This window comes from Dichotomopilus funicola (genome assembly GCF_033296635.1).
Source record: "Dichotomopilus funicola strain CBS 141.50 unplaced genomic scaffold C8A04scaffold_57, whole genome shotgun sequence".
NCBI classification, from domain to species: domain Eukaryota; kingdom Fungi; phylum Ascomycota; class Sordariomycetes; order Sordariales; family Chaetomiaceae; genus Dichotomopilus; species Dichotomopilus funicola.
In genome coordinates, this window is record NW_026944078.1 from 1 (window position 1) to 205810 (window position 205810).

Below are 205810 nucleotides of genomic sequence, written 5' to 3' on the forward strand. Positions count from 1 at the left end.
TACATAATCGTTGTGCTTACGTAACTGCCACGGACCCGTGGATCTAGTGGGCGCCACCCGTAACTACGTCATAACCGGTGACATAATCTTTACAACGTAATATCGTAGAAAAAAACAGATTCAGGCCGGTGAAGCACGGTCGGGCCAGGGCGCCCAGAATTCACAAAAAGGACCCAAGTACAGTGGAGACCGAAATCAGTGTCCGAAATTTTGATGTCGAAACAATCTTAGCACGGACCATTTTTCGATGAGTGGGGGCTTGCACACTGTGCTCGCCCATTGGCAACGTACTCGTACCAGCCTAAAAACAAAGAAAAAAAAGGCTGAACTAAGTTCATAACGCTAAGCCTAAACCGGGTCTGCCTTTCTCGGCGCTTACCTATATGAGGGACAGTGCCACTCGCGGCCCGTCAAATGAAGCCCCGAGGAAGAAGTTTCTAATACATATAACCGGCCAGTTTCACGAGATGGAAGGGCTCCCAAGCTGACCTCGGCAGTGACAGAAGCGAGTCAAGCGCTGATTAATATAAAGGTCCACTAAAAAGGTACGAGAACCTTCCCCCGGGCGCAGCACCCAGTATACCTTGAACGTGGCCCCTAAGACCCCGAGAAGGTGCAAAGATAAAAAGAAAAAGAAACTCAAAGTACCGTACGTTGCAGATCAAGTATAGCAGAGATATATAATTGAAAAGCTAAAAGACGAAGCTCATATCCTGCTACCGTCAAGTTAACCAACGCCCGAGAAGATACTTGCCTATACACGCTAGTTATAGCATGTCGCTCCCTCTTGATAAGTCCAACTGCAGGGTATGGAAAACTCGGCCCATAAAAATGACAACGCTGCCTGAAACAAACATAAATGAGCTCTGATAGTCTGGGTGGAGGTAGAGTAGCTCTTTGCCATTGTTAGTGATCCAAGACCTTGTGGCGGAAATGTGATGCGAACACCGGCAGTCGGAGTCAGGCAACTGTAAAATTCCCGAATCGGTAATAAGATGTTTACCACAAGAGGAAAAGGACAAAAACCGTAGAGTGGGTTTTTGGCCTTGCAACACATGCCGCTCGGCCCCTGTAGCCGCATCCCATACGCGGACCGTCTGGTCGTCAGAGCCCGATACGATGAGCCGGCCGTCCGGCGAGAAGGCGACGGCGTAGACCGACTTCGAATGGCCCCGGAGCACACGCCGCTCGGCCCCTGTAGCCGCATCCCATACGCGGACCGTTTTATCGCGAGAGCCCGACACGATAAGCCGGCCGTCCGGCGAGAAGGCGACGGCGCAGACCGAGTTCGAATGGCCCCGGAGCACACGCCGCTCAGCCCCTGTAGCCGCATCCCATACGCAGACCGTCTGGTCGTAAGAGCCCGACACGATAAGCCGGCCGTCCGGCGAGAAGGCAACGGCGCAGACCAAGTTCGAATGGCCCCGGAGCACACGCCGCTCGGTCCCTGTAGCCGCATCCCATACGCGGACCGTCTCGTCGTTAGAGCCCGATACGATGAGCCGGCCGTCCGGCGAGAAGGCGACGGCGTGGACCGACTTCGAATGGCCCCGGAGCACACGCCGCTCGGTCCCTGTAGCCGCATCCCATACGCGGACCGTCTGATCGTAAGAGCCCGACACGATGAGCCGGCCGTCCGGCGAGAAGGCGACAGCAGAGACTGGACTCGGATGGCTTAGCATCTGCAAATGCGCACTCCAGTCTTCTGAGAGTGCCGGTGCATGTACGATCCACTTAGGGAGATGCCGCATGTAAAGCCGCCGAATAATACTCGCTTCGGGACTAAACACAAGAGCGGAGCAGTATAACTGAAGCGGAGCCTCCTCGATAATTGAGCTGTGGCTTCGTAGGAACCGCTTTGCATCGTAAACCACTGCTCCTAGAGTCGGAGGATTTTGTGCACGTTTAGGCAGGAGCTTGGTGTTCAAGTTGCTAATGAGGCCTCGGAATCTGGTCGTGGTGCTCCTCTTCCTCCTGTTAGCTGCGGGACAGAGTAATAGTTGGGCATACCTACAGGTAATCTCATTTCTAGAAGCTGGAGCATAGCAATCCCATCAGCCAGCCGACCAATTAAGGCGAGTGTCTCCAGCCAGAAGAGGAAGCGAGCCTCGAAAAATTCCGCGATACCACGGTGCTCTTGAAGGTCGACATCGCTCCGCTCGAGATGATAGACCCAGTACCGACAGGCGTACTGGACACTGAATGGAATATTCTTATTCACCTCTGACCTGAGAACGTCGCCAACTCGGATTCCTGGCCATCTAAGGCCGCTCATATCTCGGTGGAGACAACTGGACATAACCCTCAGACAGCATTCGAACAGGTGTCGGTGTGCCTCCGTAGCGTCGATGCAAAACGTCGTGTTGGGACATCTCTGTGAATCCAGCAAAAATTCGCGGAAGGAGGGGTGAAGAAGCCGGATCAGCCTGCCCTCTTCTTCCGGGACATCAAGGAGTGAGTGAAGGCTGTCCAGCGGCCATACAATCGTTTCCTTAGACTGGTTGAGTAGTATAGCAAGGCTCGCAGGCGAAAGAGCGTCGAAGAGCACGGCAATGGTGCCCATGACACGTTGGAAGAGTTCTCGCATCCTAGCCATCTCCTCAGGTTCAAGATCGGCGGTTAGAGAGTACTCCAGCACCATCGTATACATCTGGTCCAGCTCCGTCCCCGCTCCGGCCGGCAACCGCTCGGCGGAAACCAGACGAGCAAGCCGATTGCCGGCAAGAGGCCCTCCCGCGCGGACAAAGCGACATACTGTCGCAGCATAGATGAACAACCCACAGGACTTCTGGACCAGCGTCTGGATCGCGTCGTTAGAGAGAGACGCCGCGTTAAGATAGTAGGTCCGCGCTATTTGACGGAGTTGGTACTTGTAATAGATAGCTAGGTCCTGATCGATAATTGACTGTTCGATATTGTGGAGGATGAAGTCTTGATGCGTATCTGTAGAGATATCGCCAAAGCCGATGTTGATCGGCTGGTCCGGCCTGCTAGTGACGAATATTCTTAGGTCGACGTGCTCGACGGCCCCCGCGGCTGCAAGGCATCGAATCAAGAGCGAGACATCGTCGTTGTTATCACACTCGTCCAGGGCATCTATGACGATGGCCAGCGGGTGAGGGAACGCCTCCTTGCTCAGCTGCGCCAGCGGCTGCAGGATAAGCCTCTCCCACTGGTCGTACAAGCCGAGCCCGTGGATGCGGTGAGTAGCAGCCGCAGCATTAGCAATGTGCCTACGCAGTTGCGGCGACGCCTCCGCAAGCTGGACGGCGATCGTCGCGGCGAACCTGCGTGTAGACGCAAGATCGCCCCCGCCCCTCGAGAAGAAGAAGCTCGCGCCGAGCCGCTTCTTATTGTTATATTCGCGGGCCACCGTCAGCGCGATCGTCGACTTGCCGGTGCCTGCCCAGCCCTTGAGCCAGTATATGTGTTTGTTGCCGCCGCCGTCAGCCCAGCTCCTGATCTGTGTGAGGACGTCGCGGCGCGTGTTGGGGAGACAGGTCGCCACATGTTGCTTGTTCGCCGCGTCGAAGGATGCTTCGGGGAGGCTGTCGAGGCGTTCGAGCGATCGTTCTGAGGACGTGTCGGTGGAATCGTCTGGAGAGAGTCAATTGTTGTTCTATCTACTGTCGGCGTGCAACTAGACGTTGGCTCACGGTTGATGGTAACGGGCCCGTTGACGTAACCCTGGAACAGCAAGCCGCCATGGGAAGCTTCCGTGTTGCCGAAGTGCTGCTCCACATGTGGCCCCGCCTGTGCCATTGCGCTTGTTCAATGCGAACACCAGCAGATGCAATACTGAGAAGAATAATCTTTGCCGCCAAGACCAACGGGCCACCGGACGAAAAGGGACCAAGATGATGGCTATCGGCACGAATCTCCCGTCGCACAAGCCGCTGAAGAGAACACGTGTGCGGGGTAGGTGATACTGTGCCGTCCGCTCCAGCTGAGCAGCCATAAAACAACTCATTACAACTTGCCAACTTGCCAAATGCGAACCAAAGCCAGTCCGACGTCCTGTTCCGTAGGCCATGGATCCTCTTAGTGTCACTGCTAGTGTTATAGCCGTTGCGACTGCCACGTTACAGAGCGCCAAGGCGGTCTACGACATTGTCGATGGACTTATGGATGCGCCACATTCCGTTTCGCAAAGCAAGAGCCTTCTCTCCCAAATCCAGACAACCTTAGGCACTCTGACACGAACACTCGAAACCAACTCAGCATCCGGTGCGGTTGATCCTGTTCTCAAGGAGATAGGGCTCAACAAGACGCTGGAGTCGACACAGTCCCTTTGCCAAGAATTCGCGATTACCTTGACAAGATTTACCAGCCATTCAACGGATTTGCGTTTCAGCACGCGCGACAGATTCATTGTGCAGTTTAACGAGTCGAAGATAAAGAGACTGAATAGGGACTTAGCCGACTGTCAGAGGACAATAACGATGGTTTTCTCCTCGATTACGCTGTACGGTCTCCCACCGCTGAAACTAACGAGTTCTACTGACACTGGAACAGTATCATTTCCTACCTCGCATCCGGGAATATCGATCAGCTTCGGACTCAATTCGACACACAGGAGCGGGCTCTGGCCGACCTAGGCGCACAATTATCCACGAGAGAAGCAGAATCACAAGCCAATGACGACAGCACAGCCGCTGATGAAGATTCGAGCGCACAGTTGACGGCTAGCCTTCGAGATGTCTGCCAAAAGACTCTGTCGGCAACCCGCGTACGGCGAACCGGGCAGAAGTTTAGTGATATGAAGACAGACGACCACTCGGTCGCTATGCAAGGGATAGTTGGTGTGGCACAGCCAGATGTGGACCAGTCGTTCGGCAGCCTGACGACAACCACGAGCAGCCGCGCATTTCAAGGTCAAATGGATTCAAGCTCTTTTGGCAAGCTCTTCAGCAAATGATGAGATTTTTGCCTCTATAACGACAATTTGCTATTAGCCGCGGTTTTGGAACTTGCTTATCTTGACTGTAATGTCGTTGATATTTAAGTGGCTAATACTCAACTGAGCAGTCGTTTCCTATAACAGCTGAGGCAAGTTATCTGTAAAATATAGGTTGTATTTCATCAACAAAAATAACAACGTCTGTGCTGATGAGAAATATAAAGGAATGCTGTGCGGAACCAGTCTAATTAACGCACTCTAGCTTATTATCTAATCCTTTGAGTCTGTTTATGCGGCTGGATAGCATAGAGCTGTATGGTTGGCGTGACTAACGGATGGCGCTTAGCTGCACTCGACCTGTGTAATTCCGCCTATGTGAACTCTTCATCCTGCTTATACGGTAGGAGATTCGTCCTCGTTATCTTCGTCCGACGGCCGGCATATCCCAGTTGCAAATCACTCGTATCCGCTGGTACTGCGTCAACCCTTGCAAATAGCGCAGGCGCGACAATATGGAGCAGCACTTCGGTGATTGTCACGGCGAGGCGCTGCCGAAGAGGGATGGAGCCGCAAGCAGCTATCTCAATTGACTAAAGACAACAAGTACGAGGAAGGAAAGGAGAAAGGGCTAAGGTATGTGCCGTCACAGTATACGGAAGCTTGCGATGGCGGCTTGCTCCTCCAGAGTCATGTAAGCGTTGAAAACGGCTGATAGCTCATACGAATGAGGCTTAGCGTTATTAGTTTAGTTCCGTCCTCTTCTTTTATCTTATATTTTTTTTTGGCCGCCCCGGTACATAACGAATTGGGGAAGCACAGTGTGAAATTTCCCCACTCGCGAAGGTGATCCGTGCTAAGATTATTTCGACATTAAAATTTTGGACACTGATTTCGGTCTTCACTGTACCTAGATTCATGTACACGTTTGCCATCAGCGCCTACATTGTCGGCCCGCCGATGCGGCCAATATAGAGATGGGCCGTTCGGATCGTCGTAATACATCCGCCGATTCCGACCAGTGTCACCACTCGAGGTCCACTCATCATCATACACCAGCCAAAACCCCCCCTCAGGTCCCGGTACACCAGCCGGCATGGTAAACGGATACCACACGTAAAACCCCCCCGCTTGCTTCCCTTCAAACTCCTGTCCGCCTTCCGGTCGACAACCGTCGATGGCTTCGAACAACTCCCGGCTGTACCACCTTTGCGTATTGGGCATGGGCACGACAAACTGCTCTAGCTTCGGCATCTGCGACCCCATGCGCATCAGGCCCCGAAACAGAAACCCCTCCATCTCCTCGCGCTGATTGGGCTGCAACCCGGGGTGGCGACTCAGTCCGATTCTGCTGGACGGCCGCCATTCCAACCGGCGTACGTTGGGGAACGCTTTGGGGATGAACTCCACCATGGTTGTGAACGCGTCGACGGCGGTGTTGTTACGCGAGGCCGGCGTGTAGGGTGAGGCTGGCGTGTACGGCGAGGGGGGCGTGTGCGACAGAAAGTTCTTTACGGACCAGATGACGAGGGAGGAACTGATGTAGAGAGAGGTGATGAGTTGGAAGCTGGCGTCGATCAATCGGTTGGTGGTGGGTTCGAGCACCTGCTGTTTGATGAGATACAGGTAGTCATCTTCGTTGTCGAAGACGAGCCCGTTGGTGGCGAACAGGACTTGGACCACCTCGGGGTAGCTGCACAACGTTGATTAGTCCCTAGTTCCTACATAACATGGCATATACCATGGATAAGTTAAAAACAAGGTAATTAACACCTACGCTCGCTTGCAGCAGAGAAACACCCCCATGACACCCAGCCGCGCATCCTCCGGTATCACGCTACCGTGCGGACCGACCCCTCCTTTACCATCATACATATCCCCCTTGCAACACCCATCCGCAAAGTGCCTCTCACGCCAAACTGCCGAAAGAGAGCCCAGAGCCGGGTTGGTCAGCGCAAACGGCGGTTTGGTCACGTCCTGGTGACAGAAACAGATATGCCAGGACGGCCGCTTCAGGGAATATGGCCCACGCCAAGTCCCAGCCAGACCGAATTTTCGGTCGAGTTTCATGCCTGGCATGGTGCGTCCTGTGCGGCGGCGCGAGGGGAGTTCAAAGAGGGCTAGGCGCAGGTATTCACGGCGTGATAGCCACTTGCGGTTGAGGCCGACACTCATGTGGATGGCGCGGTCGCCGAAGGCTTCGCGCCAGATCTGGTTGCGGAGTTCAGAGGGGAGTTGGAAGAGGGGGGATTGGGATTGCGGGTGGGGTGGTTTTGGTTTGGCTTTGCGGGATAATTTGAGGGGTGACATGGTGATTTGGTGTTGCGATGGTGTGGAAGATTGGGTTGTTTGTTGTTGATGTTGTGTGTTGTTGATGTTGTGTGTTGTTGATGTTGTGTGTTGTTGAAGCTGTCAAGGTGGGAACGAATGATGAGTTAAAGAGGAGGTTGAGAAAGCAGCCAAAATAGGTATAATTATCGGCGGGGTTGTGCATATTAAAGTCAGCCTCACACAACATGCGATTCATGGATATGCACATGACCACAAACACGAGTATCAACATCGCAAACCAACTTAACCAAGAACCAACTCGAAAAGAAAGATTCCAGCACGAGTTCCTTGGGCCGGGATGAATGACGCCCCCTTTCACTCACGTCAAAGGCACCAACATTTAACCTCGGTTTATTCAGAAATCATCGATAAATTATTTAGTCTAAGCTAGCGCTTTGGTGCTGAATTCCTCCGTCCTGACCCTACTCACCACCCAAATCCCATGTCCCGAAAGTAAAAGCGAAAAGTCTACGCTGTGGAAAAAAGTGCAATGCCAATGCCGATGCAAATGCAAATGCAAGGAGTGATCCCAACCATCAGATCAACCCAAATACCCCCGCCGTCCGATGCTTTCGCCCGATCTCCGGATGGTTTATAAGCCATCAAATCGCCTACTCCCGGTTGTCCTCTTTCTGTGAGTTCTCAGCCTCACCGTCCTTGGCTTCACCACCATTGTCGTCTTGTTCCTTCCCCCCCGCGGCGGTGGCCGTTTCGATCACCATTCCATCACTCTCCAATTCATCACGGCCACTCTCATCAACCACCATCCCATCAACCTGCACCCCATCGACCTCCATGTCATCACCATCTCCTCGATCCTCCCCATGCTCATCCCCCCCCTCACGACCCTCCCCATCACCTCGGTCCCCCCCCTCGGGAGTATCCTCCCTCACCTCCTTAACCCCCCTCCACCCCCTAACAACGGCCTTCATCCTCGCAAGCGCGACATACTGCCCCGCCAACTGCCTATCCAACCTCTCCATCTGCTTCTCAATCTCATCCCTTTCCTTCCGTGCCCTCTTCAACTCACACGTCATACGCTCTTGGTCCGCGGCGTGTTGGGCAGATTTGCTGGCTAGGGCTGTGTTGAGGGCTTCGAGGGTTGTGTTGGCTGCTTCGAGGTTTAGGGCGCGGGTCTTTGAGAGGGTGGGGGAGGGTTGGGCTTGGGGGTTGGGGGTGTTGAAGGGGGCGTTGGGGGTTGGTTGGGAGTTGACGGGTTGAGTGCATTGGATAGGCGTGATCGGCACTGGGGCCGAGGCAAGTGCTGGAGTAGGTTGCTTAGACTGGGCCTTGAGAAAGTCCAGTTCGGCGGTATAGGCGTTGAGATTCTGGTTCATCATACCAATGGTAGTCTCATGCGTTTCGTTTGTGCGCTGGAGCTGCTTGTTCACAGCCGTGAGCTCCGTCAGTTGCTGGTGCAACTCCTGCAGTTCCTCCTCGCGTGCCGTGAGACCTTCCTTATAATGTGACATTTCGGCGTTCAGCGAGGCGATGGTGCTCTGTAGTTGCTCGATCTGGGCCTGTTTAGTGGCCGTCTCTTTCTTCTTCTCCTCCTCCAGCACGACCCGCAGTTTCTCAATCTCGGCAAGATGTGCGTTGGCATCAAACTGGAATTTGGCTGCCGCGCTCCGGACAGCTTCCAGGTCTTCTCTCATGTCGTCGGCTTCCTGCTGTTGCGTGATGATTAGGCTGTCTTTGTGTCTCACATCGTCTTCACGCTGCGCCAGTTTGGCTTTGAGTTGCTCCATGACCTCGTCATCTTTGACAACGAGCTCAACCTTCTGGTCGACCCTGGGAGAACCCTGGGAAGCATTCGCCGAGATTGTCCCTGGGTCCTGGCCGAGTCTAGCAAGCTGCTGACGCATCTCAGATTCCCGTGCCTTGGCCTTTCTAACAACGTTGGTGTACTCGGCGCGGAGAGCGTCGTTCTCGCGCTGCAGGCGGGAAACGGCCTCGCGGTAGTGGTCGGTGTCGCGCTGGAGGTTGATCAGCTTATGGTCTGCGGCGCGAGAAATGGCCGTCCAGCGGTGCTGGTCCATATGTAAGGACGATGCGATTCTCTTTTGTTCTTCGAGGAGGGTTCTCACATTCTGAAGCTCGTTCTGGAGCTGCGAAACTGTGGTTTCGGACTGTTGTTTCTCGTGCTGGAGGGTTGAGATCATGCTGTGGTAGGCAGCCAGCTTTTGTTGGTTGAGTCCTTCCTGGTCGGCCGCGTGGACGCCTAACTGCTGGTTCTGCCGCTCATAAGCAACAAGCGTTTCCTGCAACTCCTCCAGCTTCTTCTGCAAGCCCTGGACCTCGGCTAAACGGCCCTGGGACTCCTGCAGAAGGGTGTTCCGCTCAGTATGGAGATTATTAATGATCTCGCGGGTTTCAGCAGCGGCATTGCCCTGCTCAGCGGCGGCCAGCTGATCTTGCACCAGGGCCAAATCCCGGTTGACCTTCTCCAAGATCTCCTCAGAGCGCGCCAGCTGCTCCTCCTTCATCCGCAGGATGTCGGCGGTGTCCTTGCGCTTTGCTGCCATCGCGACTAGACCCTGTCGGACTTTCTCCTCCGCGTCTTTGCACCGGTTCTCGAGCTCAGCCAGCTGCTCGTCCCGGACACTCAGGGTGTTCTTGGTCTCAATCCAACGGGCCTGCATGGCTTGTAACTCCTCTTCAGCTTGGGTACGTGAGATGATGGCGGCGTCGAGTTGGGTCTGGGGATCAGCCACAGTGTGGTGGGTGTTGGTGTTATCCGGGGCTGCGGTGCGGGCTATGGTGAGTTCGTCAGACAAGAGTTGGATGCGGGTCTCGTGCTGCCGGATAGTCTCCGTGGTCTTATTGTGCTGTGCAGTGAGATCCTCCAGCTCCTTGGTGAGGGAAGCGACCTTACTATAGGCTTCAGCGAGGTCCTTTGCCTGCGAAGTGGCCACGTCACGCAGTCGACCGATCTCATCGGTCCCACCCTCGGTGATGGTTCCGTGATCAACCATCTCAACATGTCCGCTTTGTTCCTGATCACGGGCCGGGTTTGAAGCCTCGTGTCCTGAAGCCACGTCATTCCCCAGTTTGTTAGAAAGAGCCGTGTTCAGACGCGTCTTCAAGTCCTTGCAACTGGCCTCGAGGTCCTTCTTCTCAGTGGTCAACCTCTCCATCTCGAGCTGCAGTGGCATAGACTGCGCTGCGAGACTGGCTGCCCATGACGCGTCCTGGTCGTCCATGATTGTTTGAAGCTCCCGGGCGCGCGTCTCTGACTCATATCGGAGGCGCCGCTCCGATGCCAGTTGCTGCTGTAGAGTCTCAACATCCGCGGGCATCGCGGACGGCGTCACGGTAGAACGCGTGGGTGATTGATTGACATTGCGCGCCGGTGTCGGCGACGACTTCGCTGTTGTTTTCTCGACCTTTTTCTTCTCCTTTTGCCGGCGTGCCTCTTCGTGATCCGAGCCAGTATCAGACAGCACAATGGCCGTCTCGGCGGTATTGCTTTTCACCTTCCTGGGGCGGCCACGCGGTCTCTTGGCCGGTGGTCCGGCGGGTTTCGCGTTTGCCGATTGCTTCGCTGGGTTAGCACTGGGAGACAAAGGAAGGAGCGGGAACAAAGCGATCACTGATTCGGGGCTGTCTGATTCACGCACCTTCTCTACCTTGGGTTCCCGGGAACGGGCACGCTTGCTGCCTGCAACCACAATGCAGGACTCGTCGTGGTCAGAGTCGCCATCGAGGACTATTGTTGCCATTTTGCCTCGGATACCTTTGGCACCGGATGGTTGTAAAAAGGTAGGGTTGGGTTGAAGATTGCTGGTGGTGAAATCCCTTGAGCAGGGAAGAAAAGAAGGAAAACGGTTGCTGGATGTAAGGATCGATTGTGGGTGAAAAAATCGCGGGGTTCTTTGGTTGTGGGAGATAAAATAAGGCAACTGTGCCAAACTGGCAACAATGATGGTAAAACCAGAGAGTTGCTCCAAGTGCAGGTGCCTGTAGCGAAAGGGAACTTGGGAAGGTTGTGCACAAGGCTTTGATGAGAATGATGAATTTGGTCTTTGGTTTAAATGTGTTCCATGTGGATATATCCCCACGACTGAACAAGTAACCTGATCGAGTGTGTTGTGGAAATGGTATGAGAGGTGGGAATTGGGTGCAACTTAAAACCCTTCTCCTCCAACGGTTGACCTGCGTAGGCGGAACTTGTGAGAAAAACGCAGTCGGCTGTGGAAGTGGTTGTCGGTGAGAGCCTTTCGGAACATGACTGGGAGGAGATCTAGCGGGTGATGGAAGGGCGCTATTGCCAGAAACTCTTCCCGGGAATCGAAATAGCGATGCTGGTCACAGTGGAAAACTTTGAGGAACGTAGATCATTCTTAAGCACGTCCCAGGGGAGGATGGTGACTGAGAGAATTGCGCTGGCCAACCAAGATGTTCAGGTGTGGTTCATCATGTGCGGGGCAAGAACTGCCAAAACCCAATCTCGTGGTGTTCTCTGATTTGATTGTCTAAGCTAGGTGTGGTGAACCGCCAGTGGAAGGTAAAATCCAAAGGAGTTGAGTAAATAGGTCTGACGAAAAAGAGGCAGAAATATCTTGCATTGAGGTCTGAAAGCTTGAGATTGGGTAACGGATGCCGGTGGAGATCAAGAATAAACCGGCGAGAAGGAAGAACATAGCTGTCAGCAGGTTGGGTACAGTAACAAAGAGAGCCTCGGTTCTGCCAACTTTTGTCTCGAGACCGCATGGAATCCGCCATTTATTTCCCATAGGGCTTGGACAAAGCCACCCATAGGTAGTGGGACAGGATGTTTTCCTTCACGAATTATTAAAGAGGGTTTGTATCTACTACGAACGAATCTCAGGATCACATCTGCTGTAATTTCTCATACATTCACATTTTAACCATGAAATTATGGTTCGCCGCTCAACATTAGCATACCATTATCCAACATCGGGGACTCAGGTTTGGTGGTCCTTCATGAGAGGGATCAATCATTTATGATTTATCTGGTGTGCCAACAAGAGCAAACATATTACATGGCTTTTCGAAGTCGCAAGCCTTAACTTTCAGTCTCACGCGAATCTTATTATTTCCGTTCTTATCTCTGGTTTTGTATAAACGCAGACTTATGCTGGTGTGCACACCTGAGAGAATGGGCCGTGGTTAAATTGTATGAAGTGGACTTCACGACCGCGAAGATTAGGTGTTGTTTCACAAAAACTCAGAGTATCACGGTGATTCCTCAAGCCTTCCCCTTGAGCCAGCTAGGAAGTATCAATCGCTCACAATATTCACCAGCCAGTCGCTAAGCATTTCTATCCTCTAGTATAATTACAATTTGCAACGACGTACTCTCAGGCAACCGTCAGGGGTGTAAATGGCAGGTGGTCAATGATGCAGAGAAATGGTGACGTCAAGCCACCATAAATCAACGCATCACGACTCCTTACACTCAACCTGGCCGGCAGGCCAACTAGTAACTGGGTTTTGAAACTGGTGACGCCGAGGAAAACAGCGATTTATAACCCGGCGCTTCCCCGAAATCTTTGTGTTGCGACCCTTCCCCAAAACTTCATCCTCTTCACCCGATCCCACAACCACCAAGCAAACCAACATCAGACAAACTCACACACCATCAACATCCCAACACCCACCATGACAAACCCATCCCCCTCCCAATACCTCCACACCTCAGGCGCCACCAACCCCGTCTGGACCCTCCACCAACCCTACACCTCCCACCCGCGCTTCCCCCAACTCACCACCTCCGTCACCACCCCCTCCCACTCCCCCACCATCGTCATAATCGGCGCCGGCATCGCAGGCATCCAAACCGCCTACGAACTCATCCTTCGCAACCACAACAACTACCGAATCGTCCTCCTCGAAGCGCGGGACGTCCTCTCCGGTGAATCAGGCCGCACCTCCGGCCACCTAACCAACGACCTAGACGACGGGTATGTACAAATCGCCAAGAAGCATGGTGAGAAGGGAGCGAAGCTGGCAGCGGAGAGTCATGCGTGGGCGAGGGATAGAGTGGAAGAAGTGGTGAGGGAGTTGGGGATTGAATGTGAGTTTCGGAGGGTGAGGGCTTATGATGTGAGTCAGTATTGTAGGGGGGAGGAGGGATATGAGGGGGAGATGGGGGAGTTGAGGGGGGAGGCGGAGATGCAGAGGGGGTTGGGGTTGGAGACGAGGTTTGAGGTGAGTCCATTACCTACCTACTTATTATTAAGAGAGAGATAGGACGAACTAACACAAACAGGAAAACCTGACCGTCCGCGGATGGAACGGCAAACCAGACCAACGCGGCGGAATGATCTCCGAAAACCAAGCAACCTTCCACCCAACCCGATACCTCGCCGGCGTGCTGGCCTGGCTCAAGACCCAGCCCAACTTCAGCTGCTACACCCGCACGCGCGTGACCAACATCCAAGAACAAGGCATCGAGGTTCTGGGCCTGGGCCACAAATCCGTCGTGGTCACCACCGAAGCGGGCCACACCATCCACGCCGACTACGCCATCGAAGCGACCTGCATCCCCTTACAAAAGCTCTCGGTGGTGGCCGAGCTGGAGTTCTTTCGCTCGTACTGCATCGCCGTGCGTGTGCCGCGGGGTAGTGTTGAGGATTGTCTGTTGTATGACAACGCGGAGGCGTACAAGTATGTGCGGTTGACGGCGTGTGATGAGAAGGATGACTATCTCGTCGTAGGTGGGTGTGACCATAAGGTTGGGCAGGCCGAGACGCTGCCGCGTTTCGAGGAACTGGAGAAGTGGACGAGAGAACGGTTCCCGCAAGCGGGGAAGACGGATTACAAATGGAGTGGACAGATTTTCGAGCCGGTAGATTACATGGCGTTTATTGGTAAGAATCAGGGGAATGACAAGATCTTTATTGTGACGGGGGATTCTGGCGATGGATTGACGCATGGAGTGTTGGCTGGACGGTTGATCGCCGACGAGATCGAGGGGAAGCCGAACGAGTGGGCGTCGCTGTACAATCCTAAACGACTCGGGAGTATCGCCAAGTCTCTACCGACGATGATCCAGCATGATGTGCAGATTAACATGCAGTACAAGAGGTTCCTGCAGTCGGATATATCCGATATTGAGGACCTAGCCCCAGGTTGTGGCGGTGTGTTGAACACGGTATGTTCCCCCTTCGACAATTTCCCCGGTTTTATTTACTTACATCACGGGGACTCCAGGGAACCAGCAAGCCCTTGGCTGTGTACAAAGACGATAGGGGTGAAGTAACCACGTACAGCGCGCTGTGTCCACATATGAAGGGTGTGGTGTGTTGGAACCACGCCGAGAAGAGTTTTGACTGCCCGGTTCACGGCAGCCGGTTCTCTGCCAACGGGATCTGTCTCAGCGGCCCTGCTAAAATGAACCTTTCCCCGGCCGACAAGAAAGCCGCTGCAGACCAGGAGTATGACTCGGGGAAGGAGGTCTGAACAAGGATCAAACGTGACGGTTCCATTCCACCAATATCCATGTATTCTATTCATCGTTTACGAGGAGTTGCATATGCCAAGATTTACACAACGTTGTTTTCCTCCTTTCCTATCCGGCGTAAAGAACATCCGTGCCTTTTAGTACGAGGATCGCATGACAGCCGACCGGCCGCCATCAGGCATGATGACGGCCCCGCTGGTGTACGATCCAGCCCGTGAAGCGAGATACAGCACTGTGCCTGCCATCTCTTCGTCGCCCCCAAATCTTCGGGACGGCATAAACCCCGGATGATCATATGGCTCCTTGCTCGGGTCTCGGTCACCGATCATCCCTGCAGCCAACTCGGATGGGAACACTGTCAACAAGTCAGCATCGCCACTCTTGACTTCGGGTTCAGTTGCTAAAAGGACAAGCAAAAAGGAGAACTTACATCCCGGGGCTAGAGCATTCGCCCGAATCCCATACACGGCCAAATTCGAACTCACTTGCTTCGTCAACTGCAAAATCGCTGCCTTGCTCCCCAGATACGCCGGCGACGAGATATGCATCCGACTAAACGCCGCAACACTGCTCGTGACAATCACCTGGCTCTGCACACTCGGCACATCACTCCCCTCCACTAACGGCTTCCCAAACCCTTCACCCTTCACCGCGCGTTTGTTCCCTTCATCCAACAACTCCAAGAACGCCAAAATCGTGAAATACGCCCCCGTCACATTCACATGGAGCGTGTTCGTTGTCTCGGCCATCGCCTCGGCGGTGAACGTCTTTGCGCGGACTTCTGCGAGCGGCACATCTGGGTGGCCGGTGAATCCTGAAGGTGGGCCGCCGACACCGCTGTTAGCGACGAGCAGGTTGATGTAACCGGCGTCGGCGGTGACTTTGTCGACTGCGGCCTGGAGTGAGGCATGGTCCGTGACATCGGATTGGATGGGGACAAAGATGTCCGGGAATTCGGCCGCGGCGGTCTTTAGGACGTCGAGACGGCGACCGAGAATGTAGACGCGCTTGGCGCCATTGGTGGCGAGGGCACGAGCGATGGTGAGGCCGATTCCTATGGGGATTAGAAGGGTGGACGATGGTTGAGCGGACTAGGGGTTGGGGGGTTACCTGTGCCACCACCGGTGATGGCCGCGACGATGCCATCGACACGGAAGAGGGAAGCTGCACTGATGTTGGATGTCATAGTGGGCAGATGCTTGTTGACGAGCGGGGCAAGATATGGAATCTCGTGATGATTGACCGGAGTGGACGTGAGTTCTTTCTTTGAAGGCTACTTCTCTTTATCTTTCGGCCGGAAGAATTGGGGGAGATATGTAAAGATGCAAAAGTACCTAAAGACTCGAATCGTATTACTGAGCAAGCTGATAAATCCGGCCGCACCTGCAGTGTGAGTTCTCAACCTTACAATTGGGGAAGCGGCGACCGATTCTTAACGCCGGAAACCCCGGCTCCCTCGGGAAACACCTTCTCTGGCAAAGTTGGGGGACGCATATTTGTAGCCCGATACTGGATAGCTGCTGCCCAACCAAATTGACCCGACGCGGTGATACCATTTTCGTGCGGAGAGTATTGTCGTATCGGAACCTTTCGGGTTTCAGAACCTGCATTCCGCTTTCGGCTGCAACAATCGCTGCAGTCTGAAGTCTGTGTACTTGCAGGCCGGGAAGTTGTGGGGAGTTCCGCAACTCCGAGTGATCTGGATAGAGCCGACGCGATGAAAGCGAAAAACTCGTGTATTGTGAAAAAACCAAACCAAAGTTTCCTGCTTTCCTTGTCTCTAATCCCGATAAATGTCGAGTAAATAATACCTGAATCAAGCCACCCCTGCCCTCCGAACACGCCCCCCCATCTGATACCCATTCGACTCCCAAAACTTCTTCTGGTGCCCATCCGTCGTCCGCAACGTCGCAAACGGATTAAAAATCGTCTCCGTCTTCGACCGCGAATCCTTCCACCCGGGCCCCTTAATCACCGTCCTCCCGTCCTGCGCCAAATACAACCTCGAATCCCCAGGCAAGTGCCCAGCCGGATGACTCAAATTCCACACCACCACCCCAACCAACATCAGCGCCGCATCAAACACCAAAAAATACCACTCAAACCGCACCACCGGATCCAAACTCATCGGATCCACCCCCTTCCGCGACGCCGGCACCCCAAAGTGCTCCGCCATCCGGTATATCGTCCGCCCAAACACCATCAACATACTCGCATACGCCGTCATCAACGGCCGGGCGACCCTTTTGTTCCGCATGATCCTCCCGCGGTGGCACGCCGCGTGGTAGGTGCCGGCGAGCAGGAAAAACACGACCGTCACCAGCAGCTGCAGGACTAGGGAGGCTTTCGTGAGCGTGTCGCCGACGCTGATCGATTTATCGGGTGCCCCGCGGTCGGTTAGGTAGGCGATTCCCGCGATTGTGAGCAGCTCGGTCACGGCGGTCAGGGCGGAGAAGATGACGACCATGCGGGAGGGGTGCAGCGGCGCGTGGTAGGGGACGAAGTAGAAGAGGCGGGTTAGGGTGAGGTGGTTGGCTAGGGCGAGGATGGGGCTGCAGCAGTGTTAGCCTGCTTGTACGAAGGTAGTTTCCGACTGATCATGGGTAGATCGTGGCTAAGAACAGAGGGCGCATACGGAGAGGCATAGATTAGCAGCAGACTGGCCGTGTAAATCTGCGGGTCATCGTAGTGGAATGCGCCATAGCTGCGCGTGGCGTATCCCGCTGTGAGGAGGGCACAGAAGAAGGGGAGGAGGCTGCTGATGCTCCAGGAGCGGTAGTAACTGGACATGTGTGTCGCTCTGTTAGAGATCTGGGTCGTTGAAGCGTTGTGAAGGGCGCCTCAATTGTGACCGGGGTCAATCGTAATGAGGTAGGTCAATCACTCACAAACACTGGCCGATATGAGCCAGCCCCGAGACGGCAAAAGCCGCGGCAAAAAAAATGGAAGCGCCTTGGTTAGGCGCGTAAAAGTAGACGCTATTCGCGACTGTGTTCGCTCATGGTGGTTAGTAATGTTCGATCGGTCGTAGTGTTTCGGAGCGGGGGCGCGCGTAATTACCGGGACGACCGTCCGACATGATTTCGTGCGCCGACCGTGTCGACGGCGAGTAAAGCCTGAAACTCAATTGTCGACCAAAGAAAACACAACCATGGCGTCCGCGACGCTCAAGTTCGACGCATCAAAACGTCGAGATGTTGAGAAAAAAGTATCGTCCTATTCCCGACACAGCCGAAAGTTCCGGAACACGGAAGTTGGGGGTCGCGTGCAGGGGTTGCAAGCGGAAGAGGCTGTGTTTGGTGTTTGGGCCAACCAGAACACCAGAAATTGAGGACTTGGCAGCGAAGGAGCCTTTTGTCGTTCGTCCTTTCCACGTTCGGGTAAAACGTGGCAGGTTGAGACCCAGAAAGTCTGGTCGCGATCCGTTCATCTCGGGACCAGTTCTCGGGAAGATTTAAAAGTCCGCGATGGCCGAAACTTTATTGCTCTACTAGAATTTTGGCGGTGAAGACATGCTCCGTCTACTATAGTACGCGATATTGTTGTTGTTGGCAGTATTACACCTGTATTACCGTGTAATCATCTCGCCCAATAAATGTCATGATTCCCCCAACACCAATTTTTATTTCCAAAATTACCTCCAGCCGTTCGATCAATGTTCACAAAAACTAAAGGTTTGCTGTGCAACTCGTTAGCATCAACTCGTGTTTACCTCCCGAGGCTCCGGAACTCACCCGATGCATGTAATTCTCCACGCGCTCATTCAGCATCCCTCGTTCCTCCATCAATTTCTCCCTCGTCTCTACTGCCTGCTCCCATGACAGCGGGAAATCCACCCTCTTCATCGTCATATCAATCAGCTCATTCGGCAAGTTCGACAACGCCCCGCTTCTCCGCACCTCCGCTTCCCACCAGTCTCTCCTCTGCGGGGGGACGTGTGCACTCGACAAGACCGGCCGGTGCGGATGCACCAGAAACATAGCCAGGATCTTTCGGTGTCCCGCGCGGGTCTTGTCCTGGAGCTCGAACGGCTGGACCTGATGCTGCAGGCAGTTGGGGAACACCAACAGACGCCCTTCACGCGTGAGAACCTGACCGAGAGTTTGCGTGCAGGGCCCGTGTTGTTCCACGCCGAAGAACGTTTCTAATGAAGTGTACTCGTTCTGTGCAGGCATCATGATGAGCTCATCCTGGTCGATGGCCTGCCGGAAGGCAAGGTGGCTGTCTGTGATGTTGTCTTGGTCGAAGTAATAGATCGCCGACGCGCAGATTGTCTCGTTTTGGGTTCCTTCGACATGCCAGGCACCGCCAGGGTACCGGGGCTGCTCTGGGGTCAGGTGGATATTGGCGAGCTTGAAGATGACTTGCAGGCCGTCGGGGAAATCCTTTTGGAGGTCGATGGGGGGGTATTTCTGGAGATCGATCTGGGGATAGTCTTGGATCAAAGAACGGACGCCAGAGGGTTGGTTTTTGCCCTCGGTTTGCTCCTTGGCTCGTAGAGCCTCGGCTTCGGCTCGCTTCGCGGCAATTTCGGCTTCTGAGATGTATCGCCTTGGTTCGGGGTATACGAGAGTGCGGTGTTCATCTTGCCAATCCGTCCAGGCATTGTCATTCTGCCAGTCATAATCGTCGTCGTCGTCCTCTTCCTGGTCACTTTCTTCGCCCCACGCACCATTATCCGCCATATCGTCAACAACCTCTTGGTTGCCGTCCTGGCCGGCCCCCGTGACTTCCTCGTCATCCGACACCTCTGAATTGCCGTGTTTGTCGCAGTACTCGTCTACTGTCGGGTCCCACCACGCCCGAGGACCGCGCCGACCGGGGACTCGGTAATATAGCCCTGGCGGGTACGAGTAATCGTCGTCACCAGTGTTCCGAATCTTGAACCGGAGGCGGTTGGCAAAGCCATTGAGCGCATCCTGCCAGAGCGGGACGGTAGCCGCAACGATGCGCTCCAGTGTACCGTACAACGCCTTGTGGTGCACCGGGTGCAAGTTGTTGATGTAACTCGTAATTTTGGCACTCCCGTCGGTGGCGAGCTCGACCTGTGCCGGCAGCCACTGGAAGGATCCCCAGGTTTGCAGTGAGGAGGAATTCGACATCGACTCGAAGGACCCGACCAAGTCCCCTTTGCCGGTGTAGTCGATGCAGCCATCTAGCGGCACGGTGCCCTCCTTGAGTGCACGTGTTACCCCCCAGATGACGGGGAACAGAGATGGATGGACAAGATCGAGAACAAGATTGTCAGACTTAGGGTGCCAATCTTTCTCATTCTCGGGGACGTCCTCTAGGGGTCGAACCTTGTCCCGGAGTTCATTCCGGAGCTGCTCCGAGATAGCGCTGTCTGACTTGATCACAGTCAACTCCGAGTCAAGCACGTTGACGCAGCCTGTTTCCTTGTATCTGGTGGCCTTGTCTCGGAGTTCAGCGATGCACTAATTAAGATCAGGTCAGCCTCAACCACAACATCAACACTGTACGCTGCGAGGCCACTACCCACATGATCAAACATCTCTTGCGACAGATACACATCCCCATCCAGTTCATCTGGTCTAACATCCGACTCGGTGCGCCATCGGGCTACGATGGTTTCATCAAACACCTTGGTGTCCCAATCCGGTTTGTCGCTGATGCTGCTTATGAACTCAAGCATCCGCTTCTCGCGGACAGTGACCCCTTTGCTCTCCCATGGCATAGCGCCAATGGCGAGGGGCAACCGCAAAATCGACCGGCGTTGGTCATCACCAACGATTGGGAGGCCGAAGCCCGGGAATTGTTTTGTGGTGGGGCCGGTCATGATTCGTCGAGATTCAGGATCGATGGTGTGAGCACTTCGGAGAGAGGAGGAACATGAGGTTTTCCTGTCTTTTGTATTGTCTCGGCGCATTAAGCTTGTGGATATGGACCTTGCATGCTGCCTACCGCCGGCCTGGAAGCTTTCTGATGCCAAGAAACCCCGCCTCCAGCCGCAACGATCGCCGATTTCCAGGGGTTGGTTCCACAGAGTTGATCCGAATCGGGAAGCTTTCCACATTTGGAGAGAAACGCATCTGAGCTTGACAGCCGGCTTACTGGAGAAAGAAGACCTGTTCATTTTGGGGCCGCTCAATAATAATGCGGTGTGGAGGAGCGGTGTGGTCGCTAGTCAAGGTTGGTGTTTCAAGCTGAGTGAAAGGGAACGTCGGTGCAGTCGTCAGTCAGGAACAACAACCTGACATTACCTCAGGTAATTTTCCCGGTTCAGAGATGTAATACATAACGCCCCCAATACCCTAATAGTGAATCACTACCAAACAGTTTCCATTGTTTTAAACCACCATGGTGACTTGAAACAAAAGCTTGAATGGAATATTCCCCCACCCATATCACAACATCGCGATACTCTCGTACAAGACAACCCAGTCAGGATGTCATTGTAGGTAGTGATGTCAACTTACGAACATCTCCCGGTAACGAAACTACCTGGGTAATGAATCAATAAGGACCCAACAGACGGTTCCCGAGAGTCCCTCTCTATAGCCTTTTCACTGCTTCAGGCAGGCGGGTCATTTTCCCATGTAATTGGAGGGAATCGCGATTTGTGCTAGAGTGTTACAAAAATAGTGACGGCGAGGCTGGAGCGGGGTGGCTCCAACATGGATGATTTTTTTTAGCTGCCCTGGTGTTTGAGCGTTCACTCTCCTCTTCCCCAACAAACCTGTAAACCCCTGTTTCCAAGGGCTGTTCTGTGCCTAAGTTCTGAAAGACAAACATTGGATATTGTCCAAGTCTGCTTCAAACAATTAGGTAGTGGTCCCTACTCAATCACGCAACGGATAGCATGCGCACCTTACATCCCAAACTTCTCCTTCAAAAACTCCCGCACTTGCGGATTTCCACCCGTCGCCGCTTTTAACCGCTTTGCTCCACCAATAACTTTCAACCCGTTCAGCGTCCTCACCCTCGAGAGCGCGACGTACGCCTGCCCGTCCTCCCAGATGCGGGATAAATTCACGACGGCAGAGTCCAGCGTCATGCCCTGTGATTTGTGAACGCTCATCGCCCAGGCGGCTGCAAGGGGAATTTGGGTGCGGCTTAGAAGCGAGTGTGGCTCGGGATTCTCGTAGTCTCGCAGCTCTTGCTCTTCCGTATAGTCATCGCTCATCTCTTCCCCTTCGAACCCGCTCTGCGTCAGCCCACCTACTTCCGTTTCATCCCCTCCGTCGACTGAGTTGAGCATCTGATACTGCGTTTTGTGACTGTTGTATCGCCGCTTGCGTGGTCGGTCGCCGAGCGCGTGGACGATGCACTCAGGGTAGATGACGCGTACCCGACCGTTAAGAAAACGCACGATAGGCCAACTGAGGTTGGGAACTCTTTTCTTATGCTTTCCCGCAAATAACCGTACATAATGTTGCTTGATGAAACCGTACCCCCTAGGGGGGTAATTGGGCAGGGCTTCCTTATCATACCGTTGAAAGCCGATGATTGTGCCCTGACTGCCATTGTATAGCTGTTGCTTTAGGTCTAGGTTGATGAGCAGAATGACGGGCATGCCAACCTTGAGTTGGACCTCACGCGCAAAATGATGGTCGTCGAGGCCGCGAAGAGACCCGTCTTTGTTTCTAATACCTTTAGACTCAAGGTGTGGATCCATCTTCTCATTCCAGTCGAACTCATCGAGGCAGGTATAGGAATATGGCGGGCTGTTAAGCCGCACGAACTCTTCGTTATTGATTCGATTGACTTCATTGCGGGTTGGGAGGAGTTTGATGGCACTGTCGGGGACATCTCTGTCTTCAATGAGAATTTCGATTTCGTCTTTGGAAAGGGGGGTGCTAAGGCGGCACTTCTGGAGTAATGCGATGAAATCCGCGTCATGTTGCCGGTGGATGGAATCTAGGTGAACATGTACAAACATGCACGCAGCCCAGGCTTTGCTGCGAAATGCCCATTTGTCGCTGTCGTTGTATTTTTTATTACAGTGTACGCACGTGTATTCCTCTTTGGCTGGCACTAGATCGCTCCCACAATCGATGCAGTGTTGAAAAGGTTTGACAGGGGGCAGTTGGCAGAAGTCTCCGGTGACGATGACTTGAACCCCGCCGAAGGGCAAAGGGTTGGAACGACCGCTTTTCATGACTTCGTTGAGCCTTTGGAAATGCCAGTTCTCGACCATGCTAATTTCGTCGATGATGATGGTGTCAGTTTGCTTAAAACGCTTGACTGCGAGGGGGTCAAGCCCTTTTCCCCTCAAAAATCGGATGCCGTTCTTGAAGTCGTTCGGGTTCCATCCAGCGTAAGTCCAGGTCGTAGTCCCGTTGATAGCCAGCGCGGCTTTGCCTGTTGGGGCCATAACGTGCACATTCTTGCCCATTTCCCGCAATCGATGCGTGATAGCATGCAAAACCGTAGATTTGCCACAGCCTGCAGAACCGGTATAGAAGATATTCTTCCCGTCCACCGCGAGTTGTACTACCCTTTTTTGCTCGGGACAGAGTTCAGGCGCGGCGCGGTGCTCTACCTCCAACTCCTGCGAGGGTGACAGATCTATCTGCACGTCTGGAAACGTTGTTGCTGCGGCATCGGCTGCCGGTGCCAGTTGGTCTTCTTCGCCAATGTACGGAGGTTCACGCGTGCGATCGCCGACCCCAAGCTTAGAAACCCCTAGAACGTGGCATGTGTATTCATTCCTCTTGCGAGACAACTCGCGCATAAGAGCAAATTGTTGTGCTTCATCTTCTGCATCGCTTCCATTGCAACCTTGAGCGTCGATCCTCCGTTGGCAGTCCCAGTACGCGCGAGCCGAGGCAAGCGCAGCATCGGACAGTGGATTCCCTTGGTGGTCCTTCAGAGACTTTGACCGGGGAGCTTTGCGAGCGCGGCTGGCTGCTCGCTGTTGCAGTCGGCCAGGAGGCCACGGAGGTGTCAAGATCGAAACTCCTTGCCGTCCGAGTCGGATACTGATTTTATGGAAGGGTCCCATCCCGGCGGCCTTAACTTTCAGGGGACGGCGCTTTTGAATGCCCAAAACGGCAGGGCAGACTGTTGCGTGGCGTTCTTGGACTGTTGTACTGTTGTACAGTACACTATGCCTTGGTCCTATTGTAAAAGGAGTGAGTCGAGCCCCGCTAATCTTTAATTGTAAGAACGTACATGGATCCGTGGGAAGTTCGCGGCCCTTTGGTATGCGCAGTGCCGCGCAATTCAAGACCATATGTTGGGGCCAAATGTTGGGCAGCGAGAATGTATTACCGACGGAGTTGTTTTCGTTGTAACGTTAGTCATGTATACGCGTACTTACGCGTACTTGCGTGTTTTTACGCGACAGGGGGCATAATTTCCCCACATTTTGAGCAAGAGAGATGCGTTTCGATACCAGATTCTTACTAGCAGCTTTACGTCCAAAACAACAGTTCCCGAAGTTAGTAGACGAATATCACTTAAAGGCAGGTGACATTATTTACACCTCCATCAAGTTGGCTTCTATTCTCTGCATTTAAACTACGGAAGTGAACGGAAATCCGAGATTTCTCAAAGCTTCTAATCATGCAAGATTAAGACGTCGTCCGAAACTTAGGACATTACCAAAAACGAAACCAACAGTAACAAATTCGGGACGTCCGATGCAATGCGCATCGTCCACCATCAATTCTACCGCAGCAAATACGCATTACCTTCAAACGGCGCCAACCTTCCAACCTCAGTTTTGCCCTTGTGCGTCGACATGATAGGGATTAACTCCGGCTCCCTCTCCAAACCGAGCTCCTTCGCATTAGGCGCCGACCAAGTCTTCTCACCCTCGGTGAAATTCAGGACCACAAGCACCCTATCCCCACCCCCCCCGTGGTCCGGCACCTTGACAAAGACAAACAGATCCCCATCGTCCGGCCGCAAGTCCACAAAATCCCCATACACCAACAAATCCGCATGCTCCCGGCGGAACTTCAACATCTTGCGCCAATACGCCAACACACTCTCCTCGTCTCCCAGCTGCGAGGCGACATTGATCTCCCCCGCCAGCGGATGCGGCTTCATCCACGGCTCTTTCACCTCCTTGCCCGCTTCCTCCGCCGCAAGCGAAAACCCGCCGTACTTGCCCTTCCCATCCCATGGGATCGGCACACGCGCGTGGTCACGCGCAAGGTACTGGATCGCAGCAAACGCCTTATCCAGCTCGGCCTGGTTGTCCTTGCCGTACCGCTCCTGCACCATGCGGTAGAAGAGGCTGCTGTCGATGTCGAGGTAGTTCTCGATCGGGTAGCTGCCGTCGGCGGGCAGGTTGACCATGCCGATTTCCTGGCCCTGGTAGACGTATTGGGTTCCGCTGAGGCACGCTTGCATGAGGGCCAGCAGGCGGGCGCTGGCTACGCGGTGCTGGGGTACGTCGGAGGCGAACCGGCTGACAGAACGGGCTTGGTCGTGGTTCTCGAGGAACACGGTCGACCAGCCGTCTGTGCCGCGGATCAGGGCCTGAGTGAGGTCAACGGCGGCTTTGAAGTCGGGCAGTCGGAAGTTGCGCGGCGGGGTGGCGAACTTGTGCGTTGCGCCCATGCCAACGTCGACGATGTCGAACTGGAAAACCATGTTCAGCTGCTTGGCCTTGGCGCTGACGTACTGCAGGACGCGGGCCGTATCGGGGGTGCACGGTAGTTCGCCGACGGTAATGGCCCCGTATTTTTCGAGCACCGCGTTCATCTCGGCGAGGAACTCGTGCATCCGCGGACCGTTGCAGTAGATCATTCCGGCCGGCTGGTAGGGCGTGCTGGGGTCGACAACCGGGGCGTTGGGAAGGGTCGGCGGCTTGCTGTACATGTTGACAGTGTCAACGCGGAAACCATCCGCGCCCCGCTCGAGCCAGAACTCCATGGACGAAGCGTAGATGGCCTTGCGGGTCTCGGGGTTCTCCCAGTTGACGTCGGGCTGCTCAACGGCGAAAAGGTGGAGGTAATACTCCTGTGTGGCTTCATCCCATTCCCATGCGCTGCCACCCCCAAAGTTGCATCGCCAGTTGTTGGGTGGAAGGCGTTCACCCGAGGCCGAGTATTTGGCCGGTCTCCAGATGTACCAGTCTCGCTTCGGGCTGTCCTTGCTGGCCCGTGAGTCCTTGAACCACGCGTGCTGGTCTGAGGTGTGGTTGATGACTAGGTCCAGCATGATCTTCATGCCGCGTGCATGCGTCTCCTTGATGAGTCGCTCCATATCCTGCACGGTACCGTACGGCCTGTAGACGTCCTCATAGTTGCTGATGTCGTAGCCCATGTCGACTTGCGGGCTGTCGTACATCGGGCAAATCCAGATGACGTCCACGCCGAGGTCGGCGATGTAGTCCAGCTTGGATGTGATGCCATTGAGGTCGCCCACTCCATCACCGTCGGAGTCGCAAAACGAGGCTGGGTAGATCTGGTAGATTACTGCCTGTTTCCACCATTGTTTCTCGCGGGGTGTAAGAACAGTCATGTTGGTAGTTACACTGGAGACAAGGTATTTAGGTTCGGCTTCGACGTTTGAAATGAGCAGGTCAGTCCGTCAGAATGTAACAGGCTTAGAGGCGAAAACTGCTATGATTCAACTTCGACTTCTACTCAACTTAAACTATCGTTGGCCTCCGCTCGTAGAGCAAAAAAGCCGAACAAGAGAGCCGGTTGTGTTTCGCAACTCCTCACGGTGGAGTGCCGTGATCCCGGCGTCTCGGAGCAGACCATGGAAGTTGCCCGTCACAAGGTTCCATATTCCCCGCGTCGGCGCTGATCGCCCACGGCGGTCAGCCAAGTGGTGCCAAACACTGCCGAGCCCGGACGGTTGCGATTGCTGGGCGGCGGATGCAGAACCAGAAAACCTGCATGGAGAAGACAAAAGGCCCAATAACGCCGCGAGGTGGTGCAGGTGTTTCGCCGCACGATTTGCGTTTGCATGAGATGGGGGTGATTTGGGGAAGTCGCGGCAGCGGATGGCGCGGTTCTGCTTAGTTGCTCTGCTCACTCCCTAAAACGGAAGTTGAACCTTCCCATGTGGTTGGCCAAATATCGGACCGACAGCAGAGTGTGACATGATTGGCCATATGTCGGGCCGAGGACGGATCCCTGCGCTCAGGCCCCACAGCTTTCTTTGCGCGCACATTTGCCCTTCCGAGCCTTCCACGTGCCTTCCTAAAATCGTTCTCGAACGGTTTTCCGCGAGCGCCGCGATGCAGGCGCGATGGCTGTTTCAGTCTTTTTCCGAAAACGAAGGTCCTACACTACCGAGCCGTTCGCTTCCCTCCCACATTCCGATACCTAACAAGGATCCAACGAACGAAGATGGCGACGACCACCATAACGACCGCGCTGCCGTGCCGCCAGGTTCCGACACGTCAGGGTTTGCGCTGCATCCTGCTGCAGTGCGGGCGGTAGCTCCAGCACCTGCGTGAGCCGTGAAGATATAAGTACTCGTGCCACCCAAACTTGTCCTCTTGAATCACCACGTCCGGTTACCTCACGCCAGCGTTTGAAGCCGCAATTAGGCGTTCTCTCCCTCCAAGCTCAGCGAGCGGCTCCTTGCCATGACGTCCCTTCAGTCATTCGCCCAACCAGCGAGAAGCATCGGCCCGAATAATGCCACACCCACTAGTGCCAACGTTCGGGTAGCTGAAAATATTTCGCCGTGTGTTTCCCCTGATCGGCCACACCATCACGAACCCCGCGGGGATGGAAATCCGGGGTTCAGGGAAGTCGGAGTCCAGACCCTGTTTCCCCAGGCGCGGGAAGTGCCGGTTCACACGAACCCGACAGGCACATGCAAACTATCATCTCCCAGCATGCATCTACCGAAAGGGGCCCGCCCGCACGTCCGCGACTGCGCCTCGTGAATTGAGAACCTTGAGGATGGTTTGTTTTGTGGCGGAATCCTCTCTATACTAGCTCGTTCGCGTTTCGGTCCGAACAAGTCCCTTTCGCTTGGAGAGGACCATACAGAGCCCATACCTCTAACGGAAACCTGAACACGGCGATTTGCCTCCGTGATGGGAATGCGTCCATGTCATCGCGTTCACCGGCCGTTGGGATGTTCGTCGGGGTTGGTTCCGTTTTCTCCAACCTTGCCCGCTAGTAAGTGCCCCTATCCTGGTTGTCTAGACCCGGTCCTTGTCAGAACGGCAGAACTTCGTCGCGTGGCATGGGCATGGGTAAGCGAGACTCCCGCGTTGACTATCATGGTCGAACTCGGCGAGCGGTATAAATTGGATTGGCTGCCCGGGGTAGGTTGGAGTTGCATCCAGGCACAGGGGTCATACACTTCAAAGAAAACATCCTGTTGCATGAGATTACCTACGAATTGACAGACGTATCGAACGTCAACACGATCACAATGCTTTCACAACCCACCAGCAATGCGCCCGAGGGTAGCACCGCAACCACCACCGACACAACCACTAGCCCCGCTACAATGGGTCCCACAACCGGCCCTTCTACTACCGTCCATGAAGCCGCAGCAGCCACTCGCGCGGAACATACCCTAGGCCTGCGCGCCTCCTTCCGCTTGTACCGCCCGGCGTGCCTGTGGTCCATCTTCTTGTCCACCTGCATCGTCATGGAAGGGTTCGACAATGCCTTCCTCGCCAGCCTGTTCGCATATCCGCCCTTCCAGGAACACTTTGGCGTGCGCCAGCCCGACGGGTCGTACCAGCTCACAGCCGCGTGGCAGACCGGTCTCACGAACGGCGTGTTGGCAGGCCAAGTCTTGGGCTTGTTTGCGAACGGCATTGTGGCGGATCGGTTCGGGTACCGCAAGACGCTGATCGGTGCGCTGGCTGCGTGTGTGGCGTTCATCTTTATACTGTTCTTTGCGGACACATTGGAGCAGTTGTTGGTCGGCCAGGTGTTGATCGGGATTCCGTGGGGCGTGTTCCAGACGCTGACAACGACATATGCGGCGGAGGTGTGTCCGACGCATTTGCGGGCGCATCTAACGACGTACGTCAACTTGTGCTGGGTCATGGGCCAGTTCATTGCGTCCGGCGTGCTGCGCGCGATGTTGAGTCGCAATGACGTGTGGGGGTACAAGATCCCGTTTGCGCTGCAGTGGATGTGGCCTGTGCCGTTGATGGTGGGTATTTGGCTTGCGCCGGAGAGCCCGTGGTGGTTGGTGAAGAAAGGCAGACTAGAGGAAGCAAAGCGATCGCTGTCGAGGTTGACCAGCCGGAACACCACGCAGGAGAAAGACGGCGCTGCCTTCAAGCTGGACGAGACGATCTCCATGATGGTGCACACCAACGAGATGGAAAAGGAGCTCCTCGCGGGCACCTCGTACGCAGACCTCTTCCGCGGTGTCAACCTCCGCCGCACCGAAATCGTCTGCACCACTTGGATGATCCAAACCCTCTGCGGCTCCAACTTCATGGGCTACTCAACCTACTTCTATCAACAAGCCGGCCTGGCCGTGGAGAACTCCTTCAGCATGTCCCTCGGCCAGTACGCCCTCGGCGCCATCGGCACGGTCGCATCCTGGTTCCTCATGAACTGGTTCGGCCGTCGCACGCTCTACCTCAGCGGACAGGTCATCATGTTCGCCCTGCTCCTCGCCATAGGCTGCGCCTCGCTCGCCGGGCGCTCCAACGTAGCAGCCCAATGGGCCATCGGATCCCTCCTGCTGATTTACACCTTCACCTATGATGCCACCGTCGGCCCCGTCTGCTACTCCCTTGTCGCGGAACTCACTTCCACGCGATTGCGCACCAAATCGGTGGTGCTCGCGAGGAATACGTACAACATCATGGGCATCGTGACAAATATCATCACGCCGCGCATGCTGAACCCGACGGGCTGGGACTGGGGCGCCAAGTCTGGTTTTTTCTGGGCGGGAACATGTGCGCTGTGCGCGGTGTGGACGTATTTCCGCTTACCGGAGCCCAAGGGGAGGACGTATGGTGAGTTGGATGTGCTGTTTGAGCAGGGGGTGAGTGCGCGGAAGTTTAGCTCGACTGTGGTGGATGTGACCGGGACGTCGGGGCATTTTGTTGCGGAGAAGGTGAGGACGTCGGAGGATGAGGTTGTGGAGCATCATGTTGAGGGTCGTAATTGAATGAATGTGATTGAGTGTTTGGGTTAAGGCGTTGGATGGGAATTTGTCGGTGTTTTTGTATTTATCATTGTAGGGGCGAGTAAATACGACTCTTTCTGGAACGGAGTTCATTTCATGATCAATATGACTTTTAAGACTGTGCTTGTAAATAACATGATGAACTAAGTATGCCAATTAATTACTCATCATACTGATTTATAACATACACCTCTTACTACTCTTCAATGGTTTCCTGCGAGTGTTTCAAAATTTGCAGTAAAAGGGAATTATTGCAATTAACAAACGCCAAGCTAACCAAAACGCCTGGGACCTAATTAAGTAAACATCAATTACACAAACCACCCAAACTCCCACTGCCCTCACCTCCCCGGACTCCCTGCGACCCCCTCAAAATCCACAACCGTATACATCCCCCGTAACACCTGCAATTTCTCCAACAAATACTCCCGATGATGTTTCTGCGCCCTCTCAAACCCAAACAAAAACCTCACCACAAACAAAAAATCCTCCACCCTCGCCCTCCCTTCCTCTTCCCTCGTCTGCCCTGGCCCCAACGGCAGCGCCAGCACATCGGCCACCGTACTCGTAATCTCAAACAACTTCTGCAGAATCCCGCTGCCGTGGGTGATGATACTCGCCGTGTCGCGTAACCGGCTAACGAGCTGTCGTAGTTGGGAAGAGAGACGGGCTGCGGGGAAGTGGAGAGAAAACCCCTCGTGGGCGTCACGCGGTGGGGCGGAACGGAGGAGGCCGTGGGAGAGGGCCAGTTGCCAGACTAAGGTGCGCAGCCAGAGGCGGGTGACGAAGAGGTCGGCGTGTTGTTCTTCTGTGAGGGGGGTGATGTCTGGTTCGTTGACGCTGCGGGCGAGGAGGTCCTGAGTGGCTTCGGCGGTTTCGGCTTCGTCGGCGTCGAGTTGGGCTTGTTTTGTTTCGATCCATTCGGCGGTTATGGTGGGTGCCGAGGGGAGGGATTGGGTGGTCCAGTGGGCTAGGAGGGTGGTGTCCATGAGTTGGAAGAGGCGGATGAGGCGGTTGAAACCGACGGTTACGTAGGGGGGCACGGTTGGGTCGGTGAGTGGGAGGGGGGATGGTAGTGGGGCTAGGGCGGTTGGGAGGCCGGACATGATGCACACGAAGCGTTCGTGGATGTAGGCTTCCCAGTACAGGCGCTGCAGGCGGGAGATTTCGGTGATGGTTAGGCCGTGTGGGGTTTCTTCGGAGTACTGGTGGATGTTGAGCATTTGGAGCATGCAGATGGATTCGCGGAGGCTGGCGAAGCTGCGGTCGAAGCGCTTGAAGGCCATGAGCGAGCACTCGTTCCAGATGCCGGCCATCACGCGCTTGACGGTCAAGGGCATCTCGTGTTGAAGGTAGGAGCCGTTTGTGTGCCCGGATATGTCGGCCGTGCTGCGGGCGATCATGCTGAGCTGGAGGAGGGAGCTCATTTGCGAGGCGACGTCGCCGTGTCGGCCGTGGATGTCCCACGAGGTGTTTGTCAGGTTGATGGTGACGGCTCCGAAGGCGTGGACCAGCGCGGCATCTTCGTAGTCGTTGTGCATGTTGGCGATGGCGGCACGCATCTCGTCCGGCGTCAGCACTGGGTTGACGGGGTAGACGTGCCGCTCGAAGTCGGGCATCAAGAGCATGAAGAAATCCTGCGTGTAGCCATGGCCGCCAATGCCCGCTGTTGGCACGGGAAGGGCCGGGACACATTGGAGATCGACGTGTCCGGAGTGGTAGGTCAGGGCTGTTGAAACGGAGGCGTTATCTGAATCATGTCTTTCAGACCCCGATGTTGATGATGTTGGAGACTGCCCCGGAGGGCTCGCACAGCCGGGGCTTGAGCGTGTGTTTGGTGCCAAGTTGGCGTTTCCGCTGCCGGCTCCAGAGACGCCTCGCTTGCGCAGCTGCGCGACGAGCCGTCCCCTTTCACCGGGCTTCCGCTTCGCGGGAGCCGGTGCAAAGGTGCAGGCGAGGTTGAGGTGGGCGCATTGGGCGCATGGCTGTGTGTTTGTGCAGCGCACTTTGCGGATCCGGCAGGGATCGCAGGCGCGGGTGACTTTCAAGCTCATAATTAACGTTAATCGGGAAGAGGCTGGATAACTCGTGGACGAGTGCCGAGCCGTCTGATCATGTTGAATATGGTGGAGGCGGGGCGTCTTGAGGAGCAGGCCGCGACTCGCGTCCCATCTCTGAAGGTTTTCTATTTTTTTCTCTTCGCCTTGCGGCTGATGATGTTGAAGGGCGTTTTGGGCAGTTGAAAAGCCAAGGAACGCGCGAAGGGCGAACCGTAGGGATTTGTGCACTAATGCCGGCCCCTCACGTGGCTGCCGACTTGGCGCGGAGAAGGGCCGGATAGCCCCACCTCCGCATAAAAAACGGCCGAGAAAAGGGCGGCTAGGGAAAGTTCGGCAAGGACCTGCAGGTCTGACGGAATGGGCAAGCGCGATGGATTCATGGTCAGGGGAAAGCGTCACAGCGGTATGGAGTTTGACAAGGAAAATAGAGCTAATGCACCAAAATTAGTCGTAACTGCCGGAGTTCGGGGCTTTACGGAGCATTCCCGATTGAAGGTGGCAATGCCGCGCGTAGCCCTGTTTTGACCCCGAAATCGGGTGTCCGACTCAACTGACTTACAAATACGCGGAACTGATGCACATAAGCCCTACCGGTTTTTAGTTCGCGATGGCTTCCATGGCTTCAGCCCGCCCGGGCTTAAGTAACCGATTTGGCAAGCGTCCGAAGCCATGCCAGGTCGCGCTCCAACACGAATTCATTGCCCGAAACGGTTGCATAAGGAAGGGTGAAGCGCAAAAATGCTAACATCGTATTCGGGTGCATTGCCGAAGATGACCCAAACCCAGGGTTGAGATCTCTGGTCTCACAACACCGCAACTAATTTTATTTTGCGTAGTTAGCAAGCTTGGATTCCTAATTAGCCCAAGTTACACAGCTTTGTTACGGCAAGTATGCACAACACAAACAATACACCCGTGACGGTCGCATTAGGGCTTCCGTGGAAGAACAACATAGACACTTAAGAAACCAATAACCTTCAATACACAAAGTTGGTATCATCACACAGCAAAACCTGCACTAACGAAATTCCTGTCACTCTTGCCCACACAAATCATATCACCCAGTCCCTAAAAGCTAATCCAAAACCGCCCATAGTAATCATCCCACTCTTCAAGGGCTTGTATGACTGACCGTAACCTCGGGCATCTTCTTCAGCATCATCGATTCGCGCTCGGCCTCCATCGGGCTGCGGTAGGAACCGGTATACTCGACGGCTGTCTCGAACTTGGGAAGTTTGGCGTACGTCCGGCGCCTGATCCAGTGGCTGTTACATTACATTAGCACAAACCCCCGTAAAGAACGAAAAAAAAGAAAAGAAAATGGAGGGGCACGAGAGTAAAAAAAACTCACATCAACGAAGCAATCACCGCACAAAGCAGCGGCACCCCCAACCCCACACTCAACCCAATAATCAACTTATTCGATACCCCACCCGTCTCCCCTTTCCACACATCCCCTACCCCATCCAACACCCCATTCCCATCCCCATCATGTTTCGCCGTGCCCGTGCTCTTCGGCTTCGGCGGCGGCGGCGGGACGTAACTCTTGGGCGTGCCCGTCGTCGCGGCGACTTTGTTGATGTTCTTCCCAAAGGGTATCGTGCTGGCGACGGTGAGGGCGGTCGATTCGGGGAAGGTGGCGGTCGCGCCCGGGGGGATAGCGGTGACGTGGGTTTTGACGGTGGTGGTGAGGGTGGTGGCTTGGAGGGATTGGGGGCAGCCGCCCTGGGGTCTGGGCTCGGCGCAGCCGATGTTGGTGTAGATGACTGTTTTGGTAAGGGTTGTGGTTTCGAGTTCTTTGCCGTCTTGGCGTGCGGCCAGGCGGTTGGTAGGGGATGGGGTAGGTGGTGTGGTGATGGCGTCGGCTGTGATGGCGCAGACGTTCGCCATGGTGGTGTAGTAGATCGGGATGCTGGTGTTGGGTTGGGGTCCCCAGGTGTGGCTGCCGATGGCAAGAGTGGCGCCGGCTGAAGCCCCGACGGCGAGCGTGTACTCTTGGACGACCTGTAGAGCGCAGTTTTCTTCCTCTTCGAGTTCGGCTCCGAAGGTTATGTTGGTGAGAAATTCGGCGACACTGGAGTGGTCAGTTGGAATCACCAAGTCCTCTTTTTAGGTGAGGAAAAAATCCGGAATTTGGGGCACTTACGTTCCAAAAACGCCCACGCTCATCCCGTACGACACCCTCACCTTGTCGAGGAATTCCTGGGGTGCGTCGTCCCCAATGCCGAAAAGGTCTGCCCCTTTTGCAAGGAACTCGCCCACTTTGTCCACAACGGCTTCATTGCCGCGCTCGAATCCCGCGTACAAGCCGACTCTAAGAATGGCTTTTAGAGTTACATGACCACTGACGATGGTAACCGGCAAGAACTCGAACTGGCCGCCGTTGCTAGTAAGATGGGTCAAGTTAACAAATGTCTATGATGTGAGTTTGACTGGATCAACTTACAAGATGATGCTTGACACGTTTTGCCCAAACAAGGCAATGTTAAATCCCACCGGTTCTTCAATAAGTAAATGAAATCCTGAGCGGATTACGAGCTCGCCCTCTACACCGAGGATCAAATCCATGGTGGCAAAAAGTCCAGCCTCGAGGCCTGGGGCAATGGATATCCCAACGACCGTCTGCGACTTGTACAACGGGATGGTCAGCGTAGCGCCCGCGGCGATCGTAGTGTCCATCTCCATGTATAAATCCATGTTGTCGATCTGGAACAACAGCTGGACTTCGGGAAGTGGAGGTAACTCGATATCGAAATCCGTGTCGATGTGGAAGTTGTCAAAGTTGACAAATTCGTCGAGCTCGAAATCCTCGGGTGTCCACAGTGCCTGGAATTCGTCCCAGTCAAAGACCTCCTTGAAGCTGTCCCTGGCTGACTGGCTCATGTTGTGGAACTCTTCTCCCAACTGATCCGTGAGATTGCCGAGTGTATTGCCCAAGTCGAAGTCGCCGTTGATGGTCAGGGTGGCTGTCGCGCCAGCTTTGAAGTAACAGGTCACACATTTCACTTCGATGCTCAGACTGGCCTCGACGTTGTCAAGCTTCGTGCCGGTGGTGTTGGCTTCATATGTGCTGCCGCCACAGTCAGCTCAAGCACTATGGGGGCCCAAAGACACAAACATCAATCACACTCACTAGCTGAAGAGTGTGGCATCCACCCAGCTCTTGTCCATACTCATGCTGTTGGAGAAGGTATTCTCTCGCCGGTAGTTCGCCGCGGCCACAATGTCGCGCCAGATGAGATTTCGGGTGTCTTCGTCCGATTTTCCCGGCATGTTCCGCGTCCGAACGTCCAGCACCGGGACGATATCAGCGGGGGAGGCCACGACGAGGCCAGCCGCCCAGCCGAGTGCCGCAACAATCCCGAACTTGACCATGGTGGGCTGCAAATATTTGGATGTGTTTGGATTACGGTAGACACCCGGTGGACAGTCAACCCTTCTCCCACGGCAGCTCATGTTTTCTATATTGTTTTCAGGGACACTTTCCCCTCCTTCATCCGCAGTCCGCTCCCCCATGCACATGCCATGCGCCAGGGGGGCAACAGCTCCCAGCCCGGCCCAGTCGAGCCCAACCCAACCCTTCGGTTATAAGCCACCCCCAGCCTTCCTAGAACAAAAGCCATTTTCCCGACCGAGAGCAGGGGGGTCAACTTCGGCCCAAGGCCCGATAGCCCATACCGGGCTCAGGGAGCCCGCCAGTTTGAACTCATTCCCCCATGTTTCTATGGGCTTTCAGTGTTCAAAATGTCGGAATACATGGGGGCCATCGAGAATTTGTTTGTGTGGGGCGTATGCAAGCATGAAGACGCCGCATGGCCGCAGGTCTGTTGGTCGGCATTGCGCCAACGAAAGGTTGTATTTTCCATGTGTAAGTGAACGCGCCCCAACCGCCATCTTTCGGGACCCTGAACCCAAGGGATCATGCGCTGCACGTTGAATGTTTGAGGTTCTTGGCATGTCGTCGTGGCATTCTACCTTTTCTGTATCTGATTTTGCTCGGAGCTTGCGGGTGAAAAACGGCGTCGCTAACTACCACATGGTAATTAATAATTAGGCGCAATGTAGTTGGGAGTTCGCAGTTCAGAGGCCGGTCTTGGTTTGTTGGCCCTAGCTGCCCAGCTGAAGAAATTTGCTTTGAAGGGTTGCCATCTCCTCTCAAGTGCAGGAACCAGAGCCCCGTCAGTCCACAAATGAATGCCTGCCTAGCTGCGGGATGCCACCAACGCGCCGAAGCGGCCTAGTCAAACGGCCTGGTACCCCGCACAATTTGTTATCTCTGCCATTTTCACGAGAATTAACGGCAGTGAAGAAAAAATCATGATAAAAATGTGTGGGCAGCCGCCCGCGCCGCAAGGGTGCATTGCACAGCAGCAGAATCAGGACAGGCCCCAATGTGGTTGAAACGGATGCTTGCATATGATGAGTGGTGTTTGTTGTCGGATGGGATTTGAAATTCCGGCAACCATTATGATAGGTTCCCAGACATGCATGCTCCCCACCTGGGAGCAAGCCACCAGCTTCCAATAATAGACCCCTAACATCTCGGCACGCGAGGCTGGGCTTGGGCAGGATGCACCATGTGAGTTATCACCAACTGCATGGGACGGGTGGGCCGGAGAGTCCAGCAGAACAAAGCTGGCGGATGGTGCACACCATTATCAGAACTTTAACCTTGGTCTTGGACAGATTTTGAAACGCGTTCCTGGGGGTTATGGAGAGGATGGGCACGAACCGGGACAAGATCAACGCCGCATGTTTGCAGCGGTATCAGGAAAAAGATGTGATGACAGGGGCCGCAAGGCTCTCTCCCCCATCGTGGCGCTTTGGGAGACGACATGGCGGATGCTTGGCCCCCAAAACGCGGAAATAGAGGAAAGTGTGGAAAAGGTGTGGCGGCGAATTGAGAACGGTCGCCAAAAATGAAGCGAACCATTCTGTTTTCGGTTGGCCCCAAGTGGCGTGGTTCCTATAATTATCGAAATCGTGTCCTGTTAGCATTTTTGTTTAAATAGGATGAAAATGTCATCGTTCACCTCTCACAGCTTCCCTTTCGCTTGGAGCTGGAGGAAAGGCAGTGGGGCGGTGGGTCGTTACGGAAACCTGACGGGCGGACTTTCCTCAAGTAATTAAAGTCGCCTGTGTAAGTTGCCGGTAACTCTTGGCCCCTCGAAAATGAGAAATCGATCGTGGTCGGTTTCTGGGAGGTTCATTTCGGGCGAATTGTAAAATGTCACTACTGCCGTTAAGAACACTATTTATCAAGAGCCGGTTATCGGTCTGTTCGTCCGGCAAGAGCTGCAATTTACTTTCACCGTTCCGGCTCCACTGGTTGCCCAACCACCATGCGTGTTTGACATTGAGATCGTGGAACCTCACGGTATCAAGGAAGTTGATCAGAATTGAAGCAACTGAATACAGTGAGCGACATCGGTTTAGGGAATTTTGCCGGCATTAATTAGAGACGGCGATGGCTGTAACTAGTTAATGTTCATGGTGCCCGGCGGACTTCGAGGAAATAATTAAACCCTGGACATAGTGCAAATAACAAACTCAAAACTTTTCGCTCTCGGGATCAGCCGGAAGTTCCGGAACAATCACAGGATGAATCCATGGTCACCTCTTGGACAGCTCGCCCTGCCCTACACCCTGAGAACACAGGCATCGTTCATTCGCGCGAGATGTCGTCTCGAAATAGACCATCAGCCCCCATCCAGCGGCAGACGGAAACAACTCCACCACTGCTAAACGCCCCCATCACCTCAACCACTTCACACGTTGCAGAGCGACTCTTTACTAGCAAGGAAGTGCCACCATGGTACAGCGAACCTTTTATCTACACGGGGTATCGCCCCATCAATTATTCGGTTGATTTCTGCCTACGAAGTCTCGCGTACCTGCACAATGAAACCGTCAATATCTTCTCTCATCTCATCCCGGGTTTCATAGCCCTCATCCTTATCAGCATCATCCCACGGTATTTCGATGAACATTTCCCCGACGCCAGTTGGAAAGATATTGTGGTTGTTCAGATATACTTAGCCACCTCAGCTATCTGTTTCACTATCTCTGCCCTATATCACACCCTCCTCTGCCACTCGGAGTGGTATCATGGCCTCTGGGTGCGATTTGACTACACCGCAATCCTCTTCCAGATGTTGGGTTCGTTCGTCTCCGGAATTTACATTGGCTTCTACTGCGAGCCCAACTTGCAGAAACTGTACTGGTCGATGGTAGGTTTCGCTCTCTTGAGTCTAATCCTAACTCCGCTAACACACATGCCTAGATCGGTGGCTTGTCATTGCTCTCGGCAGTCATTGTGCTCAACCCGAAATATCAGAGCCGAAAATGGCGGCCTCTGAGAGTTTCGAGTTTCGTCGCGACTGGCTTCTCCGCCTTTGCCCCCATCATCCATGCAGCTCTCATTTTTCCATATCATCAGCTTGATCAGCAGGCGGGACTGCGGTATTACTACGTCGAGGGTGCTTTGGTCCTGATTGGGACTGTCCACTATATGGTGAGTACAAAACACTCGTGATCATATTCACTCGCCAGTCGCTGATAGTGCCTGAGTCACACTTTCCCGAATCGTGGAAGCCTGGGAAATTTGATATCTGGGGGGCTTCACACCAAATTTTTCACATTTTCGTGGTGCTCTCCGCTGTTGTTCACTTCTACGGAATTTTGTCTGCATTCAGATGGAACTATGAGAATCCCAGGTGTCCGGTGGGTAGTCAGGGTGTCAGTTTTGGATAAGGCGGACTAGGCAATGGGAGTCATGGGGGTTGTTCTAATTTCTGGGAGAGCGCATCCCGGATATGAAGCTCTGGATATCCTCTAGAATATGCACATGCCCACTCAGCTGGCTGTTTCGCGTCTATGGATGCGCTCGTGGGTTTCATTGCAAACGTGTCGGCAAATCCAACTCCCTAAACCTCGTCTGATCGGCGAGGTTGTTGCCGATACCACTGACGGCCAAGTTTATCTTCAGGATTTGGCCCGACAGACACTCCGGTCTCGGAGGGCCGGTCACTTCTGCACTTGAATCATGCCTCTTAGTGTACGTCAGATCCTGGCTCCCGCTCTGGAAAAGCAGCAAGACGTTGGACAACGTAGAAAACTATTTTTATACTTATCGTATCTTAGGCCTTTGTCACTAATAGCCTGAATCGTATCCCGCTCATTGTCGAGGACATACCCATCATCACCGTGCACGCGGACATGGGTCCGTCAGCGTATGCCTACTTAAATACGAGCTGGTGAGCTCCGCAATGCGGCCCGGGGAAACTATGCTAGACCCGAAGAAATCAGATGGGAGCGAGACGGCACAGACCTTCCTATGGTGGTTCAAATTCGGCCTATTCATAAAACCCGAATGAAGGCCAAATGCCTTGGCCGAGGACGAGGTGCAGAGCTTTTGGAAGGAGACGATTCCAGTTGTTGAGAGTATTTTGACCCAGTAAATCATCCCTAGGTAGCTAGGTATTTGTCTGCAGGGCACATGTTCACACCTGAGCGATGAACTTGTGCCCAAGCCAAGGCCGATGGCGCCCATCCACCTTCCGGTCTGGCTCAACGCAGTCATCCAGAAGTGGGCTAGAACGTTGTCAGCTGCAACCACAATTAGCCAATCTCACGATGTTGTGGCCGAAGGATGACCCACATGCGCAGACGGAATAGGAAAGCGAACGGGCCGCAGCAACAAGTCAGAGAAGGGTGGCGTGGGGCTGAACTCGTGTTGACGAGAATATTGAATGACTTGTTGTGCAGGATCGAATGGTATCAATTGTATAAAGATGGGTTGGTTGAAGGCGGGACAATGACTTGGTTAATGTTGTTGCGCTAGTTATCTTACTTGTGCTGAGCTTGCAACGACAGAATGAGGTTACAGTCAGGTTCATTCATCCTGTACCAGGCGTTCGGCGCTCTGGCGTTATGGGCCACCGTCAACGGCCAGGGCGTTGAACCTCGTATCGCACTGAAGTTGACGGATGCAGCGCACGCCAAACAACAAGATGACCCCAACTTCATCACATCGCTTGTCCAGCGGACGCAGCCTCAATCACTGCGCCCGTCCAACCCCAAGGTTGATGTGGACAAGATCCTCAAATCCCAGCGCTTCGAAGACCTCGAATCCCGAGTCCCACCCTCAAATAGGCTAGCGAAACCGGCCTTGCCAAACTTTGATGCGTGGTACAATATCCGCGTCGAGCTTCACCCAGGGGCTTCCAGCAGACGGGCGACTGATAACGGCGCCCCGGCCAATCACACTGGCGTTGACAACCCAACGGTAGCTCTTCCTGCAGACACCCTTGATCTCATCCATCGACTTCACAAGCTGGCCGAGGTGGAAAGCGTGCATGCGCTGTACCCCGGACCACCGCCCAGCGTTAACCCATCGGATGATCCCCGGAGCGTTAATCAGGGGTACTTAAATGCGGCCCCTGAAGGCATCAACGCGCGGTATGCGTGGGGTGTTACTGGCGGAGACGGGACGGGCGTCAACATCATTGATGTAGAGCAGGGGTGGAATTTTAACCATGAAGATTTAGTGAGTTCGCTTTCCCTATGGGCCGCTCAATGTTGTACACGAACTGACAAATTGGCTTCCAGGTCGCGGCTGGCGTGACCTTGATCTCGGGCCGCAACGAAGCCTACTTTTCTCACGGTACCTCTGTGCTCGGGGAGATGGTGATGGTCGACAACACCATTGGCGGGATCGGGATTATCCCCAACGCCAAAGTCCGTGCCGTCTCCCAGCACCGTGAAGATTTCACCTACAACACCGCCGACGCGATTCTTGATGCAGCCGCCCACCTCACCTTCGGCGACATCATCCTCATTGAAGCACAAGAGTTTGACCCCGTCAGCGGCGTCTACTACTGGCCAGTCGAGATTGCCGACGCAAACTTCGACGCCATCCAAGTCGCCACCGCCTTGGGCATCACCGTAGTCCAGGCAGGCTGCAACGGCGCCTACGATCTCGACGCGTACGTGAACCTCGACGGAAAACACATATTTGACCGGTCCAGCCCAGATTTCCGAGACTCCGGGGCCATCATGGTCGGTGGATCGACCTTTACTGTCCCCCACTCGCGGTGGTACAGCTCCAACTATGGTTCCCGCATCGATGTCTACGCCTGGGCTGAAAGCATCGACACCAGCGACAGTGATGACGATGTCGGTTCGGCGAGTTACTACACCAGTTGGTTTGGCGGTACCTCGGGGGCATCTCCCATTATTGTTAGTGCATCCGCCATTATCCAGGGCCTCTCCCTAGCCCAAAACAACGTCAAGCTGGCTCCCGCCGCGCTCCGCGAGATTCTCAGCAACCCGGCTAATAACGGCACGGCCACTGCCAACCCCTCCGTCGACCGCATCGGTGTCATGCCGAATCTTCAAACCATCATCGACACCCACTTCAACGGCACGAACCCCGGATCTGGGTGTAACAAAAAACGTGTGAAACGTGTGAAACGTGTGTGAGATGATTGCGCTGCATCTCGTTGATTATAATTTGGAACAGTGGACGTCGTTTGGGTTCCTTGGAGCATTTTCGGTTTATTATCTTCTCATATATGATGGATCTAGTCTCGAACATGATTAATGAAAGACTTTAGCGTGTTCTTCATGACGGAACCAAGGTCGAAAACATGCTGAATGTGTACCACGAAACAAGTAGGAGTTACCATGCCCTTGGCTACTCCGTGCAAACCTTGTAGCTTGAGATAGTTGTTTTATAGCCGGCCGTATTAAACTACGCAAGAACATCTTGAAATAATAGTTTGGCGTTCAAGCAATCCCTCCTTACTTCCAAATACGCCTCCATCAGCACGCCGGTATGGTAGCCCATCTGTTTGCTAAGGAAGCCATTGAACCAAAACGTGAGTCAGACCAAACACAGAATCTTAATTCCGTCGAGAAATTTAAGGGCAGGGGAATAGTAGAGTGAGCAAGTAACGCGGTACGTTACGATCGCTGGGTTTAATTACGAAGACATGAGCTATGATTTAACATGCTCCTTGAAATTTCGCGGTCTTTACAACCTCGCGAATCTCCGGGCTTCATTGCAAGGCACGTGCATAAGTAGGTACATATGTTGTTTGGACAACTACCCAGGTACATAACGTACAGTGGGCTATGGCACCGCCTTGGAAACTACGAGGGGTGGTATGTGTCCGAGCGCTGGGGGTAGATCGGATTTAACCATCTTTGCAAGCAGCAGGCGCAACCAATTTGGCCACAAGCACATGTAGGAAGAATCAGACGATGGAAAACGCCAGGTCTAAAAGCAGTGGGTTCCATCGCCATGTCGGTGCTTAACCGTCAACTTCGCAGAACGAAATCGAGCGTTCCCTCGCCCCCGATGATACGATCAGCTGCCTGGCTCCCAGCACTCATGTTGGGCCTTTGCAAAGCCCAACCGCATTATCCCTTAGATTCCGTTGACATACTTGCAATTGATAGCCTCCCGTACCTCAGAGCGTGGCTAGAGAAAAATCCACAAGCTGGCTGCACACTCGAGAAAGCTGTCAAGCGGAAGGAATGGTAGGCTTGGATCGAATACGTCATATGCGATGCGGGTGGCGAGGGTTAACAACAACACAGGAGTGACTTGAGCATTGACCAGCGGAATGAGTATATCGATGCTGTTGTGTGCCTCCAGGGTCAGCCTGCTTTGATGAGCAGCCAGGCCCCTGGGGCAAAGAGCCGTTACGATGACTATGGTTAGTGTTGCCTTGTCTTGGGCCACCCTCTCAACAATTGTTAACCTTGAGTCCACCTAGTCGCGGTCCACATCCAACAAACTCCGAGGAACCACATGTCGGTAAGAACCCCTTTGAGCCCTACCGTAACACACAATTGTAACATTCAGCAGACGTTCTTCCTCCCGTGGCACCGATATTTTGTTTGGCACTACGAGCATGCGTTGAGGACGGAGTGCAACTACACTGGATATCAACCTGTAGGTGTCGGATAATCACAATCATGCATCACCAAATGTCTCATCCAGCTAACAGGGGCGCCTCGTTTAGTATTGGAACTGGGACCGTTATGCAAAAGACCCGGTCAACTCCCCGCTCTTCGACGGCAGCGAAGGTAGTATGGGTAGTAATGGCGTCTTCGAACCACATGATGGCGTCCAGATCCCAGGTTATCCCATGCCTCCAGGCGACGGTGGCGGCTGCGTCACTAACGGGCCGTTCAAAGAGTAAATACAGTTTTCAATGCCGTTCGCCGTACTTTTTCATTACGTATTGTCCTACTGACACCACACAGTATGGTCGTCAACCTCGGCCCGGTCGCACCCAGTCTCAAGGTCCAACCTAACCCGCAATCCGATGGACTCGGCTACAACCCACGCTGCTTGCGCCGCGACATCAACAAATACGCCGCTGCCGTGACCACAGCCAATTACACCTATGATCTGATCACAAACAACCATCAGATCTACTGGTTCCAAACCGTCATGGAAGGTCAACCCCAGCTAAAGAAATGGGGCGTGCACACCGGCGGCCATTATACGGTCTCTGGCGATCCGGCCGGAGATTTTTACGTCAGTCCAGGAGACCCCATGTTTTGGCTACATCACGCCATGATTGATCGTGTGTGGTGGATCTGGCAGATGCAAGACTTGGAAACGCGGCTGGCGCAGGTGAGCATGACGAAAACAATGATGAACATTCCGCCGAGTGAGAATGGGACGCTGGATGACTTGAGTGGGTTGGGGTTGTTGGCGGAGGATGTGAAGGTCAGGGAGTTAATGAGTACAATGGGGGGTTTAGGAGGGAAGTTTTGTTATTTGTACGAGTAGGGGTGTCTGCCGAGTTCTAGGACGCTTTTCGGTAATTTATTATTCTCTTGTGTTAAGTGACCAACAGGGTTAGGGTCAGATTGCTGTTCTCACGGCCATGGAATGGTAATAATTTACGTTCCAACCTAATACCTACCATCGCTCCCATGATAATTTACGCATTAGAACTGATTAGTGGAGAAACTAAACCTTGATCGTGCGTTGTGGGCTGACAATGCTATGTCGCTTTCAGTCGATGCGGCCCGATGGTGAGAATGAGGGAGGGGCTGGGGGGTGGTGTTTTCGGCTTTTGCCAGTCCAGTTTTGTGGGTTCCCCAACGTACCACGGGAATAGGACGCAGCAGAACCTTGGTATGCCAACGCCTCATTCGTGATTTGGCGCCAAATGTCCATCCATCCGTTCATCCATCGTTCCATGAGGCAGTCTACCCTGTCCGGCCGGGCCCTCGGCAAATCCCGCTGCTATGTCGCCGACCCAAGTCTTCCCAAGGTGACAACTGCATGGTAAACTGAGGTGGACTTCACAATAATGTGAGTTGGTGAGTGCCAGTGGATACCGTCCTGTGTGTAAGCCCCAAGCGCTATACGGTGGTGGAATAGTGATGTTTGTCCCGTAATATCCCTGACAATCCGCAAACCGGCCGAACCACCCCTAGACAAGGATCATTTGGGATAAGGGCAGATATCCGATTTCGGTTATGACCCTCGGCTTCTTCCCTGTGACAGAATCGGCCTGCCCAATCGAAGAAGCAGTAAACCCGCGCTGCTGAGTTCCTTGAACGCCCCAGAAGGACATTTAATCGGCATGTTCTTGACGATTCTCGGCCGTCACTGACCTGGCGTGAGGGCATGCTTTTGAGAGTCAAGGGGAAGAACGGAATGCCCTGAGGAACGAAGTCCGGAAAGGTTGACACAGTGTTCGATGGACCCGCCAACTGTGCAGCAAGCAGCCTTCTTTCTACCCATGCGCTAATTCCAGCGCTGCAGCTTGAGAGGTCCTTCGTACCATGTTTGAACCTCCCCAGCAACGCTCGATACGTCGCCCTTATCCCTGACCTCAACGACACGACCACCCCACTTGGCCACCCACAAGAACGCTCCTCCTCCTCCTGCAGCCACTGCTCGACTCGGATAGCCACCTCGCGCTGCCGCTCTCGAACGTGTGACTTCCCAACCACCCACTTAGAGGGCTCAACAGGGAAGCTCACCAAACTCCCCTAGGCGAATACGGTATGGCATCATCACCGCAGATATTACCTCAGATTCTGTCTGAGATATCGTCTGCTCAAAACTCGACATTCAAGGTGACAGCTGGACCTTTCAAGGGTGGATCCAACATTGTCTACGTGGTTCAATCCGACCGCGGGGAACATTTGTGTCTCCGCATACCACTAGACGCTGACGCTGCCTGGCCTGCTGCCAGGGGCGCAATTCTTTTAAACGTATGAAACAGCAACAGCCAGCACTTCAAGTTCCAACCATTATCTATACGTCTGAGCGTTATACGATACTGGAATACCTGGTAGGGGCTTCTTTGGGGCCTTGGAACACAGAGGTTTTGACAAAAGAGCGCCTTCGGGTACTTCTCGATCACCTAGCGTCGTTCTTGTTTTCCCTGTGGACGACAGATATGTCAACTATCGACGCTCTAAGTCAGTTTATTTTGTCCAACTTACGAAATGACATTGATACTAACTCTCCGCAGCACCCAGAATAACCTACCGGGAATGGCTCAAAAAGGAGGTTGACCGAGGACTTCGCCGCACACTGCAAGGGAGCTCGTCTTGGGGCAACCCGCTGCACTATCTCTATCGCCGATCCAAGATTGAGGAACTTACGCCTGATCCTGACCATGGGCGTCCTATGATTGAGCACGGAGACTTGAATGCGTGGAATGTTATTGTATGTGATAGAGGACTGTCCGGGTTAGTTTCCTCCCCCCTCCCCGTTACATCTAGCATTTCTAATTCGAGTAATTAAGTGTCATCGATTGGGATACGGCCAAGCTAACTCCCGCTCCTTCTGCCCACAAACACCACTCTTTCTTGCAGACATTCCTGGGTGGCGAAATGATAATGTTCCCGAGGGTATGACGTTCGAAGAAGATCGAGCGTACCTGGAATGTGCGATCGGCAGGTTAGAGGCACGTCTTGGGGGCCCGCGGCGAATTCAAGAACTCCTTTGCACCTCGTTCGAGCGTCAATTCCTAGAGTTATCTCTTCATAACAAGCAGATTAACGAGGAGTATATCAAACGGAGGTTTAATCCGAGAGGGTGGAGTGGGAAGTCAGGACTTGCTCAGTTAGATGATTTTCTTTCGGCTCATGAGCCGATGCAGACTCTCCCTGCTGTCCTAGAGCTCCGAAAGAGCTTAAACCAGGACACTGAAGTGTAAATTGTAATACACAGGTTAAGTCCAACTTTTGTGCTCGCTCGCATGCCTGCGCCTCTTCATTCGCCACGGCGACGGCTGACATCCATTGATGTTATAGTTCAGCTATAAAGGATGGTCAAGGCCAGCAGTAACTCAGCTGTAGGCGACCCAACATCTGCCATCCCGTCGGGCAACGGGAACGGCCGAAGCGTTTGCTTGAACTCAATGATCGTGTGATTGGGCTCTAATTACCTCAATGTGACGATGCACATGCGTGTAAAACACCAGCTGAAAGCTGCCTAGATGTAGGACATGAGCGACAGGAATATGATCCTGTTTGGCAAGGTCAGCTGCAAAACGGCCGCCTATATCACACAGAACTGCGTGATCCGTTCGAGCTCTGGGCGTGATGTCTCACAGTGGCGGCTGTGCCGGCCCGATGCGGCCCGGCAAGCTCTATAACAGGTCAAGTGCCTGAGAAAATACCGTGGTGTACATACCAGACCAGAAAGGGTGTCTGAGACACGTCTACCTAGCTATCCCGTCAAGTCTAATGGGGTTTTGTCCGAACACTGAAGAGAGGGAGAGTGCGGAATAACCAAGTCCGAGGTTAATTACAAGAAAAAAGGCACATAAAGTTAGCTATCTTCCGTCCCCCCTCAGACTTAAATAACACTACCTTACGCTAATGCTCATGTAACACCTTCCAAGTTCTTAGTTTTTTGATCATGAAGTTCTTCGTCCCGTTCCTATTCGCGGGGGTGGCGCTTGCCTCGCGATACACACTCTCGGTGGACCTGATCGAGGCTATGTCCCCCGGGGAAGGTACTGCAAAGATGCTTCCGCGAGACAATGGGGTGCCGTCGGTTGGCTTCACAACTTGTGATTTGGATCTTGCAGTCATCAGCCTCGATGAGCACGGCTTCTTCAATAACGGCTTCGTTATACGGTTGCTTGAGCGAGATAGATGGGCCTTAATCAGAGATCCTGTAAGTGATGGTACAGCTTTGCTGCACGCCGGCAAATACCCGGCTTGGGACCGACTGTTGAAATAAAATTGACAATATAATTGGTAATAATTAGGCCTACGCTGGTGACATTACCGGTCCCTTTACTGTCGATGACATAACCGGCGACTTCATTTATCTTGATGACGCCAAGGGACACCCAGGGGGGCGGTTTTGTGATCCTGCGGAACGGGATCATGGAGCAGATGAGGAACTCGACATCTATCTGTATCACCAGGAGACGCTTGTACATTACTGCCTCGGTCCCGGTTACAAGCTGACCGCCAAGCCTTACACCGGGGCCGACCCATAACGAGTAGATACGTGCTCAATACATGATTATTGCGCCTCGTACATGTGCCCGTTTACGTGCCACGAATCATTAATTTCCCACCCCCTATTAAGAGATGTTGCGACGTTCCCCAGAAGGGAAGAGTTGTCTGAGCCCGCATCAAATATAAGGCTCTCCGTCTAGCCCAACACTGCCGCACACTTCCATTGACACAATCTGCTTTTCACGGACGGTCTACTCCCAACCCGCGTCGTTCAATCATAAAGTTTCTCGCCCCGTTTTCTTCCGCGTCTTGTCTCCTACCGCGCTTGGCTCCGTTCATACTGAACCCAAATCCCACTGACGATTAACTCTAATTGACCGGCGGTAGCGAAGTTGTTCTGGTGAATTGGGTGGCCGATCCGAGGCCCAGAACGAGAACGGCGTGGGCAGACAACGACGGCACAGTCAAGATTGAGAGAACTACTCAAGTTACGGCTTCTGTCATAATTTATTTCATTAATTACCTACTTTCCGAGTGCCAACTGATGCCGCCTTCGCAAATGAAAACGTCTCCTAACATGAAACACCACCCCCAACGCCACCACCAGCGCCCCAACCCCAACAAGCACAGCCTTGACAGGATGATCCGCCACAAGATTAAGAAACACCCCGTCCGGCCCATGCCACGACCTCCCCGTGGCATGTCCCAGCACCCTCCTCCGGTACTTCTCCTCATCCAGTACCCCAACATCCAACCTGGTCCCGGCATCATTCACCCACACATACTGCCTCGCCGCGCCCGTAACCATCAACGGCCCCGACGTCCACAGCACGCGCAAATACGGCAGCAGCACCCGCATCGATGGGGATACCGCGCGACGTTTGGCCTCTTGCAGCGCCCACAGCAGAAAAGGTGACCCCTGCACGGCCATGAAGAAGTGGTTGCTCAGTCCGATGTGGGCTGTCTGAGTCGGGGCGAAAACGGCCTGCAGGCCGAGGCGCTGGACACATTCGGTGTCGGTGACGTTGCGCGGGTAGACGTCGAGATCGGCATAGATGCCGCCCTCGGCGTGGATGATGGCTAGCCGGGCGAGGTCGGCGCGCTGGATGTCGTAGGAGTAGGCGAGGTAGGTGGATAGTAGCCAGGGGTAGGTGGTGGTGATGAGTTGGAGAACGTCGTCATCGGTCCAGAGCTTGACGGTGTACCCGAACGGTTCGAACATGCCCTTCCAGGACTCGTGGGAGGGTCCGAATTCGGTTACGTATGTCTCGACGTTTTTGGTTTTCCAGACTTGGTGGATTGTGTTTGGGATGTTATTGTTACTGCCATGTTGTGATGCTAATTGCGTGGAGTTGATGTTGCCGTTGTTTGTTGGGCAATCGTCGATGACCTGCAGCGACTCAAATAGGTCCCCTTGAAAAAGAAATTCTTGCGATGCATGGCGTTGGCGAATTAACAAGACAACGAGGAGTGAGAGCGAGAAGATGGTGAGAATAAGCTTTTTGCCCCCACCTCGCCGAGGGAAATCCATCACGCGAGGGGACACCATGTTGGGTAATTGTAAGACGATCGGGAAAATAGGGCCAAAAAAGGAAAATAACAATAAAAATAAAAACACCAGCCTCGAGGGTATTACCAAGTGCCTATCAAAACGTGCTAGAATGAAACAAAACAATAATGCTCAACGCCGTGAATCTGTCGACGAACCCCTTGCGGGTGAGAATGGCGGCGACAAATCCGACACTGACATTTGAGCCTTGCATCAGTGACCCCAGACAAACGTGTTCAACCTGTCGTCCGCTTGGCGGGCGAGTAGCGTTCGCCTATGCCCATTTAGTACTGCTCAAGCGACCTCGATTCCTGAGGATGACCCGTGCCGGCCAAGCCCGGGGAATAGACTAAACGGTGGGCCAACAGCGTTGTCAGCAACCAACAGGGCCATCGTCAGACAAACCCGGCCCGTCTGGCACACCTGGGTTGCGGCACCGAAACGACGCGTCACGCTGTTGACCCGCAGCGCCTCTCAAAAGGGCGCATGAGCAGCGAGTGTGCAATGGGACAAAAGTCCCCCACAGTGGTGGCTCAGCCACACCCAATACGAACCTGACCGCATTCGAGGGAAGGTGTTTGAGGCCCGATGCAACGACCGGCATTTGATAGGAGGAAGGAAAAATTCACTCCTGCGCGGAGGCACTTGATGATGAAGCGGAATTGACGGCCAATACGTCCGCGAGGGTATCTGCTCGTTCCCCTCGGGTTGAGTCTTGGCGGGGCGGCTTAATTAATTATTGCTCCTTCGAGGACCGCCTTGCGCAGAGTTGGGCTAAGTGTGCCGAGCTGGGCGATTGGATGGAGAGTCGAAAACGACGACAAACACAAAGAATTGGCTGTAACGGAGAGAAGACGGTGAAGTGGCGCCACCTGTTAAGCCCCGGGGCAGATGTCCCCCAAGGCATGGCGCGTGGCTGGGGAGTTCGCCCCTACTTATTCACTCACTTTGTGGACCTGGAACAGGTAAATTTCTCGCTTGGTTGATGACCTCAATCATCTCAGTGTCAGGGTGTCTTGTTGTCCACGAGATGCCGTCCTTCATGAAGAAAATACCGAGGGCAAGGTGACGTTATGGGTTGAGGTACTGAACTGGGCGCCGAGTGAGTGTGAGCCGGTCCATGGTCTGAAAAGCATCAACCGTGAGCCCTTTCCAGGAAGGTTCTTCTTCAATTGCGTGTCCTGAAAGAACTTGCAAAGGACCGGTACAACGCGCTGAACTGCTCAAGCAAGGCACACCTTCACGGCCGGGCGTCGGCCTCTTGTGCGACATCCTAAGAAGGAATGTCAGTGGACGTTCTCTGTAGTTGGGCTGGGGACGTTCCGGTATCGGTTGAAATCCCGATGATACGCTGCACGACGTAAGCGTCATCCTAAGGTGAGAAAGTCTTCCTAGCTGGGAATCTGAGATAGCTGATGATCATCCGTGGGGAATGGTACGTTGGGGTATGCCCGCACAACTCCGACTGGTCGCCCTCCAAGTGGCTGATGGGCCGCGAGTATGATGCCAGGCTGAGCCAACAATGGAGGCGTCTGTGACATTGACACTGATAACCTCGGTTTGGAATGTCCCCAGGCTGAATGCCGGATAGCCGATGGCGTTGCTGGGCGCGAAATATGCTGGAATTGCCATCGTGATTGGCCTTATGCTACATGGAGTCCTGCTCCGCGGGTGGAGCTTCATCACACCCATGAAACCATCAGAAGGTTCCTTTGGTCGATCGGAAAAGAAATTAATGCGCCGCCGAACAATCCTAGAACTCGCGCAGGTGGCATGGCCCTTTACAATTCGCAAGGCGAGTAGCAAAAAGGAAGTAACAGCCAACGATGGAACAAATCCCAAAAAGATCACCAGCCGACCCTGTCCACCGGCTGAAGAGGGGTGCTTGGCTACGAAAACCCCCGGTGGGTTTTTCTCCGGATTGAACCGGCAGCCTCTCGATCGGTTGTCGAGGGGTGAGGCCGCCGCATAGCCGGCCCCCAGCCAACTACGCCACTTGGCAACTTGGTTTGTATTCTGGAGGCTCGGTGGCAGAAGGGACGTGGAACTTCTACATATACTGTCTGAGTTTGTGGTGGTGAGGAGAGAAGGAGCCTGAGTCTGGTGGGATGGCTTGAACCCATGTCACCTGACGAGAGGTTCTGGTCCCGCTTTACAACCTCCCATGGCTCTTTGCTCAGCAGCTCAAAACTACCGAACGCATGGTCTCGAGACTCAGACTAGTTATCTGCTCGCGAGGAACACCGCGACCGAAAGCCCCAACAGATGTTCCGCTTAGCTAAGACCCAGGCATGGATATCTCTGGTACGTTAATCCGCTCGCCGGCAACCTGATATGCCTTCTAGTCTAGTGGTTTAGATATTATCAACAGGCCAACGAGCCCATATGCTACTTCTGATGATATGAACTGACAATGGATAACACGAGTTTAGACCATTTAATGTCCATCGATCCCGTCATTCCGTTTCCGCGACACCGCTAACAGTTCAAACAATTACAAGGACCGATGCCTCTCATTCGATAACTACGACATCCTCCACTCGCCCCCCCTCCCCGATAACCTATTCGCGCTTCACACATTTCCAACACTTTGCGTCCGCGGGGTCTCTGCAGCCCTTGCGAAGCTTCGCAACCTTGGGATACGGGCAGAGAATACGTTGGTGGGTGCTCCCATCCGACACAGTGACATTCACAGGCGACTCTTCCGGCGCAACACCCTTCTCGACCCACGTCCGCAATTGCTCAAACAAGCCGGTCGGCTGTCCACTGGCATGGCCCGCGCAGTGGCTGAGACCGGGAACTTCATAATGCCGGAAGAAGTCGTGCGTGCCGGGCATCACGGAGGAGACCTCGTTATAGTACTGCCGCGTTGCAGCAGCCGGGATGAGGCTGTCCCACTGTTGTCGTTGTTAGCGGCAAGTCCACCGAGCCCCTTACACCCTGGGAGGGACGATAGAGAAAGGAAAACTCACAAGACCATGGAATGACACAATCTTCCCGCCAGCCTTCTGGAATTTCGACAAGTCCGGGTCATCCGTATCCAATGCCGAGCGGTACACCTGCCGACCATACTTGACGATATCATAAAACTCCTCATACCCAACCTTGTTCAGATCAAACTTCGGATCACCCTTGGCAACAAACATATCGATCCAGCTGACCGTCAAATCAGATGGTACGCCCACACACGTTCCCGAGCTGCAGTTCGTCGCCGCGGTACCCGTGAGCGTGAGCATCCCATCCCCTTCCGCACTGATCCAGGTACCCGGGGACAAGCCGTACCAGAACGGCTTCCCATCCGGCGTGACCATCCCTTGCCAGGTCGCGTTGACCACCACAGCCGCCGCCAACCCAATCTCCACGGTCTTATTGCCCGCCTGCGCACAGTTCTTCACCTTCTTCCCTACCATGCTGAACGGATCGAACGCACACCCATCGATATCCGCCACAATGCCATCCTCCACACCATCAAGCTTATCGCACTTTTTCGTCGCGGCTGCCGTGATGGCGTCCATCTCGCAGTTGTACGGGTACCGGTCCAGGACTTTCATGACTTCCTGCGGCCAGTACAGGCTCGTACCGGTGAGGGTGGAGTACAGGATGGGTGCGCCGACTGAAATGCCATCGTAGGCCTCGGGATAGCGTTGCGCGAGCATGAGGCCTTGCCGGCCGCCTTGGGAACAGCCATTCCAGTAGGAGTACGCCGGGGGCTTGCGGTAGAAGGAGGCGGTTAGGGACTTGCTGAGGGTAGCCTATGGTTGATCGAGGACGAGGTGTCAATCTCATGATCAAAGTCCCGTTGACAATAGTTACTAGGAAAATGGCACTGACCTGATCACCCAACGACACCGACGCAAAATTGTTGAAATTATACCAATTCACATTCCCCGCGCTGTTCAACGCCCACTTCCTGGGATCTTGTGCACTCCCCAACCCAGCATCCGTCGTCGTCGTCACATACCCATCCCCCAGCGCGCCCTTCATCGTCTCATACGAGGTCGCAAACCGGCCCGCAATCCAGCTTCCGCCGCCGACAGCCTGCAGCCGTTCATTCCAGCTCGGATTCTCGACTGGCAGCCATGTCTCCACTATAATATTATCGTTTTGGCCCGGGTGGGTGTAGGACACAGTGACGTTACAGAAAGTGGCGTTCTCGTAGTAGATGGTGGGCGCCGTCCAGCGGGGGATGTCGAGGACGTAGGCGCTGAAGTTGGTGACGAGGCGGGTATCGATCGAGAGGATTTCCGTGCCGAAGGCGGCGAGCCCGGCAAACGTGGACGGCGCACAGGCCGTGGAGAGGGATGCTGCGTCCATGGTGAAGACGGGGATCAATATTAAGAACTATTAATCACCCTTCACGATGAGGAAAGGAAGCATCAAGACGCGATGGTTTGAGCAGCCATGGTCGCGATATAAAAGTACTTCTCGCACTTCTCGCACTTCTCGGCAGCAGCGCGTTCTCAACAATCTCGGCCCGACCCATCAACGTATCTTTCGGCCGCCAGTCTAAGCCCGGCGCGGTGTCCTATCGTATTAACCGTATTCACGCGCATCACCATCCCATTGGCTTCCCGAACCCCGGTGCCAACACTGCGCCGCTGCGCCCCAAAATACGCAATTTCCGGCCTTTGAACTCTGGGCATTGGGGGCGGATTCGGACAGACCTGTGCTCCGTTCTAGGATTACCTAGCGAATAAAGAAGCCGAAATAATGGACAATTGTGCACGACCTCCAAGCGCGTTGCCCCTGTGACGGGTTGTCAGCCCAACACGTGGTGATGAATGGCAGAGTGCTGATTAAGATCAACGGGCCGTATCGGGCTGGCAGTCAAATCGTCCAGTCCGTCATGTCAACCCGCCAAAGCACACCGCAACCCCTAACCAAACATAACTATCGAGAAGCAGTCAAACGAGTGAGTGTATTGAACATATAATTAAAACGCTGCCCTATCCGGGATACAACCGCGACTGTCCAACCATTCCATCATAACACAAAAACACTCTTACCGCTCACACAAGATGCGAAAGCGACACCCCAGGGGTGCTGAGTATCTCCAACGCCTTTTCTTGGCGCATCTGCCTGAGGGACATTGGATTGATAACTTCCACCGGCAGCCGCAACTTATGCAATGCATCCCCAAGGCCGTAAATACGGCTTCCATTAATCTTCTCCACGCTCACACTCAAAAAGTACCCAGGCCACATCTGTGCACCCAACGTTGCCCAGTGCGTCACGAGTTTGCCAAACCATTGGGGCGGGCGTCCTGTCCCGCGCCATGTCAAGGTTCCCATGTTGCGACTCTTGCGTTCATAGATGAGGGCGCACGCATCTCTCCCATCGCCCGTCGACCACCACAGTGCCAGCGTCTCCAGCACCGGCATTCGTGTGAAAACTATCGATGGTAAGCTCGTGAGGTTCCAACCCGAGCATGGGGCAGCGCCATTTGAGGTGAGGGAGCAGGACCGAAGAGCCAACGATCGGAGAAACCACCAAGCATAGTTAACAGGGCCCACAGTGAAAAAGTCCTCGGCTGTGACTGAGAACGAGACGGAGAGATGGCGCAGAGAAAGGCTCGTCATAAACAAGCCGCGGACCGGGGAATGGTTCAGTCCGTACACGCCCATGGAGATAATCGGCTGCAATCCAGGGTGTTCCGCAACGGCGGCCATAAGGGCGTCGTTGGGGTCTTCAAACAGAGTCAAGGACTCGAGCTGGTTTAGAATCCCCTGTTGAACCAACATATACGTCTCTGCTGTTTGTATTGTTTAGCATGGAACTGGTCGAAGCAAGCCACCGTAAATCGGCTATGTAATTGATTACCCAATGGCCCACTTACTCGAACCGGTGTCACAGTCCCCTTCTAGTTGATTCCGCCACATTTCGTAAGTCAACCTTGTCAGCCGTGGGAGCGAAGCAAATATGCCCTGCCAAACCGACGCGTTGATGCGGCGCCGGAGCGGTCTGCGTATGATGAGCTCGGTGACCGCAAGAACTGCAGGTAAATGTTGGATCGGGGTCCCACAGGCCGGCCGAAAGAGCCGCATGAAAGCCATCAACGGAGGGGGACGTCGAGCCCGCTTGCCATACTGCTAGCCATGGCCTGGGTCGTGCCATGTCGGGGTGACCCACGGGTGTTGCCGGCCACCACCGGCTTCACCGTTGTCATAACCAAACTGAAAATGCTTGAACCAGTGCTCTGTGTCGCTTGAGGAGGAAGCGGCGATCTCAAGGGTCAATTGGCCTTTCGCCGGCCAATCCGCCAGGGCAGAAAGCAATTGGACGATCGCCCCGGCCACCATGCAACTCGTCTGCCGGATCAATTCCAATGTGTCTAGTGCACAACAAGACAAACAGCTGTAACGCGGGAGGTCGATGTGGAAATAAATGTACTGGACGTAAGACCGGTGGCGGCTGGTCATTTCGTTCAGGCGGTCAACGTCGTCCTGCTTGAGATTCAGCCGGCGGAAATTCGCTCTTGCGATGACGGCCTGCCAGTCTCGATTGACGGCCGCGCAAGATGCCCAACCGCGGTGTTTCTGGCGGACCACCTCGTCCATGATAAGCCTCATTATGTCATAGGGAACCATCTTCCCCTCTCACGCCCTGGGGGCGTTGCGTTCGAACCTCTTTGGGGGGGCGAGGGTGTGGTTGGGATCGCGAAAGATTGGTGCCTAGGGTTCTGCTCGGTCGGGATGGGTCGCTGTGTCCGTGCTAGACTCTTGTAACGATGTTACTGAACAAATAAGGTAAAGATGAAACTTAGGGTCGACGTGAGTTGTAAGCTATGGTGCCGCGGCAATGAGCGTAAGAGGGTGAGTTGGGGGATAAACATGTTCAAAGTGCGCTCGCGGAGTCTGAGCCATGAAAGCCAAGTCGCGGGCCAAAAACTTGAGGAAATTGCCAAAGTTTGTGCCTTCCTGTCTTGGAGCACCTCTGGGCCGTAGCCTTGGACATCTCGGCGCCTACCACATGTGGGTGGCTCTTACTCCAATTATGGGAAACTGCAACGGGCGGGTACAACCTAATACCCAATCTCGCTGTGGCCAAAATGTTGGCAGACCAAGTCCTTAGATGCCCAATTTTTCTTTTCCACAAAGGTGAAAACAGACAGAAAATAGTGAGTAAAAAAAGTGAAAGGGGGCCGGAAAGAGTAAACTAAGCCATCGGTAGTGTAATAAATGAAGATTGCAAACAACAATACTATAACTATACGGATATTAGGCTTTTACTTGGTGGGCAGCTATTCCAGCTGGAATCGTCGAAATATCTCAAGATTTAATCGAATGCTAACCGATCGGCCTTAGGCCATCTGTTTTGGACTGCCCCTTTTTGGCCACAGCGAACCAGTGAACCACGAATAGATTCCCGGTGTCAGTCCATATCAACTAAGGTACTTTCCAGGTTCCTGGGTCATTACTCTGGGCTACAAATATTTGGCGTGGCCCATAATAACCCCCATGCTATACGTTAGTTCTCAACCTTCGGCTAAGGTAATTAATCACCTAGGTACGAACACGTTTGTGACTATCCTTGTGTATTATCCCGGGAATGTCATTAACAGTAGGCTTGACCCGAAAATAAACAGCAAGGAATTCCCCTATGTTGCTATTTTCAGCGCCGTGTTTTCCAGAGTCGTAATTCTCCGATCACTTCATTCGGTTCTCGCCACGGATTCACGGGTTCTCGCTGGGCATTCCCGCCCAGCTCGTCGAAATAAAAAACGCACGAATAACCAGCGGAATCACACTTTTCGCCATTCTCGGCGCCACCTCTCTTCCCCTGATCGTCAACCTCACCCGCACACGCCAGTGACAACACGGTGTTAAGAACCCTTTGCCCCACCATCCAGGAACCACCAACGCCGTTGGAGGTGTGCCTCGAGATTGCAACTTCATTACCCGTCGGTACTCTCGGAGGAAGTCTTGGCGTGCGTTTAATTTGATCCCGCATTCCATGACTTGTTCGATGAGTGGCCCAGCGTCACATTCCGAGACCCCAAGATACCGATGGGGCAAGAGTTCCATTGTTGTGTAACACACAGGGACAGGAACGTGCTCAGAGGGTATTTTGGCTATTTCGAGGACACCCATCTTGAGGATGTGAGGCAGAAGTTAATTCAGGGCGCTCGCAGGTGCGTTGGAGATGGTGACAATGTTAAATCGGGGTCGACCCCAATTGAAGTTTGGGTAATTCTGTGTTTGGAAGTATCGAGAATCTGAAGGCCAATTGAGCCGTAGCAAGATTTATTTCGAGACTTGACTTAGCATTGGACCTGGCATTCATCAATTGCCATGAAGCTCTTCCAAGCAGCCCTAACAGGGGCATTGTTGGCATCACCAGCCTTCGCTCACCGTACGTCCCACTACCCTTCCTCTCATCTCCAAAGCTAACACTCCCCAGAAATAGCAGGCATCCTCCTCGTCAACAACACCGCCTCGCCCGAATGGAAATACGTCCGGTACCAATCCCCTTACCGTCTCATCTCCCACACTCCTCTCACTAATTAACCCCCTCCCCGCTCAGCAACGTCTTCTCCGAGTTCTACAACCCCCCCGGCGCCTACCCCGACGGCAGCCAATTCCCCAAAACGCCCCCCCTCATGGACATCACCAACCCCAACATCACCTGCGGCCGGGCAGCCTTCGATTCCGCGCCCACCACCGAAACCGCCGATGTCCTGGCCGGTAGTGAAATTGGCTTCCGCGTGTCGTGGGATGGGAACGGCCCGGGGGGAGTGTTCTGGCATCCTGGGCCTGGGCAGGTGTATATCTCGCAGGTGCCGGGGGAGGTGGAGGGTGGGTTGGGGGGGTTCCATGGGAAGGAGGGGGAGTGGTTTAAGATTGCGTATGCGGGGCCGGTGAGTAATAGGGAGTGGACTTTGTGGGGGGCGCATGATGTAAGATTCAACCTTTTCCTTGTCTCTTTGCTCATCTCTCTCACGTTCTCCTTACTTTGGGGGTGAGTAGTGTAAGTAGGTGACTGACCAACATCCCAGTTCAACTTCACCATCCCGGCCACCACACCCCCAGGTGCGTACCTTATGCGTCTTGAGCAATGGCTGCCGACCAAGATGTACAACTACAGCCAATGGTATGTCAACTGCGCACATATCAACGTGATCGGCCCGGGTGGGGGCACGCCGACGGGGTTTGCCAAGTTCCCGGGGACATACACTGTTGATTCGCCGGGTAAGTCGTCTGTCTCCTTGCGCGGGGTGTTTGAGATGATGAGAAGAAGGATGGCTAATGAGAGTTTGGGGCCTAGGTTTGCAAATCCCTGAAAACCAGGTTGTGGACGGTGGATGGGTGCCGGATGATCAGCTGCGGCTGTTGGAGTATCAGGCGCCCGGGCCGGATGTGTGGACGGGTGAGGCGTGAGGTAAAAAATCAGGGGAATAAGGGTAACAGGCAGGGCAAGGAAGGGTATTTGACGGCGTCTAAAATGGTACCAAAACGAATTGTTTGTCATTATTTACTGAAATTGATGTACACCAAGAAGAACTTCACCACAATCTCCCCCTTAATTCTCCTATGTACACCCGCCCACCACATCTCGCCCTACTCTATGCCGATTTACGAAGTATACCGGCCCAAACTACCACCACCACCAGGCCACGACCCAGTAAACCCGTCCTGCGCCACGACCTCACTCCCATCCGGCAACCGCAACACCGCATGCGCATCCTTACTGCACAACCCAAACGCCTGCAGCCCCGTCGGATTCTTCTTAATCACATGCATCGCATCCTGGCACTGAAACTGGCCCGCACACCCCTGATAACCGGGTCCACTAAAAAACGCCCAGCTCGCCGACGCATACGTGTGAATGTTCTTGCCCCCATTGATATAATTCGCGGGTCCCATGCGGCACCTCTTATCCGACCCGTTGCACCAAGAAAACGTCGGGTCGCCCCATCCGGCTTCATCGGCTGTCCATGGCGCGGGGGGAGTCATCTTGTTGTTGTCGCCTTGGTCGTAGTTCGTTTCGGTTTGTAGCATACCCACGACTACGTTCTCCGCGTTGCGCAGGTTGAGCTGGTACAACCACCAGTGTTCGGACCCGAGGCCGTGCAGCCAGGTTCCCTTGGTCGATTCCACTAATGCGCCGCGGCCGGCGGCAATGTTGCTGCCGCCGGAGAAGGACTCCGTGATGTGATCGGCCACCCAGTTCCAGACGTTCTCAACGTAAGCGGACGAAGACGCGGTGAAGTGCATGCCCAAAAAGGCAGCCTTGCATTCGTTGGCCGGGTCCTTGCAGTTATCCGTCAGCGCGCTCGCGCCACGCGTACCGCCGACGGTGATAAGGGAGTTCCAGAGAGCCGCGTCCCCGGGCTTGGACCCGGCGATGTTGAACTGGATGATGATAGCGCCTGGGTTGACGCCGCTGACGGTGAAGCGCATGTCCTGGATCTGGGCGACGCCGACGTCACCGGCTTTGCCGACCTGCACAACGGGTTTGGGGTTCTTTTCGTCTTGGAAAAAGGAGCCGGAGCCGGTGATGGTGGCCCAGGCTTCGCCGACGATGCGGCTACCCTTGGGGATGAGGAGGGTCTTGTCGACGCGGTATTTGCCGAAGGGGAAGTAGGCGATTTTGTTTTGTTGCGCGGCAAGCGCGAGAATGGCGTTGAGGGTGTCGGATTCGTCGATGGTGTGGTCGCCCAGGACGGTGCGGCCGCCGTTTTGGGCCGGGTCCTTGATGTTGAGGAAGTCGGTGACGGGGTTATTGGCGTAGTTGGGGGCAGATACGACGGGGTAGCGGCCACCGGGGGCGATGATGTCGCCGCGGGTGGTGGTGGTGTCGATGGCGGCGTAGATGGGGTCGTGGTTGTAGGCGTTGGAGTAGGAGAAGTGCTCGACGTTGGCGCGGGACTTGAGCACGAAGCCGTTCGGGCCTTCGGCAATGTTGCTGCTGGTGTCCTTGTTGAGGTTCTCGATCAGGTAGCTGGGGTAGCCGGTGGTCTGGAAGGTGACGCCGGAGTTCTTGGAGGTCGCGTCGATCAGGGCGATCCAGGGGGCACCACCGGTGTGGCGCACGCCAGTGCCGCAGGTGTCGAAGGTGGGGTTGATCAGGCTGATGGTGTCGCCGCCATCGATGAGCATACCGATGGTGTTTTGGTAGAAGTAGACATTCTTGAACGCGGCCTGCTGATGGCCGTTGTACCAGATACCGTTCTACAGAGTGTTAGTACCATTGTCACAAACATATATTTTGAGAATGAATCTTCTTAGCATTCGTACCTGACCACGCTCAATGCGCACATCGGCCACAAGCAGCGTCGAACCACGGCCGAGGCGGATACCAGAGTGTCCCTTGCCCCCGGACGAACTCGGCATCTTGATCACGACATTTTGGAGGTGAGCGGCCTGGGCGACACCCCACCACAGCGCGGTGAAGCTCGCGGTACCAGAGACAGCCGTGGTGTCAAGGATGACGTTCTTGAGACTGACGGCAAAAGACAGCTCGCCCGAATCGCCGGTCGCAGGGTCCTGGCCGGAGAAGAGCGTGCCGGTCGTGGAGAAGCTCGACGACGCTTTGATGATGGGGGGCTGTGATTACTTGTAAGTTACTTGCCGGCCACGGCCAACGTTAGGTTCCAGTGGAGTGGATACTCACGTTGGTAGCATCACCCATGATGATGGTGTCGGTGTTCATGTAAATCGTGTCATCAACAGTGTACGTACCAGGCGGCAGGTACACAACCTGGAAACCTCTCCATTAGTATCCCATCGCTCACATCGAATTCACACAAACAACGAGAAATGCATACCCGCGGCTGGCTCGCAAGCCACTGACCATGGCGCTTCGCGGTGCCAGTGCCAGCATTGATCGCCGCCTGAATGCCCGGCCCATCGCCGGCCTTGACGGCCTTGTACACGGCATACTCATAGTCGCTATCGAGATCCGGTGCATAACCGCGAACTTTGTCGGAAGTGTGGTCAATATTGGCGTACCAGAAAGTAGAATCCGCGCGCGCCTCGATTGCAGAAGACGACGCGGGCATTGGCGTCGCGCTAACCACAGTGACCGCGCCGATCCACGACGCGGCGATCGCTGTGGCTAGCGACCGGAGCCGGAAATAACCCATGGCTGTTTCGATCTGGGGACAACCCGAACGCGATCGAAGTTCGAGATTGGATGGGTGGGTGGTGATGGTGAGGATACCCGGTAGTGCAGATCAGACTATTGGCGGCTCAGGGGGCGGCGTGGGCAAGATATATCAGACTTTATCTCAACGACATCGTGGTCTTAACCATGCCCGATCCGACCGACCGTCGTCGAAAACGCCTGCCTTGCTTGGCCCGCGGCGACCGGGGAACATCAGATCTCACCCTTCATCCATGTTTGACAGGGAAAAGGGGCTAAGCTTGTGCTGGGAAAAGACCCCGTCATGCAACCCACCGCCGGCCCGCTAGCAAAGCCGCCGAAAGCGCCAGCGAAGGGGGAGGACAAGTTCGAGTCGAAGAGCGGACGATGGCGTGCATTGACGGCGTTCCCAGGCCCTCGGATCAAGACCATCCCCGAACGGTGCCACGCTCCCAGGCGGGTTGCAACCCACCACGGTACTTGGCACGCCAGGCAACCTGAAATCCGGCATCCCCGCAACACATCTTTTTGTTGTTGTCAACGGAATCTGCTTGAGATTGAACAATTCGAGGTGTGATTGCGCGCCGGGAAGGGGAATTCCGGTGCGCGGGTTACTGAATTGTGAAAAAGCACCCGAAAGCGACCAAATCCCCATAAATTTCCCGCTGGACCCCATACGAACCCACCAATTGCAGCCAAAGTCCCCTGCCCGCTGGCGTCCAAAACCCACCTTGGCCTCCAGGCACCAGCATTTCCCAATGGTAGTGGGGTCCAGGCCCGTCCTAGGCAAATGTCCCCTTGCCCCGCATTCTGGTTCATTGGAACTCGAAAAGCTGCGTTTGTCGAGGAATCAAGACGGCGACAATGATGAGGTGAGGAAGAGGGCTCGTAAAAGGGGGCATTGGTCAGCTGGGCGGTGCCAAACAAGACCGGGGATAAATCAGGCTCAAACTTGGCAAAAACATCAGAAGAAACGAACGGCCATGGCCTAAAATCTAACTCAGCGTGAAGTCATCTGAATTGACTTCAGTGCCTCCTTCCCAAGCTGAAATCTCACGGCAGTTGCTCCACTTGCCCATTTCGGCGGCCACGACTGGCCTCGCAGGTGCGTGATTGGCCGTGACCTGACTAAGGCCGGCATGTATCCCGTCCGATAGCTGCAATCCTACCGGGACCGAGGTCCAAGGCAGGCAAGAACAATGCATTGTTCCCTAATACCGAGGCAATGTTGCTCTGGTAAGCTGGGGCTCGAAGGTATGAAGTGTCGACCCTGTAGCGCGTTCGGACTGCACGATCAGAGCGAAGTGCGAAGTCTAAGAGGGACGAGACTAGCCCGATGGCCCAACTTTTGGGGGCCTGAAGGCATCCCAGCATCAATTAGGAAGGTACATATCTCGAAGAAACCGCTCAGCTCTTTCAGCTCACGCAAGTGGTCGTTAAGACGGCCCGATTTATCGGGCTGGAATCATAACCGTTGTGTGATCAAGGCCCTACTACTACAAAGTCGGAGAGTTCTCCTGACCGGAGATGAACTCGATGGAACGTTGCTGTTGCAGTGGTGCTAGACAGAATGGTTCACCGTGCCGGTATAGGCAAAAGGTCTGGCGAGTGTGCGAGTCTGGCCCACTGCTACCATTCACTGCTACCCTAGTCACCACTGAACCCAGGGTCCCGGTTGAGGGGTACGGAGGACAACGAAATGGTTATAGTTTGGAGAAAGGTTGCCCATATTTACAGCTTCCGTCTTTCTAGAAGCATGCTCGTTTCGAATTGAGGGTACTATGCTCGTCTCTTGTCTCGTCGGAAGACAAGCGGCAGAACGTGTCGATGGACACCTGCGATCAGTAATCCGCGGACTCTTCCAAACAAAACTGCCGCTTTCGATACCGACTTCACAAGGGCTTGAACACGCACCCTGTCTACACCGTACACCAAGAGGCCCGAAGAAGGTTTTGTCCAGCCCAGTCGCCATTTTAACGGACTACCACGGCGATTTTGGCTGCCGTCTAGCCATGTGCGTAAGGGACCATCCGGTCCATGTTCTCAGTCGACGTCCATCCAGCTAGATTACTCTACATGGATTGGCAGGAAAGCTTTTCTCCCGAGCATCACGTTTGTGTTCCTTTCGTTGCTTATGTTGGAGCAGGTTATGTATCAACAGGGATGTCATTAATGCAAGTAAAGGCATTAAAGTGCACTGCTATGGCGAGGTACCCCGTTGATACTGCGCTGGATATTACCCATGGGTACCCGTGTGGGTAGGACCCAAACGCAACCCATAACCCGTTTGGATAATTACTCATGTGGGTTTGGGTTTAAATGAGTTGGGTCTAGAAATACCTAGAAATATGGGTTGAGCCTAGAATGTAACCAAACTGTAACCATCGTTGTAACCGCCTTATACATGCTCTGGGTTACGTATGTTTGCTTGCCATCACGGGACCAGCGCTGCCTACCTGGGTGAGATCATGAAGAAGAGATTATATCGATGGGGGTAGAGGTCATATACGAGCCAAATCAACATTCAACACTAGAATTGGGTCTCACCCAACCCGGACCCGAAAGATTGGTTCCTACCCATATCTGCTACCCATAACCCGTATGGTTCGGGTTGTACCCACCCGTGGGTACCCGCGTGTGGGCAATTCCCGCGTTATGATTACTACCCCAACACCGACTCATCAATGGCGACGCATCCTACTACTGTGAGGTGCTCAGGTTTGAGGGCATCACCAACCCAATCAACTCCACTTCACTCCGGGTCATGATTAGAGCTCCCGCCCCGAGGTCTGCAGATCAATCCGGAAGTATCTCGGCTCACTCCTCTCCGGTCTTGTCCATCTCTCTTTCAGTCTCCTTTACGATCTCGACAGATTCCATCAATGGGTGGCGAGCCATGAGATTCATCTCACTTGCCCGAGGTGATGTGAGTCTGAAAGACGCGGATTAGTTATATATTCAGAAGAGATACGTCTTCTGGGGGACCGAGTGGTTACTTCTCGATAACCGGATCACGGAAATACCTTGTCGATTACGGGATTCGAGAGAAAGACCTTACTGTAAACGCACCAGGGACCTATCAAATCATATTGTTCAATCTCAGACTACCCATTAATTACCCCCTTGTCCCTTAACTTATCAACAAAGATCTCGGGCCCGATCCGCCTTTCCATCTTTCGGGTCTCACATCCCCTCCATTCAACACGCCTGAGATTCTCAGATCAATACAAATCCCCAGTTTCGACTCCAACAAATTTACCTATATTCCAGACTCAGCAGTCCACAAACGTTCTCAAGACGCCTTGTTGACTGCTGCTAACGAGGATCATTTGAGGATCGTTTTTGAATAGCCTTGATATGGGCAGCCCAGGTTAGCCACCACGGCGGAAAGAACCCCGCAGGGTTCGAACGAGATTCACCATCGTACATAGTACGACATGTGGTCGAGCGCATTGCGATCGGTGACTGGGAGGAAATCGTGTACATACCTTGTTGCGCCTCGACGACGTGTTTTACATCATACAATGCAACTCATGAACAACAGATCATCAAACTTGAAGTGGGCTGGGTTCGGCGGCTATCACCATGGATCTCAGAACATACCACCATCGTGGTTTGCGTAGAAGGTGCTGGCGTAATTAGGGATAATGATGGATTCTTGACAAGTCAAGGGGTTGGGGGGGTTTGGTGGGTAGAATGGTATCTTGTTATGGTGGTTGGGCGGGTGTAGTAAGATATTTCTGCAGGTGGTAGTGTTGAAACGGATGCCTGTATGTCACACTGGTATTTCGTGATGTTCTTTTGAATATTATTGTGTTACTTGGGGCCACCATAAAATGGATATGATATGTCAACGATGGATTCTTTGACCTCGTCCATTAAACAAGGCGTTAGCGCCACTAACTTGGCTACCAAATCGCTACCTTAATGACCATAGTTGAAACAACATGGGATACAACCCTGTTATATCTAGCTTTTAAGTCGAAACGTATCATATTGTCTCCCCAAATCGCACGCTATGATAAAGGAACAGAGACAGGATCCCACGACCGGCTCGCAGCGAGCTGCCTTGGGTTGGCAAAGCGCAGTCACCTGTGTATGACCGTAACAAAAGGAGTATGCGGCGAGGTACACTGGAATTCGTTCTTGCAACCCATCTCAAAGTTGAGCAACTAACTGGTAGTAAAGGAACACCAGACGCTTCCGGTATCGGTTCCTCTACAAATCCGAGAGTAGATGTGACACAACATCTGTTATATATCAACTTTTGCGGATGGAAAGACGGACATACAACTTAGGTAAAGACCTGCTCAGTCAAGCAAATAACACATATCTAAGTAGAGGAAAGCAAGACTCAAACCCTGACTTTTCTTTCCATTATTTTTCATGGCTCATACAGCCCGACGTCTCTAACCTTGACGACTCCTCCGTAGTAATTACACTTAACCCCCTCTTATGCGGTCAGACAACTATAAGCTCTACCTTGTACGAATAGTCCTCTATCACCCATCGGCGTTAACCTTGGGAATTAGCCTTACTCCTCAGCCTAACCCTAACCCAGCCCCCAAGGCCACGCAACCAAACCCCCAAGCCCCCAGACCCGATCTCCCAGATCTCCCCAAACACGAACCCAAATCCCAAAATAACTCTCCCATCAACCACCCACATCGAAGCACGCCGGTACTGTCCTTCCCGCCCTGAATTACCTCACCACCCACCCACCCGGTCATCCCCCCCTGTCAATCTCAAATCCGAAACCACACCAAACCCACCACCCACCTGACCTCACTTGACCTCCCTCAAATTACACAGTCACGTTGATTGCTTGCAGTACGCTTTGCGAGGAGTGCACGTCCCGCCCCGGTAACTTCGGCCCCGTCTGCCGGAACCCACTCAGCGTGCCCAGCGTGCCCAGTTAACGAACCCCCACACCCTTAACCCACAGCCCGGCGTCACCGCAACGGGCTGGGCTGGGCACGGGTTGGGACGGACTGGGACGGGGATAGCGAGGACGGGGATAGCAAGGACGGGAGCGGTGCCCGTGCTGGATTTGGGAAAGTTGGGTTTTCTCTTGCGCCTTGCTTTCCTGCAATGTACATACCGACAGGTCAGGAGGGCTCTGGGTATGGTGAGTTAATCTGGAATACGATTACTGCCTATGGTCATTTACAGTCAGTGACGGGAGAGAGTGAGTGAGTGAGTGAGTGATGAGTGCAACACGGGAAGGACCGCGGTGGGGCGTTGGGATGCTGAGGGGTTGATTCATCATGCTTTCTTCACAGCATGTGTGAGGTTTTGATGTGGGAGTCTGATGTGGGATTACAGTGGATTGAGACATATCGGCGTGCCCGCCAGGGGAGAGAGGGGCTGATTCAAGTCCTTCGAGAAGCTCTAGAAGGTCTTGCGTGTCGCGCAGGTCTGCAGCGCAGTTGCAGTGCTGCGACGCAGCACGGGGCGGGGGGTTCGTCGGACCGGGATCACATTGGTTACTCATTTCGGCGAGGCTTGGCTCTGCCTGGGCTTTCTTTGACCTCCCGCAGTCCTACACTAGAGTGTCGCCATGACTCGCCATGGAATGGAATGGCGGTTCCTGGGCTGAGCATGAACCTTGATATTTCACGCAATTGGCGATATTCCTTGGTCTTATGTACAGAGTATGGTGCTTCGTGTTTTCTTGGCGCAGCACTTCCTCCTCGTTCCTGTGATGATTTGCCCGGCCACCTCCGTCCGTGCCGGGCCGGGTGTAATCCCAGCTTTCCTAGATCCCTCTGCGAGCCAGTGGCGTGGCACCGTTGGGTTTTGCGAATTCCTGGTTTCGCTCCGTCTGACCTCGGAGCTTTCGCGGCAGTGACGTCGAGGCGCAGCGATGTGAAGCTTTCTTTGTTCGAATTCATGCCCTGCCAAGCCTGCCCTCTCGCTGAAGAACGCTCTGATCGGCAGGGGAGCCCACGAAAAGGATGGACCGACGAACGCGACCGTTCGTGATGGCGCGCCCCCCCAGGCGGAGTTGACGCGGTCTGACGCCGGCCGGTGCCCGAATCGGCGCTTGTCGCTCCGTTGGAGGGCGGGGTTGTCCGGCGGAGTTGCTGTCCTGTCATATTGCGCTCTGCCCTGGCGTTCCTGTCTGGGTTCGGTAAGGCTGCGTGGGTCAACGGCTCAGGGAACCCATGTCGGCCCGACGCCCTTTGTTTTTTTTTTTTTTGGAGGGAACGGAACGTGCTTCATGGGAGGCACGGAGGATAAGCTTATTACCTTGGGTGGTGTTTTGAGATCGGGTTCTTGGTGAGTTTTTGTCTTGGTGTATCGGGTTCCCGGGAGGGAGTGCATGAAATTGGGGAGTTTGGATTAAACCTGTCCTAATCCATGCTTGTCTCTGTCTTTGTGAAATTTTAGGATAAAAATAACATCAAAAATCCATCGCCAATTCTTCGCTCTTCAACGCATCAAAAAAACATCCCAAGCCCCGCGGCTTATCATGCATCAACTCCAGCAATAGTAGTAAAAGAGAAATCTTGACTTTATCCGACCACAAATCAAAAGCTCAAAAACAAAACCATGCCCCTCTATTCGCAATCCCAGCCCCCTCCCAAATGCTAACTCCCCATGCAATGTCTGGTTTGTAAATGTGTGCTGCGTATGCGAGCGTATGCGTGTAAAATGGGAATTAACGGAATTCCTGCCATCCGCCTCTTCAAGAAAGAAAATAAAAAAAAAGGACCGCCGTCAGCGCCGTCGATCCCGGCGTCAAGTCGGACCGCGCAGGTGAAGAAGTATCGTCGAAGAAGGCTTCTCGCTCTCGCCCGTGCGCTAGAAATCCCACAGCGTGCCAAATGCATCCATGCCAGCTGCAAAAGGAAAGGTTAGCGGCGTGGTTCTCTTCCCGTCCCGTCCCCACGGCCCCGTTTCAGGGCCCTTTTGCCAAGCCCTTTCCCGCGTTTGGCTGGTTCCGGTTTCCTGGAAAGGGGAAAACGAGGAGGCGAAAAGGGAACTCTCGAGTAAAAAAAGGACAAGAAAAAAAGGATGGTTTCCCGACTTACCCGCGCGGCAACCTTGCATCATCTCGTCGTTGCCCTGCTTGTTGCTGGTGATGAAAATGACTTCGGCGCCGAAGCTGTCCCACACCTCCTTCAGCAGCTTCACGCTGTCGGGCCGGCCACCCCGCTTCTTGGAGTCCCAGAGGATCATGCGCTCGGACGGGATGTTGTTGTAGATCAGGCCTGTGATGGTCGGTCCGAATGTCTTTTCTTGGTCGGAGCCGATCCAGATGAGGAACCTATTGTGTGTCTGTGTAAGCATTCTCACATCGAGCACGAAAACCACCAAGAGGTGTTTTTTTTGGTTGTCTCTCAGCTAATAGGGACTTACCAATTCGGGCTCTGGATGCAAGTGGACAGTGCCGCGCCGATGCCCGTTCCGGTACAGATCCGGATGCCTCGCTTAAACATGGCCGAGGCGTGCCCAACACCCGCTGCGGAAAACAAAGCCGGGTTAGCTCAGCCATCCAACCTGTCGTCATTTCCCAATCGGGCAACACGGACGACGAAGAACCTTTCAACCAGCACCTAACCCTCTCACCCGCGCGCAAAAAAACAGTCACCCGCTAAAAAGGGAGAGGGAAAATAAAGAAAAAAGGGCGACATACCAAACTTCAGCTCCCGCGTCCAAACCGTCTTAGGCGGGTTAGCCACCAACTCCTTAGTGAAATCCCCCTGCACCCCACAAATCATGTAGTGGCAGCCAGACCGGCGGCCCTCGCTGATGATGCCGAAGGCGTGGTATTCCATGATGGAGGTGCGACTGATGCGGCCCAGCAGACCCTGCTGCATGCCACGCTGGAACTTGAGGATGGCGACTTTGGGGGAGGGCTGGGAACAAGGTACCCTTGTTAGCTACACTACACTAATTATGTACGTCTTGTGGGGGCAGGGAAAGGAAGGGACTTACGATCTCGACTTCGACGGGGACTTCGCGGAGGGTGACCCATGGGATGAGGACGCTGTTGATATGAGATTAGTGGTGGTGGCTCGAGAGCAAGTGAGGGATGGTGAATGACTTACAAGATGGTCATGAACGCAGCAAACCACAGCTCCTGCGCGCTGAGAAGGGTGTTGGCGTCGGTCCTCCACTCGCCGCGCTTGATGTCGTAAACGTTGCCCAGGATCACGAAGACCCAAGTGGCCTGTTGTTGTTAGTCATCGGTTTCGAACATCAACTGGGGTGGTCCACCCACTGCAATACCCAGCCAGCCGATGAAACGGTGGTGCCTCTCGAAGGTGTTGTGGTAGTTACTAGACATAGTGAGTTTACGGTGGCAACCTTTGATTTTGGGGGTGTAAAACTGACTTGCGGATCCAGGGAAAGGCACTCAACACCGAGATGATGACGGCAACGTTGGTGATGATGCCTGTGGCAATCACAGAGCTGTGTTGCACTGAGCGATACCGAATGATATCGACGACCTTGTAAACCAACCACCTAAGTCTGTTAGCTATGTCCTGATTTTGACTGAACTTAGGGATTATCGACTTACCCAGCACCAGAAAGGGCACAGCCAGAGTGAATACCACCCACGTGCTGCAGAATCGACGTCACGCCCACCTTGATGCAAACCGGCGCCCACTAAAGATATGTCAGCGTCGTACAACTCAACAAAACAGAGTGAACCAAATGAAAAGAGACCACCTACACTCCTCAACCCATAAATCGAAACCAAATACAACGCCCTCAAGAACAACTCATTCCGCATCAACACGGCCATAAGCAAGTTCCCCAGCACCAACGCCCCCAAATGATTCTCCGCATACTCAAACTTCCCCACCGCCGCCAAAATAATCCCCGTCAAATTCAACAACGTCACAAACGTGAAGAACTTCCGGTACGTATTAAACCACAGCTGGAATAAAATCCACTTGCTCGGCTTCGGCTTCGCTGCTGCTGGCTTCTTCTTCTCAACGACTCCTGTTGATGTGACTGTCCCCGCGGCAGTCGGTGGTGTCACCGTGCCGTCGGTAGCGGAACTGACGGTTTCGATGACTTTCTTCTCGTCGAGCAGTGCGACTGGTGGTGGTGTGGCGATCACGGGGAGAGTGGGTGTGCTGTCGAAGATGCCTTTTTCGGCGTCGTCGTAGGCGGTGGAGGAGATGGTCGTGCCGTCGGGCAGGGGCTGCTGCTCGTGGTGCGACCAGTCTGGTTTGAGTCCCATTGTGGCGACTTGACTTGGGAGTGTGGATGTGTGTGTATTTTTGTGGTAGGTGAGTGGGTAAGCGGGCGAGGGTGATGATGCAAAGAAAGAAGAAGAGGCGAGCGAACAAAGAGTAAAAAGAAGAGGTGCAAGCTGAGTGAGTGATTGTACGCTGCGAGGGTAAAAGAGAAAAAAATAGAAATCCGAGCCAACGAGTGTTGTTGAGGTTCTTTCTTTAGGTTGTTAGGTTGTTGGTAACCGGGACGGGTCTCTTGCGGGTAGGGCCGTAGGCTTTAACGCAACTCGGGAAAGCCTAAGTAGATTCCGCAAACGATCGGAACGATGGTCCGGAGCAGGAGTCGATGACGAAGCTCCGTTGGAGGAAGGTTGTGGGCGGTGCAGTGTCGGAGCGTGTGGGCTTACGGGGTGAGCACACGCGTCAAATACACAAACCCCTGGCAAAAAAAGAAGGAAAATGGAAGAAAGCCCGCAGAACAACGTTTGTTGTTCCTTGGCCCAGAGCCGCAACGTCGGTTCCAACCACCCGATCGTGAGACTTGAACGAACTGTTGGCCAAGGCGGAAGAGAGGAAAACTGGATTCCGTGGGAAGGGGCCAGATCTGGGTGTTGATGCTACCTAAGTAGTCATCCAGGGCGGGAAACTGGGCGAACAGACAGGATGAAGGCATTCCGCGGCGGCATGACCCCCGTGCTTTAAAAAAAGCTAGGAAACCCAGCTACATTGTACATACCCTTCTCGTTGGGTTCCTCTTGGGCGGGTCCCGCCGACGGACCGTCCGTTCTTCGAGGGGAAAAGCGTCAACACGCTAATATCCTAGGATGTACAGTACCGATGTCCAATAACACAACAGACACACCCCTGAGCATTCAACTCCCCGAACCCTGCCCGACGACAACATGGCCGCAAGGGCCAACACAGCGAACTTGGATTCCCCATTACCCCATCAAAAGATGTGCCGGTGGTGTCTGGGGAGATCTGGGGCAGGCCGCAGTTCGGGCAATTGCCGCATCTGGGGTAACCTATACTCTACCGTCCAAGTCCCAATTAGGGCAATAATACAGCCGAGATTGTTCCATTCTCATGCCGCCTTGTTTGGCTGGCCGTTTGGGTGTTGATGTCACATGTGCAGGAGCGTGCATTGCATTGGGAGGGAAGGTTTTTGAAGGCGAATACTGGACGGCCCGGGTGCAACTCGATTTGGGCGTGGGTGGGTAGGTGGGATCTGGGGGGAGTGGGATGCCAAGAAAAGGCACGACAAGGGGGTGAGAAAAGGGGAAAGCTTCCAGACCATACGGGCAAAAACCGCATGAGGTGCCTGATTAGCCAAATTAACCCCGGATTCTACGGCGGACTCTGCACGTCCGCCCGGCAACACGTGCGAGGATCCGGAGACTAGATTTTGGGCGCGATGCGCGCTGGCCGTGGGGTTGGTTGGTTTCAACGAAGCAAGTCGTCTCATGTAGGTTGGGTTTTGTTTATTCGGGCGAGGGGAATTCAACGCCGACAGCCTTGCGCACTGCGTGGTCGGCGGTGATGAACGACTACGAGTCAAAATTGAGCATCGGATACTGAAATGAAGGTTTGGACGACCCCTGAACAGTAATGACAAGAAGGCACCACGTTGGTAAACAATAATATCTAACCAAGTGCTGGAAAACCAAGACGATCGCACTCCCTGAGTTGGCGACACAACATCCGCACCATCATCAGAAACATCCAACCCTCGCACTCCGAAAAAGAAAGCTTATCGGCCCTACGAACCAGGAAGCGGGGGCGAACACGGGCGGAGAGTTTCTTGTTCAACATCCGCCCCATACCACGATGAAACGCTGGGATCCAACTCATCGCTGTCACCGAACCGCTATTCAAAACCAAGCCAGCGAATAGCATAACACGGACGGCCGGAATGGAAGCAATCGAAGAACAACTGGAAGCTTTCCCCCTCCCGAAGTGCCGCATCCTCTTGGCATCCATTCTCTCACAATCGCGTACTGTGCTCGCTGTACGGGACCCCAGACCGATTCCCCAGACTGGTCCCCCAAACTTGGGTTTAACTCGCGCGCGCCAGCCGGACCAACCCGTCCAGAACCTCACTGCCGATCCTGTCTGTATTCTCCCTCTTGCTGCACAGCATGCAGGCTGTTTGTGGCTTACATATTGTTGACAGATTTGTATGTACTCCATGTCTATCACCCACGGTAGTTACTCTTTGGCCGCCCGTCCCCCCCAGAACTTCCCCAGACTTGCATCTGCAAGCCCGAATCGAGCCGCTCGTGCCCCAACGGTTCGTTCCATTGGGCAGACACGGCAAGCCGAGATACCTCCGAGCGAGGAAGAACAAAAAAGTACCTGCGGGATGACGAAATTCGCCAAATCCTCCTACAGGCCGCGGCCAAGGGCATGCCAGACCGCAACGCCGGGCAGGAGAAGACAGCCGCGATGCCGGGACCCTTTTCTTTGTCCGACGGCCGGATTGGGAAGTGCCCAATGACCCACAACTTCCATCCCGGCCCAGCAGGCTCAGAATGATACTCTGGCATCTCACTGCTGCAACGGAACGTCACGACTGAGATCCACGTGTAACCAACCACCATGAACCCGCTCCGGTAAGGTGGTAAATTCTCCGATAGCAAGGAAAAACAAAAGGGGAGTATCTTATAAATAGCGCTCGATCGACAGTGTTTACACAGACGGTTTTCGACAGGCAAATTTTGAGCCTCCCTGGATGGCTTCACTCATAGCAAGCACAAGCATAAACAGAATTCAATCCACCAACAATGACCCCCATAAACATTAGTGCGAGCGATACTACCATGGCCCGCACATCCGCACCCTAAAACTTGGCTTCCCGCTCAAGTGGAGGTGGTGTGAACTTGCCACGCCTGACACGGCGAAAGGATACAGCCGGGCCGTCGAGCCGACAACCCCCCATTCCTCTTCCCAGCTCAAAACTCCTGCAACAACCCGTGATCCACCTTCGCCCCTCGAGGTCCTTTCGCTTGTCGGCGACGAGAATGACTGCTTCCGTCGTTGTCTTTTTTTTATCGCTCGAAAACCCTCAGCTGAGCTTGGCTGCCTTGATACGTGATGATCCTGCAATGTTAAATTTCGGCCCAACATCGCGAAGGACGCCAAAAGGAAGAAGGGAGAAAGTAAAGCAAGGCGATGGGGAAAGCCCGTCGCGCGCATCGTATCCGGAGTCTTGAAACAGGCACGAATGAAATGGACAATCGTTTCCCGGTGCCGCCGAGCCGTGTGTGACTCCGGAGAATAAATCCAGCTTGCTTCAAACCGGGTAACGTTCCTCATCGCGAGGCGCACTCGTGCTGAAACGGACCGAGGGAAGGAATCAAGAAAAGAACACCTCCAATTCATTGCCGATTGCATTTGGGTCGGGGGTTAGCTATAACACCTGGTTGGTTGGTTCTGCTCTGGTGTACTATTGAGTTTGGATAAGCAAAGGCGACCGCGTTAATTACGAGTTGATTAAAAGGTGCACCACCTTTTGATCGGCGGCTATTTACGGCGCGCAAAAGTACGGCTGTTGGGAGAAGGGGCTGTGTGCCTATTCCTCATGCTGCGGTTGTTTAGAACATCACGAGAGAGGAAGGGCATTGGTGGAAAAAATGTTGATGAGGCTGATAGATTTTATGGGAGGTGAATTAAAGTTTCAGGAGCTAGTTATATGAGCGGGTTGGTAAAGGCGATGGTGATATCCCTTCCCTATGGTGAGCGACAGGCAGCTTGTACGAGACGGGCCGCGAGAACGGTCAAGATCCTTCATCACTTCACAATTGGGAAAGGAGCTTGAAAGCGTCAACATGCCCGAGAGCAAGACTTCACCCAGCGCCACAACATCGAGAAGAGAGTGAGAGAATTAGCAGCTCGAGGGAATCCGACAAGCAGTGAGAGCTGATCCGTCCGTCCGGGGATAGTAGATTGAAGGAACCGTGGGGGTCCTCAGGCCCACGGTGGTTGACTTGGGGTTCCGATCCAAGCTACCGGCACTCCTTCTCATATCTAAGTGGCTGTGGGGGCTGGCCCAAATGTGGGTGCAAAGCCGAAGAGAGGGTGGACGCCCTGTCTCCTGGGCAACAGAATAAATCTCAGTGTTTCGACTTCATATCAGGCACATTAGGGCGGTGGAAACAGGGCGAAAGAACCCATGTATGTTAAAGCTTGGATTTGGCTCAACCAATGCAGTTAACAATGAGTGAGGAATTTGTCCGGTGATAAGTGTATGACACCTTCCAATTCGATGAAAGTGAGTGAGTTTGTTTCATGTGATTATTATTGTACCACCATACATGAGCAACAAGGTCAATCTCATTGTAGACCAGAGTGATAACAGCAGCGTTTGGTCTGTGATGATGACCCGACATGAAAAGCTGTCTTGTTAATTAGATCCAATATCTGAATGAAGTAGTTAATCGTTCTGTTTTGGGGTTGCAGTCATGTCAGTCACCAACTTGGTACCAGAGTGGTACGAAATATGCCCTCTGCCCGATGCCCCGTAAGGCGAGGGTATGACTTAAGATGGTCGTATCTGCAACTCGAGGTTCCGGCTAATCAGTTTTGTTCAAAAGATACCATCACCAGTTTTTGCTTTGCGTGGAAAGTTAAACAGCTTAGGGACGTGATTATGTTGTTATTCATTTTCCATCAAAATATTATTATTCTCCTTGGATAGTTGAGAGTATTGACTTAATTATAAGCAATTATCTTCTCTAGTTTCTACTACTTTGTATCTCACTGCGATGATTAATTATCTGGGTAATTAACGTTTTGTAGTTCCATTGTGTCCAAGCGAAAATAGCAAGCATCGGCAGGAGGTAAAGATGCGTCTGAGTATAATGTTGATTGTTTAGAAAGATCAAAGAGATCTACAAGAACAATTTTAAATATAAGGCCTGAATGATTTTGTTACGGTGACTTTTTTGCCGCTCATGTTGACTATTTGCAACTTAATTAATTACGTCTCGCAACTTAGTTGCACGATGAGATGTTCACCTCGTTGCCAAGAGCCGTGGCACAAACATCTCTCAACCAAGTCATTCAATTTTTAAACAATTTATTGATCAGAGTAACTTTTATGAGTTCACTCTCTAATACCTAATTACCCATGAATGTGTAAGTTTTGTAAGTTTTGTTGTACCGAAACAACACAGGCCAGATATACCCCAAGCCCATCGAAAGAACAAAAACAAAAAACTATTTCCCACAAATAAACCCAAAACAATGCTCCCCCAAAACCATGGTATCCCCACATTTCCGTAGTTAGTGTAACGCCGCCCTTCATTTCCACACGACCAAACATGAGACCAAACATTGGTCCCCCTCAAACGAACTGTGACGCCGTCCATCCAGCCCGATATCCCATTACCAGCGAATGTGCCCATGTCCATGTCCATGCCTAGCCAAACCAAACCAAACCAACCGGAGTTCCAGATCAACGCCCAGACTTGCACCGTGAGGCGTAAAGTATCGAAGCCAAATAACCCCCAATCTGTGCAATGCAGAGAGAAAAAAATAAAGCCAAATAGCCCCCCCCCATAAAGCAATACTTGTGTGATCATCTCAACTCTTACCTTCGAAACTTTTCCTCCTCTTTCGATGATACCCTGAATCCCAAAAACTTCTGTCCTCCACCGCCATTATCACACTTCTCCCCCTCTTTCAAAAATTTTCCTCTTTAAAAGGCGGTTTGGTCCGCAATAACTCTTCTCCCCACTCTCCCAATACCGCTCCCAAATCCAACCCTCCAGCATTTTCCCCTTCTTTCCCTAGGACCCGGGTCAAGACCTCCCTCGGCAAAGCGATTACGAAGTCGACGGGCACCTCCCTCAACTCCACCTGGCCAGTCCGCACCTCGTCCTCCAGTCCCTCCAGATACTGCAAGGCTGATTGTGGCAGCGGCATTCCGATCCTCCAAGCCACCGCTAGGACGCCACGGCGGAACGTCCTGATACCATGCATGTTGCGCTCAAAGTTGTGTAAGAGGGCACAGCCGCTGGTGAACGCGGCGTGAGTGGATATGTCGTCGAGAAACGGGATGAAGGTGAAGACAGCAGACCACAGTGGGATGACGATGGCGGGAGAATACTGTGGAGTGGCGCGTTTCGTGAGGTAGGTGTGCATCAAGGTGATGTCGGTCGTAGCCAGGGCGAGAAGGTGGGCCCTCGCAGTGGTTATGGTATCGCCTACGTGAATCGTGGTCATGGAAGGCAGTGGCCGGAGAACATTGTAGGCTACCATGTCGAGGTAGACTCTATGCACGCCCGCCAAGTTAGATTCGAGTTCAAAAGGGAATGGGTGAGGAACAGGGAAGATTGGGCACGTACTTTGTTTGAATGACTATGCTGTCCTCGGTGTACACGTCATGCGGCACCGGAATTAGCCTGCCTTCCAGTTGGCTGAGCTCATAGAGAAGGTGTCTACGAGGCACTAAGTCAGGCTCTTCTCCGACCGGCATCTGCGGCTTCATGTTGTAGGACATGGCGCGGTACTGCAGGTGAGATATCTCGTTCACACTGGGAAAGGAATTCGGGGGAGGCAGAAGTGACAGGGCGTTGACCGGGTTTAAAATGGTGTCCGGTCCATATGAGGGCAGAGGGGTAAGCGGGAGGCCTTTGATGGCTGGAGCCTTGAGGTAAGTACTGCAGAGGATGCTGTTCGTGGAATATTAGCGTTAGCCTAGAAGGATGTAAGCAGCCATGGTGTTGTAGTAATACGTACCACTCAAAGTTAAAGATGGCCCAATAGGTCTTGAACAAAGCCCGGCGCTTATTGGCATCCTCGGGGTTGGAGCTGCGGGGCTTCATGAGCACCACCTTCTCCACGTCTGAGTTTTGAATGTAGTCGAGAGCGGCGAGACGGTAAAGTGACCCCGCTCGATTCGTGCTCAGATGACATGTGAAGAGGAAGAAGTAGTACAGTGATTGGAGGGTGGTGACGCGGCGCTTGTCCGCCTCGGTCTCGAAGTGCTTCTTTGCTTCGGCCGCGAAGCGTTTGGTGAGGTCTGTCCCTGTAGCTGCATTGATATGCCTGACTCTCTCGGAAAATAACTGTAGAACCAGGGATCGGGGGGATGTCAGTAACCCATGGCGCATCTCTGGCTTGGCTAACGGGAGGGGATGCAACTGACCGAACGCAACCCACAGATGGTGTTGACGAGAAAAGGCGAACAAAACTGGCTATTTGCCAAATCGCCCCGCTTCATATCCCTCAAAAAGAGCTCCGAATCCAAAAGCAGCAGACAGTGGACAAAGGGATCCTGCTCATCACGACTCAAATAATCCGAGATGAGATGTGACACTAACCCATCCCCGGCAACTGAAGTCCATGGTTTCGCAGGCAACTTGTGCCGGCTCTCCGCTAACGCTTCGTTGTCGATGCGCTTGACCTCCCCATCGATGGTCGTTATGGGTTGGCGGAGAAAACCGGCGTCAACGACGGCCTCGAGGGCAAGTAGCGGGTTGTCGCCTTGTGCCCCTACCCTCCGCAATGCCTCGAAAGCTTCCGTCTCTGGTGCCTTCGAAATGCTGGTGAAAATGTGCTTGAGCTGACCGTTTTCCCGCTGCAACTCCTCCGATGTCTGCTTCATATCGGCGAGACGCGAGACAAAACCCTCCCGCACGTCATACTTGCACGGGTCATGGCGCCGGATGCAAGACTTGCACCTTGGCCGCTCACCGGTGCACTGGGATATCGGGTTAGGATCCCGCGCTGGCGTGAGTTCAACTTTGAGATGCAGGGGCACGGGCCGCTAAAACTCACTTTTGTTTTCCGTTTCTGGCACGTACCACACGCAATGCTGTTTTGCGTGCGGGTCTTCTGATGGCCAACACGCTCTTTGCGGTCGGCCAAAGATCCGGGCTTGGGAGGCGACTTGGGTGACTTTTTGTTTCGCATCTCGGACGACGTGGAGCTGGCGCGTGAGTGGTTGGTGTCGTCGAGACCGGCGGGCGGTGAGGGGGCCGCGTAGGTTGTAGTTGTGGTGGTGGTGCTGGTGTTGGCGAGGGCGGCGACAGCGGCCTTAGCTAGGCGGGTTTGCGACGACGAAGGCATGACGCATCGAAAAATCCAGGACCCCCGATTCACGCCTGCTCCGGGCAAGGGCCAGAGCGTGGGGTTTTTAAAGTTTGGAGGGGTTTCGAGCAGTGGAGGCTCAAGGAAGGCCAGCGTTCGAACCGTTGGTCGTGCCCAAGCAAGCCTCCCGTTCAGCCATGCGAGGGTTGAGGGGGTGGTCGATCGAGGCTGGAACGTGACAAGCGCGCATCCATTGTCCCCCATTTTGCACCCATTGTTGTGACAAGCCGGTGAGCCCACCCGGCTCAGAATCCCCTGGGTTTCGGGACCATCTCCGGCCCCCTGTGGGTCTCCCGCACCTGTGATTGGCGCTGCAATCGCCAAGGTTACTTTCCGAAAGAACTCGCGAGTCAGGGCGGTGTTTGCGATGGGGCCGTTCTCTTCCCAGGTGTGGCTGTCCACCATATTTTGCACGCTTCCGATCTTTTTGCAAGTAGCAATGCTCCGGGATCTGGTCTGGAGTGCCAGAGCGCGTGAGCGCACTCAGCGGGTACCCATCCCGGTTGGTGCCTGGGGCCAGGATCGCAGTGTAGTGGATGTACAGTACATCACCTCTTGGGGCCTGTTCACGTCACCTGGGCGAGAGAGCACGAAGCACGAAGCCGAAGTCTGGACCAGCCCTGCAAGGGCGGCATCTTGAAGCTTGTCGAATGTGCTGGATCTGATGGAAGATGCCATCGTCCCAAGTGGCGCATTGAAGGTGGCGCGCAGGTTGGGTGGTGCGCGCAATGCGGCCGTTGGACCGGGCTGATTCGGTCATTTTGTCCGATAATGGTCGGCGATGGGTTTGCCCCAGAAGCGTGTTTTCCTTTTGCGAGTTGGCTGGCCCAGATCTGACGTGCGGGAGATCGGCTACCGGCGGAAATTTTGGGCCTCTTATAGCGCTGCATAGGCTTTAAGCCCTGGCGAGAGGCTTGTTCGTGTAAAAATGTCAATCGTTGAAGAAGGTCAAATATCGCGAAGGAAGTCGTTTTGTTGGTGTGGTTTCGTGTGCTGGGAAAGAAGGACGGGAGTTGGAATGACTGACCGTCGTGCGCAACACTAAAGCGTTGCCCCTGGAACTAGATCTCACGCCAGGTCCAACCCGGATGCGCCTTCCAAGAAACTCAAAGCTGTCGGCCTGGGCCCTGGAGCGACGCGAGTCGGGCATGCAGCGGGTGGTGCCTTCCTCCCGCTGGCTCATTACGGAACCTTGAAGGCCTGGAGAGTTGAGGATTACAGGGCAGGAGGGCAGGTGGCAGGGAGCGTTGCGGGACAGTGGGGTGGGGTGCCCGGGGCGATGGCCCTCGGCCCCGCAGTGATTTTTTTGGTCCCCGAGGAGGCTTGGCGGCTTGGGGGATTGATGGGGCTCCGGGCGGAATCGAGCAATCGCACCCAAGATTGGCTTGATGATTGCCAGGCGCCAAGCTGGAACAATTCCGCGCGCGGTCGGATCATCACTTCCGCCGGCTTCCCATTGACGCGGAACAGCACTCAATTGGATCCAAATGCGAAGTCGTCTTCTTAATTCCTATTGATCGCCCAATTCAGACCCATTGCGGGTGACAAACCCCCCACTTGCCGAATCATGAACTCCTGATGTGAGACCGGGGTCTGCAGAACTCCGAAAACCTTCGAATTTCAGATCTCGTGGTTGAAACACGAGCCTCATTTGGAGGCTTTCTCGATTTGGATTCACAGTCTTGGGTAGCATTGTGCTCGAGCTTGGCCAAGCCGACACCAACACACCAAGAGGAAGGCGATAACAGTCGGAAAGTACACAACCACGTCAACTAACCTATGGAGATTGGAGGGGGCGAAACTTTCAACCGCGAAAGGCACGCGACAGCACCCGGAATATTATGATGGCATTCGACGCGTGATAGTCTCGACGTGGCGCCCGAGGGCCATCTTCTCAGATTCAAAATACTCGGTAAGTCTGGAGACGGGCGCAGATACTTTTCCGAAGTCCAAGACTCCTCCGCACGAAAGCCGCAGCTCGCTACCCAAGATGAGTAGCGAGCGTACGGTGTACCGAGTTTGACCTGCCGTTGGACATTTGCCGGCGGGGCAATATGCGAGGTCATACATACAACCCCAAAACCCGAATGGGGCTTGCGGATAAGTAAACCATAATTTGGAGACCTAGGAGTGAGCTCCTAATTACTAAAAACATCCACCCGCATGTTTATCGAGATCCTTACGCTGAAACCCGCAACCTAACCACCACGTGGTGTCTTGTCTGCCTTGGTCGTTTCCTGGACCTTCTTATCGTCATTATGGAGAAAGAATTTGCTGAACTCCGAGAAGAAGTGCGCGCCTTACGAAAGGAGCTGTCCCGCGTTTCAGGCAAGGCCGTTAAATCGACGTAAGCAATTTAAATATCACAACTAACATCAGCAACGCAGACGAAGCTGAAGTGCGTAAGAGTCATCACAAATACGGGTATTACCTCGACAAATGCCTGTACAATGAAGTGAGTTCACCCCTGTATCTTTACAGTAATCCGGTCTGTATCTTACAGAACCCGAACACCACTCACCCCCTCTCCAGGTCGTAGACATGTTCTCCGACCACCCCGACGCCTACGTCGAGTTCCTCGGCTCACGCTACCGCGGCAAAGCCGGCATCAAACGTCTCTACCAAGGCCGATTCCAAAGCATGTTCGTCGCCGGCCGCAACGGGCCCGTCCACGGCTGGCTACTGGACCACATCATGATGCAAGACATCGTCGACGTCGACGACACCGGCACCCACGCCTGGTGCCGCATGCGCACGCTCATGCAAGCCGGCACGCACCAGAGCATCGAGGAGTCCTACCCGCGCGGCCACCGGCAGTGGTGGGAGGGCGGGCTGTATGAGAACGAGTATATCAAGGAAGATGGGGTGTGGAAGTTGTTCCGGTATCGGTATTTCCCGTTTTGGCATGCGGATTTTGCGAAGGGCTGGAGTCATACCAAGAAGAATTACATCCCCTGGCCTACGGTGACATATCCGGAGGATCCGTTGGGGCCGGATGAGCTATTAAAGCAGAAGATGTTGTGGCCGGATACGCGGGTGGTGCCGTTTCATTATCCGCATCCGGTAACGGGGAAGAAGACGGCGGAGGATGATTTACGGGCTCCGGTGTATGGGGCCGATGTGGAGACGAGTGACCCCGCGTTGAGGTTGGATTTGCCGGAGGGGCAGAGCCGCCCGGGGGCTAGTGAGCAGGAGTCTAGGCCGGGGGAAAAAGTGTTGCCCGAGTTGGTACAGAACAAGGCGGTGGAGTAGGGATTGTACATGGGCCTTAGAGCCGAGTGTGACAGTTATCAGGATCCGTTTACGAAGTAAGGGAGAACTCAAGTTCCGGGGATACGTTACGCTAACATCACTATTATTGTCCTGTTATTTTCTGCAATCTGAATGAATTCACCTCGTCAGGAGTTAGTATTGTCTTTGGATTCCCATCATTGTTGCGTGGCGAGTCAGCTGTTGGGGAATCCTTGTCTCGCCTGCTCTCCCTTACTTGACTGGGGTAGCTTGCGCAGGGCATTGGAATGTGGTCCGGCCCGACCCGAAATGTCGGAAATCGCAACCACCGGATGCGGGGTGCATGGGTTGCGGATAGTATGACTCGATGGTCCAGAACTATTCCATGGGGCAGTTATTAGATCATAGTTGCTACATATCTCCTGTCGCACGACAAGGAGCGGTTGTAGGTCGACTATTTTAGTTTCTCACCACTACAGGTAGGACCTCGTCGTGTGGATGGCAGATCAAGGGAGGCTCGAACGGGTGATGCCGTGCGACTGTCGCGTGGATTGGAGTTCGATGTCAGTCGAAACATTGTTTGCTCGCCACTACACTCGCAAGATACTTTGGGTAGCCGGTACGTAAGAATGGTGCGTTAGTGAATCATGATGTGACAGTAGAGCTGTCAGGGACCTTGGCGCTCTTGCGTGCATGCAGTAGGTACGGGATGCTTTTCTACGCCTTACCTTAGGTACGTACCCGCCATTCCATTGGCCTGAACGGCCTCAGAGTCGCACGGGGTGGGTGTCATCTACGTCTCTGCATGCACACTTCCCGGGTTCGCACGCTTCCAGCGGGCGTGTGCCGGGTTGGGCTTGCAAGCAGGACAGCGTCCAGTGTTGGCGGGCATATTGGTGGCTTCTGGGAAGAAGGTTGGCTTACAGTTGGTGTTACGGTGATAGACAGCAAAGGATAATAGTAAAATGTGAGAGCGGGTAGATGAGTGGCTTACAAGTTGTGGAGGGAAGTTGTTGTTGCAATGAGTAGGTACTTGATGCGATGTGATGCTGAAAGGAAATGACCGAACTAATTATCTACCATTTCGTTGCTCTCGGGGATTCACGCACAGTAACTTACCCAGCTCGGATCGGGTCCACGGGCTCACTATCTTAGTCGAGCCGGTGAACCATTCCATGGCCGTAGAGGTAGTAGATTCTGATGCTGTTCTGGGCTCAGTGGTCCGTGTTAATCAGGAACGGTAGGTCTCACAAGGCAGAAGAATGATTTCGTTGACACAGGAAGCCTAACTGAAAGGTGATGGTGTATGGTAATCGACGGTGATAGGTGTCTGAAGAAGGCCTCTGCCGAGAAGGTAATCCTGCAGCGGAATGAGCTGCAGCGGGATGGGAACATGCAGGTGGTTGGTGGTGGTAACCAACGAGCATTGGGATTCAAGCTTCTAGGACGCGTCAACTCGCCTGCATTGCTGCCCAACAAAAGTCACACGCGGTGCGGAAGAATACCTGCTTGCAGAGCGATAACCACCTGCTAAGAGATGGTTGTGCGTGTAGCAGTCAATCACCCACCTAAATATCCTAAATCATGGGTTTAAAGACCTTCCAACCTCCAGAGCTTCAGACCCGCCTTCAACCTTCGAACTGACATCAGTCGGCGTGTGAACTGACCCTGGATTCTCGGCTTGGAATTGTCCAACACAATGGCAAACGTTGCAATCGTTCTCAACAACTACTTTCGGCCAGTCCTCGTGCGGTTTAAGATCAAGGACTTTTCGATATGCGGGTCAGCCACTCGATCCGAGTTGGTAAAGCTGGGAGCGGAAGAGAGGCTGAAGGAGTCGGAGCTATCGCTCTCGTTGATGAGCAAGTTCCTCGAGAATCCGTGAGAACCGGAAGGGGGAGACCTCTTTCACTTCCGCTATGTCCGATAAGTTTTGCTGACTACCTAGTTTTGAAGGGGACCAAATGACCATTTCTGCCTGGAAGATCAATAGACGGTAGTGGATGGTAGCATGACGCTAAAAGAATATGTGGAATGCACCCTAGAGGTACGCTGGGCCACCTTCCAGGAACTTTCATGTCATCGTGACCGCCCATGACTCGGGGCTGTATAACATCCAGGTCCTAATTAATCTACCAACCTCTCCTACAGAACCTGAAAGCCGTGACATCCGGCAGCCAATCCGAGGTTATCTTTATTACCGTGTTCCTGCTGAGAAACGGGAATAGGCCAACAGCCGGCACCTTATCCGCCAGTGGATATGCGATGAGTGCCTCGGCGCAAGGAAACGCTATTCATCCAGCCGACATGACAGCGAAAGAATGGGGAGTGGTGATCAAGAACAACAGCCTAACACATGGCTTCTATATTGACTTGCCGCGTGGAGAGCTCCATCGGGCAAGACGATCCGGTACGTTCAATACGAATGGTTCACCTGCCCAGACTGCCAGCTGACCATATTGACCTCTGATAGCCTTCAAGCTTCGAGGCAAAGGTGCCGAGGCAATCCCCTGAATTTCAGCTCTTTGATGACTCCGCGGTGACCGTAGTCGAGATCAAGACTGCGGAGGAAAAGGCATACGTTGAGAACTCATTCTCCGGCCGTCAAGCTCAGGATAGCGCCGGTGGTACGGGGAATGGGTCTGCTTTGAGTCCCTCGGTCCTGAGGGTAGCATACAACGTGAGCTGCAGAAAATTTCACTATTTCAAGGGAAAGACAATAACAAGTGGCTTGGATGTAGTTTCCCCGAGTCGCTTGTTTTTAGATGCCGGTTCCCTCCAGCTCACCGAGGATTGCATGGCAATTCTCAGGACAATCGCAGAGACGGGTCCCGGGCCTGCCCAAGAAGCCAAGATTAAGCGATTTGGAGATCTGTTTGGTGGGTGGCCGTTGTCGGAGCTGGTTTGGTTTTGGGGCCGTTTTTGTGATGAAAAGTTCACTTACTTTATGTTGCTGGGACATTACTTGCCTACCGCAATCCAGCTTAGAGGCTGCCTCCACAGCACAAAGTCATGGGACTGCGTCTGGGGCGAGACCACGACGAAAAAGATGGGCAACATGAGGGCAGCTGCCGGTGCGAGCTTTTCAACCCAGGCGGTGTCCGCGTCTGCGTCGTCAGAATACAGCAGTGGTTTCAACAGGTCCAACACCTCCGAGAATTTGACATGGGAAGCCAAGGGCGGTGACACGCTGCTGTGCTCCAAGTAAGTTTAACATATCCACACACTTACATCCTGAAGCTGGGAGAGACGAATGGCCTTGGTATTAATCGAACCGTCTACCACAGTCCTCTTAAGTGGGTTCCAACGGTGCATAATCCTGACAACTGGCGAGCCGTCGAGGTCAGTATCGCCCCCCTGCCCCCTCGGTTCCATCATTGCATGTTTCCTTGCATACCTCAGGTAGGTACTAGGACCACCTCCCAAGAGAAAGCTGACCATAAAGCTGCTTTAGTCGCTACCTCCGGAGCCCGTCTCATCCCTCATTAATGAGATCGTGAAGCGTGATCAACTTCCTCACAGTTTTCCTGACCCCGGCAGACACCACCAAGTAGCCCAGTGGGCGGCTGTAGATGTACTCTAACGGCAAGTGGCAGGAGGATACAAGTAGAGGGGAAAGAGAATGACGCAGTGTCGGTATTTAGGCTATCAAAAATCAGAGTGCGCGCTTCCATGGTTGGCGTGCAAAACTTTTGTTTAGATCCGGTGTGGAGGCGGCTATGAGTATCTTACAACTCAACCTGGAACCATCTTGGCGATTCCACAAGTACTTGACGCGCAGTGACTTGACAAGGGTCTAGTGACCGTGATCCATCGGCTTGGACTGCAGACGTGGCGGAAGCGGAAGACAAGGACTTGATCGGACCGGTGTACTAGGTCTGTAGGCCGCGAAGGAACTTACTGAATAGCACGAGAAATGCGTGAAAGTTAGGTCAAAATTCCTGAAACCTGAACCCAACTCAAGCATGGTTTCCCCCTCTCTCTGGCCGAGTGTTATGACAGCTGCAGAAAACAACTCCCGATTATTTCCGCCTTTTCGCAAACGATCTCGACCCCAACCAATCCCGTTGTCAGAAACCACTCAACTGGGAAACTGCGCTGGAAGTCTGCCTTGTGCGGGGTTCTCCTTCCTTGTGTTGGTTGTGTTCCTTGATATTGTCAACTCCTGAGCTGAGGTTTGTTCCGACGACTCAGCGCCAAAGCGTGTGCCAAGGCCTGTGGGGGTTGTTGAATTCCGCCCCCAACAACCCCTGTTTCCTCCAACAAAATACCACGCCCTCATTTCCGGTTGTTCTCGCATGAATTATCGCGCGTCCAACAGCACTTAAGACCGTTGTATCCTCCGAAAAGCCACGGCCGTAAAGCCGATGGGTATCGCGGGTCCCGCGGCCTTTTTCCTGCCTTGTTTAGGTTGTTGCCAGTGAAACGCTTACCCCCAACTGCGGCAGTCGCGCGCCCACATTCCGCGGCAGGTGCAGAGGACATGCAGGAATCCCGAGGTTTTAACCGCTTTTGTTCTTCAATAGCGATCCGCGACTGTGCGATTCACCAAGCGCGCAGTATCGGATCCGGGGAGTCGCGACCGAAAGGTTTAGCGTGAAGCCATTGAGTTGGGTCGGCTTGATACCCTGGCGGATGACGTGCAGGACATCGCGTCGGGTTGATCCGACGCGGCGGACGCGCCGAACGAAGCATCGTCAACACGGACACGGAGCGGAGAGGAACTGGACTTTCGCGGCTTGTCGACGACTGTGTTGTACTTCGTTAATCATTCAAGATCATTCAGACCTTCATTTATTCACGGCGTGGTTGCTCAGCCGCGGGTTGCCCGTTTCAATTGCTTCTCGGCGATGTCGGATGCCGAACTCCGAGCTGACTTGGGACCGCAGTTTGAGTCTTTTCGTGGCATCTTCAACTCTGCATTACAACCAGCCAACAAGACCACAGAAGGGAGGGAATTACAGCAATGAGAAAATTCTCGGATGCAATATGGAGACACAGAATCCATTTGCGACAAGATTCCATGAGTTCCACAAGACTAAACTTGGTGTTGCAAACGCTGTGCACAGGTAGGATTCAATGACCATTAGCAATCACGCCATTCTCCCGATTAGCAAGTATTCGTAAGCTGTAACGGCGGAATTTAGTCACGCAACCACAATGGTTGCTCCCGCTTCTGCGGCTCAACTGCGCGGCCGTCGGGATCGTGTTGCTGATTAATGTTTCCGAGGTGAAGATCGTGAACAGTAGATAAGAAACTATAACAGCACCATCACGAGTCTGGTTAACTCGCATCTCACGATCAGTCGCTCGGGCTAAGAAGTTTAAACCGTCACCAAGCAGCTTATCACCGTCCACCATGGCCACAGACAAACCCGTCCTCATCGCAGGCGCAGGCATCGCCTCGCTCCTCCTCGCGCACTCCCTCCGCCGCTCCAACATTCCCTTCAAGATCTTCGAGCGCGACGCCTCCTTCGTCTACCGCGCCCAAGGCTACCGTCTCCGCCTCTCCGCCGAAGGCCTCGACGCCATCGAATCCGTCCTCGGCCCGGAAACCTTCCAACGCTTCTGGGACGCCTGCGGCAAAACCCTCGGCCGCGGGTTTGCCGTCCTCGATGCCATCACGGGAGAAACCATCTCCTCCCGCCCTTCCGCCGGTCCCGCCCCTCCCGCCGCACCCCCTGGCACAACCGGCCCCAGCCAAGCCCTCGTCTCCCGCGACGGTAAAGTCGTCGGCATCGCCCGCGGCACTATGCGCAAGCTCTTTGCTGAGGGCAGCGAAGAGCACATTGAATGGTCCAAAGACGTCACGGGGTACGAACGTACACCCACAGGCGTTCGCGCCATATTTGCGGACGGCACCAAGTCCATCGAAGGCAGCCTCCTCGTCGGCGGCGAGGGGATTCGTTCCAAAGTCGCGAAACAAGTCTCCGGCGGCCGCCTGAAGGTCTTCGACACCGGTGCTCGGGGCATCCATGGTCAGGCGCCTACGGGGGCGTTTAAGGGGTTGGGTGAAGGGGTGTTTATTTTGAAGGATGATACACGCCCCGAGGGGGCAATTTCGATTATTACGAATGTGAGGCCCGGGGAGATGAATGATCCGGATGTGCAGTTTGGGTGGACGATGGTTGGACGGCCGGGGGTGATTCGGCCGCCGGAGGGGGAAGATATCAATGCAGTTGTGGGCAAACCTGTTGCGGATATCGCGCAGCGGTTGACACAGAACTGGCACGCGAATTTCAAGCCGCTGTTCGACCAGATGAATGTGAACGAAGCGGCGTTCTGGCGGATTACGTGCTCGTCGCCATCGGGGGTGCCGGAGTGGCCGAACGATGCGCGGGTGACGGTGCTGGGGGATGCGGTGCATTCGATGACGCCTGCCGGGGGGAACGGCGCGAATACCGCGGTGAGGGGTGCGGCGTTGTTGGGGAGGTTGTTGGGGGAGGCTGGGGGATGGAAAGAGGGGCTTACGGAGGCGTATGAGAGGGAGATTAGGGTGCTGGGGAGTGAGGCGGTGAAGGCGAGTTATCAGACGGCGAAGGGGGAGTTTGGGATTGAGATTGATGAGGAAAGGACGCCAGTTGTGTAGGAGTTTATATGTTTAGATGTTTGGATATAGATGATCGGATGATGATATGAGTAACGATGTTGAGGTTACCATGCTCGAAACATAACTCTGTTTTCCTGTGTTCTATTAGACGAGCGTACCAATTATAGCAGCTCTAATTACCCCCTGTTGCCCTTAAACACCCCCCACGACACAGCCTGACACCACCTCCTCACATCCTGCTCCAGCCCCAGCAGCGTCTGCTCCGAGAATACGGCCATCCCGTGCCTGACCTCCGGCATACTAGGGCCCATTTCCTTCGCTACTTCACACCCAAGCCCCCCTGGCTTGGCACCAAAGCCAAAATTGGCAGGTGGATAGATACTTGATCCAGGCATCGTAGTTGGTGAAGTTGGCGTTTGTGTTGGTCCAATATTGGTTGGATATGGTAAGCGGAGCGCGGCCAACCGGGTGGTTACCAGTTCTACGAGGAGGTGGATCTGGTTGATATCTGTGAGGTTGGGTTGTGTTGAAGTGATGGGTTGTTGTTCGTGGGGAGAGAGTAGATGGGTGGGTGGTAGGCTGTTGTCGTGGAAGATATCGAAGGTTTGGAGGATGCTGGGGGCTGAGAAACGGTGCCTATGAATGGGACATGGGTGACGATGGTGTCGGGTTGCGGGCCAAGGTGTTGAGGGGGTTGTTGAAGCGGAAGAGAAAGGTGGTACTGTTACTGTGGTTGCTGAAGCTAGTGGGATTGGGTAAGTTACGGTTTGGAGGAGAGGATTTAGGGTTAGGAACGGAAGTAGGTACCGACCTTTCGGAGAGAATGAGTATGAAGAAGCAGACGATGATCGTCTTAGGTCTGGCGAAGGAAAGGTGCACTCCTTGGTGGCCAGGTTGATGTAGTATCTCATGATATGGATCGTGGCCAGTGCCAGGGGAAACGCAAGGTGGCCATCCTGAGAACAGGGGCAGTTGAGAATGGCAATGAGGGATTGTACCATCCCACGCCAATGTTCAAGGGACAAAGTCTCCGAATGATCCGCCTTAATGGTCCGTGAGGCAGCAGGCGGGTTAGAAAAAGACTCCCTAGAGACCCGGGTCAAGATATCGAACGCAACAACAAGGCATGTCCCGGGACAACTTCCGTTGCTGTAAGTGGGGGTCATGCTTCGGGTGACATTTCCGGAGTCGAAATGGTCGAATATCGCGGACACTTCTGGTCCCATCTCCGAAGACGAGTATGGTGGGAAGGCTCCATACAGATCAGGAGATACCGGGGTCTCTGTTCCCAAGCTAGCCCTCGTAGAGTCCGACTCATTTTGATTGTGTACCCCGAATGGCCCCAGATCAGTCTCCAAATGGAAACCCGTATCAGCATCGAAACCCGCAAGCGGTAATGGGTAGACCTGCGAGCCGTTCCCGGGAGAAACATCCAGGGGCAAATCTGGAGCCCACCAGTCGCCATTCGGTCCGGATACTGCTTCAGCAACGAGACTACCATGATCCGTTGCGAACAGCGGAGCAAGGTCCGATCGGGCCGCGGCCTGAAGCAGGAGACTGGCTGTTTCAGCCGCACGGGTCTGAGGGGATACCTCGGAGGAAGAAGGTCTCGGAGAGTCCCGGGATGTACGAGGACGCTTTGGGGGGGTAGCGGCGGTTGACGGCGAGGTCGTCTTTCTAGGAGAGATGAGGTTGTTCACTTGAGGTGGCCCGCGGGCGGGCTGGCATACCTCGAGACGGGCTGCTTTGAGGATCTGGGAGGCGGTTCGGCCGCTACGCCGGGACACGCTGTATGTGCAGGTTACCTCTCGGCGAGCACAGCGAGCACAGGTCGGTTTCTCTTTGCTGCATTTGACTTTGGAGTTGGCGCAGTCCGTGCAACTGTCGCGAAGCTTGCGGGCGTTGTGGAGGTTGACTGGGGTATGGGGGTGTTCGGATATTGTTGGGGCCATGGTGATGATACTGAGGTGCAAACAACGATGCAAAAAGGGTTGGGAAACGGACCCGTGTAAACAACCGACGGTATGCCATTGGTACGGGTTGTTATACTTATACGGCTAGACTGATCACTTCCTCCCACCCATTCTCTCCTCGGAATCAGAGGATTGTCCATCGGCGCATGCTCCGATTTGTTTAAGTCCTCAAGGCGTTTAGCGTTCCGTTCAAAATCAGGTTCATGGTAGCTGAATGATTGCAAAATGTCTCGTCAACGAAGGCGTCTCACTCCACTTCGTCACGTACTTAAACGAGGTTGTGGCTTGGGTCGCTGTGATGGCGTGCCGATTCTATGCATTTTTAAACCCCATATGAGTTGCCGTGGCCCCTGGACGCGGCTTTTGTTTCATTCATCATCTGCGTCGGTCGAGATCAAGCATTATCTTTGTCTCTGAAGTGATCGTCGGATCTGCAATAGCCGAACGGCTCTCAGACAGTTCAAGGTCGGCGATGTGACCACGGTGGACTTTGTCAACGAAAACTGCATTGTTTAGGAAGTCACAACCCCAATTGGGATCTCCATCTTGATATAAGAGCCCGAATAAGTGCCCGGGAATGCATTGTGTCACGCAATTTTTTTCCACTAGTCAGAAACAGATGAAAATCATGCCCATTCCGGTTAGCTATCACGGTTGAGCAACGACTAATGGGGAATTGAAACTACAGGGTGACTTTCTTCAATGTCCCAATTGTTTTGAGGATCCTCTCAAGTTGAAATGAAACGACCGCATTTCTTACACCCGCCTCTCTTAATTACACTGTGCATACTTCTTGTCAAGATCGCGATCAAAAAACGTAAAGTGGCCGACATTTTACTGAGATACCCCCACGAAAACACGCAGACTACCCGACGCGCGCTTGTCTCGATCCTCTCGGCCCAAACAAAACCCCCGGACGTGGCCCCGGTACCTTTTGTCTCGGGCTGTCCCGGCCCACCGAGATTAAGCGTTAGGGCAAAACAATGTCTGGATGCAGGCAAGAAAAAAAGCTCCGAAAGGCGGCAGGCGTTTTGTGTTCACGGTCACACATGGCAAGCCAATTTCCCCTTTCCCATGCCCTGGCCTGTAGTAAGTCCGGGACAGGATCCGGGACAAGATATCAGCTGCGAACACCATGTATCTAGCCGCGAACTGATTTCCCTTTCCAGGCAGGTGTTCCTGTACCTATCCGCTGTCCAAACACGGGTTGCCTTCCCATAGGTTTCCAGCCGCCCGCAACGTTGTACAGGGTTGATGGGGATGTGCACAATCGACTGCGAACCAAACCAACTAAAACCAGGTGCCTGGGCCAGTGGACGTGCACACGTCACGGGTTGTACGGTTGAGCCTGTCGTGTGACCCTTCACCTTGTCCCGTTCAGTCTCCCGGGTAACACAGGGAGGGATGGCGGATCACTTGGGTTCGCGGAACTCTCCGAGAGAAGTTGCGATTTTGGGAGTGTGAACATGGCCGACTTGTAAAACCAGATGTCGGGATTCGTGAGGATCGATGAGTCCTGGTTACGTGTAAGAGGACGCTTTACCATTCCATCGTTCATCGGAGCACGAGAAAACGAAACTCACGTCGTGGAACGTTGTTGAGAAGTAATATGGCTCACCCGTTACTAGCTTCTGGACTCGGACGACGGAAGGGAAATGACCTTACCCTGCTTACAATACCCCCTGAGGGTTCCTCAGCGCATCGGAATAAGACAAGATCTCAAAGGGATACTGTAGATATGTGGTTTCCTAGGCGCAATTTACTTTACGCTACAAGACACCCAGCAGAGCCGGACATGACCGTGTGGGCCCGTCTCTGAACATTGGTCCTACAGGTCATGGGGTAATTATTGTATCAACAATACATCTGAGCGTGCAAGCTTAGGAACGGCACGTCTGTAGATAGCATTTGGCATCCTTACTAGAGGGCCAGCTCACTGCGCGGACGAGGCATAGTACACCCACATCGACTCCACGAATTTCTCGACGCCCCCCCTGTGTTCTGTCCCTTCATATAGCATGGCGAGAAGTGAGAGGTTGATGGCATCGGCGTGGAGGATGACCGGGATGGTTGATATTGGTGCCAGTTCAGCATCACACCCTTTCGCTGGCTTTAACGCCAACTTGTGAGCTTCGCTGCAAGTAAACTGACAACACAGCGGGTTCTACACGGTTTTTAGCCTCTTTAAATATAAACGATGCCCAACCTTCGCTCGTTCTTGACTACATTGTAAACCTACCCAACGTCTCCCCAATTTCCATCATTATCAGCATATTCGCTTCCTCCAAGCAATCCTCATCAATCACCAAATCAAAATCTTCACGATAAACAACCATGCCTTTTGGTGTCAAATTCCCCTGGCGTCTCGAGCAACCCCGCAGCTATGGCGGGGACCCCAACCCCCCCAAGACCGCGAATCAACCGGGAACGAAAATAGAGCCCAAATATCCAACAGGAAAGCCACCCACTAATTATTCATCCAGCTGTAGCTGCAAGACTTGTGGCTGCACTCGCAGTTGTGGACTATACGGGCTTTGCATTCATTGCCAAGTAAACTGCCAGGAACGGAACTCGATTTTTTGATTCACAAGCGGAAATAAAAGGGCAAAAGAATAAAAGAAAAGAAAAGAAACTATCGAGCAAATGTTTGCCAGCCAGATTTAAGAAATAAAGTCACCTGATTATTGGACGTTTTCGACTGCGTTAATTGGTATTGAAGGATCTCGAAAAGAACATTTGCCATCACTGGGCTGTCAATATGGAAGTTTCGTGCACATCATGGAAAAAATAACAAAAACAACCTTCTCAGGCCCGGACCTTCATCACACTCCCACTGCCGTTGCCCCCTAAGCCACCAAACTAACACACCCATTAGCACTATCCTCCTGGAAGATCCCACCAAAAATAACACCCTCATCGATCCCCGCCGGCTGGAACCCGTTCTTCGTGATATCACCGACCCCGCCGACAGGTTTCTTTAGCACCCCAAAATGAAACTGCCCCTGCCCACTGACATCGTTGTCCAGGACGTCCGTGACAGCCGCGAGCGCGTCGTTGCCGGTGGAGAAGAAGACTTGCGTTGTTCTGTGTGTTCGAGCGCGCGTTAGCAACTAAATTCCCACGAACGGGAAAAAAAAGAGAAAGAAAGAAAGGAGACGGTGAACCCACAAAGCATCAAAATCCAACCTCAACCCAAAATTATGAAACACTCCCTCCTCAAACCCCGTACCAAACAACACCTTCCCCCCACCCCCACTCACATTCCCAAACACCTGCAACCTATCCGGGTCACCACCACCACCCTGCTGGCCAAGCACCGTCCCCGTCTTAAGCACAAACTGATTCGTACTGAAGTCCGCACTCTCCAAAAACGCAAGCTGATACTCATTGACATTGCAGTAATCGTACAATGGCCCCGTGGTTATTCCGGGCAGCCCTCGATAGCGGCGTCCAGCCGTAGCCATCTTTCGTGTCAACGGCGGCGCCGGCATCGAGTAGTATTCGTACAACAGCCTCGTGGCCCTCCTCGGCAGCCCTCGATAGCGGAGTCTGGCCGTTGTCATCTTTCGTGTCGACGGTGGCGCCGGCATCGAGTAGTATTCGTACAACAGCCTCGTGACCCTCCTCGGCAGCCCTCGATAGCGGCGTCTGGCCGTGCCCATCTTTCGTGTCGACGGCGGCGCCGGCATCGAGTAGTATTTGTACAAAAGCCTCACGGCCCTCCTGGGCAGCCCTAGATAGCGGCGTCTGGCCGTTGTAACGATCTTTCATGTCGACAGCGGCGCCGGCAGCGAGTAGTATTCGTACAACAGCCTCGTGGCCCTCCTCGGCAGCCCTCGATAGCGGAGTCCAACCGTCGCCATCGTTCGTGTCGACGGCGGCGCCGGCAGCGAGTAGTATTCGTACGACAGCCTCGCAGCCGTTCTCGGCAGCCCTCGATAGCGGCGTCTGGCCGTCGCCATCTTTCATATCGACAGCGGCACCGGCAGCGAGTAGTATTCGTACAACAGCCTCATGGCCCTCCTGGGCAGCCCTCGATAGCGGCGTCTGGCCGTTATCATCTTTCATGTCGACAGCGGCGCCGGCAGCGAGTAGTATTCGTATGACAGCCTCGCAGCCGTTCTCGGCAGCCCACGACAGCGGCATCTGGCCGTTGTAACCATCTTTCGTGTCGACGGTGGCGTTGGTGGTGTCGGCAGCGAGTAGTATTCGTATGACAGCCTCGCAGCCCTCCTGGGCAGCCCTCGATAGCGGCGTCTGGCCGTTGTCATCTTTCGTGTCGACAGCGGCGCCGGCATCAAGTAGTAATCGTACGATGGCCCCGTGGTTATTCCGGGCAGCCGTCGATAGCGGCGTCCAGCCGTTGCCATCTTTCGTGTCGACGGTGGCGCCGGCAGCGAGTAGTATTCGTACAACAGCCTCACAGCCGTTCCGGGCAGCCCACGACAGCGGCGTCTGGCCATGATCATCCATAACGTCAATAACCGTAGAAATTTGGTCTGTACTCCGCAGAGTGGCCGTTACCAGCCTGATGACCCCATATCTTGACATAACGTGTAGCAGGCTAGTCCCTGTTGGTGGACAGCCATGTGAATATTTATCTACTCGCTGGTAAATGCGCACCCATAACTCTATGAGATTGTTTGATGGCCAAGCAAGCAGCGCTAGAAGATCCTCTTGAGGGACGCTTCTAGCATCGCACTGCTGTGCATGCGCGACCCATGAGGTCGTAGCGTAATGCAGGAAGGCAAAGTCATCGTAGCTTGTTGAGCAACCGATCTCTTCCATCGCTAAGTAGCGTATGCAAATCTTGGAGAACCGAAAGTGTGCCCTGATCGCCGCCTCGGTCGACGTTACGTTGCCGTCCAAAGCTGAGAGGCCTTTCTCGACGAAGAAGTCCTTGACAGACTGGTGGATGAACTGGACAACCTGCGTATGGCTGACTTCGGCAAGACCGCGGCTGAGCGTCTGAACTTGCCTTTTCATCCGATTAATGTCGGGTATGTAATCTTCTGCGCTCCGGCATGCTTCTAGTGACCGGTGTGGACAATCGGCCTCGACAACCATAGCCCATCGCAACTCGTCTATTGACAAGGGCCGCGTGGCAAAGCAAATCCATTGAATCAATTTTTGGGACGCCGGTTCCATAATCTGAATAAGTTGTCGGTAGAGTTCATCGAGGTCGGGAGGGATAGAATGGATTGCCCTTTCGATCGTCTTTACTCCGGCTCCCTCACGCTCAAGGTCCAGAACTTGCTCCACAACGAGACGTGCCCACATAAAAATGCCAGAGGCACGTTCCGTAATCAGGGCCGGAATCCTAGATAATGTTGGCGAACAGAACGCGGCAAGCTGGCCATCCACAAACGTCGAAATATCCCTTTGGTTTTCATCCTCGGTACGTATTTCGAACATGCTTGTATCCCGATCCAGGATTGGGTAGTTGCGACAAGAGAAGCAGATACAACACTGTCTGAGGTTTGTTGATTGGGATAGAAGACTCTGTAGCAAAGACTTGAAGATTTGGACAAGTTTGACTGCATTTTTCTTGCCACATTCATCTAAGGCGTCGATAAACACCCAGACTGGACGAGTTATGAGGATTTTCGAAAGAGACGACTTAAAGAAGGACCACAATTCCTCTTCATGCCAGTTCCACTTTTCACCCGGCTCGCCGATCTGTTTGCGCTTTGTTCCAAACTCGTCGATGAGATCCTGCAGTGCGCCGGGGGCTTTTCGAAGGATTTGATGAAGGAGAGACCGCCAGAGGCCAAGAGGCGTCTTTTGGAGCTCATCACCGCGACCGTGGAAGAAGAACGAGAGAATAAGGGCGTCGTCTCTAGTCTTATGCTTATAAAGAGCGTGTTTTAGCAGTGTCGATTTTCCAGAGCCGGGCTTTCCCTTAATCCAGAGCAGGCCTCGGTCGCAAGCGGCCCAGCTCTGGTACGTCTCGTGTTGAAGCAGCCATTCGCATGTACCCTCGACGGCACTGCTGATGTCATGGGAGCGGTTCTGCATTTGTGGAAAGGCTAGCGACTTGAGGCAATCTTGTGCGGTTTCGGATAGTACTTGGTCTTCAGAGCAGATTTAGCCTAGTGTATTCTCAGAAGTAGACTAGTTCTCCTTACCGAATTGCGATACCCATCGGACTAGCTCTCCCAGCACCCTTTTGAACCCATTCTCCTCTGCAGAGGCAAACTTGACCATGTCCCTGTGATTGGCGTGAATGGTAACGGGATTGTAGCCCTCAATGGTGGCGGATTCCTTAGACACGACTTTCCCAACCCCTGGTAAAGGTAGTTCCTCAAAGAAACATGTAACATCCGGAGGTTGATTGGCTTTTTGCCGTTCCCGTATCATTGACCAGAAGTTGACTTGAATGAGCTCGAGAGCCTGGTTATTTGTCTGCAAGATCTCCAGCAGCGACCTGTTAACAGATTTTACCAGACCAAGGGCCGAAGCCGGAATCTTAGCCCAGTCAGCCATCCAGGCTCCTCTGTGGGGGGTGCCCATAAATACGATGCCTATGGTGCAATCGAATATGCCCCGAAGGTGGATCTCTGGGTTGTTCCGTGAGAGGAGAATGGCCTGTTTGCAGACAAGGCCGCCCAGGCTATGGACGACGAATATGATGGGGCGAGATGGCGCATTGCAGCAGGCCCTGTCAGTCGTCAAGTCGTTCAGAAGGTTCGTAGCATGGTCGATCAGCCGATTCGACGACGCAACTCCTTTTCGAACTATGTATGCGTCGTAACCGTATGTAAGTATGCGAGCTTTTTCGAGCTTTGGCGGGAGAAGGGTCTTTGGCCAGGGTGTGGACTGCCCCTCGGCGGTCCATGTACTCTCCCGGTCCCCTGTCAGACCATGGACAAAGCAGATGTCGACGATTGCGTCGGCGCAGTCGTGCAGAACCTTCACTCCATCCGGGAAGGAGGGAATCGGTGTGTTTTCGGACGGACCGGTGTCTGTGTTGGTATGTGCTTGAGGATTGGGTGGAGTTGAAGGGCGACTTGTTTCTTGGAAGGGACTGTGCGGAGTCTTGCGCTTGTTCAGCAGTGATAGGATTCCCTCCATGGTCTCTATTGCACTGTCGAACCGATTAGGAAGTCGACGGATGGCCGATGGTTAATTACGCTGGTATTTAATCGCGCGATAGATTGAGAAGTTGTGAGAGAGGAAAGCGGGGTAGAGGCGAGCTGAATGTCGCCAGCCATTTTTTCGGGCTGAAGCGTCCTAGCCGACAACACATCCATAGCCAATCGTTTTAGGCGGCACATACTTTGCGCGCTTTTTCATCGCAACATGTCGGCCAGCCGTGCGATTGTTCACAAGATGACAGTTTTTCAGTTTTCCCTTACGGAAGGGAGTCGCGGCATTTCCGCCGAAGAGCCGCTGGGCCCGTCACTGATCCGAGTGTGCACAAGGACCTCTGGATGCCACCAAGCTGGAGTTCTGGCACAAGCTAAATTAGCAGCGACTGGCTCGTCACGTGGCCGCAAAGAATGCTGAACACGTTCGACAGACCAAGGCCCCGCGCACCCGCTTGTCCACTTCGTCGCAATTCGCAATCGATCCGGTGTCTTTCCGCCACACGCGTCCCGGTACTACTGGCAGGAACCGTCATCCGTTGATGATACTACAAGGTAAACCCACTCCAACCGCCATGCGAATGCGAACGATAGGTCACAGTATGTCACAGAGCATTAGGGTCCTTGCGTCCTACCGATTGCCGAGCGAACACTCTCTGAGCAAACAGCCATGACATATCCGAACTCTTACGTGTGTCGACTTCGTTGTCTGGCCGTCGTCCGAGCCCCCCGATTCGCTCGCCGATTACACGACCGACACTCTGACTGACCGTCTATCGTCTGAGAGCCCCTCCGTCAACAAACGCCGATGTTAATGGTGTCGCCTTGGCTAGCCAGAGGACGGCACGACGCGATTATGGACAACTGACATTTGTACAGCTATCTGACTGGCACGAAGACTTGGTATATGACGAACATCCACCTACTTACATCTACTATTCCATTGAATGGAAGTTGATAATTAACAATAGAATGGCCGCGAAAGACACCGAACAGGACCTTGTTCTTATGCCTTACGCTTTTTGGGATACATTTCTGTAACCTAAGCTCGAAAAGCTCCTTGATAAAAAGCTCCCGCCGAATAAATTATATAAGGTTGAAGAAACCAATGTTGTAGCATCTGTCATAGTGTCAAGGGCTCAGGCCTAGGGCCATGCTCCCGTAAGGTCTTGGCCATGAGCAGTAGTGTTGGATCGTGGCCGATGGCCTTGGGTTGGCGTGGCGGGGCTGTTCCTCTTCCAAGACATTCACAGGCCGGGGCTGTCCTGGCTCCGGGCCCACACCTGTCCCGGACCCGGCTCGGAGGTGGAGCCCGAGGTGCCCGACCTCCGAGCGCGCACATCAGGGGGAGGAGGGACATCAGGATATAAGGAGCCCTGGGCAAGGCACAACCCCAAGTATTTCTCTTTCTGCAAGCTTTCTCAATTAATATAATAAACGCCAACTGCCAGGCTCAGAATCGCTTTCTCGGCCTCCCCGCAATAACGACAGCTTCTTGTCTTCGTTGTTGTTCAAAGGGGGAGGTTTCTTGTCCTCAGAGCGACCAGTTCTGGACCCTTATGAACGGATAAGGAAGATTTATGCGCAAAATAAGGGATTCTCTACCGCACAGAGTTTCAGGACCGTCTGTCGGGCGGCAGGCACGATCCGAGCCGAGGAGCAAACGCCCCGATACATCGCCATATTTTCGGATGACAGCTCAGCTCACAGATGTCAAAAAATGATGATCTCTAGTTGTTTCTTACATGGAATAGCGGTTGTATCAAGGCCTTTTGGTGCAGTGTGGTGGAGTGTGGAGTCTCGAAGCCAAAAAATTGAAATGAGCCACACCCGATTTGAACGGATAACCTTTCGATCGCACAGTAGCTGGAGTCGAACGCGCTACCGTTGCGCCAGCAGCCCATCCTGCTGAATTGATACAGAGGTCCGCAATTGCTGGTCATGTTGAAGGGAATGCTAGGAAGCTGCGAAACGATCTAATTACATTGACCACTTCAACTGAGTTCTATCACAGTTATTTCTGCTACTATTTCAATTTCTGGTTCTCTATTTCAAAAGTTAAAACATATCGCTCGTCTTAGCTACTTCCATCCGACTGAAAGACTCTAATAGGCAAATGCTGGGAGAACAGAGAACCCGTGGAGAAATCGAGAAATGAGATTGATTTGGGCCAGTCACGACCAAACCTCTTGAACAAGAAAAATAGTAAAGGAAAGAAATGCAAAGGCAATATTCTGATGCCGTTGTTCATCTATGAAATTCCTCGAAGCAAATAAACATACTAGAAACCCCCCCGCCATTGCGCCAAACGCCCACCAAGCCCCAATCCCAATGCCGTCATTACTAGAACCTCCGATACGCCTGGCACCCAATCGCCGCCGAACCTTCAACCTGGACCGTTGACCTTGTCAGAATGTACGTCTTTTTCTTCTTCTCCAGATCCCCCACAAAAGGCAACCCGTTGCCTTTCTTCCCCTTCCTGTAGTACATCCTGGGGATGTCCACGTTGACCGTCGCACTGATGTCCTGCGCCAACCCCTCAAGCGGTTCCATCATCGCCGACAGCGTCGTCGAAAACGCCAGCATAGCGCTCGGGTAGAAGTTGATGTTCAGCGTCTGCAGGTTGGTCATGCGCCGGAAAAGCGCCACATGGTCACCTTCGCCATCCTCGATGCTGTCCGGGGTGCGGAAGAAATTGCCGTTAATGAGCTCCTGGCAGTGTTCGTTGTCATCGGGGTGAATGTGAGCAACGAAGGTGACCTGGCGAATGCAGAGCGCGGCTTCAGGGTTGATCCAGTCCAGAAACGCGCCCAGCTCGCGGAAGCTGGCAAAATGGAAGCGCGTTTGGCTGTATAGGAAGTGGGCGACTTCTTGGTATCTGAAAATAATACGATATTAGACATCTTTGGCCCCCGTTTCATCGCACATCCAGCGACGCATACCCAAATTTGCAAGTCGTCATCAAGGACACAAAGTCTCCGAGACTGCGATCTGTGCTTGGGCTGTCCTTGCTTGCTGCGCTGGCGCGTTCGCAATCGTGGTGGCCGCACGACCGTGTTTCTGATCCCGAACATCTCATGTGCTGCAGGTATTGCAGATGAAGCTGATTCGGGACGCCGCGGCGCGCAACAGACGGGCAAAATATATGTTGGTCCTTTCCCGCATCCTCGAGCATAATACCATAAATATGGCGGCGAATATCCAGCGGCAGGGTAAAAAACCGCGGGAGACCGGCGGCGCAGTCTGGATCGATCTGGATCTTTTGCCGCTCTCCGTTGTTGTTTCGTGACAGTTCGACCGGCCATACGATGGGCGTTGGAGCGGCTGATTGCGGGATCCGCTGGGCCAGCGGCTTTTGTCGCTTGCGACTTCGGAGATGGTATCTGGGTTTCTGGGTACCAGGAGATGGTGTTGTTGGCGTCGTGGGAGGTAGCGCTCTTGTAAATGGCGGCGGGGTCGTCATCGTTGCGTCGGAATCGAAGTCGAGATGACCGCCAGCCATCGGCCCTCCCGGCGCTTGATCATCAACGGCCCGCAGGCCTTTGCAAACGGTGATATTCTTCATGGCAGCGATGAGAGTGGTTGCCATCTCGAAAGAGGAATCAGGTTCGATGTGGTCGGTCTTAGGCCGAGCGACCTTCTTTATTTGTAGTTGGAGCGTTTTCCAAGTCAAGGCACGTGGTGCGGTGCCACGTTGAAAGTCATGTGTTGTTCCTGCCTAAGATACCGGGGCTTGGCACTGATTGACGGTTCGGGCAGCTATTGAGCCACTGACTCAGAAAGTGAGTGTTCAAGATGAAACCACCGAAACCCCGGAAAGCTTACTACTTTTTAAACAGGCAGAGGAATGTGAATCTCTGTTTACCGGGGTAATTGCCAATTTTATAACGAAAATTAAATTGGGGGTTGAGCTTTCAGCGCATTGATGTGAGTGATTGTCTGATGGCGCCATCTAGCGCTTAGACCCAACAGGGTCTCAACCGAGGAAGGCTGCCTAAGTCCCCGTAGCATAAGAACTTGAGAGAGTATGTGTAGGACTTGAATTTCACAGTTCTCCTTCATCACCCGTCTTGAATCACAAGGCGAGATTAACAGGGCAGTTCTGGCGCCAGCTGGCGTGAGCTTTTTCCTTGTGTCGTCTTTCTGATCCACCACCTTGCTTTATTGAGAATGCCAGATCTCAGAAAACAAAAAGGTCATGCCGGTAATTTCTACATCCTTGACGCCATCCTCCTATCACGCCCGATGAAGCATGAGGATGAGCATATTTCCAAGCTCTTTCACGCCACGGAACATTCACGTTGGTCATTCTCCTGATGTTCCATTCACAATGGGGCTGGGGATGTCTGAAGCGCGGGTTGAACAAGGGACCACCAGTGGGGAAGGCATTTTGAGTCACGTGTTAGTCACAGGGCACACGCCTCCACTCGTCCTGATCAGCTCACACGTGTGTTGCACGCGCCACCTCGCGTCTGCGAAACTCCGTGAATTTACCGGAGCTTCTCCGAAACTCGCCAGCGCAGCTCGCTGTCAGATCAACCGGAGTGAAGCCGTCAGGTCTGGGCGCGTCGATTGAGGCGCGCCAAATTAAAGCGAGACAATGTCCAGCTACCCACCGCCACCGTCGACCGGCGATGGTGCAGTCGTCAGCGACGACACATCCCAACAGCAAAGCACCGAGAGCGACAACCGGCAGAACCATCCGCACATTCACAGCCATTTTAGTGCAGAGGCTGCCGCGGCTGCTATCGCTACAGCGCACCATGGCCTCCAGGCGTTGCAAGCTGCGGTCGCCGTGCCGACCACCACTACGTCAACAGGTACAATGGCATCGCAGCAACATGCCGCCATGGCCGATGCATCTTTTCTCGGCGGCGCAAATGCGGCCCAGGGGTCGCCTCCAGGCGGGGCTCAGAACTCTAAAGCGACGCGACTGCGCCGGGCTTGTGACATGTGCAGCCAGCGCAAAGTGAAGGTTTGTGATCTCACTCAGTCAATACAACGCCAATTGCGACCGCAATGTAGGCAAGACTAACGAGCGGGTCAATTTTGTTCGATGTAGTGCGACGAGACTCAGCCGTGCCGACCATGCACCGAACTCGAGGTCGAATGCACCTTCAACCGCACAATGAAGCGACGCGGCCCTCCGAACAAGCATGCAGAAGCCGCCAAGGCCGCCAAACAGCAACGACTTGAGCCAAACATCAATCTGGGGCCGCACAATGCCGCCGAGACTTTGATCTCCATATCCGGCGGCCAGGAATCACAGCATATCCTCGACGCCGAGTCCATTGCGCCGTGGCCGATCCTGACGCTCCTCATTGACGACTTCTTCACTTATATCCACCCGCTCGCTCCGTTTCCCCACGAGACAACGTTTCGCATGTCGTTCACAGCTAGGGAAGACCGAACGAACCGTGGATTTCTGGCACTCCTGGCCAGCATGATCGGAGCGCTAGTGGCGTCGTTCCCTCGGACGGCCCGGCTGCACCTGAAGACACAGCAGCACGGAATGCACATGTACCCCAAGGCGTTGACACTTATTGATCGGTGCAGGACTGTGGCTCTCGAGGCACGTGGCGCGTGCTTTTACAACAAAGATGAGGTCACGGTTTACGATGCGGCGACCAGTTACTTCATTGGCCTCGGTGCGTCGTACACGATGCAGTGGAAGATCTGCCGGCGGTTCATGGCCGAATCCATGGCCTTTATCCGGGAGCTCGGGTACCACAAGCCCCGGGATATGGGATCATCCATGTTTGGCGTGACTTATCGTGGCCCTGCCTTCAACCATGTCGAGGACCAGCTTGGCAAGCGCATCTTCTGGTGCCTGCTTGTGTCCCTGCGGTGAGTTTCCGTTTTGTTGTCCTGACACGGCCAGGTTGGAAACTGACCCTTACTCTGCAGCTCTATGTCCCAGCTCGGCATCAGCCACAGCGACATTGTGCTTCCCCCGCCGACACCGACCGAGCCGTACCCGGATTTTCCGGTGGAAGTGGATGATCAGTACATACTGACGCACCAGATCTTGGGCCAGCCTGATCACTCCTTGTCCCTGCTCACCGGCTTCAATCAGGCCGTCAAGATCTACATGACCATGAATAGTCTTGTGGGAATCGAGATGACATACGGAATTTCCAAGCTTCCGTTTCACGACCAGAAATCCATGCTCGACGAGTCGCTGCAATCCGCGAAGCAGACGCTCGAGGGCTTGCCACCGCAGCTGGCCATTGACCTTGACCGCTCGGGTGCTGGACCCAGCCATGGCTTGTCCAATCTTCTCCCGACCGCACCACAAGCCAATGTGTTCGAGGACAACGGCAATGGCCTCCAGTACGGCTCCATGGGGTATTCCCCCCTCCAGCAGCACCAACAGCAAGCTACGCCGGACTTCCGCCACATCCCTAGTGTCCAACCCGAGCGTCGCCGTCTACTCCAATACGAGATCCAAAAGGCGAACATCTACGCGTCCCAAATCTCCACCCGCTCCTACTACGTCGAGCGGTACCTTAACCTCCGCGACGCCCACCGCGACCACGCCCGTGCCCAAGCCGCGCAAGTATCCTTCTCGGCCACTCAGCAACAGCATCAACCCGGCGCCGACTCGAACAATGGCACCGACCAGGGCGACAGCAGCACCAACAAATCCGTCGCCGCAGCCGCCCTCCACGCCGCAGCCGAGCAAACCGACCCCATCGACGCCAACATGACCACGGAGCGCGAACTCATCGTCCAACACCTCCTCACGGTCCTATCCTCCATCTCCCAACGCAGCATGGAACCCAACGGCGCGTCCTTCATCAACAAGATCCGCCAGGTCGCCAGCACTCTCGTGCACGACGGTTCGGCGCCGGAGCGTAAGGGGCCCGTCGCCGTTAATGCGCAGGAATTGCTGAGCAAGTTTGTGGAGGTGCTGCTGAGGCTGGAGAGGATCCCGCCGGGGGATCATCATGGGAATGGTGGCGTGGGGAATTTGGTGGGTGCGGGGCAGGATGAAGAGCAGGAGTTGAGGTCGTGGGCGGATTTGAGGGAGAATCAGTTTCGGTTTTTGCAGGGGGGTGGGTTTATGGGGTTACCTTGATTTCGTTCGCTTTTACTGGGGCCATGTGCCAGGTGAGGAAAGGTGTTGCTATGTAATCTGGGGGGATCTTCTGCTTTTTCGATTCTACGCTATGCTGGTCGGTCGGTCGGTCCGGTTTGCTTTGCTTTGCTTTTACTGAACGGGACAAGGAAAAGGAAAAAAAAAACACGCTTCACAGGAACGGAAAAATAACACGGAATATGGCCGGCGTTTGTCGGGACGGCCGGGGGAAAGGGTTCGCCCCGAGGTGCCGTCATTTGTTTGTTTGTTTCGGGGGGCGTCCTCCTTTTGCGCACACAAATACCCAAGCGAGCTGTGGGGTGTTTGGTTCTTGCTTGAGCTTGGCGTGGTTTGCTTGGGTTCGGGTTCCCGGGGTGAGGGCGTTCTGGTCTGCTTCGAGGGAAATGAAGCCGGCGGCGGTGTTCTGGTATCCAAAATTGCGTTTGCTTGGTTTGCTTGGGGATGTTAGGTGGGTAGCTTAGTTTAGCTCTACACTACGAGGTAGATTTGCAAGAGGTATAGATTTGCAACATGTCGATTTGGTTCGGTGGTGAGTGGCTTTGTTGAAGAGTAAACAAAAAACCCCAAGAAAATAAGAGAAAACCCCAGAAAAAAACACAAAAAAGGGGGCAGAATGATTGCGAAAGACCGTAAAATCGCGGTCCTTCGCGGCCCGAACCGCCCCGACTGCCGGTTCGTCGTCCGCACTGCCTGCACCATGAACAATGTTTGTTTCCTCTTTCACCCCAGTACGCGTTTTTCGCCAACAGCACCTCTGCTGTCCCGTTCGCTGACCCCAGACAGTCCTTTGTTTGCTCCGTTCTGCTTGCGGCTCGACTGCCGATACGGTACCTGCGTTCTTGTCCGTGTATGTCCCCAATCTTGGTACCAACTTTGTTTCTGATCTTTCCCGTGTACTCATCTCTCCTGATCATCTGTTGTTGCGTCAGCGGCAGATCTATTTTTGAAGCGAGTACACTTACACTAAGTCCGCGACGGCGCACGGCTTCCCCGGTTTCCCCATGCCGGTGTTTGCAAACTAATTCCCGGTTGTTGTGGCTCCGAACTCAGTGCCGGCCCGGGGCAAATTAGTTATGCAGCTGTCTCTTCGTTTGTTGGTTGATCCTTTTCATTTCATGCCATACCCCAGATTTGAGCGACGCGCTTGCGGCTGGGCTCTGCGATGGGGGGGTTTCTTCGCTTATTTGCGTGAGGTGTCTTTTTTCTTATAGATTATTAAGGTGATTAGATGGGAACTAGCCTGCCTTTCTGGTCTGGTGGTGATCTCTTGGTTAGGTCGGGGCTGGGATACCACAGTCACCCGGTTGTGGTTCTTTCTTGCCCGCAGGACAGGGCAGGTTTCCTGGACACGGTGAAGCTTTTGGGGGATCGGCTTGCCATGCCGCATTTGCGGCCACACTGTGAACGACGCAGTTATGAGCCGAAGGCCGGGGGACCAACTTCGGCAGTGTTTGTTCTTGTCATTTCGCTAAACCCTCGAGGGTTGGGTCGTTGATATCAGCGAAACGGCCGTGTATTTTGGAGAGGAAGATCAAGGGTACGAGTTCAGGCGTTGGTATGTTCGCCAGAGTATTATAAAGGCAGTGACAGTTTGACCTTGGCCTGGTCTTAAATTGATTTTTTTGCGGTATGCTGTGGCCTTTACGGTAATCACTCTCCCTCAAATAAACCCTCGCACTTATCTCTCCCTTACGACCGACGCACAGCAAGCACCCCACCACAATGCAGCTTCCCACTCTCCTCTCGCTTACCCTTGGGCTTCTGCCCGCGATGGCCTCCGCTGGGGGCGGTTTTAAGCACAGCTGTGCGGCAAACGTGAGTAGCTGCCATGCCCCGTACCCCGACGAGACCGTTGATGGAGGTGGCCCAGTGCTAATCCGACGGGACGTTCACAGTGGATGGTCGCCGGGAGGTTCTTGATGACCGACTGCAAGACGGGAAACGGGGAGGAGATGATTCGCACCGCGCTAGATCTCGACAACTGCATAGGCAATGAACAGTCCGACATGAAACCAATGAATAAGTGAGTTCTCGAGCTATCGGTGTTTATGCGTTTAGCTATTACGACGATGCATGGGCTAACTCAGCGACGCGGTGTTTCAGCGGCGCATATTCCATGTCTTGTTACTCCTGTTGGCGCGGGAATGTTTGGCAGAAGGACTCACTTGGGTGGACCTATTTTAGCTGTTGGTGCGAAACCTCCGGGAAGGGAGGTTATGTAGGGGGGTCCTCGGTCGATTTGAGTACGTGATGATTTTCTTACTTGTTCTGGCATCACGAAGGTACTGTGCTCGACTTACTGATACTAACAATCTTCATAGACGATTTCGTGGAGAACGATCATGGATATTTGTCGTGCTTTGGCCACAAGGCCACGAAAATCTGACCTTCTGGATGCGTTCGGGGCAGATGTCCAAATGGAAAAAGGTTGAGAATAATTACGTGGCGGAATGCGCAGTGGTGGGAAGTACCTAGGGAGGTCGTGTGAAATTTGTAATTAGTTGTTTTCTGAAATTCAGGGTGAGTGACGCATTAAAAAGTAAACAAAAACCCCAAGAAGAAGCCAGAAAAAGAAAAAAAACCGAGATCGTAAAATCGCAGTCCTTCGCGAAGCGAACCGCCCCCACAGTTAGCTTCTCATTCACCCATATTTGCCTGCACTGTCAACACTGTTTGCCATCTCACCCCGGTAGGCGGTTGGTAGTGTATGTTCCGTTTTCGGGGAGACGACCGGCCCGTCACTGACCCTAAGCACCACTTCGATGATTGCTTGCCTCTGCTTCGGTGCTTCCGGTTCGCTTGTTTCCCTCATGCTTTCGGCTTAGTCACTGGTGGAGGTGCATGCGTCTTTGTCCGTGTGGACGTCCTTTGTCTCATTAGGCAGGTACCTTGGTCTTTTCTTCGGATCCGTAGACTTTGCTCAACCGCGGCCAAGCTTCCCAGTGACCGGCCAGTGTTCATTAGATCGGCTTTCTGTTCAAATGTCAATTACTTGTTAATTATATGTGTCGTCCATGTGCTTACTTACTCGCGTTATGAGATTGTATCCCATTCCTGACTCTCTTCCCGACTTGCTCTGGAAGTGGCATTGTACAAGCTATTTTTACCCCGAATCTCTTTGACGGCCCGAACCAACGGCTCCCCCAGTTAATTACTCGGGCATGCACAGTATCTACTGCGTTGGTTCTTCCAAACCCAGCCCCGGCTGCGTGGCTGCCACCAAACCCAACGGGAGCAAGACGCGGTTTCGGATATGCAAGTCTCTCTTCCTTGTGGTTTGCTCTCTCTCTCTCTCGCTCTCTTTTGTTTATTAGTCCCCGGAGTTGGAGTTACGTGATTTTGGCTGGGCTGGACCTCTTCTCATCATAACTACTCGTTGAAGGCCAAGAGAGGGGAATGAGTCTGGCTTTCTCTGGAGTGGTTGGTGATGTCCTTGTGGCTGTAATCGACCGATTCAGTACCGATTCAGTAAAAGCCGCGTCTTGCTGGCCACGTCCACGTCGATGCAGATGTTGTCTTGGTTGCTCGTCGTGTCGAATCAGCGGTCAAACTGTGGACGATGCAGTTGCAGGCTGAGGACCAGGGGCCGAATTTGGCTGGGGAGGATGGTGTTTGTTGTTGGGATTCCGTTGGCCGGAGCAGGCCGTCGCGAGCGGTGAAAAACGGGGGGTTTTGAAGATGGGAGCAAGGGCACTATCTCGGGCTGTGGTTTGTTTTCCAGAGTTATAAAGGCAATCACGGCCTGGCTATGGTCTGGTGTTGGAGCGACTTCTCTGCGGTGTGCTTTGCGTCTTGTAGTGATCGCCCTCGCATTCATTCCCCCCTTGCGCCCGAATTTCCTTGCCCCTGAGTCCACCGACGCACAGCATCAAACGCCGCAACAGCAAATTCCCTACCACAATGCAGCTTCCCATTCTCGTGTCCGTCATTGGGCTTTTGCCCGCGATGGTCACCGCTAGGGGCGGTTTCAAGAGCACCTGCGGGCGAAACGTGAGTACCTACCTCATTACACTGCTCCATAACCGAATGCAATGTCTACAGGTAGCCCAGCAATAACCAAGACGGGGTACCCGCAGTGGTACATTTTCGCCGACCGGATGATGTGGGCCGAGTGTTTGACAGCACCAGGGGGCGCGTTAATACGTAGCCAGCTTGATCTCGACCACTGCATGGAGAATGTAGATGGGTATTTGCGGGGGAAAGACAAGTACGTTCTCGGATAATTGTTGTTGATCCAGGGTAACCATTACGGGGATGGATGGGCTAACTCGGCAACGCGGCGTCTCAGCGGCGCATATATCATGACTTGCCACAGGTGTGGGCGCGGCAGATCCAACGGCCAGGACGCATGGGGATGGTCCTATGCACGCTGCAATTGTTGGAGTCCCAGGGACAGTGCAAGGTACGGAGTCGAAGTGGATTTAAGTACGTGATTACTTTCTCAGCCGTTATGGCATCACTCGTATGTTGTGCGTTACCGACACTAACAAGTTGATAGACAGCTTCATCGAAAATGACCACGGATACTTGTCGTGCTACGGCCACAGGGCAGACCGCGCGGCATAATCTGAAGGGATCCGGCTGCGTTGTGCATCTATGATTGTGGTTAGGCTCTGTGATGGGTGATGTTTTCGAGCTTCTCGGTTGGGCTAGATCGATTCGTGCATATCATGATTACCTAGGTAGTTGTTTAGGGCGAAGAAAGGGAAATGGGGCCCTATTTCTCTAGTGTGTTGGTGATGTCCTTGTGGCCGTGACCAACCGGCCAAGTGAAAGCTGGGTCTCGCTAGCCGTGTAGATGCAGATGTTGTCTTGGGTGGGTGGGGGCTAGGGTATTACCGTCACCTACTTGTCACCTGCAGGACAAATTTCCCTCAGACTGTGCGTGATGCAGTTGCAAGGTGAGGACCACGGGCCGTATTTGGCTGGGCAGGATCGTGATTGTTTGTTGTCATTTTGTTGGGCGTGGTCGGGCCGTTGATAGCAGCGAAAACTGTGCCTATTCGAGGGCAGCTCAGAGCACGGGGTGTGTTTTGGGGCTTGGTATGTTTGTCGGAGTATTATAAAAGCAGTCGCAATCCAACCTTTGCCTGGTGTTGGACCGACTTTTTTGCGGTATGCTTTCAACTGTGCATTGCCATCCCTCGAAGCAACTCTCACATTTATTCCCCCCTTGCGCCCGACTGTCCTTGCGCCCGAGTCAACCGACGCACCGCATCAACCGACGCACAGTAGCAAACTTCCCAAACTTCCCAACATGCAGCTTCCCATTCTAGTCTCTATTTTCCTTGGGCTCCTGCCCGCGATGGCTGCCGCTGGGGGTGGCTTCAAGAGCACCTGTGCGCCCAACGTGAGTAACTACCATGCCCCATTCTACCGGTGGCCCAGTGCTAAACAAGACGGGATGCCCGCAGTACACCACGGTTAGCAACGGCCAGCACTTGATTGGCGAGTGCCTCACCGGAACAGGGAAGTCGTATCGCACCATACTGGATCTCGACCATTGCATGGGCAATCAGGGCGGTTTCCTGGTGTCGAAGAACGAGTAGGTTCTCTATGAATTGTTCAAGCATCTGGGGACTATTACGGGGATGGATAAAGAGGCTAACTCGGCCATGCGGCGTTTTAGCGGTGCATTCTCCATAAGTTGCCGCGAATGTAAGCGTGGCAAGGCCAACGGTGCCAACGAATTGTGGATGAGCATGTTCAACTGTTACTGTGAAAATGGGAAGGGAGGCTCATTCTTCCTTTCCGAGATTGATTTGAGTATGTGATGATGTTCTTCCCCGTCGTGTGTTTAATGGCCGATCCTAACAATCTGGACAGACAACTTCATTGAGAACGACCATGGATACTTGTCCTGCTTTGGCCACAGGGCTGGACTCATTAACCAATGATAGTACGGGAAGCGGCTAGGTTATGCGTCGAAGTGGAAAAATGCATGGCCACATGGCAGGATGGGAATGCGTGGTGTGGAATGCGCAGTGGTGGAAAGTAGGGAGGCTGCGCTAAGTTTGTAGTTGTGTTCAAATTCAGCTGGATTCTTTGTTGCAAAATTGTGTGTCGCGTTTATGATTGCTACTTCATGAAACTGCGGCTGAGCAAGGGAGCGAGCGGAACAAAGCTGCAAACCGGTAGCCCTCAACTTCTCTGCGAAACGTGCTGACCTATTCGGACCCGAATTGGGACTGCGCCTCCAAGCAGCCCTTCTACGCAAGGGACGTCCGGGACAAAGGTTTATTTTGGCTGTGACTGAGAGCTGCATTAGTTCTGGGCTTTGTTCGTGTATAAGATGACTGATGCTGCCGACTTCAAAGCATCTACGACTTTCCACGGACAGCGTTCCGCATCAACTCATCCAGCTCTTAGCAATCAGTTGCCTCCAAAACATCGTCACTATGAAGTCCTGCTCGACTTGGATGTTTCTTACCTTCCTGCTCCCAAGCGTCGTTGTGGCCTGGGGCGGCTTCTACCAAACCTGCAAAGAGAACGTAAGCCAACGACACCAATCAAGCTCTAATAGACAACACGGTATGCTGACCTGCGCCTCCAGTGGAACATCGTGAATGACAGGTTCATGACCGCCCAGTGCACTACCCGATCGGGAGGCGTGATATGGAGCTCACTCGACCTCAACCTCTGCCTGCAAAACGACCACGGCGACATGATTCCCACCGCGGGGTACGTACCCAGTAGTAGTAATATCTACTAACGTCCATTTCACACAATCAACCGTGTACTGAAGCTAACTGGTGCACTCGATAGTGGCAACAAGGAAAAGTCATTCATTCCCTGGGGGTGTGGCTTCTGCGACCAGGGCCAGGGTATCATCCCCAAGACGCGGCCGCCGACGAGTTACCTGGAGTGTGTGTGCCGCAAGCCGCCAATGGACGGGACAGCGTGGAACTGGACGCGTATTGATTTGAGTATGTTGACAAGACTATTTCTTTCTTGGCGTACCCCGGTTAAAACGTAAAGCTAACGGATGAAACAGACGAATTTATTGTGAATGAGTCGGGAATCCTGAGCTGTTTTGGCATCGCAGGCAACCAGATCATTGGCCAAGGGGGTGCTGAGACCCATTCTACCGACGGCGGGCGGGAATTCAACAAGACGCTACCATCGGGTGCTGAAGATATTTTGAACAAGACGCACTTCGGCCAGCCACACTGAATGCAGTCGTGACTGTTGGGCAAGCGGCTGAGGTAAAGGGAATGGTGAACGGGGCAACCGGCTGAGATAATTAAACCCAGCGGGGATTATCTTCTCATGTATAGTACAGCATTAGGGCTTTAGGCCATCGTAAGGAGCGGGCCACTTAAGTTATTCTAAACACAAAGGGAAGAAAAGTAGCACAGGGCTCTTCTTCCTCCACCACTTAACAGTTTAACACTCCCCCACCTTAACCTTATCCATAGCCCCCGACCTCAAGAACGGCGCATCAAAAGCCAACACCTCCCCCGTCTTCGCATCCTTAGTAAACACAAACCGATCCGCCGGCTCATTCCCATAATACAACCAATCCGTCAACGTCCACGTCAAGCAATCATTATTACTCAACCCCTTCCCGGGCAACTCCGACACCGACTCCCGATCCAACACATACCACAACCTCCAATCCTCCTCCACCACCTCCCTTCCATCCCCCAGCGTCTTCTTCCGCTCCATCTCCGTCGGATAAATCCGGAACTTATCCGTCAACTCCATCGACGGCAGGAAAGGCGACAGCGTCACATCCCACAATTGTCGATACCCGGAAATAATATCCGACCCGTTCCGCCAGAGTCCAGTCAACAACAATGACGTTCCATCAAGCTCCGTCGTCGCGTTAACCACCACCCCACCCGTCTCCTCACTCGACACCCCACGAAACGAACCCGTATACTGCTGCTCCGCTTGCTCCCGCGCGGCCTGTTCCAGCGCAGGCACCAGCACAGTCAGCGCAGCATCATACACATCCCCCAACGCATCTTGATCCCCAGCCGTCAACAGCACCAGCCCCACACCATACTCATCCAACAAAGCGATACGCGCATGGTATCCGTAGGCAGCACCGTCCTTGGCGTAGATACTGACTGTGTGCCCGCCCGTTTCGGCGACGGGGTCGTAGTGAGGAAACAGCAGGCTCGGATGCGGGCGGAAGATCTCCCAGGGCAAACCGACCGCGCCGCTGTGGGATCCCGAAAAGGTCCGTGGTTGCAGCCAGGCGAGGATATCAGTGGGATCCTCGGCGAGGTGGGGGGAGCGGGTAAGGATAGCGTGGAGGAAAGCCGACAAGTCCGCAAGCGTAGACACCAAACCGCCGCCGGGGGCGTTGATGCCGTAAGGTGAGCCCCAGGTGGATTCGACGGGGGGGATGACGGCAAGCTTATCATCACCCGGGCTGGGGAAGGTGGAGGGCATGTTGAGCGGGGTGGAGAGGTAGTCTTGCAGTTGGACGGTGTAGTTTTTTCCCGTGGCGGCTTCGAGGGCGAGCGCGAGGAAGGTGTAGGCGATGTTGGAGTAGACGGGGCGGAGCTCGGGAGCGGATTGCGGGTGGGCGGTCAGCATGCCGGTTAGCATTTGGTCGGCGGTGCATTCGGTGTTGAGGCCGATGACGCCGCAGGGGGGGTAGGAGGTGTCGTTGATGTGGGGGAAGCCGAGGGCTTCGAAGTAGGTTTTGATGTAGTGGTATTCCTAAACTGTTAGCGGGTTTCTTCTTGTTAAGAAAGCGTGGAGTAACATACAGAGAAGCCATCTGTGAAAAATATTGTCAGTGTTGGTCATTTTGTTGGAGTTTAGTTGGGGGGTCTTACAATTAGCGGGAATGCCAGACAGCTGCCCGCCAAGCGCCCGGAGCGTAATGCTATTCCAGTCGATGATAGACTCCGACGCGTTCAGCTTCGTCAGGTACTTAGTAACCGGCGTATCCGGGTCCACGCCACTGCGCAGTAGGATAGCATCGGTAATAACCTTGGACACCGACCCAACAAGGTACTGCGAGTGGCGATCCAGATGCTTGGTGCCGTTGACGTTGGCCGAGCCGAGATGGTGGTACTCCCACAGCGGCTTGGTGGGTTTGTCCTGGCCGGTATGGACCAGGCCCATGGACAGCGAGACGTTCTTAGTCTCCCAGCCGACACGGACTTTACCCTTGAAGACGCCGTCGAGGGAGGCCGTGAAGTTGGCGAGTGCGTCTTTGAAGACTTTGGACTTGGTTAAGTCGCGGGGGGCCGGGACGATTCGGCCTTCGGGACGGCATTCGAAGGCGTACACGGCTGGAAGCGCCAGGAGGAGAGAGGCGAACTTGACCATGTTGACGGTTGTCTTGCTAGTTCACAAGAGAGTGTCGTTGTCGTGACGGACAAGTCGGACTCAGACTCGCCAAGGTTAGGAGACGCCATATTTATAACTTTTGCATCTCCTCCCAGCCCTACACGTGTATCCCGCTATTATTCGCATTTTGCCTTCATGATGAAGATCCCAAAATATTGTCGTCAGGTTTAGCAAATTACACAACTCCAGGGTTGTGCCAAGAAAGCCGATGAATACGACAGCCATCACGATTGGTCAGGATGAGCCCCACCACAGACTCTCGGCGGGATCTCCAGAAGTCGGGCTGACCGCGACCAGGCCGTTGGGAACGATCAGCGGGTTGACGTCTGTGCATGGAAAGGGAACGCGAAATACGGTGTCAGTGTACCCATCGTGGTCGTGGATGAGACACAGCCATGGGATGCTGGGATCAGGTTGTTGATGAATGCGAGATACGAAGTTCGGGTTAGGGTTAGCCCTCGGATTTGACGGGCTTAAGGGTTAGGGTTGTTAAATTTCAGACACAAAGACACCGATGCTCCCTTCACTCTGGGTTAAGCAACTTGAGATCTCAACTGCATCTATGTCTAGGCCAACCATGTATCATACTATGCCACAAAAACACTCCGCCGTTCACACCAAGTCGCCGGCCGAAGACATGCTCCGAAAACCGAAACTCCGCCGTTCCGCCGGCCCCACATTCTGATGGCATTGCCGGAATGCCCCACCCTCCAATTCCCCTCAATCTGCTCAGCCCTATTTCCTTTTCTGAGCGTGCCTGGCCGATCTTCAAGTGCATACTTTGGTACAGCTCTCCCGAATCGACTTACACGTTTTACAACAGCAGAGAAGCATGGCCGCCACGGAAAAGAACCCCCAGGAACTCGAAAAGGCGTCGAGCCTGGCCCACGTGCCCCGCGGCGATGAGTACGAGAAGATGATCTCAGGCATGCTGTAAGCACCTCTCCCACTCACCTCGATTTTTCATCACCCTTCACACGTTCTCATCTCATAATGGTATAGATACAACGCCATGGACCCAGACTTAGCCTCCTCCCGCTTCGAAGCCCGCCGCACCTGCCACGCCTACAACTCCTACTTCCCCAGCGACGCCTCCGCGACCTTCGCAACCCTCGCCGCCTACCGCCTCTCCCAGCTCCGCTCCTTCATCGGCGCCGTCGGCGACGACGCCTTCATCGAGCCGCCCTTCCGCGTCGACTACGGCTGCAACATCCGCTTCGGCTCCTGTTTCTACGCCAATTTCGGCCTCATCATCCTCGACTGCGCGCTGGTGACCATTGGCGATCGCGTCATGTTCGGGCCGAATGTGTCACTGTTGTCGGCGACGCATGAGACGGATGTGAGGAGTCGGAGGGCGGATATTGAGTATGCGAGGCCGATTACTATTGGGGATGATTGTTGGATTGGTGGGCATGTGGTGGTGTTGCCGGGCGTGACGATTGGGAAGGGGTGCACGATTGGGGCGGGCGCGGTGGTTACGAAGGATGTGCCGGCTTGGAGTGTGGCGTTGGGGACGCCGGCGAGGGTGGTTAGGACGGTGGAGCCTTTGGAGGATGTTCCGGAGAGGAAGGCATAGATTTAGACGGTACGTTAATAGGTGCTTCGCTATTGGACATAAAATGCATGGTAGGCGTTGAGATATTTTGGCTGTCTTTCCGAGGCATGAATTACGGGTGATACCTGTGTCCAGAGGACTACCTACTACAGAAAACCCCCGTACAAAATTCAGAATGTTTCAATTTGCTTCCGTGTGTAAATAGGAGAAGCCGGCCGTTGACCACTGTACATACCCGATTAGGCAACTCCGGCCGGAGCACCCCGGCCCTGGGACACGGCCCGAGATGGCAATTCATCGGGATTTCTTCGCTTCACTCCGGTGGTTCCTTCTGCGCTTCATTAAGACCGCAACACACTTTAAAGCAGCCAACGGTTTACAACGCCTGTTTGTCCCCGTTTGCCGTTGTCACCGCAACATGCTGAACTAAAGATTCTTCAACCAGTCAACGTCCGGAACTTACCATACGACCGACCATGGCCACACAAACCGAAACAGAGCTCGTCGAGCTCGCGTTACCGCCAAGTCCAGCAGCACACAACACAAAAAATACACCGGACTTACCATACTCACCAAACACAGAGAACAACACCCTTCGACCCGAACTGAATGAACCCCCGAAACGCAACCGCGCAACCCTCCTCAAACTCCTCAGCGCCAGCTTCTCCTTCTTCGTCGCCGGCGTCAACGACGGCAGCATCGGCGCGCTCATCCCCTATTTCATGCGCCAATACGGCATCAGCACGACAGTTGTTTCCTCTGTGTAATCCACTCCCCGTATCCGCCCCAATTCCCCCAATCGTAGAGACTGATTAATGATAAAAAACAGCTTCGCAGCAAACTTCCTAGGCTGGCTCACAACCGCCCTAACAAACACCCACCTCTCCCAGCACCTCCCCCTAGGCTCTCTCCTCACCCTCGGCGCCGCCGCCCAAGTCCTCGGCCACGCTCTCCGCGCCTGGGGCCCCCCACCCCTGGGTCTGCTACTGTTCAGTTTCTGGCTGATTACAGTCGGCCAGGCGTTTCAGGATACGCATGCGAATACTTTTGTTGCGGCGGGCGCAGGGGGGAGTTGGGGGGGGACGCATAGGTGGTTGGGGTTTGTGCATGCTATGTATATGGCGGGATGTCTTGTGGGGCCGTTTGTTGCTACGGCTGTTGCGAGTGCTGGGATGGAGGGGGAGTCGAGGTGGTATTTTTTCTATCTTTTTCCGTTGGGGTTGGGGTTGGGGAATTTGGGGTGGGTGGTGGGGGCTTTTTGGGATAGTGTGGGCTTGATTAGGAAGAAGGCGGGAGGAACTGGTGCTGGGGGTGAGGGGGGAGAAGGGGAAGGGAGAAATGATACGGCTGCGGAGTTGATCAAGACCACCCTGACCACGCCGAGCGTGTGGTTGTTGAGTCTGTTTTTCTTCTTCTTTCTTGGCGCGGCGATTACGGTCGGCGGGTGGTTGGTGGAGTTCTTGGTGGTGGTTCGCGGAGGGGAGTTGGCGGATATGGGGTATGTGCCGGCGGGCTTTAATGGGGGCTGTCTGTTGGGACGGTTGTTGCTCGCTGAGCCGACGAAGCGGTTGGGCGAGCGGCGGATGGTGTTGGTGTATGCGGTGTTGTGTGTGGGGTTGCAGTTGTTGTTTTGGTTGTGAGTGTTCTTGTCTGCTTGATCATCATGGGATGTCAACATCATGGATGCTTGCTAACGGGATAGGGTGCCGAACATCATCGCGGCCTCGGTGGCGGTTAGCTTTCTTGGCTTCTTCTCCGGGCCTTTCTTCGCGACGGTAAGTAGTGCCTTTCTCTGTATCCGGATTTTAACTAACAAAATCAGGGCATCTCGGTCGGATCCAAACTGTTCCCCTCGCACATTCACTCGACAGCACTCGCGCTGGTGTTTGTCATCGGGCAGATTGGCGGTTCCGCCTTCCCGATCGTCACCGGCGTGCTGGCGACGCGTGTGGGTGTGTCGGTGTTGCAGCCGATTCTAGTCGGTTTGTACGTGGCCACGGCGGTCTCGTGGTTGCTCATTCCGAGGCCGAAGACGGCCAACGCCGCGTTGCATGAGGAGTAACTTGTGATGGAAACCTGTATTAGTCTAGAGAATCCGGACGAGTTGTTGTCGACAACGATTCGGTCTAGCTTTGCCCACGAGATTCCAAACAAGACTACCTCGGGATGAATTAACAACCCCCGAGCCCGTCCCTTCGATCGTGGAAAACCTCCTGACCCCACCTCTCCAACTCCACATCCGGATCCTCCCTCCGAGCCCTTCTCGGGCGATCGACACGCCAACCCTGGAGTTTTCCAAATTCCCACCAACAGCCTCCAGCCTCTCCGCCAAGACGTCGCATCGCCAGGTATCCTGACGCAACAGATCTCTTCTCTGCATCGCTCTGCATCGCTCTGCATAAGACGCGTCGGAACCTAATCGAAACAAGATGTGCATGCGGTGTTTACCCCGGATTTTCATGTTTCAGCTTTTTTCTCGTCGGTCAGTGCGAGTACCTCTAGAGGAGATGGTAGCACGGTGATGAGGATCATCGTCAAGGGACACGTTCATATGGAAAATCTTCGGCCGGGTTTAGGGTCTGGGCGTTGGATCAGGGGACGAGGCTCATTCGTGGGAAAAGGGAGGAAGAAGGAAGGAGAGATATTCCGTTGGGTTTACCACGTGTTGGGTGCCGGTGTTGCAGTTGAAGCGAGGGTGGCGTTGTGGAGATGTGGATTCCTCCGGGTTTAGAGTTCGGGATGTGGTTTATTATAAGAGGTCCTTCTTCTCCAGGTTCCCTCAACCTCCGTCATCACCTCATTCACAACCTCACCACTTCACAACGAGACCAGAACTCCCTCACCATGCACACCGCCCTCGCCGCACTCCTCTCAGCCGCCCTCGTGGCCGGCCAAACCAACACCGAGCTGCAATCCAGCTTCCCCACAGCCAGCAGCACCACCGCGCTGGCGGCGGTGCAAACGATCGCCGCGGGCGAGAGCTTTGACGGCTCGATGCTCGAGTGGGACCGCAACCCGTCGACGTGCAGCGAGCAGGCCGAGGGAGGCGACTCGGATGCTGTTTTCATCTTGGAGGAGGGCGCCACGCTGAGCAATGTGGTTATTGGACCGAATAATGGAGAGGGCGTGCATTGTTTGGGGGCTTGTACGCTGAATAATGTGTATGTTTCCTCGTCTCTCTCCTCTGCTTCATTTTTGCATCTTTTTTGTAACTCGACATGGTACTGACACATATGCAATCCAGCTGGTGGACCAACGTCTGCGAAGACGCAGCAACCTTCAAACAATCCTCGGGCACATCCTACGTCAACGGCGGCGGCGCACGCGGAGCCGACGACAAAGTCCTGCAGCACAACGGAGGCGGCACGGTCGCCGTCAAGAATTTCCTGGTCAGTGACGTCGGCAAGGTCTACCGGTCGTGCGGCAACTGCGACGAGATGCACGAGCGGCACTCGACGTTTACCAACATCAAGGTTGTGGATGGCGCCAAGGTGGTCGCGGGGATTAACAGCAACTATGGGGATACTACGACTATTACCGACTCGTGCTTGTTGGATGGGGCGGAGTGCTGGTTGTATGAGGGGAATGATACGGGGGATGAGCCGACTAAGGTTGGAGATGGGCCGGATGGGAAGTACTGTATTACTTCGGGGATTAAGACGTCGGGGTGCTAGGTTGTAAACTGTGATTGTGGTTGTGGGAGGTTTTGAATGGATTTTATGTTATGCTTCTTTGGGTAGGTATTTAAGTCTGAGGATGATACGACATCCCCTGAAACCAGAAATGACAAATACAGTCGTAAACCGCCAATATTACCTCGTCTCCAACTTGATATCCACGACCCATTTCCCCCCATTCCCCTTTATACTGTCCGCACGCAACCTCCTTCCCATTCTCTCTTGCCACTATGGCCGGACTACACTTAAACCCGTGCGATTAAATCCTGCATCACCGCCAAGTCAAATGTATCTCCCGACAACCATTGTCCTCCAAACAATAATCCCCGACCGACTCAAGACTCCGAGACTCATATTCGCCCAGGACATCATCCCAAGACAGGGTTAGTTCAGCCTCAACCATTCCGCACAGCGGACCCCTAATCCCGCGCCTCCTTTGGCCGCCCCAGTCCTCAGTTGTGAGGTCAGATCCGCCTCTGTACATGATCCGATTATGAGCTCGCCGGCCAACCCTCATCGTTGATTCATAACCTGAAACGTAATCCGTGGAATCCATTGAAGAAGTCTTTGTTTTGTTGTTTTGCCCGCCACGTGCTGCAACCAGACTGCACACGAGAGAAGAGAAGAACGAAATGCATTGCTTCTTCCCGTGCCGACGCCCGACACATCCCACAGCCGTATATAGAGGGAGTGGTGGTTTTCTGGTTAGAAATGATATTCTGCCCACTTCCCGCGATGTTCGCTCGAGATTTTGCATCGTGCGCCTAGATGTCGACTTGTGCGGAGAGTCAACCCCCCATCGTCGTCCCCAACGTAAACGTCGTCCGCAACTCGTGTACTACCCCCACCACAAACAAGACCGACGTTATCAGTCGGTTGGAAAGGTCGCCAAGTTGTCTCTGACAAATGGGACCCTGTACGTCGACTGGCTGGGACTTGTTTCTTTCCCCGTCCACCCTGGGGGGAGTGAGCAAGATGATGATGAAGGCAGCCAGACCACACCAGCCGCGAACGGGAAATTGAGTGTAATGCTGTTTGTCGGTGTGGGTATCCCATCTCATTCTCCCCCTCAAACCCCCCCCCCCCCCCTCTTATCCTCCACGTCAACTCCAACAGTCCTCGTCTCCTTATGCGATTATCGGGATTTCCAATTTTATGATGGATGCTCTCCTCCGTTCATTAAACATACGTCTCTCCAGTGCCGCAGAAATGGTGCCGAAACCTTGCATCAACCAGTGGTCCCGAACTTGTGACCGTAGCTTCCGTTGAGCCACTGGCGTCCCGCATCCTGTCTGCGCACCCAGCCGCTCGCGTTGGAAACAGTCCTCCGCGGTCTGTCTGTCGATCTCCGACAGGAGCGGGGACATCTGATGGCGCTGTCGAACTTGGAGAGACGCACATACTCCCCAGACAAGCGTCAAATCATGCGCTGCGGTCGGAAAGTATGGAACTGGAATCCAGTGGTTCGAAGCGGCCATTGAAAAAGATGGTGGACCAGACGCCAGGTTGGCTCCCTCCTCTTGGGCCCGACCCGGGCAGCTGGAGCGAGGGGCGGCCAAAGATGGTATCTAGGTAGGATCGCGGTCGATGTCGGCCTCCTCATTGTCCTAAAACTCGGGCCGCAGGAGTCGTTGAGCCCCCTGTATCGAGGGGTACCGATGAAAAGGCTGTCCACGGCTGTCATGGAGATACGTAAGTCCTTCTTCTGAAGCGGCACTCGAGATCATGCGTCCCATCTGCCCCGAACCCAAGTACCTGGCCATGCCTCGGTTCCACAGCCACGGATCCGAGGGTACATATCGTCTGTCCCTGGTCCCCGGCAATACCGGAGTCTGCGATCCGACTCAGCCGAGTCGAAACCACGAACCGGCACTGCGCCTGAGCCAATAGGGGTCTTGAATAACCACAGCGGGAGCCCAACAAAGATGTTGGGATGATTGATATCCGTGAGTTGCGCTGTTCGATGAGCTCCGTTGTGTGATTGTGTGGGGTCGTTCGCGTTGCAAATTCGTGGCACCCTGCCCCGTGCTTGGAAACAACGGTAATATGTCTGGGCGTCCCCTTCCAAGCTTCCGAAAGGCTGATGGTCCGGGGGGCCGAGGCATGAATGGCGGCCGCCACGCCGCCACGGCATACCGCAGAGAGTCTTTTCGTCATGTCAGCATCGGTTACACCCCGAGGGTTGTGGGGGTTGGAAAGATGCATACCTTTTCGCGTCATCTTCACATCTCTCCACAGAGATGCCGGAAAACTCCTCTTTGACCTTTTCCGTCAGATATGGACTGCCGCTGGAGCCATGGAAAAGGAGCGTGAATCGTGGAGAGTGGTAAGATTCCGTGTCTCTCCGTTTGATTCTGGGAGCACGGGTAGACCGTCCCCAGGCAACCGGAATCTTCGAAGGTAGTTCCTGTCTTCAGAGGATCTGAAGTGAGGGGAAGGATACCAGAGTCCTGCAAAAACAGTGTGTTAGATGAGTACTTCGGAGGTGGGAATGCACAGAACAAAAGCAAACGCCCAGCACACGGACTCAACGGTTGTTGCTTACCTGTGTCCATGTCCTCTTGTTTGTATCCCCTATCTGTCCTGTGGTAAGGACAACACTTCATAAACGGGACACCCACCCCACACAACCGGAAGCCCTTGCCCCCGAGATACAAGCCGAATAACACCTTGCGTCCTGCGGCACTGAAATAAACCTCTACAGAACCTCCCACGCCTTGAAGCGTCAATTTGCGCTTGGCTTGCAAACAACTCCCGCATGAATTTTCCCCGCTGATTCGCAACCTCCCCCACCGGGCGCCTCTGTTTCCCCGAAATCACCCTACCCATCCACACTCCGTTATCTCGCTGCCATCTCCGAGAGTGATCCTCGCTCGCTCTCCCGCCGCGCATGAATACACCACAACGCCGAATCTCTCACGGTGCTGGAACTTCTCCTGTTCCGCCTCACCCCCGGCAGATCGATTTCTCGCCGCCATGCACTCTCCTCCCGCCACGCAGAACGTCGCCTAAGGTGGCCTGCTTTCGGCCTGGGAGTGTTTCTGTTGATGGCTCGGGTGGTATACCGGGGTTTTCCCATTTGATGGCTTCTTATTGGGGTCGTCGTCTCTTTTTCATCAATCTTGGCCCTTGAGAGCTTGACACGTTCGTCTCCGACCGATTGTTGCATACATAATCAGCACCACGGCCGGAATCCCTACTCCCCAGTGGTCGGGGAACAGCCGCTTTGTGACCAAACCCGGCTTGTTGGTGACGAACATCTTTCGTTGTACCCAGCCGATATGCCTTCCTTCTTCGGGCACCCCTGCCTCCGATACAGTCGAACAGAGGGCTTGCGCGGCGGGATCATGATTTACCCACCCGAAGGATCGGATATATGCTGATGTGGTTGTATCGTATGAGCATGTCCAAGAACACCTGATCGCCCTCCTGGCTGCCCTCCTGGCTGCCCTCTTGACGGTCCCCCTGACCGTCCTGCTGACCGTCCCCCTGACCGACCGACCGCCGTTCGCTAGCCCTAGTAGAACGCTCTGTCCGCCGAGGCTCCAGCAATGATCCACACAAACCGATCCCCATCAACCTTCAACCACCCTCCAAGCCCCCATCACAAGGGGCGACCGGTGCCACCTAAACCCGAAAATGCAACCAGAATATCCAGGAGCAGGGAGAGAGGGAGACAATCCGCCATTTACGGTCCCGGCTCCCGTTTTATCGCCTCCGCCTCGGTTCGGTTGTATCTTGCTCATCTTGGCTCAAGGTGGTGTCCGGTACGGTTGTGTGCTATCTGTTGTTTGCTTCAAATGTTCCCACCAAGCGGGAATAAAGCCTCCGTGTTTCTTATCTGACCTCCCCTGGTATTTGGTGATGCCATGGTAGCCCCGTGCTACCTCCTCTCTCTGTCTTGGCAGAACGGCGATAAACACGGCTAATGATGGGTCTCTTTATTCAACGGGGCAGACCACCGGTGGGTGCGGGCAAGAAATCGCCAGCGTTGGAAGAGTAGTGCGGATACACTCACTAGATACACTCGGTATCTGTCGGGTTCAAAGAGGGGATCTTTGTCGACGATCCCGAGTGATGGCGCAACGCAAGGTTGGATACCTAATTACCCCCCTTGCAACAAACAGCCCACACAGCGCAGCCCGGCCACCTAAGAAAGAAAAGGATGAAAGGTGAAAGAAAGAAACGGATGAAGGGGAAAGCCAAAGGGAGGATCGGGGGGGGCGTTAAATGGAACGCCAATGACGGAGGGTGGATAAGATGTCGTGAACCCTTGATGGCGAGACTTCCTCGGTCTGGTCACACTTCAAGACCCAGCCAGGGGAAACATCCCGGGGTGTTCCTGCGTGAGGGCAAGGAATCCTTAGGCGTAACATGGTGCTGATACACTAGATACAATGGGCATCTGCCGTGTTCCAAGCGAGGGTCGTCGATGACTCTGGATTGGGTGGTTGCCAATCGGGTTTGTGAACTGCATTCCACAGCGCAGGAGGCGAGGATGGACGGCGAAAGGAGGTAGGTGAGGTAGCGGGGTATTGTATAAGGCCGAAGATGTAGGCTGGGGGCGGGTCCCGAACAGCCAAGTTGATGATTAAAAGGAAAAGGGGCAGGATCTCGATATGAAGTGTAGCCCACGGCAGGATGTGTGGATGAACCGGACCCCGCGGCAGCACCCATGCAAACTGCCAACTACGTGGTAACACCACCAGATCCGGTGTTTGCGTACCCAGCCGTCCGTCCGCCAATGGGCAAGTCAAACGCAAGCGGAACCCGCGTGTGATAGCGGATGCACATGTTGAATCGCCGAAAAAGTCGTCCCCCTCTGCATCGTCCCCCTCCGCAGGGGAGGAAATAATAAACATGTCCCGTTGTAGCGTGTCTGTGTTGTGTGGACACAAACAGGGGTGTGCGCGAAGCCAACCCCGAGATCAGAGCCACGCCCAAAGACAGGGCAAGCCGGCCGGCTAGCTGACCCAGTCCAGATTCCATGCAGGGCCGTCTTGGTCGGACACGTGGCGACGGAAGATACGGGCCGTCGACGATGGCCCGGGCCGAGAAGCAAGGGATGTGATAGGCAGTACATCCGGTTACAATTCAACCATGTAAAGTCACGGCGGGTCTCTCCGCCTTCGCCGTCATAGGCTACCCCAGTTCCAATGGAAGACTGAAGATCTTGAATGATCGGCCGATGATGCTCATCGAAGGTAAGGGCAAAGTGGCGGGCCCATCTGTTAATTACCCCGCCCAAAAAAAAGGGCCGGACTCTAGGAATGGACCAGATAGTCGATGCAGATTGGCAATGACTTATTGGCTGTAGCGAAGTCAGGATTGTCGGAAATCCCGACCATGACCTAGCCTTGATGCTGGCTTTGCGCTGGTGTAACAGATCGTGTGTGGTAAAAGCTGCTTGGCAAACTGTCGGCGTGTGATGAAGTTGAGGACGTCCGGCCCAGACCTGGGAGAGTGTAGGGCTTCCAAGCCGACTCCCGAAACAAGTATGCGCCAGCTGTCGCAGGGGAGCTTTGCCAGGATCGACATGGTGGATGATGTATATATAAAAGTCGAAAGGATTCACGGTGGACGGTGTTCTTAGCGAGTGTAGGTCGGAGGGGATGTGCAATTAAAGCAAACGCTTTCATTGTTCGGGGCGTAGTTCCGGTGGGAGAGGGGACAACGATGTGTTCGGGAAATGGATCTGTGAATCCAAATGCCGCGAGACTTTCTGGCCGCCAACCCCCATTACTCTAGATGATGGTATTCCGAGGAGGCATTTGCCCCCGAAAGCTGCCTGCGCCGAGAAAGCAGAGCAATTCCAGGAGGGAACAGGTGAAGGAAGAGTGATATATATATCGAGCCCGGCTCAGTGGGTTTGTGGTAAGACCGGCCTGCCTGGCGGGAAAGAGTTGCGATTATGTCGCTTTGCCTTTCGTACCGGAGAGTGTGTCGTCCACAGTCACCTGCGCGGAATTCTTGTTGTGGTTGTTCAACGGTGAGTCGGTGATAGAGCGAGTGCTAATAAAAGGGGGGGAGAATAACCCCCGCCTTTGGTGGGTGATCGATCGGCCGGCAACGGAATAGTGAAGGAGGGCGAGCCACCGCAATCGGTTTTGTAAATTTGAGGACTGCGAACAGGTGCTGCGGGCCGGCCGTGTATCGGCGTTGTGTCGTCCGGTATGTAGCACTTCCAGATATTGTCGTATCAGGGCGGATGTCCCAGAGTCTCGCTGGATGCGAGCCAATCCCCCAGTGTCATCACAAAACCGCACCAGGCTCTCTTTCACTGCCGCAGTTCCCCGAAATCCCTTGGAAGCGGTATCCACATCACCTTTGGTGGTGACAAGACCAAAGCTGACGGAGTGTTGCATCTCTTGGTGGCCTAGGTTGTGTGCCTTGGTAACGATGGCGCGCTTAAGAGGGGTGGTATCGCCTAATCCGTCGCGGGATTCGGTGATTGGAGAGTGGAGGTCGGCACTGGCGTGGATGAGCTGCATTGGGAGCATTGTCCCATAGGCAAGTGGGGATGAGAAGGCCAGGGATAGTGGGGTTTGACCCGTGGTGGGATTCGAGCAGGTAGGTGTAAAACCATGACGAGATGTGGTAGTCTCGCACTGCCAGCTAACAGGCAAGTTCGTCGTTGGTAGATCTCGGACGGGCATCATGATGAACAATGCCATCGGGGCCGTATGTCCGTTCTCGGAGGGCCGGGATGTCGGATAGTTGCTGAATGCGGGCTTGGTCTGACTCGTGGACCTTCTGGACCGAGTAGTGATGCACTGAATGGGACGGGAACAGCCGATGGAGTGAGAGCTTGCTGTTCCATCGAACACGTCACGTCGAGACACCGCAGTCCCAAGGATGTTGCGCAGCAGAGAAGATAGGGACACAACGCCCCCGACGCCATAGGTCCAAGCCTGAAGCGAATCAACCCAAGCCGGGACCGCTACTTCGAGATGAAACCATAAGACCGCCAATCAAGGGCTAGTCATCATAAGTGAGGACCAAACACGAGGGCTTCATAACCCTCTAACGATCCGCCGGGGCACATGCCTCAGGATAGTCGCGCCGCCGGGTTCGATATTCTTCCGAGCCTTGGCTGTACTCTGCAAGGTACACCTTCCCAGCGGGCAAGCAACGGCCCAGGCTGGTTGAGGGCCGACCAGACCGCGCCGGTCCCAAACGCCACGCCGCTTCTTCGACTGGAGAATCTTCACTGCATCAGATTCGCGCAGAATCGATGGGTATCAACCTCAGAACATCACTTCGGTAGTCCACGACTCCACGGCAAAGGCAGTCCTGGCCAAATGAAGCTGGCAGGGAGATCATCGCCCCATGGAGTAAAAGCGAGGATCCTATGACGAACGGAGCTGAACAGCCCGAGTCGTGCGGACTGGCGATGTTGGATCTTGGGATTGCTGTGATCCGCCGCGGGGATTGGTGCATGAAAGTGTGATTGTGTGTGCATATATATATCGACGGAAGGACACGGCCGATTTGTTCCAAGGTCTACTGCTGTCACATACACCCCCAACAGCGGGACAACAATGATTCGGAACATTCGGCCCGCCAGCGCCTGTTGCTGTTACAAAAGAAGGGGTTGTGGTTCCGGATCATCAATTACCAGAGGAGACGTGGAGGCGTAGATGAACTCCTTGCCGTATTTCGCCGCCTTTCTCTCCATTTGGGGAGGAGGAGGCACATACGGAATGATGACTTCATTGAAGGCAAGAACGTCGGAAGTGACACCGTTGGCACTGAACTTTATCTTGACATCGAAGAAACGCCTGTCTTTACCCCACGGCTTCGAGCGGGTGAATTCAAGTGTCGCCATTTCGAACTGCCAACCGACCCATTTCCATGCTCTGGCGTAATTGGAGGAGGCGTGGAGCAGCTCGCACGAGGGCATTTCCTGCCCCAGGATCTCGAGGGCCGAGACAGCATCGCCGGAAAGGTTCTCTGCCCAGCCCGGTGTCACAAGCCATCCGACGTGTTGTGAACCTTTACACCATTCTTCGGCGCTCCCCAACGGGACACGTTCCTATCGCATCTGGTATCCACCGCATGAGCGGCTGCAGGACGCTGGTGGAGGACGTGGCGCCAGCGAAGGGGGACAATATCGTAGAGTTCCCGGGCAATGCCCCAGATCCTTCGTAGATCCGTCAGATCTGGGCTGTTGTTGACTACCTTAGCGCCTTGTTGACGAGACGGCAAAGCCATCCATGACGAGGCTGTGCGAGTCTGGTAAACGCCCCGGACGGAAGACGTAGGCCGAGCTGCTCCTTAGCCGTCCCAAAGGAGGGGGGGCCTGGCTCACAGGCTAGCCGTGACCGAACCGAACCGAACCGGTGGTCTAGGGGGGAGCAGACGACCGGTTGTTGCCCAAGATGGCATTCTTCGTCGCGGTGGGACCTGCGGAAAGGTGTCTGTTGATGAGTAGGTATATCGACGGTGACTGGGTCCTTGTGTCATGGAGCGATCGGGGTCACACCTACCCCCGACCAGGGCGACAATAATCATCGGGTACATTCTCCCGATTGACACTCCCGCCGGAAGAAGCAGTCCCAATGCCAATTCTTGAATCTCCGATGCCCGCTTCGGACGACGTCAAGTGATTATCTCAGCTCTCTCCAAGCCTTCCGCGCACCCGGCAGAAAGACGCCCCGGATGGGGGTTGACGAGAACATGGAGAACCAAATGAGGTACCAGAGGAGTGACTGAAATGTACACTGTCACCAGGAGCATACTTCTGATGGCATGGGATCCCTCACCGCTGGGCAAAATATGAGGCATGGTCGAGTTCCGTAGAAGGGTAGCTAGTATTCGACGTTGGGCCCGGGTCCTCCGAAACCCGCGAGGGAGACGACGCATGGTTTCAACAACAACTCGAACAGACCGATGCGACAGAGAACCGGCGGGGTGTTGTCCATCACCGTTCGCCGACGGCAGGGCATTGGCGGATGATGGTGATCCGCTCGGCGCGGTAGCCTGGGTGGAGCCTATCTCGGTCAAACCCCAGCTTGAAGAGCGCGGCGGAGCTGTTCGTGTAGTAAAGCTGTGTGTTGTGTTGTGATAGCCCCCAAGCGGGGGAGTACTGTGAGTAAGGAATCCAGCAAGGCAGAAGCCGGCCACCAGCTAGCGTGTGGAGGTGATATCGTGCGTCAACTAACTGGATTCGTGACCCATAGCTGGGAGTCATGCTTTTGCTCGACTCGAGGATCACCGGCGGACCCCGAGGCAAACGACGAAATGGCGGTACTGCTCCAATGATGTCTTGGTAAAACGTCCACGAACCACGGGGGCACGGCCCGGCGTAGTTGTAGAGTAATCTCCTGGGGGTTTGTGTGAAGTTGTTCATATATACCTGTTGCGAGTAAGCTCTGCGTCCTTGCGTGGTCTACTTGATAGGCGTGTCACTTACCACACCTCTCTCTTCTTCCCGAAGGAGATCCACCCCCTCAGCTCTCCATCTCAACCCTGGTGACTGAACGGCACAAACTTGGAGTTCCAATCTTTTGGGACTCGAGGGTTTTTCGGAAAATGTTCCGACGTGGGTGTGGTGTAAGCGGTTCCGGCATTAAGAGGCGAGTGCGTGAATGAGAAACGGACGGGCCGGCCCCAGATGTTTCTGAATAGACTCTGGAACAACCGTGGTTAGTGTTTGCCACTCAGACCAGACCTGCAACATCACGTACATAATATAATGATTGATCGCGGTTGTAAGTGACCGGTCTACCAAGGGTCGGAAGAGACGACCAAATTCAAATGCACATATACTGAATTGCGAGGGTCTCAGGCAAAATGTTGGCAAGAGTGAATTATAATGTTGTCAAAAGTTGGCCGGAGAATGGAAGACAAGCTTAGGGGGTGAGGCCGCGCCTGCGCCGGTGGTCCAAGGTCTTCCCAACAGCTTCCCTAACACAGCTCGCGAATCGACTGTCTTTAAGTCCTAGGGGGTTTATCAGGCGTTTGTTTTGTGCAAGGCATAATTTGCATACCAACCTCTCAAGTCTCAACGGCAAGCTGCTGATGCTCCTACCCGACTATGGGGTGACAAGCGGTCTGGAATCGGAAGGGGGAGTGTCCGGAGTGGCCTGGCCGACAAGGCAACAGCAGTTTACGTCCGTTTGCTAAAAAGGACGTTTGGTCAACCTATTCTGGAAGTTCGATGTCGTTGGCATGATTGAACACAGCATCAACCAATAATTACACAGCAAAGCACCGAAGAGTTGTAAGTTGCCAAACTTAACTGTCAGTCAAAGTTCCATATCATTCTAGAGTGCCAGAAAAGAAGAGGAGCATTTATGATATTTTCCTATCCTTAAAACTTTGTACGAATTTGTGATGCTCATTGCACGTTTACCCTTCGGTTTGTGTCCAGCGAACTCGGCGCGACGGTCTGCCAACAGCTGTAGCTTAAACTTGGCCGCCGACAACAGGCCGGAACGGGCCGAGAGTTCAGCTCCCTTTCCACCCATTTTTCGGATCTCGACATCCATGGCATGGGCTACCGCAGCATCGAAACACTTTGACGCAGAGTCAACGCCGGCATCCGTGCTGTCACGCGGCGAGCCGAAAAGAGAAATAAATGGACAGAGTCAGGCATGGCAGGTCAGGTTGTGAGTCGGAGAGACCCCGTTATCAGTTAGGGCGATTTCCCAAAAGCTTAACTCGCGAAATCGATTCTTCCCAAACGCTTGCATGGTCATTTTGAGATTCTACCATCCGTGAGCCCAATCCTACAAACATTGCTCCAAAGGAGACTGGAATCGAGCCCAGTCTTCCAGCAAGCAATCAAGCATGCCGCTACCCAGCTCCACCCACCCTTTCCTTGAGGTTTACTTAACGTTAGGCTCCACCGCAGCACTCCAAACCATTTTCTGCACATCCCATCGGCCCCCAAGCAAAGCAAAACACGACAACCGGAGCTGCCTTACGAATAACCGAGCAAAAGAACGAAATCACGAAGCAAGCCACACACCGACCTACGGAGCTTCCCGGTTGGGGGCCAAAACCCACCATCCAATCAAAAGCGTCGCGGGAACAGCACAAGCACAAGGCCCGATGGCGTGCGGGGCCGCTGGGCCGGGCTTTCGGAGCAACCCAGCTGCGTATCGGTCCAAATCTGCAAGCGTATCGGCCAGTCGGGGCGTTCGAGGGGCCGCGCCCTAAGAGTGATGATGTCGTTGGGAGTTTTTTTGGAGGGCACTCTGTCTCGGGAGGTTCGGCGGTTGGGTAGATGAATTACCAAGCTGGGGATATTTAAGTCCTCCCTGCTGTCCGTGCAAACGGAGAAGTCGGTTTTCGCATTTTGCTCAACCATACCCAGGCTAACTGAGCGGCAACCACCCTTTCCCCCCTCTGATTGATACACTGCGAGTAAATCCAAAATGCCCACGATCGCCCAGATCCGCGCCTCCAACGCGCAAATCAGCACCGCCCTCCCCCCCGGGCTCGTCGCCGTCTTCGCAGGCGCCACCAACGGCATCGGCGAGTCGGCGCTGCTGCAATTCGCCAAGAACACCGTGAAGCCGCGCATTTACTTTTTCGGGCGTTCCCAAGAGGCCGGCGAGCGGGTGCTTGCCAGCTTGCAAAAGATTAACCCGGACGGAGAGTATATTTTCAAGGCGGTGGATTTGAGTCTGTTGAGTGCGGTGGATGAGGTGTCGAGGGAGATTAGGGAGAAGGAGAAGGTGGTGAATTTGCTGTTTTTGAGTACCGGGACGCTGGTTACGGGGAAGGGTAATTACATCTTTTCCTGCGTTCCTTACACACCCCAAGCTGAAAATTACCACCCCCCATATGAAAGTTACCACCAGCAACACCACTAACCTCGACATCAATATCATGATAGAAACCTCCGAAAACCTCCACCTCCCCTTCGCCACAGCATTCTTCTCCCGCCTCCGCCTAACCACCAACCTCCTCCCCCTCCTCCGCGCCCCTTCCACCTCCCCCAACACCCTCCGCCGCGTCGTAACCGTCCTAGCCGGCACCAAAGAAGGCCCCCTCCTCTCCCTCCCACCCAAACCCGAATCCAAATCCACCGCCCACGACCTCCAACTCCGCGCCCCCACCGCCCCGTCCCTCCTCACCCCCCGCGGACGCGGCCACACCGTCACCTTGACGACTCTCGCGCTGGAAGCGATTGCTAAGGAGGCGCCGGAGGTCGGGTTCGTGCATGATTTCCCTGGGGCGGTGAGGAGTAATTTGGGAAGGGATTTAGATGGGTGGGGGTGGAAGGTGGCGCTTGGGTTAGTGCATGGGGTTGTGTATCCTGTGCTGGGACTGGTGGGGGGGTTGGTGCCGGTCGAGGAGGCGGGGGAGAGGCAGGTTTATTTTGGGACTAGTGGACGGTTTCCGGGTGCTTCTTCTTCTTCTGGTAAGAGTGCTGCTACTGCTACCGCGGGGGGAGGTCAAGGGGGCGGGGATAATAAGGGAGGTGATGGGGTGCCGGGGGGGGAGGGGGGGGGTGTGGCGGTGGGCACGGATGGGAAGGTGGGTAGTGGGGTGTATTCGGTGACAGAGGCCGGGGAGAGTGCGGGGGAGAAGGTGGTGGAGTTGTTGGGGGGGTATCGGAGGGATGGGACGGCGGAGGCGGTGTGGAAGTGGGTGGAAAAGGAGTTTGTGAGGATTACGGGGGGGGTCTCTATTTAGTTTCTCTATCTAGTATAACTATCCAGTTATGGTTCTCGGGTTGGGTTCAGGGGTTGGATTTCCGGGTTAGGGTTAACTCAGGGGTTATAGCGGTTTCTTTTTTTTTCCTGTTTCAGGAACTTCTTTCTATGTTGTTCTCAGTCTATCAGTTTATACATCACTTCTTCAACAACTGCTGCAACCGCTGACTCGCCAACCGCGGCAACCCCCTATACCTCTTCTCATCATACGTCTCCTCCAGCGCAGCCACCAACCTCTTCGCCTTCGCCATAACCAACCTCTTATTACTCCCCGCCCCCCCAGCAGCCACTCCCTTCAACAACTCATCCGCCTCCCTCGCCAACTTCCCCCTCTTCTCCCTAACCGCAACCTCATCCCCCTTCTCCGCCTCACACAACACACACGTACACTCAAACCCCCACATCGTCAGCAACGCCTCCTGTCTCTCCGCATAATCCCCCGATTCATCATAGCTGTGCACGATTTCCTCGCCCTTGGCGATGGGTTTTGTTGCTCGAATCACCATCAAATCACCCACAAACTCCCTCTGTGTATTCGGCACACACGAATGATTAATCAGCGCCGCATACGGCCAAAACCCGGCACTTCCACCGGCGTCACTCCCGTCCTTGCCCGCGACGCCAAACGCGTTCCGCGCTATGATGTCATGCACCCGGAAGACATCTACGACCGGTCCGTCGTCGGTCGCGAAACACCCCTTGCCTTCGGCCCCGTCCCAATCCCCGAATGACTCGGTCATCAAACGGGCGACTAAACTTGCGTTGTTGAAGGCTCGGTCGACGACGGCTCGCTCTAACCCCACGGGTGCGACGCGCATGCGCTCGTCGCGGATGTCGCATGTCATGGCTTTTAATGCTGCGGTTTCGTTGGTGCCCCACGCAACGGCGAAGGCCTTTTCGACAACTACCACTTCCCCCTTTGTTATTGCCCTCGCAGCGAATAACCCCCGACCCTTACCGGGTGCACTATCACGCACCTCAGTCGGTCCTTTCCAGGTAGCGGCGTCAGCGGCCGGATTCGGCATACGAGTAAACGACGCCCGGATCTTGGCGAAGTCGTAGGTGCCGTTTTGGGACTCGTTCACCCGGGCGGTGGACCGGGCGATGTTGGTGGCTGCACCGCGGTCGGTGGGCATGAGGGTTTTTTGGTGTTGGAAGTAGCGCAGGGCTGTGGGGTAGTTGGTGAGGTGGTAGGCGGCTGTGGCGGCGCGGAAGTAGGATTTGGCGTCTAGTTCTGTGGTGCGGGAGTCGGTGTTCTTTGTGTTTTGTTCTGTGTCGGGGTTGGTATCGGAGTCCGGGTCCGGGAAAGGGTTGATCAACGCGGCTAGGGCGTCGGAGAGCGCGGCGTCGTAGTGCTGCAGCAAGAGGTTGACGTGGGACCGGTTGCGGTGGATGTCTCGGGCGAGATCAGGGGTCGGGAGGGTACTTGCGAGGGTGATACCCGCGGTGTAATGACCGAGAGCAGCGAGTAACTCATTTTTGCCGAGGGCATTGTTCCCCTTTGTTTTTTGCGCCACGGCCTTCTTCTCCGTCTCCTCCGAAGTTGCCGGTACCGCCGGGGGCTTATCCTTCGGCACAACAACAAGATCAGACGGGTGATCGATCCGTAACGTCGGTTCCCCCTCCTCGGTGAGCGTGAAATACGGCTCCTTCACCACAAACTCCTTCGCCGACTCCAACACATCCTGCCCATCCCTTAACGTATGCAGCACCACCTCGATCCGCTCCGTCTCCTCCGCCTCGTCCTGCACCATCGCCCACGACCGCACCACACCCGTCACCACGGGACTGGCCCGTTTCACAACCAGTTTAAACCCCCGATGGTGCGTCTCCGTGCGCAGATCCGCCAGGCCCATCGGTTGCAGCTCGTGCGCGGGGACGATACATGGAGGATAAGGCTGGCCGACGGCTAAGGCTGGGATGCTGCTGTTGTCGGGTGCTTGGGTCTGGCCCATAGACATGGCGCCCATGTCGGCCATCAGCGCGGCCCCGGTGGCTTGGCTGATGGCGTCTTTGGCGATTCGCGGTGTGCGTGCATTGCCGATGAGGGTGGCGCGTTTTGAAGCGCTGTTGAGGACGGTGGTTTTGATGCGCGCCGCTTCTTGCTCGGTTAGGTAGACCGCGTTGGACATGGCGGCGACGGATGGTGTGAGGGTGACCAGCGCAGAGTGAATTTGGTGGGGTGAATCTGAAAATTATTTACAGAGGAAGCAGGTGCGATCGCTCAAAATTAAAGTTTTCTGCCCCGCCCCCACTTCTCCACCCCTCATGCAAGCTCTCACTCACTCACAAGTCTGAGGATACAACCCTCATTCTCAGTTCCGTCATACTCATATGGAACTGGAGTTGGTTGAGCACCGGTTTTGTTTCTGCGTTGAGCAATTGCCCGTTCATTGGAAATTGGTCCACTGCCTGAAATCGGAATTCCGTGGACTAACAACACTATTCTGAGCATTGAGAATTAATGAGCACATGGTTCCTACTGTTTTACTTGTTTGTATCAGGCTAGATCCTAACGGCATTAGTATTCCCACTCATTATCGTCGATGACCGTCCCTCATCCAAAATGTATGAATCGGGAATTACAATTTTCTTTTGACAATAAGGGCGCTTTAGACCCCGTGTAAACACTCTTAATGGTCAAGATAATTATTAGGAACGACCAATTGAAACATGCATGGTATATGACTGTCTTTTTACTATGGATATCTCACATTAACCCCGAATCTTTCCCGACCTCAAAAAACTAATTTAATACAGGACAGAGCTCGTCGGTTTAACGGCACAGAGATAATTAACAACGTTGACAGCTTCCGAATCCGACCCCTTCCCATCAATTAACAGAGTACACAGTGTTACGGATACGGTTGCCAACATGTCCAACAGCTTGCCCGATATATTGATTATGGGCACAACGTCACGGCCCCTCACCCCCTACACTCATCAATCAAATTCACCTAATTTGGTATTGGACCTGGCTCGCATACACGTGTCGTGTACACTAATCCAGGGCGGCGATCACCGTTGGGCATTCTGGGGTCTCACTTTGAGCGACTGGATACACTTTTGTCTCAGATGCGTGTAAACGCAGGGGTAATGACACTAGTGATGCGCCGCGGAAATAATCTGGGGCGGGTTTTTTGTCGGTCTTCAACGCACCGTTAGGCTTACGCTAGTGACGACATGTGGTCGGTTCATATGAAGTGAAGTGTAATTAACTGCTTAGTGGGTTTATTAATGACCGTGGAACTCCCGTTAATTATGTGTTCCTGTCATCGGCCGTTGGGACAATACCAATCTGCATTAATTACTGGTTCCCAATCGAGTCCTGGGAATTGGGAATAATTAAGAGTTTTCCTAATTACACGCATTCGAACTTGTTCGACCTGGTTGTGTAGGGGTTCCCAAGCGGGTTTTGGCCGTTACGGGGAAATGTCGCTGCAGTCTTCAGGAACAATTCTTTGGGGTATTTTGATAAGATAAGCGATATTCTCTCAACTCCCCTTGATCTCGAGCCCACAGAGCTGACCTCTGAAGATCATAAATTGCGTATTGATTGTCTCATGGGCGAGCTCGACTGTAAATTTTGCATTTAAGCTTTTTTTAGCAAAGGATTCTTGCGATAATGCTGGGCCTTGGCAGAGTATCTCGGAAATTAATTGCCTTTTGGGAACTGAAGTTAACTGGTTCCAGAGACAGCTGTCTTCATATCTGGTCAGCAATGGGGACAAAATCTCCGTATTCTTCACACATTCCCAAGATCAGGAACCAGGACAGGGGTAACCCGTGAAACCGAGAAACCGAGGAATCTCATCCTTCCCAATTCCCGCCCAGAAAATACCACACCAAAGTTCCATCTTGGCTATCACAAGCTGAACACCAAAACTCTTGGCATCCTCCGGGCCGAAAAACCCAGCTCGATGCGGGGAAGATGTGTGCCAACCACGCGACCGGGAATGGACCATCCTGTTGGAGCGGTGATCGACGGCACACGGGAGGATGAATGACCCGCCAAATTGGTTGTCACTTGTGTGTGGTGCCATCCGCAGAGGATGTCGCTTTAGGAACAAGTTTGTTTTCGATTGGTTCTCGCCGTTCTCGCAAGGTGAGTCTGAAAGGGGGAGATAGGAAAAACTGAAACATATAAAGCAGACATGCGACTTGAATCTCAGATCTCTCTCCAGTGATCTCGGCTTGGTTTGGGTTGCGTGTCGCTGGTATCTCCCCCGCAACCAAAGCTCAACACCACCAGCACAATGCATCGCCAAATCCCCCTCTCTCTCGCCCTGCTGGCCACGACCCCCTCAACAACCGCCCACTCCCCCCTCCCCCCGCGCCAATCCGACCAACAACCCCCAACCCCCTTCAACTGGTCCTCCATCACCCCGACCCCCGACCTCCAATACCACTCTTGCTACGAAACCTTTCTCTGTGCTCGTCTCGCCGTGCCGTTGGATTGGTCCTTGCATAATAATGATACAGACACGAAAACAACAGCAGAAGAAAGGAAGGCGGCGATAGCTATCTTAACACTCCCCGCTACCGTCCCGGTCACGGACCCGTCCTACGCCGGTCCGTTGCTTGTTAATCCCGGTGGACCAGGCGCGCCAGGGACGGATTTTGTGTTGCAAGTTGGGGCGCAGTTGCAGGCGATCGCTGACACCTCCTCCTCGTCCAACTCTGCTGCTAAGACAGACGGGCATGGGAAAAGGGAAACAGAAGAACGACATTTCGACATAGTCGGTTTTGACCCCCGCGGCGTAGGCGTCACCACCCCCAGCGGATCCTGTTACACACACCAATACGACCGCGCAGTAGACGCCATCAGCGTGCGTGGTCTACCAGGCGTAGGCGGGGAAAATGGGGAAATAGGCGTGCAGATGCGATTTGAGATGGGACGCGGGCTGGGCGAGCTCTGCCACGCTATTGACAGCGCTGAAGCCAACGACCCCGAAAACGAAGGCGGGAAGGCGTTTAGGTATTTGTCGACTGCGGCTGTGGCGAGGGATATGTTGGAGATTGTGGAAAGGAGTTGGGAGGTGGTGAAGGCTGCTGGGGGGGATGGGAAGGGGTGGGTGAGTGAGGGTCAGGGTGGGGAGGAGGAGGCGAGGTTGCAGTATTTGGGGCTGTCGTATGGGTCGTTGTTGGGGAATGTGTTTGCGAGTTTGTGGCCGGGGAGGGTGGGCAGGATGGTGGTGGATGGGATTATGGATGCGGAGGATTATTTGTCTGCTGTGAGTTCCTTCTCTTTCTGGTTCCTCTGTTTTCTGTCCAAAAAAGAAAAAAAAAATAGGATGGCAAAGGGGTAATGCTGACTCTAACAGGCCTGGTCCAAATCCACCGCCGACGCCGAAACCTCCGTCACCCACTTCTACACCACCTGCTTCACCGCCGGCCCCCTCTGCCCCCTCTACCAGTCCACCGACACCTCCCCCTCCACCATCCAATCCCGCATCAACACCCTCCTCACAACCCTCCAATCCCACCCCACCGCCGCCCTCCACAACAACCGCGTCTACCCCATAACCTCCTACCACCTCTCCGAAAAGATCCGCACCAGCCTCTACGCGCCCTTAGCCACTTACCCCATCCTCGCCCAGGCGCTAGCCGACGCGCTCCAGGGAAACTTCACCGCCATCCTCTCCGACCCCAACGTGATGGGTTTCGATCTCGACGCCGAAGTCTGCGCTGAGATACCTGATGCCGACCCCCCCGTGGCATATACCTTCTACAACGAAGTAGCCATCGGCATCATCTGCGGCGACTCTCAACCCTCCGCCGGCGTGCGTGACCTACCCTGGGCGCAGAACGTGACCCAACGTCTCCTGCAACAAGCACCCACCGTAGGCGAAGGCTGGGCGAAACTCCCTCTGTCCTGTGCTGAGTGGCCGTTCACGCCGGCTTATACCTTCACTGGCCCGTTCGGCAGCGGCGGGGACGACGATGACGGCAAACCAGCAACTGGGGCCCCGCTGTTGATTCTGACTAGTCAGACGGATCCGGCGACGCCGGTGGGGAATGCGTATGATTTGGCGAAGGTGCATGAGGGGGCGGCGGTGGTGGAGGTTAGTGGGGTGGGTCATACGGTGTTGTTGTCGACGGCGAGTGAGTGTGCGAATAAGTTGATTAGGGGGTACTTGGCGACGGGGGAGGTGCCGGAGAGTGGGACGGTGTGTGAGGCGGATTGTGTGCCGGGGTTTGAGGGGGTGCCTTGTGATGGGGTGTTGGGAGGGTGAGTCTCGATGAGGATGAGGGGTGGATTTGGTGGTACTAATCGTGCTGGGCTTTCGAGTATTTCGAGGATACTGTGTTACGTGTTTCGGTCGGTCTGAGATGGCCGATGCCATAGGTTAATGTTTACCAATGTGGAATTTACTTAGACCAATACAATAATTTTGACGTGAATTTCCTTATTACCTCCTTCTTCCTGGTTGTGTCCAGCATCGATGAGTTGTGTCAAGTTGTCAACTACCGCAGTGGGGCCCTGTTGGGGGGAGGAATCATTCCTTGAAAAGTTTTGATGATTATATCAACAATCATTCCCGTGGCAGTAAGCATTCCGGAATCCAGGAATCATTCCTGGACCCGCTAACCCACTAAAACTACCCACTAAACTACCTTCTAAACTACTAATTAAACTACCCCCTGAACTGCTTATTGAACTACCCCTTACACTGCCTATCCTAGGAGCTCTATCAATACTTTGTTTTCTTAAATATCATATAGAAAGAAAGAATGGTCATGGTGGGGAGTTGAACATAGGGTCACGAAAAAGGAGGAGAACATTATACAATTGAGCTACGGAAAGAGTATCTAATCGAGGAAGGAGGCTGTTTTCTATCGTTATCAATGTGTGGTTTGAGAACTTCGAAAGGAAGTTGCGAGGCGGGAGCTTGGCTTGGCCTTGCGCGCGGGCATCGCTTGGTCGTCGAAAGGGACGGGATGCTCCGCCAGTGTTTCGTAGGATCGCTGACGGGAAGATCGGAGCTCCAGGAGCTGTCGGAGCTGGTAGCAAGAATGCAGACACTGCGTCCTTGGACGGTGGCTGGCGAAAGACCAGTAACTAAAGGAAATAATGATGAGGCGGTTTTGGGGGGGGGGGGGGGCATTTGACACAGGTTTACCTGCATCAGCGGCCAAGACCAATTGGGTCTGCTCATTGCCACTGATTGGGTCCGTAATTTCCCTAAGCGGGTTACGCTTCCTAAGGACGAAATGATTGATGACACCTCTAGTAAATAAGGTATCGGGGTATCCATCATTTCCGAGAATCAGGTCTAAGAGAAGGAGGAGATAATAGAAAGAAGCCCGATAGATAAATATAACAACCTAAGAATTAGGAAGTTATCATTTTCTTTTTTATTTCTTCTCTCCCTGTCCCCCCTTTATTACAGGTATCTCCTCTGTTGTCTTTTCCCACTCATCTCTCTAACTTTTCTCTCTTCTAATTTCTTTCTCTTTCGTTTCCCCCTCTCCTTTCTCCCTTTCTCAATTGAAGCCGATGCTGTCGACGCCCTCTTTAGTTGCATGAGATCAAGATCGTATCTACGAAGCGTCTTGCCGATGCTCGCGGCTAGCGGGCCTTGGAAGTTGAGGCGTGTCAGCGCCGTCAAGTAAAAGGCTGAATTGCTTGACCTCAAGTTTAAGAGTAAATGCAGCGGTTTGGAACTGCCGCATCAGTTATAAGTTGTGTGTGCTGGGGCTTTTCCTGGATGTGTTTCTCAGAAAGCACTGCATGATTCCGTCGAATCACGGACCAGCGTCAAATGCCACGGCGAAGAAACTTCGGGTACATAGCACGTGGGTTAGGCGTTCTCACACAGCCCCAGCACAGCCCAGGCCCCTGGTCAACAACATCAACTTTCTCCTGCGCCTCTCATCCCCAGTTTCTCTCCACACCGACGCACACTTCCTCGTCTCACTAGCTGTCGACGACGAAGGAATGGATCCAATTTCGTTGACCGCGAGCATCATCGCCGTGACTCAGGGCGCCGACCGTATTGCTCAACTTTGCCGTTACTACATCGGAGCCGTTGACGACTACCCGAGGGATCTCAGGACAATCCTCATCGAGACGTCAACCCTGAAGGCACTTTTTGAGAATCTCGGGTTCTTGATCGAGTCCGATGGCGACTCGTCCCCCATGCTCAAGAGTCTCGATGGCGGAGAGGGCCCGATCGCAGGATGCCAGAGAACAATCTCTGAGTTAGAGTTTCTGTTTCCAACATCCTCGGCGAACACGACACAGAAGACTAAGCGGAAGCGCGTCAAGACGACGCTGGCCCAGCTGGCTTGGCCGTTTCGACAAGAAAAGGCCCGCACACTCCTCGGACAACTCGTGCAGCACAAAACAACAATCAACACCGCCATCTCCTCCGACGCATTGTAAGCCTCGTTGGCTTGTTCCTTTGCAGACGGTTATGGGCTGAGGCTAACGACTGTTCCAGACGCGATATCAAAGAGATAAGGCGTGACCTCAGGGCTGTGTGCCGCATGTTGAGTGGTAATTGCTTCCCAAGTTGGAATCTCGCCGATATTCTCGTTGACCTGTATTCTACTCACTAGCCTCGGAAACGTCGGACGTCTGCACCTGGCTTGAGCACACCAACCCCTCAAATATCCACAACAAGGCGGTCGCCGACTACGAACAAGGGACAGGGGATTGGATTACCCGGACCCCGGAGTGGAGTAACTGGATGAAGTCGACAGACAGGTGTCTCTGGGTTCATGGCATCCCGGGGGCAGGAAAGACGGTTCTGGCTTCTTTTGCGATTCGACAAGTCATCCGCGACCTGAAGGAGTCCGGCGACGCCAACTCGACCTGTGCTTACTATTATTGCCACCATGCGCACAACCAGGATGAAGCGGTACCAGCTCTGCGGTGGATCGTCAGTCAGCTCTGCCGCGTTGCCCGAAGAGTTCCACAGCCCTTGTACGAAGCATACCACCTGCGCCGACTGCCGAACATCGAGGAGCTTCTTCAGCATCTGGAGTCAATTCTTGGCCATTTTGCCAGAGTGTCCATCGTCATAGACGCTCTAGATGAGAGTCAATCGCGGGAGACGCTGCTACGCCTCATCCGTGACATCCTCGGCGACCCGCGATTTGTCAAGATTCGACTTCTCGCCACCAGCCGTCAATACTCCGATATCGAACGTGAAATGCTGAGCATCGCAACGCCGCTATCCATGTCGAATTCATTCGTCGAGGAGGACATAAGAAGAGTCATTGCCGCCGGCCTCAAGTCTAACCCCATCTTTCAGCAATGGCCCGCGGCCTTCCGTACTGAAGTCGAGGCCGCGCTTTCGTCAGGAGCCAAGGGGATGTTCCGCTGGGCTGTCTGTCAACTGGACATTCTCCGTCGTCTGAAGCATCAGAACAGAGTTCGAGAGGCAATCAAGAATCTGCCGGAGACCCTGGACGAGACGTACGAGAGGATATTCTCATGCATCGCCCCAGAGGATGTCGATCTTGTCCGACACTGCCTATGGTGGACCATGTTCCACAATGCAGTATGGGATTTGGAGGTGCTACTCCCGACTCAGGTATTGATCGACACATACTACCTGATGACTGGAAAAGAGCTGGCAGACGATGAACCGCTCGTTCCCAACCTTGAGATTTTGAAAGATAGCTGCGGCTGCTTGCTCTCCTTTCAAGCTACGGATGAGAACGGTGACTTCAAAGTCAGTCTCGCCCACTACACGGTGCGAGAATATCTCGAGTCTAGCCGCTCAAGTACCGGGCAGTCTCGCTTGTTCACCAGAAGCGGCAAGGCGCCACACATCGAAGCAGCTACGGCATTGTTCAACCAATTGCTCGAGGTTGAAGCCGAGGTGGACGTTGGAGCAATGGAGACGTGTTTGGAGAATTATGACCACAGTGGCGTGATAACCGCCAACACGTCGACTTATCGACTCTTCACCGGTCTTAGGATCGCATGGCGGGGGGAGATCGAAGTTCGACCGTCTCTCATATTCGACCTTCTGGACCCGCACAAACCGCATTTCCGTCACCTCATCAGTGTAGTGGGAAAGCTTTGGATAGGAGGGATCATACCACGAAGTCATCTTCTTCCGGATTTCTCATCAATGGTGTTGACGCCATCTGACAATCCTCCAGAGGCGGCCCTAATGGCTCATTTGTTATGGTTAAATCGCCTTGATTTGGCTCGTGAACTCCTGCGAGGACCCGAATCAGCGCGGATTTGGGAAGCACAACTGTTAGGAAGGGTTGAGATCACCGTCTGGGATGAAACAGACACGTATATCGGAGGGTTCAGGTATTTCTCCGGGAACATCGTGGAGCTCTTTGCTACCGTTGGTAGAAACACTGCTAGCTTCCTTAGAGACGAGGCACTGGAAGCCCTGAGGCTTCTCCTTGACCATGGCCTGGACCGTTTCGACCCCACCAGCATTCTGGTCCACTTTATCGGAACACATGGACACTGGGAAGACGAAGCCTGCTCTCGGGACTGTCCGTTGCAGAGACTGCTTAGCATGGGGGCCGATCCCAATGCTCCAGGTTATCCGTGTACGCCCCTCCAGATCGCCGTTTTGGGTCGTGACCTAGATGGTATTCAGGCGCTGCTCCAGGCAGGCGCCGACCTTAATGCCACTGGGAGCACCGAAGTAAAGGATTGGGAGGAGGATGGCGTGCTTGGCCTTTTCTGTGGCTTGCGAGGTGTCAAACCTATTGACATTTTAAGAGCTCGGAAATTTTTGTCAATGGAGAATTTTGACAGGAAAGTTGAGGATGACGAGGTATTCAGTCTCCTATCAATAAGGGGCTGACATAGGTAGTGGGCTGCGATCATGAAATTTCACTTCTGTATTTTGTATGGCTGACTGATAAACCTTGCATCATCAAGATCATTTGTGCCTAACCAGCCATGCCTCGTGCCTAACCAGCCATGCCTCGTGCCCAACCTGCCAGACCTCTGCAACCAGCCATGCCTCCCATCTATCGCAAGCACTCTACTATTGCTGAGCGGGCTTAAGCACTTACTTTGCATGCCATGGGAGCCAAACCAGCTGAAATTGAGGAGCTAACGGGTATCAAAAGGATACCTTTAAAGCCCTATTACGCAAAGCAAAGGGACGAGGTTACTACCCAGGCGGCCCTGTCAAGGATGAGCATGTCGAAGATGCACCACGGTCTGGAGGACCGAAGCCGAGCAGAGTTTATCTTGCCTTTGGAGGCTCCTGTTTTTCATCTTCATTTCTCTTTCTTTTCGTAGCTTAGAATTAACTTCATTTCACTGCACTAGTGCCTCCCCCCCTATGAATTGCGCCATGACAGGAGTTCTATAACTGGTTAGAATATCTGGGTCTTGTAAATTATATAGGGGTATAGAGAGCGAAGGGGGGGGGGGGGGGGTAGGGGGGTAGAGGAAAGGGGGGCTTAATAGGTAGGCATAGATTCTGATCCTATAGGTGAAAGGAGGTACTTTAGAAAGATACAGTAAAGGGATATATGGATAGATAAGGTAAGATATTACTAATACGGAGAAACCAAGCAGGTATTAGAGTAGTTCTAAAGGGGAGAGGAAGCTCGAGGCCGAGGCTAGAATCGAGCTAAATTTATAATAGACAGAATGTACTATAAAGGCCGAGAATGTCTTTATTCGCAAACGTAACGGTACGCAGCTAAGGGATACCAAAGATGGTAAGGACGAGGCTGAGGTATCTAGCCTGGCGAAATGGGGATTGGAGCACGGGCAACATTGCATTAGCGGGCAGCAGATGAAAGGGCAAGGGAAGAGCGAAGCAAATGAGGAAGTCCGGGGGCCGAGCAAAGGCGATAATAAGAGGGAGAGAAACTGGAGGGTACAAGAAAGGGACGTTAGAGAGGAGGGCCGCTATTTATACGGCGGGCGTGGCTGAGCTGTGCGAGGACGCGAATCTCACAGAGCGCCATACCTGATTAGGAAGGCCACTGTTTCCGGATGGAGCGACAGCATGTTCTCGATTCCACATTAAGTGTAGAACTTGCTGTTCTGGCCGCCGAATTTGGCAGGTCGGGGCCGCCATTTTCGGCTGCCTCAACAGTGCGGGTTGCTTGTCAAAGCAAGCTCCAGTCAACTTCATCTGCGGATCTATGACCCCACCTTGCCCCACCCTCCAATGAGCGTTTCAGTCTTGGGCGATTGGTTAAGCCCTCCTGCGATCCGGGAATTCGTTCTCTTCAACCTTACATCCATTTTCGGCTCCCCTAACATAGCAGCATAGCGGCGTAACCAGATATAATATGGCTTACCTTACGCTGCCCATCATTCCTGGCTTGTCGACTGTCGTCGATGGCCCTCGACACTCAATACCAAGTGCCGTATGTAAAAGTACCTACCGCTCGAACTGTTCAAGTACGTTGAATATAGCCTTAACGCCGATACTTCGTTCCCGAGCTTATTGCCCTAAGTGCGTTGTGATGGCTACCGACCTAACGCCGACTATCGGTACCGAGGCTAGCGGTATCTAGCTCAGAAGCCTTAGTAGCCTTAGTGCGGCTGGCAAAGGACGAGCTGGCGCGCTTCGTGGCCTGGCGTAAGGTCGTTGCCTTCTATGGCCAGGACCTTGCCTAGCTGTCTATCTAGGAGGCGCTCGATTTTGGCGGGCATTTCGGCTAGTATGTTCCAACTCTCCCTTGGTGATGTTCTTTCGGCATGCTAATAGCGTAATAGCTAGCCTGTCTACCTGACCTCTGGTGTGCCACCTGGCTATCCCGGTCTACCGTGGTGTGCGCGACAATAGTGTAGATAAAATTCTTCACGAACTGGATGTGACGAATCGTTCTCAACCACACTCTGAAAGGATTCACTAAAGGTATGTCGCAAGGGTTGTGATTTGGTGAAGCCAAAATGTTCACAACAAGATAATGATCTGGTTTCAATGTTCACAATGCTGAGCAAGTTGCAATGAACAAGTTGTATTGTTTACTGGAGAACTCTCAGAGCTCTCCAGCGTGAGTGACTATATACTGCTAAGGTATTTGGGGATCATTCTTCCTCCAGTGATCCTGATGCTGGATCACTGGGATCACGGTGAACCCCGATCACTGGGCTCATGGTGATCCTTCTTGTTTCCCGGATCGCGACTCCCGTTGTGATCCTTTTCTGATTGGTTCTGTAATGATTGGCCCACAGCGTATCCTGCGCTGTGACTTGTGGGTCCTGCTGGCCGCTTATGCGACCAGTCCGTGACACGGGGCCACCTCTTTACATCGATAAAAGCTATTCCTATGTCATGCCTCGCTGCGACTAGAGACGTTTAGGAGAAGACTGGAGATATGAGCAAGTGAGAAACAAGGGCAGGAATCCCACAACAACCGCACCGGCCCTGGCTGAGGGTTCTATATTCTTGAGACCGATACTACTATACTAAAAGCGATTCCGAGTTGAAGAAAGATCTCGAAAGTCCTAGACCTTAGCTCAGGAAGTTATAAACTAGACGGTCTTCCTATACCCTTCTCGTGGCACACTATAGAAAGAAAAGTAAGAGAGGAAGAGCGGAGATTCAGAAGAATATACCAGACCATCCAAACGCGAAAGAGCATGACTGCGGCTTGCTACGAAATTGGATTGCTGTCTGAGAACGCGAAGATCAAGACGCGGCCCGAAGAACAGCCAATTGACACAACCGTTCCAGATATAGCTGAAGATGATGGCCGGTACTCGGGCGGCAGCCACAGCAGGTTTTCTCCTTGATACGTAATCCAAGTGCCTTTGTTGCTCAAGCCATATCCAACAGCAATTGGTGATGAGTGATCAATCGAAGCAGGGATGAAGACCGGAGAGATTGCGACGGTTCGCAAGTTGAATACACCAAGGTCGGAATATAAAAGGTCAGAGTTGGATTCATGGAATTGGAAGTCACGAAGCTTGCGATCAATCTCGAGCGTTAACACGCACTGGCCAGTCGCCGGATCCCAGATCTTGACTGTGTCGTCGTGTGACGCCGAAGCCAGCCGGGTCGCATCGTGCGACCAGGCCACAGAGTAGACACAATCGGTATGGCCCTTGAGCGTCAACATGCACTGGCCAATCGCTAGATCCCAGATCTTGACTGTATTGTCGTAAGACGTCGAAGCTAGCCGGAGCCGGGTCGCATCGTGCAACCAGGCTACAGAAGTGACCTCGTCACTATGGCCCTTGAGCGTTAACACACACTGGCCGGTCACCGAATCCCAGATCTTGACTGTTTGGTCGAGAGACGCCGAAGCCAGGTGAGTCATATTGTGCGACCAGGCTACTGAATTGACCTCGCTGCTATGGCCCTTGAACGTCGATAGGCACTGGCCAGTCGCCGGATCCCAGATCTTGACTGTGTCGTCGTGTGACGCCGAAGCCAGCTGGGTCGCATTGTACGACCAGGCTATAGAGCTGATACAATCGGTATGGCCCTCGAGTGTCGACACGCACTGGCTAGTCACCGGATCCCAGATCTTAACTATCCCGTTGTCTAACGCCAACGCTAGCTGGGTTGTATCGTACGACCAGGCCACTAAGTGGACATAGCCATTATGGCCCTCAAGTGTCGATATATACTGGCCGGTCGCCGGATCCCAGATCTTGACTGTCTTGTCTTCTGATGCCGACGCTAGCCAGGTTGCATCGTGAGACCAGGCGACTGAGTGGACCAACTTGCTATGGCCCTCGAGCGTCGACATGTACTGGCCGGCCGTCGGATCCCAGATCTTGACTGTCTTGTCTTCTGACGCTGAAGCCAGCCGGGTCGCATCCTGCGACCAGGCTATAGAGAAGATATAGCTGCTATGGCCCTCGAGTGTCGATATACACTGGCCGGTTGCCGGATCCCAGATCTTGACTGTCTTGTCGAATGATGCCGAAGCCAGCTGGGTCGCATTGTACGACCAAGCTACAGATTGGACAGAGCCGCTATGGCCCTCGAGCGTCGACAGGCACTTGCCAGTCTCCGGATACCAGATCTTGACTGTGTCGTCGTGTGCCGCCAAAGCCAGCCGGGTCGCATCGTTCGACCAGGATATGGAGCCGACATAGCTGCTATGGCCCTCGAGGGTCGATATACACTGGCCGGTTGCCGGATCCCAGATCTTGATTGTCTTGTCGTAGGACGCCGAAGCCAGCCGAAGCCGGGTTGCATCGTGCGACCAGGCCACGGACAGGACTAAGTCGCGATGGCCCTCGAGCGTCCATACACACTGGCCGGTCTCCGGATCCCAGATCTTGACTGTTTTGTCCCATGACGCCGACGCCAGCTGGGTCACATCGTACGACCAGGCCACGGACAGGACAAAGCCGCAATGGCCCTCGAGGGTCGATATACACTGGCCGGTTGCCGGATCCCAGATCTTGACTGTCTTGTCGTGGGACGCCGAAGCCAGCCGAAGCCGGGTTGCATCGTGCGACCAGGCCACTGAGCGGACATAGCCGCTATGGCCCTCGAGTGTCGATACACACTGGCCGGTCGCCGGATCCCAGATCTTGACTGTCTTGTCTTCTGACGCCGACGCTAGCCAGGTCGCATTGTGCGACCAGGCCACTGAGCTAACAGACTCGCTATGGCCCTCGAGCGTTTGTAGGCATGCGCTCCAATTGTCTGCCATGGTCGGTTTTTGGATGATCCATTTAGGCTCCTCATTTTTGAACTGACTCCTCGTCATGCTGCTGGCCGGGCTGAATACAAGTGCGGAAGCGTACACCTGAAGAGGGCTGTTCTCAATTGCCCACTTGTGGTAGACGATAAACCGACATGCATCTCGGACTCGCTCGGCGAGAAGTGACGTCTCTTTTCCTGCCTAACGAAATGTTAAGATGGCTCCCAAATTGCACCGGCGGAAGCTAACCTCAAACAGTTTCTCAAGCTCTAACATCGAAGCCGTTCCTTCTGGTATGCCTCTCAGAAGGCTAAGAGCTTCAAGCCAATAGAGATACTTCTCGCGCAGAAAGGTATCGATTGATCCGCCATCCTGGAGGTCCTTGTTCGCGTTCTTCTTGGGATCACAATCACGTAGATGGTTAATCCAGTATATACACGAGTACCGTGCTGCGGCTAGTGGATCTGGATCGGGTGGTCTTACTTTGTTGATAGAAAATCCAGGAGCGCCAAGGTTGTAGATATCGCGTCGCAATGTTTCCCGCACAACCCCAAGCGATCGCGAGAAGATAAAACGGTGTATGTCTTCTATCCCGGAAGGGAAGAGCTCATTATGTGCCTGTTTGAGCAAAAAGTCCTTGGCCGACTGATGGACGAAAGATATAGTGCGTTCGCGAAGTGTTAGGAAAGAGCCGCAAAGCCCTACAATCTCTGCAAGAGCTTCGTAATTCCCAGAGACACTGTCAAGCGTATCGACAAGGGCCGGCAGTTCGTCCAATGTGATAGGTCGGTATACAACCGAGATAACAGCCAGTATTCTTTGAAGAAGCTTAGCACGTCTCGAGTTATAGATCTGGCCCATCATCCGTCTGTATAGTGCGTCGAGTCTAGGCGGAAATGTTGTTAACACTTCCTCAGCTTCCCAATCGGAGATGTTGGCGAGCTCTTGGCAGACTAAGGCCACCCAGAGAAAGGTGTTGTGTGCATTTGCAGATAAGTAGCGCTCGATAGTAGCCCGCGTCTCATTGCCGTATTTGTTTCGCGTTGCTAACCAATCCACCTTGAACTGAACGTATGTGGTGACAGCTGCGGAGACGGACTCTTCATTCAGCTCAAGACGTAGGCCGACTTTCTGCGTCGCGGTGTCAAGATCCTTCTCGATGCTCGGCCAGTTGCGACTGGATACCAACCACTTGATACTCGGGTATTTTGACGACTTCTGTGCGACAAGGTCAAGAAGCAGGCCCTGGTTTCCAGTACACTCGTCAAGCGCATCAATAATTAGGTATGCTCTCCCTAATCGCGGGTCTTCAAGAATGTTGCTTAAGATCTTTGACAATGCCACCCATGAATTCGGGCCTTCGAAGCGCTCTTTTCCAAACCCATCGTAGCTTTTCCGTAGGTGCGAAATGAGTGCTGGCTGCTGGGTCACAAGCATGTAAATCAACCCACGCAGGACCGCTGTAGCGGTGTTGATGCGAGCGTGCGTGGCCTGACAGAAGAAGAACGAGATGTTGGCCGTGAGTGCAGTGGCCTTCAGCTCATCAATGATTCCGCAGAGCAACATCGTTTTGCCTTTGCCAGGATCACCTTTAATCCAGAGCAAATGGGCGTGTCTGTCGTTCCGCCATCGAAGGAAATCGACATGGCTGAGGACCCAGTGGTACGACTCTCTGAGAAGGCCACCCTTATCCAGCTCGATGCGGACCTTGTCCTCACGGGGATCGGTCACTTGCAAATCTTCCAAGCACTTGTTATCTCTCTCGCTGAACGATAGAGGATCGGGGCCACGGTCTGACGCATATCGGGATCAGCATAATTGAAGAAGATTGAAAGGACGGTTTGCAGGCTGGAATGCCAAGACTAACTTTCCCGAGCTAACTCTAGGCCGCGCTTGACTTCCGCAGCGATACTCTTTAAAACTAGCTGGCACACAGGACTGTCGTTGGAGTCAAACTTGCAAATAGAGCTGTGGTCAGCGTCCACGGCCACTTGCTTCTCAATCGACCCTGGGAGATTCAGCGTTCCTGAATCCTTATCGACAATCTGACAAAATCAGCAAGCCTCTCACTCTTAGAGTCTCGAACAAACGTACAACGTCCGTTTTGTGGTACCGCCTCCCCTCGTAGAAGTTAACGACAAGAGTTCTCTCAAAAATGTGGCGGGCTTGTTCAAATCGTTTTGTCGCCTCATTTGAGTTCCGCTCGAGTGCGTTCGTAAGGTCATTGGGACCCGTTCTCAGGGCCTTAGTGAATAACTTGGCTGCGACGTGGCCGACACTGGCGTAGTTCCCGCCTCGATGCGGTGTGGCAAAGAAGACGAGGAGGCATGTTGCTTCGAATATTGACTTGTATGATTCATCCAACTTAGCTTCGACGAGTGCCTATACGACCGTGATTAGGGGAAGCCCGTCAGTTAGCTGAACACTCTACTGACTTGTTTGACAACCAGACCGCCAAGGCTATGGCAGATGAATACTATTGGCCTCTGCGGCACATCCTACAGTTTATTAGGACAAGAAATATGCCGAAAGAAAGCAAACAGGACAGCTTACGCCTCGTTCAAGGCTAAGCCATTGTAATAGGTTCCTTGCGTGGTCGTCGAGTCGAATGGCCGATGCGCCAAAAGCCGGGCTAGAGTTATACGCAAAGAGCATCACCCGAGCCGGCTTCGGAAGATAGTCCGGGACAAAGTCCTTGAGCCAGAGCTTGTCGCCTTTCGTCCACGTTTTCTGCGCGTGATTGGGAACACCCTCGAAGTTTAGACCATGGATCGCAACAACGCTAGTAGAATGGTCTGTCAGCGGGGTAGAAGGTCGGGGACGAAAAGACGTACTCGACCTCCGCGACATTGGGGGGCTCGTCATCGCGAATGCTGTCAAAGATCACATAAAGCCCAGGCTCGAGCGTTCGGAGTGTATTGTTCGCTCGGTCCTGGTGCGAACCGGATCTGGCCGAGTGCTCTCCAGTGCTCACCGCTCGATCATCTGCCGCTGCCCGCAGCAGTTCCGGATTCCCACCTCCTGTATTGTCCAGAGAGGTATAGAATACGACGTCCGGAGGTGCGGGCGGTGCTGCCAGAGGAAGTGGGGTTGCAGCATCTGCTGTTGGTCGTAGGGCGGGAGGAGCTGCCGTGGTCGATGGGGTAGCAGGCTCGGGACTGAGGACAGCGTTTGCTAAGTCTTGTCAGCAAGAAGAAGGAAAGCTCGTCGCTGCTCAGTACCTTGTAATGAATCCGCTGAAGAGGCAACCGCACCGTGCTGGGCAGAGCCATCATGAGTCTTGGACTTCGCCGAATTCCGGCCGCCAACTCGGAGCCATTTCCACCGCTGCTTGGCAGATGAATCGCCCGCCATAACCTCCGCGAGAATTTGTTAGGGCGGGCGGACGTTGTTCACTGCTGCCCGAATGACTGTGTGGTGGGGTTTGCGTTGCATTTCGGTGCGTTCGTTGCGGAGTTGAACGCGAAATGCGCGTGGCTGACCCTCCCGCCAATAGAAAATCATTGAGCAATCCAAGTTGGAGCCAAGGCGGCAGCCCACATCAGACCGCTTCCGCTGGTCCACAACAGCTTTGACTTGCCCATCGGGGGATGGGAGATCGTAAAGCAGTCATAGAGCAGATACGGGAAGATTTGGCTGCTGTCGTGGGGAATTTTGACCCACGTGCAAGGACCACGAGGTGGCTAGGCTCACTTCCAGCCATCGTTCTACGGTTACGTGGCAGCTCCACGAGCTCGGCCATTCTGGCTTGTGACCAAGTCCTGAATGCAAACATAATTACCTACTGGCAACTGTAATTCTATCATGGCACCGAATCTTGCGCCCTTACAACTGATCAGATTGAGACATCTGCTATTGCAGTTAGTCATCAGCTATAACATCCAGTGACTGCTAGAAAGAAGAATGCATGAATTTAGACAATATATCAATTTAAAGAGATAGGCAAAGAAGAGTTGGCGCGCAAGCCAGGTACCGCATCAGCAAGGTACAAGCGGGGTTCCATGGCGAGGACTCACAGCGCTAAAAAATGGCCTGTGGACCATGCGTTGAGAATTCAGCACCAATGTCTGGAGCGGCAGGCGATTTCGCAAATTACAAAAAGAACGGAGCCTGGGAGAATCCCCCAGCGACTCTTGGTTCTTGACCCCTCTTTGTTCGTGTCCGTTCAAGGATGTGCACACAAATATACCGGATTGGGACCCCGGCAACGGTGAAACAACTCGGTCCGTTCTGACGCCAAGATCGGGTCGGTTACATTTTAATTATGGCTTCACATCCGGAGGACTCTAGGAGGGACTCCAGGAGACTGGAAATTGGACAGGAATGCCGAATATGCCGTCAACCCGGTATTTGGACGACTATGCTCCAGGCTCGATTGTTTCTTGGCACTATCGGAATAGACTCAAGGTAAGGAGAGTGGACGCTGACTGGGGGATTCTCAGGGTCGAAGTCCACCAATCGAAGGATGTTGCTTGAAGCTCGTGAAATGTATATAAAGACGGAACCCTTCCGGTAAACGTCTTCTCCACCACAGACCAAGCAGTTCTACTTCCTTCAGGATTCACACCAAGAAAATGAAGTCCATCCTCCCCCTCCTAGCGGCCTCCGCCAACGCACACTACATCTTCAACATCCTCATCGTCAACGACCAACAAATCGGCGGCGAATACGACTACGTGCGCCGCAACTCCAACTCCTACAACCCCTCCTTCCCCTCCGACATCATCGACTCCCCCGACCTGCGCTGCAACCACGGCGCGCACGCCAACGACGGCACCCAAACCTACGAAGTCGCCGCGGGTGACAAAATCGCCCTCAAAATCTTCTTCAACGAGTTCGTCGAACACCCCGGCCCGGGTCTCGTCTACCTCTCCAAAGCCCCCGACGGTACATCCGTCAGTGCCTATGAGGGAGACGGGGATTGGTTCAAGGTTTATGAAACCGGTCTCTGCGGGAGCAACCCGAGTGTGGACGACAACTGGTGCACCTGGCAGAAGGATAGGATCGAGTTTACCATTCCGGCGTCGACGCCGCCGGGGGAGTATTTGGCAAGGGTGGAGCATATCGGGTTGCATGAGGGACATGTTGGGAAGGCGCAGTTTTATATTGAGTGTGCGCAGTTGAAGATTACGGGGGCAGGTGGGGGGACGCCGGGGCCGTTGGTCAAGATTCCGGGTATTTATTCGGCGCAGGATCCGGGGATTGCGTATAATAAGTGGACGTCGAACCCGGCGCCGTATGTCATGCCGGGGCCGGCTGTGTGGGATGGGAACTAGTTTCTTGCATGCGCCCCAGGATCTCTTTGCCCCAGGATCTCTTTTTTGGGGGTAGATTTGGTTTCTCTGGTCAGTAGCATCGGCGGCTTTACGGCTGTCCATGAGCTGTGTACAGTACAATCTGAAAATTGACAAATATTCGCCTCCGAGCTTCTTTGTGAGATGCGCGCCGCCGAATCCGGAGACTACAATGAGCCTCCCGCTGTCCACGTTCGTGGGGGTTGCCAGTTTTGGATGAAAGAGAACAATTTGACAGACAAGAATGGTGTAAAATCGGCCCCATAATAATGGCGTGCTCAGGCACAGACCACATCCCGGCACGTGCCCCATTTCAGCGTTTTCTCGCTACAGAATATTCGTAATCGATAAGATTTCATACTGATTAGTTATGAGATTTCTGAATTTATAAACCCGCTCACTAGCGGTTTACGCCCAACCACATCCACCGTTGTGACAGCAAGACCACATTCACAATGGCCAGCCGACTCCTTCTGCGTCCAACCGCCGCCTCCAGCCAGGTACTCGGGCTCAAACAGGCCCGGGGATTCGCCTCAGTCTCCCCCGTCTCCCCAGCACGCAACCACAAAGTGGTCGTCGTCGGCGGCGGGTCAGCCGGCCTCGCCATCTCCCACCAGCTCCTCCGCACCAACAAATTCACCCAAGACGACATCGCCATCGTCGACCCCGCCGAGTTCCACCACTACCAACCCGGCTGGACCCTCGTTGGCGGCGGTCTCAAAGACAAAACCTCTCTCCGTCGCCCTTTGGCCTCCCTCCTCGATCCCAAACTCAAACTGTACGCTGAGCCGCTGGCTACGTTCACTCCGGAGGATAATTCCGTCACCCTTGGAAGCGGCGCAAAGTTAACCTACGACCAGTTGGTGGTCGCACCCGGGATCAAGGTTGATTTGGCTAGTGTGAAAGGCCTCCCCGAAGCCGCCTCCAACCCCTCCGCCAACGTCTCCACCATCTACAACTTCGACACCGTCTCCAAAACCTTCCCCACCATCCAGCGCCTCACCAGCGGTCAAGCCATCTTCACCCAGCCCGCAGGCGTCATCAAATGTGCCGGCGCGCCGCAAAAGATCATGTGGCTCGCCCTCGACCACTGGAAGCGCGCGGGGTTGTACCAGCCTAACGCCTCCGAATCACCGATTAAGATTGCGTTTGCGACGGGGTTGCCCGTGATGTTTGGCGTGCCGAAGTACAGTGCCGCGTTGGAAGCGTTGAGGGTGGAGCGCGGGGTGGAGGGGTTGTTTACGCATGATTTGGTTGAGATTGACGGGAACACAGCAATCTTCGCGCGTCCGGACGGGCAGGAGAAGGTGCGGAGGAAGTTTGATTTCTTGCATGTTACGCCGAAGATGGGGGCGCACAGGTTTGTGGCGGGGAGTCCGTTGGCGAATGCCGCGGGGTATGTGGATGTGGATGATGCTACGTTGAGGCATAAGAAGTTTGGGAACGTTTGGTCGGCCGGGGACGCGAGTAGTTTGCCGACTAGTAAGACGGCTGCTGCTATTACTGCGCAGGCGCCGGTGCTGGTTAAAAACTTGGTGCAGGCGCTGGAAAGTAAGGGGGCGGAGGCGGAGCCGGGGTATGATGGGTACACGTCGTGTCCGTTGCTGACGGAGTATGGGAAGGTGATGCTGGCGGAGTTTAAGTATGGGGGCGTGCCGAAGGAGACGTTTGGGGGGAAAGTTGGTGCGTTGGACCAGGCGACGCCGAGGAGGGCGTTTTGGTGGTTGAAGAAGGACTTTTTCCCGTGGGTGTATTATTCGGCCATGGTTAAGGGGACGTGGGGGGGGCCTAAGGGGTGGTTGTAGATGTAACCTGAAATATATTGTTGACATGTATCATTGGGAATGTCCGAGGTTTTGCGAATTAACTCGATGGACTATTGGTGAAGGACGTGGTCCGACTGTGGGAATGACCTGGCACGGATCGTCAGTCTATTGAGGACTGAGAGATTGAAGAAGCGATGAAGCAACGGTTCACTTCGTTTACGAGGGTCATCTGCCCAAGTGGTCAGAGGATCGATTTGATGCCACGGTCACCTGTAGGATTACCACGTGGATATAATTCGTGGCAATGTAGGTAAAAACGTATGATATCTCGACTGTACCTTCTTCTTTTGGCCGATGGTGCCCCCCTTTTCTAAACCGTAGCTGTACGTACTACCAACCTTTTCACTATCTCACAACCATCAATCTCAGAGCCATAAATCTTCACTGCACACTTACTGGGTAGGCCCGCGGCTGTCACACAAACCGGGATATTTTACTCGACGCTAACCCGAGCATTCAAGACCGACAAGCTAAGACAATGTCAAGCACACAAAGAGTAATGAAAACAGTGACACCGAGCTTTGTTGACCAAACATGGCTGCTTCTGCTGTTTGTCGGTGCCGCAAGCAGACACTACAAAGGGGCCCGGAGCCAGCTCAAATAGTCCATGGAGGTCATGTAACACCCTTTGTTTGCGCTTGATATTTTCTCGCCTAATTCCCAGGTAACAGTCTCAACCACGGCCAGACCATCAGCGGTCAAACCACAGTCTAGAGAAGAACACAGAGGAGCGATCAGGTTGGCGAAATGGACACACATATCCCGGCTACGCCGGCGGCCTTCCGGCAGCTGCACGTCAAGCTGCCGACCGAAGACCCCACGGTCTGGCTCGGCCCGCCGATTCCAGGCGCGAGGAACAAGAACAACCGCAGTATTTTCTCCGAGAGCCAGCGTTGGCTGGCCGACCACCCCAGCGGCTTCCTCATGATGCGCAACATGCAGCCCGAGGTGCCGCTGGGCTTTGGCATGCTCCTCGAAAGCCTCGACACGGGCAAGATTATCTTCCACAAGCGCATTCGTCGTAGGACACCATTATTCAAGCCCCCCTACCCGTCGATCCCCGAGCCCTTCACATGGCATGAGCGCTACGGCAAGGGAGAGCTCCCCCCGGAAATTCGCGTCTCGACGCTCACCGACGATCCCCGCGTGGATCTGGTCCTCCCTAAGGAGCCTTACTTTCCGCGTCTCTACGCCGCAGCTTGGCCCACGGCTGCACAACCCCCGCCAGACCCAAATTCCCGCTCTAGCTCTGACTCTGGCTCTGAAGACACCGCCCAGACCCCACCGGCCTCGACCCAGCCCGCCGAAGAGGTCCACTCGCTGTACTACAAGTACTACAACGGTTCTTCCTTGGCCAACCTCGTGGAAATGTACAGCGACCGGACTGGCGGCCCCATCCCCGAATCTTTCATCTGGCACGTTGTCGAGCAACTCACCCGCGCTCTCTTGTTTCTTTACGCGGGATTGACCCGTGCCGACCTCGATTCCTTCACCGAGCCCGCGGACGAAACGCCAGAACACTACGACCTCATTCTCAATCGCATGCTACAACGAGCGCCGTGGATACACCAAGATATCTCAGACGTTAACATCCTTCTCGATTCCCCCTTGAACGCCGACGGCCTCCTAGAGCCCATGGGCCGGTTCTTCCCCGACGTCATCCTGTCGGGTCTTCAAAACGCCACGCCTATGCCCACCAGGCCAACCAACCTCGACGACGTAGAAGGAGCAATCTTCGACGACCTAACCACCTTTTACGAAGTTATCAAACGTCTTGTGAAAGCCTGGCGCCACCCGGACACCGGTGAACACCACCAATACGACGACGACCCCCTCGAGTTACTGGAAGTGTACACCGATGAGTATCGCGATGTGGAGAGTAACCGATTACGCAGCGTACCCTACCTCCTCGATCGCGTCCTGCCCACCGCCCGCCAACACGTCGATCGCTACCGCACTTTGTACCAAACCCGCCTCGCCAATCACCCCATTACCCGGCCACGGTCCCCCAGCCCATCCAGAGACCCTGACCTTTACTCTGACAACGAACGGTCACCCAGCCCTGGCGGGGTGGTAGATCCTATTGCGGCGGGGGACGTATCCTGGACGATGCCGGATCCGACGTTTGAACGGATACCTTGGGCGCTGCCGGGGTATAAGAGGGATGAGAAGGTACTGGTGGCAGAGCTGAGGAAGAAGATGGCGTGGTTTGTGGGGACCTGGGTGCCTGTTTGGGTGTCGTATGATCGGGTTGCTTTGGCGGGGGATGGTGAGGGGGATGATTCTGACGATGGGGGTAATGAGGGTAATGAGAATGAAGGGCCAGTTGTGATTCAGATTGACTCTAGTGAGGAGGAGAGTGATGAGGACAGTGATGGAGTTGAGGGAGGCGAGAACCAAAACGACACCCAAGGCGGGAACAATGACGGCGAAGAGCAAGAAAATGACCAGGGAGACGACCAATACAAAGGCCAGAACAAAGACGATGAAGACTCTTTAGTAGAGGTAAGCGAGGATGAGATTGGTTCTGACGAAGACGCGAAAGATGTGCTAAGTAGACTCCCGTGGAATCCCAACCGGACGCGGCCACCAACCGATGACGGCCATGGTTCCCCTGTAGACCCTACGGGGGATAATGATCAGGACCCTGCCAGTCAACCTCGACCCGTCAAAAGTCAGCCGGATGATGGCCCAGAGCGTCCGAGCCGAAGCCCAACAGTGCCAGAGAGGCCTCGGCAAGATACATCCAGTTTGACTTCCCTGGGTAATACACCGTCATCGCCGGGCTATCCGGAAAGCAACCGGGGAAATAATGCCACCAACCAACCAAAGAACCAGCCCTCTGAACCCAGAGGGCGGCCTGCCAAGAAGGGACCCAAAGAGGCCACCCAACACATCCGTCAGTCCGACAGAATCAGAAACAAAAACGCCAACACCGCCAAAGTCACCAAACCCAGAGACAAAACCCCCCCCGGACCGCGCCCACAGCCTGCCCCTGCCCCTGCGCCTTCCCAGGCCAACGCCAACGGAGGAGAAGTGCCATTCGCGTACAACGCAACCCGCCGCGTCCTCGGCATCACCAATAAGCTTGGTGTGTTCTTTAAGAAAGGACTCGAGCCAGGCACGGCACGGTTGCCGGAGTTACAGAGGGTGCTCTGGTTGGTCGGAGAGTTGGTGGAACTCGGGCTGGAGCAAGCGAATGATCGGTATGATGATGAGAGGATTAGCACGATTATTAGGGATGGGACTATTGTGGTTCCCGGGGGGCGGAGGAGTAATGAGGTGGTGCAGGGCCAACAGGAAATAGTTGTGGCGCAACCGGAAGAGGTTGAGGAAGAGGAGGAGGAGGAGGAAGGAGAGGAGGGACCAGAGAATTCAGGGATCTCAACGTTGACACCTCCATCGCAGGTGGAAGCAAACTTAAGGGCATTGTGTGGAGGAGGGGAAGAGGAAGAAGCGGAAGACGAAGTGGAGGTGGAAGTGGACGAGGAGGAAATAGAAGCTGCGGGTACTCCTGCGAAGAAGGGGAGAGGGAAGAAGCCGGCGAAGAGTACAGCGAAAACGGAGGCTAGTACGCGGGGACGGAGACAGGGTGGGGCTAGGGGGAAGAAGTGAGTGTATAATAGAGTGTTTAGTTGGAGGATTGATTACCATGAACTTGCGATCATGCTATGGAAACATGTTACCCATTTGCGTGAGGAACTTACTGATTGCCAGTCTTGGTTTTTACGCTTGTCCTCTCTCTTAGTTTTACTTCCATGAGGAGATTATCGAACTGATATAACCTTAAACCATGGTGGACATGAATATTTGAACCATCACTTGTTGGAGTACTAGTCACAAGACTACGGCCAAGATGAAGGATAAACTGTCGCAGACGCCAATCGTTATGAAGGACCTAACTACCAGCTGTCCTAACTTTTCAATGTTTCTGTCACTCTACATGTCAAACACGACGTCCAAGAAACATGAGCGAGGTTCGTTTAATACACCCTTGTGGAAGGGACGCGTAGGTTTTGTTCTTCTGATGGATTTGCCTAATGCTAACTTGGACTAAATCTGGTCTCTTGTTCTCGTTGTTTTGCTGCAGCTCTTACGACAATGTTGCAGTTACATTCAAGGTAATTAATGAATGGGTAATTACTTTTAGGAAGCCTGAGGGCCGTGATGAAAGTGAAAGTTTCACAGACGAATCAATTAATACAGCGGGATATACAGCCATTTATCTAGATCACCAAATGTTCAGTTACGCTATCCGACGTCAAGAAGGATGTTTCAGTCTATCCCTTGAGGTTCATCATTCGCTATTTAATTGCGTTTAGCATAGGGAGTCGCTTCGTTGAGCCATTGTGGGCTGTTAGCTTGCATTTGTGTTAGATTTTATTATTCTTTCTGAGATGAATACAAGACATTTTAGACAACCAATTACTCCTTTCCACTTCGTGTGATTCCCGGGTCCTTTATGCTTCGTTTGATTCAATGCTGGGGCCCCCGGTACTGTTCATGATTGAGAAAAACGGCCAAGTTAACGTCCATACTTTAAACATAAATCAATTGCTCCACCTGGATATACTGTGATCTATCCCAACCTTCTATTGTTTCTTCCTAGTTGCCTACCACAAGTACCCAGAGATCTGATGAGATTCATAACCCTCACAAATCCTAATCCTGAATCTTCAGCACCGTCTTGCCAAAATTCTTGCCCTCAAAAATCGACACCAACGCCTCGGCCGCGTTGTCAATGCCCTCGATGACGTGCAGTTTGGCCTTGAAACTGCCGTCGGCCAGCCACTGCTGCATCTTCTCCTGGTGGTCGTCAAAGTACTTGTCCCAGAACCCGGGGTCGCTGACGATGAAGCCGCGGATGGTCAGGCGCTTGCTGATGATGTGGGTGAGGTTGGAGACGCCGTAGCGCTCGGCGGCTGTGGCGTTGTATTGGGAGATCTTTTGGGTACTTTGTCAGTCGACCCCCCAAAAAAGAAAAAGCAAGAAAAAAGTGAGAAAAGTAAAGAAGGGAAAACTCACCATCCCCGAAACAACAACCCTCCCAAAATCCCTCAACGCCCCCAACGCCGCCTCCAAATGCTCTCCCCCGACATTCTCATAATAAATATCAATTCCCCCCGGCGCCAACCTCTTCAACGCAGTCTTCGGCTTCTCCCTCTTATAATTAAACCCCCCATCAAACCCCAGTTCCTCCACAATATACCGCAGTTTCTCCTCACTCCCCACACTCCCAATCACTTTCAGCCCTTCCCTCTTTGCAATCTGCCCTACTACCTGGCCCACGGCCCCTGCGGCACTGCTGATGAAGATGGTTTCGCCGGGTTTTGGTTGGCCGATTTCGTGGAGGGAGGCCCAGCCTGTTAGGCCGGGCATGCCGAGGGGGCCGAGGAAGAGGCCCAGGTCGGGGAGGGAGTGGTGGTTGGTGATTTTGCTTAGGACTACGCTGGGGAGTTCCTCTGCTGTGATGGTTGCGTATTCGGCTGTTGGGAGAAAGGCGTACAACAGATCGCCGGGCCGGTAATGATGCGTTGTCTTAGCCGTAGCCGTAGCCTCAGCAGCCCCCGCAGCACCCCTCGAAGCCCCCCTAAACCTCCCCCTGACCCCCCTAACCCTCGTCGTCCCCTCCGCAACCAGAGCAGGAGCAGCCGTATCCGACTTCACCACCCTGGCCACAGCATAATTCGTAATAGCCCCCCCCAACTCAAAAGCCGGCTGATAACTCTTAATATGCGCCGGGCGCATACGGCTACGCTGGTAGGGATCGATGGAGCTGTACAGAATAGCGACGGTCAGGCCGCCCGGCGGGGGTGGAGCGGAGAGGTCGAAGGGGAGGGGTTGGACGGAGAGGTGTTGGTTGGGGATTGGGCGTGCGGGGGGGATGGCGTGGAAGAGGAGGGTTTTGTTTTGGATGGGGGTGCTGGTGCTGGTTTCTGGGGTTGGTTTGGTGCAAGTGGTGTCGGTGTGGGAGGTCGAGGGGGTGGAGGTGGAGGTTGTCGGGGGGTTCTTGGGGGAGGACATTTTGGGGGATTTTCTTTTGCGGTGAAGGAGGAAATGGATTAGTTTCGAGAGGATTGAGGAGGGCATGGTTAAAGGTGGGTATTTAGGGTTCAAGTTATTTAAAGTTATGGTCGATGCAGACACAGGTGAGACAAAAACAGGCGAGACAAAAAAAACGTGGAGTTTTCCTGGGATTATTTTAATCCTCGCATTTCAAACACCAACTTCACTTACATATACACTACCCTCTGGAGTTCGGAGAAAGTCAGTCCAAAAGCCTCTCGGCATTCCTCCGCATTCGAACCTCGCAATGGCCCGATGCGATGTGTAATGCGACGCAAACCTGCAGAATTGGCAGAATTGGGACACACACCCATGACGTTGGCGGCGCGGCGTCGGGTGTGGGTGGGCTTCGAGGCTCCGCAACGGCGCGGCACTTTTCGTGGTGCTACAGGGGTCCCTGGCAAGTTCGGTGAGAATTTCAAAAGGTGTGGGACGTTGGTTTGGCTTCTTTGGGGAGAGTTGGGGGGCCGTTTGGGTGGGGGCGAATTCGGTCTTGGCTAGTGTGGAGGGTGTTAAATTTCTTCCGGGGCTTATAAATGGGTTGAACGATGGCGATAATTGCTGGAGACTGAGTATCACCGATCGATATGCTCAGTTGCTTGAATCGTGATAAAGCGCGGCATATCTTAACTGTCTGGAAGTGGCCTCAAGATCAATCGCGAGGAATTTCATCCGAGCTGACCGCCTCACTTCACTGCTCCGATTGGAACCTTAGAATATCCTGCCAAGGGACTACAGAATCAAGATTAAAGCTTGTGATACAGTGATACAATACAGCTTGTGAGACAGGCATACGAAAGAGTATAAATTGACCAATGCCCGCTCTCTAGCCAAAGGCATGGGCGTGATGGTGTAACCCCTTGACCCGAAACACAGCTGAAAATTCAGCCCGCACGTTGTGGTACGACCGGTCAGCCGCGCGAGTCGGACGCAAAGGGGCCTGAGTAACAAGGCCAAGTCGGCGGTTAAAATCCATTTGCAGTACGGCGGTTAGCTAAAAACCACTTATCTTGAAGCCTCATTGTGACCGGAGATTCGGGTGATTTTTCCCAAGTAAACACTTGGCGATTGTGATAGAGGATAAGATACGGACCTCCGTGAAACGTCTCGGGCCAATACTTCACCGGCAAGCCATGTCCCGGCTACCAACATCTCAACGATTGAAACCGATGAGGGTTATCTGAGGTCTCGGCCTTCGGTGTTAGGAGCTTGACGTCAAGTTTATCCGAATCCGCCCATGAGGCTACAATGACAAACCAACCGATAAAATTGAATCGCCAGGCTAGCAGTCTGATTCAAGAACCGCGGCTCTTGTTTATTCATCATACCAGCGTTCGGATTTAATCCTTCATGGTAGCGGGAAATGGAAAATACGAGTGCTGATTAAGGCTTTAACCCTGGGAAGTCTGGCCACCGACCGATCTGACTCGGGGAAGTCGATTTTCCAAGCAATTGGAACCCACTTGCTCAGCGCCTTCGAACGTTGTCCCGCTAAGCAAATCAGTCAAGCTTAAGCAAACCGCACCAGGCTTTCTCACAGCACAGAATAGGATCAAAAAGCATTTGGCAGACAGCACATCGGTAAAAGCCTCAGGCCCAGCCAAGTGTAGTGATTCTCCGGCCTTCCAATACATCTCACCTGTAGAATAACATTGTGCTTCGTTTTGGCCTGAACGCTACAAAGTAAAAGTGACTCGCATCTACCCAGATACCGATAGAATGCGTCAGAAAAAGATTAAAGTCCAGCACGCCCGGGAGGATTCCGGTGCTACGCGGCCCACGATCAGGCCGACATAAACAAAATACACCCAAATTCTGACCGCACCCCCCTTCCCAGCCACGTAAGTATAATGCACCCAGACTCCGCCCGCCCCCCCAACCGACCTAAACACGACGCAAACCACGACGCAAATCCCATGTAACCAACCACATGCATCCCACGCACGCACAGACAGACATAATCACTTTCCCGGGGGGTCAGGTTCGGGGACGTGAGCGTGAGTCAACTACGCACCACATTACGCGCGGCCGAGGAGGATGAAAGGGCGCAGAATGACGTGAGGTGGTGCGTTCTCACCGTTCTCCAAGGAAGAAGGGGAAGATTGGATTGTAGCTCGCTGGGGAGCAGAGGTTGATCTCGGCTTGGGGCGTGGGGCCATGCTGTATTGTAAAAGGCAGTCATCAGCTGTGGTAGTAAGTGGGTATCTACCCTTTTTTTGCTGTGGCAATCTAGAAAGAGTGAGGGTGAAGGGCATAGGGCGAAGGGTATAGGGTACATGTAAAGGCGCGGCTAGCGACGGGTTCCTTTCCGGGGCATGTTCCCCTTGGTTCGGAGGATCGCAAGGGATATTGGTTCGGCCCCAAACGGGGCCGAGGCACGGTCGATATAATGGCGATTAGAATATACAGCGCTTCAAACAGCGTCCTTGGGCCTCGCACAATTAATTGACAGTGCCGTCAGTTTCCTTCGGTGTGCATGCAACGTCAGAATTCGATGTCATTCCGTAGCGTGTCTGAAATGCAACAGATGACAGTGCGTACGTCGTCGAGAACTCACTCGAAGCCAAATGCAACCAAATTGAGCAAAACACGCCCTGCGCCCCCCTGTTAATACATCTTTGGACATGGACGTCGTCGAAAAGACGTTGCAAAGACGTTGGAGGACGTTGGGTGACATAATTCGGGATCGGCGGGTCCACCAATCAGCATGCAGGATGCAGCCGGTTTAGGAAATCGCACTGACACCGTTTGACTGCAGGAACGCTGAAGTGAGACACACGTGGGGATGGGTCCGCTAGTGGCCGTTGAACGGTTTTAGTCTGATTGGGTTTGGTGTTTTTTCAAGGTTTATTGAGGAGATGGAATGGGTGTGAGTAGATATTATTCGTGGTCTAAAGAGAGACTGAAGTACGGGAAGGATTGTGTAATTACTTGGGTTAGGCGAGACACGGCCCAAGGCATCTTCTGCTCAACATCGTCCAAAATTCCGATCCGTTAGGACATTGCAACAGTCTTCTAGAAGCCATTACAACAGCATTCTTCAAGACCTGACAACAGTCTGAGGGTCCACCGGATTAACCCCAGATTCAACTGTGGTTATGTCCCTGGCTCTCGAACCCTTATGCTCACAGACGCTCGGGGAACTCGCTTGCTTGCATGCAGCCGCGTCGACACCCTCGAACCTTAGCACCCAATTCTAGAAACTCGTTGATTCTTCTCGCGTGTGTGACTCCTCCTCTTCCATGTCTGACCGTAAGGTTGTCAAAGCGTAGTCCTCCTCATTCCCGACCGTATAAATAGGTGGTGCTCCCCCCGAACTTGACCGGTCCTGGATTTCGCTCACCCACGTATGCTCAGAAGTCTCTTCAGATATACATTCTCAAGAACACACTTCATCGTCCACTCTTGTCTAGTCGTCTGACTTGCACTTATCAATTACTTCAAACATCAAACATACAAACACACATCCACATAAGACTATAGTCTGCCGTCTTGGCTAGAGAGGTCGTCTTCACACAAGAGCAATCCAAGAAACGATCAGAGTTATCCTCTGTTCACGTAAGTCTATCTTTTCCCTTTCTCTATTCTCATTTCACCATAACCCTAACCGGGGTCAGTCAACACAAACAACCTCGTCAACACCTCTCAAAGTGTATTGTCGCCTGTTGTACCAGTCTTCCCCTCTCAGTTACAGGACTCTTTCTCTCCGTCCTTCCCCGGTTAACATACCAACCCTTCTGTCTGTGAGCCTGAAGTCAACACAAAAACAACAAGAGTCCTTAACGACCTCTTCCAACTACAACGTGTAAGTTACAACCTGACTTGAACATAACAACACATCAACAACTCCCACACCCCAAAGCACACACCAACTCCACCCCCGTTCAAATTCAACTTGAACAATCCCCCACCCACACCACCAAAAAAAGAGTTCCATCACAGGATCTCTTGAACACCTCCCCAAAGTTCAAGTCCCCAACTTGAACTCACCTCACGTCACCTCACCACCACCACTAAAAAAAAAAAAAAAAACGCCACAATGTCCTCCAACAGCAACACCCGCCGCATCTACCTCGGGGCCTTCGCGGGGGGGCACAACGTCCACATGATCAGGGTTCTTAGCGTCCCTGACACCGTCTCCGGCCCCGGTTCCGCTTTCCCCTCGGCTTCGGCCTCTTCTTTGTCCTCCTCTGCTGCTGCTGGCCCCTCGTCGTCTGGTGTTGTTTGTCAAGACAATATCAACAACAATAACAACAAAAACAAGAACAACAAAGTCGACGAGGGGCACGACAGTGACAGTGAAGAGGAGAGTGATGAGGATGACAACGACGATCTCTTCGGAGATAAAACGTACGAGCGGATTGCGCGAGAGAAAGCTGCTGCTGCTGCTGCTGCCGGGGGAACCGGCAATAGTGATGGTGAGGAGTCTGAGTATTCCGGTGAGGATGAGGAGGAGGATGATGACGACGACCTCTTCGGCGACAAAGTGTACGAGCGCATCGCGCCGGAGAAGGCTGCCGCCGCCGGTGCTGGTGCTGCTACTTCTGCCGCTGAGGGGGTCGCCGTCGCCGAGGGGGAGGCTGAGGGTGAGATGGGCTTGGTCACGCCGCCGCGGGAGGTGGGCCAAGCCGACAAGAATAATTCCAAAGTCGACAAGAATGCGGAAGAGGCCCAGCCCAGCACGGCCGAACCAGCCCAAGACTCCAACGACGACATGGCCAGTCTCTTTGGAGAGGGCAATCTTGATGGGTTGTCGTCTTTCGGGGACGATGACCAAAACGAAAACGACAAGGCCGACGACAAGGACGACGAAGAGTACGACCCGCTGCATAATTTGTCTGCAGCCGAGGCCGCACTCATGGAGTCCCTTTTCCCCGGTTCCCTGGCCCAGCTTGGTGTGAGTGCCGGCGAGGGGTCGGCTGCTGCCCCGGCCGCGGGTGCTGCTTCCTCCTCTCCGGCTCCTGCGCCCGCTGCGGCTATCGTCCCCTCGCCGGCACCACTCACCCGCTCGCCCTCGGACCTGGCCCCGGCCGCAACCCGCTCGCCTTCGCCCGTTCCCGCCCGGGCCACCCAAACTGTCTCCCGGTCCCGGGCCCGGTCTCCATCTCCGGCCCCGTCAGAAGAAGATGGAAGCGACAACAAACCCGACGTCCTGACCGTCATCGGCTTCGACGGGGTGGAGATGAACAGCCGGGATTTCCTCCGCAACAGGGGACACTGTGGCGGATCAGGGGAGTATGGCCCGTCGCAGTGTTTCCCTGTTCCGGAGGAAGAGAAAAAGAGGAGAAAGGAGGAGGCAGAGAAGAAGAAGAAGCAAGAGGAAAAGGAGCAAAAAAAAAAGGAAGAGGAGGAAGCAGAGAAGAAGAAGAGGAAGGCCAAGATCAGGGAGGGGAAGAAAGTCGATAGGGGGGTGGGGAGTGCAACCGGGATTCAGGGTAAGGGCCAAGGTCATCAAAGCCAAGGGCCAGCGTCCCAGTCCTGTGTCCCAGCCCCTCCCCCGTTTAGCCCCTCCCCGTTTAGCCCCTCCCCGTCAACCTCACCCTCTTCCGCGCCAACTTCAACCCCCCTGGCGTCAACCTCTTCAACCTCGGGGTTAACCCTCCTAACGCCAACCCCAACCCCCCCAGCCACCACCACCAGGACCCCCAACAGCCTCCTCGCCCCAGCGCCCCCCTCATCAGCCGGCGACAACAACACCCCCGTGCGAGTCTCGTACATCAACAAAAAAACGGGGGAAAAAGTCACTGAGCGCACCATCAAGCGGCGCGAAAAAAAAGCCCGCGCCGAGAATGCTGCAGAGTCGTGGAGATTGCAGTCGGCCAACAGTACGGCGATGCATTTTCTGGATTTTGGGAACGGGAAAGCGGGGGTGGGGGGCTCGAGTTGGGGGAGGAAGAGGAAGAGGATGGAGGAGGAGGAGGAGGAGGAGGAGAGGAAGAAAAGTTAGGGAGGAGGCGGAGAGGAAGGGGGATGGGGTTGTGGTGATTGGGGATGAGGATGAGGTGATTAGTGTTGAGGATGATTGAGGGGTTTTATATGGTTAGATCAAAAATACGTTCAAAACCTTCAAGACGTGGAATCTCATCACTGTTTCACCTTATGATTATAGCTCAAGTTTGGAATTAAAAGTCAATTCCCAATGTTCAGCTACAGGAGACATATATAAAGTCCAAGACTCTTTCTTACTATAGTTATGGTAAAGTGTTCTGTGAGCAAGTCAAGTTTCGTTAACCGGGCTGGGGAAACAAATCGGACACTGTCACCCTTCTTCTACTTGGGTTGCTCTACCGGAAGCGAAGCTCCCATTTTGAGCTTCTGAAGAACGACGAAAGGTCGTTTCATTTACAAGGGTAATCCTGCAAAGTGCTCAGTGGAGCGACTGGATCTTACTGCCAAAACCACATGTTTTTAGTGCCGTTATCATAACTGCTTCCGAATGATCAAGGCTCCATCGATACGTAGGGAGTATTCATCTGCTTCTCCATCATCGCATTTGTATGCCGACTTGCTCTGGGAATTGTACGTGACAGGCAATTGACAGGCAACCTCCTCCCCCCGCCCCTCAAACACACCATAAACGGCCGCGATACATGCCGGAGTGCCTGGCGGTCAGGGATATTTTACGGGTTTTTATTTGTCAAGCAACAGTGGGATGGTATGGTGTTTATGGAAAGATGAAATCAATGTTGAACCCCGTCTACGCCGCACTGTCGGAAACATACAACTTATTCACTCACGAAGCGGAAGAGAATGATCCATAGTAGCACGTGGATGGGATGGGTACAAGTTACAACGTGTACGGTGCATGAATCATTGACTACCTATTAAACCCTCCTGGCCTCACAAAGGCCACGCGATCAACTCGTGGACAGTCCAGCATGAATCCACAGCAACCGGCCCCGCCGTCAGATAGATGTAGACCTGCTCATCAGGGGTTCCCTGGGGAGAACAAAACCACCATCTCAAATCGCTGTCGAAAGTATTTCTGAATTCGCCGGTGTTGTCATCAATCGTAAATGATCCAGTAATGTCTCCTGTACCCTCGATCTATTCCCCGAAAGTAATTATTGTTAGGTTTATTTCAAACAGCAGTTCCCAAGATGGACGGTTGACGAAACAATGCTTAATATAACTCACGGGCTGATCCACAACCAAGCCAAAGATACCATCCTCATTGCCCTCTTTCCGTAGAACGAAACCTTCAAGGTGGCCCTGATCATCGAGACTCAACACTACATCTCCAGTATTTCTGTCGTATGTGAAGCCAACTCTCGACAGCTCATCATACGGTTGGGGTATCGTTGCATTGTCGTGCCCGAAGAACGGCACGTCGTCGCTGTTCACCCGGACCGTGAATTTTGTGGACGCAAGCGCCACCCCAGCGAAGAGGATGGGGGCGAAGAACTTCATGGTTTGAGAGGGGTGGGTTGGAAGTAACTATTGGTAAGAACAGAAAGGTAAGGTGGTGTTGTACAGATCGAGGAACAGAAGAGATTTAAGAGAAGAGAAAATGACCCAAGGCTTTATACCATTTCCATCTAACTGTCGGGGCAGTCGGAGCTCATAATTCCTCGATCTGGCCGACGATCCAGGAATTGACATCCCCCTTGCCCAGCTGGCTCGCTAGTATATGTCTCACACACTGACAGAGTATATCGGGCCGTGTCGGGCCGTATCAGACTGTTTCGGGCCGACAGAGGCTGAATGTTCAAAATGCAAGTTCAAGACATGATGCCCGATTTTGGACGGATCGGCAGCTGCGCACCACGTAAGTGGGCGGCTTCACAGCTGATCCGGTCGTCACACAGTTCAGGTTAACGCCTCAAATCGACGGCTGCTCGGACACGCAGCCGTTTCCTCGCCTCGATCTTGGGGGTTGGCGCCAACACACGAGACAATCCATTTTTTCACTACACTACACTGGGCCTTGCGCATGGTTGATCTGTCAACATGCGGCCAGCAAAGTGTGGGAGGTCTTTCCCGCTTCTTCTAATTAATGAATTACCGATGTTGCTGTACTTGGAGCTGGGCTTCAATTTTGAACTCCTGAGAAACAAGGAACATTCGTCGGTCGTTTCACTTGCAAGGTCAGTTGCCCAGGTCCTCGGAGGAGCGCCGACCTTGGCTTTACACTTCCTGGGGTGGCCCGGAGGTGGTGGCACGGTCCGACTCGTGGGAAGAGCCTTGTTTCCTGTCTTGGTCTCTCACGGTCCACTCAGTTGACGCTGTCTACGCCGGCAGTTGATTCACTCACGAGGGAAAAGGACTGATTCTGGCACATTAGGTAATCCTCGACTTTTTAAAGCTTCTACTAATTACGAATCTCCAACCACGCCGTAGTTGGCGCTCAAGTTGTGGGCACTCGAGCAGATCCACGCACCACCTCGGGTCAGGTCCACGGACGGATCCGCCAGATAAATATCCAACGCCCCCCGACTTCCGACAGTATTACAACACGACCACTGCCAATTTCCCTGGCCAACATATGTGAACTCGCTAGTTGCGTTGTCGACTTTGAATAGTCCCTTGATATCGTCTTGCTGTGCCTATTTCCCGGTGGTATCGTTAGTTTTATTTCAAACAGCGGTTCCTAAGAATAGGGAGTTTATCGACAGGTTGGCGAAACAGTGCCATCACTTACAGTACCGAAGTTTTCTATCAAGGCCCATATACCCTCCTGCTGTAACCGGAGAACGGACTCATCGACAAAGTTGCCGGTCTCGTCGAGTTGAAATACTGCATCAGTGCCGTCATTTATAAAGCCGATTGCCGATACGCTGTCGGTTCTCGGCATCGTTTTTGCATTCCCGGGTGAACTTACCTCGTTGTCGCCTTAGCCATGTTCTGTGGCGTAAGGCGCGTCTTCAAGCTCAGGCCGAAGAACCGTGCTAAGTCTTGGGCCCGTTATTTCAGGGAGAAAGCGGTGACGGACTCGACGAACTTGGTTGTCAATTATCTGTTTAAAGTAGTGGGTGGCAGGCTCCCCTACGAAAGTTAGCCTGATCTCTATCCGGGAGATGGCCATTCCTAATTACTCTCTTCGCGCATGCACTCAATAAGCCACATCATGATGCCAGCAATTTAGGAAAGTATCTTGTCTCGAATGGGCCCGCGCTGGTTGCTTTAGGGGCCAAGAATGACTCTCGCCTAAAACTCAGCTCAGGGCGATGAATGAGTACCCGACCGAGCCTTTGGAAGTAACGCTGGATCCTATGATCTAGGAACCAACTGGGAGCCTTTTACCTCGAGCTCCTGAAGTATGATGATTTGGCCTTGGAGAAGATCGATGATGGCTTCACGTGGTGCATTCCGTATATGCAGAGGGATGCGGATAGCCGAGCGTTCCTGATCTAGAAAGGTCACTTTGTAGATTCGACAGTGGACGCCGTTGAAATCGTTCTTGTTTAGAACGGGGACTTGAGTACCTGACATGGAGAGCGGCGATTGCCTCAAGGGTAATTTGTGGATGAAACACCCTGATTCCTTCCCTTATCAGCCAGGTTTGGGAGCTCTCGTCGATATCAAATGAGCTAAGATGTTCTCGTAGAATGGTGGGATTATCTCTGTACCGGACAACCCCGGGAGGGGGGCGGGGCGAGGTTGGTGGAGGTTGGTGGCAGCAGGTTCTTGACGGTGTTCCTGGAGGATTACGGTATTTCTCGGTAAGAGGTTCAGGGTGAAGCTGCCAAAAGCAGCGTCGGGGGCCAGCGCGGCGTGTGGCTTGACGTGACCAGGTTTTGCCATCTCTAATGTTTGCATAGGGGTCCCTCTCGTATAATTATGTATACTGCGCTCCTTTTCCAACATTCCGTTTGTTGATACACACAATTCAATGCACAGCATGCCCTCAGTTTTCCCCACTATTTTCCGCCCAAAAGGCTTCTCTGCAGTGTGATATCCGTGGCCAAGAATGATTCCGAGCTTCGTTTCTTTCTCGAACAGTATCCTGTCGAGGAGAAGAACCGGAAATTCTCCCCGTTAAAAGTCAGCGCTTTCGTCGTCGAAGGCCGGCGTGTACGTACAAACTTTTGGGTCATCGTCAAGGCAATGTTTGCAGTTCCGAGGACCATCGTGGACAGGGAAAAGGCCAACAAGGCCGCAGCGGGGGGCTCCGCGCCCGCCAAGGGGCTGGCGTTACGCATGATGATTTTGGGAGTGAGGTGGACGAATGACAGCGTGAGATGGACAACAGGACACCACAATTCGGGCTTGACGACGGCGGCCAAGCTCGTTGCCGTCGGGAGGCTCCGTGAGCTTACACTTCCAGTTGCCTCTCGTTGTGCAGTATGTGCACCACGATACTACCTAGGTTCCATTGGGGATAGCTTCCTGCGAATCTAATGCGCCATGGTCTGGTCGCCATGGTGTCACCGCCCCCACTTGCAGGCTGTCATACGGGCTTCGGTCGGCCGAGTTTTGGGTCAAAAGGAACTCCCACAGGGCAATATCATGCTCCTTTCTAAATACTAGGTAAACATATGAGGCAGCTAAGAGCCTGCCAGGTCCCGGAGCTTAACGTTATCCGCATCACCGGTGTTCACCTCTACATGAATTTCCGTTTCTTCGTGCCCACCCACTTATGTTGAATCCCGAAACAGGGTTTCCCAACGGGCCAACTCTTTCCTCGTAGAAGCATAATTTCATTTAGTAAGATAATAGAACAAACCGGTTCGTGCCTTTGTAATCTGGAAAACGGTGTTGTGCCTGATCTAAGAGACGGCCAGTGATACTGGGAACGACTGGGGATTGATGCCTGATTAATAGGGAATTACTCGTTGATGAACACTCAAACCGCCCAGGCGGGACGAGCAGTTAGCTACATCGCCGTTGAGGCGTAGCTCCAGCTGAAATCCACCCACGTTATTGTTCTTCTGCACGCGGGTTCGTTCTGCGGGCAAATCCTGCGGAGGTATTGCCCGAGGAAATCGTTAGCTGCGAGCCACCAAATTCCTCGACCGAGCTCCCGGCTAGCAAGCACTAGCGCAGCTGGGATTGGAAAGGTGGGAAGGTCGTCTGCAGGCCCACCTCCCGTCGGGAGCAGGTGCCAAAGGGGGCGTGTTTGATTGGCTCGCAACCAAGACAAGCTCCGATCACGAAGCTTGTCGGTCGTGGGCAATGCTTGTCGTTGCTTGGCTGGCTTGGCTGACAACCCCAGCCGCGGGCCATGCGATGCGACCTTGAGCCCCACTTTCACCCAACGCAGAGGCTGCAGGAACTCCTCTCCTGCTGCACCGCATGGCACAACACTAGACATGGGTCGAGCTGTCGCTTGCACGAGAGCGCGGCTTGGCTTTTAAAAAGAATGGCTCGCTGCCCAGCAGAGACGCAGGGTCGGACTGCACCGACACGTCGATCGCTTTGCAATTGGTTCCTACCAACGGCGCCGACGCTTCAATTGATTTCTCCAATTGATATCCAGCATCATCAGCATGAAGAATCTCATCTCGGGAGCGGGCGCCGTGCTCTGTGCGGCCAGCGGCGCCCTCGCTGGCGTCACCGCCGAGCCCTCGCACGTCTCCGGGCGGCCCCCGTTTAGCACCATCGAGCCGACCTTGTCGTCCATCTATGCCGCCCAAGCCACCGTGAAGCCGGAATCGCCCGTGTCGAACGTGCCTGGCAAGGCCTTCGACCGTATTATCCAGATCTGGCTGGAGAACACCGACTTCAGTGTGAGTATTCCTCCGTTTTCCCCGTGTAAATATGAAGGGAGAGGAAAAAGGTGGAGCGATGACTGACTGACTCGGTAGGCCGCGGCTGGTGACCCTAACATGCAATGGATTGCAAGCCAGGGCATTCTACTCAACAACTACTTCGCCGGTATGTACATACAGTCAGGCTGCAGTGAACAGGGTGCTGACTCGCGAGCGCAGTCACCCACCCTTCGGAACCCAACTACGCGGCGGTCCTTGGTGGTGATACCTTTGGCATGGAGAACGATGACTTCATCACGCTCCCGTCCAACATTTCGACCGTGGTCGATCTGCTCGACACCAAGAGCATCTCGTGGGGCGCCTACCAGGAGCACCTCCCCTACCCGGGCTTCCTCGGCTTCAACTTCTCCAACCAGGAGACGTTCGCCAACGACTACGTGCGCAAGCACAACCCGCTGGCCCTATACTCCAGCATCACCGACAACAGCACCAAGACGGCGCAGATCAAGAGCTTCGTCAACCTGACCAGCGACATCCACAACAAGAAGCTGCCGCAGTGGAGTTTCGTGACCCCCAACATGGTCAACGACGGCCACGACACCAACATCACGTTCGCCGCGTCGTGGGCGCGCTCCTTCATCGAGCCGCTCCTCAAGAACTCGTACGTGTCGGACAAGACGCTGATCGTGCTGAGCTTCGACGAGAACGAGGACTACCCGACCCCCAACCGCGTGTACACAGTCCTGCTGGGCGGTGCGATCCCCAAGGAGCTGCACGGCACGACCGACGACGCTTTCTACACCCACTACAGCACCATCTCGACCGTGTCGGCCAACTGGGACCTGCCATCGCTAGGCCGTTGGGACTGCGGCGCCAACGTGCTGGCGCTCGTGGCCAACAAGACGGGCTACCGCAACGCCGCCGTCGAGGTCGACGGGCTCTACCTCAACGTCTCGTACCCGGGCCCCGTTAGCGACTCCAAGTACACGGCCGGCTGGTGGCCCGCGCCCGACACGAAGGCCAAGTGCTCCTCGGGCAACGGCGTGCTTAAGGCCGTCGTCGACAAGTGGGGCAGCCAGGCCGCCACCTACAACTACACCAACGTGTTCCCCTACGATGCCGTCGCCGGCGTCGCCACCGGTGTCAAGCTCGTCTCAGATGCTAATGACTCGGGTTCGTCGTCGGGCGGCAGTGGCACCGGCACTGGCACTGGCACCGGCAGCACCTCGTCGCCCAGCCCTAGTTCGTCGCACAACGCGGCTGCACCGGTCCGTGCCGGCGCCGTCGGTGGTGCGGTTGGGCTTCTCGGCTTGGTTGCCGCCCTGCTGTAATTAAGTCGGGTGGTGTTTGTCATTCGGTGGTCGGCACCGGTTACACGTATTGGCAGATGGATATAAGAAATGACTATATATTTACCGCTTTGAGATCACCCGGACATACGATGTGCAACAATATTACTGGAAGATCCTGGAGTGCTTGTGAGATCCCTGGTGAAGATGCTCCGAACGAAACTTCAAGGCGACAGCAAGCTTCCCACCACTGAGCTCTCTGTCGCACACATCGCGTGTGCGTGAACCGCATGAATGACGTCATCAAGCACACGAAAGCCCTTTTCCCCATGTAGCGTAGGTACACCACTCGCGACAGCTTAGGATGCGTGTATCTGTGGCGTCAATATCTCTGTCAATATTTCTGCTCGAGCGGCCCGTCGCACCACGTGGCGTACTTTCGTCCCAGGCACGAACACGCCGCACGTGCGGGTCTGTTAGCAGACCGTTTTCTGCTCCAGGCTGCGAGAAGAATCAACAAAACTCCCTTTCGGTGACGAGAGAGGGCTGCTTCCCGGCAACCAGCGAATTGGCCAATGGAGTCCGGGGAGTCAACCACGTGGGCTGTTGCCGTCTGTCCGGGTTCACGCCGGAGGTTCAGAGGATTTACAGGGTTCACTCGGTACCTTGTCTCGCTAGTGTACAGCTGCCCGATTGGGCGTAGCCTTGCATGCCGGGTTCCGGGTGGACAGTCCCCTGTTACACGGAATCTGGCGGTCTCGCATTGTAATTTGTGCAGGTAAGCGCTTCTCGTCGAACTGCAGTCCACGCAGTGGTCTCCCTATTTTGTTTCTTCCATAGCTAGGAGACAGTACGACGCGATCCACGCAGAGGTACGGATACCGGCAAACCGGCAAGCCCGCCCTGCACGCCGCTGCACGACGCGCCAGAACTTGCGAACCCAGAAGGGCAGCTTCATAGAGCCCAGCTGCTGTACATACAATACCTCCCTCAACTTGGGTCATCCGCGGGAACACCAGCGAGCGGCTGTGGGCAACCCTTTATACCGACACTTTATACCGACACAATAGCCCGGGTTTGCTAGTACTGCACTTTCTTGCCATGACACACCCCGTATAACCAAATGTCCGGTTCACAGTCCCCGCAGCCAAAGCCCGGCGCCACAGGCACAGGCAATACCACAAACACAAGCACAGGATCTAAGCGTCGGTCTGCGCTTCTCCTCGTCGGCGGTCTCGTAACCTTTGCCATCCTGTCCTTGGGCCTGGGACTTGGGCTGGGCCTTGGTCTAGGGCTCAAGAACCGCGTTAGCTCCTCGTCTAGTCCCACGGCCTCTTCCCCAGCGGCTTCCGGCTCACCCCTGCCTGGGTCTGGGGCCGATCCAAACGCGAAGCTCGAGAAATGGAGGCTTGACCCTAGCCAGTACGTCCTGAACACATCATGGGACATCCATGCGGCTCCGACAACGAGGCGCTATGACTTTGTTATCACGGAGGGCCAAGGCTGGCCCGATGGTAAGGCACAACGCCACTTTGATTCAATCCTGGTGGTTACTAGGAGTACGCCAAAGAAGAGCAAGTGTAAACTAATACAGGCCACCACTGCCAGGTGTTGTCCGCGACATGCTCTTCATCAACGGCCAGTTTCCGGGTCCGCTGATCGAGGCCAACATGGGCGACCGCCTCGTCGTCAACGTCACCAACAAGCTGTCGGCCAATTCCACAGCGATCCATTGGCACGGCATGTACCAGAACGGCACTAACTGGTTCGACGGCACCACGGGCATCACCCAGTGCGGCATACCGCCCGGCCAGTCCCTGGTGTACAACTTCACGCTCGAGCAGTTCGGCACGTACTGGTACCATTCGCACTATGGCATGCAATATCTGGATGGCGTCTTGGGTCCCCTCATTATCCACGCCCCTGACGAGGCTGATGTGAGGCATCTGTACGATCAGGAGCGTGTCGTCCTCATCCAGGACTGGTACCACGATGTTAGTACGGTCAATCTCGAGACTTACCTGGCCCCCGACAACGAGAATACGGAGCCTATCCCGGACAATGGCTTGATCAACGGGATGGCATAGTAAGTTTTTTCTTCCCAAATTCTAACAGAGAATCAGAACGTGCCGAGCTAAGTTTTCCTAATTAAACAAATTGCCAGCTTCAATTGCTCGTCGTACGACTCAAATTCTGGGCACACGTGCTTTGACAATAGCACGTACTCCGTCTTGTCCTTGGAGCCGGTAAGTTCTGTCACGTCTTAATTACAATCATATCAATCCTCACGCGTTGGGCTATTTTCAATAATCCTATCGGAGCACGGCGACCGATCCATTACCTACTACCCACTAATTCCCCCTACTTAGAATACCCGCACCCGAGTGCGCTTCATTAACACGGGTGGCTTTACCGAGTTCGAACTCAGCGTGGACAACCACACACTTTCTGTCATTGAGGCCGATGCGACGCTTGTTAAGCCGGTGTCAGTCCACAGGTGAGTAAGGGAGGAGGCAACAACCCCTGAGGGTGGGTAGGATATGCTGCTGAGTGGAGAGTGGGCTGACTGAAACTGAAACTACTTCGCCTGGCCGCCGTGCTAGAGTCCCCATCCACGTCGCGCAACGATACAGCGTAATCCTCGAAACCAACCAGTCAACATCGACCAACTACTGGCTGCGCGGCGCCATGATGACTAACTGCTTCACCGGCGACAACCCGGTGCTGGACCCAACCACCAGGGCCGTCATCTCCTACTCGGGGAACAGCACCGTACTGCCCAGCGAGGGGGCCTCGGTGGACTGGACAGACGCGCTCCCAGTGCACTGCATCGACCTGGAGGAGAGCAATCTGGTCCCGGCGACCCAAAACCCACCGCCAGGCGCCACCAAGATGTGGCGCATCGACTTCAGCTTCGGCATCGGTGCCTACCAGCTCGACAGAGCCAAGGTCAACGGGACGTCATGGTCGCCGCTGGACAACACCACCACCCTGCTGCAGGCCATCGACGGCCTGAGTGGGAGCGGGGGTAATTCTCACAAAACAGAAGCGGGCAGCAACAACAACAACAGCAACAGCAGCAGCTGGGCCGTCGACGGCCCAATCGAAGCATTCGGCTCAGACCAATTCGTCGTCGGCGTCAGCACCACCAACAACAACCAAATCGACGTGATCGACATCCTACTCTACAGCCTCGACGAAGGCTCCCACCCGTTCCACCTGCACGGCCACGAGCTGTGGATCCTCCAGCGAGGCGCGGGCCCCTTCAACTGGACCGACTACCACGCCAACACCTACCCAGCCAACGCGCCGCGCAACGCCCACGCCCTCCGCCGCGACACCTTCACCGTGCCGCCGTACTCGTGGGCCGTGGTCCGGTTTGTGGCTGATAATGCTGGCTTGTGGGCTTTTCACTGCCATATTGCCTGGCACCTTGAGGCTGGGCTTATGATGCAGTTTGCTAGTCGGCCTGATGTGTTGGCTAAGATGGCTGTGCCGGAGGATGTTAGGGGGTTGTGCGCGGCTGCGGGTGCAGGTGGGGGCAGCTAACTTGTTAAGCTGATGATGATGATGATATGTGACTGTTTTGGGATCTTTAGATGGGAGATTAGATTACTAGGTACTTCTAGAATAATTCCATGACGAGTATTACCAGTGGTAGTAGGGGTGGTGGCCCTGATGACGGTCACGGCAAGACGTCAACATATTAATATTGGCTAGGCTGCTCACTTTGCTGTGTTTGGTCGTTGACGATTTCCTTCACCGAACTATGACAGTTCGTGTCGTGCTTCATCACCTTTACCACCGACGCCGAGGTTCCCACCCTGTATTAATTGAAACCGTTCTAAACCTAGACTCTGAAAGGGTTCGCTCGGGGATATCTACCGGGTAGGTCTAAGTTTTGGTGAAGCTAAAGGGTTCACAACAACTGGTGTGATGGTAGTGATGTCTCTTACAATGATAGTAAAGGTGTCTCAAACACTGTTTGTGTATTGCTTACTGGAGAACTCCCAAAGTCGGTCGGAACTGGGGAAATAAAAGTTGTTATTTTCACTTGTTAGCTGTTAATTGTCGTTCTACCAGCTCAACAATACCCACCAATAATTAATTACAGGTTCCATTACCCAGGAAGCTGTCAGACTCTTGCATCCAACCAGTGGCGAGGGGGTTGTTTTCTGACTTGGCCTTTCATGGTCCACTCAGTTGCACGAACTAACAATGCGGACCACATGAGTAAGTAGGTAGGTACCGCCACCTACTTGTGTTAGTTATGCCCGATCTTGGACAGATCGGCGGCTGGAAGCGATGTGAGTGGGCAATTTCACAGCTGATTTCGCCAAACGCAGGGCCGACTTTTCCCTCCTGTCAAATTCGCCGTCACACAGTAGTTAAGGTTAAATGTCTTAGTGCAGATAATCTGTTCATTTGTTCGTACTCGATGGCTTCTCGGGCCCTCAGGTCGTTCCTTCAGCTCGACCACTAGGTGACGCCAACACACGAGACACTCCATTTTACACCACACCGCATCACCACATCAACATGCTGCCAGCTGCCAGGAAAGCCGCGCAAGTCAGGGCAGCTAATCATAACCGGCAGGCGCCAAAGGTGGAAAATGAATGATGCATAAACACCTGGGTAAACACGATATGTACGGTACATTACTCGTTGACTGATTACCATATTTAATCCTCCCAGTTCCAAAGCGTAGCGGTCAACTCATGGGCACTCGAGCAGGGACTGACGTTAACGAACGACTTGACTAAATAAACATCGATCTCGTCCTCATCACCCGGACGTGGACAAAACGCCCACGCCAAATTGCGCTGGAAAAAAATATATGAACTCGCCCGTGGTGTCATCAATCCGAAATGGTCCAGGGATACCGCCTAGTCTTTGCTATTTCCGTATCGTCAGTTTTATCTCAAATAGTAATTTATTCCCGAGATCGGGGGTTACCGGCAACTTACAGCAACATGATCCGCAATCAAGGCCCATATCCCATCTTCCACTGACCGCATGAGGAAACGGTCTCCGAGGTAGCCATTCTCATAGAGGGTCAATACTGCATCCCCGGGCTTGTCGTCCTTTACAAAGCCAACTCTCCATTCTGTTGGGGACTGCGTGATTATCTTTGCAGCACCGAGTGAAGACAACTGCTTGTCGCCGCCGTTGACCGAGGGTGTGAAGTTCGTCTCCGCAAGTGTCACACCGGCGAAGAGGATGGGGGCGAGAAGCTTCATGGTTTGAGAGTGATTCGAAGTAGTGTTAGGAACTGGACGGTGAAGTTGCTACACAGAAGCCAAGGAGAGAACATTACCACAGTTTTATTTATACCCATCAAAATATCGGAGCCGGTTTTTAACTTTCTCCGGGCTGGAGATCGACACAGTGAGAGGGCCACCATTATTACCAGATCAAGAGAACGATCATTATCAGTTGGACCCCGATGCGAGTGGGCAGTTCATATATCTCAACAATCTGTCAGCGAAGCGAGCGAAGTCCAGGCAGCTGATCGCAACCTTCTATCCTTGGGTTTTTGTTTGATCGTGAAAGGTTTGCACATGATGCCATAAAGTCTCACCTGTTCTTATAATTACCTGCTGGATATTCCCCAACAATACAGATTCCGCTCTCTAAGAAACTATTAGGCTCTTCTACAATTACCACCAGTTACACTGAGAAGAGAGATCGACCAGTCCTAGAGCACCATTAATTCATTTTAGGGGACAATTACCTACCTTACTAAGGTACCCAATGAGAGTGGGAATGGTAATGACAGATTTACACATCAGATTCACTCGGGGATGTGGAAAGTGAATGGGAGTATGAGATATGACAGGCAGGTAGCTACCGAGAGGTAATTAATCAAGCATAATGTGTGCGATGTAACAATTCATCACTGACTATTTACTCGCTCGCTTAGGTCCAGGGCGTAGTGATCAACTGATGGGCACTCGAGCAGTGGCTCACGTCAACTGACGCACCCGTCCGCTGAATCTCTACCACCTCGTCACCATTCCGACCAGGGCAAAACGACCACTGCGAATGGGGCCAGTAGTTATATCTGAGCTCGTGAGTGGTATTATCGATTTCGAATGGTCCGGTAATGTCGTCCCTTTCTCGCTGGTTGCGGATAGTGCCGTTACTTGAGTTCTCTCGGTGTCTAGTTCTCAAGACGGGGGCGTTCACCGAAAGAGTGATATCACTTACAGTAGTATTATCCACCATCAAGGTCCAAACCTGATCGCTGGCTAACCGAAGAAGGAAATTTTGTTCGAGGTAACCCTCGTCATCGAGACTTAAAACTACATCCTGAAGATTGGTGTCGTTTATAAAGCCGACCAACCATGTCGTTGCCGATTGCGGAATCCTCTTTGCAGTGCCGAGTGAAGACTGCGCGGTACCGCCCTCCACCGAGAGTGTGAAGTTCGAGGTTCCAAGCGCCACCGCAGCACTTGCGAAGAGGATGGGGGCGAAGAGGTTCATGGTTGAAGAGAGGGATTGGAAGTGGTGGGGAGAACAGACGGGTGAGGTGGTCAGAATACAGGCGGAGGTGGTCTTGTGTGGAGTAGAAGACAAAACATGACCAAGGTTTTATATCGTTTTTATCTAAATGCTGGAACTGGTTCTTCACCTTCGCCAGTATGGAGATCAACACGGTGATGCGGTGACCTGAATTACTAGCGTAGATCTAGAGAACGATCGTTGGTTAGCTTGACGGGCTAATTCGTTAACTGGCGAATGTCTCAGACACTTAACGGACTGTATTGAACCGTTTCGGGCCGGCAGAGAAGCAACTCCAAGACATTATGCCCAACCTTGGATGGATCGTCAGCAGCTTCACAGCTGATCCATCCACAGCTAGCAAAGCGAGCGGGCAGCTGGTAGCTAGCAACCCGCAGAAACTTTCCATCACGTGGACTGCATCGTCAAAAGCTTATTCGTACAGGTCACGTCATTTAGCATCGCGAGTCTGCGACATGAAAAATAACCGAGGGTGGAATCACCCACGCTTAGCACTGTCAATTAATTAATAACAAGGAGGTAGCAATGGTACTTGAAGTATCTCTATTCTCATATTCTCGGGGTATCTATCCCTTCGTAAGCAAATCCTATCTTCATGAATCCTCTCCGTTTTAGAAAAAAAAACTCTCCCTCTTACAAAGAAACAACAAAAGAAACAACAAACTCATCCCCGTTTACTCAATCCTGTTGAACCTTTTTCGTTCAACCTTATCATCTACTTCCAATAAACATCCATCCAGAACCAATTCCCCGGGTTCGCTGCGCCAGCCACATTACCCTGGCTCCTCTTCTTCCCTTGTTTCCCCTGCTGCATCTTCCCCTTCCCATTCTTCCCATTCTTCCCTTGCGCCTGTCCCCCCTGATCCCGTGCCTTCAAAATAGTAGGCACATTCACATGCTTATACATTCCCTCACTACTCTGCGCAATCGACGCGTAGTGGATCTTCTTCTTCCCTGCTGGTCCTCTCGCAGCGTTCGCCTTCCCGGCTTTCCCGTTGGCGGCCGTGCCAGCAGGCTGAGACGTCACATTCCCAAACTGATCATACATCTCCCCCTTCTTCTTCATCTCCCTCTCCTGCTTCTTCATCTCCTTCCTCTCCGCCCCCGCAACACCACCCCTTCTAAACAATCCCATCCCCTTAACCCGCTCCCTCATCTTCTCCCTCCTCTCTTTCTTCGCCTGCTTCGCCCGTGCCTTGGCTTCTTTGCGTTCTTGTCTGCGCTGGGCTTTGCTTAGCGGTACGTCTTCGAAACCGTCGTCAGCTCCAGAATTGACGATGGCGGCGGCGGAGGATTGGCGGTCGGCGTTGGTGCCGGAGAATTCGTTTTGGTGTAGTTGGGGACTGCCGGTGCGGACGCGGCCGATCCGGGGGGTTTCGTTGGGGTTGTTGGGGTTGGGGGTGAGGGTGGAGAGTTCGATGTTGTTGGGGTCGGATTTCTTGGATTTTTTCCAGCGCCATCTTTTGGAGGACTTGGATTTGGTCTTGGTCTTGGTTTTGGATTTGGCGGTCTTGGACTTGGACTTCTTGCCGGTGCGGCTGAAGAGACGGGCCCAGAAGCTGGGTTTCTTGTCTTTGGTGGTTGATTGAGAGGGGTCGTTGTTGAGGTTGTTGGCGTCATTGACATCGCTGGTATCGTTCAGGCCGTTGGCATCGTTGGGATCGCTCGGGTCAGTCAGATCCTTGGACTTGGTCTTAGACCCCGGGGCGAAGATAGCAAACCCCCAAACGAAGCCCTTCTTTTTCTTCTTGTCCTTCTTCTTCTTCTTGTCAGCGTTGGCAGCGTTGGCAGCCACCGGCTGGCCGAATTCGTCAACGGCATCGCCCGCAGCCAAGGTCTCCATGGGGTAGGACTGGTCAGTCTGGTTCTCGGGGTCGTACGCGTTCTGGTTCTGGCGTTGTTTCTTGGAGTTTTTGCTGCTGAATAGACGAGACCAGAAGGATTGCTTCTTGGGCTTAGTGCCGTTGTTCAAGCCACTCTCAGCATATCCGTTGTCGGCGTACCCATCGTTGAACCCCTGCTCATCCCCGTAGGCTTGTGTGTTGTTCGCGCCGTTTGGCTGTTGATTTCGGCGCTTAGACGCGTGGGAACTGAACAGTCGGGACCAGAAGGATTGCTTCTTGGGTCGCTGGTTGTTACCGTCTTGGTAGCCCGCCTGGTAGTTGTCGGCGTAGTCGTCGGGGTATCCGCCTTGGCCATTGCCAGCGTTGCCTTGGTAGTTGTCCTGGTAGTTATCGTTGTAACTACCCTGGCCCTGGCCATTCTGTCTCCGACGGCCATTCTTCCCAAACAGTCTGGACCAGAAACTCGGCTTGTTATCCCTGCGACGGCCCTGTCCTTGTTCACTATCAAAACCACCGATGGTCCCAGGACCTTGTGCACGATCACCATACTCGCCTTGGTAGCCTCCTCCCTGCGCAGAATCACCGTGATAGCCATCCCCTTGGGCGGGATCACCTGCGAGGCCGTCTCGTTGCTGGGTGTCGCCTGAAAAACCGTCTCCTTGATACGTATCGCCATAGCCGTCTTGGAAACCGCCTTGGCCTTGACCATCCTGGAAACCACCACCTCCACCTGCTGCGCCCGGCCCACGATTCTTCCGGCCACCGCCAAACAACCGGGAGAAGAAACTGGGTTTGTTCGAGGGCTGGCCGCCGCCGGTGCTGTACCCGTTGTCGTATCCACCACCATTGCCATAACCCTGAGCGCTATCCCCATACCCTTGACCACTATCACCGTAACCCTGGCCGCTATCTCCGTACCCCTGAGCACTATCCCCATACTCGCCACCCGGCCCCTTAGCAGGCCCAATAAACAACCCCGCAAGCCAACCCCTCTTCTTCTTCTTCCCACCCTGCTGCTGGTTCCCATTCCCACCATCCATCGGGTACTCCCCATTCATATCCTGGCCTTGGCCCTGACCAAGGTCCCGGTTGTCCTTCTTTCCTCCACCAAACAAACCCGCAAACCACCCAGTCTTTTTCTGTTTCTGCTGCTGCTGTTGATCGGCTGGTGGTAGCGGGTTACCGTGCTCATCAACAGCCATCTGGTCGTCTGCAAACCCTGCTTCGCCGAGGGGAGCGTCAGGGTCGAGGTTGTCGCCGTCGCGGAATTGGTTGTCTTGGAGCCCATCGTCTGGGAACTGCCCGTCCGCGAACTGTCCGTCTTGGAACTGTCCGTCCTGCAATTGTCCATCCTGAGCCTCGAGATCCGGCTCCTTCTTCTCACTCCTAAACATCGAAAACAACCCGCCCTTCTTCTTCTTCTTTGCATCCTCCGCTTCCTGCTGCTCCTGCAACTCATCCACATCTTCCCACTGCCCTTCCTGATCAGCTGCAAGTCCATCCGCATCGACCACCCCATCCTGCGGCTGCAGTTGCACCTCATCCCCAGGCAACTCGACCACATCACCCGCTGGCATCCCATCCGCCGTCACAGCCGCTGCTGCTTCTCCCTCCCTCTGTCCATCCACACCCTCTTCCCCATCCTTCTTCCCATCCCCGTCCTTGTTATCCTTATCCTCTTTCTCCTTCTTCCCAAACAGTTTGGAGGCCAACGCCCCAAAACTAAACCCAGCCCTCTTCAAATTCGCAGCATGATAATCCTCCTCCAACTCCTCAATCCCCCACCCCAGCGTCGCCGTCGCCATCACAGGCAACAACCACTGGAACTTCTCCTTCTTATGCACCCTCCCCGCGCCCAGCCCCGGAGCATGTACCGGATGGGCCTGGTACTCGTCCCGTTGGGTGTCGGCCGAGTCGGTTGTACCCGTACGGGCGAGGCCTGCTGCTCCTGTTCCTGCTGCTGCTGCTGCTGCTGCGGCTTCTGCTGCGGAGGGGGACATGGGAGAGTTGGGTTGATAGGGGATGGGGTCGTCGGGGTAGAGGGGGGTTTGCGGTTGGGTTTGGGTTGGGGTGCCTTCGGCGTCGTGGTAGATGTCTTGGGAACCGGGGAGGGGGGAGGAGTTATCGAATGCCGGGTCGGAGGGAGAGCGGCTGTCTTGGAGGTAGGGGGATTCGTATGTTTCGTGGGTTGGTTCGGCGGGGAAGACGGGGAGGGCGTCGGGGTCGGTGGGTTCTTCGGTTGGTTGGTAGGCGTTGTAGGCGCCGTCGTCTTGGAAGTTTTGGTCGCGGTATTGATCGTCTTGGAAGCCTTGGTCTTGGAAGCCGTCTTGAGGTTGGTTGTTGTAGTCGTCTTGGAAGGGCTGCTCCTGGAAATCGTCACGGAACCCGTCGGCCGGAAGCTCACTCACAGGCTGCTGGTTGAAGTCGTCCTGGAAGCCTTGCTCTTGGTATTGGTCGTTGAAGTTGTCTTGCGGCTGGGCGAAATCTTCTTGGAAACCTTGGTCTTGGAAGTTGTCTTGCGGTTGGTTGTTGAAGTCGTCTTGATACGGCTGTTCCTGGAAGTCATCTTGGAAACCTTGATCGTTGAAGTTGTCTTGCGGCTGGTTGTAATCGTCTTGGAAACCCTGGTCCTGGAACTGGTCATCCTGGAACGGCTGCTCTTGGTAGTTGTCCTGCAGAGGCTCCTCACGGAACTGGTTATCGGCCGGGAACTGATCCACAGGTTGGTTGTAATCATCCTGGAAGGGCTGTTCTTGGAAGTTATCCTGAGGCTGGTTGAAGTCATCCTGGAAATTGTCTTGAGGCTGGTTATTGAAGTCGTCCTGGAAGGGCTGTTCCTGAAAGTTATCCTGAGGCTGGTTGAAATCATCTTGGAAATTATCTTGTGGCTGGTTGTTGAAGTCATCCTGGTACGGCTGTTCTTGAAACTGATCATCTTGGAACTGATCATTCTGCAACGGCTGTTCCTGGAAATCGTCACGGAACCCATCATCCTGGAACTGATCATCAGCCGGAAGCTCACTCACGGGCTGGTTGAAGTCGTCCTGGAACTGATCATTGTTGAAATCATCTTGCAGAGGCTGCTCCTGGAATTGGTCCGCGGGCTGATTGAAGTCATCTTGGAATCCCTGCTCTTGAAAGTCGTCCTGCAACGGCTGCTCTTGAAACTGGTCGTCCGCAGGGAACTCGTCTTGCGGCTGCGCTCCAAACTCGTCGAAGTTGTCCTGCAGTGGTTCCTCTGGAAGTGGCTCGTCCAGTGGGAAGTCCTGCGGCTGCTCGGCAAAATCATCGACCAGACCCTCGTCACGCGGCTGGTCATCCTGGAATTGACCATCCTGGAACTGGTCGTCCACAGGAAGCTGGTCATCCTGGAACTGGCCGTCTTGAAATTGGTCGTCGACAGGGAGTGGCTCGTCGATAGGGAGCTGGTCGTCCTGCAGCTGCCCATCCTGGAACTGATCGTCTTGGAAATTGTCCGTCACAAACTCCCCATCCAAAGGCTGTTCACCGTCCAAGGGCTGCTCCCCATCCACAAACGGCTCCCCATCCAACGATTGCTCATCAAAATTCTCGACAGGCTGTTGCTCATCAAAATTCTCCGCCGGCAACTGCTCGTCGAAGTTCTCGACAGGCAGCTGCTCATCCTCCCTAAACTCATCCAAAGGCGGCGTCGGCAAAGGCGGCACCTCCTCACCCTCACCCGGCAACGGCGTCACCGCGCCATACTCGCTCCCATCGTACTGCTGCGCCGTGGTGTCAAAGTCGTTGTCAACAAACTCGTTGTCAACTGGGGCAGGGGACATCAGAGTTTCGCTTTGAAAGGGTTCTTCGTCGTAGCCGGCGCCGGGGGAATCTGGGAGAGGGGCGAGGTCGTCTTGAAAGGGCTCTTGGTAGGGCTCTTGGTAGGGCTCTTCCCGAATGGGGGACTGATAAGGGGACTGGTAGGGGGATTGGTAAGGCTCCTCTTGAAAGGGTGCTTCCTGAAAGGACTCTTCCGGAACCGGGGACTGATAGGGCGATTGATAGGGCTCTTGGTAGGGCTCTTCTTGAAATGGCTCCTGGTATGGCTCTTGGTAGGGAGACTGATACGGCTCTTGGTAAGGCTCCTGGTACGGTTCCTGGTAAGGCTCTTGATACGGTTCTTGATAGGGCGATTGATAAGGCTCTTGATAGGGTTCCTGGTAGGGTTCTTGGTAAGGGGATTGGTAAGGCTCTTGGTACGGTTCTTGGTAAGGCTCTTGATACTGATTGCCCCCAAAGTCGGTATACGTGCCCGGTTGGAAGTCGTCCTGGAAGTTGTCGTTGTAGTTTTGCGCCGGCTCCTGGTAATTGTCCTGAAAGTTGTCTTGATAATTATCCTGGTACGGCTCCTGGTACGGCTCCTGGTACGGCTCTTGATAATTGTCCTGGAAGTTGTCTTGGAAGTCGTCTTGGAACGGCTCCTGGTAGTTGTCAAAGTTCTCCATCGGCGCATCGTTGGCCATGGGCTCCTGGTAGTCGTCGGCATAGCCCGCGCCGTCGTACAGGTTGTCGTTATTGGACCAGTTGTTGTCCTGGTTGAAGTCGTCTTGCGGTGCAAAGTTGTCTTCGGGCAACGGATCCATCCCGCGGTCGTCAAATTGCTTGTTGTCGAACTGATCGGCTGGCAGTGGGCCGTCGAAGGGTTGTTCGTCAAACTGGTCCATGGGTGGGTCAAGGGGGGCTTCTTCGAACGGAGCCTCTTCGAATGGAGCCTCTTCGAACGGTGCATCTTCCAGAGGTGGCTCCTCGAATGGGGCCTCTTCAAAGGGAGCCTCCTCCACCGGAGCTTCCTCGAACGGCGCTTCCTCGAATGGTGCCTCTTCCAGAGGAGGCTCATCAAAGGGCTCGTCGAGAGGCGCCTCTTCGAGTGGCGGCTCATCAAACGGTTCGTCCAAGGGTGCTCCCTCAAGCGGAGGCTCCTCGAAATCCCGTTCCTCGAAGGGCTCCTCTTCAAGCGGCGGCTCGTCGAGGGGTTCACCGTCGAGTGGTGCCTCATCCACCGGCAGTTCCTCAACAGGCTCCTCACCAGGAAGTTCCTGTAACTCGCCATCATCCAGCGGAGCATCCTCCGGCAGAGGTTCATCGAGTGGTTCGTCGCCAGGGAGTTCATCCAGCTGTTCCTCCGGCTGCTCCCCCAAAGGCTCCTGAATATCAAACCCCTCCAGCGGCACCTCATCAACAGGGTAATCATCCCCCTCATCAACATTCTCATCTCCTTCCAACTCCGGCTCCTCCAAGTCCCTGTCCTCCAACGGGACCTCCTCAGCCAACGGCTCCCCATCAAACTCCCCATCCACCGGTAGTTGCTCCTCGTCCACGGGCGATGTTTCCCCATCAACCGGCAGCTCTTCATCCAATGGCAATGCCTCATTCTCAACAGGCAGCACCTCCTCCTCCTCTGGGAAAGTCTGCTCAACCGGCTCCACAGGCGTGTGCAGCGGCACCTCCAACGGAGGCAATCTTTCCTCGTCCATCTGCGGGTCCTCGAAGTCGTCATCAAGCGGAGGAAGATCAGCCGGGGGTGTGTATGCATCCGCTGGCTCGTCAGAGGGCAGAGGGGGGTCTTCGAGGGGTGGCTCTTCAAAGGGTTCCTCGAAGGGAGGTTCCTCAAGGGGAGGTTCCTCGTCATAGGGGAGGGGGTCTTCCTCGAAGGGCTGTTCCTCAAAGGGAGCGGAGTCATCGAGGGGTTGTTCGTCGAAAGACCGAGCGTCGAGGTTGGCGTCGTCGTAGGTGGTGTTGTAGGTGTCGTTTTCTGGGAGGTCGTCGTTGAGGGCGTCGTTGTATGGTTCGGGGCTCTGGAGGTCGTCGGCGTATTGGGTGTCGGCAAAGTCATTGTTGAGATCGTCGTTGTACTGAGTGTCGGCGAACTCATTGTTGAGGTCATCGTTGTACGGGGGGTTATCGAGATCATCGTTATACTGCGTATCGTTCAAGTCGTCGTTGTATTGGGTGTCGTTGTAGTCGGTGTTGAAGTCGTCGTTGTACTGGGTGTCGTTGTACTGGTTGTTGTTCAGGTCATCGTTGTACGGGGTATTGTTGAAATCGTCGTTGTACTGAGTGTCATTGTAGTCGTCGTTGTACTGGGTGTTGTTGAGGTCATCGTTGTAGGGCTCAGTGTAAGGCTCGCTGTATGGCTCATTGTACGGCTGGGTGTCATTGAAATCATCGTTGTACTGGGTGTCGTTGTACCCGGTGTCGTTGAACCCAGTATCATTGTAACCGGTGTCGTTGTAGTTGTCGTTGAAGCCAGTGTCGTTGTACCCGCCGTCGTTGAATCCACCATCATTGTAACCGGTGTCATTATAGCCCGTATCGTTGAAACCGCCGTCGTTAAAACCGCCGTCATTGAAGCCCGCGTCATTGTAACCACCGTCGTTGAAACCGCCGTCGTTGAAACCGCCGTCGTTGAAACCGCCGTCGTTGAAACCGCCGTCGTTGTACGCTCCGCCGTCGTCAAAGGCAGGGCCATTGTCAAAGCCGGCGCCATCGTCGAATCCGCGGGCTCCATCGTCGAACTGCTGGTCTTGGAAGCCGTCATCGAACGGTTGTTCTTGGAATCCATCGTCAAACGGTTGGTCTTGGAACCCTTCGTCAAATGGCTGTTCCTGGAACCCATCGTCGAGGGGCTGCTCTTGGAACTGATCGTCGAAAGGTGCTTCTTCGAAAGGTGCTTCTTCCAACGGTGGTTCGTCAAACGGCTGCTCCTCAAACGGTTGATCCTCGAACGGCGCTTCTTCCAGAGGGGGCTCATCGAACGGAGCGTCTTCCAGCGGAGGCTCGTCGAACTGCTCCTCACCAAACCCCCTCTCGCCCTCTTCCATCGGCAGCTCCTCCAGCGGAGGCTCCTCTTCAAAAGGCGCGTCCTCAAGCGGCAGTTCCTCCTCTGGCGGGAACTCTTCAAGTGGCGGTTCTTCATCGAGAGGTAACTCTTCCTCCATAGGCAGCTCCTCCTCCAGAGGCGGTTCCTCCTCAAACGGCGCATCCTCCAACGGCATCTCCTCCTCGAGACCTTCCCCCTCGACCATCTCCTCCGGATCGAGTTCTCTCTCGCCGTCGAATTCGCCTTCACCCTCGGGCAGGGGCTCCTCGTCGAGTGGGACTTCCTCGCCTATGTCACCGTCAGCGAACTCGCCTTCAAGTTGGTCCTCAGCAAGCTCGCCGTCGGCAAACTCCCCGTCGGCGAATTCCCCGTCTGGTGGCAGTTCCTCGTCGAGCGGTTGGTTGTCGAGGTATTCTTCTTCTGGTAGCGGTTCACCGTCGAGGAACTCCTCTTCGGGAAGGGGTTCTTCTGGGAATGGCTCTTCCTGGTAGGGTTCTTCTGGGAAAGGTTCTTCTTGAAAGGGCTCCTCAGGGAACGGTTCTTCGGCAAGCGGCTCCTGAAAGTCGTCCCCGGCATAGGCGTCGCCGGAGTAGTCGCCGACGGGGTATTCCTCTGCGGGATATTGTTCCGCCGGATAGTCGTCTCCGTTGTACCCGTCGGTGAAGGTTTCGCCTCCGTACCCGCCGTCGTTGAACCCGCCGTCATTGTAGGCTCCGTCGTTATACCCACCATCGTTAAACCCCCCATCGTTGAATCCTCCGTCATTGAATCCTCCATCGTCGAATCCTCCACCGTTGAATCCCCCATCATTAAACCCCTCATCGAATCCGCGCGCGCCGTCGTCAAAGAACTCGCCACCGTCGGCGGGGAACTCGCCGGCATCACCAAACTCATCTGCAGGGAACTCGTCAGGGGGGAACTCACCGTCGGCAAACTCGCCTTCACCAAATTCGCCCTCGGGGGGGAATTCTCCATCGGCAAACTCGCCCTCGGGAGGAAATTCTCCATCGGCGAATTCGCCCTCAGGAGGGAACTCCCCGTCCGCAAATTCCCCTTCACCCTCAGGAAACTCGCCCTCAGCAAATTCCCCTTCCCCTTCCGGAAACTCCCCCTCACCAAACTCCTCCCCCTCCAACCCCCTCTCTCCATCCTCCAGAAACTCCTCCCCTTCGGCGGGAAACTCACCTTCACCCTCCGCAAACTCATCCTCAGGCAAAAACTCCCCCTCAAACCCTTCCTCCGGGGGAAACTCACCTTCACCTTCAGGGAACTCGCCCTCGGCAAACTCCCCCTCAGGCAGAGCCTCGTCCTCGGGGAGAAACTCCCCTTCATACCCTTCCTCGGGGGGGATCTCCCCGTCTGCGAACTCACCTTCGGGTAGCTCGCCTTCGCCTTCGGGGAACTCTCCGTCAGCAAACTCCCCGTCGAGTCCGCGCTCCCCGTCCTCGAGGAGTTCGGCTTCGGGGTCGAATTCACCTTCGCCTTCCTCGGGGAACTCTCCTTCGGGAAGTTCTTCCTCGCCGGCTCCGTCCTCGAGGAGCATCTCCTCTTCGGGTTCCTCGCCTTCGGGGATTTCCTCGCCTTCGAGGTCGAGGTCGCGGTCACCTTCTTCTTGGTCTTCTTCGAGGAGTTCCTCTTCGGCTTCACCGTCGAGTTCTTCCTCAGGGGCCTCACCATCGAGGAGTTCGTCTTCAGGTATTTCTTCCCCGTCGACGTCCTCCAACTCCCGCTCTCCATCAGCGAGTTCCATTTCCTCCATCTCTTCCCCTTCAACAACCTCCCCATCTACCAACCCCCTCTCCCCCTCTCCAGCAAACTCCCCCTCTCCCACGCCCCTCTCACCATCCGCTACCTGCTGGTTGGAAAGATCCTCATCTTCCTCATCCCAATCCAAATCATGTCTCATCCCCGGCGGACCATGCGGGTGTGCCGCCTCGGTATCAAGGATAGCAAACATGTTGCGTGGCACAGCCGTGTGGCCATCTTCGACCCAGTTGAGTTCGGTGTCTTGGTAGGTCGAGAAGACGGAGCCTTCGTCGAGGTCTGATTCGTTGAGGTCGGCGTAGTTGGGGTGTGGGGAGTTGGGGTGGAGGTAGGGGGATTTGGGTGTTGCTGGGGGGTTTAATGAGGGGTCTGCTGGGGGGGAGGTGTTGAGGTAGTTGGAGGGGTCTTGGGGTTCTTCTGGGAGTTGGTCCTGCTCTAGGTCCACGTCCCGGGTGGATTCCTCTGGAAGGGCTTCGTCCAAGGCTGGTTGAAGCTCCTCATCGAAAGGAGCTTGGGGCTCGTCCTTTTCGAGCAGCGGTTCCTCAGCTGGTAAGCCAGGCTCATTGTTAAGCTCCAACTCCCGGCTGCCGTCTGCCGCTGCCAGAGGCTCTGGAACGTCTGGAACAGCCTCCGGCTCAACATATGCACCTATCTTATGTTAGTCCAGACCAAATACATTTTCCAGTCTGAGAAAGGGAAAAGAACATACCATCTTCAGAAGGCGGCACCGTCCCCGGCGCAAAATCCTGCCTCAGCGGCGCATAATAATTCCCTCCACCAGCCACCGCTACAGGGGCAGCAGGAGACCGCGGCCGACTCGGCACATCATAATACGACCCCAAGTCCGGCCCATCCGTCTCGTCGTCCCCAGGCACGGCCAAACCACGGTCCACAGGCAGCATCTCGTCGATATCTGAGCCAAACCCGGTGCCTTCGTAGTCGCCAATGGTGAACCCGCCTGTCCCGACGGTCTGGTTGTCTTGGTTGTCTGGTTGCAGAGCTGCCGCTGCGGAGGGTACCCCAGGCATGGTAACTCGGTCGTGATCGCCGAATCCGGGGTGATGGTCCTCGGGGAAAGGGGTCAAACCCGCTGAGGGCGGAGGGAGAGAGTGTCGGTCTGTGTCGACTACCATGATAGGCGGAATGGCCGGGGCTGATTTTTCTGTTGTTGTTGAATCAGCTGCCGATGCTGATGTTGACTCCGCCGCGGCCTTCTCGGCCTCAGCCGCTTCAACGGCAAAGTTCTTGTTAATACACGGATTCTCCCTCCTGCGTCTCCCATTCCTCCTCTCCGCATAACACTCCTCCCTACTATGCCCTTCCCCCGCACAATCGCGATGCCACACCATACTCCAATGCCACGGCCCACCCTCCGCCACGACCTTCCCATTCCACGCCCCCAAATACACCCAAAATGGATTCATCACCCAACTCTCCTCTGTAAAATGCCCCCCACACTTCCGGCACTGCATATCCTCCATATAATCCGCCACCATCGGCGCCAAAAACCCATTGATTGGCCCCGCCGCCTCGGCATCAAACGTGTTGATATGCTCACACGTCCCACATCTCCAGTGCTCGGGGGTTTGATCAAATTCCCCCACGGGACGCCGTTGGAGCGTGGCGATCTCCCTCGTCCCGGAGGAATCCACCACCACGCACGTCGGACATCCTGTGAACGGGTGTTCGCATTCTTCGCAGGCGGTGAGAGGCTTGAAGATGCTGCTGGTGGCCCAGCACCGACAGCATTTGCGGCGGCCGGGGATGCCGGTGCGTTCTTCTTCGGTTAGGTCCTCGGGTGGGCGAGCCGCGGGAAGAGAGAATTCCCCGCGGTCGACGAGGATGCTGGGGGAGGGGGCGGGTTGGACGGAGACATGGGCGTGGTGGTTGCAGGGCCAGATGTATTCGATTAGGTTGGGGGGGTAGGTGGTTGGTCCCATTGTTGTGCTGTTACTGTTGCTTCATCCGCGGGCTCGCGGGTCTCCCTGCTGTGAGGAGATCCGAGAGATGGCGGGTGATGGTTTGTTGTTGTGTTCGGTAGATGAAATTCCCAGCTGGTCGAGCAGAAATCCAGCATTACGGGATAGGGAGGAAAGGAAAGAGAGCGGAGGGGCGCGCTGGATACCCCCCAAAGGTATTAAGGGGGGCGCAGTTGGGGTCCGCAGTGAGCAGTCCGCCGATGCGAGGAAGTGAGTGAGTGTTTGCTCGGCAGCACCGTGATGACTCGGCGGCCGGGCGGGCCGGGCGGCAGCCATGGCCGAAACATTGTGGGCAAGCTGCTGTTAGTATTTGTTTCGAAACCTTAGGCGGTCGTTGTCCGTCTTGGGCGACCGCTTCAGAGAGGTTGTTGGCCCACGGCGCGGCCAGCGGCGCGGAACCCTAACCCTGGTTTCACTTAAGCTCACGCTGCCTTGACTAACTACTCGGAGAGAGACTGCATCAGTCAGCTCACCCCGTTTACACCGACCAAGTCCCGACCCAACGGTTCTGCGGCGCTGTTGAAACTTTCATCGTCACTGATTAAAACGCCCGGGGAAATCTCATATTTCACACACCCTGCATCCATTGACCTCGCATCGTCTGTCAACGCGCCTCACAAACTAAGCCCCACGCCCTGACATCGATGATCGGTCGGCCACACCCTCCCGCGCGACCCAGCGATCTGTCAATCACCCGCACCTAATCCCTCCGCGCAGACCCTTCTCGAAGCAAGCAAACGAGGCGGAGCACACTCCCGCGCCGTCGTTTCCACGGCCTCTTGCGATGGCGGCCGGGCTGCCGGGTCGCGACGTGTGGTGTGTGTTGGTTTGGCGTGGGAGAATTTGTGGTTCGCTGATTGGCTAGGCGGCAGGTTTCTCTGACAGAGTGGGTGCAAAGGCTCCATGAGGCACGTGATAGGTTCCCGGATGTGCTCCACCTGTGGACCCACTGAGTCGCTCCCGGCCAATCCTCGGCCGGGATGTTGGGCCAACTGCCGACGTCGACGTCAACTCAACACCAACTCGCCCCCAAGGTTCTTGTGTCGTGTCATGAGTGAGGCGCGATGGAATCGGAATCGCTCTTTTGTCACTGACGATGTGTGGTTCACACGTTCCACTGAACATTCCGTGCTAGACACGACGGACGACTGATGAATCGAAAAAACAATGGTTTCGCCCAAAACTTCCCTTTTCTCCTTGCAACTCATTAACATCGATCTGTGTCACGAGATCGATGTCTATCTGCTCCAGGCGTCAGATTCCTTTCCTTCTCAACTCCAACTAAGAAACTTCACAAAACCAGAGCTTCATATTGCACACTCCAAGTCTTGAGCCAAAAGAGTCCCCTCGTTTTGCCAAAGACGCCCGGGGTGGCCCCGACTCCCGCCGACTCCCACGGCCACCCGGCTATCGGCCGCCTCCCGGTGAGCATCCTCGCGTCCGTCGTTCCCTTTCATGTATCTGTTAATGTAGGCGACGCGTCTTAATGGCCAGGATCGCGATGGACTGCCTGTATCGCCGAGTGCTGCTAAACATTGTAACCGAATAACCGATGTTGTGTTCCCAGCTGCGCCGTGAGAATCCGTGACCGCGCCTTCATCACCGCCGATGGACCCGAGTAGATGGCCCGAGCGGCCAAGCCGGCAGATGGTTAGTTCGGGGCCCCGACGTTCCACTCGGGGGCTACCAGAGCCCGAGCCCGACGCCAGTCATGGTTGAGGAAATAGTCTTGCTCACTCGGCGAGGTTAATGTGTCCAGTACCTCCTGCAAGGGACATGTATAAGCGGCGAATATCTTCACTCCATGAGGATATCGCACTTGCCAAAATCTGACATAAGGATTGCCAAGGCCCTGCCGGAAGCCTGTTTGGTCGTTGGACCACGGCTCGTTCCACTCTGCCGAACCAGAATCATGCTATTCTGGTGGCAATACGCGGTACGCGCAGACGACTAGCGTAATTAAGCTCCCTAGCACGGAGCACGGCAGGCCCCGACACCGATCACACGTCGTATCTAATACCGGAATACTCGGTCTGCCCCTCGTTGCGGGGTGACAGAAAGATCAACGTCGGGCGGAGATCTCGGGGGTAACGGGCCAAACAACCATCGACGGATAACAGCGGAACCTTAACGTAGACAGTGGACACCTTATAAATGCCCCAACCGTCGCCACTCTTCACTCGAGTTTCTCGACCAACCATTCTTAACAACCCACCCTCATAACAACCTGTAACTCTGTAAACACACAACCACCACGATGACCGTCAACACCACCCCCCCACGCCGCTACTGGCTCCTCACCTCCCCGCGCACCGCCTCCAACATGCTCGTCAAAATCCTCAACCTCGAAGCCCAAGCCATCCGCCCTGTCTTCCAAGGCGGCTACTTCTTCCTGCAATCCACCGCCCTCCGTTTCCCCTTCCACACCAAGCCCATGCGCGACTGGACCCCGGATGAACGCGCCGCCGTCGACACCGCCCAACTCGAAGCCTTCACCAAATTCCAAGACCACATCGCCGCCTCGGAACACGACAACCAAACCATCTTCGTCAAAGAACACGCCGTCATGCTCTCCCACCCGCTTTTTGAGTCTCAACACGCTTTTGGCCCCGACGCCGGGCTTTCCTCGGACCAACCCACCCCTCTCCCAGCCCACGGCGTCGATTCCCCAACCCGCTCCCCACTCAACTTGACTTCCCTACCAGATGAATTCCTCAAAACCTGGTATCCCACCTTCCTGATCCGCCACCCCGCCCTCGTCATCCCCTCCCTCTACCGCAGCCGCGCCAACCAGGCCAGCGTCGACAGCGACCAGGTGCCGCAGTTGCCACTGCTGCCAGAAACAACCATGAAATGGACCCGTTCCCTCTACGAGTTCTACCGCGCCCACTTCGCCTCTTCCCCACCCCCGGAAGGCGAGGAAAACCGATGGCCCATAGTCCTCGACGCAGACGACATCATGACCTCCCCCGCCCTAGTCCAGAAATACGCGTCCCTAACAGGTCTCGACCCCGAGCGACTACGTTTCAACTGGCAGAAGGCGAGTGCGGAGGAGATGGAGAAACTGAATCCGATGCATCGGGCGATGGTGGGGTCGATTATGGGGAGTGAGAAGGTGGATTTGAGTAAGGTGGCCGGGGAGGAACTGGATATTGCGGCGGAGGCGGAGAAGTGGAGGGTGGAGTTTGGGGAGGAGGTGGGGAGACGGATGGAGGGGGAGGTTAGGGGGATGATGGGGGATTATGAGGTTTTGAGGGCAGCACGGTTGAGGGTTGATTAGGGGGTTATTGTGGATATGTGTGAGACAGGTAGTCATTGCAATATCTCTAGCAGAGAGTAAGCTCGGGACGACCAAGAAAGCCCTTGGTGTAAGAATAAAAACAGTATTTGTTGTATGATATTAAAATCAGGTCTAAAGCATCAGCACTGCCCATAATTATTGCAAAGAAATTCCATGAAAACTGCCATGTAACTCCCACAAATATTCATCCTACATAACTAGTTATCACAAGAACTAATAAAAATGTGTTCATTATAATATGTCAATTGCTTTTCCAACTTCGTTGCTATTAATCTGCTTGATCCTCTCAATAATTTTTGATTCGCTGTTAAAGATTCAAGGATGGACTGAATTAACATCCTAATTATCAGCAGATGGAGGTTGTCTGATACTAGAGGTAAACCTGTGGATCACCGAGCATATACTCGAAGATCGATCCTGTAATTTCATCAAAACACTAACAGCAACATATAGACAACACCCTTCAACATTGGGATTGTGAGAAGCCCCTAGGTGAAGCAAATCTCGCGCTGGCGGAAGAAAAACCGGGTTTCCATGCCCCCCGCATATTACTCAAAACATTAATATCCCTTGCTGTTAGCAAGTGAGAATCGTTGCATCCGGTGACACCTGTTTAAGCCCAAAAACAGCACCCAATCTCGTCATATCACATTTCCCTAAATCTTCAAGACCCGCCAATTAATAACATCCACCTTACCGCCCGGGCGGAGCAGCTGCGTAAGGTAGTTGAGGTTCCACAACACCGTGTGGGCAATGCCTTGGCAACGAGGGCAGTCGATCTTAGCACCGGTTGTGAGACTGGTGTGCTCTTGAGCGTCAGGGCAAAAGAATGGCTCCCCGCCCGCGTGGTAAGCGTCGAGCCTCTCCTAGCATATGCCAACAGAGGCGAAGCAATGGTCCATTCTGTTGCCCTTCTGGATCCCTATACCCGGCGGGCCGCGGAGGACTGTGACCCGTGCATTTGCCGTACGGAGATAGGTATGGTGCTGGCTAACTTGCATTAAAAGAGTGGACAAGACACCACAATACCAACACACGCGAGCGAGGACCCGCCGACGATAGGACTTGGACCAGAATCTGCGCTTTGGTGCACAGGATGGGAAGTAGAACGCGGCAGTCCTGTGGCTGAATGTGAGGAGGAACAGCCTTGTCAACACACACTCGCAACCGTCTCGGGTACAATCGCCTGCCTCTATGTCCGTCTGGGCGGCCGTCGCTGGGGTGTAATATCGTCTCTGGGGTCACAGCCGCATGTGCATCATGCCACTACAACTCCGGGCTGCTCGCTACTAACGCGCCGCGTTACTAGAATGGAGAAGCTAGAGAGTCATATTCAGGCGAAAGCAGCACCGTGGCTGGATTCGCCATATATTGGCCGGAATCCTTGGCGGTAACCGCGGTCAGCCGTTGTCAGGGAAGGGGCAGAGAGTTGTGTAGGAGAGGCAGTTGATTGGAGGGTCAATGTAGACTGCCCGTGGATGACCGGCGGTTCATTATAGGTGATTGATGGTTGAGTGATGATTGATCAATGGTTGATCAACTGGGCTTTTACCGGAAGGCTGGAAGAGGAATTGACGTTTCAAGACCAGCTTACCAATTTACTATGAATCTGACCTTACCATATAACAGTATCCCTAACATCCTAGGGCTAGGCCAGGCTTGCTATGGCCCAAAAAAGCGGAACACTTAAATAGATAGCTTAAATCTAAACTATTAACATTTGATCAACACTTTTTTGGGTCTATTCTTTTTGGTCTTTTTTCACTTTTGTAGCAAAGTAAGTTATCCAGGTACTTGGTCTGCCGCTTTTTTTGGCTACAGCGAGCCAGGCCAAGGGAGCAGGCCAAGCGAGTGGGCTGGGTTTCTGCCGGTAACGGACCCGGCCGACTTACAAGGCTCCCGACGCTACCGGCTGGCAAACGCTTTCGGGCGGCATATCGTAAGATCAAAGAAGAGTCTCCGAATAAAATATTTGATCACGGCATTCTTCCAGGACCACTTCCTGCACTGTCTTGAAGCGTCGAGTCTCCTTGGCGTTATCTCAAATGCAGTCTTCTCTCTTGACCGCGTATGGAGCGCTGAGTAGCACGATCCCTCCATTTGCAATTCCTACAAGTCAGGATTCTGGTGGACGAAGCACAGGACGCTGGTCCACAGCCTCCATCCCACTGCTGCTAGCGGCTCTCAGTCAGATCTGCACGAGCCCCGTGAGTTCCTCTTTGAACTGGTGGCCCTGGTACACGCTTCTACCTTTCACCGTTTTCGGTACGGTATCACGGTACTTTTGCTGGTTTGCCGTTGAGCAATCGGCCGAACTTCGAAGGTCACCTTTGAGGTGGTGGATTTCCTGACCCCAACGCAATTCACCGCCTCTGTCAATGACATGTTCATGCGGACTAAAGCCGCCCTCAACGACGTGCTGCAGTAACGTCGTGCCGTGTGGGCGGCGTCCCCTGCCTATCCTCACGCAGCTGGTACAGCAGATGGGATCTGGCACCCCCCGTTGTGGTCAAGATCTTTCATTTGCTCGGGTTGTGCACGACCTTCCCGACTCTGGCCCACCTAACGGTTCAGCAACCTTACCACAACTGACCCTTCACCGATAAGGGTCTCCAAGGCATCTTCGGAAGGGGTGTTATCAGGTAGGCCCCCGGTAAACAAGCGTCGAATGAAGTTCCTAAGAAGTATCAAAATCTCATTTTCACCCTAGGTTAGTCCTAAATCCAATCACTTCAGAAGGCTATCAATTCCATCAAGATGTCACCGGTAAAGTCCAGGCAAACAAAGCAGACCTAAGCCATGAAACCTTCCAATTACCCCAGAAAAAGTGTCGTCAATAACATCAGCTCAATACGTCCTAACACGAGAAGGTTCAGACGCCATAAGACAGCACCACCTCACCTTTACCCTTCCTCCAGTATATATACATCAACCCCCCCCCCCCCGCAATACGCAATCCTCCAACCATCCCACCAACCCACCGAGCCAAGTCTCTGCCCTACGAGCCGCGGTACGCCTCACGCTCGATAGCGTCGATAGCGTATGGGCGAGTGCCTACCAGACCATGGTCGCGTGATGACTGTTTTTCCCAACCCGGTATCGAGGGCTATGATCCCGCGGCCCAGCCGCTCGCTGAAGGTTTGTACCCTGAAGCTGGGCGCCCTCGTCGTGGGCTGTATATGCGATGTCGTGGCAGACGATGTTGTGGCAGAAGAGCTGGCACGTAGCCGCCCAGCGCTCTGCGTGGTCCGCGGTGTATAGGGACGCCACGCTGCAAGGGCGTCAAGGACGCTGCTCTCCCCCGCTGGCCACGTCGTCTAGGCCGCCGTCTAGGGCGGTATCGGTGGCCTTGAGAGGGGGCGGACTACGAGACGGCGAGCTACGCAACGATAGCGGGTCGATGAACTGGGAAATACAGTCGTGGGATGTGTTCCCATGCGGGCGAAAGTGCCGCTCCCCTGATCCTTTGCCTGGAAGCAGCACAGTGCATCCAGGGCGAGTTCATCAACGCCAACGCACCCCACAGGGTAATACCAACCCAGAAGGGCAAGCAGGCAGGTGTCTCCGAAACAAGGCGGCGGGACACCTAGGTTCAGACCCTCGCCTAGTTCTCCGGGCATCATATTACCTCGTGGCTGGAGCGGATCCCGCCCGATCCTCCTGCCGTCTCTTAGTCTTCGAAAGGCCAGCTTTATTGTCCCGTATCAGGCGTTGGATCCAATTGCTTCCTCCTCCCGCTTCCCCGGCTTCCGTCAACGACCTGTAGTCTGGCTCGTCCTGGTACTCTCGCCCTATCCACCCGGCTCCGTCCGCCTCACCTGCTGCACAGCGCCCGCTAGGCAGAAGATCAAGTGTGATGCACGTCGTATGTTAGTCGCCGCTTGATTAACCCGGATGATAACCGCGACGGGTCAATGGAGGCACCCGCGGCGGGGATTTGAGGGTGGGTGTCGATGGATGACCACCATAACGACACAAACTGACAAATCGATTGCAAGAGTGACGATCCTGGGACTGCTCGTGCGTCGGGGGATGTTTGTGCGTATGACGCGACTGACCGAATATTTTTTGGTATTATTGTGTAGACTTTACAGTTCCATAAGACAAATGATCAATCCTTATTACGAAAAGCAGTGAACAAGGCCCAAATCACGCTTATAAGAGTGGATGAATCCTCGAATTACACTGCGGGATTAGCATACTTCGCCGCCCGGGATATGATACTGAAGGACTGCCGCTCGAAATGTTTTTTTTTCTCTAGTCTGGATTTGGCCTTGCGAATCTTGGTGGCGCCTTTTTCGCCCTTGGTCAGCTTCGCGTCTTGGATGATTGTTCCCTTGACCTTGGACTCGAACAGCCGAGTTGCCGAGTGTTGGAAGCGGGCGGATAGGCGAAGGAGATGGAACGAAGAACAAAAAGGGATCAAATGGTCGGATTTAAGGCGGGAAAATGTCGACTTGTTTGGTAGTCTGGTCGCGTTTGATGGGAAAGGTGGAAGAGATGTCGCCTTGGCCGGCGGGTAAGTGTGCCTTTTATAATTACTGTCGGGCTTTTGGTAGTACTTTCCATTCAGTGCTGCTCAACACGCATCTCTGGAGAAGGAGCAATCACACCCCAACACATATATTTCCAGAAAGAGCCATCACCACCCTCGTTCCTCCTGTCTCTCCCCAATCACCCCCCCCTAAGCCAACTCCCCGACAGTCCACAACTGTTGTCCATCCGCCTCCTTCACAACCACCCACGGCTCCTCCCCCAAAAACACCACCTCCTTCCCCTTCGTCCCCGACCCCCACACCGTCTTCCCCGTCCCATCCGTCAACTTCAACTCCCCCGCCTCATCAAACGCCAAGACACACCCACTCCCATCCGTCCCACACCCATCCGAGTACCTCCCACTCGCCCATTTCACCTCCGACCCCCCCTGATTAGTACCAGTCGTATCCAACCCGACCAAATTCCCATCTCCCTGTAACTGAACATGCAAACCCTTCAGATCAACCACCGTCGATGTCGCGGCAGAGACAGACAAAGAACCTGCGGTAAAAGATTGGGAGGTGGGTAAAGGGTGGGTGAGACAGAGGAAGTTGGAGGCGTTGGCGGAGAGGGTGGTGAATTCTGGTTGGATGGTGAGGGGTGAACCGGCGCCGGGGGGGTAGATTAGTAGAGGGTGGGAGGCGAGGAAGGCGGATTTTTGGATGCTGCCGCAGGTTGAGGGGTCGGCGAAGTCCGACGGGGGGGAAACGGCGGAGATGTCGTTGTTTTGGACCTGGTGTTTTGTTAGTTTTGGTGAATAATTAATTAATTAACTGTGGGTTTTGGAGTGAAAAAGATAGGAATGGAAAACGTACGGTCAAACCCCCCTCCCAGCCGTTAATCACAATGGAGAAGCCGATATTCCCCTTGAACACGTTGTTCGAGACAGTGGTCGGACCAAAGTTGTTTAAGGGGTGTGGGTTGGACCACACCTGGCTGCCCATGGCGATGCCGAGCTCGATGAAGCCAGAGTCGACGCCGATGATGGTGTTGTCGGAGACGACCACGCCGGAGTAGTTGCCGTTGTAGTTGGGGTCGACCATGTTGATGCCGCCAAAGCCGCGTTGGGTGGAGGAGGAGGTGATGGTGTTGCGTAGGAAGGAGGAGCCGGGGGAACCGAAGATGACGATGCCGCCGTCGGTTGCGCCGGTGATCTATGAGTTCGTTAGCTGTGTCCGACTTTCCTCTTCTTTCTAAACAAGGAGACAAATGAAACAGAAGAAAAAAGAAACAAGAAAAACAAACAAGAGAAGAAAGAAGACAAGAGAAGAAAGAAGACAGGAGAAGAAAGAAGACAAAAAAAAACAAAAAGAAAATCAAGACAAAAAAAAGAGAAACAAAAAAAAAAAAACCCACCTCATTATCAACAACCACACTCTCCGTACACTCAACACTCAACCCATCCGCCCACAACCCCCCCTCAACCCCAACCCCTTCCTCCCCACACGGCCCCACCGTATTCCCCTTCACCGTCGCATTCCGACACAAATTCCCCTCCTGCCCCGAAGCAATCAAATGAAAACAACTCCAACTCCTCGTATCCCTAATCACATTCCCCTCCACCCACTGCCCCGTCGTCCCGCCTCCCATTTCCAACAACGCATCCCCCCCCAACGCACCCGCCTTCGGCCGGTTCCCGTCGATCTGCAGGTTACGCACGCGCACGTAGTCTTGCCAGTTACCCCGGATCGCGGAGGTCGTGTCGGTGCCGGGTTGGATGAGGAGGGTCGCGCGGGTCGAATCGGTTGGGTAGCCGGCGGTGGAGATTTCTTGGCCGGGCGCGGTGAAGATGATGGGGGAGGTTAGCGGGACGATGGTGTCCGGGCAGAGGGAGATCAGGGTGTTGGGACCGCCGGTGGTGAGGAGGGTGTTGATGGTGGTGGAGGTGGCGGAGGAGAGGCAGGCTGCGGTGGTGCGTTGCGCTGTGAGCGCGAGGAGGAGGGGGATGGGCTTCATTGTGATGGTTGAGAGGTTGGTGGTGACGGAGAAAGGTGAAGCGTGAGGTGTTGCGAGGGTGTTAGCAGGGGTGTACTCTTTTTTAAAGGTTTACATTTTGTAGTATCAAGCTGCCCCTGAGCAGAGTAATCATAGGGGTATGCGCTGACGTTGCATCGGGGGTTGATGAGTAACACCCGCGAGGGTCAGATCGCTGCGCATCCAACAAAGAGCAATGATCGTTGGTCAGCTTGTCAGATTGAAGGGCAAATTGGATTTATTCGATATACGGCAATATTACAGTCAGCGTACGCGGTTGAGGGGGTCTTGATCACAAATCAGGACGGCGGCGCCAACAGCGCTCACAAACTATGGGTCTCGTGCAAAAACGCAGCGTTTGATTGTGGTTGAGTATCCCCAGCAAGATGTGATTCTGCCAGGGATTCCAGAATTGTCGTTGCCTAATGAACCGATGTAACAGATTCGGCACTACTGTTGGAACTTTGCGGTCGGCCCGATCCACCCCTGAATCTAGCCGTAAAGGGGGGGAGGGACTTATACGTCAAGAACAATGCAGCAGTGTGTTACCTACCAAGGGTTACCTTCCCGGGGTTGCAGTGTCTCGATGGGACTAAAAACGGCGGCACCCGTAACAGATAACTCGGTGCAATGGCTCTACATCACTATCAGATCAAATATTGCTGGATTGTAACATTTTAACTGGAATCCCTAGGTAGAAGTCTAATATACATATCATTTTAGTATTGTTGTTTGGGGTTTTATTTTAAACTATCGATGGCTTCACTCTTTTTCGTCTTCTTGATGTCAACCGGGTGAATCCTCAACGAGTGAACGAAAAACAGGGCTCCCCTGGATAATGAGCAACGTGCAGCGTCGACCTCGATTCAATGTTCTTTATTTTGGGGGCGGCTCGCTCGGCAATTAATGCTCGAGTATTCTCAATCATTTATTTCTTTAAGTGATCAAAATCTGAATGAATGTGAGATACTCGCAGCTAAAACCCTTGCCTTGTAAAATGGTGCTACGGGATGGATGTGTTTTCTCTGAGTGCATTTACTTGCACTTTCTTGGTTCGGTGATCACGTCTATTGTCAAACAAATTCGGCATTGCGAGGACAGGCGCATGGCGAAGAGATTCCAATTTACGTTAATTAATACACCAAAGCCTGCTCTGCGACATCCTCAGTATTATTACACCCGACTCGCGACCACGCGTGATTCATCCTCAAACGTCCCCGCTTCGATAGCTCTGTGACGATGATTCCGGGCCGGTGATTCACTAACGCGTTTGAAGGTCCGACATTACATCTTGTCTGCCGGCTTTCGTCCTAGCCGCTCCAGCATCGCTTGCACCTTCGGTTTTCTCTCCCTGTGGCCGGAATGGTTGAGGAAATCGTCGGACAAAGGTCTGTACTTTTTGGACAAAGTGTTTTCCCACGTCTCCAATAACCATTCCGCAGCAAGGTCAGCATCTTGAAGCCATTGTTCGGGAATCCAATCCGCCAAAGCGTTGTCGTGTTCCCAAGAGTCCGTCAGAAATCTTCCCACAGGCGCTACCGGCCAGTTCCACTCGATGGGCGAAAGAGGGAGTGCGGGCTCATTCTCCCAATATTTTGGGTGTTGCAAGTACTTCATATCTTCAGGGCTGTTCAGCTCGTTGTCGTAAAACTTGTAGAGCACTGCCTGGTTAAAATCCACAATCACAGCACTGCCATCTGCTTTCACGATGACATTTCGTGGTTCCAAATCTTCATGCTTAACCTCGGCGTCCCACCAGATGGAAATCTGCGCCTCGAACAGATTCTTGAGCACGCGAAGCCGAAAGTCTTCCGGGGGCAGCAGCGAATAGTCAAGGGTATGGCCATCGCGCGCTCGACGCATGATAGCCAACATGGTCTCGCCCTCCACGAAATCAAGCAAAATCATGCGCACCCATCGTTATGGACGGTTTTCATCACCGGTGTCGAGCGGGAACGTCCATCCACCGCAGTACTCGGGCACGAGCTTCTTCCCAACGCCTTCCACAGCTTGCATCGTCCCGTACGCAGCCGCCTCAAGCGCGTAGTCGTAGTCGGCGTCCAACATGCAGTCCCCGCCTTCATAACCTAACTCCCACGGGTAATCCACGCCGTCATAGATTTTGGCCACGTACAACGTCTCCTTTTTGTCCTCGGCGTATCCGGTAACCACGTGAGGGCCGCCGCGATTGTCGCTGCTGAGGTGCCGCAGCGTCTTTACGCCGGTGATGGTGAACGGGTACTCGTCGTCGAGAAGCTCACATGATTCCACCGGAGGGTTGTCGAGCGCAAAAGCAACGCGGTCGGGGACGACACCGTCCTCCGGCTTGTTGATCGCCCTGCCACGTGGATTGTAGCCGTAAGGACCGTTAAACGGTGCCGGTGGGATATGACGCCGGATGCGGAGCACGACACCTTCGGTGTATGGGGTACCGTTGACGGCAGAGCTGCCGCTGTCGCTTTCGTTGTATCGTCCACCGTCAATTTCTTCCGTGTCCTCCATGGCACATGGGTTGGAAGAGGGAAATTCTGACGCAAAATACAAATGTCAATTGCTGCAGCAATGGAGGACCATTTTATATTGTGCCAAACTTTGCAGCGAACAAACCCCGTCACCACAGGGGAACCTGTTCCTGATGGTTCGCGCGTGACAAGCAAGACAAGTGCATGGCCAGCAGCAACGATGCCTGAAAGAGATCGCCATTCACGCTTGTTGCCTGAGACACAAGACCGTGGCTTTCGCACCCAACAACTCTCCCCAACGGTGAAGCAACACAAAAAAGAAATATGTTAAGCCTGATCCAAGCTAAGGGCAGGCAGATGCCCGGCTGCCTATCGCCCCCAAGCCGACCACCAGCATCGAGAATCAGCACTGCCGTTCCCCTTGGGCCATGTCCCGAAAACAGCCCAAAAGCAGTTTGATGATGGATGTCCTCGATGTATCACGCCTAAGTACAGGCTCAGGGTCACTCTCTTAAATGAAGCCACTGAGCCCCTAGCACAACTGTCTTGATGTTCATGCCCTCTGCCCCTTAACATATATCGGCCACGGAAAGTTGTCTCTTCAACCTCAGAAGCTCACCTACTGACGGATTATCCTCGCAAGTCGCGACCGAGTGATCTCTTTGCAAAACACATTCCAGCTGTGTGCTTTCCTTGCTTTGAGTGAAGGAAACCGGGATGGCGCAACCCAAGTGAGCTACCCACGAGTTAATGGCCCTTCAGGCAATATCCCGATAACGTGCATTATAAGCGAGCGGGCCATATAAGCGAACGGGCCACTCTTCCACGCGACGCGCCACTTCAACACTTAACATCAATTTTCTCTACAACCTAAAATGGCTGGTACTTCAAATGAAGCCAACGTATTGTTGGCCCTCGAGGCTCTTGAAAATGACGAAAATCTAAGCCTACGAAAGGCAGCGAGGATCTACAACGTCAGCCGTACGACTCTTACACAACGGCGCAACGGCAAGCCTGCACGACGCGATACTACGCCTAACTCACGCCGACTCACCGATTCCGAAGAGAAGGCTATTGTTAAGTATATAATTGAGCTATCTGAACGAGTATTTCCACCAAGACTTGCTGGTGTGGAAGATATGGCCAACCAACTACTACGTGTACGCAACAAGCCCCGTGTTGGTATGCTCTGGGCCTATAACTTCGTCAAACGCCAGCCAGCCCTCTGTACGCGTTGGTCGCGTCGATACGACTACCAGAGGGCTAAGTGTGAGGATCCGAAGGTCGTTAGCGAGTGGTTTGCCCTTGTACAGAATACCAAGGCCAAGTACGGTATTGTAGATGACGATATCTACAACTTCGACGAGACCGGGTTCATGATGGGCATCATCTGCACAGGTATGGTAGTTACGACCTCGGATGGCCGTGGCAAGGCAAAGCTAGCCCAGCCTGGCAACCGCGAGTGGGCAACGGTAATACAGGGTGTCAATGCCCTTGGCTGGGCCATCCCCCCCTTCATCATCTTGGCCGCACAGTACCACCTCGCCAACTGGTATACCG

At 54.1% G+C, this 205810-nt stretch overlaps 57 protein-coding genes and 1 non-coding gene across 58 annotated transcripts; 27 read left to right on the plus strand and 31 right to left on the minus strand.

Annotated features, from left to right (window-relative positions):
• Positions 1-195: 195 nt before the first annotated feature.
• Positions 196-3762, minus strand: C8A04DRAFT_39009 (uncharacterized protein; the record flags this gene model as incomplete). The annotated part of the gene is made up of 6 exons (XM_062784424.1): positions 196-301; positions 970-1916; positions 2015-2291; positions 2322-2465; positions 2499-3548; positions 3647-3762. 6 exons carry the CDS (start codon positions 3760-3762, stop codon positions 196-198), a joined length of 2640 nt encoding a protein of 879 aa, XP_062634868.1.
• Positions 3763-4031: 269 nt separating this feature from the next.
• Positions 4032-4918, plus strand: C8A04DRAFT_39010 (uncharacterized protein; the record flags this gene model as incomplete). Its single annotated transcript, XM_062784425.1, has 2 exons — positions 4032-4465; positions 4516-4918. The coding sequence occupies 2 exons, from the start codon at positions 4032-4034 to the stop codon at positions 4916-4918; spliced, it is 837 nt and encodes a 278-aa protein (XP_062634869.1).
• A 625-nt stretch (positions 4919-5543) lies between these two features.
• Positions 5544-7207, minus strand: C8A04DRAFT_30868 (uncharacterized protein; the record flags this gene model as incomplete). The annotated part of the gene is made up of 3 exons (XM_062781548.1): positions 5544-5630; positions 5843-6590; positions 6675-7207. The coding sequence occupies 3 exons, from the start codon at positions 7205-7207 to the stop codon at positions 5544-5546; spliced, it is 1368 nt and encodes a 455-aa protein (XP_062634870.1).
• Positions 7208-7839: 632 nt separating this feature from the next.
• C8A04DRAFT_30869 (uncharacterized protein) lies at positions 7840-10950 on the minus strand (the record flags this gene model as incomplete). The annotated part of the gene is made up of 2 exons (XM_062781549.1): positions 7840-10767; positions 10849-10950. The coding sequence occupies 2 exons, from the start codon at positions 10948-10950 to the stop codon at positions 7840-7842; spliced, it is 3030 nt and encodes a 1009-aa protein (XP_062634871.1).
• A 1903-nt stretch (positions 10951-12853) lies between these two features.
• Positions 12854-14656, plus strand: C8A04DRAFT_39011 (FAD dependent oxidoreductase-domain-containing protein; the record flags this gene model as incomplete). The annotated part of the gene is made up of 3 exons (XM_062784426.1): positions 12854-13402; positions 13464-14348; positions 14408-14656. 3 exons carry the CDS (start codon positions 12854-12856, stop codon positions 14654-14656), a joined length of 1683 nt encoding a protein of 560 aa, XP_062634872.1.
• A 138-nt stretch (positions 14657-14794) lies between these two features.
• C8A04DRAFT_30871 (uncharacterized protein) lies at positions 14795-15843 on the minus strand (the record flags this gene model as incomplete). The annotated part of the gene is made up of 3 exons (XM_062781550.1): positions 14795-15012; positions 15088-15711; positions 15768-15843. 3 exons carry the CDS (start codon positions 15841-15843, stop codon positions 14795-14797), a joined length of 918 nt encoding a protein of 305 aa, XP_062634873.1.
• A 630-nt stretch (positions 15844-16473) lies between these two features.
• Positions 16474-17736, minus strand: C8A04DRAFT_39013 (protein RTA1; the record flags this gene model as incomplete). Its single annotated transcript, XM_062784427.1, has 4 exons — positions 16474-17209; positions 17293-17439; positions 17546-17645; positions 17718-17736. 4 exons carry the CDS (start codon positions 17734-17736, stop codon positions 16474-16476), a joined length of 1002 nt encoding a protein of 333 aa, XP_062634874.1.
• Positions 17737-18309: 573 nt separating this feature from the next.
• C8A04DRAFT_13998 (uncharacterized protein) lies at positions 18310-20454 on the minus strand (the record flags this gene model as incomplete). Its single annotated transcript, XM_062777928.1, has 4 exons — positions 18310-18336; positions 18392-19297; positions 19406-20092; positions 20158-20454. The coding sequence occupies 4 exons, from the start codon at positions 20452-20454 to the stop codon at positions 18310-18312; spliced, it is 1917 nt and encodes a 638-aa protein (XP_062634875.1).
• Positions 20455-21486: 1032 nt separating this feature from the next.
• Positions 21487-23622, minus strand: C8A04DRAFT_13992 (uncharacterized protein; the record flags this gene model as incomplete). The annotated part of the gene is made up of 2 exons (XM_062777924.1): positions 21487-21771; positions 21940-23622. 2 exons carry the CDS (start codon positions 23620-23622, stop codon positions 21487-21489), a joined length of 1968 nt encoding a protein of 655 aa, XP_062634876.1.
• Positions 23623-24290: 668 nt separating this feature from the next.
• On the minus strand, positions 24291-26096 carry C8A04DRAFT_30875 (glycoside hydrolase; the record flags this gene model as incomplete). Its single annotated transcript, XM_062781551.1, has 1 exon — positions 24291-26096. The coding sequence occupies one exon, from the start codon at positions 26094-26096 to the stop codon at positions 24291-24293; it is 1806 nt and encodes a 601-aa protein (XP_062634877.1).
• A 1884-nt stretch (positions 26097-27980) lies between these two features.
• On the plus strand, positions 27981-29693 carry C8A04DRAFT_30876 (sugar porter family MFS transporter; the record flags this gene model as incomplete). The annotated part of the gene is made up of 1 exon (XM_062781552.1): positions 27981-29693. One exon carries the CDS (start codon positions 27981-27983, stop codon positions 29691-29693), a length of 1713 nt encoding a protein of 570 aa, XP_062634878.1.
• A 359-nt stretch (positions 29694-30052) lies between these two features.
• Positions 30053-31765, minus strand: C8A04DRAFT_30877 (C6 transcription factor; the record flags this gene model as incomplete). The annotated part of the gene is made up of 1 exon (XM_062781553.1): positions 30053-31765. The coding sequence occupies one exon, from the start codon at positions 31763-31765 to the stop codon at positions 30053-30055; it is 1713 nt and encodes a 570-aa protein (XP_062634879.1).
• A 1117-nt stretch (positions 31766-32882) lies between these two features.
• C8A04DRAFT_13999 (uncharacterized protein) lies at positions 32883-35146 on the minus strand (the record flags this gene model as incomplete). The annotated part of the gene is made up of 4 exons (XM_062777929.1): positions 32883-33036; positions 33123-33845; positions 34218-34841; positions 34905-35146. 4 exons carry the CDS (start codon positions 35144-35146, stop codon positions 32883-32885), a joined length of 1743 nt encoding a protein of 580 aa, XP_062634880.1.
• Positions 35147-37449: 2303 nt separating this feature from the next.
• On the plus strand, positions 37450-38524 carry C8A04DRAFT_14001 (mPR-like GPCR protein; the record flags this gene model as incomplete). Its single annotated transcript, XM_062777930.1, has 3 exons — positions 37450-38001; positions 38055-38285; positions 38342-38524. 3 exons carry the CDS (start codon positions 37450-37452, stop codon positions 38522-38524), a joined length of 966 nt encoding a protein of 321 aa, XP_062634881.1.
• A 1123-nt stretch (positions 38525-39647) lies between these two features.
• C8A04DRAFT_14035 (peptidase S8/S53 domain-containing protein) lies at positions 39648-41254 on the plus strand (the record flags this gene model as incomplete). Its single annotated transcript, XM_062777940.1, has 2 exons — positions 39648-40319; positions 40382-41254. The coding sequence occupies 2 exons, from the start codon at positions 39648-39650 to the stop codon at positions 41252-41254; spliced, it is 1545 nt and encodes a 514-aa protein (XP_062634882.1).
• Positions 41255-42167: 913 nt separating this feature from the next.
• Positions 42168-43583, plus strand: C8A04DRAFT_39022 (uncharacterized protein; the record flags this gene model as incomplete). The annotated part of the gene is made up of 6 exons (XM_062784428.1): positions 42168-42316; positions 42377-42495; positions 42556-42596; positions 42648-42734; positions 42805-42980; positions 43049-43583. The coding sequence occupies 6 exons, from the start codon at positions 42168-42170 to the stop codon at positions 43581-43583; spliced, it is 1107 nt and encodes a 368-aa protein (XP_062634883.1).
• A 3102-nt stretch (positions 43584-46685) lies between these two features.
• Positions 46686-47277, plus strand: C8A04DRAFT_30881 (uncharacterized protein; the record flags this gene model as incomplete). Its single annotated transcript, XM_062781554.1, has 2 exons — positions 46686-46946; positions 47041-47277. 2 exons carry the CDS (start codon positions 46686-46688, stop codon positions 47275-47277), a joined length of 498 nt encoding a protein of 165 aa, XP_062634884.1.
• Positions 47278-47762: 485 nt separating this feature from the next.
• On the minus strand, positions 47763-48770 carry C8A04DRAFT_14022 (nucleotide-diphospho-sugar transferase; the record flags this gene model as incomplete). Its single annotated transcript, XM_062777937.1, has 1 exon — positions 47763-48770. The coding sequence occupies one exon, from the start codon at positions 48768-48770 to the stop codon at positions 47763-47765; it is 1008 nt and encodes a 335-aa protein (XP_062634885.1).
• A 2579-nt stretch (positions 48771-51349) lies between these two features.
• C8A04DRAFT_39023 (Tannase/feruloyl esterase) lies at positions 51350-53102 on the minus strand (the record flags this gene model as incomplete). The annotated part of the gene is made up of 3 exons (XM_062784429.1): positions 51350-51685; positions 51761-52540; positions 52620-53102. 3 exons carry the CDS (start codon positions 53100-53102, stop codon positions 51350-51352), a joined length of 1599 nt encoding a protein of 532 aa, XP_062634886.1.
• Positions 53103-53797: 695 nt separating this feature from the next.
• C8A04DRAFT_39024 (uncharacterized protein) lies at positions 53798-55345 on the minus strand (the record flags this gene model as incomplete). The annotated part of the gene is made up of 4 exons (XM_062784430.1): positions 53798-54540; positions 54625-54877; positions 54914-55029; positions 55129-55345. The coding sequence occupies 4 exons, from the start codon at positions 55343-55345 to the stop codon at positions 53798-53800; spliced, it is 1329 nt and encodes a 442-aa protein (XP_062634887.1).
• Positions 55346-57079: 1734 nt separating this feature from the next.
• C8A04DRAFT_39025 (glycosyl hydrolase family 61-domain-containing protein) lies at positions 57080-58165 on the plus strand (the record flags this gene model as incomplete). Its single annotated transcript, XM_062784431.1, has 5 exons — positions 57080-57140; positions 57189-57246; positions 57312-57684; positions 57784-57976; positions 58053-58165. The coding sequence occupies 5 exons, from the start codon at positions 57080-57082 to the stop codon at positions 58163-58165; spliced, it is 798 nt and encodes a 265-aa protein (XP_062634888.1).
• A 195-nt stretch (positions 58166-58360) lies between these two features.
• C8A04DRAFT_39026 (glycoside hydrolase) lies at positions 58361-60873 on the minus strand (the record flags this gene model as incomplete). Its single annotated transcript, XM_062784432.1, has 4 exons — positions 58361-59959; positions 60026-60334; positions 60402-60488; positions 60556-60873. 4 exons carry the CDS (start codon positions 60871-60873, stop codon positions 58361-58363), a joined length of 2313 nt encoding a protein of 770 aa, XP_062634889.1.
• A 6806-nt stretch (positions 60874-67679) lies between these two features.
• Positions 67680-70074, minus strand: C8A04DRAFT_39027 (uncharacterized protein; the record flags this gene model as incomplete). The annotated part of the gene is made up of 10 exons (XM_062784433.1): positions 67680-67717; positions 67910-68145; positions 68238-68340; positions 68515-68737; positions 68817-68868; positions 68930-69051; positions 69103-69160; positions 69216-69347; positions 69403-69491; positions 69559-70074. 10 exons carry the CDS (start codon positions 70072-70074, stop codon positions 67680-67682), a joined length of 1569 nt encoding a protein of 522 aa, XP_062634890.1.
• A 5677-nt stretch (positions 70075-75751) lies between these two features.
• C8A04DRAFT_39028 (uncharacterized protein) lies at positions 75752-77678 on the minus strand (the record flags this gene model as incomplete). The annotated part of the gene is made up of 4 exons (XM_062784434.1): positions 75752-76343; positions 76417-76743; positions 76811-77139; positions 77220-77678. 4 exons carry the CDS (start codon positions 77676-77678, stop codon positions 75752-75754), a joined length of 1707 nt encoding a protein of 568 aa, XP_062634891.1.
• Positions 77679-80421: 2743 nt separating this feature from the next.
• Positions 80422-81415, plus strand: C8A04DRAFT_39029 (SnoaL-like domain-containing protein; the record flags this gene model as incomplete). Its single annotated transcript, XM_062784435.1, has 3 exons — positions 80422-80491; positions 80551-80618; positions 80696-81415. 3 exons carry the CDS (start codon positions 80422-80424, stop codon positions 81413-81415), a joined length of 858 nt encoding a protein of 285 aa, XP_062634892.1.
• A 2335-nt stretch (positions 81416-83750) lies between these two features.
• On the plus strand, positions 83751-84602 carry C8A04DRAFT_30892 (uncharacterized protein; the record flags this gene model as incomplete). Its single annotated transcript, XM_062781555.1, has 3 exons — positions 83751-83804; positions 83868-84074; positions 84378-84602. The coding sequence occupies 3 exons, from the start codon at positions 83751-83753 to the stop codon at positions 84600-84602; spliced, it is 486 nt and encodes a 161-aa protein (XP_062634893.1).
• A 2151-nt stretch (positions 84603-86753) lies between these two features.
• Positions 86754-87983, plus strand: C8A04DRAFT_14005 (uncharacterized protein; the record flags this gene model as incomplete). Its single annotated transcript, XM_062777931.1, has 1 exon — positions 86754-87983. The coding sequence occupies one exon, from the start codon at positions 86754-86756 to the stop codon at positions 87981-87983; it is 1230 nt and encodes a 409-aa protein (XP_062634894.1).
• A 1527-nt stretch (positions 87984-89510) lies between these two features.
• Positions 89511-89896, minus strand: C8A04DRAFT_30894 (uncharacterized protein; the record flags this gene model as incomplete). Its single annotated transcript, XM_062781556.1, has 2 exons — positions 89511-89621; positions 89675-89896. The coding sequence occupies 2 exons, from the start codon at positions 89894-89896 to the stop codon at positions 89511-89513; spliced, it is 333 nt and encodes a 110-aa protein (XP_062634895.1).
• Positions 89897-93301: 3405 nt separating this feature from the next.
• Positions 93302-96991, minus strand: C8A04DRAFT_39031 (vegetative incompatibility protein HET-E-1; the record flags this gene model as incomplete). Its single annotated transcript, XM_062784436.1, has 5 exons — positions 93302-93381; positions 93538-93739; positions 94331-94421; positions 94620-95991; positions 96046-96991. 5 exons carry the CDS (start codon positions 96989-96991, stop codon positions 93302-93304), a joined length of 2691 nt encoding a protein of 896 aa, XP_062634896.1.
• A 1834-nt stretch (positions 96992-98825) lies between these two features.
• Positions 98826-98907, minus strand: C8A04DRAFT_t108. The gene has a single exon. It is a non-coding gene; the product is annotated as a tRNA-Trp (tRNA).
• A 441-nt stretch (positions 98908-99348) lies between these two features.
• On the minus strand, positions 99349-100468 carry C8A04DRAFT_14019 (uncharacterized protein; the record flags this gene model as incomplete). The annotated part of the gene is made up of 2 exons (XM_062777936.1): positions 99349-99883; positions 99948-100468. The coding sequence occupies 2 exons, from the start codon at positions 100466-100468 to the stop codon at positions 99349-99351; spliced, it is 1056 nt and encodes a 351-aa protein (XP_062634897.1).
• An 879-nt stretch (positions 100469-101347) lies between these two features.
• On the plus strand, positions 101348-104086 carry C8A04DRAFT_14037 (uncharacterized protein; the record flags this gene model as incomplete). The annotated part of the gene is made up of 5 exons (XM_062777942.1): positions 101348-101562; positions 101614-101980; positions 102068-102852; positions 102913-103509; positions 103642-104086. The coding sequence occupies 5 exons, from the start codon at positions 101348-101350 to the stop codon at positions 104084-104086; spliced, it is 2409 nt and encodes an 802-aa protein (XP_062634898.1).
• Positions 104087-105877: 1791 nt separating this feature from the next.
• On the plus strand, positions 105878-106134 carry C8A04DRAFT_30898 (uncharacterized protein; the record flags this gene model as incomplete). Its single annotated transcript, XM_062781557.1, has 2 exons — positions 105878-105922; positions 106003-106134. 2 exons carry the CDS (start codon positions 105878-105880, stop codon positions 106132-106134), a joined length of 177 nt encoding a protein of 58 aa, XP_062634899.1.
• Positions 106135-109412: 3278 nt separating this feature from the next.
• Positions 109413-109656, plus strand: C8A04DRAFT_30899 (uncharacterized protein; the record flags this gene model as incomplete). Its single annotated transcript, XM_062781558.1, has 2 exons — positions 109413-109457; positions 109522-109656. 2 exons carry the CDS (start codon positions 109413-109415, stop codon positions 109654-109656), a joined length of 180 nt encoding a protein of 59 aa, XP_062634900.1.
• An 849-nt stretch (positions 109657-110505) lies between these two features.
• Positions 110506-111280, plus strand: C8A04DRAFT_30900 (uncharacterized protein; the record flags this gene model as incomplete). Its single annotated transcript, XM_062781559.1, has 4 exons — positions 110506-110598; positions 110661-110788; positions 110873-111033; positions 111102-111280. The coding sequence occupies 4 exons, from the start codon at positions 110506-110508 to the stop codon at positions 111278-111280; spliced, it is 561 nt and encodes a 186-aa protein (XP_062634901.1).
• Positions 111281-111493: 213 nt separating this feature from the next.
• Positions 111494-113401, minus strand: C8A04DRAFT_13995 (beta-lactamase/transpeptidase-like protein; the record flags this gene model as incomplete). Its single annotated transcript, XM_062777925.1, has 3 exons — positions 111494-112783; positions 112834-112844; positions 112903-113401. 3 exons carry the CDS (start codon positions 113399-113401, stop codon positions 111494-111496), a joined length of 1800 nt encoding a protein of 599 aa, XP_062634902.1.
• An 853-nt stretch (positions 113402-114254) lies between these two features.
• C8A04DRAFT_39036 (uncharacterized protein) lies at positions 114255-117039 on the plus strand (the record flags this gene model as incomplete). Its single annotated transcript, XM_062784437.1, has 6 exons — positions 114255-114355; positions 114425-114977; positions 115562-115740; positions 115807-116613; positions 116680-116752; positions 116800-117039. The coding sequence occupies 6 exons, from the start codon at positions 114255-114257 to the stop codon at positions 117037-117039; spliced, it is 1953 nt and encodes a 650-aa protein (XP_062634903.1).
• Positions 117040-117821: 782 nt separating this feature from the next.
• On the plus strand, positions 117822-118651 carry C8A04DRAFT_39037 (putative pectate lyase; the record flags this gene model as incomplete). Its single annotated transcript, XM_062784438.1, has 2 exons — positions 117822-118138; positions 118222-118651. The coding sequence occupies 2 exons, from the start codon at positions 117822-117824 to the stop codon at positions 118649-118651; spliced, it is 747 nt and encodes a 248-aa protein (XP_062634904.1).
• A 7582-nt stretch (positions 118652-126233) lies between these two features.
• On the minus strand, positions 126234-126482 carry C8A04DRAFT_30905 (uncharacterized protein; the record flags this gene model as incomplete). The annotated part of the gene is made up of 1 exon (XM_062781560.1): positions 126234-126482. One exon carries the CDS (start codon positions 126480-126482, stop codon positions 126234-126236), a length of 249 nt encoding a protein of 82 aa, XP_062634905.1.
• Positions 126483-130038: 3556 nt separating this feature from the next.
• On the plus strand, positions 130039-131305 carry C8A04DRAFT_14028 (uncharacterized protein; the record flags this gene model as incomplete). Its single annotated transcript, XM_062777938.1, has 3 exons — positions 130039-130390; positions 130503-131012; positions 131070-131305. The coding sequence occupies 3 exons, from the start codon at positions 130039-130041 to the stop codon at positions 131303-131305; spliced, it is 1098 nt and encodes a 365-aa protein (XP_062634906.1).
• Positions 131306-131462: 157 nt separating this feature from the next.
• Positions 131463-133457, minus strand: C8A04DRAFT_14012 (uncharacterized protein; the record flags this gene model as incomplete). The annotated part of the gene is made up of 3 exons (XM_062777935.1): positions 131463-132181; positions 132271-132278; positions 132424-133457. The coding sequence occupies 3 exons, from the start codon at positions 133455-133457 to the stop codon at positions 131463-131465; spliced, it is 1761 nt and encodes a 586-aa protein (XP_062634907.1).
• A 2124-nt stretch (positions 133458-135581) lies between these two features.
• Positions 135582-137561, plus strand: C8A04DRAFT_13996 (TAP-like protein-domain-containing protein; the record flags this gene model as incomplete). The annotated part of the gene is made up of 3 exons (XM_062777926.1): positions 135582-135997; positions 136037-136559; positions 136650-137561. The coding sequence occupies 3 exons, from the start codon at positions 135582-135584 to the stop codon at positions 137559-137561; spliced, it is 1851 nt and encodes a 616-aa protein (XP_062634908.1).
• A 1706-nt stretch (positions 137562-139267) lies between these two features.
• C8A04DRAFT_14034 (uncharacterized protein) lies at positions 139268-142118 on the plus strand (the record flags this gene model as incomplete). Its single annotated transcript, XM_062777939.1, has 3 exons — positions 139268-139710; positions 139773-139828; positions 139891-142118. 3 exons carry the CDS (start codon positions 139268-139270, stop codon positions 142116-142118), a joined length of 2727 nt encoding a protein of 908 aa, XP_062634909.1.
• A 2770-nt stretch (positions 142119-144888) lies between these two features.
• On the minus strand, positions 144889-150252 carry C8A04DRAFT_30909 (WD40-repeat-containing domain protein; the record flags this gene model as incomplete). Its single annotated transcript, XM_062781561.1, has 8 exons — positions 144889-147099; positions 147148-148691; positions 148766-148943; positions 148993-149280; positions 149334-149396; positions 149452-149680; positions 149733-150072; positions 150153-150252. The coding sequence occupies 8 exons, from the start codon at positions 150250-150252 to the stop codon at positions 144889-144891; spliced, it is 4953 nt and encodes a 1650-aa protein (XP_062634910.1).
• Positions 150253-151472: 1220 nt separating this feature from the next.
• C8A04DRAFT_14006 (family 61 putative glycoside hydrolase) lies at positions 151473-152174 on the plus strand (the record flags this gene model as incomplete). Its single annotated transcript, XM_062777932.1, has 1 exon — positions 151473-152174. The coding sequence occupies one exon, from the start codon at positions 151473-151475 to the stop codon at positions 152172-152174; it is 702 nt and encodes a 233-aa protein (XP_062634911.1).
• A 473-nt stretch (positions 152175-152647) lies between these two features.
• Positions 152648-153997, plus strand: C8A04DRAFT_39044 (sulfide quinone-reductase; the record flags this gene model as incomplete). The annotated part of the gene is made up of 1 exon (XM_062784439.1): positions 152648-153997. One exon carries the CDS (start codon positions 152648-152650, stop codon positions 153995-153997), a length of 1350 nt encoding a protein of 449 aa, XP_062634912.1.
• A 768-nt stretch (positions 153998-154765) lies between these two features.
• C8A04DRAFT_14009 (uncharacterized protein) lies at positions 154766-155701 on the plus strand (the record flags this gene model as incomplete). Its single annotated transcript, XM_062777934.1, has 2 exons — positions 154766-154840; positions 154880-155701. Coding segments are annotated over 2 exons (897 nt in total), but the record flags the coding sequence as incomplete, so codon positions are not given.
• A 2979-nt stretch (positions 155702-158680) lies between these two features.
• Positions 158681-160042, minus strand: C8A04DRAFT_13997 (uncharacterized protein; the record flags this gene model as incomplete). The annotated part of the gene is made up of 3 exons (XM_062777927.1): positions 158681-158962; positions 159044-159556; positions 159656-160042. 3 exons carry the CDS (start codon positions 160040-160042, stop codon positions 158681-158683), a joined length of 1182 nt encoding a protein of 393 aa, XP_062634914.1.
• Positions 160043-164123: 4081 nt separating this feature from the next.
• Positions 164124-166031, plus strand: C8A04DRAFT_30914 (uncharacterized protein; the record flags this gene model as incomplete). Its single annotated transcript, XM_062781562.1, has 1 exon — positions 164124-166031. One exon carries the CDS (start codon positions 164124-164126, stop codon positions 166029-166031), a length of 1908 nt encoding a protein of 635 aa, XP_062634915.1.
• An 893-nt stretch (positions 166032-166924) lies between these two features.
• On the minus strand, positions 166925-167494 carry C8A04DRAFT_30915 (uncharacterized protein; the record flags this gene model as incomplete). The annotated part of the gene is made up of 2 exons (XM_062781563.1): positions 166925-167131; positions 167222-167494. 2 exons carry the CDS (start codon positions 167492-167494, stop codon positions 166925-166927), a joined length of 480 nt encoding a protein of 159 aa, XP_062634916.1.
• Positions 167495-168399: 905 nt separating this feature from the next.
• On the minus strand, positions 168400-168878 carry C8A04DRAFT_30916 (uncharacterized protein; the record flags this gene model as incomplete). Its single annotated transcript, XM_062781564.1, has 2 exons — positions 168400-168630; positions 168726-168878. The coding sequence occupies 2 exons, from the start codon at positions 168876-168878 to the stop codon at positions 168400-168402; spliced, it is 384 nt and encodes a 127-aa protein (XP_062634917.1).
• Positions 168879-171513: 2635 nt separating this feature from the next.
• C8A04DRAFT_30917 (uncharacterized protein) lies at positions 171514-173066 on the plus strand (the record flags this gene model as incomplete). Its single annotated transcript, XM_062781565.1, has 3 exons — positions 171514-171753; positions 171832-171901; positions 171955-173066. The coding sequence occupies 3 exons, from the start codon at positions 171514-171516 to the stop codon at positions 173064-173066; spliced, it is 1422 nt and encodes a 473-aa protein (XP_062634918.1).
• A 1081-nt stretch (positions 173067-174147) lies between these two features.
• On the plus strand, positions 174148-176573 carry C8A04DRAFT_30918 (multicopper like protein; the record flags this gene model as incomplete). Its single annotated transcript, XM_062781566.1, has 5 exons — positions 174148-174538; positions 174633-175110; positions 175189-175270; positions 175394-175521; positions 175628-176573. 5 exons carry the CDS (start codon positions 174148-174150, stop codon positions 176571-176573), a joined length of 2025 nt encoding a protein of 674 aa, XP_062634919.1.
• Positions 176574-177882: 1309 nt separating this feature from the next.
• C8A04DRAFT_30919 (uncharacterized protein) lies at positions 177883-178264 on the minus strand (the record flags this gene model as incomplete). Its single annotated transcript, XM_062781567.1, has 2 exons — positions 177883-177915; positions 177992-178264. 2 exons carry the CDS (start codon positions 178262-178264, stop codon positions 177883-177885), a joined length of 306 nt encoding a protein of 101 aa, XP_062634920.1.
• Positions 178265-190651: 12387 nt separating this feature from the next.
• On the minus strand, positions 190652-191938 carry C8A04DRAFT_14007 (uncharacterized protein; the record flags this gene model as incomplete). The annotated part of the gene is made up of 1 exon (XM_062777933.1): positions 190652-191938. The coding sequence occupies one exon, from the start codon at positions 191936-191938 to the stop codon at positions 190652-190654; it is 1287 nt and encodes a 428-aa protein (XP_062634921.1).
• A 2296-nt stretch (positions 191939-194234) lies between these two features.
• On the plus strand, positions 194235-195257 carry C8A04DRAFT_14036 (uncharacterized protein; the record flags this gene model as incomplete). The annotated part of the gene is made up of 1 exon (XM_062777941.1): positions 194235-195257. One exon carries the CDS (start codon positions 194235-194237, stop codon positions 195255-195257), a length of 1023 nt encoding a protein of 340 aa, XP_062634922.1.
• Positions 195258-199962: 4705 nt separating this feature from the next.
• C8A04DRAFT_30922 (uncharacterized protein) lies at positions 199963-201770 on the minus strand (the record flags this gene model as incomplete). Its single annotated transcript, XM_062781568.1, has 3 exons — positions 199963-200547; positions 200630-200968; positions 201171-201770. The coding sequence occupies 3 exons, from the start codon at positions 201768-201770 to the stop codon at positions 199963-199965; spliced, it is 1524 nt and encodes a 507-aa protein (XP_062634923.1).
• Positions 201771-203072: 1302 nt separating this feature from the next.
• C8A04DRAFT_39050 (uncharacterized protein) lies at positions 203073-204290 on the minus strand (the record flags this gene model as incomplete). Its single annotated transcript, XM_062784440.1, has 2 exons — positions 203073-203641; positions 203717-204290. 2 exons carry the CDS (start codon positions 204288-204290, stop codon positions 203073-203075), a joined length of 1143 nt encoding a protein of 380 aa, XP_062634924.1.
• Between the last annotated feature and the right edge of the window lie 1520 nt (positions 204291-205810).